A 287121-nucleotide genomic window follows, 5' to 3' on the forward strand; every position below is an offset into this window, starting at 1 on the left:
CAGCCAGCGAGAGAAGGAACACAAGCAGGGGGAGTGGGAGAGGAAGAAGCAGGCTCCCAGCGGAGCAGGGAGCCTGATGCAGGGCTCGATCCCAGGACCCTGGGATAACGCTCTGAGCCGAAGGCAGATGCTTAACGACTGAGCCAACCAGGCGCCCCTTCAATCTTCATTCTTAAATATTAACCGAGACCTAGCTGACAAATCCTTTTCATCTACCACTTTTGTCAAAATATTAGGTAGATGATGAAATAATTACCAAAAAAAACCTGAGTAAAATAATTGCAAAAGTGCAATGGAGACAGATCTGGTGAACCTCTTAGAACATGCTTAAGGTGACGTCACAGTACCTTGAAATACATGGTGCCTGATTACATACTTGCTGAATTGATAAATAGAAAAGGCCCTTTAGCTCAATTCTTGTGCTGACCCAGAGATTTATATACAATCTTTGGTGAAGACTACAGTACATCAAGTACGCTAAGAGGTCCAAACTGAATTGTATTTCCAGGCTTACACGTGAACAAACCTATACCCTTCAATGAACCAGAGATTCTTAGGGATCCAACAGACTGAGAATAATCCAGGGTCAAACTGAACTTTAAAGGCAGCTCTCAAAGTATGGAGTTTCATAGGCTGAGCATGTCTAGTCTAGTCTACTTTAGAATCAGACTACAGCCATATCTGCTCTAAAGGGTGCAGTAGTGGGGGAAGGGTTAGATTTACCTAATAACTAGATGAGGTATAATTTGGTTAGACAAAGAGATGTTTTCTTATTTTAATATGACAAGGTTTATGCATGTTTAGACTGTAGAGAATGAGCCAGAAGGGAATGAAGCTGAAAATGAGACAGAGGCAGTGAGAGAAAGAAAGAATACTGGTGCAGCAAAGAGATGGGATCCAGAGCCTTCTAGGGAAGCCAAATTCTCTGCAGAGTTGCAATTGAGTGAAGTTGAGAGAATTTTCTCATTTTACTTTTACACTCTGGTATCTGTCTAAATTTTTAAGATTATGGGTATTGACTATGTGCTCATCTTATAATGAAATTATAAAATTACAAATTGAAAGAGCTCAGAAGAATTTGCTTTGGATAAGATACATAAGAAAAAAAAATCCACAACTGCTCAGCTCACATGATCTCCCCCTCCTGCTTCAGTTACAGTCAGGACCTCTAGCTCATATACGCTAGTTTTCTTGTTTTGCTAAACTATGTTAATCTCTCAAAAGCAAAAGTTATGGCCCATTTTGTATCTTACTGTAGCTCTTCATTTAGTGAACACAAGATGTGCTCAATAAACATCAAAAAACATAGACTGGGAAAGTGTGCTACTGATGACATTAACATAATCAAAAGATAACTATTTTGATACATATGGCAACTTGTATATGATAAAGCACACACTTCAGATCATTGGGGGAAAGATAGGTAATTGAGTTTATAGTAATGTTGGGACAGTGCGATGGGCATTTGGGAAAAAGTAAAGTTGGGATTCATATCTTGTATTTTATAGCAAAATAAATTCCTGTGTAGAAAAAAATCATGGGATTGAAAAAAAATCTTGGGGTGAGGACTGCCTCTCTAAATATGACAGAAATGTAGAAGCACAGAGAAAAATACTGATCAATTTGACTTGAAAACAATCTGCCTGGAAAAAATATCATAAAGTAAAAACACAAATGACAAAGGTGGAAATACCTGCAACTCATATCACAGACCAAGGACTATTTTCCTTAATAAAGAACTTTTTTTAAAAACAGATTTTATTTATTTATTTGAGAGAGACAGTACAAGTAAGGGGAATGGCAGGCAGAGGGAGAGGGAGAAGCAGACTCCCTGCTGAGCAGGAACTCTGGGCTACGTGGAGCTTGCTCTCAGGTCTCTGGGATCATGACCTCTGCTGACGGCAGACACTTAATCGACTGAGCCACCCAGGTGCCCCAATAAAGGACTTTTTATAATAGAAAAATGACGTTATGTCATAAAAAAATCATCCTTAAGTGTATGAAAATGCTCAATCTCACTCATAATAAAAGAGATGAATTAGGGGCGCCTGGGTGGCACAGCGGTTAAGTGCCTGCCTTCGGCTCAGGGCGTGATCCCGGCGTTATGGGATCGAGCCCCACATCAGGCTCCTCTGCTATGAGCCTGCTTCTTCCTCTCCCACTCCCCCTGCTTGTGTTCCCTCTCTCGCTGGCTGTCTCTATCTCTGTCGAATAAATAAATAAAATTAAAAAAAAAATAAAGAGATGAATTAAAACTTTGAGATGCCCTTTTTAAATTATAATTATAAAATGGGCAAAGATCAACACGTTTGAGAACACATCTGTTGATGAGCGTGTGGGGAAAACAGGTACCCTCATGAACTGCCGACAGTTTAAGTTGGTACAGCCTTCGTGGAAGTACTATGCATTGGTAATAACACTCCAACCTCATCTCCTACCATTATTCTCTTGCTCAATCTATATTAGCCACATCTGTATCCTTGTTCTTCCTCAAGTAAGCCAAGCACACTCCAGCCCTGGGGGCCCACACACCTACCTTTCTCTACTACTCATGAAATGCACATCGCTTTTTCCTTACCTCCCTCAGGTCTTTCCTCAAATGTCCCATCTCTACAGTGAGGCATTCTCTGATCACTGTCAAAAAAAGTGGCTCCCAACCTCTCCATTGTTTTCTTTTTACCATGTTTTTAATTCCAAGCACTTATCATGTGACATTATTCTATGTATTTATGTTTGTCTCTCCTCTCCCATTAGATTGTAAATCTTGTAAAGGCAAGGACTTTGTTGTGTATATGGCTACATACCCAGACTCTAGACTAATACAGGCTCAGCATGTAAATAGGTGTTCATTAAGTACATATACTGAATGAATGGATGCATGAATGAACCTCTTTGAAGGACAACTTAGCAATATCTATTAAAATTTAAAATAGACATACCCAGCAATTCCCTTCTAGGCATTACTTATAGTTTTACAAATGCACAAAACAGAGAATGTACAAGGTTATTTGCTGTGGCATTATTTGTAACAGTGAAAGGATAAACAGCCTAAGGTCAACTTTTAAAATGGACCATCTACATCTGTACAATGGAATTCTATGTAGATACAGAGGAATCTCTGATTCTGAACATTCAAATACCCATATGACACATGACCATCTTGAGCCCCTGTTGATACCACTCTAAGAATAGTCCCTTTAATGGGGCTTTTAATGGTAAAGAGAGTAAGGATGGATAGGTAGAAAGAGTGAATAATTTTTACAGTTTTATTTAATGAGTATTAATCTCCTTGCAGAAAACACAGAATATCTGCCAATTAAACAATATTCTAGTAAGAAGAAAGATGTATCTGCACACATATAACCTCGTTCAACAAAGATCTCTTTGTAGATCCAAACTCATGAATAGGCCTACACTAGCAATGCCTATTAGTCATTCATTATGGCTGGATTTCCCATTTTACAAACAAACCTCTTTATTTATGGGAAGAGCTTCGGGGTTTCCGAATATCTTTAGTACAGTTTTCCTGATCCTGGAGCAGCAGAATGCCCTGCTGTCCATCAGATGACATCCATTCGCAGCCGCAGGGCATTCTCTAGGGCTATTCTCCTACTCCAGACTTAAATACATATGAAGACACAGTGCACACAGGATAATCCCCTGGTAACCGTCCATGCCCTCCAATCTTACCAAACTATAGTTTGCTTACTGTTCCTCAAATAAAATGTTGTTTTGTTTTTTTTTTTAAAGATTTTATTTATTTATTTGACAGAGAGAGACAGCCAGCAAGAGAGGGAACACAAGCAGGGGGAGTGGGAGAGGAAGAAGCAGGATCCCAGCAGAGGAGCCTGATGTGCGGCTTGATCCCAGAGTACTGGGATCACGCCCTGAGCCAAAGGCAGACGCCCAATGCCTGCGCTACCCAGGCACCCCCAAAATGTTCTAATCCCTATCTCTTTACCACTACCCACCCCCTACCTCTGGCCTCTTTTTTCTCCCAGCTTTTCTCATCTGGAATTCTACATAAACTTCCTTCCAAACACCATCATTTCGAGGGCCAGGCAAAGTCCCATCTCTCTATGAAAGGACACAGTCCTTCCTGACTCTTCTAACACTATGGTACTCTAGGCTCTGACCCTCTTTAACTTTTATCAAGCATCTGGCTCTAATCTTTTTGCTACCTAATTCTGTTAATTAGCTTTTCACAAGTTTTTGAGTCATCTTCCAATTAGATTGTAAGCTCCTTAAAGGCAGATTCCTACATTCTGGTTTTTGTATATTCCTCATGCATCTACATAGTAGATACTCTACATGTCCTGGTTTTGAAAAGTAACATGGTCAATCCAAACTTGACCCAACATGTACATTAAGTGTTCTTTACAGACTTTTCTAGAACCATGTTTATACATCCTTGTACAAACATGGATTTTCCACTAGCCCAATCAATTTTTTGAGTTTCTGTTATCAGAACTCGTCAGCTGACTCTGTGTCCCAGCCACAGGACTGCAGCTGTTCATCCTGTGGGAACTCAACCTCGATGTCATAAACGAAATTCGGATCATCCTTCTTCTTCTGATTTTTCTCAAAAAGTTCATCCATGATGCTCTTTCTCTTAGCAAGTTCCTTGTCATCTAGTTTGTTCAGGTCTTCCTCAGGATCAAGTGTTGTTTCCCGCTGAATTTGTTCCATTGTTTCTGCCAAACTCTGCCCCCATAAGTAACCTCGTAAAAAACTGAATAACTTCTCTATCTGCCTCAGGGACACTTGTTCCAGGTAATCCTTGTGTCGTGGATTATTCTTTAGCTGTTCAGCAGCTCTGCTGCAATCTAGGAGGGAAAAACAAAACTATATACCACACACAACAGATATACCGCAAACTACTGAAAGTGTTATCTGCTGTGAGAGCCAAGTAGCTAAGTGGCTTTTTCAGAATGAATTATTTTGCAGAACTATTATTCCTTTACATCAAGCTATGAGTGTGGTGGGGGAAGGATGGATGCATTTTTTATTTCCTTAATTTAAAATCACTTTGAGGAGATGTTAAACACTTGCAATTGGAGTAAACGTCTAAGATGAAAAGGTAGCATTACAGTTTTAGATATTAGTACTGGTACTAAGAAAATATCAATACTACAAATAAAAAACACATTTAGAGGGAGAGAAGGGAGTCAATATCATTGAATAATGCCATCTCATTTAACCCATATCACAAATCTGGAAGGGTGGGATTATTAATTTCCATTTACAGATCAGGAAACTGAAGCTCGCTGACAATATTCTACCTGATAGTCATGATTTGAACTTAGGACTGTCTAACTCTGAAGGCCATGTCGCTCTATTACGAGACTGAAGTCATTCTTATTAAATGATTTAGAGGATATTTAAGATAGGAGGCAAGATAAAACATAAGGTACCTGAAAACTTTGAAAAGTTTCGGACTGGCATGATGCGTTGGCGACTTTTCCCCTTCATTTCATTCTCATAGATTAAGATAATCGCTGGAGGCTGGAACCTAATTCCACATTTCTTGGCAGTGCACATCATTCTCACATACACTTCAGGGTAAATCAGAGGAAATCTGATGAAAATGTGTTAGTCACATAATGACTTCCTGCTAAAGGGGAAAAAAATGTTAAGTGTTGGATAAATCACACTCCCCAGTACCTCTCCACCCCAGCAGATCTGGCTCTGGCCCAGTTCTAAAGATGCATGCTCAGCCTGTTGATTTCAATACTTTGAGAGCTACCCTGAAAGTTCAGTTTGGCCCTGAGGTTATCCTTAGTTGTTGGATCCCTGGTTCTCTGAGGCGTGTAGGTTTGTTCACACATGAACCTGGAAATGCAGTTCAGTCTAGACCTCTTAGTGTACTGCACTCTTAACCAAAGACTGTATATGAGGGGTACCTGGGTGGCACAGTGGTTAAGCGTCTGCCTTTGGCTCAGGGCGTGATCCCGGCGTTATGGGATCGAGCCCCACATCAGGCTCCTCTGCTATGAGACTGCTTCTTCCTCTCCCACTCCCCCTGCTAGTGTTCCCTCTCTCACTGGCTGTCTCTATCTCTGTCAAATAAAAACAAAAAACAAAAAAACCCAAAGACTGTATATGAACCCCTGAGTCAGCCCAAGAATCAACTTACAGGATCTTTTAAATTTATCAATTAAACAAGTATGTACAAGCACACTCTATGGCAAGATATTGTGATTTTTTAACCTTAAATATTATGTCCTGAGAGGTTCACCAGACCAGGTCTGTCTCTTCTGTATTTTCCCAATCATTTTATTCATTAACTTTTTTGTGATTACTTACTGAATCTTTTATCTTGTCTTCTATTCTATATGCTACATGATGGCAGGAAACATATCCATTGTTCACCAGAATATCCCAGCAAAACACCATACATTCTTGTTTAATTTAATGTACCAGGGGCGTCTGGTTGGCTCAGTCAGTTGAGGGGCTGACTCTTGGTTTTGGCTCAGGTCATGATCTCAGGGTCATGAGATTGAGCCCCACATTGGGCTCTAACTCAGCAGGGAGTCTGCTTCTCTCCCTCTCCCTCTGCCTCTCCCCTCACTCGCCCACACACGCGCACTCTAATAAATAAATATAATCTTTTAAAAAAATTGAATTTAATGTACTAATATGAGACATAGCCTCTGTATATTATTTAAGTGTTTATAGTCTACAGACATCTGATAAATAATGTAGACCTGGTACAGATTCAACCTCTACGTATACAAGGCAATACAGTTTACATGGTTTTTATTTCAATTTATTTGTCTCACTATGTTTCCTCAGTTACAGGAGACAAAGCTATTTTGCAGTTAATACTTTCTATTCCCTCTTCCTGGTGCCCAATGCCAAATACACTTAATTATAGGGACTGCTTTAGATAGGACTATGATACTTTGAGGAAGATTTGCAAATGTCAAGGAACCTAGAGGTAAAGCAGCATAGGGTGATGATACCTTCATAAAGTTGACTCTGCTAGAGAATCAGTACCTTGGAGAAGACTGGGGGTAGGGTGGGGGAGGAGGAGGAGGAGGAAACATATATAAAATGACTACCTTTGATTCTTTTTTTTGTACACATATAGTTTTTTTAGTATAGTATTTTTTATATCATACATCTATTTCCTGCCTTGTAAATTTAACAACTTCTGTGATTTTGTCCTTAGATGCTTTACTAAAATGCACATTTCTATGACTGTCAAGTGTTTTGTCTTATGGATATACCATTATCTATACTATTCACTCCTTATCGCTAGATGTCAGAATTTTTACCCGTAATAAATTAATTATAAAGAACTGCCTTTCAAATTACTGTGCTCTGATCTGATGCACACGATCCCACCCCACCCCCTTCTTCAAATACTACTCCCAGTTTATGTCATTAAAATCTGGTCTGTTAGTTAGCTTTCTAGGAGATCCTACTGAGCTCAATATAAATTCCGCATACACAAGTGACTGTACTCACCACCGATGTATGCAATTGATAACGATGTCGTGTTTCTGACTACAGTCTTTCCTTTTTAAAATTCAACTTTTATTTGTACTAAAGTAATGGTTATATTCTGCTTTAAAATGTAAAATAATTCTCAGGATTATAACAAAAAACTGTTGTCCTCTGCCCTTCCTCTCTTCATAGGCAACCAGTTTCAATTCTTTTAAGTGTTTCTTCCAAAACGTAATCCATATTTCTTATTATCATGCGTATACTGCTATTTTCAGTTTTCGATAGTACATTCTGACATCTTTCCTCTTGCAGACACCTGTCCTAGCTCCAGTCTGCATCGGGGCCTACTTACAGATTCAATTTAATTCATGAAGACAGACGACACATTGACTTAACTCTTCTTTCTAGGCATTAATACTTTTCTCCCCAGGAATCAGTGACTGCCAAAATCTTGCTAAAAATCCCCCCAGCACCTAAAAGTGTACGGATTTTGCCAACAGAGAGACGATCCTCTCCCTAATTCACGTCCCCACTACTGCAAGGCTGACTTTTCTTACCCTTAGAGAAATACAGAAAGTGCATCTTCTGCAGGGCAAGGTCTTAAAACCGCCGTGAGGGGGTTGTTTCCACCCAACTGCAGCGCACAAAGAAGCACTTCATTCGACTTTGAGGAGGGGCGGAGTCTGGCGCTGCAGGAAGAGGCGATAGCCACAGCCCCTCAGACGTGACTGTAGGGTGATTTCCCCCGCAGGAAGGCCGAATCCGCAAGTACCTGGAAGTGGAGGTGGAGACTGGGAGCTCCGGGATACCGCTCGCAGGACTGCCTCGGGGTAGGAGTCTGGATGCGGGCGCAGGAAGTCGTTCCCACAGCAACAGCCCTGGCGTACGTCACGGCGCGTGCGCCGCTCCTCGCTCCGCCCCCCGACCCGACAGCGAGGGGCGGGGCGGCGGGAGAGCGAAGGAGGCGGCTAGGGTTTCCCCCTCCCGCAACGCCGGAGCTTTCGGGGGCGCAGAGCTGCGGGGAGCCGGGAAATGCCAGGGCCGGAGGCGCGCGTCACTGTCTTCCGTCCCGGTCACTAACTCCGTGGCAGCACGCTCTAGGAGCGGCATAAGGCGTGCGCAGGCTCCTCAGTCCGCTTTTCGTCTCCGTGCGCTCCTCTGGGGAGCGCGTTCTCCAGCGTCCTGGCTGCCAGGGCTGTGGGCGTCCGGGCTGTGGCCTGGCTGCTTCTCTGGGAGGCGGCTGGGCTCACGAGCACACCAGCTGCAGCCTTCACTGCCGCCCTCACCGACGCTGGTAAAGGGAGGGGCGGGGCTGTGAGAGTGGGGGCGGGGCTGGGAGGGCCGGCGGGTGGGGAGCAGTCGCGACTCTAGGTCCTCCGCGGTTTGCAAAGGTAGGGTACTTCTCGGTACCTCTGCGCGCGGACCGAGAACCTGCTGGGTGACTTGGCGGAGGTTAAAAACAGAGGCCATGTGCTTCCCACCCTTCCCACCCTCCAGCCACTGCTCAGAGGCTTCTCTTGGGCCTCTGGAGAGTCTGGCTTTGTCGTTCGGAGGTTGTACTGGCCGTACTATTACTAAAATATCGTGAAGGAAGTTTAGCCGCTAAGTGTCTTGGAATGCATGAAGCTTGGGACCCCCGAGGGGACCAGCAAGGCCTCAGTGCCCTGTGGGGTGTGAGAATCCCGGTCCAGAATAGAGAGACTGACGGGGTGAGGGCGTGGGAAGGGGAGGACAACTAGTTTTGTTTTACAAACTTTTTTTGTAATGGACTGGATTGGGCTGGGCAAGCGAGTTGATTCATTTCTCTGGGCCCGAGTTAGTGGGCCCGCCGTGCTGTGTTAGGTGCTGTGGATTCAGCGTTGAGCTAAATACGGCCCCAACCCTCGTGGAGCTTGCAGAGTAGTGGGCAAGTGCAGTAGTAATTACAATAAGGAAAAGTCGGTACAAATTTGTTAAGTTTCTCCATCTGTAAAGTGAGGATATTGGACTATGGTGTCAATCACTGTTTTTGTGTCTTCACATACTAAGTTTCCAAATTTATTTGAAGTATTGTGAAGCCAAAATGAATTTTTAAACAACTGGACTTGGTGATCTCTAAAGACTCTTCCAGCCCTGGTATTTTATGATTAAAAAGAGATCAATTTCCAGAGCCAGTTCAGGCCACTGTAATCAAATAAAGTAATATTTAAGAGGAAAAATCTTGAAGGTCAATTCAGATGCAACAAATTCATTTTGAAAATGGTATTTTTGCTTTAAAAATTTGCGGTACTGTTTGTAAATTAACCTTTCTACCATCCCAAGATGAATGTGATTTACTATTCTCTAATGTATATCCCAATAAAATTTAAGCCTATTAATCTGAACTTTTGTTTTCTAATTTAACTTATAGCTAGATATAAATCCTTACTCTCCACCCCTATTGAAATTAAACATGATGAAACACCTGGATTTGTAAAAAAGATACCCAAAGTTATTTTTTGGAAATGATTATATACGCTTCTCCGAAGCAAATAAGGATTTTTTTTTTTAATAGCTAGGAAAGTGGAAATATCTTAGGCTTTAAAACTCTGGTAAATCTTGCTTCTAATCAGTAACTTACTTAGTGGTATGGCCTAGAGCCGGTTAGAACTGTTTATTAATCAGAGTTTCCTCCTGTGTGCAAATGGCAGTAATTTTGCCTGCCTATTTTGTGAAAGTTAAAACGTGTGAAAGCCCCAAGTAGAGGATTTATCATATGGATATCATTTAATAATTATTATTTTTTCCATACTTTCTTCCTTCCCTTGTATATTTCAATGTTTTCATTTTCCTATCATTTTTTTATGTGTCTTTTCAGGAATAAATTTAATAGACTTGGACATACACAATAGTATATGGTTTTCTTTGTGTTTGTTTTAATGTTCTTTCCATGTACTTCCAGCTTTTGAAAATGGGGTAAAGTTTCATAGCAAGTTACCTGGCAAAGTTGATGGTCATTAGTAACTGAATTATTTATTTATTTATTTATTTATTTAGAGAGATAGAAAATCTTAGCAGGCTCCACCACCCAGTGCGGAACCTGTCTCAGGGCTAATGTCACAACCCTGAGATCATGACCTGAGCCGAAGTCAAGGGTCAGACGTTTAACTGACCAGGCCACCCAGGTGCCCCTGAATTTTTTGTTTTATGATGCTGACATCGAGTAATAGTTTTAATATCTGAATTCTGCATGGTGTCAGTACAGTCAGATTTTGGGTTATTCTAAGTGTATAAAGGAACCCTTTGAATCTTTCAAAAGCCTCAAGTTTTTGTTTCTCTATTTTAAACCCATCCAACATCTCCACAAGGTATAAATGTACCATCTTCTCAGTTTTACAGGTGTGGATGGTAGAATACAAAAGTTGGCAGTTTGTATCTGAAACACAGTTTCAGTGAAGCAGTATTTAAACTGAGATTTACTGGCTTTTTAGCCATTCTGTTTCTTTTGGTGTTGTGGGATCATCTGAATAAAATAGTATTAATGACAAACACTTATGTAGAGCCCTTACTATGTGGTAAGCCCTGTTCTAAGTGCTTCTACATGTATTAAATTCTGATGACAAATAGCAGAGAAATAAACTATCTTGTCCAAAGTCACGTAGATTTAAGGGACAAACTGGGATTTGAAATTAGGCAATTTTATTCCAAGGTCAGTGTTCTTAATGCCTATGCTGTATTAGAAGTAGCTTTTTAGGGGTGCCTGGGTGGCACAACGGTTAAGCAACTGCCTTCGGCTCAGGGCGTGATCCCGGTGTTATGGGATCGAGCCCCACATCAGGCTCCTCCGCTATGAGCCTGCTTCTTCCTCTCCCACTCCCCCTGCTTGTGTTCCCTCTCTCGCTGGCTGTCTCTATCTCTGTCAAATAAACAAATAAAATCTTTAAAAAAAAAAAAAAAGAAGTAGCTTTTTAGATAGCTCAAATTGTTTAAGTTTTAAAAGCTTTTGTTTTGTTTATAATTTGGTTAGATTTTCCAGGCAAGTAAAGCCTATTCAAACAATTATTTTCTAATTATTTATTCTTTCATTGAGTGCTTATTTTATTTGAAAAAATCTTCTGGTTCTTATAGGCATAAGGGCCACTTGTTCAGAAATTATTTTGAGGCAAGAAGTTTTGAAAGGTGGTTTCCACAGGTAAGTTGCCCACTGACTTTTACTTATGTCAAAATACTGTTTCATATAATTAGAACAAAAAATAGCTGGAAAATGGATAAACTGAAAATCTCTTGCTTTCTTACAAATGTTATAAGTGACAGTATTATCACATGTGGTTCACAGTTTGAAATAATGATTAAAATAACAGTAGAGGGGTGCCTGGATGGCTCAGGTTAAGTAGGTTAAGCTTCTGCCTTTGGCTCAGGTCATGATCTCAGGGTCCTGGGATCGTGTTCTGTGTTGGGCTCCCTACTCAGCTGAGAGTCTGCTCCTCCCCCTGCCTGCCACGCTTCCTGCTTGCAGCGCTCTTACATGCTCTCTCTGTCAAATAAATAATTAAAAATAAATAAATAAAATAACAGTAGAGAAAACGAATGTTTATTATTTACCATGTATGTGTATTTTTTATATATATAACAAACATATAGCCAGATTCACTTAATCTTCACGGTGGATGTGAGATAGATGAAACCTTTCTTGCTTTCCCCTTGATCTTAGCCAGAAGGCCAAGAAGTCATTCCCTTTTTTGCTTTTCAGATGAGAGAAGTAGGGTTCAGAGAATTTAAATAATTTAGAAGTTAAGGTAGTAGGGCTCTAACTCAAATTTATGACTGTCATACTCCAAAGCCATGCCCTCATGTACTAAGATATATCACCCTAAATCACTGTTTCTGATTGAGAAGACATGGTTCCAAATTACCAAGTTGTTTCCAAAATAGAAATTATTCTCGGGCAACCCTCTCAGGTCCCCTTCCTCTTTGGGAGCTTTGTACTCTCTCATTCAATAAACTTTACTATTGCTCAGTAAACCTTGCTTTGCTGCCCATTTAAAAAAAATTCTCAAAAATGAATTTTTGCCAGTGTTGAAGATACTTAAAAGACTAGTAAAAAGTTGTAGAAGCTGTTCTGTAAGAAAACTTCCCAAACTTTAAAGCCATTCAAGGTAATTAATTTGAAATGATTCTGATATTTGATTTACAAAATCTGATACGTTTATTTTTTTTTAAATCGCTGCAGTTTATAAGTCACCTTAAACTGAGACATCTCACTCTCCACTGTTTTCAAAGTTAGCCTACATGTGAATGGTCAGGAGGTATAGTAGAAAAAACTTGAAGTTTTGTTTTGTTTTGTTTTGTTTTTTAACTCAGACAGATTTGGGCTCAGAGTATAGCTCTATTATTTAATGACTGTGTGGCCTTAGTCAAGCATACCACCTTATGGTAAAATTAGATAATGATAGTATTTCATGTGAGGATTAAATCTGAGAATATATTTGAAGTCTTTTAATGTAGTGCTTGTCACAAGTACGTAGCCAGGAAATGTTAGCTCTTATTACAAACAATGAGTAGGTGATCAAGTTGGGCAATACAGTTTCAGTGAAAGAGGAGATGTGACTATAATAAAACTGATTTTGGGAGGGAAGTCACTTCTAAAAGGAGTTTTTGACCAAGTTTTAGACAAATTTTAAGCAATGTCAGGGTAGTTATGCCAAGGTTATAGCTTCTTTTTTTTTAAGATTTATTTATTTGAGAGAGCGCATGTGTGCAAGTGAGGGGAGAGGGAGAGGGAGAGAGAATCACAAGCAGACTCCCGGTTGAGCATCATCCCAGGACCCTGAGATCATGACCTGAGCCGAAATCTGAGTCGATTGCCCAGCTGACTGAATCATCCAGGTGCCCATGCCAAGGTTATAGCTTCTGTCATTAGAAAAATTGGTATGTATTTTCAAGAGAAATGGGAAATACTAAATAATGCAAAATTGACGGTGCAATTATAAATGACTCCAGTGAGGAAGAAAGAGTTGCTTGAGGAGGCTATTGTGACAGCAAAAGTGGCTGTCCCATTAGAAGTACTGAAGGTAAAAACCGGGACATAAAACTGAGGATGAAGAGTGACAGAACTATAAGAATAGATTCAGAAACTAGAAATCTCAGAGTTATTTGAGACCTTCAGAAAATGCCAGTAATCATTCTGTAAAAAGGTTTTTCAGTTATGTTTAGAGCAGGTATAGTCTTGCTGCTAGGGTAGAGGAGGAAACATTAACAGATGATAGAAAGTAGAATTTGTTAGCTTCTCTTATTTCTGTCTTCTTGGTCAAGAAGAATTACTTCCCCTCTGGAGAGGGCCAAGCAAATATTGGTAGGAGGAAATAGAAATGCAGAGTACGTAAGGGAATTTTATAAAAGGACCTTACTATTATGAATGAGTTTAGGGTCTCCTTTCTGTGATGATCTTAAGTTCAGTGCACTAGAAGAATTTGCTTAAATGATTGCCGAACTTCTGTTTGTGATCTTTGGATAATCTGGGAGTTAGTTGATGTAGCTTCTGGGCAAAATTCTAGCCCAGGTTGTTAAAAGGATGGTTTGTGAACACAAAAGAGGAAGTGGTAGTCTCTGGGAACTAGCATGAATTTACAACAAATCTATGTCCTTCATACAGATCCACTAGATAGGTACATCAAAGAAATGCTGTAGATATAGTATATGTGATTTTCTGCAAGACTTTGATGAAGTTTTACAAGTTCTATTTGTGAGCAAGATAAAGAACGTGAACTGAAAGATAAAACAGTTGAATGACTTCGTAAAGATTAACAAAGTTATCCAACATGTTCTGATTAATTGATTGAATGTCATCTTGGAGGGAGGTCCTGAATAGTCTCTGGTTCTAAGTATATATATTTTTTCTAATTATAAAATAGTACATGTTCATAAATACATATACGTTATCTGAAATAAAAGAGATTATAGGTATACTCTACTTTTACAGAGGCAGAGTGAATAGTGACTAAGAATGTGGGCATTAGAGTAAAACAATTGGGGTTTGAATCCTGGCTCTTAGATAAGTTAGTTTCTCAGTGCTTCAGTTTTCTTTCTTTTCTTTTCTTTTCTTTTCTTTTCTTTCTTTCTTTCTTTCTTTCTTTCTTTCTTTCTTTCTTTCGAGGGAGTGTATTTTTGTTTCCTCAAATCCTTTTGGATTTAATTGATTTGCATATTCTACCCTTAGCTTTTACATCATTAGAAATGATATTTTTGGATGAAAATAGAATATAACAATACCACAAATATTATTCAAAATTCTTTCAATGAATACAAATTATTAGGAAAATAAAATGCTATATGTAAAATTACCTCTTGGAAGAATATATGCTACTTGGAAGAATGTAAGCAAAAAAAAAAAAAAAATCCAAAACAGCTCTTTCTCTATATAGCTGTTCTTGATAATTTCCTGAAATTGCTGCTGTGTTCTTGGAGCAATGAGTCCATAAAAATTTATTGAATATCTGAGAACCAAAACCTAATATCATACATTTATATGAAGGCTCAAAGCATTTCCCCATACTTTTTGAGTTAGAGTAACAATTTTTCTATAAAGACAGTAACATGGATGTTTTAACCCTGGTGCTTTGTTTTATTACAGGTAAAAGGAATTATTATAGTACTATTTCTTTCTTTTTTTTATAGTACTATTTCATAGTATGATTTTTCATGATTTTTTAAAGATTTATTTATTTATTTTGGGGGGAGGGGCAAGGGAGAGGGAGAGAGAGCATCTTAAGCAGACTCTGTGCTGAGCATGGGGCCTGATGACCCCGAGATCGTGACCTGGGCCGAAACCAGGAGTCAGTCGTTTAACCCACTCTTGCACCCAGGCGTCCCTCATGATGATTTTTTTTTTTTTAAATCAGCTTCATTGAGTTTTGACAATTCTGTGTACCCATGTAACCACCACCCTGATCAAAATATAGAGTATTTTTTTTTAAGTTTTTTTTTGTTTGTTTAATTTATTTGACAGAGAGAGAGAGACAGCCAGCGAGAGAGGGAACACAAGCAGGGGGAGTGGGAGAGGAAGAAGCAGGCTCCCAGTGGAGCAGGGAGCCCGATGTGGAGCTCAATCCCAGGACCCTGGGATCACACCCTGAGCCAAAGGCAGACGCTTAATGACTGAACCACCCAGGCACCCCCAAAATATAGAGTATTTTCATCATCTCTAAAAACACCCATGTGCTGCTGCTTGGAATTATTCTCCCTCACCCATACCCAGGCTCAGCCAACCACTGATCTATTTTCTTGCACTATATAGATTTTCTAGAATTTTATGTAAATGAAACCATACAGTATATCTTTTTGAGATCTGGGTTCTTTCACTCAGCATTATATCAGTGAGATTTATTCATGTTCTGCATGGCAGTAATTTGTTCCTTTTTGTTTCTGAGTACTAAAATTTGTTTATCCATTCACATTTTTATGGCATTGGGGTCATTTCTAATTTCGGGCTATGATAAATAAAGGTATAATGAACATCTGTATACAAGACTTTGTGTGAATATGTTTTCATTTCTCTTGGGTTGCTGGGTATATGGTAGGTATATGTTGAACTTAGAAACTGCCAAAATGTTTTTCAAAGTGATTATACTGTTTTACATTCCTGTGAGCTGTGTATGAGAGTTCTGTCCATGCCACATTGTTGCCAACACTTGGTATTGTCAGTCTTTTTAATTTTAGAGATTCTGGTGGGTGTGTAGTGGTAATTCACTGCGGTTTTAATGATGACTAATGGCGTTAAGCATTTTTTCATGTGCTTTTTGGCCACTGGTGTATCTTCCTTTGTGAAGAGTCTGCTTAAATATGTCCATTTTTATTTAATTTATTTATTTTTGTCTTTTTTTAAAAAATATTTTATTTATTTGACACAGGGAGAGAGCACAAGCAGAGGGAGTGGCAGGCAGAGGGAGAAGGAGAAGCAGGCTCATGCTGAGCAGGGAGCCTGACGTGGGGCTTAATCCCAGGACCCTGGGATCATGACCTGAGCTGAAGGCAGATGCCCAACTGAATGAGCCCTCAGGTGCCCCAAATCTTGTCCTTTTTTTTTTTTTCCGTTTTATTTTATTAGTTCTTTTTTTGTTTGTTTTTTTAATCCTGTCCATTTTTAAACTGAGTGGTTTGTCATCTTATTATTGGGTTGTAAGAACTCTAATTTTGAATTTTTCAGTTTTTCTCTTTTATAGTTCGTGTGTTTTGTGTCCTGTGTAAGAAATCCATGTCTATTTCGATATCATTAAAATTTTCTTTTAGAAGTGTCATATGGGGAAGTCCTGGGTGGTTCAGTCAGTTAAGGATCTGACTCTTGATCCCAGCTCAGGTCTTGATCTCAGGGCTGTGAGTGGAGCCAACATAAAAAATAAAAAATAAAAAAGAAGTGTCATATGGGGTGTGATCCATTTTGAATTAATTTTTGTGTACTATTAAGTAAGGGTTGAGGTTAACTTTTTTCCTTACGGATATGCAGTTGATCCAGCATCATTTGGTGAAAGGATTATTCTTTCCTCATCAAATTACCTTGATACATTTATTGAAAATTAATTACCTTGTATGTGAGGATCTATTTGTGCACTCTGTTACGCATAAACATTTGGCAAAGTGGCCCAAGGCCAAAGCCTGCACATGGCCTATTTTATACTACCCTTGAGCTAAAAATAAAAATGATTTTTACATTTTCGAAGGTCTTTTTTTTTTTGTAAAGGTGAAGAAAAATATGTAACAGAAACCTTGTAAGGCTCACAAAGCCTAAAATATTTACTGTTACGACCTTTACAGAAAAAGTTTGCCAACCCCTGATCTGAATGTCCATCCGTATGCCAGTAATGCACTACCTTGATAACTAGCTTTAAATTATGGCTTCAAAACCTCTGAGTGCTTCAACTTTTTTGTCAAAGTTGTTTTGGTTATTCTGGATCCTTTGCAGCTCTGTATAACTTTTGGAATCAATTTGTAGATTTTTTTCAAAAAAGCTTCATGAAAGTTTGATTGAGATTCTGTTGAAATTCTTGATCAACTTGTAGAGAAGTGATATGTTACTGTTAATGAGTATTCCAGTGCATGCATATGGCATCTTTATTTATTTAGGTTTTATCAGCTTATCTTTAACAATATTATAACTTTTAATGTATAAGTCTTATGCATCTTTTATTAAATTAACCCCTAAGTTGGGTGCCTGGGTGGCTCAGTTGATTAAGCATCTGACACTTGGTTTTGGCTCAGGTCATGATTTGTGGGTCATGAAAACAAGCCGCCACTGCCCCCCACCATTGGGCCCCTACTGAGCACGGAGTCCGCTTGAGATTCTCTGTCTCTGCCTGTAGTGCCACTCACAAACATGCATGCATGTGTGTGGGCTCTCTCCCTCTTAAGTAAGTAAATAAGTAAATAAATAAAATCTTTAAAAACAAACAAACAAAAAAACCCCCAGGCACCTGGGTGGTGCAGTTGGTTAAGCATCTGGCTCTTGGTTTCGGCTCAGGTCATGATCTCAGGACACTGAGCACAGGCATCAAATTGGGCTCCACACTCCGTAGAGAGTCTTGCTTGAAGTTCTCTCCCTCTCCCTCTGCCCCTTCCACTTGTGTTCTCTCTCTCTGTCTCTCTCGAAAATAAATAAGTAAATCTTTAAAAAAAATTTACCCCTAAGTGTTTCATGTTTTTTTTTTAAATGTAAAAAGTATTATTTTAAAATTTTTATTCCTGCTTAGTTGTTGCTGGTAATAAAATACCGTTGATTTTTGTAGGTTGACATTGTACCCTAATTTCTTGCTGAAGTCACGTATCAATGCCTGTAGCTTTTTCATGGATTCCTTAGGATATTCTGCATAGATGATCATGGTCTGTATGATTTTTATATCCTTGCCTTTTTGAACTGGCTAGACTCTCTAATATGATGTTGTTATTGTTTTAATTTTTTTTTTTACTTTTTAATTACTTTTTTTTCCCTAATACAATGTTGAATAAAAGTGGTAAGAGCAGACATCCTTCCCTTTCCATTCATCCTTGTTTCTCATCTTAAAGGGAAGGTATCCAGTCTTTTACCATTAAGCACGATATTTGTTAGGTATTTTTGTAGATGGCTTTTATCGGTCGAGGATGTTCTCCTACGTCCCTAGTTTCCTGTGTTTTTCTCTTTGATGATCAATCTAGAGATTCATCAGTGTTACTGATCTTTGGAAAGAAAATGTTTCATTGATGTTTCTTTGTCTACTTTCTACTTCATTGATTTCTGCTCTTTATTATTTCTTTCCTTTTTGCTTTGAGTTTAAAGTTTTTTTCCTGATTAGTATTAAGCTTTGTCAGAAGCTTTTTCTGCATCTACTCTAAGAGAATCATGATTTTTCTACTTTATTTTGTCAATATGGTACAGTACATACGTTGATAATTCCAATAAACCTACCACTTGGTCATGATGCATTATTTTTTTGAAATATTATTGGATTTGATTTGCTGGTATCTTGTTAAGGACTTTTACTTCTCTGTTCATGAGGGATATTGGTTTGTACTTTTTTGTTGTGATGCCTCATTTGGGTTTTGGTGTCAGGCCACTTCTGGCCTTGTAAACAAATATTGGGAAATATTTCCTCCTTCTCTGTTTTCTGATTGTGTAGCATTGATACTATTTTTTTAATATTCAATAGAAATCAACAATAAAGCCCTCTAGGCCTGAGGTTTTCTATGTGGAAGGCTTTAAATTTTTTTAAATTACAAATTCAAGATACAGAGCTATTCAGATACTCTATTTTTAATTTTTCTTTTTTCTTTTTTTTAAAAAGATTTTATTTATTCATTCGACAGAGAGAGAGACAGCCAGCGAGAGAGGGAACACAAGCAGGGGGAGTGGGAGAGGAAGAAGCAGGCTCCCAGCAGAGGAGCCTGACGTGGGGCTTGATCCCAGAACGCCAGGATCACGCCGAGCTGAAGGCAGACACTTAATGACTGAGCCACCCAGGCACCCCCCGATACTCTATTTTTTCTTTTGTCAGTTTTGTCATTTTATTCTTTCCAGGAATTTAGCTATTTTATTTAAGGTATTTAATTCATGGGAATAAAATTACTCAAATATTCCCTTATTGTTCTCTTCATGGGTAGAGGTTGTATAATAATGTTCCCTCTTTTATTCCTTTTTTTAAAATAATTTTTTATTTTATTAAAAAACATTTTTGGTTTTAAAGATTTTATTTACTTAAGAGAGAGAGCACATGAGCAGGGGGAGAGAGGAAGAGGGAGAAGCAGACTCCCTGCTGAGCAGGGAGCCAGATGCGAGGCTCGATCCCAGGACACTGAGCTCATGACCTGAACCGAAGGTAGATGCCTGACTGAGCCACCCAGGCGCCCCTAAAAAAATTTTTTTTTTAAGATTTTATTTATTTATTCGACAGAGATAGAGACAGCCAGCGAGAGAGGGAACACAAGCAGGGGGAGTAGGAGAGGAAGAAGCAGGCTTATAGCAGAGGAGCCTGATGTGGGGCTCGATCCCATAACACCGGGATCACGCCCTGAGCCGAAGGCAGACGCTTAACCACTGTGCCACCCAGGTGCCCCACCCTAAAAATTTTTTTAAGTAGGCTCCACACCCAGCATGAAGCCCAACATGGAACTTGAACTCATGATCCTGAGATCAAGACCTGAGCTGAGATTAAGGGTCGGTCGCTTTACTAACCAAGCCACCCACACACACCCCCACACTCTTTAATTCCTAGTATTGATAGTCTGTGCTTTTTCTCTTTCATGATCAATCTAGAGATTTATCAGTGTTACTGATCTTTGGAAAAAACACATTTCATTGATGTTTATTATTTGTGTACTTTCTATTTCATTGATTTCTGTTCTTTATTATTTCTGTCCTTTTTGTTTTGAGTTTAATTTCTTTTTCCTTCTTAGCTTTTTAAGGTGGCAGCTTAGGTCATTAATTTTAGATTTTTTTCCCCTTAATGTAAGTATCTTTGCATTTATGGCTGTAAATTTCTTTCTATACAGAGCTGTAGCTGTATCCTATAAATTTTGACATTTGTTTCAATCACTTTCATTTAGCTCAGTGTATTTTTTAATTTCCTTTTTTATTTCTTCTTTGACACATCAGTTATTTAGACATATGTTGTTTGATTTTGAGGTTTTGGGGGATTTTCCAGAAATTTTTTACTTTTTTTTTTATATTAACTATTTTATTCCAACCTGGGCACCTCAATATAAAACTAAACACTGGTGAACTGTTTTCCTTACTAATTCTGAATTACTGTAAATCTATAAGTTCTGCTAGCTGTTCAGCACTTAAATAGATTAAATCATTTCTGACACATAGTGGAAATACCTAAAACAATTAGTACAATATGCCAAATGGATCAAAATAAAATGAATTTTGAAAAACAAGGCTGCAAGATTACCAACACATTGCAAAAGTCATGTGACAGATTACAGGTATGTTGTTTATGATGGTTCTGGCCATACTGGAGTGACTGAACCCCTTCCTTTCAAAGGAGGAGAGAGGAAATAATTAGCTGTTTTAGAAACTGTATGGTTTGTATACTTTTAAACAACTTTTAATGTTGCAGAAAAATAGTAAACGTCTATGGAAACTACAGTGCAGTACCCTACTTACAGTACCGTCGAAGATTGAATTTAAAATAAGTTTGAGGGGCGCCTGGGTGGCACAGCGGTTAAGCATCTGCCTTCGGCTCAGGGCGTGATCCCGGCGTTATGGGATCGAGCCCCACATCAGGCTCTTCCGCTATGAGCCTGCTTCTTCCTCTCCCACTTCCCCTGCTTGTGTTCCCTCTCCCGCTGGCTGTCTCTCTGTCGAATAAATAAATAAAATCTTTAAAAAAATAAAAAAAATAAAAAAAATAAAATAAAATAAGTTTGAATGTACATATTGTTAGTACATTGACTTTATTATGTCCAAAGTGAACAAAGGCCCTCTTTTTAACACCTAAACAACAAAATCAATAGTAAATAAACAGATTCACAGACACCTGGTTTGTTTCATTTTTGTTGAAATCTCACATGTTTGCAAGAAGTGCTATTCATTAAGATGCATTTATAATGGGGTGCTTGGGTTGGGTGGCTTAGTTGCTTAAACGTCCAACTCTTGATTTCAGCTCATGTCGTGTTCTCAGGGTTGTGGGGTCAAGTCCTATGTTGGGCTCACGCTGGGTATGGGCCTACTTGAGATTCTCTCTCCCTCACTGCCTCCCCAAAGATGCATTTATCAGTTTCATATTCCTAAAGCTAGCTGATTTGATTTTTTTAAGTTTATTTTAAAAATAACAGGACTGATTATAGTTTAGATGCCACTGATGTTCATTTTTTCCCCTGAAGATACAGGACTATTTTCTTGTAGTTAATTTGTTTTGTTTCATTTTTAAGATTTTATAAATTTTTTTAGTTTTTGAAGATTTTATTTATTAGAGAAAGAGAGATAGCCAAAGAGAGCACAAGCTGGGAGGCGAGAGAGAAGCTGGGAGGAGAGGGAGAAGCAGGCTCCTTACTAAGCAGGGAACCTGATACGGGGCTCGATCCCAGGACCTTGAGATCTTGGCCTGACCCAAAGGCAGTTGCTTAACCGACTGAGCCACACAGGCGCCCCTTAAGGTTTTATTGGGGCTTGATATGAAGAGTTGCATGCTCCACCGACTGAGCCAGCCAGGTGACCCAGTTAATTTGTTAAAATGTGGAATATATGCTTTAAATATAGATGCTAGGAGAAACTACTGTTTGTCGGAATTACTGTAGGAAAGTTGAAGTATCTTTAGAACCTCCTTTTTTAAAAAAGAATGTTTTTGCAAAGCGTAAATCAATAAGTTCCAAGTCTTTTTCATAGACTTTTTCATAGAACTATCTGGTTAACTGAGGGCCCAGATAGTCATTTGTTAGATCTCTGGTGATGAGGAATGATTTCCCCTAACCTTCCAATAAAGCAAGTGGACACACAGATTTCATTTTCTCCTTTTACTGATGAAACAGGCAGAGGGACACAGGTATTTTATTAAAAATTAAGTTCAAAACACTTAAGATAATTCTGATTTAGAAACTTGACTCGGGTGCCTGGGTGGCTCAGTCCCTCTGCCCCTCCCCCTCACCACTCATTCTCTCTTTCTCTTTCTCAAATTAATAGATACATCTTCAAAAAAAAAAAAGAAACTTCACTATTGTCTCTTTCTGGAAGTTACATTGGACTGGTTAAGTGCACTAATTTCACTGTTATTTACATTTAGGAAGCAGAAGAATATTCCAGCTAGCTCCAACTGGAGGTTTAATTACACCGACCCCTGGTTGGCTGTGTGGGTTCAGTAAATTCTGCTACTCTTCGCTGGCAGAATTTGCTCCTGGATTCTGTGGTTCCTTATTTGGCAAATTTTTAGCAATTACTGTAAATATTTCATTTACATTCACTGATGTTTTGGCTGATGTCTCCATGAATAATAAACTTTGTCATCTGCATAGGACTGTGTTTCCTGGAAATCTACAGCTCTTTTATTCTAGGTCAGCTTTGTTTTCTGGTAAAGCTATGAAAATGTTAGGACTTGCTTGCCTCTGAGGTTCTTTAACCCAGTTTTCTGCTCTTGCAAAGGACTCCTGATTTGAGCTCTCATATTCAACTCTGGCTGCCTGTCCTCCTCTGTAGTACATTGGTGCTAGGCTCTAGTACCATTCTTGATCCGCTGTATTGCATATTTCAGATTTCACTGTTGTGTATCATGATAGACAGCTTGGGTTACAAAAGCAGCCACAATGGTACTGTCTTGAAATTGATGAAACAAAGAACTAGGCATGATTAGCCAACAGCAGACTCTCCCAGAAGTACTAGTTTCAACTGGCATATTTTATTTACAGTGTTTGGCCTGTTGGGTCTTGTTGCTTCTCAATTAGCCATGTCCAAATTTGAAAGAAGTCCCTAATTTCAGTCTCCTAAATGAATTTCCAGGATGTGAGTTATCAATTTTTTTCTTTCTGGAGGTAAAGAAACCTGAGGTGAAACCAAGGCTTCCTGGCAGCAGATCCCAGGCATAGCCATAGGAGGAGAGTGAGCCCGAGGCTGTGGCTTTGGTAAAGGTGGTGTCCCCTCCTCCTTTTGATTTCTAACTTAATTCCATGTGGTTAGAGAATATACTCAACATGATTTCAGTCCTTTGAAACTTATAGAGACTTTTTTTATTGCTCAGCTTATAATTTTTCTTCTGTAATGTGTTTTTGTAGGTTGGTAGGACATTCTACAAATGTCAGATAAACTTGATTGAAGGTTGTTCATGCCTTCTGTATCTTTACTACTTTTGTACTTATCCTATCCATTATTGAGAGGAGTTATTAAAATCTCTGGCTGTGATTGCAGATTTGTCTATTTATCCTTGAAGTTCTCCCAGTTTTTGCTGTGAAGTAAAATACATGAATATTTTGAAGTAGTATTTTTAGGTGCATACAGCACATTTAGGATTGTTATACCTTTTTTTTTTTTAAGATTTTATTTATTTATTCGACAGAGATAGAGACAGCCAGCGATAGAGGGAACACAAGCAGGGGGAGTGGGAGAGGAAGAAGCAGGCTTCATAGCAGAGGAGCCTGATGTGGGGCTCAATCCCATAACGCCGGGATTACGCCCTGAGCCGAAGGCAGACGCTTAACCGCTGTGCCACCCAGACGTCCCAGGATTGTTATACCTTCTTGATGAATTGATCCTTTTATCTTGGTGTAGTGTCCTTTTTTTATCCCTGACAATATTCATTGTTCTGAAGTCTGCATTTTTTATATTAATGTACCCACTCCATATTTTTATTATTAATGTGTGTCTTGTAGACAGCATGTAATTGTTTCTATTTAACCAGTCTGTCAATCTCTACATTCTAATTAGAGTGATTAGACCATTTACTTTTAATATAAATATTGATTTGATTGGTTTGGTTTAAATCTACCCATCTTGCTACCTTTTTTCTATTTGTTTTTCTTTTCTTTTTTAGAGGGGGAAGAGAGGAGGAGGAGGGGTAGAAGCAGAGGGAGAGAGAGAATCTCAATCAGGCCCCTCACCCAGCATGGGCCCGACTTGGGGCTGGATCCCACAACCCTGAGATGACCTGAGCCAAGATCAGGAGTTGGCTTAACCGACTGAGCCAGTTAGGCACCCCTCTATTCGCTTTTCTATTTGTCCTAGCTAATCTTTTCTCTTTCTTGCCTTATTTTAGATTAATTGCGTATTTTTTAAGCATTCTACTTTATCGCCATTTTTGTCTTATTAACAATACTTCTCTTTTTTTAATTGGTTGCTTCAGGGTTTACAGTGTGCAATTTTAACTTATCATAGTCTACCTTCCAATATTATTCCATACTATGAATAATGTATAAATCTTAGAATAGTTTGTTTCTTTCTCCTCTCTTTTATGCTTTTGTTGCCATACATATGTATCAACTTTATATTTTACTTATAAGCCCCACTACTGTTGTTATTTTTGTTTTGAATAGTCATATATTTTTTTCATTTTTATTTAATCATGTTAAAGCACCCATAACATAAAACTTACCATTTTTTAAAAAAGTCTTATTTTAAGTAGGCTTCATGCCCAACATGGGACTTGAACTCATGACCCTGAGATCAAGAGTTACATACTCTACCAATTGAGCCAGTCAGTCATCCCCCATCTTAACCATTTTTAATTGTACACTTGGGTGGCATTCAGGACACCCACATTATTGTGTTACCATCACCACCATCCATCCACAGAACTCTTTTCATCTTGCAAAATTGAAACTCTGCTTATTAAACAGCCCCCCAGTCTCTCCTTCCCCCAGCCCCTGGCAACCACCATTTCACTTTCTATCTCTATGAATTTGACTACTCTCGATACCTCACATAAGCAGAATTATATAGTATTTGCCACTGGCTTGTTTCACTTAGCATAATGTGCTGAAAATTTATCCATGTTAATTTTCTATGGAATCATCATCCTGTTTTCCTTAGAGGCTGCACCAGTTTACATTTCCACCAACAATGCACAGGGTTCCAATTTCTCTATCAATCAAATTTTAAAGCAATTAAAAAATAAGAAAAAAGTTCTTATATTCACTCACATACTTACCATTTGCTCTTCTGTCTTTCTTGTAGATCCCTGTTTCCACATGATAACGTTTTCTTTCTGCCTGAAGAATTTCCTTTACCATTCTTGCAGTGACAAATTATCTTAGTTCATATTGGTTTTAGGTGGTTTTTTTTGTTTTGTTTTGTTTCGTTTTTGCCTTTATTTTTTGTCTTTATTTTTGAAGGATTTTCCTTTTGGATATACAATTCTATATTGATAGCCTTTTCTTGTTTAATACTTTAAATACATTGTCCCATAGTCCTCTGGTTTGTTCTTTGTTATTCTCCGTAATGTTTCTTTTTCCTCTGATGGCTTTTAGGATTTTTTTCCCTAGTGACTGGATGAGAAGATGTCTTCATATGGTTTTCTTTGTGTTTATCTTGCTTGGGATTTGTTGAGTTTCTTGGATTTATGGGCTTATAGTTTTCATGAGATTCAGAAAATTTTCAGCCACTATGTCTTAAAATATTTTTTCTATTACATTCTCTCCTCTTTTTCTAGGACTCTAATTATATATATATATTAGACCACTTGATAATGTTTAAAGGTCACTGAAACTGTTTCTTTTCCCCCCCCAATTTTTTTCTCTATTCTTTCAGTTTGGATAGTTTCTGTTTCTTTGTCTCCAAGTCACTGATCTTTTCTTTTGCAGTGTCTGAATGCTTTTAATCATATCTAGATAGTCTTTTTATTTTGAAATTGTGTTTTTCATTTCAGAGTTGCTTTCAGTTCTTTATATATAGATATAGATATAGATATAGATATATAAAGGTCACTTTAACTTTAGACCTATACAAAAAAAGGTTAAAAGGATCAAGCTGATAAAAAAGTAACTTGTCTATATACATATAAAATCTTTTTCATATATAAAATCTCTTCTCTTTCCCTCACAGTGTTCGTGTTTTTCTTTAAACCTTTAAACATGTGGGGCATATATAAGAGGACTTTTAACATTCTTTGCTATTTTGTCAATTCTGTCATTTCTAGGTCTATTTCTATTGAATGATTTCTTTCTTGGTTATTGGTCACATTTCCCTGCGTTTTTCCATGTGTAGTGACTTTTTTAAAAAATGATTTTATTTTATTTTTTTTAAGATTTTATTTATTTGAGAGAGATAGCCAGAGAGAGAGCACAAGTGAAGGAGGCGGGGCAGAGGCAGAAGCAGACTCCCCACTAAGCAGGGAGCCCAACGCAGGGCTCCATCCCAGGACCGCAGGATCATGACCTGAGCTGAAGGCAGATATTTAACTGACTGAGCCACCCAGGCACCCCTATTTGTTTATTTTAGAGAGAGGGAAAGAGTACGCTTGAGCTGGGAGAGGAGAGAGAAGATCCCAAATAGACTGTGCTGAGTGTGGAGCTCAACTCAGGGCTCAGTCTCACGACTCCAAGATCATGACCCGAGCCAAAACCAAGAGTCGGATGCCCAACTGACAAGCCACCCAGGCACCCCATGTGTTTAGTTACTTTTGATGGGATACTGAACATTGTGAATGTTGTAGATATGAGCATTTTTGAGTGTGTTTGTCTTATTTTTTCTGTTAGGAGTTAAGTTACTTGTTTATCAGCTTGATCCTTTTAACCTTTTTTTGTATAGGTCTAAAGTTAAAGCAGTCTTTACTGCAAGGCTAATTTAGCTGCTAAGGCCTTACCCTATTGGTATCCCTAACAAAAGCTGTGGTTTCTATACTTTGGTTGGTTGGAATGCAAATTTCTCCCAACCATGTATGAAATTTTAGAATTTCTCATTTTTCAGTTCCCTGGTCATTCTTTGCACCGTCTTTTGGAGTTACACTTTTCTTACACTTTTCTTAGTATTCAACAAAAACTCAAGGGGAGTACAATTCAGATTTATACAACTCTTTCTACTTAGTTCCCTCCTCTCTGAAATTTAGCACCTTGACTTCCAGCCACTTCAGTCTCCCTTGACTTCTGTCTCTGTTTTATAATTTAAGCAAAACCACCATGTTGTGCTTTGGATTTCCTTCCCTGCATTTTGTCCCAAATGTGCCTTCAGACAGAAAGCTGAGACAACTATACATTTAGGTTTATAATCTATTTCAAATTAATATTTATATGTGGTATGAGATTGAGGTCAAGGTTCATTTTTTTCTATATAGGTATCTATTTGTTTCAGTACCATTTGGTGAAAAGACTCCCCTTTCCCCACCAAATCATGTTGGCACCTTTATTGCCATATAAATATATGTGTGTCTATTTTTGGACTTTCTTTCTGTTGATCATTGTTTTCATACTAATACTATCCTGTGGGTCTTGACAAGAATTGATGAAAGCTCTAATGAGTGGTTCTGACATGAAAGAAATACTTCGTTTGACTTTATAATGTTTTGAAAAATAGATTTTGAGTTTGAATTTGAAATACAGTGTCTTCACGCATTTGAATGTGATGTTATGCTATCTCACTTAACAATTGAATGAAGAGATATATTTTAAACATACTTGTCTTACAGAGATCTTTTAATAAAAGTGAAATTTGGAGAAAGCATCGAGGCCTTACAGACCTGCCGATTCTTAATTAAACAGTACATCCCGACAGGACTTTTTGTGGATCCATATGAGTTGGCTTCGTTACGAGAGAGAAACATAACAGAGGTACAACTATGAGAGGATTTTTTTTGAAAGAGAAATTATTTTAGGGATGCTTTAATTTGAACTAAGGAAAAATAATAGACAACATTGTACTTTTTATTCATTGTGTTAGTCTATAAAGAAACTTTTTTAGGTAGTATGGGAGTACTCTTTAAGAAGTGAGTGATGTGTGTCAAGCTTGTCAGTAATAAGCCAACTAAACTGAGCTAGTTAAATGCTTTTTGTTAGAATGGTTCCTAGTTTCATGACTAAGAAAATTATATGTCTTTGAGAAGATTAATGATTAATAAATACTGCTTCGGCAGCATTTAACAGTATTGTTTGAGTGATGTATACATCAACACTTGTATAATTCGGATGTGGGAGGAAAGGAAGCTGGTATTTATTGGATATCTGTATGTCAGATATCTTCTTCTTCTTTTTTTTTTTTTTAAGGAAGCAACGTAAAATTAAGCATTAGAGAAAGATTATGTCACATACCTTTTGCATAGATCAGTCTTTATAATGACCCTAGAAGTATTATTTCTCCATTTTATAGATAAGGAAACTGAGGCACAAAGAGGCCAGGTGACTTATCCAGGATCAGACAGGCAAATGGAAGAGCCAAGAGATAAATGCAGCGTTGTCCACTTGTAAAGTTGTTGTTCTTTCCAGAAATAAATTTTATTCCTTAGTTAATGGGTTCTCTGACTTTTGGTAAGAATCACTTGGGGCCACTTTTTGTTCAGATTTTGTTTTCCTGGGAAAGCTTAATCAGTAGGTCTAGATTGGACCCCAAAATCTGTTTTTAACAACTCAGATGATTCCTATTAAGAAATTTTGGGAAACACTGTCTTTGTACTTAAGATTATAATCTATATGTGAATATGAAAGAGGCAAAACAGATATAGTTGGAGTCATTTATGATGACAGTTTATTTCTAATTATGGTTTAGGCCAATTTCTTCACCTGTTTTAATTACTTATTTAAATTTCCTTTTGAATAGGTCATTATATTCTCATAGGTCAAAATTCAGGGGGTATAAAAAGGTGTACAATGATGAGCTTCCACCTATCTCGACCCCCATTGACCAAGTTTCTTCCTGTGTTCTGTTTTTTTGCACATATATAGCAGTTTAGATAAAGATGTTCACATATATGGCAGTCTTAGTACATATATACATGTGGAAAGACCTCATTGCTTTTTTTCCTCATTTCTTTCTTTCCTTCACTGAGTCATGAATTCTGAATGAGGCTTTTAATATTTTAAATAATAGGTTTCAAATTTAAATATGGTTCTTGGCTTGTAGTGACATGGATTGGAATCATATTTAAACCTACTTAGTAAAATTGCCCGCCATTTTTAAAGAAAATGGAATTTTTTGCATAGGAGTACCCAAAAAGAGATCACATGCCCACCCTCTTGGGATGAGATTGAGGAATGTGCAGATTAATTGTAACAAGAAAACTGGGCAGTCAAAGGATGCCACTCTGGATTGATTGACAAGCTTCTCTTATCTTAATTTTCTGTTTCCTAATTTTCTGATACCTAATTATAAGCCTTTTAAGTGAATTTACTTTTTCATTTCAAATAGGTGTCTCATTTGTGACACATGGATAATTAGAAGTTGATTTCCTGATATGTGGGATGCTATTTCTTTCTGCCTTGCCGAGTTGAGACTGTGGCCCAATTCTTTGTGCATAGAAACTTTGTCTCAAGAAGTGGTATTCAATGATGAATATAACTGGACAGAAGGAAATTTATATGTAGAGAATGATTGATACTTGTGTATTTAGATTGAGATCTTGACTATTCCATGAGATAAAATTTGTGACTGCAGCAAATAGAACAATGGCTTCAAATTAAATGAGTGATGGTGGCAATAAAATGTTTTGTAAAGAGTTTGTGATGGTTTGTGAGCAATTTGAAAATAAGGACAAGCCTTAAACAGAGTCACCATGACTAAGGCACTTCAAATGAACCCGTTTCATTTTTAGGTAGGTCTATTTGATATATTTAATCAAAATATCTCACATTCTTTGAAAACAGCATAATATTAGACCAAGACAGAGGACAGGGACCGGATTTACTCTCCCACTTGAAACAACAAAGAAATAAACAAAATATAAGAAATAATGGAAAGGATCATTGAATATCAGGCAGTGAGGGCAGTGATATCTGAAATAAATGGAAAATAAATAAGGTGAGCTCTATAACTGTCCCAGCTCATTGCCTTGCAGAGTTCTCAGGTGTAGTATAGGAAACAAAAACCCAAGCAGAGCCGAGTGGACTTCTTGAGTTGAGGAGATTAAAGTGAAATTCTGGGAAGACCAAGGTTCACCAGAATGCATAAGGCAGTATAGCAGAGAGAAGTGAGTTGCACAGAGACAACTCCAGAGATCCATAAAAGGTTCCCCTCAAGTACATAGTTGAGTATTGATTAGTGTATGTATGTGAGGAATCTACTTGCTGCTGAGAAAAGAGCCATATGAAAAAATTAGAGGTTACAGTGTCTGACACTGACACAGGGCCAGTAGTAGTGTCTATTCCCAGCAACCATGATAGGAAAAGACTCATAATTCATTGGGCATTAGGTAGAGTAAACAGAAGAACGTTTACTCAGTAGTGGGGGATATTTAGCCCTACCCTGAACATCATGGCAGTCCTGTTTAACAAATCTTAAAAGCACGACCTTCAAAAAAATCAAACTGTCTGTAAGTAACTTTACTGCATATAAGCAAAACTCAAGAATACTCATAGGAATACAGAAATATCCAGCACCCAATAATATCAAAATCACAATGTCTTGATCCTAATAAAAAATTAAATTCAAGGATGGGGGAAATATGGCCTATAATGAGGAGATAAATGAATCAATCAAAACCAATCCAGAACTGACCCAGACGTTAGAATTAACAGACAGGCTATGAAAACACTTATTATAACTGTATTCCATATGTTCAAAAAATTAAGTATAGATGTGGAAGATTATTAAAAAGGACAACATTGAACTTGTGAAGAAGATTAAGGCTACAGATAGAAAATATTCTGGATAAAATTAATGCGTTTCAAACATTGCAGAAGAAAAGATTAATAGACTTGAAGACATAGTAAAAGAAACTACCTAAAACAGATTAAAAAAAAATAGAAACATAAAAAGTGAATAGAATAATAGTAAGTTGTGGGACAGCTTCATTGATTGGACTATCTTGAAGTGATAGCTCTACCCCCATGTTCCTTGCAGCGTTATTCACAGTAGACAAGCTATGGAAACAACCTAAGTAAGTGTCCACCAACAGAGGAGTGGATTAAGAAAATATGTATGTAGGGGCGCCTGGGTGGCACAGCGGTTAAGCGTCTGCCTTTGGCTCAGGGCGTGATCCCGGCGTTATGGGATCGAGCCACATCAGGCTCTTCCGCTATGAGCCTGCTTCTTCCTCTCCCACTCCCCCTCCTTCTGCTCCCTCTCTCGCTGGCTGTCTCTATCTCTGTCGAATAAATAAATAAAATCTTTAAAAAAAAAAAAAAGAAAATATGTATGTAAATATATACAATGGAATATTACTCACCTATAAAAAAGAAGAAAATCCTGCCATTTGCTTCAAGCTAAGTGAAATAAGTCAGAGAAAGACAAATACTGTATGTCTCATTTATATGTGGAATCTGAAAAAAACCTGAACTCATAGAAACAGGGTAGGTTGGTGGTTGCCAGGAGCAAGAGTGTGCAGAAGCAGGTGAAGGTGGTCAAAGAGTACAGATATCCAGTTAAAAGATGAGTAAATTCCGGGAGTCTAGTGATAGCATGGTGAGTATAGTTAACAATAGTGTACTGTATATTTGAAAGTTTTTAAGAGAGTATACTTTAAAAGTTTTCATCAGAGTGCCTGGCTGGCTCAGTACAGCATACGACTCGAGCGCAGGGTGGTGAGTTTGAGCCCTATGTTAGGTGTAGAGATTACTTTAAAAAGTAATAAAATAAAAGTTTTTATTGTACACATGCACACACACGAAAAGGTAACTACGTGAGATGATGGATGTGTTAACTAACTTTATTGTGGCAATCATTTTGCATTATAAATGTATAGCAAATCATTATGTTGTATGCCTTAGACCTATACAATGTTATATGTCAATTATATTGCAGTAAAGCTCAGTGTGGGGCGTGGGGTGGAGGAGTGATTGGAATCTCCAAGGAGAGAAGAGAGAAATGGAGATGGAAAAAAAATTTGATGATGGCTGAGAAATTTCCAAATTTAATGAAAACTATAAATCCACATATCTAAGATGCTGAAGTACCAGAAGCATGAAGAAGGTACCCGATACTCAAATTATTTAAAACAGTGAGAATGAGGGGTGCCTGGGTGGCTCAGTCAGTTAAGCATCTGATTTTGGCTCAGGTCATGATCTTGGGGTCTGGGGATCAAGCCCCGTGTTGGTCTCCCTGCTCAGCAGGGAGTCTGCTTCTCCCTCTGCCCCCTCCCTCCTTGTGTACTCTCTCTTTCTTTCTCTCTCAAATGAATAAAATCTTAAAAAAAAATAAAACAATGAGGATGAGAAATTTTTTTTTAAGTTTTTATTTAAATTCCAGTTAGTTAACATACAGTGTAATTAGTTTCAGGTATATAAAATGGTGATTCAACACTTCCATATATTGCCCGGTGCTCATCATAACAAGTGCACTCCTTAATCCCTATCACCTGTTTAACCCATCCTCCCACCTACCTCCTTTCTGGTAACCATCAGTTTGTTCTCTATAGTTAAGAATCTGTTTCTTGAGGCGCCTGGGTGGCTCAGTCGTTGAGCTTCTGCCTTCGTCTCAGTCATGATCCCAGGGTCCTGGGATTGAGCCCTTCATTAGGCTCCCTGCTGAGCAAGGAGCCTACTTCTTCCTTTCTTTCTACCTGCTTCTCTGTCTGCTTATGCTCTCGCTCTCTCTGTCAAGTAAATAAATAAAATCTTTAATTAAAAAAAAAAGAATCTTTTTCTTGGTTTGCCTCTTTTTTTTTCCTCTTTGTTCGTTTGTTTTCTTTCTTAAATTCTACATATGTGTGAAATCATATGGTATTTGTCTTTCTCTAACTGATTTATTTCACTTAGCATAATACTCTCTAGCTCCATCCATGTTATTACAAATGGCAAGATTTCATTCTTTTTTATGGCTGAATAATATTCTATTGTATTTATATACTACATCTTTTTTTTTTTTTTAAAGTAGGCTTCCTGCCCAACGTGAGGCTTGAACTTATGACCCTGAGATCAAAAGTCACATGCTGTACCGACTGAGCCAGCCAGGCACTCCTGCGTCTTCTTTATCCATTCATCAATTGATGGACACTTGGGCTGTTTCCATAATTTGGCTATTGTAGATAATGCTGCTATAAACATCAGGGTGTGTGTATCCCTTTGAATTAGTACTTTTGTATTCTTTGGGTAAATACCTAGTAGTGCTATTGCTGTATCATTAACTTCTTGAGGAACCTGCATACTGTTTTCTAGAGTGGCTGCACCAGTTTGCATTCCCACCAACAGTGCAAGAGGGTTCCCCTTTCTCCACATCCTTGCCAACACCTGTTGTTTCTTGTGTTGTTGATTTAAGATAGAGAATGAGAAAATTTTAAAAGTGACAAGAGGGAAAGAAAAACATGTAAAATATAAAGGAACGAAAATAAAGATAACAGGTTTCTTGTCAAAAATAATGCAAACAAGAAAACAGAACAACACCCTCATTAAAGTATTGAAAGAAAAAAAAAACCTGTGAATTTTGAATTCTGTATGCAGTGGTAATATCTTTCAAAGTGAAGGTGAAATAAAGACTTTTCAGACATACAGAGCTGAAAGAATTAATCACCAGCAGACCTCCACTATAAAAAATGTTATAGGTGGTCTTTCAGGCAGAAGGAAAATAATACCAGATAAAATCTTTACACTAAGGAGAGAAGAGCACTTGAAATGATAACTGCATGGGTAAATATAAGATACATTTTTTATTTACAAGATAATTGGCAAAAATAATATAGGATAGCATTTATACCATATGTAAAAATAAAATGTGTGACAACAAATATCACAAAGTTGGGGAGGAGAAAATGGAAGTATACTTTTGTAAGGTTGTTAAACTAAATGTGAAATAGTTTAATATCACTTAAGGGTAGACTGTGCTACATTAAGGACATTTATTGTAAACCCTAAAGTACCCGTAAAAGTAACAGAGTTTTGGGGTGCCTGGCTGGCTCAGTTGGTGGGGCAAATGACTTTTGACCTCAGGGTCATGAGTTCAAGCCCCACATTGAGCCTAGAGCCTATTTAAAAATAAATAATTAAATAAAAGTTAAAAAACATAACAAAGAGTTTTAGCTAATATGCCAGCAAAGCAGATAAAATGAAATTATAAAAAACATCCAGTTAATCAAAAAGCAGAGAAAGAACATAAAAGGAACAAAGAATGGATGTTAAATATAGAAAACAAGATGATAAATTTCAACTTACCCATATCAATAGTCACATTAAATGTAAATGTCTAAATATCCCCATTAAAAGGCAGAGATGATCAGACTGGATAAGAAAGTAAGATCCAACTGTATGTTGCTTACAAGAAATGAATGTTAAATTTTAAAAGAAAAGCTATAATGTGCTCACATCGTTTAAAAGGAAGCTGAAGTGGCTATATTAATTTTAGGTGAAGTGGATTTCAGAGCAAAGACTATCACCACAGCTAAACAAAGTCAATTTGATAATGGGATCAACTCATCAGAAGGAAATAATAACCATAAATGTTTATGTACCTAATAACACAGATTCAAAATGCATGAAGAAAAATTGGTAGAACTGTAAGGTATAATAGACAAATCTACAGTGATAGTTGAAGATTTCAGTACCCTTTTCTCACTAATTGATATACTAGACAGGAAATTAGTAAGACTATATAAGATTTGAATAAAACTGTCAACTTGACCTAATTGACATTTATAGAACACTCCATCCAACAGCAGAATATACAGTCTTTTTAGGTTTACATGGAACATTTATCAAGATAGAGCATATTCTAGGCCATAAAACAAGTCTCAGTATATTTAGACAAATTCAAGTTTTACAAAGTATGTTCTTTGACTACAGAGGAATTAAAGTAGATATCAAGAATGGAAGGATCTCTGCTAAAGCCTCAAACATTTGGGAGCCAATTAACATACGTCTAAGTAGTCCATGGGCCAAAGAGGAAACCAAAAGGGAAATAAAGTATTTTGAACTGAATAAAAGTGAAAACACAATATATTAGAATTAGTAGGGTGCTGCTAGAGCTGCATTTAGGGGGAAATTTATAGTCCTAAAAATGCCTATTTTAGAAAGAAGAAAGGTCTCAGGTTAGTGATAGCCAAGCCTCCCTAAATTAAAAAAAGAAGAGCACATGAAATCAAAGTAAGTAGGAGAATGGGATTAGTAAAAACAGCAGAAACCAATGAATTAGAAAATAGAAACACAATAGGGAAAACCAGTAAAACTGAAAGATGATTCTTTGAGATGGATACAGTTGGTGAACCTTTAGTCAGTTAGGTCATTTTTAAAAATGTACTGTTAGGGGGCTCCTGGGTGGCTCAGTCATTAAGCGTCTGCCTTCGGCTCAGGGCATGATCCCGGTGTTCTGGGATCGAGCCCCACATTGGGCTCCTCTGCTGGAAGCCTGCTGCTTCCTCTCCCACTCCCCCTGCTTGTGTTCCCTCTCTTGCTGGCTGTCTCTCTCTCTCTCTCTCAAATGAATAAATAAAATCTTAAAAAATAAAAATAAAATAAAAAATAAAAATGTACTGAGAAAGATCTGGCAAATGTTATAGATATGGCACAATTTCATAGCTTAATTCATTTAACTTAGCTGTGGTGGTGTGTGTCTTGTAGTTGAGTGTTGTTGTGAAAAGGTGTAGGTCCATGTCTGTTAACATGTATATGCTCTTTTTGGATGAATTTTTTATGCATAATTTCAGTTTTTTGATAATGTATTATTGCTATTTTATCTGTGGTGAAAATGGAATAGCAAAATACAATTTTTGTAGATCAGTATATAGTCACTGGACTTTTGGGGGTTGCACTGATGGTTTTGGCATATATTGGGAAATCTAGCATCCAGCCATTGTCCATATTACTTTTGATTGTTATACTATGATATCCAAAAATATTTTTCTGTTGTTTTATTTATTTATTTTTTAGGGAAAGAGAGAGAGAGAGAGTATGTACATGAGCGGGGGTGGGGGGCACAGGGAGAGGAAGAGAGAATGCAGAATCTTAAGCAGGTTCCACAACTAGTGCAGAGCTCAGCACGAGGTTCTCTCTCAAGACCTGAGATGATGATCCAAGCCAAAATGAGAGTCAGATGCTTTAACTGACTGAGACACCCAGGTGTCCCTTTTTCTGTTGTTTTATATTTTTTTAAGTTTTTTTTTTAAAGATTTTATTTAGCGTGCACGAGAGCACAATCGGGGGTGGGGGGCAGAGGGAGAGGGAGAAGCAGGCTCTCCACTAAGCAGGGAGCCCGAAATGGGATGTGATCCCAGGACCCTGAGATCATGACCATAAGGCAGACGCTTAACTGACTGAGCCACCCAGGCGACCCTAAGAGAACTATGACTCCTCTGAGGAGGAGAAAACTTAGTGGAGATGTTTTAAGAGACCTTTAGTGAAATAAGGAACAGATTTATTGTAGATAACTGTAAGCAAGGACAGTTGTGAATGTTAAAGGCCAGGGCATCAGATTTCTGCTTATGAAAAAGGAATAGGGGTGCCTGGGTGGTACAGTGGGTTGAGCATCTGACTCTTGGGTGTTGGCTCAGGTCGTGATCTTGGGGTTGTAGGATCAAGCCCTGTGTTGGGCTCTGCGCTCAGCACCAAGTCTGCTTAAGACTCTCTCCCTCTCCCTCTGCCTCCGCCACACTCTTGCTCTCTCTCTCTCAAATAAATCTAAAAAAAAAAAAAGGAATAACCTTTTCACAGTAGATAAAATGATATGACTCAATGTAATAACCTCACTTTTAGTCATTGAGAGTATTCAAGCAGTGGCTGGATCTTTGAACAATGCCCTCATTGGGACAGTGGTTTAATTTGATCACCTTTAAAGTTCATTGTGACTCATAAGATTATATAGCTCCTTGGCCTTTGCCAATGAATTTTTTTATTCTTGTGATTAACGGAGAAGGAAAAACATGTGAAAAAATACAGCACTTGGTGTCACTGTCAAAGAGCAGAATTAGGATGTTTGCCATGATGGGAAGAAGTTAATTCTGTTTTTTTCTCAGAGAAATGTCAGGGCTCCACATAGAGAATCTACAGACAAGTTGTGTGTGTATAGGTCTGTACACACACACATACACACAGACTCATAGATTATATAGTGCCTATATATATGTATGTGTATAAATATATGTGAGTATGAATGTATGTATGTTTATACATGAATATGTGTGGACGTATATAGGTATATATGATATATACACATATTATAATTTAGCACTATTTTCTGCCACATACGCATTTTTACTTTTGGAGTGGAAAACCTTTTTTTTTTTTTTTTAAGATTTTTTATTTCTTCATTTGAGAGAGAGTGAGCAGAAGAACGAGCAGGGGGGAGGGGCAGAGGGAGAGGGAGAAGCAGGCTCTCCGCTGAGCAGGGAGACTGACGTGGGCTTGATCCCAGGACCCCGAGATCACGACCTGAGCCGAAGACAGACACTTAACCGATTGAGCCATCCAGGTGCCTCTAGAATACCTGTTTTAAAATGGTTTTTACCATATATTTTTTTAAAGAATCATTTACTATTTTTCTTTTAACTTTTTATACCTAATATGGGCAGAGTGCTGACCTTTGCTCTGACTTCCTGACCACAGTGCTCTGTCTTACTCACTGCCATCTTACTTGCTTCTCTGAAGAACAGGAAATTACCAGAATGATACCAATCATTTAAGCCCAATACTGGGTTAACTGTTTTTGTCATAGTTTTCATATTTATTAAATAATGTTGTATTCACAAAATTTCTCTTTTCTTAGTACCTGTTTTGTCACCTAAACAATGGTTGATAAGGATATTACAAATTCATAATTTTTATTATGGGGAAATTTCACACCCCATAGTATAATGTCCTCGTTTACTTTTAGTAAACAAACTTTTATTAAACACAGATCACATCTTGTGTTTTCTATTTAAAATTGAGGATGGAATGAAATGGAAACTGTAAGGGGAGTGAATTTGACATTTCTGGTCATCTGTATAGCAGTCTTCTGGTTTTATTTATTAATCTTCCTCATTTATTACTTCTTCTGGATTAATATTTGTTTTCTTTTGACAGGCAGTGATGGTTTCAGAAGACTTTAATATAGAAGCTCCCAACTATTTGTCCAAGGAATCCGAAGTTCTAATTTATGCCAGACAAGATTCACAGTGCATTGATTGTTTCCAAGCTTTTTTGCCTGTGCACTACCGCTATCATCGGCCACATAGTAAAGATGGAGAAACCTTTATTGTGGTCAATAACCCTGATTTATTGATGTATTGTGACCAAGGTGAGGGTTGCAAGTCTTTTTTGAGGGTTAAAAATAAAAATAAAGGTATGGTGGCAAGTCTGAAGTCAAGGACAAGAATGACAAAAGCAGGTTTCTTTTTTTTCTTTTTTAACTTTTTTTTTTAAAAAAAGATTATATTTATTTATTTGTCAGAGAGAGAGAGAGAGCACAAGCAGGGGGAGCGGCAGACAGAGGGAGAATCAGGTTCCAAGCAAGGAGCCCAATGTGGGACTTGATCCCAGGACCCTGGGATCATGACCTGAGCCGAAGGCAGATGCTTAACCCCCTGAGTCACCCAGGCATCCCTCTTTTTTAACTTTTTGTTTGTAAAATACACCATAGATATAGGAAAACTTCACAAATAAATAGTTTAGTAAATTATTATAAGGCAAATACCCTTGTAACTACCACCCAGGTAAAGGAATAGAGCTTTGCCAGTCACCCTAGCAGCAGCTCTGCGTGTCCTGTCTCAATCATAGCCTCCTCTTTTCCTCTAAGCCTAACCCATATCCTGACTTTTAATCACTTGCTTGTTTCTTTATACTTTTTTCACCTAGTGGGCATTTTTAGATAGTAAAGCCTTGTCTTCCCCATTTAAAGAAATGAAATTTCATTAAGTCTCTTAATTTACAGGTTTCCCCTCTTTCCCTTTCTTTTTTTAAAATTCACCTGTCGAGAAGTGTGGTTCATTTGACCTGCCTAGTTTCTCATAGTTGGGGTTTTGATGCTTGTACTCATGCTGTTCATCTAGCCTCTTTGTTTCCTGGAAATTGGCTGCTGGCTCCAGAGGTGTGATCAGATTCAGCTTTGATTCTTTTGACAAGACTATAGGTGGTGCTGTGTTCTTGTATGACTACGCATATAATGTCTGGAGTGTTTCTGTTTTTGGCCATTGGTCCTCTGCCCCTGTGCTGCTTTTTGTTTCTTCATGCCGATTTGCAGGACTTGCAGCTGTTGGTGGTTTGTCTCCACTTGCATAGATTTTTGTGTTTGAGGGGATATTTTACCACCTAGTTTTGTTGTAACTGTTGGCCATGAGTTTTTGGTTTTGGGTATAATTGTTCTTTCTGTTTTTATGTGTGCATTTGAATAAATTAAAAAAAAAAACAACTATGCTTCCCCATTTTCAGTCTTCCTAGAATCAAGACTTTAAGAAGCCGCTTTCAGATTTTGGTTCTTTGTGTCTCCAAATTTGGGTTGATTACAATATTCACAAATCAGTAACCCTAAAGATTGGGAGATAGGGAGTTGTTTGTTTGGTTTTTTTTAAAGATTTTATTTATTTATTCAACAGAGATAGAGACAGCCAGCGAGAAAGGGAACACAAGCAGGGGGAGTGGGAGAGGAAGAAGCAGGCTCATAGCAGAGGAGCCTGATGTGGGGCTCAATCCCATAATGCCGGGACCACGCCCTGAGCCGAAGGCAGACGCTTAACCACTGTGCCACCCAGGCGCCCCGGGAGATAGGGAGTTTTTAATCATACTTTGCAGCCATCATATATTTCATGATGAGAAAATAATAAAGTGTTCAACTTGTTAGATTCATTTATCCAACCTAGTTTTCTTTCTTCTAATTACTCTAAATAAAGTTTGAAAAAGTGCCCTCTCTTGAGAGAGCATCTGGGGTTCTGGTACTGTTTTTGTTTTATTTTGGTTTGGTTTTTTGTCTCAATGCTCTTTATATGGGTTTATTTAGTCTATGGAAATTTTTTAGTTGTATGCTTAGGATCTGTTCATTTTTCTGAATATATGTTACACTTCAAAAAAAGTTTAAGTTAAATTTTTAAAAAAATGGTACCTACTGGGGGTGCCTGGGTGGCTGGGTTGGGTGTCTGCCTTCGGCTCAGGTCATGATCTCTGCATCCTGGGTTCGAGCCCCGTTTCCGGCTTCCTGCTAAGCAGGGAGTCTGCTTCTCTCTCTCTTCTACTGCTTGTTCTCTCTCTCAAATAAATAAATAACATCTTAAAAAAAAAAGTGGCACTTACTGTAACGGGATTTGTTAAGAACTCATGCTTAACTTCTGCAGTCTTGTAAAACAGCATGTGATAGATAGATTCAGGTCATGTACATTGTGTAGCAAAGTGTTTGAGTACTCATGCCTCAACATGAAAGACTGGCCTAGCGTCTAGTCCAGATGCTGGTTTTCTTTTTTTTTTCTTTTTTTTTTTTTTTAAAGATTTTATTTATTTATTTGACAGAGATAGAGACAGCCAGGGAGAGAGGGAACACAAGCAGGGGGAGTGGGAGAGGAAGAAGCAGGCTCATAGCAGAGGAGCCTGATGTGGGGGCTCGATCCCATAACGCCGGGATCACGCCCTGAGCCGAAGGCAGACGCTCAACCGCTGCGCCACCCAGGCGCCCCTGGATGCTGGTTTTCTGATATGATGTTCTACCACTCTTTCTCAGAGTTTCCGATTTTGAAATGCTGGGCTGAGAAACAAGTGGCAGCTCCTTGTGCTTTGAAGGATAAGGATATCTGCCAATGGAACAATATGAAATATAAATCAGTAAGTTAATATTTTATGTTGTTTTTCGATCATGCTGCATTATTTAAAACTCATAATGTTTCTGCCACATTTAAGGGATTAGCATTTTATATTCTATCATTGAAAGCTGTTTTTTGTTTGTTTTTAATGTTGTTTCTTTGCTACTAATGGCAAAAGTGGTTCCTCATTTCTATAGAGTCATAGAATCATTTAATTTGGGGACCGGAGAGGTTTAGGGTTAGTTCCACACCTCATTGGTCCAGAGTCTAAGTATAGCTAATATGCTTTTTAAAGGTGTAGAGTGGCAACGAAAAACAGTGCTATGTCCATCTGGTTTTACTTTATCTAGAAAAGTGTTTCGATGGCTGATGTCAAAGAAATGACTGCCTAAGTTTTCTTCCAGGGACTTGATGGTTTAATGTCTCATATTTAGGTCTTTAATCCATTTTGAGTTTATTTTTGTGTGTGGTATGGTCTGGATTCATTCTTGGTTTTACTTCATCAGTACAACTTTATTTTATTTAGAACTTTCTATTAATTTATGAACAACAAAATCAATTAGTTAACTTCATTATATGGCACAGAACAAGTGAGAAAAAGGAACTAAAGACTCCAAGTAGTAGTATTTCAACTGTGATAGAGTTTCTAGACAGTTGTATTGCTATTTATATGTCTAAATCCAGGTTGTGGCCAGCCATTTTTACAGTTTTGACTTCCGACCTTGTTTTCAGTTAATAAATTAGGTAAGTATTCTTACTTCATTAACATTGGCTTTGTCTAAGGAGCTTACAGTTTTCTCTTTACCTTCTTTAGTTAACATGGTCCACTTCCCTCTCTTCAGAGTGGCGAGTCTTATACAACCATCTCTTTTCTTTCCCTCTTTTTCTGTCCTTTCCTTCCTCTTTTATGAGCTGCATTTTAACTGATGCTTGTAATATCTGTTTGTGTTTCTCTTTGACCCTAATTCTCTTCAAGGCCTGCTTCCTTTGGTGGAATAGCACAATCTGTGTCATCATTTTTACCATTTACTTTTACAAGGAGTCAAATGAGCCTGCAATAAAAGTAAAATGATTTTAAAATGTCAAACCAACAGACGGACTGTCAGGCAGATAAACAGAAAGCAGATTTGTTCATATGTAGATATTTAGATTTGAAGTATCTTCCTTGGAGTTGCTTTGAAATCTGTCTACCAGTTAGCCTAGGACATAACTCATTATGGTGAAGGCTTACTTCAAAGTCCTGCTATTTTGTAATGGGAACTCTCTTAGAGCTGACAATTGGTGAGATGTAGGACTGTGCTAATATCTTTTGCAATATAGAGTTGCTTTTGAGTAGATTTCCATTACCATATGGAACCCGAATCTTTTTTCAAACTCTAAAGTACATCTGAGAATTACATTTGATTTTCTTATGTGAATGAAGATTATAATTAGTGTTTACGATTTATTAATTTAAAATATTGGTAGTGTGCATCGCTAGGAAGTAAGTAATTACCTTATTAAAACGTTTTGAATTCAGTGCTCTTTCAGACCATGTAACTTGAAAGAAGAGGTCATAATTAAGCCCTTTGAATTGTATGTGTGTGTTAACATTTCTTGTTTATATATACCAGAAAAATAGGTGACCATTACTAAGGTGGTGAGCTACATTAAGGCTTGTTGATTGAAGACACCATTTTTTTTGAAAGATAATTTTCAGGTGGCTTTGTTACAGATTATGTTGGTAACATTTGTTTGGGCTGTGAAATTATACTCCAGATATTTATAAAAAGGAACCAAAAATAAGAGCATTCCCAAGTTACCTAAATTTTAGTGTTTTTAAAAACCTATTTTAAACCATAAAATTTCCTAGAGTTTCTAATTGACCCCCTTTATCTTCAAAACCAAATAGAAAATAGAAACCAGGTTGAATGTAGGAGAACTTGTTTTGCTGGTCAGGACGACAAGAACTTTGATGTTTTAACAGTAAAAGACACATTCATTTGTGTAATTTGTGAATAACAGCTTTTTAAAGGTATTTTGGAGAGAGAACAAAATGAGTGAATGGATACTTTAGCTTTATTGTTGTTTTAATGTTTTTCCTTTAGGACTTTGAGAGAAAATTCTGTATTCTAATATGAAACGTAGTAAAAGGAAGAAAATATTTGATTGATTAAAAACTCTATTGATTATAGAGATGACAATGGGAGGTAGCCAGCATCGGTAGAAAGTAGAAGTCAAAACTAATGAGAATTTAAGGATTATTGTTATTAAGTCTGATTCTGTTATATTAAATGAAATGTTGAATCCAAAAGAATCACTCAAACAATAATGTTACGTGTAGTGTAGCTTTGGCTGAAAGATACTACAAGAAAAAAATTAAGTTAAAAGTCAAAGAAATAGTGGTCTCACTCTAGGGCATGCATTTTAAATGTCTCTAACTTCTCTCTCTCTCTCTCTCCCTCTCTCTCTAGGTATATAAGAATGTGACTCTACAGGTTCCAGTGGGACTGACTATACACACCTCTTTAGTATGTTCTGTGACTCTGCTCATTACCATCCTGTGTTCTACTCTGATCCTTGTGGCTGTTTTCAAATATGGCCATTTTTCCCTATAAGTTTTATGGAGTTTAATGCTTTCCATAAACCTAAATAAGACCTATTTACTTGCGATTAGAAGTGTTCTTCTAGAATTATGTCCTTGCTTTTGTCTTCATTTATGGCTAAAATTATGTGTACTAGAGGAAATTTTGGATCATTTTCAACCAATTCCAGAATTTAGTGCTCTGTTGTATAGACCTTTGATAATCTTCAAGCAAGTGCCAATAGAAGAGGAAACTTGATTTTGTCAAATTAATATTTATTTTGTGAGAAGTGATTTTATCTTCATTTCGGTTATGAAAATGAGTACTTCATGTGTTACAGAGAAATTATTCTCATTTTATGAATAGAAGCATTTTAATTTCAGCTAAAAATTGAGAAAATCATTATAAATAAGAATAAAATATTTTGGATGAATCCGTTTATTTAAACATTAATTTTGTGAAAACATTAAAGTTACTCATCCAGAGTTTAAAGAAAACAAAGTAGGACAGCTAAGAAATATTAATATCAAGATTGATTATTCCTTAAAGCATTTCCATTCTCCTTTTGTATTTTATTATACTGTTTTGAATATATGAATTGGCTTGATGAAACTAAGTACTAAGACTTAGATTTGATTTAGTACTGAATTTGTGAGGAAGACAATTCAGATTGTCATTTTAGAGTATGTTTTATTAAGTTGTACATTTACAAAAAAAAATCTTTTTTGTATCTTTTGCTGCATGCTGAACTTGGGGCTTGAACTCATGACCCTGAGAGCAAGAGCCACATGCTCACGGACTGTGCCAGCCAGGTGCCCCTCTTTTTTGTATCTTCAGTGAAATTTTTTAAACAAAAGCTCTTATTCTATTTTTCTTGGGGAAATATTAGAAAATAAGTGCGATGAGCTAATTAAAAAATAAAAAGGCATGGGGCATTTGGCTGGCTCAGTCAGTGGATCATGTAACTCTTGATCTTGGGGTTTTGAGTTCGAGCCCCACATTGGGTTGTGTGGAGTCTGGAAGACTATCAGAGGTATCCCTCTTTCTTTCTTGAAAGCTTAGTTATGCCTTTGAAGGGATGTTCTTTTTTATCCAGCATTTCAATGTGCTTAATAAATGGGACTGTTTTTCAGGTTATCTAATAATAGTGTGCCATATTGATCTTTGATTCCTTTCTCTCTATATCATGGGGTTTTTATTCTACATCTATACATAAGCACAGTCTAGCTACTTTCTCCATTTCCACTATGTCCCTAGTGTCAGCCAAGATTACTGCCTTTCTAGTTCATTTCCCTTCTATTCTTTCATCTGTATACTACATTTTCCACATAGCAATCTAGTGATCTTAAAGTATAAGCCAGATAACTTCACTTCCCTGCTTGAAACTCTTTTTTTTTTAAATAAAGATTTGATTTATTTATTTGACAGAGAGAGAGAGACAGCCAGCAAGAGAGGGAACACAAGCAGGGGGAGTGGGAGAGGAAGAAGCAGGCTCCCATCAGAGGAGCCTGATGCGGGGCTCAATCCCAGAATGCTGGGATCACACCCTGAGCCGAAGGCAGACGCTTAACGACTAAGCCACCCAGATGCCCCAGCTTGAAACTCTTTAATAGCTTCTTGGCATAAACAAACTCCTTAGCATGGCATTCAAGATCCTTCTTGACCTGAATCTTGTCTACTGTAGTGTTTTTTCACAGTACACTACTCTTGCAATAAACTCAAGCTACACAGGTCTTCTTAACTGATCATAGCAAGGCTTTTTCTTCCTCCTTTTGCCTATAATGCTTTCTCCTAGGAGCTTCTCATGCCTCTCTTCTATTCTCAGCTTAAATGTTGCTTCCCTAAAGATGCTTTCTCTGGCCACCCAATCCAAAATAATCTCCCTAGTTTTCTTCTTATACCAGATATCACTAGTTAATTATTGTGTTTGCATATTTGTAAGCTCCACAAAGGCAAAGTGATTTATGTCCACCCTGTATCCCTGATACCTAAGTGATATATTTTAGATGCTCAAATGTTTGTAGAATTAGTGAATACATTGACGAACTCCTCCCTGGATAAAACATGAAGGCCTTAATTTCAAGGAGTTGGGACTTACTTTAGCAGCAAAACATAGTAAGAGTTTGAAAGTAAAATGCAAAATGGATAATGGATGAATTCCCAGAAACAAATACACTGTAGCAGATTTATATAACAGTAATGTTGGTCAGCATCTTTGATTGGCACAGACCTGAATGGAGACAATGCTAAATTAAATGAGGGACTGTCGCTCTTTCTCAATTTAAAGAACACTCTCTCCGCCCCTCCCACGGCCAAGATGGAAAAAAAAGAGCGAAGAGAGAAAGCGAGGAGAGGGGAATGCCCGTGTCCAAACTACGACTCCCAGCAGCCCCCGCGCGAGCCCGCCCATCGGGAGGTGCTGCGGGTCTCCGCCCCGTGGAGCTCCGGGCTTGGGCCGGCGAGGGGCGGTGTTCTGGCCCCGCCCCTGCCCGCTCCCCGCCGTCGCCCTCCCCCAGGGTTGTGGCCACGCGCAGCGGCGGCGGCTGTTCCGCTTCCCCTCCGGCCCGGGCCGTCGCCATTGCCGAAGGCTCCCTGCCCTCCCTTCCCGGCGCCCGCGGGGCTCGGCTGCCGCTCGGCCTAGCGGTAGCAGCGGCTGCGCTCTAGCGCAGCTCGTCTTCCCGCCCCGCTTCCCCTTCCGTCCCCGCCTGCCCCGCGCCGCGCGCTTGCCCGGGGCGGCTCCAGAGCCCGCCGGGAGCTCGGACCGAGGCGCCTCGCTGGGGCGGGGACCTTTCCTCGCCTGAGGTAAGTGTGCAGACAGGCCGGGACGCGGGCCGTCGCTCTCTTCCTTCTTCCTTCTCCGTGGCCTGGCCGGCGCGAGCGGCCCGCGGCAGCCTACCTGCCGGGGGCAGCGCCGGGGCAGCCGCCACCTGCGTGCCTGGAGCCGCGGCTCCTGGGGCGGTGGCTCATTGTTTGCTCCCTAGGGCCGTTTTCTTCGGCTTTAGCCCGAAATGGGAAGCTCGCTAGGCTGGCGAAGTCTGACTCTTCCTGGACCCAGCCCTGCCCAGGGCCGTGTCGCGCCACAGGCTCTGCCCACTCTCTGTCTCCCTTCCCTCGCGTTTCAGCGTCCTCCGGTTCTCAGTTTACTTTAGTGTTCGACCTCGCGTCTCGAGTTTTAGTCCTCGATTTTTCCTGTCTTACTGAGTCCCAGCCCCTCCTTGCTACCTCTCTGGTCATCTTAGTTTCATTGGTTAGGCATGTTGTCTCTAGTCCCTTTACTCTTTTCTAAACTACAATGTGTAATCTCTTCCATATTCCGCGTTAGTAGAAACGTATAGTTTTCCGAGGATTTGAGGGCCTTGCCTAAGAACAAAACTTTCGGATCTTCTCGTGATTCTTGTTTGATCTTCAGCCAGGAGGTGAATAGTTGCTTCTTTAGGTAATTTAGGTGAAGGTTGGCTTTTCTCCATGTTTGGCTTTCTTTAAAACAACACACGTAGGACGTTGCTACAGAGTCTCCGGTGGACTCAACCTTTTGGCTAATTCTTTAAAGATAAAGTCATCCCAGAACTAAAGTGTGAAAAGTAATTTCTGTTGTCGGTTGGTGTGGGGCTGTATCCTCCTTGTATCTTCGTTTTAATTGGAATACTCGAGGCAGTTCCGAGCGTGATTTATTTCCTCCTGGATAAATCATACGAACTACCATTGATATAATTGTTTCAGTTCTACTTTACAAGTTATCTATAGTTGTTTGTTTTCTTTTTAACCTCTGTAAAAGACAATCAAAATGGTTAGGCCTAAAATTAGACTACGACGAGCTGTGTTTTGGATCAAGGTTGTGCACGTCACGTTTTTTCCCCTTCTCTGTTTGACTCTTCCGCTCTTAATAAGTAGGCAGGATATTGAAATGTACAAGAATTTGCTTGGGGGCTTTTGTTTTTGTAGGGTTATCCAAAAGAATAACATTAAATAAAATTAGATTGGGATGAAGACAGTGAATAGTAATTTTCAAAGCAGGTTAGTACTTGTCAACTTTGCCAGAAGGTCTGTGGCATTTGTAAAACATACTCATACTAACTTCTAAGTATCTTTTATGGATATGTGGAAAAAATATATATATATGCATGCATACATATAAATGGAAAGCTTTGTTCATGTTCTATTAATACAGGGTATTGATTTTTTTTTTAAGATTTTATTTATTTATTTGACAGAGATAGAGACGGCCAGCGAGAGAGGGAACACAAGCAGGGGGAGTGGGAGAGGAAGAAACTGGCTCCCAGCGGAAGAGCCTGACGTGGGGCTTGATCCCATAACGCCGGGATCGCGCCCTGAGCCGAAGGCAGACGCCCAAGGACTGAGCCACCCAGGCGCCCCAATACAGGGTATTGATTTAAGGCAATTCTTTCATCCTTAGCTTTTAAGTCTTTATAGCTATTAATCAACCAAGAACACTGATTTACATTATGAAATATGAACCTTCAGATGTTTTTGACCTGTAATATATGTAGGTCTTAAGCCCACTTTCAGGGTTTGGTGAAAGACATTAATCTAAATTCAGTGAATTTTGCTTTCACTAAATACTCCACTTTTACCTAAGTGACTTAGCACTGAGCTTTTATACTGCCATTTGATAGTGTCAGTTGTCCTTAACTTGAGAGGTCTTGTTGGCCAAAGGGGCTGAGGTATAGAAATGTTGGGAGTGTGGAATTTGGTCTGTTGATGTCAGCTTCTCTGTCCATTCTTCTATAAGCAGATATTTTTACCAGGGAAGAGTTACTGGATATTCCTCTTCACTTAGGGCTTTGATTCCTGGTTTACCATTATTCAAAAAGAGCGTTATTCTTCTGGACTTTGTGACATTTAATACTAACCTTGCAAACCCCAAATCATAACGTAACAGTAAGTTTGTATTTGGAGTGTATCTACTAAACAAATGAATAGGGGTTCCAGTGGTTCTCTGATCTTTATGATAGGCAGGTTTCCAAATAGGCATGGTTAACAGTGGTGTATATTTCTTTTTAATTACACTTTTTAAAAAAGAGCTTGTTCAAATAGATAAAGTAAGTAGATACTTTAAAGTCATTCCTGCTTCTTCTGTCAATATCGATTTTAATAATTGAGTGTAATGTTTCTTCTGACTTTTTAAAATTTCTCCTCTTGATTAAAACTTGAAACTAGGTCTTGTTCAAGGCTTTAAGGCTTCGGGATTCTGATTGGTTTGTTTTCAAAAACCCTTCCAGTTACTTAGAGGGCTAATTCCAGACTAGTCAGAGGGCAGGTAAGTTACTTACAAATCTGAGTTGGGCCTTGTATCCTTCTTTTACCTTGGTAGAAGCAGAAAGACAAGGAAAAATTGCCCCCATTGCCTTGAAGAAATACTGATTGTTTTCTTCTGTGATCAGAATTTTCACTACTTCTTCATTTTAGGATCACTAACCTATTTAAGAATAGTCATTCTGAACATTCATGAGGGATTTCAGAGTTCTAGCCTATTATTATCTCTGAGGTACATTAGTACTTACCATTCCATGTGTCTCAAATGGTTAGGTGCTGGAGACCTGGGTTTGAATGACGGCTCTTCTACTTGACCCTGAATAAGACATGTACTCTTTCCAGGACTTGGTTTTCTTCTGTAAAATGGGGATTGATAGTAATAACAATATAATACAAATTTCATGGAGCTATTTAAAGCAAATGAGATAATGCAGGTAAAGTACTTTACAAATGCAGTGCTTAAGTTCTTAATAAAGATTAGTTAATGTTCCATTCTAAAATAGGTTTTAGGGGTGCCTTGTTGGCTCAGTTGGTTAAGCGTCTGCCTTAGGCTCAGGTCATGATCCTGGGGTCTTGGGATCCAGCCCCACATCATGCTCCCTGCTGAGCGGGGAGTCTGTTCCTTCCCTCTGCCCCTCACCCCACTCGTGCTCTCTCTCTGGCTCTCTCTCGCTCTCAAATAAAAGAAAAATCTTAAAAAATAGAATAGGTTTTACATTTAATTGCTTGTGTAGCAAATATTATGCTTCCAAACTTAGATTTAAGAATGCTTTCTGGAGGGGCGCCTGGGTGGCTCAGTTAGTTAAATGTCTGCATTCAGATCAGGTCATGGTCCTGTGGTCCTGGGATCAAGTCCCGCATCGGCTCCCTGCTCAGTGAGGAGTCTGCTTTTCCCTTTTCCTTTGCTCCTTCCCCTGCTTGGTGCACTCACTCACTCTCTCAAATAAATAAAATCTTTTAAAAAAGAGTGTGCTTTCTGGAAGAGGTTGGGAACTCAGGATCAATTTTCTGAGACCATAACTGTTAAATTAGAAATTGTTTTTTCGGGAAAAAAAGCTTTGCTACTGATATAAAATACAGGTTTTTCAAATACAGGTTTTTCAAATTTTAAAAAGTATGCATATTTCTCATAGAAAATTTGGAAAGTAGCGAAGATTATTAAGAAACAGGACAAAAATCACTTTCGCCTCAGCGCTCAGAAATAACCATCATAACGGACTGGTGTTTTTTTTCCCTTATTTTTAAATTCCAAAAACAGCACATTCTTATTATAAAAGGTTCAAGCAGCTCAGTTATTTATAATAAAAAAAGTGAAAATTCCTCTTTCCTCACTTGCTAGTCCCATTCCTTAGAGCTACCCACTGTTAATTTTGTTTTCTTTATGCAATTATAAATAAGCACTATGTGTGTGGTTTTAACCAATTTTTAAAAATAAAAGATGTGGGCGCGCCTGGGTGGCACAACGGTTAAGCATCTGCCTTCGGCTCAGGGCGTGATCCCTGTGTTATGGGATCGAGTGCCACATCAGGCTCCTCTGCTATGAGCCTGCTTCTTCCTCTCCCACTCCCCCTGCTTGTGTTCCCTCTCTCGCTGGCTGTCTATCTCTGTCAAATAAATAAATAAAATCTTTAAAAAATAAAAAAAAAAAAATAAAAGTGGTTATTACATATTCTTTTCCATCTCAATACATACAGTTGTACTTCATCTTTTTAACCATCATGATACAGTCCATTGTACTTTGTTTCATTATTCATGGTTATTTATGTTACAGTAATTCCCCCTTATCCACAGGGGATATGTTCCAAGACCTCCAGTGGATGCCTGAAGCCACAGATAGAGTGAAGCCTATATATAATATGTTTTTGCCTACATATACATACCTGTGATAAAGTTTAGATTAGAAATTACACAGTAGGAGATTAACAATAGTAACTGATAATGAAATAGAACAGTTATAACAATATGCTATAATGAAAGTTATATGAATGTGGTCTATCTCAAAATATCTCGTTAGACTGTACTCACGGTTCTTGTGATCATGTGAGATGATAAAATGCCTACGTGATGAGATGAAGTGAGGTGAATGGCGTAGGCAGTGTGATGTAGCGATAGGCTACTATTGACCTTCTGGCAATACATCAGAAGTGGGATCCAGGGCAGTAGTTTACTGCTGGTAACTGAAACTGCAGAAAGAGAAACCGTGGTAAGAGGGGACTACTGTACAGATCTTCATCAACTTACAAGGGGGTTTTGTCCCGATAAACCCATTGTAAGTTGAAAATGGCATAAGGCGAAACATAGCCTAGCCTACCTTAAACATGCCCAGAACACTTAGGTTAGCCTACAGCCGGAGAGAACCCTCTAACAATGCCTATTTTATATTAAAGTGTTGAATATCTCATGTACTTTATTGAGTAGTGTACTGAAAGTGAAAAATAGAATGGTTTTGGGGCGCCTGGGTGGCACAGCGGTTAAGCGTCTGCCTTCGATTCAGGGCGTGATCCCGGCGTTATGGGATCGAGCCCCACATCAGGCTCCTCCACTAGCAGCCTGCTTCTTCCTCTCCCACTCCCCCTGCTTGTGTTCCCTCTCTTGCTGGCTGTCTCTATCTCTGTCAAATAAATAAATAAAATCTTAAAAAAAAAAAAAGAAAAGAAAAGAAAAATAGAATGGTTTTAAGTGTATGAGTTGTTTATCCTCTTGATCACGTGGCTGACTAAGAGCTGTGGCTTGCTGCCACGGCCCTGTGTCACAAGACGGTATAGTACTGTGTATTTCCAACCCCGGGAAAAGCAAAATTCAAAATATGGTTCCTACTAAATGTGAAAACTTCACTTTCACATCTTCCTAAAGACCAAAAACTCTAAGTCAAACCATGATTAGTCAGGGACAGTCTTTATTCTCAATTTGGAGCAAGTAAAACTGGAGCCTTAATGAACTTCCTTGTATTTTTGTGCATATATACAAGTATTTCCATAAAAAGCATTCTGAAGCGTGCATTTTAAGTTTCGATAAATGCCAAGTTGTTGTCCAAAAGTCTGTATCAGTCTGTCCTTCCTCATCAAATGGTAGAAGCTCTTCATACATAATAGGTAATAATCCTTTACCTTCTCTTTAGGAAGATCTTTCCCATTTTACCCTTATCAAAAAACATTCTTTTTAATAATTGTTGTATTGGGGTACCTGGCTGGCTCAGTTGGAGGAGCATGCGACCTTTGATCTCAGGGTTGTGAGTTTGAGCCCCCTGTTGGGTGTAGAGATTACTTAAATAAATAAAACTTTAAAAAATAATAATTGTATTTTAATCTTAATCCTTCTGAAATTTGTGTGGGGGCATGTAAGAGTTTTAACAATATAAAATAGCTTGGTTACTGAAATGAAATACAAGTATAGAAAAAATGTTAGGAGTTTTAGGTTGCTGTGAAATCAATTATAAAAATTCAGGGAGTAATATTGTAATGGTCTTATTGTAAGCCTCACATCTGAAAAGGAAAAAAAATGCCCCTTTGGCCCGTTTCTTTTTTTTTTTTTTTAAGATGTTATTTGTTTATTTGACAGAGAGAGTATTTGACAGAGAGAGAGAGCACAAGCAGGCGGAGAGGCAGAAGGAGAGGGAGAAGCAGGCTCCCCACTGAGCAGGGAGCCTAATGCAGGGAGAAGCAGGCTCTCCACTGAGCAGGGAGCCTAATGCAGGGCTCAGTCCAGGATCCTGGGATCATGACCTGAGCCGAAAGCAGATGCTTAACTGACTGAGCCACCCAGGCACCCTTGACCCCTGTTTCTTGTCATCTACTGATTTCATCCTCATCCTTTAAATTTCTGCTTTTGAGTGTATCTCTCTTTGGGAGTCTTTCTTGATCTCCACTGTGTTATAGATATTCTTCTTATATATTTTCTTAACATGTTAATCCATAATCTTTATTTGTGGTGTGCTGAAAGCATGAGTTATTTATCTGGAAATGAGAGCTATTTCTCAATTTTTGCCGGTTGAAACTAATCAAAGAGGGAGATGCAAGGACAAACTCACTAGTGTTGGTTAAAAGTGATACATTCGCATTACTGAGTTCTTCCTCACATCTTTCTGATCAAGCTGTTACATTGGTAATATTTTTTTTATGTAAATGCTTAATAGGTTCTGGAAAGCTAGAAGGTTTTATTTTGGCCTTGCATTTATTTCATAAGAAAAGGTATATTTTAGGACACCTGGATGGCTCAGTTGGTTAAGCATCCAACTCTTGGTCTTGGCTCAGGTTTGATCTTAGGGTCTTGAGTTCAAGCCCCACTTTGGGCTCCACGCAGCGGGGAGAGGGGGGAAGAACAAGGTGTATTTTAAGATATATTCTCAGCTTTTAAATTTTTAATTAATGTTCCTAATTTGAGTTTATTTAGTGATTTATAGGCTTATAAGTGAAACAAAATTGTTACATAATAAACACATGAGCAGCAAGAGGTGGGTAAAGCATTTAAACAAAATTTCAGGTGCTCTAAAGAGCAAATTGTTAAAGGAGAAGTTACATTGGCACAAAAAATAGTGGAAATAGAGCTAGATGTTTGATAAAGTATCTCTATTGTAAATTCTTCCTGAACTTTTTTCACCTTCCTGATTAAATACTTTAAAAGAATAAAGTTGCCTTTTTTTTTAGTCCCTTATTCCATTATATATGGATAACTACTGTTGATATTTTGGTATGCTTCCTACCAGTACTTTTTCATATAGATAGATAGATAGATAGATAGATAGATAGATAGATAGATAGATATAGATAGATATACATATATCTATATATAGTTTTTTCTTCTGTATATATATGTGTGTGTGTTTGTACATAGCTAACTTTTATAAAATTAGAATCTTGTTCTGTATAATTTGTTATCTTGCTAAATCTTGAAAGTTTCCCTTTGTTCTTAAAAATTCTCTTAAAATCATCTTTTAATGTTTGCCTGACATTCCATTGTACAGCTCTGCCTTGCTTGCTCTTTTCCAGTTGCTGAATGTGTAACTTATTTCCAGTATTTTATATAAAAATGTTATAATGAATAGTTTTCTATTCATCCCTGATTATTATAGAATATTTTCCTGGAAGTGGAATTGCTGACTGAAAAGGTATAAACATTTAACAAACAGTCTTAAATTATCCTTCAGGAAAGTTTGCTGTGTATCATCACTGGCTGTGTGTATCCCATTTTATTGCTATCCTCAATGAAGCAGCCATCATTTTTAATGAAATTAATAGAATTTGCTTATTCTTAGGCAAATAAAAATCTAGTTTAATTTGCATTTCTTGTTTAAATTATAATTATTTTGTTTTGGTTAATTTGATTTACTTCTGATAAGTACGCAGACGTAACTGGATATTTGTGTCCAGTATTTTTATTATTTTACCGGTCTTCAATAAAATTTTATTTGCTTTTGTTTTCCAGGTTCATTGTCTTGTCTGAAAATAGTATAGTAACCTTTCCTTCCTTTCCAGTAGTCAAAATATTTATTTCTGTTTTAGGGCTTTATTATATTGTCCAGAATTTCCAAGACATGGTTCAATAAGATAGGCAATAATTGTCTTAGAATATCTTAGAATATTTTTAGAATTTACTGAAAGAGTAGGAAAAAATCTCAGAAATTTAGTTTAATAGGAGTATATAGGCCATATGGTAACTTCTGTAGTTACTTCTGTAGAATCTTGAGGAATCCTTACTTTCTTTTAAGTCAGTTTTGATCATTTGTATTTTTCCAGGTTATATATATTTTTTGATTTTCAAATTTGTTACTATATGAATGTATGTAATATTTTATTATTAAAATCTGTGGTGTGTATTTCCACCTTTTATAGTGATTGTTATTTTTCTTGACTTGCCAGATGTTCATTGACTTAGTTTTTAATAACCAGATTTATTGTTGGTTTTCTGTTTTCTGATTCCCTGATTTTTACTTTTCTCTTTATTTTGCTTTTCTTGCTTTTCTTGCTTTTTTTTTGTTACGGTCTTTTTTTTTTTTTTTTAGGGAGAGAATGAGTGCATTGGGGGTTGTGGAGCGGGAGCGGGAGAGCATCTTAAGCAGTCTCCATTCCCAGTGTGGAGCCTGATGCAGGGCTTGATATCACAGTCCTGAGATCATGACCTGAGCCAAAATCAAGAGTTGGATGCTTAACCCACTGGGCCACCCAGGCACCCCTGTTATACTTTTCCTAACTCAAATTCTTAGTTCCTTTTTCTTTTTTTAATAATGAAAACATTAATGCTCTTAATTTGCCTCTGAGTACAGCTTTGGCTGCACTCTATAATTTACATGAATCATGGTCTTATATTAATTACTCTCCAAATAGTTGGCATTTCTAGTTTGATTTCCTCTTTGATTCAAGAGGTATTTAGGACAGTTCTCTTCACTCTGTTTTCTTTCATTGTCATCAATTGCTGTAGTCTTTTAAACTGTCTTTCAAATTTACTGAGGTTTTTTTAAAGATTTTTATCTACTTGAGAGAGAGAGAGCGTGTGCACACGTGAGCACACCCATGAGCAGGGGGAGGGGCAGAAGGAGAGGAGAGAGAGAATCTCAAGCAGACTCCACACTGAGCATGGAGCCCCGTGTGGTGCTCAGTCAGACAGCTGTGAAATCATGACCTGAGCTGAAATCAAGAGTTGGATGCTTAACCTTCTGAGCCACCCAGGCACTCCCTGAAGGTGTTTTTTGTGGGGTTTTTTTTTAATGACTTAAAGCATAATCCAATTTGGTAAGCGTTCTGTGAAAACTTAAAAAACATTTTCTGTTTGCAGAGTATATATGTAACTTTAATTACTCAAATTATCTTATTTGGTTTATTATTCCTTTTTAATGGTTCCTATTATAAGACTTAGTCTTCATTAGGTTTTTGTTTTGTTTTGTTTTGTTTGAGAGAGAGAGTGTGCATGCGCATGTGTACACACATGGGGGGGGCAGAGGGAGAGAGAGAATCCCCAGCAGGTTCCACACTAAGTGCAGAGCCCAATGTGGGGCTTGATATCATGACCTCGAGATCATGACCTGAGCCAAAATTGAGTCTGATGCTGGGACGCCTGGGTGGCTTAGTCAGTTGAGCATCTGCCTTCAGCTCAGGTCATGATCCCAGGTTCCTGGGATTGAGTCCTGCATCAGGCTCCTTTGCTCGGCAGGGAGCCTGCTTCTTCCTCTGTCTGCTGCTCCCCCTGCTTGTGCTCTCTCTCTTTCTCTCTCTCAAATAAATAAATACATCTTTAAAGAAGAGTGAGACACTCAACTGACTGAGCCACCCAGGTACCCGGTCTTCATTAATTTTTAAATCTTAATCTGTCAAAGATTAAGAGAGTCACATTGTTTTTAAGAGCTTGTTCTCACATTGGGACCTTTACATTTTTGTTTCTTCTGCCTGATACTGTCTTCCTTTCATACATTATGGTTTCGATGGGGCCTTACCTGATTGGTCATCTAAAATAGCCTTCACCTACCGCACTCGATATCTAACTTCTTACCCTTCTGTGTCTTTCTTTATAGCCCTTTCGTCTGAGTTATTTGGCTTCTTTCATTTTCTTATTTCTCTATTTCTTTGCTGTTATTCTATTTAGAACTTAGAACATGTGGGCATGCAGTAAGTATATGTTGGTTGAGTGTCAGTTTCTTTTATTTCTGATGATTTTTAATTTTTTAAGTAATAGACTTATTTTATATAGCAATTTTAGGTTCACAGCAAAACTGAGTAAAAAGTACAGAGTTCCTATATACTCCAAGCTCCCCCTTACTTTCAGTACCCCTTCCCCCACCATCAGTGTCTCACCGTGTATGGTACATTTGTTTTAATTGATAAACTAACATTGACACATCATTATCAACCAAAGTCCATAGTTTAGGGTTCACTCTTGATATTGTACATTCAGTGGGTGTGGACAAATAAATGGTGGATGTTTACTTGTGTCCATCATTACAGTGTCATACACAACAGTTTCCCAGCCCTAAAAATCACCCGTGATCCACATATTCATCCCTCCCTTCTCCCTAATTCCTGGCGACCGCTAGTGCTTTTACTGTCTCCATAATATTGCCTTTTCCAGAATGTCCTATAATTGAAATCATATAATATGTAACCTTTTCAACTTGCAATATGCATTTAAGTTTCCTTCTCATCTTTTGATGGCTTGATAGCTCATTCCTTTTTAGCAATGAATAATATTCCATTGACTGGGTGTACGGCAGTTTGTTTATTCATTCTCCTGCTGAAGGACTTCTTGGTAGCTTTCACATTTGTCAATTATGAATAAAATTGCTATAAACATCTGTGTTTCATTTTTGTATGGATAAAAGTTTGCAGCTGATTTGTGTAAATACCAAGGAGCATAATTGCTGGATTGTATGGTAAGAATATATTTAGTTTTGTGGGAAACCTCTAAACTGTCTTTCAAAGTGGTTATACCATATGATTTCCCACCAGCCATGGGTGAGAGAGTCCCTGTTGCTCAGCGTCCTCACGAGCATTTGATGTTGATTAGCTAGTCTCATAGGTATGTAGTGGTATCTCATTGTTTTGATTTGCAGTACTCCCATGATTTATGTTGAGCATCTTTTTGCATGCTGCTTTTCCATCCGTGTATCACCTTTGGTGAGGTATCTCTTCAGAAGTTATGCACATTTTTAAATTGAGTTGTTAATTTTTATATTGCTGAATTTTAAGAGTTCTTTGTATATTTTGGGTAACTGTCCTTTATATCTGATATTTCTTTTGCAGGTATTTTTCCCCAGTCTGTGGCTTGTCTCTCATTCTCTCATCTCTAATGATTTTTATCATGTATTTTGATGCAGTATTATTTGATGCATGTGTAAGTTATCTACTGCTGAAAGTCTCATTATCAATTATACTTAATAAAAATAATCATCATACTTTCTGAGTCTTGTATTTCACTTAAATTCCTGTCTGTACTAAATGTCTTTGTTCAATAAATTATCCAACTTTGGCTTTCCATGCCATTTTGTTTTAGTTGTGTCTTTTTAAAATTACATGTAGGTTTTAAAAAAAGATTTTATTTATTTATTTACTTATTTATTTATTTATTTGAGAGAGAGCACATGGGAGCATGCACTCAAGCAGGCAGGGGAAGGGGCAGAGGGAGAGGAAGAGAATCCTAAGCAGACTCCGCACTGAGCATGGAACCCAGTGTGGGGCTTGATCCCATGACCCTGAGATCATGACCTGAGCCAAAACCAAGAGTCAGATGCTTAACCAACTGAGCCACCCAGGCACCCCTGTAGTTTATTATTTATTTTAATTCAAAGTGAATGCTTACAACATTTATCATCATAATGAATTCTGTTGGGTGTGTTTCTATCATTTTATTTAGGGTTTCCTGTTTTTTAATGATTCATTGCTGCTGCTTTCATTGTATAATGTACATAAGATAAAAATTACCATCTTAACCACTTTTACATGTACAATTCTTTAGTATTAAGTACATGTACATTGTTGTACACCCATCACCACCACTTTTTTATCTTTCCCAACTGAACCTCTATACTTAACTAAAAATGAACTCCCCATTCCTCCTTACTCCCAATCCCTGGTAACCTATTTCTAATATTCTTTATGTCTGTTATGATTTTGCCTATTCTAGATGATTCATGTAAGTGGAATCGTACCATATTTATACTTTTGTGTTTGGTTTGTTTCACATAGCACATGATTTTTTCATCCTTGCTGTAGCATGTATTAGTACTTCATTCTTTTTTTAAGGCTGAATAATACTCCATTGTATATATACACTTGACCCTTGAACAATGTGGGGATTACGGGTGTCAGACTACCATACGAATAGCCTACTGTGACCAGAAGCCTTACTAATAACATGAACAATAATTAACATATAATTAGCATGTTATATTCTCATAAGATTGTATTCTTATGATGTAAAACAAAATGTTACTCAGAAAATTATAAGGAAAATCTATATAGTACTGTATCAGAAAGCTGGCATACAGTGCACAGTTCAAACCTGTGGTGTTCAAGGGTCAGCTGTATACATTTTGTTTATTCAGTTATCTGTCGCTGTGTTCTAGTTTTTGCTTTGTAAATTTGTTGCTTTTTTCTCACTTACTTGGAGTTTATGCATCTTGTTTTTAAGTCCACTAATTTATAGTTTAAATGAATTCAAGTATTAATCTAAATTTAAAAAAATAAATTTTTCCGGTTTGTCAATCTAAAAGAAAACTACACTTTGACTCCCCCTTATATTAGAAGACTAGCTGCTCCTCTTAATCCACCCTCACTTTATCTGCGTTTTCTCTCCATGGTGAACTGGGAACTTTGTATTCTTCGTATATTTTTTACTCATTTCATGTTTTTAACTTCGTCTTCTTTCAGCTCTTTTATCTTGGTAATCACATTCCACATTAACACAAAGTATTTAAATTTTATTTAGACGGAGTTGGTGCTCATTGCCTTTTTTCTCAGGCTTACATTTAAGGTGATACATAATGTTTGTCAACTAGCCTTTTCAGCTAATTTTTTTTTAATTAATTTATTTGAGAGAGAGTGCGCAAGGCGGGGGGCAGAAGTAGGGAGAAAGAATCCTCAAGCACAGGTGCTCCCTTTTTTTTCTTTTTATTAAGATATTTTCACAGATCATGTCTTTTATACACGTTCATCAATGTTGCCTGATACAGTAGCTCCTTATTGTCTTTGTACTTGGTTCTTTTTTCATTTCCAGAAATATTTTTAGTTATTTTGTTTTAGTTCTGTTTTCTTTCTTGAAAATACTTACAATAATTAGGTTGGCTTGTCATTTCTGTCCTTTGTGTGAGTTTCTCAAATGTTTGTCTTGTCACCTGTTTGATTTTCCTTTATCTCTTCCAGTGTAGGCTTTATTTCTGCTATTGAAATTTTAGCTTCTTTATATCCTTTAAAAATTTATGCTGCTCCCTTTTCTTCTTAATTTACTCTCATTTTATCTTTGGCTTTTCTCTCCATATGTGCCTGTTTCATAGTTTGCCACCGTTTGGAAGTTAGTTCTGTGTCTTGAGGTGATTCATCATCTAAGTCAGACTCTGCTGCCTGTGATGGGTAATTATCTTTTCTTGTGCTACATTATTTTTTGTTGGGATCAACATAAATTGTTGAATATTTTTTCTGCTGCTTTATCTTTGAATTGTAGCTGTTGTATATTATCTGATACACATTTGTTGGAAGTGTTTGTGGGTTATCCTTGCTATGGTTGGCTGTGATTCTGATTGAAACCTTTTAGGTGTATTGCCAAAGGATACATAGCTCCTAGCCTGAGTTCCAGTGATTAATAGACATTCATCTAATATAGTAGTTCTGGTGGGATCTGGTTTCTAACTTGTGCTGTTAGGGCTCTTCCTGATTCTAGCCTTATACCCACAGCACAACACTTTGCTTAAGTGACTACATCTCTCAGGAAGCCATGTGCTAATCCATGTTTCTCTGTGCTTGTACAGCTCCACCTGAACCTTACATACACACAGGAACATAGACGCTTGTTTTTTTCTGGAACTTGCATGGTAAACTCCTAAATGTATGTAGAAAGATCAGAGGGGAGGGGAGCCTGGTGGCACAGCGGTTAAGCGTCTGCCTTCGGCTCAGGGCGTGATCCCGGCGTTATGGGATCGAGCCCCACATCAGGCTCCTCCGCTGTGAGCCTGCTTCTTCCTCTCCCATTCCCCCTGCTTGTGTTCCCTCTCTCACTGGCTGTCTCTATCTCTGTCGAATAAATAAATAAAATCTTAAAAAAAAAAAAAGATCAGAGGGGAAAACAAGGATCTCTGGCTGCCACAAAACCCACTTCTGCATAGCAACGAACAGCTTAGCAAGGGTGGCTGACTAGTTCGTTTCTTTGAGGCTGATCTTGGGTCTCTAAATAAAAGGATGGCTGGCAGAGAGGGGCAGGGTGTCTTCATACCTTCTTTTAGGCAGATGGTTGAACTTAGTTTTATGAAGCAGAGCATGGCTGGGTTGTGAATCCCTCTCAGTTAAGATTGACCTTATAGTTAGTGGAAATCCTTCAAAGATCTGATATAAGTTGTTTTCTTGGAAATTTGGGATAGACTACGTGGGTTGATTCTGATTTGATACCATTTTTTTAATGAGAATAAGCTGGCTCCAGTTTTTGTTTAACTTAGATAACCACCCAAGGAATCAAGTAATCCGTTTGCTGGTAACCATTTTTTAGTCAAAGGTTTTATTTTAGATTGATAGATTATCACTTTGATGGTAGGAAATGGTATCTTGTTTCAATTTGCATCTCTCTGAAGTTGAACACATTTCATAAATTTATTGCCCCCCCTTTATTTTTCATTTTGAATTAATTGCCATTTAAGGTTTGTGACCAAAGCTGCCTTTTTTTTTTTTTTTTCTTTTTAAATCTTTGCTGTTCCTTACTTCCCCATTCCCTACCTTACAGTCATTTTGAAGCATTTCTGACTCTTGCCTCTTCTTTCGTGCTTGGTCATTGTTTCACTTTTTCAGTGTGGTGATTGGGTGAAGGCCAAGGGGAAAAAGAAAAAAAAGAAGGATCACATTTAGATTACTATGTTTCTTTTCACACACTGCTTCCTCTGTGTATAGAGACCTTCCTCTCTTTCCTTGCCTGCAAATTCCTTCTCATCCTTCAAAAGCCAAGTCTGATTTCTTGGCCTAATTACTCATATAAATGGGAGCTGTGGGTCCTCTTTTCCATAGTATGCCATACACCCCTATTAGCTCTTACCTTATTTCAGAGTAGTCGTCTGTTTTTATTTTCCCACTGACGCCAACTCAGAGGGGACACTGAATCATAGTTGTCTTTGATCTCTAGCATCTGACACAGTATAGGCACAAAATAAATATTTGACTTAGGAGAGACTAAGGTTTTCTCCTTCAACTGTGTCATTGCCCTGGTAAAAAACAGGTCTTTTGGGAAGTGGAGTTACAAATACTTTTTTGTTTAGATTTTATTCTGGTCTGGGTTGTTTGTTTTTTTAATGATCGGGCACTACTTCTGAGAATAAGAAATACTTAAAACAACCTCTAAAACTTCCAGGTGCTCCCTGTTGCCCAGCACCTGTGACTTTTTGGCCCTACCCCACAATCTGATTTTCCACTACTTGCTGCCATTTGCCCTCTTGTTTCCTTGCTGTCTCATGAACTAGATCATACTTACTTGTTCCTATTTGTTCCTATTGTCTGGAATCCCATCTTCTGGATGGGAATGTGATCTGTTGTAAATGAGGATTGAGTAGTGAGAATTTAGACTATTTATTGTCCTTCTGGTCTTATACTGAATATATGATGGTTAATGTGAGGTTTCTGGATCAGTTTTATCAATTGTGAGGATCAAAATAAATAGAGCATTTAATTATCTTTGTTCTAGAATAGTGATCTGAAAGCACACAGAATAGTGACTCTTTCTTCAAATTTTGCTGTGTCCCCTCCAGCCTAAAAAAAAAAAAAAGTTCACTTGCCTCTGATGCTATCACAGATAAACCTTTCATTGGTCGGTTTATTCATCAACAATTACTCATGTAGACACATGAAGTGGATACAATGCTAGGTGTTAGTGGTCAACAAAATACTCACTGGATCCATGCCTGTGGAGTTTATAGCATAGGGGAAGATAGACATTAAAAAAGCAAATCCAGTGTGATGAATGTTAAGACAAAGGAAATAGGAAATAAAGTGATATGCATGGGATGGGAGTGAGGAGGTGTCAGAGAAGGTTTTCTGAGAAAGTCACCTTTAGGGCAATACTTGAAGTGGGTGTTTGACAGGTGGAGCTGGTGGAGAGTAGGGTGAAAGTAGGGTGACCAACTCAATGCCAGTTTGCTGAGGCCTTTTCTGGGTTTAGTATTGACCGTCAGGTGTCCCAGGGAAATAGAATGAATGATTGGTCAGTGAACAGATCTTCCTATAGGAGGTCACATGTGAACACCTGAAGTGGCCATTAGAAAAACTGAAAGAATGGATAAAACTATAGAAGAACCCCTTAAAACTACGAAGGAGTGAGTATGGAAAGTGAGGGGCCTGATCATGCGTGTGCTGTTGAGCTTTTTTTTTTTTTTTTTTTTTAAAGATTTTATTTATTTATTTGACAGAGAGATTAGCCAGTGAGAGAGGGAACACAGCAGGGGAGTGGGAGAGGAAGAAGCAGGCTCATAGCAGAGGAGCCCGATGTGGGACTCGATCCTGAAACGCCGGGATCACGCCCTGAGCCGAAGGCAGACGCTTAACGACTGCGACTGCGCTACCCAGGCGCCCCTGAGCTTTATCTTCAGTCTCCCACTTGAAGGCTTTAAGTAGGACCCTGAAGTGACAGAGTTTACTGTGCTTTAAAGCTGCTCCCTGCAGTGTGAACAATAGATTGGGAGGGGCTGAGAGTGCATTTGGGGATCATAAATAACAGTGAGTAAGTTGTAGGCTGCAGTGGCTTAGAAGTTTTGAGAGGCACGGATGGTTTTGAGACAGCATATTTAGGTACAGCGTGAAAGCCTGAAACAAATGATTTTCAAAAATCGTTTTATTCCAAGACGATTAATTTCTTAAAAATGGAAAAACTGAACATTTTTTACTTTGATATTTTCCTGTCACCTGATAGAAATTTTCTGAGCAGAACCCATAATCCAGACAGCAGTTTTGGTTTTTTCGTTAAATGATGACCCTGGGTCTTTTTTTCACATACGAAGAACAGCAGTGTAGGAGGCATGGCTTTGAAATGGTGGAGATGATTCTTTTTCTGAACGCAGCAAGAGGTGTGACTTCAGGTAGTTTAGTCACCTTGAGAGTAGTGCCCCTGCGAGGCTATCGAGGCTTTCGGCTTTCGATCAATCGATGGAGATTTCCAGGGATGCTTGCATTCTGCGTTTGTTTAGAAGTCTCCGTTGTAACTTTGGGAGGCCACAGCAGTTTCTTTGGAGCTGCTTCTTCCCCAGACTTTAACCCTCCATGTCTGCCTCAGTTTCCATCATTCCCTTTCTTCGTCTATCTCTGCCCCACTGTAGTTTTTTTTCCCTTACGTTAAAAAAAAAAGAGAGAGATATAATTCATATATGATAAAATCCATCCTTTAAAAGGTATACAACTGAGTGGGTTTTGTTTTGTTGTGTTTTTCTGTTTTCCAAGATTGCATAATCACCACCACTCTCTGATTCTGGGATGTTTGTATTATCTCAAAGAGAAATCTTGCACCTGGTAGTAGTCACTCATTTTATCCCAACTTCTCCCTTGTCCCAGGCAACCACTAATATATTTTCTGTCTTTATCAATTTGTCTCTTCTGGACAGAGAAGCAGATTCACATAAAATGTGGTCTTATGTGACTGGTTTCTCCCATTTCGCCAGTGTTTTCAAGGTTGATCTATATTGTAGCATGTATGAATATTTAATTTCTTTTTATGGCTAAATAATACTCCATTGTATGGGTATACCACATTTTTTTTAAATCCATTTATCAGTTAATGGAAGTAGGGTTGCTTTCATTTTTTTTTTTTTTAAGATTTTATTTATTTATTTACTTGACAGAGACAGGCAGTGAGAGGGGGAACACAAGCAGGGGGAGGTGGGAGAGGAAGAAGCAGGCTCCTAGCAGAGGAGCCTGATGTGGGGCTCGATCCCAGAACGCCGGGATCATGCCCTGAGCCGAAGGCAGACACTTAACGACTGCGCCACCCAGGCGCCCCTGCTTTCACTTTTTGACTGTTAGGTGAATAATGCTTCTGTGAACATTTGTCTATAGGTTTTTGTGTGGACATATTTTTATTTCTTTGGAGTATATACATAGGAATGGAATTGCTGAGTCATAGGGTAATTCCATCTTTAACCTTTGAGGAGCTACCAGGCTGTTCTCCAAAGCGCCTGTACCATTTTGCAGTCCTGCCAGTAGTGTGTGAGGGTTCCAATTTCTCCCTGTCCTCACTAACACCTGTTACTTTCTGTCTTTTTTAATGTAGCCATCCTACTGGGTGTGAAATGGTATCTCATTGGGGGTTTACTTTGCATTTCCCTAATGGCTAATGATGTCGAGTATCTTTTAATGGGCCTATTGGCCATTTGTGTTATCTTTTGAGAAATATGTATTCAGGTCCTTTGGGAATGAATTTTATGTTCAGAATTGAGTGCTTTAGAGCAGTGCCTCTCAGAATCTTTTGGTAATGAACTAATAACTTTTGTAAAATACTGTAAAATGGAAATGAAAGAAAAACCATACATACAAAATAAAAGCCCCTTTTGTTGTTCTTGTCGTCATTGTCATTGTCGTTGTTAGGGTCAGCAGCAAATTACTGTGTCAGATTGCTCCGAAAGTTTCTTAACACTTCTTCTCAATTTCTGTATTTCATTGAGAACTGGTAAAAGAAATAGCTGGTTCTTGTAGCACTCTTTGAGTGGTACGGCTTTCAATTACTAAAAGACATTTGAAAAGTAGCGCAACTTTTTCTGTGTTTAACTCAAGACAATAGCTTGTTTCTTTTATCTTCTGTACTTCCAGCTCCAACTCCCCAATTTTAACTTACCATTGAGGTGATCCCACAGAGGGCTGGTTTTGAGGCTTGATGAAAACAAGCATTTCATATGGATTTTACATAAGCAAGTTGCGTTTTATTGGGACAAGCTAGAGGGTCCAGTTTCAGCAGAAGATAAGGCAAATGAGATTTGTAGCCCGTGAGGGCAGCCTTCTAACCATTTCCCAGTTTTCCTCATAGGAGATACCCTCAGTGTTGATGACCCTGTGCTTGTGGTAGGGGGGTTTCTGCTAGGTTTTCAGAAGCACAGAATGCAGGTTTATCAGAAAGCCTCGTATACTTCCAATCATGTCACTCTGAAATTCCAACATAATTATCTTACTTGTTTGTAAATCAGTAACTTAACACTTGGCTGTAACATCCTTGTTCTGAGCATGATTTCTTACCTCATTGTATATAGTTATACAGAAATAAGCGTTATTCATCCTCAACCTCTTTCTGACCCTGTAGCCATGAAGAGTCTATGAGCATGAGCAGTTCATTATCTCCTGTCTTAAAAGCTCTTGGAGCTCTAAGCATGCAGGCTGTTCCTGTCTCTGAAACCTTGTAGACTAGGGACACCAAGGAACGCATACTTACACTATCTTGATTATTTATGTTTTGGGTGGTGAGATTCTGAAATAATTGTAAGTCATTAGAAAGTATTTTGTTTGTTTATAGTGGCCTTAAACTAATGAGGGTGTATAGAGTATTTTTTTTCCTAAAGATTTTATTTATTGACAGAGACAGCAAGAGAGGGAACACAAGCAAGGGGAGTGTGAGAGGGAGAATCAGGCTTCTCACTGAGCAGGGAGCCCGATGCAGGGCTCGATCTCAGGACTCTGGGATCATGACCTGAGCCAAAGGCAGATGCTTAACGACTGAGCCACCCAGGTGCCCCTAGAATGTTTTTGAATCGTTTGAAGTGAGTTTAAACTGTCATTAGTCCCTCTGTGTTAAAAGCTTTATTTTGGACAATGTCAGATTGATACAGCAAATTAAGAAAAGTGTTCCTTGCCAGCCCGGAGTTTAAAATCTTGTAGAAAAAGAGAAGAAAGATGCCAGTGACTGAAGTACAAAGAAGTGTGTAAGTGTAAACCTTACGGATTGCACTGTATCATTCCACACAGTAATTTGAACATGGAAAGAATTATTAACTATAACAAGAGAGTGGAATAATGAGGGATGAGTTAGTAAAAAGTAAATAGAATTCTAAAGAATATAGGAATAGCAGGTAAGGAGCAGCTGCTACCCCTAGTGCTCTTGTATCTCAGCACCTAGGAAGGAGCCCTCCTTCCCCCAGAGCTGAGATCCAGGCTTTGTTGGAGAGAGCATGGCTGTGGATCCCTGAATGGTAGAGGTGCTGTGTGGGGAGAACTTGTTGGACATATGCTCTCTAGGGTAGGTGCCAGAGAAAGCTGTTGACAAGGAGGTGTTAACTCCACTACAAAAGCTCCCAAAAAGAGAGCGGTGGGAAGCTGTTGGCTGCTGAGTAAGCTACTGGTCACCTAGTGGTATAGAAGCCTGGTACTGGAGGAATTTGGGGAGCAAACACACCAGAACCAGGAAGCAAAACTTTTATCTACTTGTCTCTCCTGCGCCCTCTACTGATAAAGCTTAATATCGTGCCAGCTGGCCAAGGGAAACACTTAAAGGTCCCAGATCTATTTTCAGAGTAGACAAAAAGGATGAACTTGGGATTGAGAGACACTAAATCAGTAACTAGCATTGGAATGGTATTAGTGCTGTCAGAGTCATAGGAGTAGATTTGCTATGAGATTATGACAGTTGAAGAAGTAGTATATGAAGGAGCTCTTGTAAGATCAGTAGGGTGTTTTTTTTTTTAATTCAACCATGGTTGACATACAATGTTATATTGCTTTCAGGTGTACAGAGTAGTGATTTGGCACTTCTATACATTATGAAATGCTCACCACACTAAATGTGGTTACCATCTGTCACCAGACAATGCTATTGCAATATTGTTGACTATATTCCCTGTGCTATACTTTTCATCCCTGTGACTTATTTTATAACTGGAAGTTTGTACCTCTTAATCCCCTTCACCTTTTTGCTCAAGGTTTTTTGTTGTTGTTGTTTTAATTGAAGATGATAGCTGTTTTTTTTCTCATTACAAGAATAGTACATGTTCATTTTATAAAAATTAGAGTATGGACAGTTGTTTTTGTCCTTGTGTATATTGTAGAAAGGTAGGGAAAACGATCAGGTTTATTACCCATAAAGAGAATCATTATTAATCATTTGATAAAATATGGCTAGGTAGGGGAGATAGTAGGGAGGGAAAGCTTTCTGTGATGGTGCTTGCTGCTTCTTTTGTATATTTGTTTACAGAAAAAATTGGCTTTCAAATATAATGCTAGGGATGCCTGGGTGGCTCAGTCGGTTCAGTGCTTGCCTTTGGCTCAAGTCATGGTCCAAGGGATCGATTTTCGCATCGGGCTCCTTGCTCTGCAGGGAGACTGCTTCTTCCTCTGCCTGCTGCTCTCACTGCTTGTGCTCATGTGTGCGCTCTCTCTCTCTCTGACAAATAAATAAAATCTTAAAAATATATATATATAATAATGCTAAGTGATATATACTAGTATTTTGAGGAACTTTCTGTTTTTGGTGTTTATGTAAAATATATGAGTTCTTTTTAAATGTTTTATTATTATATATATATATATTTTTTTTAAGATTTTATTTATTTGATAGAGACAGCCAGTGAGAGAGGGAACACAAGCAGGGGGAGTGGGAGAGGAAGAAGCAGGCTCACAGCAGAGGAGCCTGATGTGGGGCTCGATCCCATAACGCCGGGATCACGCCCTGAGACGAAGGCAGACGCTTAACCGCTGTGCCAACCAGGTGCCCCAATATTTTATTTGTTTTATTATTATTTTTAAATTTTCAGTATGATTAACATACAGTGTTATATTAGTTTCAGGTATACAGTATAGTGGTTCAACAGTTCTGTGCATTACTCAGTGCTTATCGTAGTAAGTGTACTCTTAATCCCCTTCACTTATTTCACCCATCCCCCCACCCATGTCCCCTCTGGTAACCATCAATTTTTTCTCTGTATTTAAGAGTCTGTATTTTTGTTCATCTATTTTTTGTTATTGTTCATTTGTCTTGTTTCTTAAATTCCATGTATGAGTGTAGTCATATGGTATTTGTCTTTCTCTGACTTTGACTTATTTCACGTAACTTTATACCCTCTAGATTGATCCATGTTGTTACAAATGGCAAGAATTCATTCTTTTTTATGACTGGGTAATATTCCATTGTATTTATATACCACATCTGCATCCATTTATCTATTGATAGACATTTGGATTGTTTCTATAATTTGGCTGTTGTAAATAATGCTGCAGTAAACGTAGGGGTGCATATATCTTTTTGAGTTAGTGCTTTTTAATTTTTTTGGGTAAATATCCAGTAGTAGAATTGCTGGATCTTATGGTAATTCTGTTTTTAGTTTTTCAAGGAATTTCTGTACTGTTTTCCACAGTGGCTATACCAGTTTACATTCCCACCAATAGTACATAAGGGTTTCTTTTTCTCCACATCCTTTCCAATAATTGTTGTTTCTTGTGTTTTTTATTTTCTCCTTCTGACAGTGTGTGAGATGATGAGATATCATGGTTTTGATTTGCATTTCACTGGTGATTAGTGATGTTGAGCATCTTTTCATGTGTCTGTTGGCCATCTGTAAGTATTCTTTGGAGAAATCTCTGTTCATATTGTCTGATTTTTTTCTTTTTAAAGATTTTATTTCTTTGTCAGAGAGAGCACGCATGCGAGCACAAGCAGGGGGAGTGTCTTCTCATTTTTTAATTGGATTATTTGTTTTTGGGTGTTGAACTCTGTAAGTTCTTTATATATTTTGGATACTAACCCTTTATCAATTATATCATTTACAAATATCTTCTTCCATTCAGTAGGTTGTCTTTGTTGTCTTTTAGTTTTGTTGTTTGTTTCCTTTTGCTGTGCAGAAACTTCTTATTTTGATGTATCTATGTAACGTAATGAAGTTTGTCAAATAGACAAGCACTAAACATCATTTTGGTGCTCTTTAAGTGACTGTTAGGAAGGTAGTCACATTGTAATCACAGTGTAATCACGTTGACGGAATGTTGCATCTTAGAAGTCATCATGGTTTAGTCCTCTTCGCCCAAATATTGTCGTATGAACGTGCCTTTTAGGAACAGGGTTCTAGCAGACTTAATCTGGGAAAACAAATTGAAAACTATATCTTGCCCTTGTTGAGGTGTAGGAATTAATCCCCCCCACCCAGATATCAAAGACTGAAGGATTCTCATGAAAGAGAAAGACTTTATAATACCATATTACTGATTATTGGCATTTATACTTTAAAAGTTGGATAGTAATTCTAGAAAATGAAAACAAAGTTCTTAGGTGTTAACCCATGACTAGGCTCATATAAATGGTCAGGCTACATAGTGTTAGGCCCATTTTCAGAGAAATATCCTATACTACTAAATCTAGACTAGTTCTTATTGACTTATCAACCTTTTAATCAGGTTGGTGCAGAAGTGAATTGTTTGCTTTCCATTTTTGACAAATTTAAGAAAAATATTAAAACTTATTAATAAAAGTATAGTTTTAAACCTTTTAGATATGATCTTTGACTTAGAAATATCCAACTTAAAAATAACCACTCTGGGGCGCCTGGGTGGCACAGCAGTTGGGCGTCTGCCTTCGGCTCAGGGCGTGATCCCGGCGTTACGGGATCGAGCCCCACATCAGGCTCCTCTGCTGTGAGCCTGCTTCTTCCTCTCCCACTTCCCCCTGCTTGTGTTCCCTCTCTCGCTAGCTGTCTCTATCTCTGTCAAATAAATAAATAAAATCTTTTAAAAAAAATAAATAAATAAAAATAACCACTCTTCCTCTCATTATGTATGAGTAGTTATATAGAAAGGTTTAGAGTAGTGCTGGATTTGGGGTGTCTGGGTGGCTCAGTCGATAAAGCGTCTGACGTCAGCTCAGGTCATGATCTCGGAATACTGGGATGGAGCCTCATGTTGGGCTTCCTGCTCAGTGGGGAGTCTGCTTGTCCCTCTGCCCCTCCCCGTCCCCCGCTCATGCTTGTGTAAGCTCATTCTCTCTCTCAAGTACATAAATACAGCTTAAAAAAAAGAATAGTGCTGTTCAACCTGAACTCGTTGCCATGATGGAAATGTTCCATATCTGTGCTGTCCAATATGGCAGCCACTAGCCACGTGTGACTGCTGAGCACTTGAAATATGGCTAGTGTGCCTAAGTATCTGAATTTTATTGCATTTTAATTAAATTTAAATAGCCACATATGGCCAGTATGTCTACCCATATTGGATAGCACAGTTTACAGAATGTAAGGAAACCAGTTTGAAAGAAAACAAGTAATTTGAAGATGACTTTAGGAGCAACTTCCCATTGAGGGTCAGCCTCTCTACATGATAGTTTCTATTGTCCCCAAATATCTTAATTTGATATATTTTGAGAAATTTTTTGTATCACTAATGTAATTACAAAAATTTGACTGAGATTCATTTCTTTTTTTAAGGTATCTTTTAAAAATGCATATCCTGGGGCACCTGGCTGGGTCAGTTGGTGGAGCATGTGACTCTTTATCTGGGGGTTGTGAGTTCAAGCCTCATATTGAGCATAGAGAGTACTAAAAATTTTTAAAATAAAGATGCATATCCCTCAGTGATGTCTGTTTTATAACCTTATCACATGCCTAATCTTGGTTCATTTTAGTATGCATCTGTTGAATGCATACAGTGTGCCAAACTCTATACTGTGTGCTAGGAGTACAAAGATTAATAAGGCATAATTGTCATTAGCCATTTAGTCTAGCTGGGGTTAAGCAAGAGGGAAGTGGTGTTAAAGGAAAACTTTTTAGTGTTCAGTTTTTTGATGTTTTTGATTTTACGTAGGCTCCACGTCCAATATGGGTCTTGACTCAGGACCCCAGGATTAAGAGTTGTGTGCTCTACTGACTGAGCAAGCCAGGTGCCCCTTAAGTGATTGGTTTTTTTAAACCTCTGCATGCCATTTGATATGCTTAGGAATATATATACATATATATGTGTGTATATATATATTTTTAAGATTTTATTTATTAGAGAGAGCATGAGCAAGGGAGAGGGGCAGAGAGAGAGGAGAAGCAGACCCCCCACTGAGCAGGGAGCCTGCCGTGGAGCTCCATCCAGGGATCCTAGGATCATGACCTGAGCCAAAGGCAGATGCTTAACTGACTGAGCCACCCAGGCACTCCGAAATATATATTTTTTAACTTACCTCACTTTTCAAAAAACATTTTTCTTAAAGCAAGGAAAGATTTTTTGCCTTTCTGTCTTTGCTGGATTATTTTATTTCGTACCCTCCCATAAGAGGAATGCAGCCTCAGAATTCTCATCACAGCGTACAGGAAGACGTGGCCGCCACGCAGAATCATGCAGAGTAGCTCTGTGAATTGAAGCCTGCTGGCTCTTTGGCATCTATAGTAGTACCTGGAATATTCTTTTCCCTATTTTTTATCTGTGCAAACTATCCTTTACGTTATTTTTCAAGTTAAAGTCATGCTTTTTCTCAAATCGTTTTGAAGTGATAGAAGTGATCTCTTACCCTTTCATACTCATGCATTCATTGAACAGATATTTATGGATTGCCTTGTATATGGCAGGTTCTATTGAACCATGAGGTAGGAAGTGAGCTGTGTCACTTGCGGACTGAGACAGTTAAAGCCCACATACCCCCTCAGTCTCTCTCTCCCATTTTGGTGGCGACCTGTTAAGATAATGGAACTCTAGGATCGCAGCAGCCTAGATCCATAAATCGTCTTAAGGAGAAGAACTAAGTTCCTCAGGTAGTGTCCACTAGAAATAAACCTTCATTGTGTTAAAACATTCAGATTTTGGGATAGGTTTGTTACCAGTGCATAGCCTGGTCTGATAAAGGGTCGTTTTGGACTTTTACTGGTATGACAGTGCTACTGTAAATATTCTTATAATTTGCACGTCTGTGAGAGTTTCTTGGATTTATATCCAGCAATAAAATTGCTGAGTTGCAGAATGTAAAGACAGACGGTCTACTTTACAAGCTAATACCAAGTTGTTTTCTGAAGTAGTTTTGCTACTTTGCACTCTGTTAGCAGTTAGGAAAATTCTCTTTGCTCTACATCCTTGATAATATTTAATTTTGGTCAGCCTTCTTAATTTTTGCCAATCTAGAAGGTGTAAAAATGGTATCTGCTAATGGCTTTAACTTATATTTCCACAATTTTTTATGAGGTTGGGCATGTTCTCATGTATTTATTCACTTTGTTGTCTTCTATGAAATGCCATTCCCATCACTTGCTCATTATTAATTGGATTGTATGTCTTTTACTTATTTCTTTATAGAAATTCTTTATATGTTCTGAATACAATTTTTTGTCAGCTACTTTTGTTGCAGATTATCTCCTGATTTGCAGCATATCTTTTTATTTTATGGTATAGAATGTAGTTGTGTTTATCAGTCTTTTCCTTTAGAGCCATAAAGATACTCTCTCTACATAAAGATACCCTTCTATATAATCTTCTAAAAGTTAGAATTTTGCCTTTCACATTAAATGTTTAATTCATCTAAAGATTTTTTTGGTCTAAGGTAAGGATCTTTACCTGCATTCTCTGGAAGGCAGAGCTTGAGGTGGAAGGCTTATGTATCTTTTCATTATTAGGAAGTACATTCTCAGGGAGCAGAAGTATGGGGAAGGGGGAGTGGAGTACTCCTGTAGTGGTAGTCTATATGGAAGTGGAACTGATGGCTCAGTCCCCTTGTATTGCCTCCCAGGAAGTTACAGGAAGTCACTCTTAGGATCATCCAACAGGGGATAAGAAAAAGGATCTATTTAATGATATGGGATCTGTTCTCATCACATTGGTCACAGGTTCACCCCACAGTTAACTCCCCTGCACTATCAGGTTGCACTTGTTGGGGTAGGGTGTGCAGCTCAGGAATGAAGTGAGGCATTGTCATATTGTGCCTGCATTTAAAAGTGGGCCACATCCAATATAGAGCTGGTAGGTGGAGTAGCAGCTTGAATAAGAGATAGGTGAGGCTGAAAGGATCGGAAAAGTTGAATCTAGTAGAGGATCCAACCTCTTAGATAAAAAACGTTCCTATCAGGGTCTTTCTACATTATTCTATTTCAGGAATATCTTTGCTCTTCCTGGGCCTTTGCTCTTCCATACAGATTTTAGAATTAGCTGTCCAAGTTTTCATAAAGCCCGTTTGGGATTTTGATTAAGATTACTTTGACTAGATTAATTTGGAAAAAATTTGGCATTTATATACTTTTGAGTCGCTTAAAATGTTTTTCTTTTTTGTTTACATTTTTAAAGATTTTATGTATTTGGGGCACCTGGGTGGCACAGCGGTTAAGCGTCTGCCTTCGGCTCAGGGCGTGATCCCAGCGTTATGGGATCGAGCCCCACATCAGGCTCCTCTGCTATGAGCCTGCTTCTTCCTCTCCCACTCCCCCTGCTTGTGTTCCCTCTCTCGCTGGCTGTCTCTATCTCTGTCAAATAAATAAATAAAATCTTTAAAAAAAAAAAAAAGATTTTATGTATTTGACACAGAAGTGAGGAGAGAGCAAGCACAAGCAGGGGGAGTGACAGGCAGAGGGAGAAGCAGGCTCCCTGTTGAGCAAGAAGCCGAATGTAGGGCTCAAACCCAGGACTCTGGGATCGTGACCCAAGCTAAAGCCAGCCGCTTAGCCAGCTAAGCCACCCAGGGGCCCAATTTTGAGTCTTAAATTCCTGAACACTAGTATCTCTCCATTTATTAAGTTCTCCTTAATATCTTTGAATCTGTTCTCCTCCTGTATAAAGATTCTAGTTCCATGGTTCCCAAACTGTGCCAGTGTACCCTGGGATACCCCCCTGAGCTCAGAGGCACTGTGGGATATTACATTTTAGAGGGAGTCAGTGATCGGCATCTATTGAACACCATGTGGACTTGCAGCTCTAGGGAGTTCCACAGTTTCAACATTAAGTTGTGGCACATTTCATAATGTCCATCTTTATGGAGCAGCTGCTGTGGTTAAAAGTACAGAAATCAGTGTGGAACAGAAAATGAGGGTGGGCAGTGCCTGAGGTCTTGTATTATATAGTGCCCATCAGGTGCATGTTTCCAGTTTATAAGTGATTGAGAAGGAAATAAAAAAAAATCTTCAGTTTGTGCGTATTGCTTTTTTTTTTTTTTAATAACTACTAAGTTTTTAGGACATAAATACTAATAAAGTTGTTTGGACCTAACTACCAAATAAGTGAAACTGTTAGGAATTTCTTTTAGCATTGTGAATAGTTACTTAGAATAGCAAGGGCAGGGGCGCCTGGGTGGCACAGCGGTTAGGCATCTGCCTTCGGCTCAGGGCGTGATCCCGGCGTTACGGGATCGAGCCCCACATCAGGCTCCTCCGCTATGAGCCTGCTTCTTCCTCTCCCACTCCCCCTGCTTGTGTTCCCTCTCTCACTGGCTGTCTCTATCTCTGTCGAATAAATAAATAAAATCTTTAAAAAAAAAGAATAGCAAGGGCACCATGAATTGAGAAGGTTTGGGAACTTCTGTTGTAGGAACTTCATATTTTTCTTAAAAATGGTATCTTTTGGGGCGCCTGGGTGGCACAGCGGTTAAGCGTCTGCCTTCAGCTCAGGGCGTGATCCCGGCATTCTGAGATCGAGCCCCACATCAGGCTCCTCCACTATGAGCCTGCTTCTTCCTCTCCCACTCCCCCTGCTTGTGTTCCCTCTCTCGCCGGCTGTCTCTATCTCTGTAAAATAAATAAATAAAATCTTTAAAAAAAAAAAAAATGGTATCTTTTCCCCTTCCAATTTCATTTTGTTTAGTATACAGAAATGCAGTTGAGTTTTGTATATTCTGCTTTATCTTGCAAAATTTGCTTAATTTGTGTTTATCTTAATAATTTGTTGTTTTTGAGCTACCACCTCACACCTGTCAGAATGGCTATAATTAACACAAGAAACAACAGGTGTTGGTGAGGTTTCAGAGAAAGGGGGGAACCCTCTTGCACTATTGGTGGGCATGCAAACTGGTGCAACCCCTCTAGAAAACAGTATGGAAGTTCCTCAAAAAGTTAAAAATAGGACTACCCTATAATCTAACAATTGCACTACTAGGTATTTACCCAAAAGATACAGAAATACAGATTTGAAGGGTACATGCACCCTGATGTTCATAGTGACATCATCAACAATAGCCAAACAATGGAAAGAGCCCAAAAGTCCACTGACTGATGAATGGATAAAGAAGATGTGGTGTGTATACACACACACACGCACGCATACACGCATGCATGCACGCAGACAATGGAATATTACTTAGCCATCAAAAATGAAATCTTGCCATTTGTAATGATGTGGATGGAGCTAGAGTATATTATGCTAAGCAAAATAAGTCAGAAAAAGATAAATACCATATGATTTCACTCATGTGGAATTTAAGAAACAAAACAGATGAACATGGGGGGAAGAGAGAGAGAGGGAATCAAACTGTAAGAGACTTAATGATTGAGAACAAACGGAGGGTTGATGGAGGGAGGTGGGTGGGGGATGGGCTAGATGGGTGATGAGTATTAAGGAGGGAACTCGGTGCCCAAGCGTATTTTTAGTGGCCAGTGGATTGAGATTGGGTCTCCTGATATCTTATTTATTTCAAGTAATATTACTCATTCTTCTTTTGCTTGTGATTATATGTAACTTCCAAAGTTCCAAAATCAAATATACAAAGCAAGATACATTCAGAGAAGTCTAACTTTTAATTCAGTCTCCTCCATTTTGTTCCATTCCCCAAAGTAACCATTGAAAAAATTATGGTTTCTCCTTCTATTAAAAAAATAATAAGCTTGTGCGTGTATGTGTGCATGTCTGTGTTGAAATGCCTTTCCTTTCCACTTAGATAAATGGTAGCAAACCATATATATTTTTTTCTCCCATCTTGCATTTTCATTAGTAGTATACCCTGAGATCACTCCATGGGATAGATTGATTTCCACATTCATTTTTACAGCTTCATAGTACTTGAGTGGGGGGTACATCATAGCTAATTCAACCAGTCTCCTGCTTATTGCCATTTGAGATGCTTCCATCTTTTGCTGTTACAGGTATTACAGGCTTGGCCTTAATGCAGTCTCCTGCAGATGCACTGCTATTGGTAACTCCACCAGCATGAGCATGTTGCTTTAAGTGATACGATATTCCAAATAGTAAATAACTAGAACTTCTCAGTAAAAGTGCACTGAGTAAGACAAATTCCAAGCTTCTCTTGGTTTCATAGTGGTTTCATAGCTGGAAAATTCAGTGTGTGTTAAAACTGTGTAAAAAATATTTTATATGCAAAATAGAACTGTGCTCTAGGTTCAGATAATTATATAAAATATACATATACATGTATATATATATAACTTTTTTTAACTATAAATCAGGGCATGGTAGGACATTCGAGAGTTCTGAAGATGTGGGGTGCCTGGGTGGCTCAGTTGGTTAAGCAACTAATTCTTGATTTCAGCTGGGGTCTTGATCTCAGGGTTGTGTGTTCAGGCACCGCGGTGGGCTCCGCACTGGGTTGGAGCCTACTTAAAAAATAAAATATAAAAATAATTATAGAAAAGAGTTGTGATGGTGTGCCTGGTGGCTCGGTCAGATTAAGCATCTGCCTTCGGCTCAGGTCATGATCCCACGGTCCTGGGATCCAGCCCCACGTGGCACTCCTGCTCAGCAGGGAGCCTGCTTCTCTCTGTCCCCTTGCCCCTCCCCCGGTTTGTGCTCTTTATCTCGCTCTCTAATAAATAAAATCTTAATTTATTTTTTTTAAGATTTTATTTATTTATTTGACAGAGAGAGCACAAGCAGGAGGAGCAGTAGAGGGAGAGGAAGAAGCAGACTCCCCACTGAGCAGGGAGCCTGATGTGGGACTTCTATCCCAGGACTTCAGGATCATGACGTGAGCTGGAGGCAACGCTTAACCGACTGAGCCACCCAGGCACCCCTAAATAAAATCTTTAAAAAGAGTTGTGAGGACTTGCTGGCACTTTGGAGAATGCTGGTATCTGTGAAATGTGTTCACTAAATACCAGTAGAACCCCGTTTCTTTTTCTTTTTTTTTTTTAACTAATTTATTTATTTTAGAGAGAGCATGCACAAGCATGGGGAGGGGCAGAGGTAGAGGGGGAGAGAGAATCCCAAGCAGATTCCCCCCTGAGCGCTGAGCGTGAAGCCCAAAGAGGGGCTTAGTTCCACTACTATGAAATCATGACCTGAGCCGAAATCAAGAGCAGAGCCACCCAGAGCACCTACAATGCCTTTTCATTCGTATTTATTTTTTATTTGTGTTTTCTTTGTTTCTTTGTACTTTCTCTGTTTCTTGATTAAATTTGTCAGAGGTATTGTACTAGTTTTATCCAAGATCTAACTTTTAGCTTTATTGATCTCCACTGTATGTATAATAGTCTTCTTTTTAGCAATTTCAGCTTTTATCTGAATTATTTTCTTCCTACTTCTTTGGGTTTACTTTGTTGTTTATTTTTGCTTTGCTTCTTAGGCTAGATGCTTAACTCATTAATTTTTAGTTCTTTTTTAAAGTAAAACTTCAGAACTGTAAGTGTCCTTAAGTGCTTTAATCACATCCTGCAAGTTTGTGTATGTGTAGTAAAATACATATAACATAAAATTTGCCACTTTCAAAACTTTTTTTATCTTTCCAAATAGGAACTCTCTACCCATTAAATAATAAATCCCCACTTCACTCTACCATCAGGCCCTGTGATTTCTAATCTTCGGTCTCTTTGAATAATTTGACCACTCTAGATACCTCATGGAATTGAAATTGAAATTATACAGTTATTTATCCTTTTGTATTTGGCTCATTCTACTTAATGTTTTCAAAGTTCATCATTATTAGAGGACATATCAAATTTCACTTCTTTTTAAAGATAACCATGCTCTACAGTAGGTTTATACCACATTTTGTTTATCTAACCCTGTAAGCTTTGACACACAGCTTTTTCATTCTCATTCAGTTCTAATAAGTATTTTATGATCCTCCTTTATGATCTCTTTTCTTAACCATAAGTTTTTTAGAGGTGTTTTAAAATTTCCAAACTTAAGGACTATTTTTCTAGTTAAATCTTTTTGTTAGTGATTTCCAACTTGACTGACTTCGGTTAAGTGTATAGGGTAATTCTAATCTTTTGAAAATTTTTTTTGTTTCAAAATATTTTTATTTTGTCCTCATTCTTGAAAGAGAGTTTTGTTGAATCTGCAGTATGTTGGCACCTTCTCTCAGAACATTGAGAATATTCCAGTGTCTTCTGGCTGTTACTGTTGGTATCAAGTAAGCTTGAAGTCCAATTGCCCTTTTCCTCCTTTGGCTGATTTTAAGAATTCTTTGCTTTTTGACCTTAATTTCACTATGATGTGTCTTTACTTCAATTACTTTTTTAATCCTGCTTTTGATTTATTAGGTTTCTTCATGTAATGGATTTGTGTCCGTCAATTCTAGAAATTTCTCAGCTACTAATTTATCTGGCAGACCAGTCCCTCATTCATTCTGTCCTCTCCTTCTGAAACTCCAAATAGTTATATCTTAAGTCATCCAACCTACTCCTCTTACTTTTCTTTCGTATTTTCTTTGTCTCTGTGCTGCTTTCTAAAGTGACTTTCTAAAGATACATACATCTCCCAGTTCACTAATTCTTTCTTTCTGCATCTATACTCCTTTTTACTTCAAATGCCAAGTTCCCATTTTCAGGTATTATGTTTTTTCTTACTGAAAGTATCGTATGGTGGTTTTTTCATATTTGCTTTTTTTTCAAGCTTCTTGACATGTTCTGTGTCAGATCGTTCCACATCTATTTCACCAGTCTGTTTTGGATAGTTCTCAGTCACCGTGCCTTGTTTCATTTTCTGAATTTTCACTATGAGGTGTTCCTTTTCCTCAGAATTTTATATTGGGTATTATTTGAGACCTGTGTTAAAGTTCTTTTCATTTGATTTTGCCATTCACCAGCATGACCATATTTAATTATATACTTATTTGGGAATTTGGGGGGCCTCAGAGGTGGGATGAATTCAGACCAAAACACGTGCATTTTCTTGTTAGGATTTCTCAGAGATCCTCACCCTCATCCCCCACCCCACAGTATCACTGGACTCAAAATATTTAAGATTTTCTTGTTCCCTTAGGCCCAGAGGGATTTGTTCCTGGTTTAGTCTTATATCTTATACGGACTATACTTTTTAGGTCTTAGTCTTATGTGGAAGGGACTTCTGTTAGATTTTTCAATTTAGGCAGACTCAGTTTTATCAAACCTGCCCCCTGTGACAGACATCAAAGTGGAAGTTGAAGGTCTTCAGTAGTTAATCAGAAATCCCTCAAGAATAACTGGATTAGTATATTGCTTACTCTCTTGTTGATTTCACTCTGCCTTGGGCTCAGTGGAAACACCCTTTTCATCTTAATTAGCCTATCCTTGCATCTTTATGGATTTGATGGTTATCCGCTCCTTTATTTATTTGAGTTTGAAGCAAAGTTTCTTTCCACTTTCCTTCTTTATTCTTCTCCGGTGCCCCAGTTGTGTTTTCTACATCTCTTTCCCTCTTTCCCTTTTCCTTTCTGGCTTTGCTACTAAATAGGCCTAATGTTATGGCCATTGCCACCAAATAAAAACATTCTTTACCTTCTAATTTGTGGACTTGCCTTCCATAGTGTGTGTTGTGCCTTTGAGGTGATTTGGGATATTTTTAATTGATACTTTCACTCTCATTTGAGGCTTTTTTGGAGTGGGAGGGGAAGAGAGGCCAGTGGTTTGGGAGCTCGTGTAGCTTATTGAGAGATTGCTAGAAGTCTTATCAAATACTTTTGTATTATTAACATTCATAAGGTACTGAAAAACTAAGGCTCATTTGTTATTTATATAAAATGTAAGTGAAAATATAAAGCAAGCTGTGCTTTTTAAAATTGTCATGTTTTTCAGTAATATATGATTTATACTTGAAGTATCATAGTTGATGCAAGTTAGAATATAAAAAAATTAGTAATTTTTATTAGTTTGGCTGGTTCCAGACACCACTCCTTTTTTCATTTCTGTTGTATATTTAGCTTCCCCTAGTCTCCTTCAGTAGACAATTGAGGAATTGTTTGTCTTTGAGTCGTGTCACAATTAAACAATGGGCCTGTTAGAAGAGTACAGTGTGTTTTGGGCTTGCTTTTTGTTTCGCCTACTTGTTTTTCACTGAAAAGTAGCAAAAAGTGTTTGAACAGATTTGGAGAGAGGCAGTACTTACCATTTTTTTAATAAAACATTTTTGGGTAATGATGGAGCAAAACAGTAAAGCAGAACTTTATCATGAATTGTTTTTATATTCTTTATTGCTTCTGAGTAAAATATAAGATGTAAAGAACCTTATCACATCATCATCTAGTACTTTCTAGGCATTTGACACCATCAGTAGAACAATACGCAAAAAAATAGCACTGTCTTATGGAAAAGGATCAAAGACTAAGGCTATGAGTCAGCTGTTAGAGGAAAAGTATAAATCTTTCCAAAGATATTTTTGTTGATATTGGGTAGTTTTTATGTTATCTGGTGAAATGCTGTTTGATAGAGAACTAATAAATTTAGGAAGAATAATATTTCATCTGGCAACAGAGTATAGTACCATAAATCAGTAAATACTATTGTCTTATTACATGCAAGGATCTGTATTAAACATTAAAGGTGATAGTACATGTATAGTAATAGTAGTAGATAGTACGATATACAATGGTAATGGTGGTGGTGGTATAATTCCTGCCTTTCAATTGCTTGAAGTCTTGAGTAGGAAAGGCACCTAAAATAATAAATGATGCACAGTTATAATTCATTGCCAGAGTGGTTATACACACACGTACACACGCACACACGTGTATGTGTGTACGTGTGTGTGTGTGTATAGTTTGTTTTTAAGATTTGAATTTTATCTCTATACCCAATGTGGGGCTTGAGCTTAGAACCCTGAGATCAAGAGCCACATGCTCTACTGTCTGAACCAGCACCCCCCCCCAACAGAGTCGTCCAGTCTCTTAACATGATTAAGAAAAAAACAGCATGAGATTAAGAGTTGTTACTAGACCTTGAATTCTGGTCTTAGTTTTGTTAGTGATTAGATTTGTGTGACTTAGGCAAACTACTTATTCTTTGGGGTGTCAGGTCCTTATATAAAATAGGAAAGATGGACCAGATAAATTCATTTTTTTTAACTTTTTTTTTTTTTAAGATCTTATTTATTTATTTGACAGAGGGAGAGAGAGACAACCAGCGAGAGGGGGAACACAAGCAGGGGAGTGGGAGAGGAAGAAGCAGGCTCCCAGTGGAGGAGCCCAGTGTGGGCTGGGATCACGCCCTGAGCCAAAGGCTGATGCTTAACGACTGAGCCACCCAGGTGCCCCATGGACCAGACAAATTCTAATCCAGCTTTCCTACTGTCTGAATTTATCTTCCCATGTAACTTGTATTCTGAGGACGTGAGGTGTGTGTGTGGTTTTTGTGTTGTTTTGTTTCTTTGTGAGGTGTCATTCTTGTTCAGAGGAAGCAAAGAATCATTTTGAAGAGAGATAGAAATGACCTTATATAGGAAATAATTATTGCTGAGCATTGAAAGATTTGGTTAGATAGAGAAAAGGATGAAGAAAATATAAAAATGGAGAAATATATACATAACACAAAGATGATTTAGGCCAGAAAATTCTTTGGTGTCTTTGGGCAGCCTAGGCATATGTTTATGTGCTGCATTTATATGATATCAGATTGATTCAGTAGTAAATGTCCCAAATATCAGTTTAGTCCTCAGTCTGTTGGTTATGGGTAGCTCTAAGCAAAAACCTGAATGCTAGAAACTCATCAGGAAGCTAGTTAGAGCTTTTATCCTCTTTCTCTGAACAGCAGCTTGAAGACGTAGATTACTTAGAGAAATCCTGAAATGAAGTGACGAAGTCATCCTCAGCTAAACTGGTGTCAGAGTATCAAGGATCATGTGTATAATTACTAAGATCTAATCATTTATGAGGCCTGTTACTTAGAATTGTTGGTATCGTATTTGTCATCTTGAGTAATTTCATTAAGGACATCTGTGACCCATATGTTTAATGTTAAATTTGGGCTTTATTTAGACATGTGTTGCCTACAGGGTACACCATGTTAATTGGGGTTTGCTTGAGACAGTTAATTAAGCTTTATCTATAATGTACAGTCACCAAGAAGAATATTCTGAAAGACAAATAATATATTCCCCTTTAGTTCTGTTGGACTGAATTTGTACAGCAAATTAAAAAGCTGCTGTGCAGTATATTAAAATAGAGCAGTAAAGGAATTTTTTTGGATAACCAAAGTATAAGGAAAGGCATATTCAGAAAGTTGCCATGTAGTGTTCTTTGCTTAGAATTTTGTGGGGTTTTCCCATACAAACGGCAATTAGTTCCTCTAGCTAACACAGGAAAGCCTATTGATCTTTCTGATTTTTGTTACAAAAAAATAGCAAATACCATTGCATATATATAGATTTTCAACCATGTTTAACCATGTTAAAGGTTTCATTAAGTTTATATACCCTAGCTTGGAAATCTAGCCATGTATTACTGTTTCCTATGTTTAAAATGTGGGCAGTATAGGATGAATAAATAGTCTTCTGCCACCCAAATAGCACATTAAAATTGGGGGTAAGAGGGTGAAATATAGAGCTGGGATATATTTTAAAGCAGCAGTTCTCAAAGTGTGGTCTATGGTACTGTTGGGGTCTATGAGGTCAAAACCTATTTTTGTATTACTAAAATATTCTTTGCTTTTCATACTGTTGAAATTTTCATTGCTGGTACAAAAGTAGTAGTAGGTAAAACTGCCTGTGCTTTAACAGATACCAAGGTAGTGGCCCTGCACTTTTAGGGTTTTGTTTTGTTTTGTTTTGTTTTGTTTTGTTTTGTTTTGTTTTGTTTTATGGGGGGTGGCGCAGAGGCCGAGGAAGAGAGAGACTTTTAAGCATGCTCCATGCCTTGTGCAGAGATCCTTGTGGGGCTCAGTCTCACAACCCTGAGATCATGACCTGAGCTGAAATCAGGAGTCAGACGCTATAAACAACTGGGCCACCCAGGTTCCCCCACTTGTAGGTTTTTGTTTTTTAAAAGATTTTATTTATTTACTTAACATGAGCTGGGGGAGAGGCTGAGGGAGAGGGAGAAGCAGACTCCCTGCTGAGCAGGGAGCCCGATGTGGGGCTCAGTCCCAGGACCCTGACATCGTGACCCAGCTGAAGGCAGCCACTTAACCGACTGAGCCATCCAGGTGCCCCCTGCCCCACTTGTAGGTTTTTGTTTTGTTTTTTAAAAAAGGCTTGTTTTGCTTAAGAATGTACTTCATGAGGATGCTTTTATTTGCATTTTTTTTTTAAGATTTTATTTATTTATTTGACAGCGATGGCGAGAGAGGGAACACAGGCCAGGAGAGTATGAGAGGGAGAAGCAGGCTTCCTGCCGAGCAGGGAGCCCGATGCGGGGCTTGATTCCAGGACCCTGGGATCATGCCCCAAGTCGAAGGCAGACGCTTAATGGCTGAGCCACCCAGGCGCCCCTTTTATTTGGATTTTTAATCTACCCAGGTGCCCCTTTTATTTGGATTTTTAATCAACGCACACTGCCTTGTTAAAAACCTAAAATAACTAGGCCTGAAAAGACATTTCCCTCCATTGTTCTCCTCCTTTTTTTGAAAGATAAAACCTGTTAAACAATTTAGCATAAAAAAAATCTCCCGAGTTAAAAAAAAAAAAAAAGAAAGCCACAAATACCAGGTATCGAAGAAGTAGTAACACATGCGTTAAACTCCTACAAATAGTGCTTTTAGTCATTCAAGCATTTCTGAACTTTTCTTAGGCAGATATTTTAAACATTTGTTATAATTAAAGACACAAATGTTAGAATAGCATAAACAACTTTATAGTGTAACAAATACACTTTAAGCAGGCATTACTTACACCCCACTCCCTGCTAAAAATGTATAATTTTGGTTTTTGATAGCAAACTCTATATTGCAGCTGTTCTCCAAGTCAGGGTATCCAACATTCCATATGAAACGCATATAATGGGGTGTCTAGGTGGCATAATCGGTTAAGCATAGGACTCTTGCTTTCAGCTCAGGTCATCATCTCGGGGTTGTGAGATCAAGCTCCGCATTGGGTTCTGTGCTGGGCATGGCGCCTGCTTAAGATTCCTTCTCTCCCTCTCTGCCTTTCCACTCTCCCCACTGCCCCCCAGTGTGCTTGCACTCTCTCTCTAAAATAAATCTCAAAAAAAAAAAAAAAGAGAGAGGAAGGAAGAAAGAAATGCATATGATGACATGATGCCCTAAAGTGTTTACACTTTTAAAGATTTAACTCAGCAATGCTGGTAAGATTCTTATTATCTCAGTGAGGTCGGCATTAGAATTTCAGGCCTAGTTATTGGAGGTATTCAAACAGATCAGAAGTGTATCCCTGGTCTGATAGCCCGAACATTTGTAAGAAATGTATTCTAACCCTGATTTAGAAGAGGGGAGGGTCATGCTACCCATGCATCCCTGGAAACTTCTCTAATTTGGAGCTCTGTAATACATTCAGAATGGTGCCATGTTTAACAAATACTTACCCTTAAAAATACTAGAATACTTCTTGAAAACCTATTATATTTATTCTTTTAAACTTTCTGATCTGAAGAAAGAACTGAAGTTCAGGAAAGGGGAAAATGAACATAAAAAAAGTTTATTTCTAGCCCTGAAAGAACAAAATTATTGAACAAAGTCATCAAATACAGCAGTTAATGTCAATGTAACAATTAATTAATTGAACGAGATTAAATTAAAAATAAAAGTCAGTATAAAATTTGAAGACAAAACAGAAAAGACAACTACTTTCACTTAATTCCATTTCTATCTACCAAAATAAGGGGGAAAAAAGGCAACACATTCCTACCAAAGATGTCGAATTCCAAATATAATTCTTTGCTTTTCTTAATACAGGATGAAAATTTGTTTGACACAATCATACATTTCTTTTTCCCTTTCATTTAGCAACATTCTAGAATGGTGAGTGAAAAGGACTTCAGCTCTCTCAAGGCCAGGCCAGTGCTTGATTCTCCCTTGTAAATCCCACAATATCTACCACAGTGTCTTTGCCAAAGTGGTCAAAAAATGTGTTGAGTGATTAAACAAATGTGTGTTGTGTGTGCGCGCGCATGTGCATTTTTTCCCTTTCTTACACACACACACCCACACACACACACACACACACACACACACACACACACACATGCACACACTGTGGGGAAATGGATTTTAATTGTCTAGCTTATCTATTGTGGAAGCAATGGAAACAAGGAAGACAATCTTCATTTTATAGAACTATGAAATCCCACTATAAAAAACCCAAAAGGAGTATGAACCTGGATTTTAGCTCTAATTTTACCATGGTTTTTTGACATGTCACTGGATATGGATCTCATTATATTTTAAAGTTTTAGATTAAAACACTGATGCAAGTTCTTTAAGCACCCATTTTTTCTAACTGTACCTACAGCCCAGTTAGATCTAAAATTGTTCTGGCTAGAATACAGGATATATAAACAGACATGTATTCATGTGAACCCTATAAAGAAATACTCATAGGTAGTTTTAAATTGCTTATTAAAGGCACAGGTTCATTTAGGACTGGTGGTAACTAGATACACTTTAAGCAGCTTAATATTTATGTGTGGAAGGGAAGAGAATTTATACTATGCGCCAGGCACTCAACACGTGAAAACACAGTTGTGTTAGCTTCGGTTTCTTACGCTATCACGACTACTCTGCCTGTTTACTATTCTCAGGTAGGAGAAAATACTCCATATTTTCGTGGTTTCCCAGTTTGAACTGTCCCTAAAAGCAGCAAAAGGAACAAGAGGAGAAGGAAACCTGAAGACCACCAGAGAGTCTGAAATACAGTAAATAAGTACTAGAGTAATATTGTTCTAAGAACACAAGAGGACTAAGGTAACTTTTAGATTTCAATGGGAATTTTCATTCTGAAGTGATGACAAAAGGGTGAATACAAAAAGCAGTCATTAAAAAAACATGCATCTTGATTCAGATATAATTTTTCTTTAACAAGATCTGACAGACATTTTAATTTAAAATTAACTAATAAGTCACAATTCCATATTGCTTTTAGGATTACTTTGTTTAAAAATGACACACTTCAGAATTAACCAAAGTATATTTCTGGGGCGCCTGGGTGGCACAGCGGTTGCGCGTCTGCCTTCGGCTCAGGGTGTGATCCCAGCGTTAGGGATTGAGCCCCACGTCAGGCTCCTCTGCTATGAGCCTGCTTCTTCCTCTCCCTCTCCCCCTGCTTGTGTTCCCTCTCTCGCTGGCTGTCTCTGTCTCTGTCGAATAAATAATAAAATCTTTAAAAAAAAAAAAAGTATATTTCTATTACAAGTTAGTTTAACCAAGTAAGTAAAGAATAAACCACAGTGTAGCTCCCTTAACCTAGGAGTCAGGTTTTAATGACAAAGTCCGTTGCCAGCAATGGACGCGCAGGTAACCCTCAAAGAAGTTGTAAATACAAATCCCAAACTGCTTCTATAAACTGGAAAGACCTTTGTTGAGTCACAGGCATAAAAATGGGGCATTGGCTCTGGATTCAATGAACATGGTCTCTATGACGTACGTATGGAAGGGCCTTCCAGAGTGGTCATGACGATCGGTCTTAACATCTGGTTGATTTTCTTTCTTTCTTTTTTTTTTTTTTAAAGATTTTATTTATTTATTCGACAGAGATAGAGACAGCCAGCGAGAGAGGGAACACAAGCAGGGGGAATGGGAGAGGAAGAAGCAGGCTCATAGCAGAGGAGCCCGATGTGGGGCTCGATCCCATAATGCCGGGATCACGCCCTGAGCCGAAGGCAGACGCTCGACTGCTGTGCCACCCAGGCGCCCCTGATTTTCTATTTCATTGGTAGCGTCGTCTTTATCATAATCCACCCAAAGAACGATTTACACAGAATGTTCAAATCTGAAACCCAAGTGGCACTGTAGATTTTCACCAGAAATAAACCAGCTATTTCTTCAAGGAGCCCTGAGGTACAGTTAAGTAATTCGCTCCAGGTCACACACTGAAGTAAGTAGTGGAACCAGGATTTAAACCAAGGGAATCTGATTCCACAACCTACGCTCTTAATCCCAACATTGGACAGTATGCAGCTGAAGGTGTACCGGCAGTTTCTAGTCATGTTCCATCTGTGAGCCAGCCTTAAGGATAGAATTTGTAGTCAGTTTAGAGTAAGTAATTATTGTGCTCTGTTTTTAAAGATTTGTTTATTTTATTTTTAAGAGAGAGAGTGTGTGTGAGCATGAGTGGGAGAGGCAGTGGGGGAGGGAGAGAGAGCGAATCCCAAGGAGAGTCTGTGCTGAGCGTGGAGCCGGACATTGCAGCTGGACCTCACAGACCTACAACCTGAGCCGAAACAAAAATTCAGACTCTCAGCTGACTGTGCCACCCACATGCCCCTCTTGTGCCCTGTTTTATATTGATTTTTTTTAACCACAGCTGTGAGTATTATAATCAAGCTAAAAATTACTTGTTAGCCACAGATAACCACTTCTAATATTTTCGTGCATTTCTTTCTTTGAATGCATGCAAATGTATTTTGAAATTTTGTTGTATTACCCTGATTTAAAAAAAAAAGATTTATTTATTTGGGAGACAGAAGGAAAGAGAGAGTACACATGAGTGCATGCGCATGAATGGGAGGGGGTGAGGGAAAGGGAGAGAGAATCTGAAGCAGACTCCATGCTGAATGCAGAGCCAGATGCAGGGCTTGATCTCATGACCCTGAGATACCACCTGAGCCAAAACCAAGAGTCAGCTGCTTAACTGACTATGCCACCGGACATCCCATATTACCCTGATTTTTAAATTTAATATGCATAAATATGGAGCATTCACAGTGTGACCAAAATCTGAGCATGCTGTATTTGTTGTAACTGGTGATTAAGATGAAAGCTGCTGTAGGGTTAATCTGTTTTGTCATGTTATGGTTACATAAGAAATAAACATCTGTCTTGATTTATCACGCTCTCAAGTAATCCTCCAAATAGTGTTACTAAGCTTTATCTTTCTTCCATTTGTAGCAATGGATAAGTCCTCTCTGGTGAGGCGTGCCTGACAGCCCACACTTAAGAACAACCAGTTGCATCTCACTCCAAAGCAAAACAAACCCCGCCCATGATGTGACCATCTGGTTTGGAAGAATCATCTGACTGTCATTTGTATCACATTCTTAGCTTCCACTCCTATTTCTTCTTTTGACAACCAATAGTAATTTCACTTCAGGCAGTCTTGCTCACACACAGATAGGAGATCTTTCTTTTACTGCCTTCTCCCAGCCCTTCTCTAGCTAGCTCTCCCCAGAAAAGTTTATTTTCCTCCTTTACCTTCTCCTTCCTCTTCTGTAGGCTGAAAAATAACTGTCATTATGGCAGATAAAATATACAGTGGTTCTAGTGACACATACTCTTATCAGGGAAAACAAAAGCTGTAAGGTTTGAAGTGGAATTAGGTACAATAATCTCTTCATTCCTCAATTCTTCTCAAATGATACCTACTTTTCTTCAGGTACTAACATTCAAACTAAATAAAAAAATAAAATTTATTTTTAATTTTACCTAAATACCATTGGCATTCCTTTCATTGTACATATACAAACTTTTGTTCAGTTACATGCATTAAATAACTATAATCAAATCAGGATCTAATTACCAATCAAAATCTTGTATACTGGGGAAATGTGTTGTTTCCTAATGTGTACTTTTGTATCAGAACTCATCTGGGGAAAAAAAAAGAACTCATCTGGAAGTTAAGCATCCTCTTCCCTTTACTACTGACTTTAAATTTGTATAATCTACTGTTTTTAAAGGCCATCTATCTATCTAAGTATATATGTAAATAAGGTTTATATAATATTAATATATATACAAACAGAATGGGAGCTTCCGCTGAGTTAGTCATGTGGATTAAGAGGGGTTACTTGACCGCCTGGATAGGGCATCGTAGGATGACAGAATCTTGGGATTTGGCCATGCTCTGGTTTTCGGCCAAACTCTGAATTTACTTTTGTCAGTGTTCCAGAGGGTCAAGTTCTGTGGTACTGTCTGCAAAGCTTGCAAGGGACTAACACATGTAGTTAGAATGTCAGATTTTCAGAGAAAACAAATATTGCATCAGTGGCACATTCTCATCCTTTAGGAAAGTTTATATGAAGGCTAAGTTGTAATCACAAGGCTAGTGATCATGGAGTCAGATTCTTCATGGGGAGTGGTGTTGGTTGATGTATTTAATAGCAAGCTTTCTATCTCTGCTGTAGAAATGGACCTATCAGAGACCTATCTTTTGATTGATTGGTCAGAACGTAGGCTTCCTCTGCAGAATTTTTTTTTTTTTTTTGAAGACTTCCATGTTGTCTGTCTTTTCACTGGAATATATACTCTTAGAATTGACTAGGTGAATATCTTTTGATAGTTAGTACCATCATGCTTTCCCAAAACTTACCACACTCCTCTTAACTAGACTTGGCTTTTCAAACATTCCCTCAGCTAACCATTTACCAACTTTGTTAGGGGAGATTACCTATATTAATAACCAGTAACAGCCCTCTCTTACTGTGTTTTACAAATTTTGCAGATTTCACTCTAAATGGATAACCTTTTCTAATTCAGAGTTGGAAAGAGGATAATTATTACTGTTTGTGCTTATCTGTACTATTTTTTACCTTGTTATTAACTGTATGATTTTGCCTATCTATTTCAGGCCATATCATAATTCCGAATCATGTCTGATAACGGAGAACTGGAAGACAAGCCTCCAGCGCCTCCCGTGCGAATGAGCAGTACCATTTTTAGCACCGGAGGCAAGGACCCTTTGTCAGCCAATCACAGTTTGAAACCTTTGCCTTCTGTTCCAGAGGAAAAAAAGCCCAGGAATAAAATCATCTCTATATTCTCAGGCACAGAGAAAGGTAAATAGCTACTGCCATTTCAAGAGTCTCAGTTATTATTTTATGTTCCTGATTTTGATGTCTTTTTAACTGAAGTATCTAGTCGAGATTTTTATGGTGAGAACAATAAACAGATCCAAGAAAACTGTTGATGGTGGTATATAGGCACTATTAGAAAGGCTAATTTCTCTTAACCTGTGATAGGAAAGAATAAAACTAAATTTGTTGCTCATCTACTTTTAATATCCAATGAATTTCTGTAATCCTCCTTCATTTTCTAAGACTTGGGCCATAGTTTATGGCTTCCCAACATTAATGAGGTTTGGATATTTGAGAAGGATCTAATTAAGAGGGGTTCTGATTTTTCAGTAGTGGTAGTACTTAGCACTTTTTATCATGTATTCTGTTACGTCCTCAGAAGCATCTGAGGCAGCACTCCGTGATCAATACATTAATGTGTCTTCTGCAAGCATTAGTCTAGACCAAGGTTTCTCAACATCAGTAAGGTTGACATTTGGGAGCCAAATAACGCTTTGGGGCAGGGAACTGTCTTGTGTATTAAATAGTCCTCTCATCTCAGTTGAAGTCACTGAATTTGTTTTGGTGCCAAACCTAACGAAAAAACTTGGGGTTTTCAGAGCTTTTTGGACTTTAGAATTAGATGAGGATTATGGACTGGTAATGGATTTCAGAGTAAGAATTAGGTATTTGTTTATTTAATTATATTAAGCATGACTGTATGGCTCTGATAGCCAGTAATAGATCTCAGTGAAGATAAAGATATATTTCCACTTTTATAGCTAGGTTAACATTGAGAAGTAACACAAGTGGAAGAAGAATAGTGCTTTATATGTAATAATAAATATACATTTAACTTGAGAGTTAAAAATACATAATCAGTGAAAATTTGAATGAGGTAATATACTTAATAAAGAATCAAATCTTTGAGAATTTAGATTTTCAGACAGGATATAATCATGGGACAGTTGAAAACATGTTCTCTTTATTATATATCTCTTATTGCTAATTTTGCTTTTAAGATTTCATGTGTGGTTGTAACTGAAAACCCTCATGGAAGTATGTTTTTTCAGTATGTATGGGAAGAGGACAGACAAGTGTGTGTGTTGGAGAGCATTGAATGCTCATCTTCCATAGTAATAAGTCAGTATATTTAGAGTAGGAAAACCTAAAAATGTCCATGTAAACACAGTATTTATAATTATGAAGGTTAGAAAACAAATTTATGGAGGTTAGTACCAGAAGAAATTGCTGACAGGGTTGAAATGACTTACCTATAAAGAGCAGAATGCAAAGTCGGGTAGGGGAAGGGTGCTTGGCTGGCTCAGTCTGTGGAGCATGTGACTCTTGATCTTGGGGTTGTGAGTTTTAGTCCCATATTCGGTGTAGAGATTACTTAAAACAATAAAATCTTTAAAAAAAAAAAAAGGTGGGGGAGGGGAATGCTCAAGATGGGATAAAATGTACTTAGGGACAGCCTTGAAAAGGCAGAAAGCCCACAAAATGAAATGGATAATGGTAGGGTTTGTGAGCAAATTGAACACGCATTTACATAAATTCAAAAGAGCATACCCATCTCTCTGATCATTTTGGAAATCTTCCAGTTTTACCTTCCTAACTCTACTTTCCCTTCCTTTCCCCCAGAATTACTCATCAGCTGTTACTAACTCAAGGTTCCCCCAAACAAAGGGAGGCTCAAGGTACCTAGGATGGCTCTGATTGCATTTAAGTTTATCAGCTCTTGAGATCCGTAATTAATATCCATTAAATTTTGTTTTTGTGATTTCTAAAGTCTTTCTGTTTTCTTGTATTAATGACATTCAAGATCTAATAACTTTTTAGTGTTAATCTTAAAACTTTATAGGCTCTTTATTTTTTTAAAGAGTTATTTGTATATTTACTTATTTGGGAGGGAGAGGGAAAAGGAGAGAATCTCAGGCATACTCATGCTGAGCAGGGAATGCTGAGCCCTGTGTGGGACTCAGTCCCACAACCCTGAGATCATGACTTGAGCTGAAACCACGAATCCAATGCTTAACCAACTGAGCCACCCAGCCACCCCTACGGTCTCTTAAAACAAACAAACAAAAACTTTGCCTTTCTTACTCAATTCCTATTTTTCTTTTCTCTTAAAAAAATTCTATTATAGGGGTGCCGGGGTGGTATAGTTGATTAAGGTCAGACCCTTGGTTTCTGCTCTGGTGGTCATCTTAGGGTTGTGAGGTCTAGCTCCATGCCAGGCTCCATGCTCAGCACACAGTCTGCATAAGATTCTCCCTCTCCCTCTCCCTCTCAAATAAATAAATAAACGTTTAAAAAAAGAAAGAAATCTTTGCCAAACCAGGGGTCGAAGGTACTTTCTTATGTCTTCCTAAAAGTTTTACAGTTTAAACCTTTGAACTATCTGGATTTGTTTTTTATGTTTCTATAAGAAGAGATCCATATTCACTTTTTAAAAAAACCAGTGTCCTAGATCTTTCACTGAAACTTTAACCATTTCCCCACCGACCTGCAATAGGAGCCATTATCCATGAGGTTTGCATGTGTCCCAGGTCTGTTTCCGTGTTCGCTTTATTGCATTGGCTTATTTGTCCCTGAGCTAATACTGTACCGCCTTAATTACTATAGCTTATAATTCTTAATACCCGAGAGAGCAAAACTGCCAAGTTTTTCTTTATGATCTTTTGGCCCTTGGCTTTTGTCTGTACATTTTAGAATTTGTTTATCATGTACTTTAAAAAAAAGAAAAAAACCTGTTGGTATTTTTATTAGACTTGCATTGAATTTGTAGAGCAAGATGGGAAGAATTGCATTCAGCTTTGTAGTTGAGAGTAGAGCACCTGCAGAGTCACTTTTTATAGCCTGGTTGGAGGGAGAGAGAGAAAAAGAGAGAGATGGAATGTTTGGAGGGTTGGGTGTCCTTAATTCCTCTCATTCCCTGGGGCTCTTCCCTCCCTTTCCAACCCAGCCTCCCATACTTACCATTCCTTCCTGGAAGCTAACATCTCTGACGTAACTATGACTGAAGTTTGAGGATTAGGAGGAAGGGAGAACCCTGTGCGTACATGAACACAGAGATCTACCTGCTTAACCACCTCCAGCAGTTCTGAACTTGCGTTGTCCTGCCTATATCCTGAGTGGCTTTTTCTCTCCTTAGTTTTATCTGAATTGCTTTTCATCTTTAGGCATTCCTCGCTCATTTTGTTCCATGATAAATAAAGAGATTTGTCCTAAAAGGGAAGGGCTACAGTTTGTGGTTAGTCTCTTTGAAATAGGAGTCTAGAAGGGAAAAACTGTATTTTTATTTTTTAAAAAATCATAATTACCCTAATATTTTTGCTGTCTCTAATATAAAGCCTGATCTAGAGATACTCATTTTATGCTACTCAAATTTAAATCCCTGTTTCTGTCCTTACTGACAGCTAATGTTTTCATTAAAAAAAGTTGGACTGATTCAATTATTCATTATTGGTTAATCAGTGTCACTGGAAGAGTTAAGAAAATTAGAAATTATACTTTTTATGACAGCTTGATTGAACAAATCTTTTCACATTTTGATATATATATATCATATGAACCCTATGAGAGATCAGAGGTAGGGATAAACAAAGCAGATGGTGTCCCTGCCCTTGTGACACTAGCCAAAACTATGCATAAAATGATGAACTATGAAAAGTGGTAATAGGAATAGTGTAAGATGTCTATCCTTTCTGGGAAGGCTTCCTAAAGAAGTGACAGTAGAGCCGAAGACTAAAGAATAAATAAGTGAAAATAGGTAGGATTTTAATAGTTAAAATGTGTGTTCTGTGCCTAGAAAAGAGTTTCAGTGGCCCACCTCCGGGAGGGGTCATAGCACATTCATGGAGCTGAGTACAGTCCAGTGTGACTCGAAAGCAGAGGTGGGGGAAAGAATAATAGCAGGATGTGTGGAGGAACCTGCAGACAGGAGAAGAAGCTGAACAGGTGGGCAGGGAGCAGGTCATAAAGGGCCTTGTATTCCACGCTACAGAGCTCAGATTTTATCCTGTTACCTAGGGAACCATTACAGACTTTTAAATAGGGGAAAGACCGCACATTTGTCTTAAATAGGAGAGACTAGTAGCTGTATAGAAAGTAGGTATGTTGGAGGCCTAAGACTGAAGTTGAAAACTAGTTAGGTGGATTTTGCAGTAGTCCAGGTGAGAAATGGCTTAACAAGTCCAGTAGTTTTGTTAATAAAAATGGCAGTGAGCCGCTGTCTTGGCTTATTTTTAAAAAGCTCTATTCAGTCAGTGTTGAATGGTATAGTCCTTAGTAACCAAAGCAGTTTTCTCATTATTCAGTCTGTACACACTTTCACTTCTGGTTGGTGATGAAGATGACGGAACTGTAAATATCCCTTCTGGTCTAAAAATTGAATTGTAAGATTAATAAGAGTAGCTCATACCCGTCTGCCTATTTTTTAGAGAATATCCTTCTTTGTGATGAAACACAAAGGTTTACTGATTTGAAGCTGTTCTGGGTCAAAGAACAAAGGGGTAATCACTGATTCTGTTAGAGTAGAAATAGAATAGTCTTCCTTTTAAAGAGAGGGGGATTTTTTAGCCTTAGTCTTTAGCTCCAATGTAGCCTAAAAGGTGGTGGCCTTAAAGAATGTGGCAGTGACATACTTAGGATTCTTTTCAAGCACCTTCTATGTAACACATGACGTAGGGGCCCCACCTCTTAGCTGAAAGTTGCTGCCTGACTTGCTTTATTGTCTGATAAAGTTGGAAAGTGATTCTAAGAATCTTTTTCCCCCTCCTACACTAACAAGTTGTGGGTTTTATTGAAAGAAGTTTCTTTCCCTGATCCATTACTTCCAGCAAGTGATCCAGTTGCCTGGTGAACATCTGTTGGTAGATGATCATGGGGTTTTTTGTTGATGGTGGTCCTTATAGTTCTTGGTGTCCAAAGTTAAAAAGGATTGATTATTTTTATCTAACAGTTGCTTCCCACGGATTGTTTGATTTGAGACATGCTTCACTATCTTTTTGTTTTAGGTATTTTTTAAAATATCCCTTTCCCTTTCTAAGACAGCTAAAATACAGGTAGTATTTGTGTGTATGTGTGTGTGTGTTATATTAAAAAAATAGATTTTTAGAATATTGGGTCATTTCCTTTATAGGGGACTAATGTATTTAAATGTGTCTCAGGTTCTGCTTAATCATTTTTATTACTACTTTAACTTTTTATTCTGTACTCCTAATGTGAAACTTTTGTTAATATGTGTCTCTAAAGTCAACATTCCCAAGTTGAAAAATATGGCTGGGCCTTAGACACAGATGGAACCAGGAATTCTCTTGCTATATGTCTTGTCTAGTCTTTTTCTGTGTTATCTGGCTTTATTTTTTTAATTTTAGGCTGTTTTTTCTCTGTGTGTTAGGAAACATCCCTCAACACTTCTTAGGGTTTATTTCTTACAACTTTATTCACTAGTGAGAGACTGATTTTCAGGGTGTTAAGTGTGGCTTAGTTTATATATTTACTCCTGAACCAAGCTTATTGGCTGGCAGTGTGTGGGGAACAATGGCTGACCTGGCTTGAATTTCATGCCTACTGTGGACCAGTCATCTGTAATCAGGGCCATTTAAGAAAATAGTATCTTTGTCAGCCGTATGCATATCAGAAGTGGGATGCTGAGCAGATTTTTTTGAAAGAAGAGGAAACAAGTACTTTTATAGTACATGAAATTTGTTTTTCTGTCATCAGTTCAGAGCCATATAAAAAGTAAACTATTAGTTTATAGTTGGTTAATAAATATTTCCTCCTATATGCAGGATACGGAGTTAGAAGTCTAGTGACTTCTAAAGAGTCTCCTAAAGAGAAGTAGAGGGCATGACCTCAGAACGCTCATAGTGTAATTGAAAATGAGAGGCTGTTTATGATAGATGGAATGGTGCATTTCAGTAGAGTTAGCAAAATTTGTACTAGGCTTAACAGTCGCATTTCCCTCTGCTCCTTGCCACACCTAATGTGCCCTGCCTGCTTACCACAGATCTCTTGTAAATATGTGTCAAAGAGACCTAAAAAGGAGATGGACATTTGAGCATGAATCTATCATCACTAGTCAAAAAAAATAGTATGTTTCCTACTAATGCTAAGTCAATAGTGTCTTGTAAACAAAGAATAGTGTACAGGGGCGCCTGGGTGGCATAGTGGTTAAGCGTCTGCCTTCGGTTCAGGGCGTGATCCCGGCGTTATGGGATCGAGCCCCACATCAGGCTCCTCTGCTATGAGCCTGCTTCTTCCTCTCCCACTCCCCCTGCTTTGTGTTCCCTCTCTCGCTGGCTGTCTCTATCTCTGTCGAATAAATAAATAAAATCTTTAAAAAAAAAAAAGAATAGTGTACAGTAACATTCCAACTGTAGATATGCAGACCTATCAAACAGCATGACTTTTAGCTCGTTTATATTAGAAGACTTTTCTGGTTAGCAAAGCAGATTGACAATGTAGCAGATTGACCACATGCCACTATTTGCTGTCCCTCCCCAGACCCAAGTAAAATGACAGTTAAAAATTTTTTTTAATATCACAAGGGCAAAGGGACTAGAAGAAGAGACGTAGTATATGCATTTGAAAGACAGAAGGGTGGAAAAGTGGCATCTGACTAAACTGAACAGATGAGGACCTATCCTAAGCATTTGCAGATTGGGAATGTCTGTGAGAAGTGAACCGGTTTCCTTGTAAAAATCTCAGAGGCTTAGGATTTAGAGACACACAACATCATGTATGTGTGGTGGGGTGGGGGAGCTATAATACACAGGCTGAAGAAGGGGGGGAATTAATTGAAAATCTGTGTAGGTGGTGTCAGAGGCCCCTTAGGATCCCTTCTTTACCCCATACAGCCAATGAAATATTTTAAGTCCCATCCTCCAGTAGAACAAAAGAACAAACTGATGTTTATATGTATTCAAGGAGAAATTAAACCTGAGAGGCCCCTCATTCTTGTCAGAGGAGTCAGTGAAAGGTGTAGCACAAGAATAAGAAAGGGCCGCTAGAGGGGAGGTGGGTGAGGAAATGGGGTAACTGGGTGATGAGCATTAAGGAGGACACTTGATGTGATATGCATGAGCACTGGATGTTATATGCAATTGATGAATCACTAAATTCTGTCTCTGAAACTTAAAAAAAAAAAAAAGGAAGAAAGGCAGATTCGATGCAAGTTCACATGTTAAAATTTGTTTCCTCTATCCTGCTTTCAGAATACTTGTAGCTTGACTCAAAGCCCTCACACTAGATTGGAAGATTTTTCTCTCGATAAACAAATGCCCTGGAAAAAATACTTTAGGTACCCCACCCCCACCCCCATCTCTAATGAAAAGGCTGACTTATCTCCCAGTTAACTTTTTAATACTTTTCTGTATGAGTAGACAGCAAAGGATTACCAGACATTTGAGAAAAACCCTTAATACGAGAGAGTACAAAACAACAGGGTCTAAAAAAAGGAATGTGGAAGAAACAGACAATGGAGGTGAAGAAAACCAACCTATACACACAAGTAAACTATATAATCTTCAGAGAGAAGATCAACGGCATCCATGAAACAAGGAAAATATTCTCAGAGGAAGAACGATCAGAAAACAATGAGAAGAAATTCTTAGGAAATCAACATTTAAGATTACCAAAACAAACAAAAGATATCAATAGGTAGAAGATGGGAAGATAGTCAAGAATATTCTCCCAGATTATTAGACAAAAATACAAAGATGGAAAATATGAGAGGAAATATATGATGTACTGATCTAACTAACAGTGAACAAAGAAAATAATTCAAGAAATAATAGAAAAAATTTCCCAGATCTGAAGAATATGATTTCCAGATGGAAGGGACTCACTGAGTACTCAGCTCAATGAAAGAATAAAGACCACATCAAATCATATCATCCTGAGATTTAATAATACCACGGATAACTCAGCAAAACCTGTTACACTTCCAGTTAAGGTGTGGAATAACAGGGACTGATTTACCCTTACAGTGAAAGAACTAAAACACTGGGAAAAAATATACAAAACAATGGTTTTCATGATGTACATCAGATAATAAAGGAAAACAACCCCTAAAAGATGGGAAACAATGGAGGTGAAAACTACAATTGACGCAGCTTACTGCCTTGAGTGAGTTTCAGCAAAGGGAGAGACAATTAGATGGTCTCCTAGAACTAAGAAAGAGAGCTGGGAGTTGGGAGGTGTCAAGGCAGCTAGTTTTTATACACATAGCAGAGAGAGAAAGATCTGTAGAAGTCCCCCTTGAGTCTTCAGTAGCACATGTATGTAAGAATTACTGCCCAGAGCTGGAAAAGGAACCACTGGAAATGGTGAGCGGAAACTATCATCAATGCTAACACAGGGCCCAGAATATTTCCTGTTCCCACCACTCAGAATAAGAAAAGTTGAGTAGGTCTTGCCTCAGTAATGGGGCAGAATGAGCTCTAGATTAAGTGTTGCTCCAATTTTGCCTAACCAAACTTTAATACCTCACAGGATCAATGGTTTCTAAATTTGTTTCTACCCTATATAAGTAAACAGCTAAGAATCACCTATCTGTGTCTCAGAACAAAGCTCACCAATATTTATAGGAATACAAAAATATCTAGCATCTATCAGGGAAAAATTTTCAATGTCTGGCATCCATTCAGTATTTTCCAGGCATTCAAAGACACATAATGAATAAAATCCATAAGTTAGAATCAGTCCAGAAATGACACAGATGATGAATTAGTAAGCAAGGATATTAAAACGGTGAAAAATTGTATTCCTTATGTTGAAGAACCCACAGGAAAGATTCAGCATATTTAGAAGTAGCGGTGGAAAACAGAAAAATGAACAAATCAAATCAAAATTCTAGAGATTCAAAATACGATGGACAAGATTAACAGATTAGAAATTTCAGAAGGAAAGATAAGTGAATTTGAAGACCATGGCAATAGAAACCATCTAAAATGAAACTTATAAGAAAAAAAGTGAAATGAGTGAATAGCTGCGGGACAGACTGCATGCAGAGCTAATTAAGTGTAATTGAAGTCTCCAAAAAATGGGAAGGGGAAACATTAGGGGAAAAAACGTTTTAAAAAGTGGCTGAGGGGCGCTTGGGTGGCACAGCGGTTAAGCGTCTGCCTTCGGCTCAGGGCGTGATCCTGGCGTTCTGGGATCGAGCCCCACATCAGGCTCCTCTGCTATGAGCCTGCTTCTTCCTCTCCCACTCCCCCTGCTTGTGTTCCCTCTCTCGCTGGCTGTCTCTATCTCTGTCAAATAAACAAATAAAATCTTAAAAAAAAAATAAAAAGTGGCTGAAAACTTTACACATTTAGTGAAATCTGTAAACCCATAGACTCAAGAAGTTAGTGAATGCCAAGCACAAGAAATACAATGAAAACTACACCACAGCATATAATCAAATTGCTTAAAACTGGTGATAAAGAGAAAATTTTAAAAGATTTCAGACTTTGCCTCAATATTCTGTGAACCTAAATCTGCCCTAAAAAATAAAGTCTCTTAGAAAACAAGCAAAACTTATGTTGTAAGCCAAAAAATAAGCTGCTAGAAAGAAAAGACACATTACATATAGAGGAACAAAATATGACAGTGGATTTCATGGAAGTAACTGCACCTCAGAAGGACAAGAAGGAACATCTTTAAAGTACTGAAAGGGGGAAAAAAAATCTGTCAACTTAGAATTCTGTACCTTGTGAACATATCTTTCAAAAATGAAGGGGAAACAGACTTTTTTAAATGTATAAAGGCTGAAAGAATTTATCACCAGCAGGCCTGCCCTATAAGAAATGTTAAACCAGATTATTCTGGCAGAAGGAAATGTTGTCAGAACTGTGTATCTACATAAAGGAATGAAAATCACTGAAAATGACAAATGTTTTTTATCTAAATCTCTAAAAAATACCTGAATTTTTAAGAAGTGAAGTACTGATACATTCTATCACATAGATGAACCTCAAAAACTAAGTAAAAAAGCCATTTACAATAGACTACATGTTGTGTGGTCCTATTTATATGAAATAGCCAGAATAGGCAAATGTGTGGTGACAGAAAGATGAGTGGTTGGCTAGAGCTTGGAAGGGGCGAGGGAACAGTAAGAAGTGATTTCTAATGAGTACGAGGTTTCTTTTAGGGGTGATGGTTGCACAACTCTATATAATAAGACCTAGATGAACTTTTTGGTATATAAAGAGTTATTGCTTAATAAAATAACAAAGGAGATAAAAGGGAATTATAAAAAATACTTAAAAAGAGGAAGAAGAGAAAAATGTAAACAGAGAATAGAGACCATTAGAAAACAAATAATGGAATGGTGGGTTTAAACCCAGCTATATCGGGGTGCCTGAGTGGCTCAATTGGCTGAGTGTCTGACTCTTGATCTCAGCTCAGGTCTTGATCTCAGGGTTGAGTTCAAGCCCTGCATTGGGCTCCACACTGGGCATGGAGCCTACTTAAAGATAGATAGATAGATAGATAGATAGATAGATAGATAGATAGATAGAAAGAAAAGAAAGTGATCACATTAAATGTAACTGATTTAGACACCCCAATTAAAAAGTAGAGGTTATTAGATTACTAACTATATGCCGTCCACGAGAAATCCACTTAAAAAATATAAAGCCACAAAATAAAAGGAATTTTTTTTTTTAAGTATGCTAACAGTGAAAAGAAACCTGGACTGGCTAAAATCAGATAAAGTAGATTTTAGAGCAAAAAACACTGTTGTAAATATTTAAGGGATAAGGGTAGGGAATAGGTTATTTTATAATGGTAATAAGGTCTGTCTGTCAAGGGGATATAATAGAAGAGTAAACATTTTATGCACTTAATAACAGAGCTTTGAAATACATGAAACAAAAACAGATATAATTTTAAGGAGAAATAGACAATTCCAGTTATAGTTGGAGATTCCAGTATACTTCTCTCAGTAATTGGTAGAGCAAGTAGACAGAAAATTGCTAAAACTATCAATCTACTTTGACCAGTTGACATTTATAGAACACTCCACCTAGCAGAATACACATTCTTTCTAAGTGAACATGGAACAGTTACTGAGATAGAGCACATTCTAGGGAGATTTTTAAAAGCCTAATAAATGTAGAGAGATTCAAATCACACAAAGTATATTCTTTTTTTTTAATTCTTTATTATGTTATGTTAGTCACCATACAGTACATCCTTAGTTTTTGATGTAGTGTTCCATGATTCATTGTTTGCCTATAACACCCAGTGCTCCACAATACATGCCCTCCTTAATAGCCATCACTGAGCTAGCCCATCCCCCCACCCCCTCCCCTCTGAAACCCTCAGTTTATTTCCCAGAGTCCGTAGTCTGTCGTGGTTCATTCCCTTTCTGTTTACCCCCCCTTCATTCTTCCCTTCCTTCTCCTACCGATCGCCCTACTATTTCTTACGTTCCATAAATGAGTGAAACCATATGATAATTGTCTTTCTCTGCTTGACTTATTTCACTTAGCATAATCTCCTCCAGTCCCATCCATGTTGCTGCAAATGTTGGGTAATCGTTCTTTCTGATGGCTGAGTAATATTCCATTGCACTGTATTATTCTTAAAGGGTATCCAACAAGAGGACCTAACAATTATAAATATCTATTCCCCCAACCAGGGAGCAGCTAGATACACAAGCCAACTCTTAACCAGAATAAAGAGACATATAGGTAATAATCCATTAATAGTAGGGGACCTCAACACTCTGCTCTCAGCAATAGACAGATCATCTAAGCAGAAAATCAACAAAGAAACAAGAGCTTCGAATGACATACTGGACCAGATGGACCTCGTAGATATGTACAGAACACTGCACCCTAGAACAACAGGATACTCATTCTTTTCGAATGCACATGGAACTTTCTCCAGAATAGACCGTATACTGGGTCACAAAATAGGTCTCAACTGATACCAAAAAACTGAGATTATTCCCTGCATATTCTCAGACCACAATGCTTTGAAACTAGAACTCAATCACAAGGAAAAATTTAGAAGAAACTCAAACACTTGGAAACTAAGAACCCTCCTGCTTAAGAATGATTGGGTAAACCAGGAAATTAAAGAAGAACTTAAGCAGTTTATGGAAACCAATGAGAACAAAAAACACATCAGTCCAAAACATATGGGACACTGCAAAGGCAGTCCTAAGGGGAAAATACATAGTCATCCAAGCCTCACTCAAAAGAATAGAACAATCTAAAATGCAGTCCTTATATTCTCACCTTAAGAAGCTGGAGTTGGAACAGAAGGACAGGCCTAACTCATGCACGAGAAGGCAGATGATCAAGATTAGAGCAGAGATCAATGAATTAGAAAGTAGGAGCACAGTAGAGCAGATCAACAAAACTAGAAGCTGGTTCTTTGAAGGAATAAATAAGATCGATAAGCCACTGGCCAGACTTACTCAAAAGAATAGAGAAAGGACCCAAATTAAGAAAATTATAAATGAAAGAGGACAAATCACACACCCATATATTCTATAGCACAATATAATTAAATTAGAAATAGAAATTAGAAATAGAAAAGTCTCTGGAAATATTTGGGGGGGAAAACCCACTTCCAAATAAATGAAGAAATCCAAAGGATACTTAGGAAGTATATTAAATGGAATGAAAATGAAAATTCAAAGCATCAATATCTGTATGATGCTGCTAAGGCAATGCTTAGAAGAAAATGTGTAGTATTAAGCACCCATATGAGAAAAAAAGATTTTAAGTCAATGACTTAAGTAAAGCTATTTTAATAAACTAGAAAGGAAGAGCGAGTAAGATCCAAAGTAGTAGAAGAAAAGAAATAACAAAATTCAAAGCGGAGATCATAAAATAGAAAAAAATAGAAAAATCAATGAAACCATAAGCTGATTTAATGAGAATATCAATAAAATGGATAAACCTCTAGGCAGACTGGAGGGGGGTCTGGGGGCGGCAGCACAAATTACTAATATTGAGAGTGAAAGAGGTGGCATTTACAGATATTAAAAATGATAAGGTGACAAATTCAACATGTTAGATAAAGTGGGAAAATTTCTCGAAAGACAAATTTTCAAAGTTAATTCAGGAAGAAATAAGTAACCTGAAAACACTATGTCTCTAGGGAAATTTAGTTTGTAGTTATTAACCATCCACAAAGAAAATGGCAGACCCATATAGCTCCATTGGTGAATTCTGCCAAACATTTAAGGAAGAAATATCAACAGTTCTACATAATCTTCCAGAAAATTGAATGCAAGGGAATAATTCCCAATTTATTTATTTATTTTTAAGATTTTATTTATTTAGGGGCATCTGGGTGGCTCAGTCGGTTAAGCATCTACCTTTGGCTCAGGTCATGATCCCAGGGTCCTGGGATCCAGCCCCACATCGGGCTCCCCATTCAGCTGAAAGCCTACTTCTTTTTTTTTTTTTCTTTTCTTTTCTTTCTTTCTTTCTTTTCTTTTTTTTAAGAGTTTATTTATTTGACAGAGACAGGGAGAGAGGGAACACAAGCAAGGGGAGTGGGAGAGGGAGAAGCAGGCTTTCCCACCAAGCAGGGAGCCTGATGGGGGGCTCGATCCTAGGACCCTGGGATCATGACCTGAGCCGAAGGCAGACGCTTAATGGCTGAGCCATCCAGGAGCCCTGAAAGCCTACTTCTCTGTCTCCCTCTGCTGCTCCCCCTGCTTGTGTGCTCGCACTCTGTCTCTCTGTCAAATAAATAAGGTCTTTAAAAAAAAAAAAAAGATTTTATTTTTTTATTTGACAGAGAGAGAGCACAAACAGGGGGAGCCACAGAAGGAGAGGGAGAAGTAGGCTCCCCACTGAGCAGGGTGCTTGATGCAGGATTCCATCCCAGGATGCTGGGATCATGACCTGAGCTGAAGGCAGGCGCTTAACTGACTAAGCCACCTAGGCGCCCCTCAAGGCTTATTTTTGTAACTGTCAAGGCACGCTGATATTGGCGTAAAGATAAAGAGATCATTGCAGGGGCGCCTGGGTGGCTCAGATGGTTGAGCGCCTGCCTTCGGCTTGGGTCATGATCCCAGGGTCCTAGGATTGCGCCCCGCACAGGTCTCCTTGCTCAGCGGGGAGCCTGCTTCTCCCTCTCATTCTGCTGCTCCCCCTGCTGCTCTCTTGCTCTCTCTGTCAAATAAATAAAATCTTTAAAAAAAGAGAGATTATTGCAACAAAGTTATGTATCTTTGACCCAGGTATATATGGACAATATGGACAATTGATTTTCAACAGTTCTTCAAAATGGTGTTGACCTTCTAAATAGCAACACTGGAAATTAGAAGAAGTTCTGAGGGGGGAAAGCATTTTCAACCTAAATATATATAGTCAAGAATTATCAAGGGGTAAACCAAAAAGAGGAGAACAGAGTATCCAGAAAATAGATTCTAGCAAGGGTGAAAGTGAAGGAATGTTCTAGGACAACAACTCTGGCAGAAGTCTAGGCATAACCTGCAGATTAAAGCAGGAGGATCTGAGAGCAAGGCGGGGGGGGGGGGGGGCAGGGGGCAAGTAACGAATGGGGGGGTGGCAGGGGGCAAGTAACGAATGTGTTTGAATTACAGAGAATATTATTGATAGATGTGTGTCAGAAATGTAGCAAAAATAATTGGTAGAACCGTGGAAAAACCGGGAAGCATTAAGATGTAGCCGTTATTAACTTTAATAAAAAGAGGAAGGGCTAGAGTTGCTTAGAAAGGTGGCATGCTCATTGTAAACTCTTTGTTTATACAATTTGTACTATCTACACGGTCATGGCAATATAAGTTCTTTTGGGACGAATAGGGCCAAATGGAAATAGGACTTGATAGACTTTGTTTTCCAAATTGCTCAGTATCTAAGTGTAGGCCTCTAATTACGAGACCCAGTGTTCTAAAGGGCTGTTTCTTCTGCCCTGTGCTCTTTTATTCAGCACCAGTCGAGGTACCTCTTTAATCAGGACACAGACGTGGTTGTCCCCACTCCTGCTTGAAGACAGAATAGGTTACTTTCATCAGTTTCCTGTCAGCCAGTGTCTTTAGGGGAAATCTCTTCTAGAATAACTTTGTTCCTAGTCTGTTCTTTGGAGAAACATGATTATGAGTACCTCTATTAATCTTGTTTAAATAGGCTGATTCTTTTTTTAATGCCCTCTAGGAAGTAAGAAGAAAGAAAAGGAACGGCCAGAAATTTCTCCTCCATCTGATTTTGAGCACACCATCCATGTTGGCTTTGATGCAGTTACTGGAGAATTCACTGTAAGTTTACCCAGTGGGGGCTCATTTATGTATCAGCACTCAAACCTTTCTTTGCAGTATTAAGTTTCAAGTTAACTTTTCTATCCACATATTAACTGTCAATCCTTAGTGCTTTTCTTATAAAAGTATTTGTGGTTGGATGTATCTTTTTCTTAGGGAGCTGAGCCCGTTAGTTAGAATTATGCAAAATAGATTTAGAAAAATAAGACATTTTAAAATTTAATCAAGGCTACAATTCATTGGCTTGTTTTTTATATGTCTTGTCATTTACTTCTGGAAATTGAATATATTGGAGCAACTCAAAATAACTAATTTCTGAATATCTTTTTGTTAGGGCATGCCAGAACAGTGGGCTCGATTATTACAGACCTCCAATATCACCAAACTAGAGCAAAAGAAGAATCCGCAGGCTGTGCTGGATGTCTTAAAGTTCTATGACTCCAACACAGTGAAGCAGAAATATCTGAGCTTTACTCCTCCTGGTAAGACATCCTACTGTGGTAAAAGGCTGATTTAGATGGGATTGCAGAATTGTGAAGCACACCCGGATGATTGCTTCTGGAAAAACAAAAAGCTAAGCTATGGTTCTTATCTCTATTGTTGCCCCTGTGTAGATCTGCCTTTTGTAAACTGATTGGGGCAGGTTAAGGCCGGGGACTGTGTTAATCTCTTAGTTTTGCCAAAGGTGGATGTTCTGGCCTTTTGTTTTTTCATGTCACTTCTTTGGAATGACTCCCAGCAATAGAAGAGAAAGGCGCTGATTTAGAGGCATGTTCATACTAGACATATGTTTATTGTTAGCAGGACAGGAGGAGGGTTGTCTGCTATATTACATATACAGACTTTGAAGTAAAAAATGTTTAAGTCCATTCAAAAATTGAAAAACTTACCAAATATATAAACATAAAGTAAGCATTAGAACGAAAAGATTTTATACCTTGGAATTAGAGTATCATTAGGTAAGAATTGGAGTATAGTGGGTTATTAAAAATAGTTCATTTGTTCAAATCAGGATCAGAATAAAGTCCATACAGTAAAGTTGATTGCTGTATCTCTTTTGATGTTTAGGCTCCCTCACATGGATTCTCATACTCTTTGCCTTGAAATTTATTTGTTGAAGAAACAGGGCCATGGGTCCTTTTTCCTTCAGTGGGTTTTGCTAATTACATCCCCAGGGTGTCTTTGTGTTTCTCGGACCCCTAAAATCATACATGTAGTTTTAATTAATTGTATTTAATTTGATTACATTTTCAGAGAAATAAGGGCTGTGCTCAAGGAAAAAATAGAGACCGCTTGGCTGAATGATCTTGACTTTTTTACTTAGATCTTGACCTTTACATCCTTAGCAAAAAGGTCAGACTTGTCCCTAGAACTTTGTGTCAATTAGTAATTCTGTATAAATTAGTATTTTTTTTAAATCAGTGTTTGAGCAGAAAATGGTATATTCTTTTCACCCAATTTTTTATATTTATACTTAATATATATGTTAAAGTTATGTTAAATATATACCTTTAATATAATCATATTTATAAATATGTATATATAAGTATGCATATGTATATATGCATGTTTATATATGTATACAAATAACAAATATAAATATGTTTTATATGTTATGTTAATGTATATGTTAAAAATATGCCATATTATAATTACATAATTATATTAATATTTAGCATATATTGTTAGATATTATATAATGTATATAAAATGTAAAAATCTCTGGGCCTTTTGAAAAGTAAAACAAAACAAAATTTGCTTTTCTAAACTCCAGAATGAATGTTCTGACGTTTAGTCTTCATGAACTGTGTTTTTGCCTTCAGGACTATGCTTTCTTATTGATAAAATTTATGTCATGAATTTTCCTTTGCACAATTGCTGTTGTCTGAATAGTTGCTTTAAGTTTCTCCATAGACAGTTTTTTTTCTGGAGAAAGTATTGCAATGAATAAACTTCAGTTTTGTTTTAATAAATACACATTGAGAAGTATAGTTACAAATGTTTCTAATAACTTAATTATAGTTCACATGCTATAAAATTCACCCATTTGAAGTATATAAGCCAATGATCTTTAGTAAATTTACAGAGTTCCATTAAGATTTGAGATTTGTTAGCACAATCTTGTATAAATTCATATTTGAATACTGAGATTGTCATTTTTCTCAAGGTTTACTTCATCTTAAAATGAAATCAGTCTAAGAACATTTTACTTGCTCTGCTTTGTATTTTCTTCTCTTTATTTTTTTTCTTCCCTTTATTATATAGAAGTTATTTTCGGAATTGTTGACTTAGCATTTTTTTTCCGTTTTGTATTCAGAGAAAGATGGCTTCCCTTCTGGAACACCAGCAGTAAGTTAATACATTACTTCTTGTAGCTCTTGCTCTAACTTAAGTTACCCAAAACAAATCTCAGTTTTTATTTAGCTTTCTAAAATAAATTACAGCCATCAGAAATAAATAACTACTTAATATGTTTTAAGCTAGCCACTTAAGCAAATTGATGAAACAAATAAGGAAGCCATATTAAGTAAATAATTTCTTCAATTAGGAAGAAACAATCTCCTTGAGGTATATGAAGACAAAATGCAGTAATATGTAAAGTACCTACCCAGCACACACCTGGCATGTAATAAGCTCTTTATAAAGGTTAGCGTCTTCTTTTATTCTATCAACCACCATTTTTGATGGTGAATCCAGCTCTCTTAAATGACCGAAAATGACTCTGACTTGATCCTAGAGGATCTTTGTTTTCGGTTTTAACAAATAAAGTGATTATTTCCCTTTGGGGCTTGTTTAAGGGATATAAAATTCTCCACATAAAAAGTACAGTTTTTCTCTTAAGAAAACTTGGTATTTACTGTATTCCTTTATTTCATAAACTTTTCTTTCTTTTTTTTTTTTTTTTAAAGATTTATTTATTTATTTATTTGACAGAGATAGAGACAGCCAGCGAGAGTGGGAACACAAGCAGGGGGAGTGGAAGAGGAAGAAGCAGGCTCACAGCAGAGGAGCCTGATGTGGGGCTCGATCCCATAACGCCGGGATCACGCCCTGAGCTGAAGGCAGACGCTTAACCGCTGTGCCACCCAGGCGCCCCTATTTCATAAACTTTTCTATAAGTTATAGAATTACCTTTACTTTTGAAGTGATTAGATTAGAACCAATGAGGTTTTATAGTTTTGAAATGAGCTATTAAAGAAATCTATTATTGTTATATTTGACTTGGCTTCCTTGCTTTGCTCACGTGATTTAATGCAGCTGAGTACCAAGGGATCAGAAACGTCAGCAGTCGTGACAGAGGAAGATGACGATGATGAAGAGGCTGCTCCCCCTGTTATTGCCCCGCGGCCGGATCACACAAAATCAGTGCGTAGACGTCTGAGTAACTGGACTGCGGGTGTGTGGGCGTGTGTGCTTTTAAAAAACAGCAGTCTGTATTTGACTGCTGGTGATTGATTTTCAGAAGCCCTCAGTATGGGGGGAAATTTGACGAGGAGATCTTAACCTAAAAATCATTCATCAAAAAACTAGTTTTTTTGAAAATTAAAATTAAATGACTTCCTCAACAGTTAAAATAGTTAGTTACCTCATTGTTTTTCCTTTCTGTATTACACCTTCTGTTCCAGAGAATTCATCTATTTCTCTGGCTTTCTCTGTTTATCTCAATGCAGATAACTACTATAACACTTAAATCTTCTTACCCAAGTTGTGTATATATCTCCCATTTTACATTTCTCTTAAAGTCTTGGTGTCATTCAGGAGGCTGTGGAGAGTGATAGGGAAGAATTTAAAAAATAATAACCTTAGAGAAAGAAAGAGTCCTGTCTCCCTGTACTAATACGAGGAGAGGGGGGCAAGGTGCTATGCGGTGGAGTGCTGGCACAATCAGCAGGAAGGGCTCTGAGGACTGCTGCTGGGTCCTGATCTAACAAGAGAGGGCTCTGTTCTTGCTTTACCTCCTAGAATTGGCTGTTTAAAATGAGACAGTAGCACTCTGGGTATTATATAAGACTGATGAATCACTGACCTCTACCTCTGAAACCAATAATACATTATATGTTAATTGAATTTAAATAAAATTTTAAAAAAATAATACATAAAAAACAAAAAATGAAATGGTAGAAATCATCTTTGGGTATAAGTTTTTATGAGAATTAATAGTTAATTCAACATCATGGTTTCCGTAATTTTGTTCTTTCTCTTTTGTAGTAAGAACATGATTTTTAAATTTGTGCTTCTTTTTGCTTCATTGCTAGCATATCATTTTAGATCTGGTTAAACTTAAATTTCGTTCACAGATCTGCTATTTTGCTAGACAGACTTCTAAAATCTATACATCGTGTGTCAAAAGTGTTTAACATTTATTCATCTTAGTTACAAGTCTTCTTTAAGACAAGTCTGAAAATATTCTCTTTCTTTAGAGCACTGGAGAAGACTAATTTTGAATAAAAAATCAAAGAACTGAATAGTGGTTTCTGGAAGAGAATAGTATTTGAGTTGGTTGACTGAGTAAAGAATATCGCCCTCCCCTGTGTCAGTAGGCATCATCCAATTCATTGAGAGCCTGAATATAACAACAGGTGGAGGAAGGGCAAATGTGTTCTCCTTGCTCAGCGTGGGACATCCATCTTCTCCTGCCCTCAGACTCAAGGGCTGGTAGTTCATGGGCCTTCAGAGTCAGACTGAATTACACCACTTGCTGTCCTGCTTCTCCAGCATGAGAAGGCAGACTGTGGGATTTCCTGGCCTCCAGAACTCCATAAACCAATTCCTATAATAAATGTCTTCATATATGTCTATTTAAAAAAAAACTGAATAGTGTACCAGTAAGAATACCTAAAAATATTTTTCCTCAGATCTCAGTAATTAACTGTCTCTCTGCAGATTTATACACGGTCTGTAATTGACCCTATTCCTGCACCAGTTGGCGATTCTAATGTTGATGGCGGTGCCAAGTCTTCTGACAAACAGAAAAAGAAGACCAAAATGACAGATGAAGAGATTATGGAGAAATTAAGTATGTTACCTACATTTTACATTGTTCTTAAATTATTAATAGCTCTTGAAACATTTGGCTCAGATGGATTTTAATTTATACCTTATGTTTTGGTTTAAGACATAAATAATAAAGTGTTTCCTCCTAGGAACAATAGTTTCAGTTAAAATCTGGTGAAGCCAAAATCATACTCTCATTTGCTTGTTTATTGTGTGTTGACTATTGAGTAATGTCTGCAGTGATCAATACCTTTGGGAGCAATACTTTTTCCCAAAGGGCCAAATCTAAGGGTCATGGTTGGAAACCTTATCAAAGGAAGTTTGTATATATTTATACATACTTAACAGTTTCTCGGTATGAGAATACAAAATGTTCCCAAATAACTAAACAATATGGCCTTCCTGTATAGATATATGTGTAAACATTAAATGTGTTTTTTTTTTGTCTTCTCCCCTTTCATCCATTAACTGTCATTGGCCTGAATCAGCCATTGGAAATAATGTACACAGTGCCAGGGAGAGGGTAGCAATAATGTCCAATTACAAGTCTACAGCAACTATAGTTACAAAGAATACTGATATAGAGGGATCAAGGATCAAGGAAAAATACTATAGCTAAAGTGGGTATAGACCTGAGATTGGGTACTTCTATAAAACTGGATTATTTGTGTGAGTTTCCTTAATATGATCATATCTCCTTTTACCTTGAGCAAGTGAGAACTTAGTGTGGTTTTCTTATGTTTTGACTTAGTTAGTGGTAATAAGAATATATTGTTACAGTTTTATGTCCAAATCCTAATTAAAAAAACTTTTCTTGGTTGCGACTTTGTGAACTTCCCTAAAACAGATGTATGATTAATTCATACTAAAGTAATCTTCATAGAAATAGGTGGTTTCCTAAATATATTGGAAGATAGAAGGTATATGGGAAGAGTCAAAAAAGCCATTTGGCGTTATTCATTTGGATCTCATTTATATATTATTTCTGATAATAAGTGGTTTCATAACTTACCGTTAGTTTAATACATTTCAGTGGAGTATGAAAAGTAGAATGACCAACCCATCCTTCCCCAGAAATTTTCCAATTAAGACTGAACATCCCACACCCTGAGAACCCCTTTATTCTCAGGCAGACTCAGGCAGTTCGTCGTTTTAAAGTGTGTTTATTTTTGAGAAAGTGAGAGGATAATTAGGACATTAGCGAGGAAGTCCAACCTCATGGAAATAATATGTCTCCTTGCTTCTGATACTTTCTTATTACTTAAGTTTCATTAGTGTTCTGTGTTTGAAATCTATGTGATTTTTGAAACTTAGTGTTGTGTTTGAAAACCAGTGTTCTAAAATCAGTAGAGTTTATTAAAAGGAAAATGGTATTAATTTATAACTTTAAAATGCTTGACTGAGCTTTCAACTTCTTGTTGTTTTTTGTTTAAAATAGGAACTATTGTGAGCATAGGTGACCCTAAGAAAAAATACACAAGATATGAAAAAATTGGGCAAGGGTAAGTTATTTGTGACTGTATTAAACAGTACGTAATAATTCCTGGGTATATAGTATGGTATCTCTTCTTCCTGTTGACATTGAGCACTTACAGCATTCTATGAGTGGTATTCTTGGATTGGTGTAAATAAGTAATGCGTTTATTTCTGCATGCCATTACAAAACTACTGTTGAGAAATGACTGTACATTGTTTTTTCTTAAATGTTATTTCTCATTGGTGGTTAAGAGATTAGGTGGAAAAATTGGCCACCAAATACAGTTAAAAGACAATAAGAACATTTACTACAAGATGATAGGCAATAAAAGTATGTATTTAATCACATTGAATAATGATTGAGTCTACTGATCTGATTTTGTCCAGTAATTTGTATTTTTAAACTACACTTAACCTTGTTTCTGTTGCCTGGGAGCAAATGAACATCTTGAATTTTTAATGTTATAAATCTCTGGAAAGTATTCTGTGAATTTAGAAAGAGAGCTTGAGTCTTTTGAAAACTTCCTTATGAATTTCATTCTAAAAACTAAACTTACTGGGGTTCCTGGGTGGCTCAGTCAGTTAAGCATCCGGCTCTTGATTTCTGCTCAGGTCATGATTTCAAGGTTGTGAGATCAGCCCCTCATGGGGCTTCACGCTGGGTGTGGAGTCTGCGTAAGATTCTCTCTCCCTCTGCTTCTCCCCCTATCTCTACCTCTCTTAGAAAAAAAAAACCAAAAACTGAATTTCATTGCATAAGTGGTTTAATAACAAAAATTGAAAATAATCTTAATATTCTTGAACATGATAATGGATAAATTATAATATATTGAATAATAATAATGATGATGATGAGGGAACAAGTATAAGGCCTATCCTAAATCCAATGTTGAATTAAAAAAGCAAATCTCGGGGCGCCTGGGTGGCACACCAGTTAAGCGTCTGCCTTCAGCTCAGGGCGTGATCCCGGCGTTACGGGATCGAGCCCCACATCAGTCTCTTCCGCTATGAGCCTGCTTCTTCCTCTCCCACTTCCCCTGCTTGTGTTCCCTCTCTCGCTGGCTGTCTCTATCTCTGTCAAATAAATAAATAAAATCTTTAAAAAAAAAAAAAAGCAAATCTCAAAGCATAAAATGAAATAAAAAATAACTTTAAAAAATTAAGCAAATTGTAGAAAAATCATACAATGAAAGCATTTATAAGAAGTTTAAAAATTATATTGAATGTATTTTATAGTGATACACACCTATGCCCTCGATAGTTAAAGTGTAGACAAATGCATGGAAAGGATGCACATCAACTACAGAATAAACACCAAATACCTATTACTTTTGGGAGGACGGAAGGATGCCTTTGGAGAGCACATGCAAGGACTTTAAATTTATTTGTTGGTTTTTGTTTCTGAAGCAGGGGAGTGGATCCATGAGTATATATTACTTTTTTCTTTCCTTTATCTTATTCCTACATTTTTGTAGGTATGGTATTTATGACAAATTTCTAACATAAGTTTTGGGCACAAGGATTGCCTTTTTCTTATTTTTTCCCCTTTTGTGTTTCCTTTTACTGCTGTTTAAAAATGTTAAGTCTTAAATATTCTTTAATCCTTTTTCCAGTTGTTCTAAGTATAAAGCCTTTAGATATATAAATGATAGTGGTATAGAAACCTTAAATCTGCTTATGTCTTTTTTCCCCCTAGGGCTTCTGGTACAGTTTTCACTGCTACTGATGTGGCATTGGGACAGGAGGTAGCTACTTTTTCATACTTCTGGGTGTTACCATTAGCTTTTAGTATAGAAGGAAACTAGATAAACCTGTGAATAATCAATAGGAATCTTTTTTTCAGTTGAATATGTTGAAAGAATTACTCTTTGTATTTTATAGCACTTTCCTTAATAGGGGGAAAAAGAAGGAATTATGCATTGAGTTTCATAAATAAGCAAATATTTAAAAAATTATTTTCCCAGCTTGGAATGAAAAGAGGATTAATCCCTGGCATTGGTTTGACCTTGGGTTGGTTAATCAGCTTCAGGAGAAATCTAAAAGTAATGAGGCTCTATGTATTACAAAGCATTGTGCGTAGGCAGTGTGGATGTAAAAGTAGTACCTGGGAGTAAGTTACAGGCTCTAAATTGTACAGGCTCACTGTATAATACAATAGATACCCAGTACATTAAATTATTACCTGATTGGTGTTTGTAATATTCTAAGAGAATTAGGAGACTTGTTCTGATTTTTTTGTTTCCTTCATAGGTTGCTATCAAACAGATTAATTTACAGAAACAGCCAAAGAAGGAATTAATCATTAATGAAATTCTGGTGATGAAAGAATTAAAGAATCCCAACATAGTTAACTTCTTGGACAGGTAAATATGAGTATTTCTTAAACAGTAGGACAAAAATGTGGATATTTTACGTCTCATGGTTTGGGGGGCTAGCTCAAGCACTTGAATTAGACCAGAGTAGGATATCAGTGTTGAAAAGTAAGCTTGAAGGAAGAGGAGAGGTAAAATAAAAATGGCTTGTTGCAGGGGTACCTGAGTGGAGCAGTTGGTTAAGCGTCCTACTGTTGGTTTCAGCTCAGGTCATGATATCAGTGCCATGGGATCAAGCCCTGGTGGAGCCGGGCTTGGGCTCCTTGCTCAGTCCCGGAATCTGCTTGGGATTTTCTCCCTCTCCCTCTGCCCCTCCCGCCTCGCTCCACACACTCACACGCACACACACACACACGCACACACACGCATGCACACACGCACGCAGCTCGTGCGAATTCTCTCTCTCAAATAAATAAATCTTTAAAAAAAAAAAAGCACATGGCAGTTTAGCAGGCCTTTTTCTACATATATATCACCTGACAAGTGAGGGAAAGCAGCTAAATGAAGGACATTGCTGCTGGTGCTTATATTAATTATAAATGATCAGAAGCAGAAACATTAAGGAAATGAGCTGTGATTCATGTGTTGACTGCCAGCAGTGGCTGGCCACATGATTTTTTAAACTTTTAGATCAGTTTCTATTTCAAATGCTGTCTTTCATGGGCAAATAGTTTGTCAAAACCTCATTTAATTTAGGAATTGATGTTAAATAACAGAACAAAGAGCAGAATAGAAAATTGTATATTCTACAATTATATGGGGATTCTGAAGTAATTACATATATGTGAATGAAAGAAGAATAGAAAAATAAATGAAAATTAAAATAGTGATTGTATTGGAGATAGAACATTATAAGTGACTTTATTTCCACATTTAAATGTGTTTAGAATGGTTAGAATGGGAAAAAGATTAACGTATTTTTAGATTTTATCCCTAGTACCGAGGGCCATGTTCATAAAAGTCAACTTTCCAAGTATATTTCCCTGCTTTTGAAAGTGTCAAGTCAGTATGGCCTGGTGGGTAAGATAAGCCATAGCTTTGGAATCAGTTACACTTGGCCCCCAATTCTGGTCTGTCACTTACTAGCTATGTGAACTTGGATGAGTCATTTCTCCAAGCCTGCAACTGTTCATCTGTAAAACAGGAAGAATGATTCCTACCTTACAGAGTTATTTTAATTGAAAACGTCAAGTTACATTTGTGGGCCAACTGTGAATCACTCAGGAAAGTCCTAATGGTCTTCAGTTCCTTTTCTGTGCTGTTGCATGGCAGCTTGCCAGCTTTCTTCCTGGCCCTCCCAGCTTCCAGCTTTCTAGTTTCATGGTGAGGGTATCTGACATGGTGTGAAAGTAAAAACGTGAGTGTATTTTGTGTGTTTTTCATGTTTTTTTAGTTACCTGATGGGAGATGAACTGTTCGTGGTAATGGAGTACCTTGCTGGGGGATCACTTACTGATGTTGTAACAGAAACCTGCATGGATGAAGCACAGATTGCTGCTGTATGCAGAGAGGTGAGTTGGTCCCCTCTCCGATAAGTTAACGCAATGTGTAGTTAGTAGGAGGTTAAAAAAAAAAAAGAAAAAAAAAAGGAAAGTTTTTTGCACATGTGATTTTTATTGTGTGAGATGCTTTCTCTACATATTCTCTGCAAGTCGTCTGCATACCATTTTATCCTACGTGAGATATCCTTCATGTGTAAGATAATTCTGGAATGAAGCATGGATTTTTGAAGAGCCCAGCTCACAGGTAAATTTCAGTGGGCTGATCATTGAAATTTATCATCCCAGCAGGGTACTTTTAAGAGTGAAAGGGAGTGCCACTCAACAGTGGAAACAAGGAATATCTCACACAAAGCAGGGCACATGTTCACCTTAAGTATTAAGTCTGCTTCTGGGTCTGTTAATCTCCTCAAAAGTGAAAAGCTGGTTGTTTCTTGATATTCATTATTGAATTTTTAGACATACTGTTGCTTAAGCCAGTAGAATTCTGCCAAATTGCCTAAGTTTAAGCTAAAACTGAAAATTCTAGTCTGAGTTAATTATGCTCCACTGAAGGGGCAGCCCCTTTGGTTGTTTCAGGGAGGGAGGAAATAAGAACTCCTTAATTGTTATGAATATGGTATTTTACTAATATGATATCTCTAACAAAGAGTGTTTGATCACTTAAAAACTGACAAAAACTTGGGGCATCTGGGTGGCTCAGTCAGTTAAGCGTCTGCCTTCGGCTCAGGTCATGAGCCCCACGTCGGGCTCCCTGCTTCTCCCTCTTCCTCTTCCCCTGCTTGCGCTCTCTCTGTCAAATAAATAAATAAAATCTTTTAAAAAAAAAGGGGGGGGCGCCTGGGTGGCACAGCGGTTAAGCGTCTGCCTTCGGCTCAGGGCGTGATCCCGGCGTTCTGGGATCGCCCCACGTCAGGCTCCTCTGCTGTGAGCCTGCTTCTTCCTCTCCCTCTACCCCTGCTTGTGTTCCCTCTCTGGCTGTCTCTATCTCTGTCAAATAAATAAATAAAATCTTTAAAAAAAAAAAAAAAGCTGACAAAAACTTAAGAATGTATCTATACTTAATTTCTCTAGTAATTTCTTTTTGTAATTGTTTAAAAAATTATTTTAGGAGTTCCTCGAATTGTGATAAATTTGTTTCTGTTGTACAGATGTTTTGGGGAGGATTTGTTCTTTTCAACAATCTGCCTAAATGCTTGGGAAATGCAGGACACCTGGGTGGCTCAGTCGGTTGGTTAAGCGTCTGCCTTTGGCTCAAGTCTTGATCTCAGGGTCCTGGGATCGAGTCCTACATCGGGCTCCTCTGCCACTCCCCCTGCTAGTGCGTACTCTCTCTCTCTCTCTGACAAATAAATCTTTAAAAAAAAAATGCTTGGTAAATGTGGTACAGTAATACACAGTTTATCTGTTTTTCCTTGAATGAATAGTAGACTATTTTAAATGAGATTTAGTTGTTATTCATAATGTACAGCCTTTATTTTGCTGTTCTCTTCAAGTGGGGGTAAGAAATAAAAACGTAGCTTTTTCCAAGCTTACATTTTATATTCAGTTTATATTCAAAAACATAGGGGCAAGCAGATCTTAAAATTCTAATCTTGTTCTTTTTTTTTTTTTTTAAAGATTTTATTTATTTATTTGATAGAGAGAGACAGCAAGAAAGGGGACACAAGCAGGGGTATTGGGAGAGGGAGAAGCAGGCTTCCTGCCAAGCAGGGAGCCCAATGCGGGGCTCGATCCCAGGACACTGGGATCATGACCCGAGCCGAAGGCAGATGCTTAACGGCTGAGCCACCCAGGCACCCCCTCTAATCTTGTTCTTGTATTTAAGGAATGGGGGAGAGTTTTTCCTCACCGCTGACCATGCTTTTCTGAAACATGGCATAAGAGGAGAGTTACTCTTTCATCAGTGGTACCTAGGTTGTGAATATAGCTTTATGTAAAATCCACTCTAAAAGAAATTAAAACATTTTAACATCACATCAGTGAACAGCTGGATGAAGCTGGACCTCCCAGAATCTTACTTACCTTTCAGGGGCTGGTTTAGAGTTCTGTAGCCATGCTCATGCTGTAAGTACTGTATGTAACTTCCCTTAGACTTTTCAGGGACTGTTCCATTGATAGGTGTTTTTCTTGTTTAGTGTTTACAGGCATTGGAGTTTTTACATGCTAATCAAGTGATCCACAGAGACATCAAAAGTGACAACGTGCTTTTGGGGATGGAAGGATCGGTTAAACTTAGTGAGTAACAAATGAGGAAATAACATTTGTTATTATAATTCTGCCTTTTGTTTAAGTAAAAGAAACCTATTAATATTTTTATGACTTAATATATGGGGGGGGAGGGAGAAAAATGGTAAAGAATATGAACTTCCAACTGGACAGCTTGGGTTTAAATAGCAGGTCAGGGGCGCCTGGGTGGCACAACGGTTAAGCGTCTGCCTTCGGCTCAGGGCGTGATCCCGGCGTTCTGGGATCGAGCCCCACATCAGGCTCCTCCGCTATGAGCCTGCTTCTTCCTCTCCCACTCCCCCTGCTTGTGTTCCCTCTCTCACTGGCTGTCTCTATCTCTGTCAAATAAATAAATAAAATCTTTTTAAAAATGAGTAAATAAATAAATAGCAGGTCAGCTACTACTTGTTGAATAATTTGGGGTGAGTTACTTAATCTCTGTGTTTATTTTCTCAATTAGATGATAAGGAAAATAATAGTAACTGTCTCAGAGAATTCTTCTGAGGATTAAAAATGTAAAGCACTGAGGAACAGTGCCTGGGATTGTCGTCATGTTGATACTATCTTCCAAAGATAAATTTGAATTTGTCTCTGTTGTCTGTTAGGGTAGATCTTTTTGATTATGCTGTTCAGCTTTCTTTGGATTTGGTAGAGCATGGCCTGACTGAGAGAGGGCTCTATGACCCTGACCTGAGTGATGAAAGGAACAAACCCTCTTTTCCTAAGTGTCTTTTGTATCAGACGTGATAGAATCATGGGGGGAAATGTCCTAGACTTCTTTTCTTTTGCTGGCTATAATCTGTCCATTTCAGCTATGCCCTCTGGAGGATTCAAGAAGAACTTCTATTGAGGTTCCTCCAACTATGCAAAATTGAAGGCATTTCTTGGATCAAGAGATCAAAATTTTTTCCTTCTGTTCTGTGGAGTGTTTGACTCCTTTTTCAGTATCTCTTTTTTTAAGATATTTCTTCCAGAGATTATTCAACCACAAGAAAGGGGTTCTACCAGGTGGTCAAAAATATGATTACTAATCTTAATCAGCAGGCAAAATAGAAATGGACATTCTCATACTTTTTTGGTGGATACACATGTAAGCTGAATTAGACTTTTTGGATAATATTTTATCCTGGTGCTTCCACATACTAGATGAATGGTCTTGGATAAGTTATCTAAAAATATGTATGCCTTAGTTTCCCAATTTGTAAAATGAGAGTAATATTAATAAAAGTACGTGTCTCAGAGTTATCATGAGGATTGGGTATGTTCATTCCTACAAGATACTTGGAACGTACCTGGTTTGTTGCAAGTATTCATTTTAGCTATAAATTTATGATTTGACTAAACAATTGCTCTTTTAGTATTCTCTTGGGTAGAATTACTGAAAATATGCACAACAATAAATACAAAGTTGTTCTCTGCAACATTGTAAACAATCACAACAAGTGCCGTAGATGTCTAGGAGTATAGGAATGGTAAAATAAATTATGATTTTGGTTTTTTTGTAATATTGTGTGGTTATAGTAATGAGGTAGATCAATATACAACTATGGAAAAATCTCTAAAAATAAATTTTAAGAAACAGTTTATTGGAGCACCTGGCTGGTTCAGTTGGTAGAGCATGTGACTCTTGATCTTAGAGTGCTGAATTCAAGCCCCATGTTGGGGGCAGAGTTTACTTTAAAAAAAAAAAAAGCAGTTTATAAAGTGTCCTAACTAGGTTAAATAAACCATGGAGTTCATAGGTAATATTTGTACCTATATAAATTCATAGGAAAAAGTCCAAAGCTTTATAAAACTAAATGTTAACAGTAGTTAACGTTTGAAGTAGAAATGGGTCTGTAGAAGGGAGGAAAAAATTCTAGATTCTCATCCAGATGTTCCCACTAAATTAACACTGAGTGATAACCGAGGCTTTCTGCTCCTGTTACAAAATGAGGTGGTTGGAGTAGAGTAATGCTGACGAGGACCTTGTTAGGTACAGCTGCAGTTAAATCTGTCCTTTTTCTAGGCTGTCTGCTAAGTCAGATACTTAGTAATTCTGGCTTCTGTTTATTTTCTTCAAAAATAGTTCCCACTTCCTGACCTTTTTACCTGATTTACAGAATTTAGTTTTGTTTTTTTTTTTTTTAAGATTTATTTATTTGACAGAGATAGAGACAGCCAGCGAGAGAGGGAACACAAGCAGGGGGAGTGGGAGAGGAAGAAGCAGGCTCACAGCTGAGGAGCCTGATGTGGGGCTCGATCCCAGAACGCCGGGATCACGCCCTGAGCCGAAGGCAGACGCTTAACCGCTGTGCCACCCAGGCGCCCCTACAGAATTTAGTTTTGGTGTTCACCTTTGGTAACTTTCTTTTAGACCTTCTTCAACTTTATTAAAAATTTTTAGGATGATTATTTAGAATAAAAGACCTCCTGATAATTTGCCCTTTGCTTGTGAGAAGTAAAAGTAAACAAAGCGAGAGTATATAACATCATCAAAATATTTGTAAATCCATTCTGGCTTATCTTTTTTTTTTTTTTCTTTTAATGTAAGCTCTGTGCCCAACATGGGGCTTGAACTCACAACCCCAAGATCAAGAGTCACATGCTCTATGGACTCTTCAATAGCCAGGTGCCCTTGTTTACTTTTTAAATACAATGTTAGAAGAGGCTGAATAGTCAGGTGTAANCTCGCTGGCTGTCTCTATCTCTGTCGAATAAATAAATAAAATCTTTTAAAAAAAAAAAAAAATAAATAAATAAATACAATGTTAGAAGAGGCTGAATAGTCAGATGTAATTAATTAAGTCATCTATTATGAACTCTTAGATGAAACTTCCCATCGACCCATTAACTGTAGATATGCTTTGTTTTGTTTTATAGCTGACTTTGGGTTCTGCGCCCAGATCACCCCTGAGCAGAGCAAGCGAAGTACCATGGTTGGAACGCCGTACTGGATGGCCCCAGAGGTGGTTACACGGAAAGCTTATGGCCCTAAAGTGGACATATGGTCTCTGGGTATCATGGCTATTGAGATGGTAGAAGGAGAGCCTCCATACCTCAATGAAAATCCCTTGAGGGTAAGACCAATTAAATATAAGCCTTATATTTAGAAAAGTACATTTCTTCAGAATATTTATTTAGAATCTGATTGCACCTGCCACTAGGGAAAATTTTAGGCTACAAAGTTGATATAACCTAGTCTCTGCATCTAAATATTATTTGCTTCTGGGTTATTGAGTTTAATGTGTTTAGGTAAATAGTTTGTAAATTTTTAGTAAGCTATGTGGTTTTAAATTTTGCACATAAGTAAGAATTTGCTCACTTTTCTACAAAGGATCTCTAGATGTACTTTTCAGATTGTCAGCTTTGAACCTCAGCCTCTGTACTGCCAGGTACACAGGAGAGGAAAACAAGATCACATCTATGAGAAAGCTGTATAGATGGCAGTGTTAAAGCTCACATTCAAACAATGAGTGAGGGTCCTGAGTTACAGATGGGGTTAGTAGACTTCATTTTTTTTTGTTAAGATTTTTATTTATTTATTGGACACAGAGAGAGGGAGAGTGAAGAGAGCAAGCACAAGCAGGGGGAGCAGCAGGCAGAGGGAGAAGCAGGCTCCCCACTGAGCAAGGAGCCTGATGTGGGGCTTGATCCCAGGACCTTGGGATCGCCACCTGAGCCGAAGGCAGGTAGACACTTAACCAACTGAGCCACCCAGGTGCCTATTTAAACAATTAGATATTTCAGCAGCAGAGGTAGAAAGTTTAGGAATTCATTCGTTCTTTTTCTTTCTGTCTGTCTTTTTCTTTCTTTCTTTTTCCTTCTACTTCTGTAAATTATCATATATGGCTCAATATCATTAGTTACTAAAGAAATGCAAATCAAAGCCCCAACAAGATCCTACTTCACACCATCGGAAATGACTATAATCCAAAAGATGAACAATAATAAGTGTTAGTGAGAACGTGAAGAAATTGGAACCCTCATACATTGCTAGTGGAAATGTTGGTGCATGCAGCACTTGGAAAACAATTGGACAGTTCCTGTAAAAATTAATGTTGAGTTACCATATAACCTAGTAATTCCACTGCTAGATATATATCCAAGATAATTAAAAGCATACATCCACACAAAAACTTGCACAGAAATATTCAGAGCAGCATTATTCATAATAGTCAAAAGGTAAAAACAATCCAGATATCCATCACCTGATGAGTGAGTGAACGAAAGTGATCTATCAATACAATGGAATATTATTTAATCATAATAAAAAAAATGAAGTCCAGATACATACATACAACATTAAACCTGAAAGCAGCATGTTAAATGAAAGAAGTCCTGCGCAAAAGATCACATATTGTGTGATTCCATTTGCAGTTGGTTTTTGTCATTCATGGTAATTAGGTTTTCCAAAGCCACAAATACTGAATTAACAAATGCTGAACTATTGCTTCTAGGGGAAATACAGGGTTGGGTTCCTGCAAGCCTGTGGTCACATTTATTTTATTTGAGAGAGAGACAGAGAGAGTGTGTGAGTCGGGGGAGGAGCAGAGGGAGAGAAACTTGAGCAGACTCCACACTGAGCGCGGAGCCAACTCGGGGTTCAATCCCATGACCCTCACAACCTGAGCTAAGATCAAGAGTTGGCACTCAACCGACTGAGCCTCCCAGGCACCCCAGCCTATGGTCATTTTTGTCAACTGATGAGTCCATAATCTTGCTTGGTGTGTGTTTCTGTTTAAAGCCATTTTCATATATACTGTTGATTGAGTAATGTTGAGGTCACAGCCAGTATACTGATGGCAGTATACTCCTGCCTGAACGAAGCTTACCAAACGTGTTTTCTTCACAGGGCACATCACAGCCTTCTTTCACTTAGGACACTAGACGGCATATCAGCACTGTACTTTTTGCCTCTCTACACATATCCACGAATGATCAGAGAAGCGCTAAGAATATTGATTTGTGGGTTACAAATTTCAGCATGAGTAGATGAGTTTACATAAAAGAAATCTGTGAATACTAAGGATCCACAGCATATGAAATCTCTAGAACAGGCAGATCCATAAAGATAGGAGATTAGTGGTTTCTAGGAACTGAAGAGAGGAGGGAATAGGGAGTAACTAATACACGTGGGTATTTTTTTGGAGGAATAAAAATGTTCTGGAATTAGATAATTGTGATGGTTGTACAACTTGATGAATGTTTTTAATGTTAAGAACACTGAATTGTACACTTTAAAAGGGTGATTTTTATAGTGCATGGGTTATATCTCAATGAAGCAATTATTTTTAAAAGTTTTTAAATAACCATATATGACCGCAGGGTTATTGCCAGACTTTTTTTTTTCCTAATTTTTTCCCAAATAAGTTGGATTTGCTATAAAATGGGCTCCAGAGACCAAGGTAATGGGTATGTGTAGGAGGGGCCCTTTCACGGTGGCATTGGATTTTGATGCTTTTTTCTCTGAATGTTTTCCATCTCCTTGGAAAGATTCCAGTTCATATGAGCAATTAAGTACTTTTATAGAGGTGATTAATTTTAGAACACCTTTGGAACAATTTTTAAAACCTCTAATTCATTAATTTGTTTAACAAATATCAATTCAGATACCTGCTCTGTGGTAGGCACCGTACAAGGTGCTGTCTACCGACAGAAATTCCTGCCTTCATGGGTGCCTGGGTGGCTCAGTGGGTTAATTGTTTTTGGCTCAGGTCATGATCTCAGTGTCCTGGGATCGAGTCCCGTGTCTGGCTCCACACTCAGTGGGGAGTCTGCTCGTCCCTCTGCCCCTCCCCTCCCTTGTGGTTTCTCTGTCTCTCAAATAAATAAATAAAATTTTTAAAGATTTTATTTATTTGACAGGGAGAGACACAGCGAGAGAGGGAACACAAGCAGGGGCAGGGGGAGAGGGAGAAGCAAACACCCTGCTGAGCAGGGAGCCTGATGTGGGGCTCGATCCCAGGACCCTGGGATCATGACCTGAGCTGAAGGCAGACATTTAACGACTGAGCCACCCAGGCGCCCCTAAATAAAATCTTTAAAAAAGAAAAAATCTGCCTTCATAGAAGGTAGAGAGAAAAAATAAAATAAGTAAGAATAATATGTATATATTAAATGATAGAGTGTAAGTGCTGGGACTGGTAGGGAGGGAGTCAGGAGAGTGTTTGATTTCACAAGAGTGCTTGGAGAGAGCTTCACTGAGGTGACATTTGAACATAAAAGATAAGAGAAAGATACTGAGTTACCAAAGGGAACATTCCAATAGAAAGTACAGGACATGAAAGGCCCTGAAGAGGCATTTTTGGCATATTCAAAGAGCATTGAGGATTCCCCCGTAACTAGTGTGCAGGGAGCACACAGCAGAAGAGAAAAGGTAGATCAGTGAAGAAATGGGACCAGACTATGTAGTGCCTTATTAGGCCTTTATAAGAATTCTGGCTTCTACATAGGTAAGACAGGCAAACCACTGGAGAGTTTTGAGCAGAGAAGTGAAATGGTCTTACTTGTATTTCAATAGGATCACTCTGGCTACTTTGTTAAGAAAAGATTTTCCAGTGAGGCAAAGACAGACACCGGAAAACCAGTTAGAAGGCTATAGAAATAATGGTAAGACATAATGGTAGCTTAGACCAGAATCGTATCAGTAGAGGTGGGGGAAAAAAGTTGGATTCTGGATATATTTTAAAAGGAGAGTCTATCTGGAGGAGAGAGAGAGAGAGAGATGACTCTTAGAGTTTGGCCTAAGCAACTGGAATGATGAAATTCAAGTTCACCTTAACTGAAATAGGGAAGACTTGAAGTAGAGTCGTGTTTGGGGGTGGCAGGTGAGAGATCAAGAGGTAACATTTTAGCATGTTTTAGAAATGTTAACCTTGCATTGCCTACCAAGACATCCAAGTGAGGGGCACCTGGGTGATTCAGTCAGTTAAGCATCCAGGCTCTGTGCGCAATGGATAGCGCATTGGACTTCCAGTCAGTTAAGCATCCAGCTCTTGGTTTCAGCTCAGGTCATGATCCTCAGGGTCATGAGATCTAGCCCTGCATCAGTCCCCATGCTCAGCATGGGGTCTGCTTCAGATTCTCTCTCAAAATAAATAATAAATAAATAAATAAATCATATATATATATATATATATATATATATACACACACACACATATATATATATATATTATAGTGGGGAGGGAGACATCCAAGTGAATATGTTGAATAGGCTGTTTGGTATGGCCATCTAGGATCAGGTCAGAGATGTAAACTTGAGACTTGTTAGCTGTAGAAATTAAAGTTATGCATCTAGATAAGATCACCAGGTCAAGTAGGCATAGACAGACGATAGAAAAGATTCAGCTTGCATCCATAGTTAACAGTTGATGTGACAGACCAGCAAAGGAGACAGAGGAGGAATGGCTGGAGAGGTACACAAAACCAAATAAACACATGCCCTTGAATCTTCATGCAAAAAGTGAGGGAGATATCAGCTTGTCAGAAACCAGAGTCAAGTCAAGTAAGATGAGGACTAAAACTTGATCATTCAAGTTGGCAGTGTGAATGTAATTAATGGAAACTTGGCAAGCAGGAAATTCTGCTTCCTGTCAAGATGGAATAACAGATATCAGATTCACCACCTTTGCCTAAAGTAACAAAAACAAAAAAATTAGCATATATGAAACAATGGTTTGCAAGACACTGGACATCGAACAGTGAAGAGCAGTGATCTCCAAAGGTGGGAAAGACTTGAGGTGGGCTCTGTGATTGTCCCAGCTTCATGTCTTGAGAGAGTTTTAGGCCATGTACAGGGAGGAAGAACCCAGGTGGGACACAATGGCCTCCTTGAATTAAGGAGAAGGAGTTGAGAGTCTGGGGAGACCAAGTCGGCTAGAGTTTACAAGACAGAGAACAGGAGAGGAGAAAGCTTCATGGAAGATTCTGGAATCTGTGCAGTCCCCTTGAGCATTCAGCAGAGACTGGTGCATCTGTGTGAAGAATCTATCCAAGGTCGGGGTATATTCATATAAGATTGAAAAAACAGTGCTTGGTGCTCACACAGAGGCTGGGAATAGTGCCTGCTTCTGTCAGCCACAGTGGAAAACCTTGTAATGCACAGGATATTGAATAGAAGACTCAAAAGAGTCTTGCTTCAGTGATGGGAAATAAACCCCTAGACTACATGCTGCTATAGTCCCACCTAACCAGTCTAAAACACAAGACCCGAAGAGATCCTCAAGTAACTGTGTTGCAGAGCAAAGCTCGAGAATATTTATAGGAATACAGAAATATCCAGCAGCCAATAAGCACTTAAATATCCAGTCACTTTATCTGGCAGGCAGAAGAGCAGGGAAATACAACCCATGAAGAGGAGAAAAATCAGTCCACTGCAGCAGACCAGAACTGACACAGATAGAAGAACACAAAGTCACTAAAGCAGTTTTTGTAACCACATTTCACATGTTAAGAGTAGCAGTGTTTGGAAGGAATAGAGACAGAAACGAAATTTTAAAAAAAACGAAAGAGCAATAATGAGACAACTTCAAGTGTTCTAATATATGTGTAACTAAGTTTTGGGGGAAAATCAAGACTTCTACAGCCAACAAATATCGTTTAAAAACTGAGGTGAAATAAAGATTTTTCTAAACAGACATTGAAAGCATTTATTGCCAGCAGATCTACACTATAAGAAATATTAAAGGAAATCTTTCAAGCAGAAAGAAAGTGGTAATATGGCTCTACATAAAGAAATTAAGAGTGCTAGAAATAGTAACTGTGAGTAAATATATAAGATTATTTTCTTATGTAAATGTCTTTAAAAGATAAAACTGTTTATGTGAAAATAATGAGGGGGAGGAAAAGAACATATGTACAAGTAAAACGACAACAAAAGCATAAAGCTGAGGGGGAGAATCGCAAGGTTGTTTTAATCTGTGGGAAGTGGCTTAATACTGTGATAATTGTGAAAATTGAAAGATGTTTTCTTAAGCAAACCCTAAAATAATGAAAGAAAGAATTAGGCCCGGGGCGCCTGGGTGGCACAGCGGTTGAGCATTTGCCTTTGGCTCAGGGCGTGATCCCGGCGTTATGGGATCGAGCCCCACATCAGGCTCCTCTGCTATGAGCCTGCTTCTTCCTCTCCCACTCCCCCTGCTTGTGTTCCCACTCTCGCTGGCTGTCTCTATCTCTGTCAAATAAATAAATAAAATCTTTAAAAAAAAAAAGAAAGAATTAGGCCTGATAAAATTTAGCCAAGGAGGTAAAATAGAATCATAAATCATACTGAGTTAAAGAGAAGAGCTCACACTGATGAGTTTGTCAGAGGGGCAAGGGGCCAACTGAAAGAGCTCTAGTGGCCAAAGATGCAACAATTTGAACAACAGAGTAAAGTAGTATGGGATAGCAACCTGAAGTATAAAATAATGTTTACATGTCCATGCTGATATAAGTAATTGAGTGCTGATATGTGTCCATGCTGATATAAATAAGTAAGTAAATAAATGAAAGGGGCAGAAGAGAGAATTCTCCTGTAGAAGAACTCCAAATAATGTATGTGGATATTCCCCCCTAAGGGAGATGGAGCATAACTCCCCATTCCTTAAGTATAGACTGCACATAGTGATTTTCTTCTGAAGATCAGAGTATAAAAAGTGGAGAAAAGAATAACTTTGCAGTAGAGAAACCTGACAAGCACAGCCTCAGCCAGGTGATGAGGTCAACATCAACAGTCGTAAACTATGTTGACAGGATGTGCTTTTGATATGATGCAGTGAAGATAGCACTCTAACTGTGATCTAACTTCCCAAAGCCCATATTCTCCGTCTGTAATCACGAGGAAAACATCAGATTCCAGTAGAGGGCATTCTGCAGTATAAAACCTGACCAGCACTCCTCCACACTGTCAAGGTCAACAAAAGCAAAGGAGAAGTCTAAGAAACTGTCACTGCCAAGAGGAGCCTACGGAGACTTTTGAGTGTTCTGAAACAGAAAGCAGAGAGTGGGAGAGTGAGTGAAATAGGGCCTGTGTGAGGTGAATGATGCCCATCAGCAGGGATGTATCTCTTTCTTCTACTGTCTTTCGCTGCACAGGTACAGGCAAGGAGTAGGCAGTTTTAATGTGTAGCAAAGTGAATGCTGTGAAGTGCAGCAGGGTCAAAGAAGTAATTATATAAAAGGAATGATGAACACTGGAAGATCAATGGGATTTATTTAAGGTTTAGCAGAGTCAGAGGCTTGCTGGTGTTGGGAGTGCTCAGAGTGAAAAAAGTAGGAGGTGGAGAGCAGCTGCAATTTCAGAGTTGTGTTATGGGTACTGATAATGAGGCACAGGCTGTGACCATGGGCTTGTGTGGCCGAGGGAGGCCAGAGGACAAGAGCATGGGGAGAAGATGAGGTCAAGGGACTGTCACAAGCCTCTCTAGCTATTGAAATCCCTGGAAGTTAAGAGCACTGTTAGAGATGGTAACAATAGTGTTTGGTAGATGTTTAAAACAAAGTAAGGTAGATAGGAGTTTGAAAGCCCAGGAGTTCTGGAGGAGGGAGGTAGGTATCTCAGAGAGGCGATGAGGGGCCACAAGGACACTCCTGTATGTGCAGAGGTACAAAGGACTAGGAGGGAATGGTGACCCCTAGAGAGCACTGTGGATGAGGCAGTTCTTCAGGGGAGATCCAGGCCTCAGTAGATGAGGTAAGCAGAACATTAGAGGAGGGGTGGGGCAATGGTATGTGAAAAATGAAGGCAGAAAGGGGAGTGTGCAGGGCCTCATGGGCATTAGAGTGCAGATAACAAGGAAATGGGCACACTCATATCCTGATGGTTTGAGTGTCAGTATCTCTTTTTTTGATAGCATTTTCGTGATACAGCAGAAATATGAAATAATTCAGGAGAAAATTTAGGTGACCTTGGGTTTGGCAGTGTTTTTAGATGAAAAAGCATGATCCATGAAAGAATAAATTGGACTGCATTAAAATTGGAATTGTCCTGGTTGGCTCAGTCAGAGGAGTGTGTGACTGTTGATCTTGGGGTCATGAGTTCGAGCCCCATGTCAGGTGTAGAGGTTACTTAAATAAATACAACTTAAGGGGAAAAAAAAGGAATCTGGGGCTCCTGGGTGCCTCAGTCGATTGAGCATCTGCCTTCAGCTCAGATCATGATCTCAGGGTCCTGGGATCAAGCCCCGCATCGGGCTCTCTGCTCAGTGAGGAGTCTGCTTCTCCCTCTGCCTCTGCCCCCAACTCATTCTCTCTCTCTCAAATATATAAAACCTTTAAAAAAGAAAATAGGGAGCTTCCTTTTTAATAGACACTATTAATAGTGTCTAAAAAGGCACTATTAAGATAATGGAAAGACAAGTCATAGACTGGGAGAAAATATTTGCAAAACCCTTTCTGATGATCAGATGTTATCCAAAATATAAAATGAACTCTTCAGACTTCAACAATGGAAAATAAACAACCTAATCTAAAAAAGGAACTAAAGATCTCAACAGACAGTTAAAGAAGATACACAGATTGGGCACCTGGTTGGCTCAGTTGGTAGAGTAAGAGTACGACTCTTGATCTTAGGGTCATGAGTTCGAGCTCCACATTGGGCATGGAGATTACTTAAATAAGTATTAAAAGAAGATAGAGATGGCAAAGAAGCGTATAATGAGATGTTTGACATCATGCTATTAGGGAATTGCAAAATTAAAAAATCAATAAGATACATGCCTGTTAGCATGGCATAAAATTTTTTTAATGGCAATACCAAATGGTGGTTAGAATGCGGAGCAGTACAACTTGGCGTTCATTGCTGGTGGGAATGGAAAATGGTACAGCTACTTTAGAAGACATTTTGGCAGTTTCCTACAAAACTAAACATACTCTTAACATGCAGTTCATAGTTGTGCTCCTTATTATTTACCCAAATTAGTTGGAAATTTATGTCCACACAAAAACCTACACACAAACGTTTATAGCATCTTTATTCATAATTGCCCCAAATCAGAAGCAACCAGCCAAGGTGTGAAGTACATAAATATACTTTATTTTAAAAGGGTAAGTGTACAAATAGACTGTGGTACATCCATACGGTGGAATGTTATTCCATGACATTAAAAAGATAAAAAAACAAAAAGAAATGAGCTATCAAACTTCAAAAAGACATGGAACAATCTAAAATGCATATTGCTTAGTGAACAAATACAGCCTAACACAGCTACCTACTGTATGATTCCAACTACAGAGTAAAAAAGATCCACCATACTCTCTAAAATAAATAAATAAATCTTTAAAAAAAAAAAAAAAAGTTGGGGGAGGCCCCTGGGTGGCACAGTCAGTTAAGCCTCTGACTCTTGGTTTTGGCCCAGGTCGTGATCTCATGATCATGAGATCGAGCCCAACATCGGGCTCCACACTCAGCATGGAGTCTGCTTAAGATTCCCTCACCCTCTCCCTCTGCCCCTCCTTCTCTAAAATAAATAAGTAAATCTTTGGGGGGAAAAAAATCAGTGGTTACTAGGTGTTTGTGGGGTGGAGTAGGGAGGATGAATGGATGGAAGAGAAGGGATTTTTAGGGCAGTGAAATTATTCTGTATGATACTGTAATGTCAGAAACATGGCAGTATGTATTTGTCAAAATCCATAGGACTGTACAACACAAAGAGTGAACCCCAGTGTAAACCATAGACTTGTTTAATGAAAGTGCATCGGAGACCCTTAACTGTAGAGAACAAACTGAGGGTTGCTGGGGGGGGAGAGTTAAATGGGTGGTGATGGGTATTAAGGAGGACCCTTGTGATGAGCACCGGGTGTTCTGTGTAAGTGATGAATCACTAAATTCTGTTCCTGAAACCAATATTACATGATACGTTAACTAACTAGAATTTAAATAAGAACTTGAAACAAACAAAAAGGTTTAAAAATAAAAGTGTCTCAGTAGTGGTTCATCACTTGTAACAAGTGTACCTTATTAATGTAAGAAGCCTCCCCCATTATCAACATCCCTCACCAGCAGGTCCGTTTCTTGGTTTGAAGAACCTACATTGGCACATCATTATCACCCAGACTGCAGTTTGCGTTAGGGCTCGCTCTTGGGTATTGTACAGTTCGTGGGTTTGGTCAGACGTATAATAAGTGACTTATGTCCATTATCATAGAGAGTGTTTTCACTGCCCTAAATGTCCTCTGTTCTGCCTATTTCATCTATAGCTGTATAGATACAGCTAATTTTAAAAAGGGGAGGGGAGTTCTGCACCACTAAATTCCACTCCTGAAATCAGTATTACACTATAGGTTAACTAACTAGAATGTAAATAAAAACTTGAAGAAAAAAAAAAGATTTCAGCAAATCCCATTTTGAAATCTGGTGTGACTTGGGATAAAAGCTTGAGAAAGGTAAATGGATGCTGTATGTCGATAATGGGATTGTGCTCATTTTTCTTGAAACCCTTATGTATTATAGTTCTTTTATCAATATGTATTACATTTATAACCCCTCCCCAAAAAGATAAAGCTAATTTCTGCAAAAAAAATTAGGGGAATGTAACATCTAAAAAGTGAAGGGAAAATATCTGCTACAAATGGGCAGAAATAATACTGCACCTTAATTTATTATTTCTGGTGAATGTCTTTTTCTTCTTTGAAAGTAAAAGATCCAGGGGCGCCTGGCTGGCTGAGTCAGTGTGTGCGACTCTTGCTCTCAGGGTTGTGTGTTCTACCGCCCACGTTGGGTGTAGAGATTACTTTAAAAAAAAAAATCTTTCGCGGCCCCTGGGTAGCGCAGTCGTTAAGCGTCTGCCTTCGGCTCAGGGCGTGATCCCGGCGTTCTGGGATCGAGTCCCACATCGGACTCCTCCGCTGGGAGCCTGCTTCTTCCTCTCCCACTCCCCTGCTGTGTTCCCTTTCTCGCTGGCTATCTCTCTGTCAAATAAATACATAAAAAAAAAATCTTTAAAAAAATCTTTAAAAAAAATTGAAGAAGTAAAAGATCATAAACTTTGTAAAGTGCTGTCTCACTTTGCTGTGCTGCCTTAAGTACGTCAAAGATACTTCTCTATTTCTAGGCCTTGTACCTGATAGCAACTAATGGAACTCCAGAACTTCAGAATCCAGAGAAACTTTCCCCAATATTTCGGGATTTCTTAAACCGTTGTTTGGAGATGGATGTGGAGAAAAGGGGTTCGGCCAAAGAATTGTTACAGGTGAATTTGGAAATAATACTATTTTTGGATAAAGTTGATTTTTTTGAGTAACCAACAGAAAGTGTACATAGGATTAATAATTAACATTTCACTCTTCATTTATCGCCAGCAGCATGGGAGTTGCTCTAGTTTTATCTGCTGGGAATAAAATAGCTATAATACTACAATCAGGTATATGAGTTTTTGCATATTGTCAATTCTCAGACAAGTTCATTTGCTGGCGTGGGTATCTAGGTCATGTAGGTGGGATTTTATAACATTAGAAAAACTAAAAGGACAGCTTTCAACTATGAAAGTGATATTTTGATTATGTTGATTTTATACATGTCCTGAAATACGTGTTTGTTAAATAAATTATAATCCATAAAATAACCTTTGGGGCTTAACTGAAAGGAAATATTTAGCTTCTGAGCTGGTGACACTGATACATATTTCCCTCTCTCTCTGGCAGCATCCCTTCCTGAAACTGGCCAAACCCTTGTCCAGCCTGACACCACTGATCATGGCAGCTAAAGAAGCGATGAAGAGTAATCGTTAGCATCATTGCCGTGGCCTCGTATTCTTTCTTCCATTTTCTAAAAAGAAATCTTTTAATATATGAAAATTATTACTCTTTTGGGGTTTAAAGAAATGGTCTGCATAACCTGGAGGAAAAAGCAAACTACTACTTCCTGAAGACAACCAAGAGAAAATTGCAAAACAGAATGACAACTTTCCGTTGACTCCCTTCTTTATAGGGTCCAAAAGGAATTGTGCACTGAATCACTAGCCTTACTTTTTTCAGCAGACAGCCCATCAGGCCCATTTATCGTTCTCGAGATTTGCATTTTATTTTGCTGACTTCATCATGATAGATCCCATTCATTGTCCCTTTGGGGGAGTATTTTCAATACTTGAATGGCAGATTGGAGTTTTTCAGAGTATTTGTTTCATCTGCTGGTCTTTTCTCTCTTTTTCATAGCCTTCTTTTTCCTTTCCTTCCTCCATTGAGTTGCTTTGAAAGTTTTTTCTTGTGCCTAAATTCAAGGCAAATGTAATAAAAACTGTGTAGCTCCTTATATTGGCAGAGGAGCTCAAAATCGGTTAGCTTTGTATAGAAGTTAGGACCAGCTATTACTGCATGTAATATTTCAGTTCATAATTTGAACTGAAGGAAGGGAAGAAAAACGTGATTTTTACCTTTTTTAACAAATGTGAAAGAGTCAGTTTTAGAAATTTCATGGTAGTGAGTTGTTTGGCATTTGTTACATGTATAGAGAGACTAATAATCTATATTTATAACTAAATCATTGAGACAGAAAAAGAATCCCATTGATTATACATCCTTACAATTTTGTTTCTTTTCTGACTATATCCTCTTCAGATTGGGCTTCAGGAACCAAAGTGATTTGTTCTTTCTTGTTCCAACTTGGGCTTTGTGACTGGTTGGTATTGCTACTTTGCCCTTCCTCCTTTTACCTTCATTTTGGAAATAAGTTTCTGTATATGTTGTAATTTTAGTTAGTTTGTTTTTTTAATTAACCCTCTCTCACCCTACTCTACCCTTCCCCCTTTGGTAAATAATATAATAACCATTAAATTTTCAGAATTTAAAAATTAATTTTTTCTTCCATTTAAAGGAGAAAAATACTTCGAGCTAGCAGAAACAAAGTGAGAGAATAGAACTTTGGTGAGCTCTAAAATAATTAGATAAGATTATATTCTTGAAAGAGAAATGACAGTTGCGTAGAGATGCAGCTTCTGATCAGTAAACTACAGAGATTTGTTATAAACATTGTTTCCAGCCCATTACCAACATTTTACTATCTATGAGAACTTAAGTCACAAAGTACTTCATAAATTCATGGATTATTTGAGATGTTGAGTTACGTTAGATTTTTTCAAATCGTGTAAAAAAAAAAAAAACTGGAGAAGAGAAATGAAATGTGCTTGTTGATAGCAATACTTTTTTTATTTTAAAAATTTGAAGAGGGTCTGTGACCTGTAGCAGTAATTATGAGAGTGCCCTTTCTTCTCCACACCCCTTCTGCTCTCTTTTCTGTCCTTATTTTTTATTGTTTGGCTTGTGGAAGCGGTGTTGCCCCTTCTGACATGCCTCAAGCCACATAAAAGAGAAAAATCTGGTGTCGTTCAGGCAGTTTGTTCCCCACCACCACTCCTCATTAACTTCACACCTACTCTCCATCCTGCCGTAGTACAGGCCATGAACAAAAATAAGTTTGATGTTTTGAACTACATTAGGGGAACGAATAGAGTTTTATTTCTTATCATTTTCCTCACATCTGTGTTAAGATATTAGGATAGAAATGGCTGTTTTTCATTGATAATGCAAGATTTTCACAAAACTGAGTAAAATAATTAGTGAAACTTATCTAGAGCACTTACTGGTCTCTGTTTTCAGTTTGATTCTTGATTTCATTTTTCTCTGGATTATATTGGCCCCTACAGCTATTACTAAATTACAGAAACAAGCTGGTTTATTTCTGGTGAAAATCTACAGTGCCACTTGGGTTTCAGATTTGAACATTCTGTGTAAATCATTGTTTGGGTGGATTATGATAAAGACGACGCTACCAATGAAATAGAAAATCAACCAGATGTTAAGACCGATCGTCATGACCACTCTGGAAGGCCCTTCTATACATACGTCATAGAGACCATGTTCATTGAATCCAGTGCCAATGCCCCATTTTTATGCCTGTGACTCAACAAAGGTCTTTCCAGTTTTTAGAAGCAGTTTGGGATTTGTATTTACAACTTCTTTGAGGGTTACCTGCACGTCCATTGCTGGCAACGGACTTTGTCATTAAAACCTGACTCCTAGGTTAAGGGAGCTACACTGTGGTTTATTCTTTACTTATGGATAAACTAACTTGTAATAGAAATATACTTTGGTTAATTCTGAAGTGTGTCATTTTTAAACAAAGTAATCCTAAAAGCAATATGGAATTGTGATTTATTAGTTAATTTTAAATTAAAATGTCTGTCAGATCTTGTTAAAAAAAAATTATATCTGAATCAAGATTCATGTTTTTTTAATGACTGCCTTTTGTATTCACCCTTTTTGTCATCACTTCAGAATGAAAATTCCCATTGAAATCTAAAAGTTACCTTAGTCCTCTTGTGTTATTAGAACAATATTACTCTAGTACTTATTTACTGTATTTCAGACTCTCTGGTGGTCTTCAGGTTTCCTTCTCCTCTTGTTCCTTTTGCTGCTTTTAGGGACAGTTCAAACTGGGAAACCACGAAAATATGGAGTATTTTCTCCTACCTGAGAATAGTAAACAGGCAGAGTAGTCGTGATAGCGTAAGAAACCGAAGCTAACACAACTGTGTTTTCACGTGTTGAGTGCCTGGCGCATAGTATAAATTCTCTTCCCTTCCACACATAAATATTAAGCTGCTTAAAGTGTATCTAGTTACCACCAGTCCTAAATGAACCTGTGCCTTTAATAAGCAATTTAAAACTACCTATGAGTATTTCTTTATAGGGTTCACATGAATACATGTCTGTTTATATATCCTGTATTCTAGCCAGAACAATTTTAGATCTAACTGGGCTGTAGGTATAGTTAGAAAAAATGGGTGCTTAAAGAATTTGCGTCAGTGTTTTAATCTAAAACTTTAAAATATAATGAGATCCATATCCAGTGACATGTCAAAAAACCATGGTAGAATTAGAGCTAAAATCCAGGTTCATACTCCTTTTGGGTTTTTTATAGTGGAATTTCATAGTTCTATAAAATGAGGATTGTCTTCCTTGTTTCCATTGCTTCCACAATAGATAAGCTAGACAATTAAAATCCATTTCCCCACAGTGTGTGCATGTGTGTGTGTGGGTGTGTGGCATAGTATAAATTCTCTTCCCTTCCACACATAAATATTAAGCTGCTTAAAGTGTATCTAGTTACCACCAGTCCTAAATGAACCTGTGCCTTTAATAAGCAATTTAAAACTACCTATGAGTATTTCTTTATAGGGTTCACATGAATACATGTCTGTTTATATATCCTGTATTCTAGCCAGAACAATTTTAGATCTAACTGGGCTGTAGGTATAGTTAGAAAAAATGGGTGCTTAAAGAATTTGCGTCAGTGTTTTAATCTAAAACTTTAAAATATAATGAGATCCATATCCAGTGACATGTCAAAAAACCATGGTAGAATTAGAGCTAAAATCCAGGTTCATACTCCTTTTGGGTTTTTTATAGTGGAATTTCATAGTTCTATAAAATGAGGATTGTCTTCCTTGTTTCCATTGCTTCCACAATAGATAAGCTAGACAATTAAAATCCATTTCCCCACAGTGTGTGCATGTGTGTGTGTGGGTGTGTGGGTGTGTGTGTGTGTAAGGGAAAAAATGCACAAGCGCGCGCACACACACAACACACATTTGTTTAATCACTCAACACATTTTTTGACCACTTTGGCAAAGACACTGTGGTAGATATTGTGGGATTTACAAGGGAGAATCAAGCACTGGCCTGGCCTTGAGAGAGCTGAAGTCCTTTTCACTCACCATTCTAGAATGTTGCTAAATGAAAGGGAAAAAGAAATGTATGATTGTGTCAAACAAATTTTCATCCTGTATTAAGAAAAGCAAAGAATTATATTTGGAATTCGACATCTTTGGTAGGAATGTGTTGCCTTTTTTCCCCCTTATTTTGGTAGATAGAAATGGAATTAAGTGAAAGTAGTTTTGTCTTTTCTGTTTTGTCTTCAAATTTTATATTGCCTTTTATTTTTAATTTAATCCCATTCAATTATTTAATTGTTACATTGACATTAACTGCTGTATTTGATGACTTTGTTCAATAATTTTGTTCTTTCAGGGCTAGAAATAAACTTTTTTTATGTTCATTTTTCCCCTTTCCTAAACTTCAGTTCTTTCTTCAGATCAGAATAGTTTAAAAGAATAAATATAATAGGTTTTCAAGAAGTATTCTAGTATTTTTAAGGATAAGTATTTGTTAAACATGGCACCATTCTGAATGTATTACAGAGCTCCAAATTAGAGAAGTTTCCAGGAATGTATGGGTAGCATAGCCCTCCCCTCTTCTAAATCAGGGTTAGAATACATTTCTTACAAATGTTCTGGCTGTCAGACCAGGGAAATACTTCTGATCTGTTTGAATACCTCCAATAACTAGGCCTGAAATTCTAATGCCGACCTCACTGAGATAATAAGAATCTTACCAGCATTGCTGCGTTAAATACACCAAGAGATCTTTAAAAGTGTAAACACTTTAGGGCATCATGTCATTATATGCATTTCTTCCTTCCTTCCTTCCTTTCTCTCTCTTTTTTTTTTAAGATTTATTTTAGTGCATGTACACTGGGGGGGGGGCAGTGGGGGTAGTGGAAAGGCAGAGAGAGAGAAGGAATCTTAAGCAGGCGCCATGCCCAGCACAGAACCCAATGTGGAGCTTGATCTCACAACCCCGAGATGATGACCTGAGCTGAAAGCAAGAGTCCTATGCTTAACCGATCATGCCACCCAGACACCCCATTATATGCATTTCATATGGAATGTTGGATACCCTAACTTGGAGAACAGCTGCAATATAGAGTTCGCTATCAAAAACCAAAATTATACATTTTTAGCAGGGAGTGGGGTGTAAGTAATGACTGCTTAAAGTATATTTGTTACACTGTAAAGTTGTTTATTCTAACATTTGTGTCTTTATAACAAATGTTTAAAACACTTGCCTAAGAAAAGTTCAGAAATGATTGAATGACTTAAAAAGCACTATTTGTAGAAGCTTATTGCATTCTTTATTACTTCTTTGATACTTGGTATTTGTGGCTTTTTTTTTAAATTAGATATTTTTTATACTAAATTGTTTAACAGGTTTTATCTTTCAAAAAGGAGAGCAATGAAGGGAAATGTCTTTTCAGGCCTAGTTATTTTAGGTTTTTAACAAAGCAGTGTACATAGATTAAAAATCCAAATAATCTTAAAGGAGTTGTAATAAACAATGCCAGGCCCCAGCTTTAAACTTCCCACTGCCAAGTCCAACTCCACAGAGGATTCTACTTTTAACTCTGAGCCGTTCTTAGCAGGCATTAATCTTCACATTTCTAAATTATGTACTTAAACAAGTATTTCTTGACATTTCTATCTTTTACTTTATCTAGTAATTTCTTATGGCAGTTGAGAATTTGGGTACTGTCACACCATCCCATTCTCCCATTTCATTCCATCTAAGTGAGGTAGCAATTTTTGGGGGGTGCCTGGGTGGCTCAGTTGGTTGAATGCCTGACTTGATCTCATCTCAGGTCTTGATCTCACAGTAGAGTGTTCAAGCCCTGCATTAGGCTCCACATAACAATTTTTTATTCAAGTAATAGTTTTTATTTCTTTTTTAATATTTATTTATCTTAGAGAGGCGGGAGGGCAGGGGAAGAGAGAGCCTTAAGCAGACTTGTGCTGAGCTCGGAGCCCATGGGGGCAATGGGGTTTATCTTACCACCCTGAGACCATGACCTGAGCTGAAACCGAGTCAGAGGCTTAGCTGACTGAGCCACCCGGGCACCCCAGTAGTCAGCTTTTACTTACGGCTATGTGGAAGTGGTATTCACTTAAGTAATTTATTATCATTATATATCATTTCCTGTACAACTCTTTGCCTGATGTGGAGCTTGATCTCACAACCCCAAGATCCTGACCCCAGCTGAAATCAAGAGTTGGACGCTCAACCAACTGAGCCACCCAGGCACCTCTCTTTGTCTTTTTTTTTTTTTTTTAAGATCTATTTATTTTAGAAAGAGAGCACAAGTGGAAGAGGCAGAGGGTGAGGAGAGAAATTCTCAGGCAGACTTCACACTAAGACAGACCTCGGCGTGGGGCTTGATCTCATGACTCTGAGATTGTGACCTGAGCCAAAACCAAGAGTCATACGCTTAACCAAATGCACCACCCAGGTGCCCCTCAACAGTCAGGTTTTTAATCTCCAAAAGCTCATTCTTGTTTCCTGATCTTCATTTTTATAGCCTTCTGTTCTTATTTCATAAATTTAATATCTTTCCTGATGTATTAATCATGAGGTTTTTCTAGTTCAGGCTACCATAACAAAATACAATAGCCTGAAAGATTTAAACAACAAAATATATTTCTCACAGTTCTGGAGGCTCTAAAGTCCAAGACTGAGATGTTGGGCAAGGTAGGTCTCATTCTGAGGCCTTGGTTTATAGGAAGTCTGAAACAATTTGATTCCGTTTAACCCAGATTAATGAAACATTGGTTCGAAGTCAGAAAACTATATATTCTCCTGAGTTTGGGTATAGGATGACACTTCCTAGAAGCCATGGCGTGGAGTTAGCCCCTTTGGATAGTAGTTTGGTTTCTATGTGCCATTCAGCCAAAGGAATATACTACCCATTTGCTGTCCCCAGTTCTTTGGGGAAACTGGTTTCCATAGAGCCACTTCTCCTTGTTGGCTGCAAAACATCCTACCAGTCAAGAAACTTGATTAAATTCTGGAATCCTCTTCTCACTTATAATTGGTGGCCCTGAGATCACCTCTTGCTAAAAACAAATGAAGGAATGATTGATGATTAAAAAAAAAAAAAATTCAGGTATTTTCCTCTGGTGTATGAGTTTTGAAATGATGTCCTAGTACATTTTATGAATAAAGTATTTATTTGGGGAGCACCTGGGTGGCTCAGTCGGTTAAGTCTCCAACTCCTGTTTCTGCTCAGGTCATGATCTCCTGATCATGAAATCAAGCCCCAAGTCAGGCTCCCCTCTCAGTGCAGTGTCTGCTTGAGATTCTCTTCCTCTCCCTGTCCCTCCACCCCTTCCCCCCACTTGCACGCTCTCTCTCTAAAATAAATAGATCTTAAAAAAAAGAAGATACTCATTTGGATTATGAACTTCTCTGCGTTGCAAATATCCCCTGAAGGTTTGGACACCTCCCATCCCCCCTTTTCACTAATCCATTAATCTAAATTCTAGTTGAGCCTTCACTAATCTCTCAGGGAATGGATGAAAAGAATTTTGGAGTTTGAAGTTCTTCAAGATAAGGAGGACCTTGACAGTACAGGGTGTAAATTAGAAGATGAACACTGGGCAATATTCTTTTTCTTTTTTTAAGATTTTATTTATTTATTTGGCATAGAGCACAGGTAGGGGGAGTGGGAGAGGGAAAAGCAGGCTCCCTGCTCAGCAGGGAGCCTGACATGCGGCTCAATCCCAGGATCCTGGGATCATGATCTGAGCCAAAGGCAAATGCTTAACCAACTGAGCCACCCAGGCACCCACCCCACGGGCAATATTCTTGAAAGATGATAGAACACTGACAAATTTTGCCTTGTCAAGTTTGCTTTGGCTCTTGGCTTGGTGTCAGCAGTTTTTTAAATGGAACTACTTTGTAAAGTGGTAAATTTCAACCCATCCTATTTCAGGTCTTGTTATGCTTTTGCTGAGAGGGAGAGAAAAAGAAAGAGGAATCAAGCAGAGATGAAAAGATGTTGTAATTCACCCCCACCCCCGCTTTTCAGGATGCTTTAGTGCAAACTTTAATATTTCTAGTTCAACTATCTTCAGTAATTTAAATGTGTTGAGGCTCTGTTGGAATACCCTAGTTAGCATTGGATTAGGATGGATTAGCGGGTAGGGAAAGATAGAGCAAAAAGCCAATTTGAAGACTGACCCTGTTCTGGATTGCAGGGTACCATGGTCTTCGAAGCATAATGAGGATGTTTTGTGATTAAATAGCCTCTGGACTTTTGGAGGGAGAAGAGGTAGAAAGGGATAAAGAAAAGCATGATTTGTGAATTGTTGCAAATAAACCAGTTTGTTTGTGTACTACTCTTAGGTTTTTGGGTAAAGCTAGCCACCCAAAAAATTTGAAGTGGTGAGGGGTAAACTAACCTATGACAGTTGCGTGACTAAATTATGAGCAAGTTTCAAACCAAACTCTGCCACACATCTAGAAGCTAATTAAGTGAACATTTATTAGCAAAAGCATTCATTTGGCCTGTTCTACAGCTCATTATCATTCTTGCTGTCTGTTCTGTTAAGTGCTCTGTCCACAGCTTGCACAAAAGGTTTCACTTTGGGCAGAGAAGGAAACATTCTAAAGGCCAGGATTCTGTCACCCTTAAAGATGCCATCATGGAACCAGGCATCCTCCTAAACAGAGTTCATTTAGTGATAGAGCTTTGAGGGCCATCCTTTAAGGAGTCAATTTGCAGGCCTCACTAGATTCTTAAACCCTGTTAGTGCAACACTGCAGTTTCTCTCAAATTACTTTAGCCAATCCAAGTAACTTGAACACCTCTAATTTCACTGGGAAGAACCCATTGTTAACTAGCAAGCAATGAATTTCATAAGGGAACACCCATTTCCCATCTTCATTTTGCTTGTTAGCAGAGCCTCAAGTGATGATTGAGATACGGATACAGAAGTGCTTGTAGTAGCTGTCTATAGAGTATGACCTTTCTGACTACGAGCTGACCCCACCTCGTGTGTGAATTTTCTATCAGAACAACACACACTGGGGCGCCTGGGTGGCACAGCGGTTAAGCGTCTGCCTTCGGCTCAGGGCGTGATCCCGGCGTTATGGGATCGAGCCCCACGTCAGGCTCCTCTGCTAGGAGCCTGCTTCTTCCTCTCCCACTCCCCCTGCTTGTGTTCCCTCTCTCGCTGGCTGTCTCTATCTCTGTCGAATAAATAATAAAATCTTTAAAAAAAAAAAAAAAAAGAACAACACACACTGTCCTTGCTAAAACATTTTAAATTATGGATGTGATACAGATGAAGTTCTTGACACACACGGTTTAATGTAACCCATAGTTGCTTATCATTTCACTAAAGTAAAATGACTAGAAGACTGATGCACAGGAAAGAGGGTCACTCAGCCAGTCAATGATTTTAGCAGGTCACTCCTTATCCACATTTTTCTAATTGGCGTGGAAGCACCAATATATGGCTAAAAGGGACCACTTAAATTTTCAGTTCTACTTTAGTGTTGTTTTTCTGTTTATTTTTTGTTTTGTTTTATTTTTTCGAGGGACAGTATGTTATTTAGTGCTGTTTGGGAATTCATGATGATGTCAGGATGTCGAAGCTTTACTGCTCTATGTAATTTTGCCTGTGGTAGACTGTGCCTCCAGGCTTAATCCCAGAGGTCCAGTGAGGTGTTGTTTCCATGGTCTGAAATTCCAGTTCAGTCTGGCTAAATCTGTATAATCATATCTCAGGATCCTTAGATGTTTAAAGATTTATTTATTTTAGAGAGAGAGAGTGAGTGGGCGGAGGGTTGGAGGAAGAGAGAGAATCTCCAGCAGATTCTCCGCAGAGCAGGGAGCCTGCCTCAGGGCTGGAGCTCCTGATCCTGAGATCATGACCTGAGCCAAAATCGAGAGTGGAATGCTTAACTGACTGAGCCACCCACGCGCCCCATGGATCCTTAGATGTTTGTACATAGTTCTTGGAGGCTTGGAATGCAACCCAATTAAATGTTCCACAAGGCAATGAGAGCTTTTCCAAAGATAGAATTTTCTAATGACTAAATTCTTTAGAGATTTTTAGTTCTGCCTTTGTTGTGTCCTAGTTATGTCATCTTTCAAGTCCGTACTTGGGATGCCCAATATAGGACCTATCCACTTTTGCCTACATACCAGTCTTAAATCTCGTAGTATATAGAGGAAAGAGATTCCACATCTTCTCTTTCCTTTTGTTAATAACCAACTAAATTCTACTTTCTGCAGGGAATGGGGAAAGGATTTGGCAAGAAACTATTTTTCCCCCACCTCAGCTCTTTTCCTGCTTCATTAGAGAATTCTGATGCATTGTTGGCAGAATGGCCTAAATCTTCTTCCCATACCTGTAAAATGAGGTCAGTAGTGCTCACTTCACGGATTGTTGTGAGGATTATTTGAAGTAGTCCACTGAAGGTGCTTTGCACGATGCCTAGCACATAGAAATCCCTTGGTACATGTTATTATTTTTTTTAACTTTAAGATAACTTATGGTTTGCAGAACAGTTGCAAATATAGTACAGAGATATTTGTAGACTTCATTCAGCTTCCCCTAATATTAGCACCTTACTAACCATAGTGCATGTATCAATACAATACAAAACAAAAAAATGGTACAATAATGTTAAACTACAGGCTTTATTTGGTTTCACCAGTTTTTCCATTAATGTCCTTTTTCTGTTCAGGATCCAATCTAAAGTACCACGTTGCATTTAATATTGTGTTTTTAAGAAAGAGAATTTTATTTTTTCAGCCCATCCTGATTCCCAGGTGTTCAGCGTTGTAACACCATCAGGCCCCTGTGAGGCATTCAAAATATTCACCTTAATTTTCTGGGACTTCCTTTGGGCCTTCATGCACGTAATGTATCTCTTCCAGCCGAACAAACTAGGTAGATGTGAGGAATTGTTTTATTCACTTGACTCTCGAGGGCCTTTGAGAAGATGGTGTCAGAAGCTGAAAGAGCGTAGGGCTGGATAGGGGCAGAATTCCAGGATCTGAGCTGGGGGTTGGGGTGAGCAGCTACTTGCTCATGGGGTTGTGGTAGCTACAACCAAGGGAGCAGCATGGGCAGGAGGGTCTCACAGAGGTGTCATATTAGGGCCTGTTAGCTAATGTGAAACTGGCTTACTAGCCCACAATGGATAAGAGGTCCAAGTATAAGGAAGAAAAACATCATTCAAAAGAAGTTTTGAGCTGAATGAAGATGATGAGGAGCAGCACGTAGCACAATTCATGAGCCAAGTATCAAGTACTAAGAGCTTTTAAATTAATTCCTGTGGCTGTGGATGCAAGATGAGCTAGAAGGGAACACATAAGTACATGACAAAATGAAGGACACTTTCTGATCTTTATAGACTGAGAATTTCGAGACGAGAAGAAGGACTTTGTGAGCTGCATCTGATCATATGCTCAAGATGAGGCTCATTGATATGCCCTTAGTATGCGTCAGTGGTGAAAAATCAGCTTGGCAGCCAACAGAGGGTGTAAGTCAGGGCTGGAGAAACAATAGACTAGGCAAAAGACTCGCAAGGAAAAACTGAGGAATGAGATATCCATAAGGGCTTTGAAAAGCTTTAAGACATTCTCAGGAACTTAGAAGTCCACATGCATGCCCAGGGCTGTTCCTGCTGTCCCCATACTCAGGTAATACCTGAGAAGGCCCTGAGATCTCTCCTCTACCTGACTTTAAGGCTCTGAGAGAGCAGGAAGTAAAAGGTAAAGCAGAGTTGTAAATTGCATGGTGCAATGGTGAAGGCATACCACAGCATACACATAGAGCCCTTGGCAAAGAGACTTAATTGGTTCCAAGAATTAAAGAAGATCTCTGGGGTGCCTGGGTGGCTCAGTCGATTAAGTGTCTGCCTTTGGCTCAGGTCATGATCCCAGGGTCCTGGGATTGAGCCCTGCATTGAGCTTCTTAGCGGGGAGTCTGCTTCTCCCTCTTCCCCTCCCCCCTCGTGGTTTCTGTCTCTCTCTCAAATAAATAAAAGAAATCTTAAAAAAAAAGAAAGGAAGATCACTGTCTAATCATTAGCTAATAAGTACATTAAGCTGAGTAGAGATTTCAGTGACCACGCACAACAAAGAACACACACTTTACAGAATTAGCTCAGAAAAATCACCAAATAACCACAACAGGTAGTAGCAGCAATAAATCCTAGGGAGGAGATCTGATTTCCAGAATTATCACACTATATTATTTAAAATGTCCAGTTTTCAACAACAACAACAAAATAAGACATGCAAAGAAACAGAAAACCAGCCCATACACAGGCAAAAAAAAAAAAGAAAAGAAAAGAAAAGGAAAGAAAAGAAAAAGAAAGAAAGAAAGAAAGAAAGAGAGAAAGAAAGAAAGAAAGAAAAAAGAAAGAAAAAGAAAGAAAGAAAGAAAGAAAGAAAAAAGAAAGAAAGAAAGAAAGAAAGAAAAGAAAAAGAAAAACTGAATAAAACAGAAAAGCAATCAATAGAAACTATCCATGAGGGAGCCCAGACACTAGATTTACTAGACAAAGACTATTAGCTATTTTAAATATGTTCAAAAAACTAAAGGAGACTATGTTAGAGAACCAAAGGAAAGTGTCTTGCCAAATAAAGAATACCAATATAGAGAGAAAATATTTTAAAATAGAAATAGAAATTCCAGAGTTGGAAAGTACAATAACTTAAAAGAAAAAAAAGGCTGGAGGTTGCTTAATAACTGAAATGAAAAATTCACTGAAACGGCTCAATAGCAGATTTGAGCTGGCAAAGGGATCAGCAAACTGGAAGATAGGTTCATTGAGATGACCTAGTCTGAGGAACAGAAAGAAAAAACGAACGAAGAAAAATGAATGAAGCCTTGACTTGTGGGAAAGCATCAAGCTTACGAAATATGCACAATGGAAGCTGATAAGGAGAGGAGAGGAAAGCAAGAAAAGAGTATTTGAAGGAATAACAGCTAAAAACTTCCCAAATTTGATGAAAAAGTTTACAAATCCAAGAAGCTCAAGAAACTTCAAGTAGAATAAACTCAAAGAGACCGACATCTAAACACATCATAATCAAACTGTCAAAGCCAAAAACAAAGATTTCTAAAGCAGCAAGAGAGATGCAACTCACCAAGAAAAAAGAGCTTCAATAAGATTAACAGCTCATTTTTCATCAGAAACCAGGGAAGACAGAAGAAAGTAAGATGACATTTTCAAATTGCTGTTAGAAAAATGTTCAATTAAGAATTCTATATCCAGGGGCGCCTGGGTGGCACAGCGGTTGAGCGTCTGCCTTTGGCTCAGGGCGTGATCCCGGCGTTATGGGATCGAGTCCCACATCAGGCTCCTCCGCTATGAGCCTGCTTCTTCCTCTCCCACTCCCCCTGCTTGTGTTCCCTCTCTCACTGGCTGTCTCTATCTCTGTCGAATAAATAAATAAAAAAAAAATCTTAAAAAAAAAAGAATTCTATATCCAGCAAAACTCTTCTTCAAAAATAAAGGAGAAATTAAGACAGTGTCAGATAAATAAAAACTAAGAGAATTTTTCACTAGTAAACCTGCCTTAAACACTGAAGGGAGACTTTATGATTGAAAGGCGCTAGAGAGTAATTTGAAAGCACATGAAGAAATAAAGATAACAACACCCATAAATATAAAATACAGCATAAGTGTATTTTTTCATAATTCTTTCTTCTGATTTAAAGAAAAATGCATAGAGCAATCATTTAAAATCTGTGTTGATATGCACATGATGTGTAACCTATATAACAGTTGCACAAAAGGGGGAGGAGAACTGAGCTATAAAAGAGGAAAGTTACTGTTTATTATTCAAATGAGGTTGGTATTAATATGAATTAGGTTGTTGTAAATAAAGATGTTGATTGTAATTTCCAGGGAAATAAAATAACCCAAAGTGGAAGAGGGTGTATATGTGTATACACACATACATAGTATATAGTAAAAGAAATGACAAGAAAATTAAAATAGCACAATAGAAGATATCTGTTTAACACAAAGGAAGGCAGTAATGTAGGAAGAAAGAAAAAAAAAGACATGAGTCATATTGAAACAAATATCAAAATGGCAGACATAGGGACACGTGGGTGGCTCAGTCAGTTAAGCATCTGCCTTTGGCTCAGGTCATGATCCCAGGGTCTCGGGATCGAGCCCCACATTGGGCTCCTTCTCAGTGGGGGTGTCTGCTTCTCCCTCTTCCACTGCCTCTGCTGGTGTGTCCTCTCTCTCTTGCTCACTCTTTCTCTCAAAATCTTTATTTTTTAAATGGCAGACATAAATTCTACCTTACCAGTAATTACATTAAATGCATATGGATTAAATGTTCCAATTAAAAGACAGAGATTCCAGAATAAATAAAATACATGACCCAATTATATGCTGTCTACAAGAGATCCCCTTTAGATTCAAGGAAACAGAGGTTGAAAGTAAAATCATGGGAAAAGACATAGCAAGCAAACAATAATCAAAATAAACTTGTAGTGGCTGTGCCAATATTAGACAAGAGAGACTTTAAGACAAATTGTTACTAAAGACAGGGAAGGATATTTTATGATAATAAAGGCCAATATATCAAGAAGATTTAGCAATTATTAAGCATACATGCACTTAACTATAGATCTCCAAAATACATGAAGCACAAAGTGATGGAACTGAAGAGAGAAACAAATAATTCAACAAAAACAGAGACTTCAATACCTACTTCCAGTAATGGAGAGAACAATGAGGCAGAAGATCAACAAAAAAGTTGAAAAGTTGAACACTATAAACCAAGTAGACCTGATAGACATAGAACACACCATCCAATAACAGAAGAACACATATTATTCTCAAGTGCACATAAAACATTCTCAAGGATAGAGAAAGCAAATCTTAATAAATTTTAAAAGATTGAAATCATACAAATATACATTCTGAAAGCACAATGGAATGAAATTAGAAATCAATAATAGAATGAAATTTGGGAAATACACAAATACATGGAAATTAAATAGCACACTCCTAAATAACCAATGGGTCAAAAAATTCACAGAGAAATTAGAAAATACTTTGAGATAAATGAAAGCAAAAACGGAATATATCAAAACACCCATAACTAACACCATGTTTAGAATGAAATATATACCTGTAAATGGCTATATATATTTTTTTATTTTTATTTTTCTTAAAGATTTTATTTATTTATTTGACAGAGAGAGACAGCCCGTGAGAGAGGGAACACAAGCAGAGGGAGTGGGAGAGGAAGAAGCAGGCTCCCAGTGGAGAAGCCTGATGTGGGGCGATCCCAGATCCCAGAACGCTGGGATCACGCCCTGAACCGAAGGCAGACGCTTAACAACTGCGCCACCCAGGCGCCCCTATATATATTTTTTAAAAGATTTTATTTATTTATTTCACAGCACACACAAGCAGGGGGAGCGGCAGGCAGAGGGAGGGGGAGAAGCAGGCTCCCCACCAAACAGAGAGCTCGACAAAGGGCTTGACCCCAGGACCCTGGGATCACGACCTGAGCCAAAGACAGGCACTTAACTGACTGAGCCACCCAGGCGCTCATATATATATATATATTTTAAAAGATTTTATTTATTTATTTCACAGCACGCACAAGCAGGGGGAGCGGCAGGCAGAGGGAGGGGGAGAAGCAGGCTCCCCACCAAACAGAGAGCTTGACAAAGGGCTTGACCCCAGGACCCTGGGATCACGACCTGAGCCAAAGACAGGCACTTAACTGACTGAGCCACCCAGGCGCTTATATATATATATATATTTTAAAAGATTTTATTTATTTATTTCACAGCACGCACAAGCAGGGGGAGCGGCAGGCAGAGGGAGGGGGAGAAGCAGGCTCCCCACCAAACAGAGAGCTTGACAAAGGGCTTGACCCCAGGACCCTGGGATCACGACCTGAGCCAAAGACAGGCACTTAACTGACTGAGCCACCCAGGCGCTTATATATATATATATATTTTAAAAGATTTTATTTATTTATTTCACAGCACGCACAAGCAGGGGGAGCGGCAGGCAGAGGGAGGGGGAGAAGCAGGCTCCCCACCAAACAGAGAGCTTGACAAAGGGCTTGACCCCAGGACCCTGGGATCACGACCTGAGCCAAAGACAGGCACTTAACTGACTGAGCCACCCAGGCGCTTATATATATATATATATATATTTTTTTTTAAGATTTTATTTATTAATTTGAGAGGGAGAATGAGTGAGAGAGAGAGCATGACAGGGAGAGGAGCAGAGGGAGAGGGAGAAGCAGACTTCCCCCACCCCCTGAAGCAGGAAGCCTGATGTGGGGCTCGATTCTGAACCTCTGGGATCATGACCTGAGCCGAAGGGCAGACGCTTAACTAACTGAGCCACCCAGGGGCCCATATATATATATATTTTTTTAAGTTTATTTTTTTTTTAGTAATCACTATCCTCAATGTGGGCCTCGATTTCATGACCCTGAGATTAAGAGTCACATGCTCTTCCAACTGAGTCAGTGAAATACCTTAATGGCTATATTTATTTATTTAAAAATATTTTTAGAGAGAGAGTGCCCACGTACCTGTGAGAGAGTGGGGGGAGGGGCAGAGGGAAAGAGAGAGAGAGAATCTTAAGAAGGCTCCACGACCAGCCTGACGCAGGGCTTGATCTCATGACCCTGAGGTCAAGACCTGAGCTTAAATCACGGATCTGACACTTAACCAACTGTGCCAATCAGGCGTCCATATATTTTTTTTAAAGATCTCAAATCAATAACCTAAACTTCCATCTTAAGAAAGTAGAAAAAGAAGAGCCAACTAAACCCTAACCAAGCAGAAGGAAAGAAATAATAAAGATGAGAACAGACATAAATGAACTAGAGAATAGAACAATAGAGAAAATCAACAAAACCAGAAGTTGGTTACTTGAAAAGATTGACAAAATTGACACATCTGTTTGTAGAATGACCAAGAAAAAAAAAGATTCAAATTAGCAGAATCAGAAATTAAAGAAGGGATTACTACTGTCTTTATAGAAATAAAAATTAAAAGGGAATACCATGAACAATTGTATGCCAACAAATTAGATAACCTAGATGAAATGGGCAAATTCCTAGAAAGACATCAGGTTGGTCTAACATAAAAATCAATCAAATGCATGAATATTAATAGAGCAAAGTAACAAAACCACATAATCATTGCAATAGATGCAGAAAAAAACCTTTGACAAAATTCAACATCCCTTCATGAAAAAAACACACTAAAAAAACTAGGAACAGAAAAAGGAACTTCCTCAACCTGATAAAACCATTTACAAAACCCACAACTTAAATCATACTTAATGGTGAAAGACTGAACATTTTCCCTTTAAGATCAGGAACAAGCGATGATGTCCATTCTTGCCACTTCTACTCGACTTTGTACTTGATGGTCTAGCCAGGGTTATTATGCAAGAAAAAGAAATAAAATGCATCTATCTATAGAAAGAAATAAAACTATGTTCATTCTCAGATGACATGATCTCGCAAGAAGAAAATCCTAAGGAATTCACACAAATACAAAAATATTAGAATAAGTGAATTCAGCAAAGTTTCAGGATGCAAGAACAATATACAAAAGGAACAGTAATCAATAAAGTGTGGTAATGGCATAAAAATAGACATAAGATCAATGGGATAAAATTTAGAGGCCCAAAATCAATCTTCACATTTGTGGTCAGTTGATTTTTTTAAAGATTTTATTTATTTATTTGACAGAGAGAGAGACAGCCAGCGAGAGAGGGAACACAAGCAGGGGTAGTGGGAGAGGAAGAAGCAGGCTCATAGCGGAGGAGCCTGATGTGGGACTCGATCCCATAATGTCGGGATCACACCCTGAGCCAAAGGCAAACGCTTAACCGCTGTGCCACCCAAGCACCCTGTGGTCAGTTGATTTTTGACAAGGGTGCCAAGACAATTCAATAAGGGAGAACAGTCTTGTCAACATACGGCCCTGGAACAACTGAATATCCATATGCAGAAGAATGAAGATGAACACCCTTACTCTATATGCCCATATGAATTCCAAGTGGATCATAGATGTACATGTAAGGGATAAAACAATAACACTTTATTTTTTTAAGGTTTTATTTATTTATTAGAGAGAGAGAGCATGAGCAGGAGAAGAGAGAGAGGGAGGAGCAGACTCCCTGCTGAGCAGGGATCCTGATGCGGGGCTCGATCCCAGGACCCCGAGATCATGACCTAAGCCGAAGGCAGACACCTAAGCCACAGAGCTACCCAGGTTGTCCCAATTATGGTTATTTATTAAAAAAAGAAATCTGTTGGAGAAAGACAAATACCATATGATTTCACTCATATGTGGAATTTAAGAAACAAAACAGATGAACATAGGGGAAGGGAACGAAAAGTAAAATAAGATGAAAACAGAGAGGGAAGCAAACCATAAGAGACTCTTAACTATAGGGAACAAACTGAGGGTTGCTGGAGGAGAAGTGGGTGGGGGGAAGGGATAATTGGGTGATGGGCATTAAGGAGGGCACTTGATGTAATGAGCACAGGGTGTTATATGCAACTGATGAATCATTGAATTTTACCCCTGAAACTAATAATGCAGTATATGTTAACTAAATTGAATTTAAATTTAAAAATTAAAAAAAAAAAAACTCCTAAAAAAATCTCCTAGAGGACAAATTTAAGTCAACCAAATCATGGATGCAAAAATTATGGAGAAAAGGTCTTGTAGTAAGGAATGAATTTAGATAAATGTCTAAGTCTAAATAAATGTGAGAATTATGGTTAAAACAGAAGTTATCATTTATACCCTTGGGCACTGTAGACATGATATAACAGAGTTTTTACAAGTGACTTTTGCTTCCAAATAGGATATAGTAGGAGGACAATGTTCCTGCTTCAACAACCTAAAAAAATGCAGAATAAGTTAAAAATATCATAGTTTAAAATATATTGGAGAGCTGTGAAATAAGGACTTGTTGCTTAATTTTAGGTAAACAAAAATTCCAGAGAGGGGAAAGCCCTTCTAAGGTGAATTGATAATCACTAGCTGTTCTTTTGTGGGTTTTTTTCCGGGGAACATTTGCTTTTAGGTACAGGCTGAGGATCAGTCTTAACCTAGGCAGTGGGAATCTATGGGGGCAAAGAAAACCCAGAGTAACTTTTAGCAGGCTACTGGGACTGACTGGAAAGTAGAAGAGCCCCAATGCATGACTGCTTTTCCATGTGGGGCATTTTCTGAGTTTGAGACCTGCTTGGGAGGTTGTGGAACTGAGCCAAAACTTCAAAGCATTTATTTTATTTTATTTTATTAATCAATTTATAGCACATGAGTGTGGAGAGGGGTAGAGGGGGAGGGAGAGGGAGAGAATCCCAAGCGGACTCCATGCCGAGCGCAGAGCCTGATACAAGGCAGGATCTCATGACTCTGAGATAATGACCTGAGCTGTAACCAAGAGTTGGATGCTCACCGACTGAGCCACCCAGCTGCCCCTGAGCCAAAATTTTAAAAAGTCATGGTGCTTAGCAAACTATACCCCATTAGAGGGACATGGTCTCCTCAATCACATAATTAATCTGACCCTCAAGTCATTTCTCATCTTTTTAAAAACTGTTATTTATTTATTTATTTATTTATTTAAGAGAGAAAGAGAGTGCACAGGTAGGCAGAGTAGCAGGCAGAGGGAGAGGAGAAGCAGGCTCCCCACGGAGCAGAGAATCCAGCATGGGGCTCGATCCTAGGACCCTGAGATCATGACCTGAGCCAAAGGCAGATGCTTAACCAACTGAATCATTCAGGCTCCCTGAGAATCTTAAGCAGGCTCCATGCCAAGTGGGGAGCTCTATCCCACTACCCCGAGATCATCACCTGAGCTGAAATCAAGAGTTGGGTGCTTGACTGACTGAGCCACCCAGGTGCCCCGACATTTCTCGTATTTTGAAGCAGAATTGGTTGGAGGCTAAAGAGCTAAGCTCAAAGCCCTAGAGGAATGAACCGGAAACACTGTAGTCTTTCAGGGCTGAGGAGACAAGAGATTTTCTATCAAAAGCTTGGGCTGCCCCTGAGGGAAGCACTAGAGGTAGGATGAATTTAAGAGGGCAACCTTGCCAAGACTCCTCTCAATCCCTGATTAGACTGTGATGACCAGCCCCTCTATCAACCTAGCAGAGGGAAGGGGGAATCCTCACTGGTAGATGATAATGTGGTGGCTCTATAATTCTTTTAGACGCACTGTCTGGTACATAAGAAAACGTTACCAAACATGTGAAGTGGCAGGAAAATGTGAGATAATCAAGAGAGAATAATGAACCACTGAACCAGACCAACAGATGACCAAAATGATGAAGTTAGCAAACAAAAACTGAGGGGAAAAAACAAAACAAAACAAACAAAAAACTGTGACAAGATAAAGAAAACAGAAGAAATGATTAACAAAATGAACAAATGGAGACTTTCAACAAATAACTGGAATCTAAAACTTATTAAAAAGTCAAAAAACTGAAAATAGTATTAAAAATTAAGAACTCAGTGTATAGATTTGACAGATGACTGAGGATCACAGAAGAGAGAATTAGGACAAAGATAGGACAGTAGAAAATATTCAAACTGAAGCATCAAGTGTTAAAGAAAAGATGGTACAAAGTGTTAAAACACATGGTGAATAAGGTCAAAGAATCCTACATATGTAGTTGCAATCCCAGAGGAAAGGAGATAGAGAACGAAGGAAAAACTATAATTGAAGAGCTGAGGATTTCCCACCTGGGGCGCAAGGCCCAAAGCACCCCACCCTTGATATTCAATTATACTCATCTTCCTTCTATTCCGAATCGAATGCCCAAAATTGAATTGATGTTCCACTATAAATCTATTGTTTTCTGTCAAGACAGAAAAATGACTCCCCACAATTAGACTGAAGGCTTGCAAGAGAAAGACTACTTCATGTTTACGCTCAAAAAACGTGTGTTGAGTGAATAGTGCTTCAACATATCAGGCTGAAGCCACTTTTCCCTCTCATGAGAAAGAAGATAGCAGTTCTACTGCACAGACCTACTAAGCAAGCGCTTGTAGGCAGTCACTGGCGCTGGGACTACAACGTGCCTAAGTCCGGGCTCTGCCCTCCAGGGTAAGTGTTCTCAGTAGAGAGGAGGAGCACAGTTATAAAGACACACATTACTATACCAACGGGTAAGATCACGGGAAAAACGGAAACAAAACCCGGGGCCAGGCCTCAAAGCGCATCCAGCGCAGGAAGGTGACCTTTCGCTCTTGGCAAAAGGGAAAAGGGATTTAGCGGAGTGAGCGGCCATATAGTAGCTGTGGTCGGCCTTAGACTTTCGGGGTTAAAAAGTTGAGAGGGGGCTGAACAGAAGTCTCAAATCCGCCCCATCGAGCCTCTGCCATTTCTGTATCTCCGTTCCCACCAATCTCCCACGCTCGGAGGGAGACACGGGTAAGATACCGGGCAGCAAGCTGGGAGCGCCGGGCGGAGAACCCGGGAAGCCGGGCAGAGCGCCGCCGGAAGCGGAGGGAAGGCGGAGCCACGCCCCAGCGCCGGGCTGCAGCTCTCTCTTCCGCTCGCCGCAAGATGCACGGGCGGGGCTAAGGCGTAAGGGTACGGAAGGAGGTGACGATATCAGTGAGCGCCGGCGTCGCGGCGGCGGCTCCAAAGGAAGCTGGGTGGCTGTGGCCGCTGCGAGCAGGCCGGGCACCTCCTCATTGACGGGGTTCGGTAGAACTGGCGAAGGCGGGGCCGCAGGCCGAGCTGCCGTAGTATCTCGATCCCCGGTGCGGCAGGTGCCGTCAGCGAGGGACGTAGGTAAGCAGGAGCCCGGGTGTCAAATCGCAGTGACTTACGGACCGGGCTGGCTGGCCATTCCCGCGCCAGTGCGCGCCAGCTCAGCACCCCGGCCTGGAGGCCTCAAGCGCTGCCCTCCCCCCACGCCCGAACCGGAGGCAGCACATTTCTCCCTGGGCGCTGCTGTGCTTTTCTGGGGGCGTCAGGGAGCTTGTCCCAAGGCACCGCTGTCCTCCCCTTCTTTTCCCCATTCTGAACTGTACGACGCAGAAGCAAAGAAAGCTAGCGCCCCCGGCCGCTCCTCCTGAGGCCGGGGAAAGGTTTGAAAGGTAGAGCTGCTGTTTGAGGTCCTCCCGCTACTGCCGTTTTGGAAGCCAAGGCTTTATATTTGTTCGGACCGTTCTGCTTCCTTCCTGCCTTTGGTTCCGTCGCCTCACACTCCTGGGACCTTGTTGTAGTGAATGGGTATGGCACAATTAAACACTAGGGTGGTGGGAAGCTTGTTTTCTGTCAGGCTTTCTGGTTTTCTACCAGGCATTCTATTTTTCTATCGATGCTAGGCAGTATCAACCCCCGTTGCGCTGGGCCACTCTGTTGGGGGAGGAGGGACGCGGAGAGGATGTGGGAAATGAGGGTTTTGTATTTAAGAGTCGGAAGAGCTGAGTTAAAATCTTAGCCTGCCATTTGGTAGTGGTTTTAATCTCGTGCTAGATACTTCGACATTTTTAACCACACGTAAAGGGGGCGCTTTCTTCTGTATAAATTGGAAGAATGAAGTAGAGTGAAAAAAGCAGAACATCAGTCATTAAATGTTTTAGATTTAAGAATATCCTGGACACTTAATGGTAGGTTCCTAATTATGTCTTTTATGCAGAATAACTAAGCTTGGTATGGAGAAGGGTGTGTGATTCGAACCTAACTGCAGGCTCTGCTTTGGGTTGGGCAGCATTAGGGAGAGATTAGACTCTCCTATCCACCCAGATGTCTCATATTTATTGATAAAACATTATTGGTATATGAGGAATAACTTAAATCAGTTTTGCTTCTTCCTAAAGATAGTTTTGCCCAGTGGGCCCTTTCCTACACCTTGGCCCGCTTTCGAAGGAATTCTTTGCACATATTTCTGAGGACCCCTGCACTGTGCTTCTAACAGAGTTCAGTTAACACTTCATCTTAATTGAAAATGTGCAGAGAATAAATACAAGAACTTGACCTTTGAGTGGCTGGACATTACAGTTATGAGTTAATCTGAGGAGCCGCCTTTTTCTGTATTGGAGAAAGTAAAACATACACCACTCTGAAGTTAAATAGACCCGATGTTAGAGGAGTGTTTGGGGGGGAGGGAGTGGATATGCATTCAAGTGATTTGAGTGAGTTGCACCTGTTCTTACAGTTGCTTGGTCAGACAAATTAAGGATGCTTTCCTTTCACATGAGAGACTATGGACTATGAGAAACAAACTGGGGGCCTCAGAGGGGAGGGGGGTAGGGGAATGGGATAGACCGGTGATGGGTAGTAAGGAGGGCACGTATTGCATGGTGCACTGGGTGTTATACGCAACTAATGAATCATCGAGCTTTGCATCGGAAGCCGGGGACGTACTGTATGGTGACTAACATAATATAATAAAAAATCATTAAAAAAAAAAAAAGATGCTTTCCTTTCCTCAGTGGAACATGATGATGATGGCTGCCATGCATTATGTAGCCAAGTGCAATCTCCAGTTCCTTTGGTACAGAATTGACAATTGGGAATTTTAACTCATGGGCACAAAAGGGACCTTGAGGGTCATCTAATCTAGTGGTTCCAAAACCTGGCTGGGCATCGGAATCATTTGGGGAATTAATACAAAACTCTAGGTGCCTGGGCCCTACCTCAGTAGATCTGAAGTGTGACGTGGGTATTTGTGGTATTTAAATAGCTTCTCAGGTGATACTCATGTTTTGAACACCCAGATGTAGAGCAGGTTTCACATATTAGTTGATGAACAGGCTCCAAGACGAAGTATAATGCCCTTAACAAATAACTTTGACTCAGTAGTACTCTTTCAGGTTTTGTATCACTTTGAGCCCAGAAGGTAAGTCCTGTAAATCAGTAGCTCAGTGTAATTCTGTTTTGTAGTTTCCAATCCATTAAAACTTCTTGAAGCTCTTTGATGAAAGTATTAGATTTTACAATAAAATTTCTGACTAAATGTTGCTTAGGTTTGTTTTTTGGCATAAGTATATAAAGGTTATATCACTTTGTACAGCAGCTTTTTATTAGGCTTTATGCCAAGCTTTCATAAACTATGGAAAAATTCCAATTTAAGAAAATTTTGCTTTTGTTTTATACCCAGTGCAGTATACACAGGTTGTTTGTTTGTTTGTTTGTTTTGTTTTGTTTTTAAATTATTTTAAAACCCCTTCCTCCATCCTGGTATGCATGACCGCTTTGTATCAGTAGTCAGCTTCCAGTGGAATGCAGTTTGAGAACTGGGCTCTGAAGGTCTCTAAGTGCCTATAAACACCTAATTTGACTAGAGGCTTTCAGTATTTAAGCTTGTCCTTGAATTTTTAGTCCTTTTTTTTTTCTTGGTCTAGCTGTAATGTGCCACTGATTTAAAGAATCCGGTAGATGCCTGGAAAGGATCAACTGATAGGTGGTAACAGTGCTTCATATGTACATATACTTTTCTTACAGAGGAAAAGCCTCATGATATATATATACACACACACACACATATGTGTATATATACATACATACATATATACATACATATATGTATATATACATACATATATATATACACACAGATATATATGTATATATCTCAATATCAATTTTTTTGGTACTGTTTTCAGAATTACTGAGGTAATAGGCCATCAGGGAGAGTTGAACATTCTGTTTCACAGAGATACACTTATTCTCAAATTATTCTTCAGTAACCTCCTCAGTGCTTTAGTATTCCTATTCTGTGTTATTAGCAGAACCGGAAATGGACCCTACTTTGCAAATCCTCTGGAGGAGGATGCTGAATTATTTTCTAAAAGTGACCCTGTTTATAGTATGTTACCTTTCTACAACCAGATGACAAAGGGCATTCTAAACTTGCTGAAAAAAGCATGTTAACAGGGTGCCCAGCTGGCTTGGTAGAGCATATGACTCTTGATCTTGGGGTCATGAGTTCGAGTCCCACATTGGGTGTAGACATTACATAAATAAATAAATAATTAAACAAACCATGTTAACAAATACATGGTCCATGAATTTGAGTCTAGAGAAACATATGATATGTGTCTGAGATGAAAAGCCAAGTCACTGAGTTTCTAAATTTTTCACTTTTATGTCCGAAATACCCTAATTCTGAGGCTTCAAAAATTGCTCTGTTTCAGAATCTGACAGAGCAAACTTTTCAAGTAGAGGTACTTAAAAAGGATAAACATGGACCCAGGGTCCCAATTTTAATCCGAACTGATATTACAGATTTGACATAGAAACAGAGGCAGGGTGAGGGTAATAACTTGAAGACCTAGTGAAAGTCATTTACTGGTCCTTGAGGCAGTCTTCTGTGCCTATGAGGAGTTGAGACCAAAACTGGATACTTAATCTACTTTTTATCCAGTGACTGAATGTGATGGAAGTATTACCAATAGGGACTATAAATGTATAAGTTTCCAGTTCTCAGTCGTTGGTCTTTTTTATGGTTCATTCATGTTCCCTGATGCCAGTGGGCATTATTTTTTTGTTTTTATTGTTTTTAATCTTATTTCCTGTAGCCCAAGCCCAAGGTGTATTTGGCCTCAGGTGACTGGCAGAGGGTGGAGCCATCCTTGAGTGTGATTGAGAGGAAGTTATCCCGAGTTTATTTGTATGAGGGGCAAAAATTTAGCTTAAGCTAAAAACGCACATGAAAAGTGTTAAGATGCCTGCTGGAGCCTGTTTGGGTGGCTTAGTTGGTCAAGCACGCCTAGCTCCTGGTTTTGGCTCAGGTCTTGATCTGACGGTCCTCTGATTGAACCCCACATCAGGGTCCACCCTCAGCATGGAGTCTGCTTGAAATTCTCTCTTGCTGTCCCTCTGCTCTTTCTGCTCGTGCTGCTTCTCTAGAATAAATAAATCTTTAGTGGAAAAAAAAAAATCTTGTTTCCTACTGTAAGCCTTTCATTCCTTCATTTTTCTGGGATGGGTAACCCCACCCCTATTTATTTGCTGTCCAACAGCAATGATTGTCTTATTACCTCTGCTGAAAAGAACTTTTCCATAGTGGTGCTTGAGTTAACCTGTACAGTGGCTGCACTGCAAACTTTTACCCAAATATTGGGTCCCTTAAGGATTGTTCAGACTTAGGGCTGTCTTAGAGTCAGTATCTCATAAAAGTTGAAAACTCATTTTTTTAAAATAAAATTTTATTTATTTTAGAGAGCAAGTGAGCCAGAGAGAAAGCTTGTGCTTTGTGACGGGGAGAGGCAGAGGGAGAGGCAGACTCCCTGCTGAGCAGGGAGCCCGATGCAGGGTTTGATCCCAAGCCCCTGAGATTGTGATCTGAGACAAGGCAGATCGCTTAACTGACTGAGCCACCCAGGCGCCCCTGAAAGCTCATTTTTGTTTTCCTCATGTATGTGTTTTATATTTGAACAAATGTTGGTATTTGGTGAACATGAACACAACAGCAGTGCCAAGAATACTGGAGCAGATACATAGAGGGACCCCCTACAGAGATTGCTTTTAGTTTTAATTACATGTGCTCTGAGTGCATGCTTGGGATTTGTGGATTTTAGGGTGTACTGATGGACTCTTTTATTGGAGAACCTCCAGTAGCAGTATCTTTGGCCTTCCTCTTGAGTGAGTTAGATTCCTCAAAAAAGAATCTTCAGATCTTCTGCTTGGAGCTTATAAGCTGGCTTCCAGCAGTCTGGGATAGAGGTCTTAGCCCTTAGTATATAAACTCCACTTATGTTCTTTTAATCAGTTCTTTTCAGTATGATACCGTCATTCTCAACTGGACCAGATGTTTTCCAGTCCAGGAATTCATGGTTTTACCCTCTAGAGCTGCAGTGTCCAATATGGTAGCCAGTAGCCACATGTAGCAACTTAAATTTAATAATTAAAATTAAAGAATAAGTTCCTCATTTGCATTAGACACATCTCAAGTGGTCAGTAACTGTATGTGTCCAGAGGCTACCGTATCAGACAGGGCAGATATAAACTATTTCTGTCGTTGCGGAAGTTTTATTGGGCAGCACTGTTCTAGTACAGAAAATAATGCCCCATGCTTCTGCAAGGGTGGGATAGGGGTAGTTGGCTGGTTTTTGTGGAGAGTAGGAGGGCATCTAAATGATTTGGCCAATCTGGTTTTTAGCACCATGTTCATAACCTTTTATGGAACCTGCTGCTGCCACTTTCTGACCTGTTTTGAGGCACTGGTGTATAAATTGGGTTGCTTTCCTCATTGCAAGCTTGAGATTAACTTTCTTCAGTCTTTTTTTTAAGTCTTCAGTCTAAGTCAATCTGCATTCCAGCCTCCAAAAGGTTTTGTTGTTGTCCTCTCTCCATTTTGTGTATGTATGCTTAAAAAAAAACAAAAAACCCAAAACTCTTTGACCTGTACATTTCATTGTATATAAATTCTATCTTAAAAAATGAAGTTAAAATAATACTTTACTTTCATCTTAATGGGATTTAGGAGGGAGTAAGAGTAAAACGTGTTCAGTCTGCCATCTTTTTCCGTAAATAAAGTACACTATCAGCATTTAAATATGTACAACTATCTCCATTAAAAAAAAAAACCAACCCTATCTGGTCTTTCTCCTATTTACTTGGGCTTCTTGAGCAGTTTTATATGTTGTGGTCTTTACTCCATCTTGGTTTTATCCTCTTCGTTCTACTAAAATTTCTCCTAAAAATGTCATGAGAATCAAATGGAGACTTTTTACCTTATCTTTTTTTTGAAGTGATCTCCATGCCCAACATGGGGCTGAAACTAATGACCCTGGGTTCAAAAGTCTCATGCTCTACTGATTGAGCCAGCCAGGAGCCCAGTCCTTATCTTGATTGACTTCTCAGTAGCCTTTGACCGTTTCCCTCCTTCTAGAAACTTCCTCTAGCTTTCCTGACACCACACTAACCTAATTTTCTACCTCTTTCCCTGTTCATTTCTTCTCACTTCCCTTTGCTAAGTAGTCTTCTTCCTTTACCTTACATCCTAGAGTTCCTTAGAATACTGCATTTGCTTCTACCTCTTACAGATGCTCCCTAGGTGATCTTGCCAGCTTCTATAGCTTTAGTTACTATAAGCTGATGGCTTAAAGTGGAATTCCTGTGATATCCTCTTTTTAGACTTCCTGACCTGTATATCCACTAGTGTATGTCCACTTGGATTTCCTACGGTCACCTCAAATCTAACATGTCTAAAACTAAAGGCCTAGCCAGTATAACCTTCCTCCAGTTTTTCTCCATTTGTTTCATATAAATTATGCCACCATCTACCCATAGTTTATACCAAAACTCTTACCCACCACATACAGTCTTCTGAAAAGTCTCAAGATTGATTCACTTGGCTGTTTGTCTCCATTTTCCCTTAATCGCAGTGGCTGTTGTACCTTGCCTACATTTACCTGTAACAGCCTTCAGACAGGTGTTCTTTGCTGTGGCCGTCTCCCAGCCATTCTGTACACAGCAGGGGGAATGAGCTTTTTTTAAGTATATAAATCAGGTCTTGTGCCCCTCTTTGTCTTTTAGTGGTTTGACACTACCTTTATGTCAAGTAGCAGCATCATTAATTTTGCTTTTCTATTCCTTGCCTACCTTTCCAGGTTCTCCTTTAAGTGATACTGAAGTTTCTTTCAGTTTTTTTGAATACCACATTCCCTCTCCTGGGCTTTTGTTGATCTGTTCCCCTACTAACTCTTTCTCATCCTTTGTCTCAGCTTAAAATAATTTCTTCAGAAAGGTCTTCCCTGACCCTTTTGTCGCATATACTCTGAATGTTATCTTCTGTTCGTCGCATTTGTGAATATCTGTTCAAATGACTCTTCCATTAGACTATAATAATTTTTTGAATGCTAAGATGTCATCATGTTTATAAAAACTCATTTACTGAAATTTTTAAAAATTTTTAAAGGTTTTATTTATTTATTTCACAGAGAGAGAGAGTGAGAGAGGGAACACGAGCAGGGGGAGTGGGAGAGGGAGAAGCAGGCTTCCTGCTGAGCGGGAAACCCAACGCGGGCTCCATGCAGGGCTTGATCCCAGGAACCTGGGATCATGACTTGAGCTGAAGGCAGATGCTGAACGACTGAGCCACCCAGGCGTCCCTTGATTTGAAATTTAAAAGATGTTTGTATATTTTTACAATTTTAGCATTATTGGTTGATGTAACTACCATCAGAAATATGTTAGAGTGGTTAACTTTTTAATGTACAGTACGGATAGTTTCTGAAATTTGGGCAGGATTTTTAAGATCTTATATGCTTCCCCCTTCTTCAATCAAGATTTGTTATGGACTAATAATTATGCAGCTGTGTGTGTGTGTGTGTGTGTGTGTGTGTGTTAAAGATTTTTATATTTATTTGAAAGAGAGGGCACAATTGGGGGGGGCAGAGGAGAAACCCGACTCCCTGCTGGGAGCAGAGCCCGACCTGGGCTTGATCCCAGGACCCTGAGATCATGACCTGAGCTGAAGTCAGGTGCTTAACCAGCTGAGCCACCCAGGCATTCCATGTGTGTGTTTTTATAGAATAAACATCTTATTAATAAGATTTTCCAGTGATTATATTAACTTTAAGTATTGAGAATAATAAATTACAAATCTCCTTTTATGTTGGTAGTACACAATGAGAGCGTATTTGAATTTCATATTAAGAAGTTTATTTTAGGGGCACCTGGGTGGCTTAGTTGGTTAATGGTCTGCCTTCAGCTCAGGTCATGATCTTGGGGTCCTCAGATTGAATCCCGCGTTGGGTTCCCTACTTGGTGGGAGTCTTCTCCCTCTCCTCCCCGCTCATGCTCGTTCTTGCTCTCTCTCTCTCCCCTCAAATAAATAAATAAAATCGTAAAAAAAAAAGTTTATTTTAAATGTCTTTTTCCATTGATAAAGAAGTAAAGTAAAATATAGTACCCTAAACCAGAGGTTGCCAAACTTTCTTTGTTCACTGCCCCCTCAATGTCTTTTTCGTAGTGCCCTTAGGTCTAGTAGTTTATTATGTAATTAGTAATGCTTTAGGTAATTAGATCTAAACAACTTAATAAGTGTGTTCTAACAACCTAACAGTTGTTTAAAAAAATACACATAAATTGAAAGGCAATGTAGTTTTTTATTTCATTCTTAAATAACCACAATTACTTAATGCACTTGTTGGGCACTACAGAACTTCTGAAACCTTGGGACCATTAGACACTGCCACCCACATTTCCTGTTCCAAATTGATTTTTGCACAGTATTTTTTCTTTTTTTTTAATCATCACAGCAACCAACAAAAACCCAGCTTTGCAAAGATATGATGTCATCAAAAGGACTATACCAGGATATAATTTGAAACTGAGCTATATTAAACTGGTAGTTTGTGGAGTGCTTGACAGGTATGACAGATAAAGAATATAATTTTTCCCTCTGATTTAGAATACTTTGTGACATCCTTGTGAAGTTACTGCAGAACCCCAGGGTGCCTTGGCACACAGTTTAGGAGTTGTGGGCCTAAAGCGTTAAGTTTGGTGTAAATTCTTTTATTTTTTATTTTTTTTAAGATTTATTTGTGTCGGGGGGGGTGCAAAGGGAGAGAGAGAATGTCAAGCAGATGTGCAGAGCTTGATCTCGTGATCCTGAGATCATGACCTGAGACAAAACCAAGAGTCAGACACTTAACTGAGCCACCCTGTGGCTGAGCCCCTGGTATAAATTATTTTAGATCTTTTTTCCTCTATCAGTACTCAAAATACACATTTTTTTAAATCAAAATGGGCTCCTATGTATTGTTTAGTAACTTTTTTTTTCATTTAGCAGTGTATTATGGTAAAGAAATTGGGTTGAATGTACATATTTAACTCCACACCAGCCTGAAAACTCCATTAAAACTGTAGAGAAGTGAGGGGTCCCTGGCTGGCTCAGTCAGTAGAACATGTGACCTGATCTTGGGGTGGTGAGTTCAAGCCTCATGTTGAGCATAGAACTTACTTAAAAAGCTGTAGAATTGTTTTTGTTAGGTTTTTTTGTTTTGTTTTTGTTTGTTTTTTTCCCCAAATGACAAAGAATGGGAGCAGTGAGAATAACAACATTCTGGAAGCTGGAAAGCAGAAAAGATTAGTAGTAACTGGTTAGCGGACTTGAGAAAGCTGAATCCTAAAGCAACAAGTGGAGAGAGCCAACAAGTAGCAATATTTGTGTTTAAAAGTTTCAGGATTAGTGTTGTCATGTACTGTGGAAGTGAAGGTGAAAGTGAGACCAAAAAAATTGGGATTGAAAGTCTTTTTTTTTTAAATTTTAATTTTTCAAAGATTTATTTATTTCAGAGAGAGAGAAGGAGCATGCTGAGCAGGAGGGGTAGAGGGAGAGAGAATCTCAAGCCGATTTCGTGCTGAGCACGGAGCCTATTGCAGGGCTCAGTCTCATGACCGGGAGGTCATGACGTGAGCCAAAACCAAGAGTCAGCCGCTTAACTGTACCACATAGGCATCTCTGAAAGTCATTTTAAGAAAAATACTTCCAGGGCGCCTGGGTGGCTCAGTTGGTTAAGCGACTGCCTTGGGGTCAGGTCTTGATCCTGGAGCCCTGGTATCAAGTCCCATATCAGGCTCCCTGCTCAGCGGGAGCCTGTTTCTCCCTCTGACCCTCCCCCCTCTCATGTTCTCTCTCTCTCTCATTCTATCTCTCAAATAAGTAAAGTCTACTTGAGAAAAAAAAGGAAAGAAAGAAAAATCCAGATCTGACGTTTTCTTCTATGCATAAAAACAGGATGACTAAAGATTTAGTATGTGTTGTGGAGAGGGTAAAACAGTCTCTCTGGACTGGGAGAACCATGCCTAGGTGAGGATGGGGTACAGTGCTTTATAAAAGGACTGAATAGAAAAATATATTCTGAAGGAGAACCCTCTAGCCCTCTTTCCTGACTTAGTTCCCAGAATCCTGCCCCTTGCCACCATTTCCTGTTTGCCAGTGGCAGCCTCTTTCAGGTCTTTCAGCTCTTCTTTTGGTATAAACAGCATGTTCCTAAATTACCTTATTTTATTTTTTAAAAGATTTATTTTTTAAAAAGATTTATTCACTTTAGAGACAGCACATGCGTGTGGGGAGGAGCAGAGGGAGAGGGAGAAACTCCAGCAGACTCCTTGCTGAGCTCAGAGCCCACCATCGGGCTTGACCCAGTGACCCCGAGATCATGACCTGAGCTGAATCCGAGTCGACGCTTACCTGACTGTGCTACCCAGGGGCCCCTAAGGAGTTTAAGTAATCTCTACATCCAACGTGGGGCTTGAGCTCACAACCCTGAGATCAAGAGTTGTATGCTCTTCCAACTGAGCCAGCCAGGCACCCCTAAATTACCCTTTTTTTAATGTTACCTTTGATTTCCTAGTTTTAGGCTTTATCTGTTATGTATGGAAGATAAAGATTTAGCTCTCATTCACATGTGCTCCACACTTCTAAATACATGTATACATCTTACCTACCGCCCACCTGTCCTCATTGTATAATGATAATGTAATTTTGGCTAGAAGCAATTTTTCTAAATTGGGGCAGTATTGTCATTTTGGATGAGGCCGTTCTTCATTATCCTGTTACATGATAGCTGGCATTACACCAGGCACTAAATATCAATTCCAGCCTGAATTCATTTTAACAACTAAGAATTTCCCACACATTTCCAAATGTTGGGTTGAAGTAGATATGGGGTATCTGGTTGAGAACCATTGGATTAGATCAGTGTTTACCTTTTTATAATTATGAAAATGGTAGTTACAGCTAAGCTATGTATTACTCAGTGATTTACAATGATTGTTTTTTCTTTTTTTTTTTTTTAAGATTTTATTTATTTGAGAGAGAGAATGAGCAGGGAGAGCGGCAGAGAGGGAGAGAGAAGCAGACTCCCCATTGAGCAGGGAGCCCCTGTGGGGCTTGATCCCAGGGCACTGGGATCGTGACCTAAGCCAAAGGCAGACGCTTAACTGACTCAGCCACCCAGGTGCCCCTGTTTTTCCTTTCTCGTACAGCTTTTTCTTGTCCCTGAAGTTAGTAGTCTTTTTAGTTCAGTGTTCTCTGTACTTATTACTAATTTATCTTCAAACTGTCTTCCAGTTGTATCTCCTCTGTCTTTGCATTCAGACACTTTAGTAATTCTATCAATTTCACATTTTTGGAGACCTCTTTCTCAAATCCTTTTGACCTCTTCTGGATTGGTGGTTCTCTAGGCCTGAGACACAGTTTTCACTTTGTGATCTTTCTTTGCCATTTTCTTTAGTATTTCTCTAGCCTGCATATTGTTTTGGATCTCATTTCCTGGGTCTCGGGTCTTTCTTGATTTACTCCCTCATTTTGTCAGAGTACCTTCTGCTGTGGTTCCCTGAGAAAAAGATGCATGGTAGTTCTACATTTTGGTAATTTATGTCTCTGAAAACCTTATTTCTATCCTCAATTTTGGTCGGTGATTTGGCTGAGTTGCAAGTTCTATGTTGAAAGTAATTTTCCCTCAGACTTTTGAAAGCATTAATACCTTCTCTTCTAGTTTATGATCTTGCCATTAAGATCGTTGCCAATCTTATTTTTGATTTTATATACAAATAAAAATACTTACATAAATATATTTATGTAATATACAAATACACGAATTATATATTATAAATTCATAGTTATATTAAACATTAAGAGTAAATTAATTTATATGTAAATTATATAAATAAGTTTATATGTAAATATGTATTTTTATATTTTTAAATTAATATTTTAAAAGATTTTACTTAGAGAGAGAGAGTGATAGCATGAGCAGGGTCAGGGGCAGAGGGAGAAGCAGACTCCCCACTGAGTGGGGAGCCCAATATGTATATTTTATATTAATATTTAATTGAAGTATAGTTGACACACAGTGTTATATTAGTTTCAGGTGCACAACACAGTGATTCAAGTTTACATGTTATGCTGTGCTCACCGGTGTACCTAGCTAACATCTATCACCATATATCGCTATTATACTACCATGAACTGTTCCCTATGCTGTACCTTTTATTCCCGTGACTGATTCTTTGTGTAACTGGACACCTGTGTTTCCCACTCCTCTTTACCCATTTTTCTTATTCCTTGACTCCCCTCCCCTCTGTTAACCATCAGCTTGTTCTCTGTGTTTATGAGTCTGTTTCTGCTTTTTCGTTTGTTTTGCTTTTTCGATTCCACATATAAGTGAAATCATGTGGTGTTTGTCTTTTTGTCTGACTTATTTCACGTAGCATAATACCCCCAGGCCCATCCATGTCATCACAAATGGCAAAACTTCATTCTTTTTTTATGACTGAGTAATATTTGTGTGTGTCTCTGTGTACACGTATATACAGACTACTTCTTTGTCCGTCTGCTGATGGGACACTTGAGTTGCTTCCTATCTTGGTTATTGTAAATAATGCTCTTATTATAGGGGTGCCTATATCTTTTCAAATAGTGTTTTTATTTTCTTTGGGTATTTACCCAGTAGAGGAATTACTGGATTATATTGTAGTTCTGTTTTTAATTTTGGGGGAATTTTTATACATTTTCTACAGTGGCTGTACCAATTTACACTCCCACCAACAGTACATGACGGTTCCTTTTTCTCCACATCCTTACCAACACTTGTTATTGCTTGTTTGTTTTTTTCCTAGCCATTCTGAGAGGTGTAAGGTGATATGTCATTGTGGTTTTGATTTGTATCTCCCTGATGATTAATGATGTTGGGCATTTTCAGATATTTCATTTGCAAATATCTTCTCCCATTCAGGAGGTTGCCTTTACGTTTTGTTGATGGTTTCCTTTGTTGTGTAAAGGCTTTTTATTTCGGTACAGTTCCAGTAGTTTATTTTTGCCTTTGTTTCCCTTACTTTAGGAGACATATCTAGAAAAATGTTGCTATGGCTGATGTAAAAAAAATTACTGCCTATGTTTTCTCCTAGGAGTTTTATGGTTTCAGATCTCACGTTTAGGTCTTTAATCCATTTTGAGTTAATTATTGTGTATGGTCTAAGAAAGTAATCCAGTTTCATTCTTTTGCATGTGGCTCTCCAGTTTTCCCAGCACCGTTTATTGAAGAGACTTTTTTCTCCCCATTGTATGTTCTCATTTCTTTTGTTGTAGGTTAATTGGCCCTATAAGCATTGGTTTATTTCTAGGCTTCTGATTCTGTTCCATTGATCTATTTTTGTGCTGGTGTCATACTATTTTGATCACTACAGCTTTGTAGTATATCTTGAAATCCGGGATTGTGATACCTCTGTCTTCTTTATCAGAATTGCTCTGGCTATTCAGGGTCTTTTGTAGTTCCATGCATATTTTACTGTTATTTGTTATAGTTCTGTGAAAAATGCTGTTGGTATTTTGATAAGGATTGCATTGAATCTATAGATTGCTTTGGATGGTATGGACATTTTAATATTCTTTGAATACATGAGCATAGCATACCTTTCCATTTGTGTCGTTTTCAATTTCTTTCATCAGTGTTTCACAGTTTTCACAGTAAGGTCTTTCACCTCCTTGGTTAAGTTTATTTCTAGGAATTCTTTTTGATGCCCTTGTAAACGTTTTAATTTCTCTTTCTGCTACTTTGTTATTAGTGAACAAAAATACAGGTGATTTCTGTGTGTTAATTTTGTATCCTGCAAAGTTACTGAATTCATTTATTTTAAAAGCTTTTTGGTGGAGTCTTCAGTATTTTCTCTGTATAGTATTATGTCATCTGCAAATAGTGATAGTTAACTTCTTCTTTACAAATATGGATGTCTTTTATTTCTTGTGTAATTGCTGTGACTAGGAATTAACAGTACTGTGTTGAAGAAAAATGGTGAGACTGGACATTCTTGTCTTTTTCCTGATCTTAAGGAAAAGCTCTCGGTTTTTCACCATTGAGTTGATGTTAGGTGTGGGTTTTTCATGTATGGCTGTTATAATGTTCTGGTATGTTCTCTAAACCCACTTTGTTGAGAGTTTTTATCATGAAAAGGTGTTGAATTTTGTCAGATACTTGTTCTTTATTGATATGGTCATATTTTTGTCCTTCCTTTTGCTAATGAGGTTTATCATGTTAATTGATTGGCAAATATTGGAACCATCCTTGCCTCCCCAGAATCCATTCGATTTGATCATGCTGAACGATCCTTTTATCGTATTTTTTTTTAAGATTTTATTTGAGTGAGAGAGGGTATGAGCAGAGGGTAAGGGCAGAGGGAGAGGGAGAAGCAGACTACCCACTGAGCAGGGAGCCCCATGTGGGACTTGATCCCAGGACCCTGTGATCATGACCTGGGCCAAAGGCAGACTCTTTTTTTTTTTTTTTAAAGATTTTATTTATTTATTTGACAGAGATAGAGACAGCCAATGAGAGAGGGAACACAAGCAGGGGGAGTGGGAGAGGGAAGCAGGCTCATAGCAGAGGAACCTGATGTGGGGCTCGATCCCATAACGCCGGGATCACGCCCTGAGCTGAAGGCAGACGCCCAACCGCTGTGCCACCCAGGCGCCCCCAAAGGCAGACTCTTAACTGACTGAGCCACCTAGGCACCCCTGTATGTATTCTTTCTTTTCTTTCTTTTCTTTTCTTTTCTTTCTTTTCTTTCCTTCCTTTCTTTTCTTTCTTTTCTTTTCTTTCTTTTCTTTCTTTCCTTTCTTTCTTTCCTTCCTTTCCTTCCTTCCTTTCCTTTCCTTCCTTTCTTTCCTTTCTTTTCTTTCTTTTCTTTTCTTTTCTTTTCTTTTCTTTTCTTTTCTTTTCTTTTCTTTCTTTTCTTTCTTTCTTTCCTTCCTTTCCTTCCTTCCTTTCCTTTCCTTCCTTTCTTTCCTTTCTTTTCCTTTTCCCTTTCCTTTCCTTTCCTTTCCTTTTTTATTTGAGAGAGAGAGAGGGCAAGAGAGTGTATGGACGTATTGGGGAAGGGCAGACAGAGAAAATATCCAGGCCGACTCCTACTGAGCACAGACCCTGTTGTGGGGCTCAATCTCATGACTCATGAGATCAGGACCGATTTCAGCTCAGGATATTCACTTAATCAACTGAGCTACCCAGGCGCCTCCCTTTTATCATATTCTTTTTCTTTTTTTTTAAGATTTTATTTATTTGTCAGAGAGAGAGCGCACACGTGCACAAGCAAGGGGAGCAGCAGGCAGAGGGAGAAGCAGACTCCCTGCTGAGCAAGGAGCCCAGTGCTGGACTCGATTCCAGGACCCTGGGGTCATGACCTGAGCCGAAGGCAAAGGCGCAACTGACTGAGCCACCCAGTTGTCCTGTTTGTATCATATTCTTCTTTTTTTTTTTTTTTTTTAAGTTTTTATTTGTCAGAGAACACAAGCAGGGGGAGTGGCAGGCAGAGGGAGAGGCAGGCTCCCTACTGAGCAGGGAGCCCGATGCGGGGCTCAGTGCCAGGATGCTGAGATCATGACCTGAGCCGTAGGCAGACACTTAACTGAGGCACCCAGGAGTCCCTTTTTAGCGTATTCTTGAACTCAGTTTGCTAATATTTTGTTGAGGATTTTTGCAACTATGTTCATCAGGGATATTGGCCTATAGTTATCTTTTTCTTCTCTCTCTCGCTCTTTTTTTTTTTTTTTTTTTTTTAAAGATTTTTTTTTTTTAAAGATTTTATTTGAGAGTGAGCAGGAGAAGAGCACGCATGAATGTGAGTGTGAGAGAGAGTGCAGAGCGGGAGGATGAGCAGGCAGAGGGGGAGGGAGAAGCAGACTCCCCGCAGAGCAGGGAACCTGATGCGCTCGATCCCAGGACCCCAGGATCGTGACCTGAGCTGAAAGCAGACACTTAACCGACTGAGCCACCCAGGTGCCCTGGCCTGTAGTTTCTTTTTGGGGTATCTTTGTCTGGTTTTGATATCAGGGTAATGCTGGCTTCGTAGAATGTATTTGGAAATTTTACTTCCTCTTGTATTTTTTGAAATATCTTGAGTATAGGTGGTAAGTCTTTTTTAAATGGTTGGTAGGGGTGCTTTAGTGGCTCAGTTGGTTGAGCGTTCAACTCTTGGTTTCAGCACACGTTATGGTCTCATGGGTCATGAGATCAAGCCCCGTGTTGGGCTTCACACTCAGTGGGGAGTCTGAAGATTTTTTCCCTCTGCCTCTTCCCCCATTCACATGTGCGCTCATGCCTGTGCTCTCTGTCTCTCTCTCAAATAAATAAATCTTTTAAAAAAATGGCAGAATTCGCCTGTGAATCCATCTGGTCCTGGACTTTTTGTTGGTAGTTTTTGATTACCAATTTAATTTTGTTAGTACTAATTGGTCTGTTCAGATTTTCTCTTTCTTTCTGATTAAGGAGTCTGGCTAAAGGCTTATCAATTTTATTCATCTTTACCAAGAACCAGCTCTTGGTTTCATTGATCTTTATTTATTTTTTAACTTTTGCCATTTTTTTTCCTTAAGATATTATTTTTTTATGTAATCTCTACCTCCCCACCCCCCCACGTGGGGCTGAAACTCATGATCCCGAGATCAGGAGTCACATACTCTGCCAGCTGAGTCAGGCAGGCACCCGTCATTGATCTGTTTTGTTTTTTGTCTCTATTTCATTTATTTCTGTTCTGTTCTTTATTATTTCCATTCTTCTACTCATGTTGGGTTTTGTTCTTCTTTTTCTAGTTCCTGTAGGTATAGGATTAAATTGTTTGAGATATTTTTTGTTTCTTGAGGTAGGCCTGTATTACTATAAATTTCTCTTTTAGAACTGCAGTTATTGTGTCCCAAAGATTTTGGACCAGTGTGTTTTTATTTTCATTTGTTTCCATGTATTTTTTGGTGTCTTCTTTTATTTATTTATTTACTTATTTATTTAAAATTTTTTTTTAGGGATTTTATTTATTTATTTGACAGTGAGTATGCACAAGCTGGGGGAGCTACAGAGGGCGAGGGAGAAACAGGCTCCACATGGAGCAGGGAGCCCAATGTGGGGCTCGATCCCGGGACCCCGGGATCATGACCTGAGCCGAAGGTAGACGCTTAACCAGCTGAGCCACCCCGGCGCCCCATCTTCTTTGATTTCTTTGTTCACCTGTTGGGTGTTTAGTAGCATGTTGTTTAACCTCCACATGTTTGTGTTTTTCCTTTTTTTTTTTTTTTTTCCTTTTCTTTAGTTATTTATTTATTTTTAAAATGCACCCAGCATGGGGCTCGAACTCAACCCCAAGATCAAGAGCCACATTCTCTTCTGACTGAGCCAGCCAGGTACCCCTTTTCCATTTTCTTTTTTGTGATTGATTTCTAGTTTCATGCTATCCATTCTGGTTGCAAAAGATGCATGATAGGATTTCAGTCTTCTTAAATTTATTGAGACCTGTTTTGTGGCTTAACATGTAATCTCTCCTGGAGAACGTTCCATGTGCACTTGAAAAAATGTGTATTCTGTTATTTTGGGGTGGAATGTTCAGTGAATATCAGTTATGTACCTGTGGTGTAATGTGTCATTCAAAGACATCGTTTCCTTATTGATTGTCTGCCTGGATGATCTATCCATTGATGTAAGTAGGGGTGTTAAAGTCTCCTACTATTATTGTATTACTGCCCGTTTCTTCCCTTATGTCTGTTATATTTGCTTTATGTATTTAAGTGCTCAGTATTGGATGCATAGACATTTACAATTGTTATATCCTCATGTTGGGATTGGTGCTTATCATTATGTAATGCCCTTCTTTGTCTCTTGTTACCATCTTTGTTTTAACGTCTGTTTTGTCTGATACAAGTGTTGCTACCCTGGCTTTTTTTTTTTCCCCTCCCACTTCCATTTGCATTGAATATCTTTTTCCATTCCTTCACTTTCAGTTTGTATATGTCTTTTTTTAATTTTTTTTTTTAAGATTTTTATTAGAGAGCATGAACAGAGGGAGGGGCAGAGGAAGAGAGGGAGAGAATCTCAAGTAGACTCGGAGACTGAATGCAGAACCTGGCGTGGGGCTTGATCTCACGACCCTGACATCATGACCTGAGCTGAAACCAAGAGTCGTTCCCTAACTGACTGAGCCATCCAGGCGTCCCTGTGTATGTCTTTTTTTTTTTTTTCTTTTTAAAGATTTTATTTGAGAGAGTGAATGGAGGGAAGGAGTGTATGGAGAGGGAAGAGGAAAGCATCTCAAGGAGATTCCTTGCTGAGTGCAGAGCCCTACCTGGGGCTCGACCCCAAGATCATGACCTGAGCCGAAACCAAGATCTGGACACCTAACCAGCTGAGCCACCCAGGCACCCCTGTATGTGTCTTTAGGTCTGAAGTGAGTCTCTTGTAGGCAGCATATAGGTGGGTCTTGTTTGTTTGTTTTCTGCCATTTTGTGTCTTGTTTGGAGCATTTAGACCATTTACATTTAAAATAATTATTGGTAAATATGTATTTATTGCCATTTTTTAAATTGTTCTCTGATTTTTGTAATTCTGTTTCTTCTGTTGCTCTCTGTGATTGGTGACTTTTGTAGTGTTCTATTTGGCTTTCTTTCTCTTTATTTTTTTTGTGTATCTGTTACAGATTTTGGGTATGTAATTATCATGAGATTCATATATAAGTATATCCTAAGTATATAGCAGTGAACATATATTAAGTTGAGGGTCATTTAAGTTCAGACACATTCTAAAAGAACTTGTTTTATTCCCCCTTCACATCTTATGCACATGTTTTCATATTTTACAACTTTTAATTCATTCTTTTCTTACATCTAATTATTGCCTTTTCTTTTCCACTTAAAGAAGTCTCTAACATTTCTTGTAAGGCCAGTTTAGTAGTGATGAACTCCTTTAACTTTTGTTTCAGAAACTTTCTTAATTCTGAATGATCATCTTGCCAAGTAGAATATTCTTGGATCTAGTTTTTTCCTTTCTACATGCTGGCCTGCAAAGTTTTTTTTTTTTTCTTTTTTAAAAGATGTTATTTTGGGGGGGCACCTGGGTGGCTCAGTTGGCTGTGTCTGCCTTCCTCAGGTGATGATCCCAGGGTCCTGGGATCAAGCCCCATGTCAGGCTTTCTACTCAGTGGGGAGCCTGCCTCTCCTTCTCCCTCTGCCTGCCGCTCCCCCTGCTTCTGCTCTGTCAAATAAATAAATAAAATCTTTTTATTTTTTTTAAGGTTTTATTTTTTTATTTATTTGACAGAGAGAGCGCGAGCGCGCGCACAAGCAGGGGGAGCGGCAGGGAGAGGGAGAAGCAGGCTCCCTGGGATCATGACCTCAGCTGAAGGCAGATGCTTAACCGACTGAGCCACCCAGGCACCCCTGGCCTGCAAAGTTTCTATTGAAAACTCAGCCAATAACCTCATAGGGTTTCCTTTGTATGTAACTTTTTGCTTTTCTCTTGCTTTTCTTAAAATTCTCTCTTTATCTTTAAACTTTGACATTTTGGTTATGTGTTGTGGTGTGGACCTCCTTGGCTTCATCTTGTTTGGAACTCTGTTTCTCCTAAACCTGAGTGTCTGTTTCCTTCCCCTAGTTAGGAAAGTTTTAAGATATTATTTCTTCAAATAAGTTTTATGCCCCCTTCTGTCTCTCTTCTCCTTCTGGGACCCCTATAATGTGAGTGTTTGTTCACTTAATATTGTCCAAGAGATTGCTTAATGTACCTCATTAAAAATTTCTTTCGTTTTTCCTTTTCAGCTTGGGTACTTTCTATTACCTTGTCTTCCAGATTGATGATCATTTCTTCTCATCCACTGATTTACTGTTGATTCCCTCTACTATAGTTTTCATTTCAGTTTTACTGTATTCTTCAACTTTGATTAGTTCTTTTTTATATTTTCTATATCCTTGTTGGAAGTTTTCACTGAGCTCTTTCACTCTTCTCTCCAGTTCATTGAGCGTCTTTAAGATAATTACTTTCAACTCTTTATCAGACATATTGCTTATTTCTGTTTCAGTTCTTTTTTTGAGCTTTTGTCTCGTTCTTTTGCTTGGAGCATATTCCTCCGTCTCATTTTGCTTGACTTTCTGTGTTTGCTTCTGAGTTGGGCAGAACAGCTTCTTCTAAACTTGAAGGAATGGTCTTGAATATGGTGTTTTCCTGTGTAGACTGTGTGTGCCTGGTGACTTGCTGACTGCCTAGAGCTGTGGTTGGTGGGGCTGGGGGTTGTGGTGCACTCTGTACTGGCGCTGCCCTGGTGGCATGGCCAGAGCTGAAGTGGGCATGCCTGGGGTGGTCCTGAGGCTTTTTGCACAGAGGGGCCCCTGGCAAGACAGCTGAAGCTGACATGGGTGTAGGCCAGGGGAGTCCTGGGGCTGTTTGTGCAGAGGTACCCAGGCAGGCCAGCTAAAACTGAAGTGGGCATGGCTGGTGCAGTCCCTGTGCTTTCTGCACAGAGGGTGCTCTGGTAGAACAGCTGAAACTGAAGTGGGTGTAAGCTGGGGTGTTCTGGAACTGTCTGCACAGAGGGTACTCTGGTGGGATGGCTGGGGCTGGTGTAGGCCAGGAGCCTGGGGCTCACTGAGGCAGTAAGCTAGTTAGAATGCCCAGACCCTGACCTCATCCAAGCCATCAGGGTGGAGGGGGGATTGTAAATTGGCACTTGCTAGTCCCTTCAACTCAGAGTCCTAGCAACTCCCCTACCTTTTAACAGTATTGTAGGGCTAGTTCTCTTTATATTCTAGCTGTTCTCGTATTTTTTATTTATTTTATTTTTTAAAAAATATTATTTATATTTTTTAAAGATTTTATTTATTTGACAGAGCACAAGCAGAGGGAGCGGGAGAGGGAGAAGTAGACTCCCTACTGAGCAGGGAGCCTGACTCAGGGCTCAATCCCAGGGTCCTGGAATCGTGACCCTAGTGGAAGGCAGATGCTTAACCGACTGAGCCACCTAGGCACCCCTAAAGGACAGTATTTGTACACAGTCCTTTTGATTCTAGTCCTATACGGTCAAAATGTCTTCTAAAATTTGGCTGATTTTCCCCTCTATTTTTTTCACTGTAGTTAGGTTATCTATCTGTCATACAGTTAGGTTCATTTGTTATTTGCATTTCATTTTGGATTCCTCTTGCATTCTCATTGATCTTAATTTTAGTTATTTGTATATATTATTAATTATATGAAGCATTAACATGGTTGTAAAAGTCAGAACTTTTCAAACAGGCATATTTAGAGAAGTGCCACTATTCTCTCCTCCCTCTACCATTTTCCTGTTCCTCATTTTTTTCATCCCATTCACATCTACCATGCCCTTTAGGTTACTGTTCTCATTAGTTTCTGGTTTATCCTCCTCGTGTTTGTATTTGTATTTTGTTTTGTCTTTTTTGGGGGGGCACAGAAGGGCAGAGACGTTGATTTTCTTATTTTTTCTTTTATGAAAGGTGGCTGCTTGGTAAAGAATTTAAACTTGCCCCAAAAGAAATCCTTTACCCTTGGCTTCTGGGAGGTAATCTCTAAGCCCTTGGACTGTCATGCCTGATTAGAATGTCTGTATTTACCTGGGGGCCTTGGATCACCAACAGTCTAACAGACAGTGTGATTTAGGATGGGGATTGACTGTGTCGGAAAGACCAACTGTATGATTTAGGGTAATGACTTTGGCATCAGTGGATCTCCAGAGGGGCTGAAAGACTGAGCTCAGTCATGTGGGCAGTCATTTATGCCTAAAAACCCCAATAAAAACTCTGGCTATCAAGGCTCAGGTGAGCCTTCGTGGCTGGCAGTATTGCCACACGCTTCTGTCAGGAGAGTAAAGCTGTCCCGGCTCCATGGTAAGAGGACGACTGGAAGCTCCAACTTGTTACTTCTCTTGACTCTGCCCTATGTGCTTCTCCACTTGGCCGATTTTAATCCATATTCTTCAGCTTTCGTAAGCCATAACTGTGAATATACTAGCTTTCAGAGGGTTCTGTGAGTCCTTCTGGCACGTGATCAGACCTGAGGGTAGTTTTGTGAACTCCCTGAGCCTGCAGTTGGTGGTGGCACACTATCGATACTGATTTGAACTTTGCTTTTTTCACCTAACCTGGAAATCATTCCATATTAGTTCATGGAGTTTCTCTTTATTCTTTTAAAAAAAAAACTTTTTTGAGTAATCTTTAAACCCAATGTGAGGCTTGAACTCACAACCGCAAAATTAAGAGTTGCATACCCTACCGACTGAGCCAGCCAGATGCCCTATCTTTATTCTTTTATAGCCTCATTCATTGTGTGGAAGAACCATACTTTATTCAACTACTGTCCTTTAGGTTTTCAGTATTTTGCAATTACAATGTGATGAATAACCTTGTATTATGTATTTTCATTATTATTGGAGGTGTATCTTACGGGTAAGTTACTAAAAGTGGGGTTGCTGGCTTAAAAGGTAAATGCTTATCTGGTTTTGTTAGATATTACCAAATTCCCTTCCAAAAGGATTTTATTAGTTTGTATTCCTATCAGTGAAGTATGAAAGTTTCTTTTCTCCCACCAACAGAATGTGATGTCATAGTTTTTGCCAGTGTTATTACTGAGGTATAATTAACGTATAGCATTATGTCTGTTTCAGTTGTAAAACATGACTTGCTATTTGTATACATTGTAAAATCATCACTGTAATAAGTCTAGTTAACATCCACCACATGGTAATCAAGTTTTTTTTTCTTGTGATGAGTTTTAAGATTTATTCTCTTAGCAACATTCAAATATACAGTACAACATTATTAACTATAGTCACCCTGCTGTGCATTATATCCCCAAGACTGACTTACTTTATAACTAGAAGTTTGTACCTTTTTGACCTCCTCCACCCATTTTGGGCAACTCCACAACCCTCCCTTTGCCCATTTTTTTGAGTGAAGTTGAAAGGGCTGTTTAAAAATCTTTGTGTGGGGCGCCTGGGTGGCACAGTCGTTAAGCGTCTGCCTTCGGCTCAGGGCGTGATCCTAGCGTTCTGGGATCGAGCCCCGCATTGGGCTCCTCGGCTAGGAGCCTGCTCCTTCCTCTCCCACTCCCCCTGCCTGTGTTCCCTCTCTTGCTGGCTGTCTCTCTCTCTGTCAAATAAATAAAATCTTTAAAAAAAAAATATTTGTGAATTGTCTCCTTATGTCTTTTTCCCATTTTTTCCATCAGGCTTTTTTTGTTTTGTTTTCTTTTAAGATTTACTATTTATTTTTAGAGAGAGAGCACATGCAGGGTGGTGGGCAGGGGCAGAGAGGGAGAGAAAGACCCTCAAGCAGACTCTGCACTGAGCATAGAGCCTGATGTAGGGCTTGATCTCACCACCCTGAGATCATGACCTGAACCAAAATCAAGTTGGTTGCCCAACCGACAGTCACCCAGGCACCCTCCCCCTCCTTTAAAAAAATTTTACTTATCTGAGAGAGCAAGAGAGAGAGAGAGCGAGCTGGGGGAGGAGCAGAGGGAGAGGGACAAACCCTGACAGCGGGGCTTGATCCCATGACTCTGAGATCATGACCTGAGCTGAAAAGGATGCTTCATCGACTAAGCCACCCCCGTACCCGAGCCCTTTATTCTTTATTGAGTTTTTTAATTCTGCTATTTTAAATTTCCAGGGTCTCTTTATTGTTTTTGATTGTTCATTAAAAAAATATAACAGCCTATTCTTTTCTTTCTCTCCCAGTGGATGTATTTTTTTTCCTTTGTGGATAGTGTTAGTTTTTTTCTTGCCTCTTGTTTTTTAAGTGATAAAATATTCGTAGCATAACATTTACCATTTTAATCATTTTAATTTTTTTAAGATTTTATTTATTTGACAGAGAAAGAATGAGAGAGGGAACACAGGGGGAGCAGGAGAGGGAGAAGCAGGCTCCCCACTGAGCAGGGAGCCCGGTGCGGGACTTGATCCCAGGACCTTGAGATCATGAGCCGAGCCGAAGGCAGATGCTTAACAACTGAGCCACCCAGGTGCTTTTAGGTATACAGTTCAGTGGCATTAAATACATTCACATTCTTGTGCAGTCGTGGCCACAGTCCATCTTCAGAACCTTTTCTGTCGTCTTAAACTGAAACTTTGTACCCATTAAACAATAACTCCCCCCCACTTAGTTATTTCAAGTTGACTTCTCTAAAAAAAAGCAACAGCTTATATGATCTGTTTTGGCCCACTTTGCAAGTCTTAGAAATCTGGTGAATCTTGTTTAAGAGGATAACCACTAAGGGTGTTTGGAAATTCTGAGCCTGTTGTGGGACTTGTCAACTTTGGGGTGCACTCTGCACCATCCTGGGCCATTTTGGGTGGATATCTGTATTTACGTATTGTCTTGTGGACTGATCAGATTCTGTGGAGAAGAATCTTCTAATCTCCTACTTGGATGGGTAAGACAAACTACCAGGGTTCTGAGATAATGAGGGGGAAAGTGTTGGGGTTCATATATTCAGTGTATAATTCCATCTTCATATGATGCCTGGAATCCCCCTGGCTGCAGAGCTTCAGTTTTACTCTTCCTGAAGAATAAACTTCCAGACTTGGGTAGTGAAGGGACAGTTTCTTGCTATGTGGAGTTGGGGGGAGGGATTTGGGGTCTCACTGCTTCTTAAACTTTGATGTACACTATGGAGTAATTGTGCAAGCTTGTTTAGTTGAAGCATCCCCAAATATCAGTATCTGTCCCCCAGGGCTGATCTCCTCCTTGGGGCTATAAACCTTTTTTCTGGGAGTTAAATGTGGAAAGGGGCTGGGGAGGGAATTCACTGTATAAAGTCAATATGCCGTTGTACCCCCCGCCCTCAGTCGTGCACGATGTGCCTGACTATCCTGGTTCATCCTCCCCAGAAAGTAAAACCTCGAGTGTAAGGAGAATGCGCATCTTGGGATCTGACTGCTGCTTATTCAGACTTTAAACCAGTCCTCCTTTTTTGAGCTCCCTTTTTATCTTGCCCTTCATGGGTATTGATGCTTCCAGTTCCCGAGCCTTTCTGAGGTCGTGTGACTTGCTTTTGGGCTTCCCCTACTGCTGGCTTACGTTTTTCACTCTTTTGCTGAGTCTGTGATCACTCAGTTGTGTGCTTTCTTCTTTAAAAATTGTATTATTCTTGTCCTCTTTTTAATTTTCTTTATCCTTGATAATTTTTGCCTTTCTTAAAATCCCATTTCTGTCATCTTAATGGGATTTAGAGAGGGAACGGAGGTAAACCTGTGCTCAGTCCTCCCCTCCCCCCCCAGAGAAAACTGATACACAGAAAGGTAATACAACTTTTCTTAATAAGTTATTAGCAAGCTTAGGGACACCTGGGTGGCTCATTCGGTTAAGCGTCTGCCTTTGGCTCAGGTCATGATCCCAGGGTCCTGGGATCGAGTCCCACATTGGGCTCTGTGCTCAGTGGGGAGCCTACTTCTCCCTCTGTCTCCCGCTCCCCCTGCTTGTGTGCTCTCTCTCTCTGACAAATAAATAAATAAAATCTTTTAAAAAGTTCTTAGCAAGCTGAAATTAGACTACTGGTTTTTTGATTCATAGTCTAGTATTTCTTCTATCCCATCTCTAGCAGCTGGCGCCTTTCTTTCTACACTGAAGAGCCTTCAGTAATACTAGATCTTATTAAATCTGAGGAGAAATCCTGTTTGGTTTTGGCTGTCATTTTTTTTTTTTTTTAAGATTTTATTTATTTGTCAGAGCGAGCAAGTACAACCAAGGGGAGTGGCAGGCAGAGGGAGAAGCAGACTCCCCACTGAGCAAGGAGCCCATTGCGGGACTCGATCCCAGGATCCCGGGATCCTGAGCTGAAGGCAGACGCTCAACTGACTGAACCACCCAGGCATCCCTTGACTGTCATTTTCATCTACCATTCCTAATAAGTATGTTACCAGAGTGTGTGTGTGTGTGTGTGTGTGTTCGTGCACACACATGCTTTTTTACTTCACTTGAGAGCCAGAACCCTACTGCGTGAAAGTGCCTGATAGACTCTTGTCCCTGCATAGTCAGTCAAAGTTTTTGACTGACTGACAAAGAGGAGGCTGGTCTCCCCCTTGAGATACTGCTCTTGCATGCGTTTATTGCATATCTGCCTCTGGATGTCAGCAGAAAGTACCTGCCCTTTCTAAAATTTGATGTGTAGAACGAAGTGTTTCAATATGGAATCAGTCTTAAATGGTATGTGGTCCCCCCCTCCCTTCCCCATCCCTCAGTTTACAAATGAGAACACAGAATTTGGGTGACTTAGTCACTTAGTTAATGAGAAGCAGTGCCAACACTTAAAGATTCTCTTCTGCTTCCCTACCCTGTCTGTCAGAAACTGATGGAAATGATTCTTGAAATTTATTTCTGTCAGAGGTAGCTGTACTAAATGGGGTCATTCGAGAGTATTCATGTCTTCCAGTTTTCACTATGGGGAAAACCTTAATCAGGTAAGAATTTCATTGTGTCTGATAGTGTTATTTTTTTTAAAAAAATTTTTTTTCTAATTTTATTTATTTGAGAGAGCAAGCGGGGCGGGGGGCAGGGGGGAGAGGCAGACTCTGGACTGAGCAGGGAGCCTGACATGGGGCTCAGTCCCAGGGATCATGACCCCAGCTGAAGGTAGTCGCTTAACGGACTGAGCCACTCAGGCACCCTTGTGTCTGATAGTCTAAATTGAATTTCGTATGATCTTCTTTTTCTTTGAATTTTGCAGCTTATATGGTTGTGATTATATCTTTATGACTTTTTAGGATAGAAGTGTAACTTTTCTTTCTCTTCTCTTTCTCAGCTTCATCAAGATCTCATTATGCATCAGAAAAATGAAAAAACAGAAGAAAATTCTATGGAGGAAAGGAATCCATTTAGCCTTTTCTGAGAAATGGAATACAGGGTTTGGAGGTTTTAAGAAGTTCTGCTTTCCCCAACACTTATGCATTCTGAAAGGCAAATTGGGAAGGCCGATTACTTGGAGCAGGCATTTGAGGCATTTCCAATGCAGAAAGAAGGCCCTTCAAATCCGGAAAACGTGGATCCAGGATGCACCTTTTTTCCCTAAGACAAAGTCCAGTGTGGCTGCTCAAAATGTTAGTACTCTGTCCTCTAAAGTGAAAAGAAAAGACTCTGAACACTTCATTTCCTCCTCAAGGACCCTCCTAAGACTTCAAGCAGAGAGGCTGCTGCCCTCAGCAAAGAACTCTGACCATGAATACTGTGGAGAGAAAAGTGTCTTGAAGGCAGTTGCTGACTTACCAGCAAATAATATTTTAGGTCAGGCCAATGGTCACAGACCTAGGACGGAGCCACAAGCTTCTGACTTTCCTATGAAGTTCAATGGGGAGAGCCAAAGTCCAGGTGAGAGTGGCGCAATTGTGGTCACCTTGAGCAACCATAAGAGAAAGCGCTTTTGTTATGGCTGCTACCAAGGTCTGGAGCACCACAGGAATGGGGGACCCCTGATTCCAAAAAAGTTTCAACTTAACCAACATAGAAGAATAAAAGTATCTCCTTTTATGATGTATGAGAAATTATCAATGATTAGATTTCGGTACAGGATTCTCAGATCCCAGCACTTCAGAACAAAAAGCAAAGTTTGCAAGCTAAAAAAAGCCCAGCGAAGCTGGGTGCAGGTCACTGGGGACCATCAAGAGACCTTTAGGGAAAACGGTGAGGGTGGCAGTTGCAGCCCATTCCCTTCCCCAGAACCTAAAGACCCTTCTTGTCGGCATCAACCGTACTTTCCAGATATGGACAGCAGTGCTGTGGTGAAGGGAAAGAACTCTCATGTGCCTGATGGCCACACTAAAGGAAGCCCTTTCTTGGGCAAGGAGCTTAGTTTAGATGAAGCATTCCCTGACCAACAGAATGGCAGTGCCACATATACCTGGGACCAGTCACCCTGTTCCTCTCCTAAGTGGGAGTGTACAGAGCTGATTCATGACATCCCCTTACCAGAACATCATTCTAGTAACATGTTTCTCTCGGAAACTGAAAGAGAAGTCATGACTCTGGGTCAGGAAAATCGGACAAGTGCTGTCAGTGATGACAGAGTAGAACTGTCAGTGTGTGGGGCAGATCAATCTGTGAGTAGTGTAGATGGGCCTGTGTCTGAAAAGACTGTTCAGAATGAGAGCTCATGCCAGATGGATGAGGATGGATCTCTCAAGCAGAACATTCTTAGTTCTAAGTTGCTGGACCACCCTTACTGTAAAAGTCCACTGGAGGCTCCCCTGACATGCAGTGGACTCAAACTAGAAAATCAAGCAGGAAGTGGGAAGAACAGTCAGAAAGCCTCTCCAGTGGATGATGAGCAGCTGTCAACCTGCCTCTCTGGTATGCACTCTTCCTTTATTCTCCCCCAGCCTCCAGCCCACAGTTGCTGTCCGTTATCTTTTTAGGAGAGTCCCGTTTTTTCCTTCCACACACAGATTTCCCTGAAAGCACTTAGACGTTCCTCTCTGAAGCCTTCTATATTGCTGTATGACCTAAATGTTCCATAATTTAAGTCGTGGTTGATAGACATTTGTGTTGCTTCCAGTTTCCATCTATAAATGATGGTTCAACGGAATTAATTCTATATACACAAGCAATTTTTTCTGTAAGTTAACTCTAGTGGTGGAATTGGTGGTTAAAGAACACACTTAAAATTTTAAGAGAACTTTGAAATTACCTTCCAAAAAGTTGAACCAGTTTACACTTGTTAAACTTTACTAATCATCTAGATCATGAGAGTTTGGGGTTATTTTTAAGATTTTATTTATTTATTTGAGAGAGGTTGTGCCTGTGTGCATAGTGGGGGTGGGGCAGAGGGAGAGCAAGCATGTCAAGCAGATTCCTCACTGAGTGTGGAGCCTGATGTGGGGCTCAGTCCCACAACACTGAGATCAGGATCCAAGCCGAAATCAAGAGTCAGATGTTTAACCGTCTGAGCCACCCAGGTGCCCCAGGAGTTGTTTTCATTTGCGTTTTGTTTGTGTTTGTTTTTTTTTGTTTTGTTTTGTTTTGATTTACATTTTTAAGTTTAAAGTTTGAACATCTTTTTCTGTGTTACTTGGCCATTTTTTGTTTGTATATAATTTTCTTTTGCCTGTTTTTCTATTGGATTGGGTTATTTCTATTTTATTTATTTGGTATATGAGAATTTCCTATATGGCAGGCACTGTGCTAGTTCTAAGAATGTGGCAGTGAGCGGGAAACACTGGTTCCTACCTTCCTGGACCTTAGCATCATTCTAAAATGTTAAATTTTAATTATAAATGTTATAAGAGGGGTGCCTGGGTGGCTCAGCTTTTGGCTCAGGTCATGATATCTGGATCCTGGGATTGAGCCCCACATTGGACTCCCTGCCCAGAGGGGAATTTGCTTCTCCCTCTGCCTGCTGCTTCCCCTGCTTGTGGTCTTCCTGTCAAATGAATAATAAAATCTTAAAAAAAAAATTAAATGTCATAAGAGTTTTAAGTTTTTCCTTCCCCAAAGGTAAAAGTACCCTGACTTTGTGTGTGGTAATTTTGCTTAAAGGAAATTATCAGTTCTTCATTGTGTAACTTATCTGTCTTTACGGCTTCAAGTTTTTGTGTCCTACATTAAAAAGTCTTCTCGTCAAAATCTGCCCCGTGAGTAAGCTGCTGTAAACATTTTTGGAAGACAGTGTGGCAGTATCAGTCTTTGACCCATTCCCCATTCTTGGAGTTTATCCCAGATATGAATATATTTGTACAGGGATATTACTTACAGTATTGTCCTGGTGGTAGAAAAACTAGAGACAACTAAAAAATTTTTCTATGGAAATATAAGTTACAGCACATCCAGGCAATATTATATTATAAAGCTGTTAAAAAAATCTGTATTTTGAAACTGAAAGGTGTATATATAAAGTGAAAAAAGCAAGTTGCAAAACAGAATGATGCCATTTTGTTGAGAGATGCATACGTGTAGGATAAGTATATGTATATATGTGTGCACGTGCATTTGTATACCTCATATCTGAAAAGATATTGCTTTTTTTAATTTTTAAAATGACTTATTTTTAGAGTGTGCATGCACGCACATATGTGCAGAGGGGCAATGTGAGAGGGGACCCAGACTCCCAGTTGAGCATGGAGCCCAACATGGGGCTTGATCCCACGACCCGAGCAAAACAAGAGTCAGATGCCTAACCAGCTGAGCTACCCAGGCCCCCCTATCAAACTGATATAAATAAAGGGCTTTTACTGGGGAGTTAGGAGCATTACTTGTTGGTAGTTTAAACAATTCTGAACACTTTGTTTTCCTAACCATTAAGTATGTATAAAAAGTTTTTCTCTACAAAAAGACACAAAGTAGAGTCCTTGCAAATCTTTTAAAAACAAAACTATTTCTGATGTTTATACTATCCTAGAATAGGGAAAGACAAATTTCTCCACTATAAAGTTAGCAGAACCATGATATGATATATAAACCTGAAAATGTGAGCATTTACACACAGATACCAGTTAACTTAGAGATGTAGCACTTCCAAAAGCAACTGATAAATTGACTCTGGCATGTATGCGTAAATATATGTGGTATGAGGAAGTAGGAATTTTTACAGAATGCACACTTGGTGATCTGTAAAGTAATTATCTTAATAGTTAAAGGAGAAAAGAAGAACCATTTTGGGGGTTTGCTTAGCAGTTCCATGCCCACTGAGAAGAGTTCAAGGCAGAGCAGTAGCTACTGCCCATCATAGCCCTCCCCACATCAGCAAATTACCCAAGTAGAGAGAAGCCCACAGTCAATCACCAAACATCTGAGGAAAGCCAGTGCAATGAAAAGGACAAATTCAACAAATAAAGGAACCTGAGTAATCAGGATTAATAGAGCAATAAGAATAGGAATCAGTGTGGGACAATCAGTATAGTAGATGCTCCTTTAACTGACTTCTGTAGCGTTCGCTAATACTGTTCCATGGTACGCTGAATGCTGGTTCTTCTCTAATATAACTGCACATTATGCTCACTGCAGGGGATTAATATTTTTATCATGAACCAGTTGTACTTCAGTTTACTCATTGTTTCATAATTGTATTAAATATTTAATAAAGTTGGTTTTGGAAGGAAAAGAAATAGATTCCTATGTCAGTATATTCCAGATGGATTAAAAATTTAATTAGAAACAAATACAGATATGCAAACTTGTACAGAGTGTGGATGAACCTTGAAAATGTGCTAAGTGAAAAAAGCCAGGCACAAAAGGCCACATGCTATATGATTCTACTGATTTGAAATGTCCAGAGTAGACAAATATAGAGATACAGAAAGTAGGTTAATAGTTGCCAGGGGCTGGAGAGAGGGAGCAATGAGGAGTGACTGGTAACAAGTACACATTTTCTTAGTGCAGTAATGCAAATGTTTTTTGTTTTTTGTTGTTGTTTTTTAAGATTTTATTTATTTATTTGACAGAGAGAGAGACAGCCAGCAAGAGAGGGAACACAGGCAGGGGGAGTGGGAGAGGAAGAAGCAGGCTCCTAGTGGAGGAGCCTGATGTGGGGCTCGATCCCAGAACACCAGGATCACGCCCTGATCCGAAGGCAGACGCTTAATGACTGAGCCACCCAGGCACCCCACAAATGTTCTTGAATTAGGTGGTAGTAATGGTTGCACAGTTCTGAATATACAAAAAAAAACTGTACACTTTAGGAGTGATTTTTTTTGTGGATGAGAATCACAGCTCAATAAAACTGTTAAATCTAAGAGACCATTTTATAATCACATTGACAATACATGTTAAAGCATGATAGGAAACTCAGAAGCAGTGTACCAGTCTGACTCCATAAATGTTAAAATCCTGTACATATATAATAACAAGTCATAAAATTTTAAATTAATTTAATTTTAAAATTAAAGCTTGTTGCCATTTCAAGGTTATAAAAATGTTCAACCCTATTTTCTAGACTATTAATGTGTCATTTTTACATTTTGCCATTTGGAAAAAAAGATGGATCCCTACTTCATTCTGCACATCAAAATGAATTCCAACTGTAAATAAAATATTTAGTTAATAGTTCTAATACTATTTATTAATTCTTTTCCCCATGGTTATGAATTGCTCCCAGTCTCTCAGAATTTTTTTTTTTTAAGATTTTATTTATTTGACAGAGAGAGACACAGCGAGAGAGTGAACACAAGCAAGGGGAGTGAGAAGCAGGCTTTCCACTGAGCAGGGAGCCCAATGCGGGGCTTAGTCCCAGGACCCTGGGATCATGACCTGAGCTGAAGGCAGACGCTTAACGACTGAGCCACGCAGGAGCCCCAGTCTCTTAGAATTTCTACGCTATCACTAGTCTGCTTTAATTACAGCAGTTTTATAATTTGATGGTACTAGGCCTTCCTTCTCCTCTCTTGCTCTTTTTCACCTCTCCTCTTTAATCCTTTTCAAAAATTTCCAGGAATTTCTCGCATTTTGGTCCCAAGATTTCTTTTTTTTAGTTAAACAAAAATAATGGCTTTTGATTGGTATTGCATTAATTTTTAGACTAATTTAGGGAAAACTGCATTCATATATTGAATTTTCCTGTCTAAAAACAAAGAATTACTCCATTTATTGACCTATGTTCTTTACTAGAATTTTGTGCTTTTCACTTAGGTTTGCACATCTTAGATATTTCATGCCTTTCTTATTTTACTTTATTTAAGAATTTGTTTTTACATGGTCTCCACACCCAATGTGGGACTCAAACCTACAACCCAAGATCAAGAGTTGCACGCTCTACCGACTGAGCCATTCAGATGCCCCATGCCTTCCATGTTTCTGATGGGACCTTTCTGACATGGGTATTATATTTTGTTGGGAGAACCAAGTGGTTACATTTCTCGTATGCCCAACACAGTGACCCCCATTCCACATTCACGGTGGGATGTGACCTGGCAGTTGCCTCAAGAAAAGACTGTCCAACACAGTTGGTTTAACATGAGCAATTTAACTTCTGAAATAACACCTCAGGTTTTGTTTTTCATATTACCTTTTGTGGGGGTTTTTTGTTTTGTTTTTAAGTTCTTTATTAATCCTCTATGAAAAATCTGCAGTCACCACAGACAGAGTCACTGCAGAATCTACTCCTTTTTGCCAGCACCAACATTTGCTTTTGCTGTCCCCCCGACTTTTTTCATTTTGTTCTTGTGTTTCTTTTGCTGTTTCCTTGAGGTTTTTTCTTCTCCTATAGGCCATGTCTTGCAAGTCTGTTTGGGTTCATTTGTCTTTGCATAATCCAAGGAATCATAAATTATACCAAAGCTAGTTGTCTTGCCACCACCAAAATGGGTTCTAAATTCAAATAGAAAGTTGACATCTGGTGTGGTTGTGTACATTTTGGCTAGTGTTTGCCGAATTTCTGTCTTAGCTACTGTTGCCTTTCTGGGGTGAAGAACATCAATGACCATTTGTTTCTGCTGATGTAGTAGGTCGATCATGAACTTCCTGGTCCTGGGAGTTACTGTGTCGTTCATGATGGCGGCCAAGCTTCAAGCAGCCAGTGAGGAAAAGAGCCATATACTACCTTTTGTACTTGCAGGATGGACTCAAAATTTGAATTGTAGTTTTTGTTGTTTCATTTTTTCCTAACATTTTATCCTTTGTTTCTTGGTCACATTGAAATTTTAGCACTTTGGGAGTAAGAGAAGTTGTGTATTCCAGAGCATTTTTCCTTTTTGGTTCATTAGTTTGGTGAATGCAGGTGGGTAAAGAGTAATGGATTTAATTATCATTTTAAGAAGTTTTCTGGCTGATTCTTGGCCAGTAGGTATTAAAAGGGAAAGATGAGGTGAAGAACAAGCTGCTTTTGTAGAGAAAGATAATAGGTATGCTTTGGATGTAGCATAGCATAATAGTTAATGGTTCACTTTCTATGGTCATATAACCACATGACCACAACCAGAATCCTTGCTCTGCCATATGCTAGTTAAGGGTCCTTGGGAAAGTTCCTTAACCTCCCTAAGTTTCCTGTCTTCATTTGTAAAGTAGGGATGCTATCTAACACAGGATAGTTAAAAGGATGAAATGAGATGTATTCGTGCTTGCTTTATGATAGTGCTATTTGACTGCCATTTTACTTCTGGTCCCAGTGAGATGTGTTTATCTCAGTGAAGGGTTTTCCTAGGGTTCTCCTCGAAGATGCAGGCAGGGCCTTTCTACTGCATTAGAAATCCATGTTTATCATCTGAAAGTGAAAACAAAAATACAGGTAAAAGGGGAAAAAATATAATAAAATTCCCAAAACACTACTATCCATAGATAGTAACATTGTTAACAAGGACACCTCTTTCCTGTGATACTAGTTTGTAATTGGGGTCCATATCCCCTTGATAGAGGAAAATTAAGGCTGCTGGGCCTAAAGTTTAATCTTTTGTTATTAGGTGCATTATTTTGTATAAAATTTGTTCCTCAAATGCAGTATCTCAAATGTTGGGATTCCTTATCTTCTGTTTGGATTCATTCTTGCCAGTAGACACGAGGCTGTTCTCAGATAACTGTAGGATCTTGTAACACTTATAGGCAAATACATGCTCTATTCCTAGTTTAGAAACCCTAAAGCTTTACTTCCTACTCTTATCAAGCTGCAACAAGGGATTCCCTTTCTATCTCTTTATGCTTAAAGCCCAGACCAGAAGCAGGCATAAACAAGCAAGTCTTTCCTGTTTACTATATCCTGATCTTTGTTCTTAAGCCTTTCAAATTGGGAGCCTTCTGGTGGGAGACTAACAGAAGGAAGATAGGTTTTTCACACCTTTGTCTGCCCCTCCCTCAGAAAAACCCACAAAATACACCATTCCATTCCTGGGACAGTTACTTTGTTGTGCTCTTTTTTGTCCATTTTGTATCAATGTGTACCAGAAGCCATTCTCGAAGTTACAAAGGGAAAAGGGAGCTGGGTGAAGTAAGTGGCTAACAGTATCCATTCCTCCCATCTTAATTCAGTAGGCTTGTCAGACTGATGGTCAACTAGGTTGTTGCTCTCCTCATTCAGCGTCAGTGAATCAATCCCATTAGTCACGTCAGCACTTTTGTGAGCCTCTTACCCTTCCCTCAGCTTCTTTGCATTTTCTTAGAAATAATGTCCTGGTTTTATTTCCTAGGACCTTTTTAGGTATGTTTCTTCAGTGGATCCTCTTGGAAGCCACCTGAAGACTATCCCATATTCTGGCCAAGAGGTCACCCTTTGTTTCCCCTCTTCAAATGTGCCTCCCCAGCTGTTACCCAGTTAAGTTCACCTTACAGGGTTATTCGGTATCAGAAGTATAATAACTCCACCAAATTGTATGATATTAAAAATGCCTTAGAATTTGTTGCTTGCTATGAAGTGTGAAATTTACACACATTTATCAAATACAATGACAGTGATCCCAACAATTAAATTGTGATTGTGATTTTTAAAAAGGTAAATCCTTCAGCTACCAAATGTGATACACATTTAACCAGGTGATTAAACCCTTTAGATTTCACTCTTCAGGAGACAGAATTTGTCTTCAAGGTTAAGTTATTGAAGGATGTTAGTCTTTCATTTTAGCTAGCTATTCCCTCTCTAACAATGCATCAGTAGCTTAAAAAGCCAATGTGAAATGATACCTTCCAGCATTTCTCTTTAGATTGGAATGGTGAGGGCCTGATCTATTTGATTTTATCCTTCACAAAATGTAACTTTTAAAAGATTTCTTTATGGCATAATATATAGTAATATAGGTTAAATGTGTGGTAAGTGTTATGTATAGGTTAAGTATTAGAAGGATGACTTTTTCATTTTCTGGAAATGTTTTTTCCATTGTAATTCTCTTCCTTTATTTAAGGATTCCTAGATGAGGTTATGAAGAAGTATGGCAGTTTGGTCCCACTCAGTGAAAAAGATGTCCTTGGAAGATTAAAAGACGTCTTTAATGAAGACTTTTCTAATAGGTTAGTCAATGATGCCAAGTTAAGCCCTTGAAAATAAAATTGTTGGCATATATGACTTTTCTCTTAATTAAAAAAGAAGATACTTAGCAATAAATTGAGTGGAACTCATGTTTCTTTTCTTTCAAAATCTTTCTTTTTCAGAAAACCATTTATCAATAGAGAAATAACAAACTATCGGGCCAGACATCAAAAATGCAACTTCCGCATCTTCTACAACAAGCACATGCTGGATATGGATGATCTGGCCACTCTGGACGGTCAGAATTGGCTGAATGACCAGGTTAGCGTACTGTAGGTTCTTGGTGTGGAAAAGTTGCAGAGGATGTTGGACCATAAAATATAATTAACCTTTCGTTTGGCCTCACAGTTATCTTTTGGAATCAAAGATTCTTTACAGATTCTTTACCCTTTCTGAAGTGACTCATTCACCAACCCCAGTATCCAAATGTTAACATTGTCAGTGTTACTCATTCTGTGTGGGATGTTATGAATTGTATAGGGTTAGTAAGCTGGTTTTATGTTGACTTTTTATAGGTCATTAATATGTATGGTGAGCTGATAATGGATGCTGTCCCAGACAAAGTAAGTGAAAAGTTACTCTTCTTCTAGGAGAGAGAATCCCTGTGTTATTAAAATGAGGTTTTTTTAACTTATGTAATTATTTGATATTCCTTAGATTTTTCTTTTTTTTTTTTTTAAGATTTTTTATTTATTTGTCAGAGAAGCAGGGGGAATGGCAGGCAGAGGGAGAAGCAGGCTCCCTGCTGAGCAAGGAGCCCGATTTGGGGCTCCATCCCAGGACCCTAGGATCATGACCTGACCCAAAGGCAGATGTCTAACCGACTGAGCCACCTAGGCATCCTTGATATTCCTTAGATTTTTAAAAGGGTTCGATTTTGTCTTATTCAGGTGGTAGGGTTGGGCAGAAATTCTATAAAATATTTCTGTATAAGAAAGATGCCAGCGTTTTCCTGCATATTTGTTTCAAAGTGGGTATGTTGATTTTTCAGGAGACTTTTTTTTTAAGATTTTATTTTTAAGTAATCTCTATGCCAAACATAGGGCTCGAACTCCTGACCCTGACATCAAGAGTTGCATGCTCCACTGACTGAGCCAGCCAGGCGCCCCAATGAGGCTTTTTAAAAAAATGGTGTTAAGAAACAAATGTTAACTGAGTATATTTAAAAATCTTACTGGCTTTATTCAAATGATTCATGAACTGGGCAGCATCTCACTAACAGGTAAAATGGAGCTTTGAAGAACTGTACAAAATGCAAGACTTACAAGGCAGAAGGGGGCAGGACAAGGAAGTTACTAGCAAGAGTAGATTGATTGATTGCAGCAAAGTCACCTTCCTCTAGGGGAAGACAGGGGGTCTAACTGGCAGATTACCTCAGTAGTGCTGACCCGGTAATTCTGTTAAGACTACAGTCCTGGGAGAGGCTGAAGTTGCAATTAGGTTAGGTATTTTGGGTTTGGTGACATGGGCTAAGCCTGAGTCAACACTAAGTTAGACTCCATTTTGAGCTTGTTGTCTCTTTTTAACAGTGGGGAGATACACAAAAGGGATATATTATTTGCTTTAAGCTTTTAAATTTAACTTAAAGTTTTATTCTCTTTAAAGATGAAGTAAAGTATTCATTATCACTTTTTTTTGGATTAATCTTTGGTACTGTGTTCAAATACAAACAAACCTGGGGCACCTAGGTGGCTCAGTCAGTTAAGCAGCTGCCTTCCGCTCCGGTTGTGATCCCAGGGTCCTGGGATTGAGCCTCACATCAGGCTCCTTGCTCAGTGGGGAGCCTGCTTCTCCCTCTGCCCACTGCCCCCCCGCTTATGCTTGCTCTCCTCCACCCCCATGTCAAATAAGTAAATAAAATCTTTAAAAAAAATTGTTAACAACAATAAAAAATTAAAACAAAAAACCAAAATACGAACCCTCCTTAAACTCTAAAATTCTTGTAAGAGCTTAGTTACTATTAAAATTATTTTTTTAATTTGTTAATTTTTCTGTGTATTCAGATTGCCTGATGGGCAGCCTTTGAATTCAGCATACAGAACCTTTCCAAGTCGTTTATAAACTTTTATAAATCTGATAGTTTAAAGACATAAATATAATGCATCTGAGATTCCAACACTGTATGAATATAGACAAAATGTCATATAACTTCCCGCTTAAAATCACAAATCTGTTTTCCATTTTAAATTGGAATCGTGAGGCTAGTCTGTTGGATTCTCTTTTATGTAAAGTTCTCTTAATCACCAGAAGGTTTAAACCTAAACATATATAGATGATTTTTAACATAAAAGTATTAATTTCAGGGGCGCCTGGGTGGCACAGCGGTTAAGCATCTGCCTTCGGCTCAGGGCGTGATCCCGGCGTTATGGGATCGAGCCCCACATCAGGCTCCTCCGCTATGAGCCTGCTTCTTCCTCTCCCACTCCCCCTGCTTGTATTCCCTCTCTCACTGGCTGTCTCTATCTCTGTCGAATAAAAAAAAAAAAAGTATTAATTTCAGGCATATAATTTACCTTCATTACTTCTACATATAATTCTGAACCATTATTGGATTAAAAGAATACTTATTTAAGGCAGTGGTTCTCAAAGTGTAGTCCCCAGACCGGTAGCATCAGCATTACCTAGGAATTTACTAGAGATGCAAAATTTTGAACTCTAACCCACCCTTCCTGAATCAGAAACTGGAGGTGGGGCCCAGTAATCTGTGTTTTAACAAGCCCTCCAGATTCTGACGCACACGAAGTCTGAGAATCACTGCTCTAGAAACAGCTACTACAAACTCTTTTTGTTGCTATCTTAAACTGCAGAGATCTGAAAACAAATGTGCATTAGGATCTTCTGGAAGGTTTATCATTACCGGACTGCTGAGCTCCACCCTCAGTTTCTTCAGTAGTCTGGGGTGGGGCCTGAAAATTTGCATTTTAGCAAGTTCCCAGGTGTTGCCGATACTGTGTCTCTGGTGACCACACCCTGAGAACCTCAGTTAGGGGAAGTTTTTCATCTCAAATGAGTCAGTGTTACTGAGTGAACACTTTTAGACCACGAGATGTTTATTATCTCAGATGAGCTGATCCTAATTTATAAGTCAGAAATTCTAAGCCAGGATGTGATGTTTCATATGACCAGGGGAATTCTTTCAGTGCTAGAAATGATCGTGTTAAGGCCTTTTTATAGTTGTTATGACAGCAGAAGTCTGCAAGTCCACATCCTTAAGAGGGGGTTAGTTTTGTAATCCATGTCCCTTGAGTTCAAGGTGTAATGTTATCTCATTCTTTCTTAACTTCTTTCAGTTTTATCACAAGATTTGGAGAGATGTGTCAGGTTGCTTCTCTACTTGATTAGATTCAGGTGATTACTGTCCCATTCCAGTTCTGACTATAGAACATAGTTGTTCTAAGAAAATCTGGAACAGAATCTTCTGTGAATCATGTAATGTATTTTCTATAGAAAAACTTTTCCTCACCTTTTGGTCTATCTTACATACAAGGGTTTTTTAATTTCCAATTTCTTTTGAAGTTAAATCTGGGCACAGTTTAATATAATCTGGGTGCTTATATTTGATGTCTCTTCTAGGTTCACTTCTTCAACAGCTTTTTTCACAGACAGCTCGTAACCAAAGGATATAATGGAGTAAAAAGATGGACTAAAAAGGTATTCCCTTTATTTCTTTTTGATTGTAAATTTGAAATACAGATAAGCCACTTTGAGCAAAAGGATAACAACTTTAATGCCAATCTGATATTAATTAAAAGCAGACTCTTTAAAAAAAAAAAACTCTTTAATGTGATAGTTGTTTTTAATACAATAGTTCTGGAGTGTTTTTTTGTTTTTGTTTTTTACATCTTATTGTTTGAAACACAAGATACTAGTAAAATTCTGAGTGTATCTAGTTGATTGGAATATTCTCTAACTGAAAGCACTGGGCTGGAAGTTCATGGTTCCAGCATTGCTATTAGCTTGCTGTGCAGGTTGGACAAGACCATTTTTTCTGAGCTTTAGAATGCTACTTATAAAACAAAATGATAAATCAGAGAAATCCTTAGGGCTCCTCCCAACTTTAATTTCTCTCTGTAGCTACTGACTAATGCCAGAAATATTACTTTAAAGCCTGTTTATATTCTATTTTTGATATTTTGACAAGATTACCAGTGAGTTCAAATTCCAGTCATAGGTCTAGAGATCCTGTAGCATTTCACTTTTTTATACTGGATGGGTTATAGAAATTAAGAGGAAGTCTTAATTAATGGAAGTAGTTTTTTGCTAAATACAAACACCTGATTAAATATTGCTATTTAGGTAATATGTGCAAAGCATCGTCAGTTACGCCAAGATAAATGAAACGTGGTTAAAGAGTGCAAATCTGGGGGAATAGACAGAATGAACTTAGGACTCAAGAGCTAGGTTTAGATCCTAGTCCAGCCACTTAACAAGTTGTAAGACCTTGGGCAGATTGTTGAATTCCTCTAAGCTTCAGTTTCCTCATCTGTCAAGTGGTAGTATCATGACTATTTACCTTGTTAAGAGGATTAAATGAAATAATTCGTGTAAACCATTAAGCGCATGGCAAACACACAGTGACAATCATCTTATTACGACGACGGTAGAAGCATATGAAGCAGCTAGTGTAGTTGGAACACAGAGAGCAAAGGAGAGAGAGGTGTGATGTAGACCTGATCAGAGACGTAGGACCTTAAGGTCTAGGTTTTTAATTTTATCCTAAATGTATAGGAATCTATTGAAAGGTTTTAGGTGACATCATCCAGTTTGTAGTCTTTGCTCTAGCAGCACTGAAGAAGATGGGTGAGTGTGGGAGCAAAGCTGATGTGGGTAGAACAGAAGGCCATTGTAAAGTACCGTTGATGGTACTTTGGATTAGAATGGTAGGACAGATGGGATATGCATGTAAATATGAGTATGATCTGGGAAGTAAAAATAACAAGATTTGGGTGATAAATTATGGGGATGAAGGAGAACGAAATGTGAAAGATGACTTCCAAGTACAGTATATGATTATCTTTCCTCATCTACATCACTCGTCTTGGTTAAATAGCATCCCACCATATGGGTATATATTTTTAATTTGAACAGTCCCCTAGTAGTTATCCTTAATTTTTCCTGTATAAACACCACTGCAGCCCATCCAGTGGTACAGCCACATACAGGCATACCTTCTTTTATGGTGCTTCACAGATACTGCGTTTTTTACAAATTGGTTTGTGACAGCGCTGCATCAGCTAAGTCTGCTGGCACCGTGTTTCCAACAGCATTTGCTCACATTGTGTCTTTATGTCACATTTTGGCAATTCTTGCAGTATTTCAAACTTTTTTATTTCTTATAATGATCTGTGATCAGTGATCTTTGTTCCTATTATAATTGTCTTGGGTGCCATGAACTGTACCCATGTAAGATGGCAAATTTAATAAATGTTATGTGTGTTCTCACTGTCCCACCCACTGGCTGTTCCCCCATCTCTCTCCCTCTCCTTGGGCCTCCCTATTCCCTAGATGCAGCAATACTGAAGTTAGGCCAGTAACACCACAGTGTGTTCAAGTGAAATGAACCCTCCAAATGTTCACGTGAAATGAAGAATCATGTGTCTCTCACTTTAAATCAGAAGCTACAAATGATTAAGCTTAGTGAGGAAGGCATGTCGAAAGCCAAGATAGGTTGAAATCTAGGCCTTTTGTGCCAAACAGCCAAGTTGTGAACACAGAAGAAAAGTTCTCGAAGGAAATAAAAAGTGCTACTCCAGTGAACCACATGCATGACAACAAAGTGAAAACAGGCTTATTGCTGATACAACAAAAGTTTTAGTTGTCTGGATAGAGGATCAAACCACACACAACACTCCTTTAAGCCAAAGCCTAATCTTGTGCAAGACCCTAACTCTCTTCAATTCTAGGAAGGCTGAGAGAGGTGAGGAAGCTGCAGAAGAGTTGGAAGCTAGCAGAGGTGGGTTCATGAGGTTTAAGGGAAGAAGTCATCTCCATAACATGAAAGGGCAAGGGGAAGCAGCAGGTGCTGATGGAGAAGCTGCAGCCAGGTCTCCAGAAGATCTAGCTCACATAATTCATGACGGTGGCCACACTAAGCAGCAGATTTTCAGTGCAGATGAAACAGCCTTCTATTGGCAGAAGATGCCATCTAGGACCTTCATAGCTAAAGAAGAGAAGTCAAAATATTTGGCTTCAGAGGACAGGCTGGCTTTCTTGTTAGGGAGGGGTTATTGCAGCTGGTGACTTGCAGTTGAAGCCAGTGCTCACTGACCATCCTGAAAATCTGAGGGCCTTTAAGAATTACCCTAAATCTACTCCCCCTGTGCTCTATAAATGGAACAACAAAGCCTGGATGACAGCACATCTGTTGACAACATGGCTTACTGACTATTTTAAGCTCACTGTTGAGAACTACTTCACAGAAAGATTCCTTTCAAAATAAGACTGCTCATTGGCAACACACCTGATTACTTAAGAGCTCTGATGGAGCTGTCCAACAAGACTTGCTTTAATGCCTGCATAAACTCCGTTCTGCAGCCCATGGATCGAGGAGTAATTTCAACTTTCAAGTTGTATTATGTAAGAAATACATCTCATAAGGCTGTAGCTGCCATAGACAGATGCCTCAGATGGATATGGGCAAAGTAAACTGAAAATATTCTGGAAAGGATTCACCATTCTAGATACCATTAAGAACATTTGTGATTCATGGGAAGAGGTCAAAATAGAAACATAAGAGGAGTTTGGAATAAGTTTATTCCATGGATGACTCTCATGGGTGACTTTGAGGGGTTCAAGACATTAGTGGAAGAACCACAGATGTGGGGGAAATAGCAAGAAAACTAGAGTTAGAAGTGGAGCCTGGGGGCGCCTGGGTGGCACAGCGGTTAAGCGTCTGCCTTCGGCTCAGGGCGTGATCCCGGCGTTCTGGGATCGCCCCACATCAGGCTCCTCAGCTGTGAGCCTGCTTCTTCCTCTCCCACTCCCCCCTGCTTGTGTTCCCTCTCTCGCTGGCTGTCTCTATCTCTGTCAAATAAATAAATAAAAGCTTTAAAAAAAAAAAAAGAAGTGGAGCCTGAATGGGGCACCTGGGTGGTGGGCTCAGTTAAGCATGATCTCAGGGTCATGAGATTGAGCCCCACATCTGGCTCTGTGCTTAGCACAGAGTCTGCTTGAGACTCTCCGCCTTTGCCCCTCCCCCTACTTGCACGCACTCTCTCAAATAAATAAATAAAATCTTAAAAAAAAAAAAAAGCCTGAAGATGTGACTGAATTGCTGCCATCTCATGATAAAACTTGAACAGATGAAGAGCTGTTTTTGTTTTAATTTTTTTTAAAGATTTTATTAGAAGAGAGTGCACACAAGCAGAGGGGAGGGGCAGAGGGAGAAGCAGACTCCCCACTGAGCAGGGAGCCTGATGCGGGGCTGGATCCCAGGACCCTGGGAGCATGACCTGAGCCAAAGGCAGACGCTTAACCACTGAGCCACCCAGGCGTCCCGAGGAATTGCTTCTTATGAATGAGCAAAGAAAGTGGTTTCTTGAGATGGAATCTACTTTTGATGAAAATGCTATGAAAATTGCTGAAATGACAAGGATTTACACTATGACATAAACTTAGTTGATAAAGCAGCAGCAGGGTTTGAGAGAATTGACTCCAGTTCTGAAAGTTCTGTGGGTAAATGCTATCAAGTAGCATCACATGCTACAGAGGAATTGTTTGTGAAAGGAAGATTCTGTCGATGCTGTAAACTTCATTGTTACCCGATTTTAAGAAATTGCCACAGCCACCCAACCTTCAGTACGCTACCACCTTGATCAGTCAGGAGCCATCAACATTGAGGCAAGACCCAGACCCTCCCCAGCAAAAGATTACGGCTCGCTGAGAGCAAGTTAGCACTGATGATGGTTGGCATTTTTAGCAGTATTTTTAAATTAAGGTATGTATATTGTTTTTTTTTGATATAATGCTGCATACTTAATAGACTACAGTTTCTGTAAATAGGCTTTATATGCACTGGGAAGCCAAAAAACTCATTTAACTCGCTTTATTTCAGTGGTCAGGAACCGAACCCACAGTATCTCTGAGGTATGCCTGTATATGCTGTATATAACAAATCAACATAAAATGAACAAGAAAGGTTAAAAATAAAGTGACAGTTAAAGAGGTACTAGGCAAACATAAACCAAAAGAAAGGAGTGGTAAACAAGAAGAAGGAATGGCAGTATTAGGAGCAGATGAGGTAGATATTAAGGTGAAAAGCTGTGTGATAAAATTTCAATATATAGAAATACAACAAAATTACAGAAGGGGACCTTGATAAAACAGTGATAGCAGGAGACCTCTCATAGTTGGACAGATCAGGTTGATATAAAATAAAATCATAAATAAAAATAATACAGCCAGTACTACATTTGGTAAAATAGATATATACTAGATTTTGTAAAAATTGATAATGCATTTGGCCACATAGAAAATTATTACCTAGGGGCGCCTGGGTGGCACAGTGGTTAAGCATCTGCCTTCGGCTCAGGGCGTGATCCCGGCGTTATGGGATCGAATGGAGCACGGGATGTCATACGCAAATAATGAATCATGGAACACTACATCCCCCTGCTTGTGTTCCCTCTCTCGCTGGCTGTCTCTATCTCTGTCAAATAAATTTAAAAAATCTTTAAAAAAAAAAAATTATTACCTACGTTACTCTTCGATCACAATTCAGTCAAAAATAAAGGCGGCCAAACTGAGGGCTTGAGGGGGGTGGGGGATTGGGATAGGCTGGTGATGGGTATTAAGGAGGGCACATATTGCATGGAGCACGGGATGTCATACGCAAATAATGAATCATGGAACACTACATCAAAAACTAAGGATGTACTGTATGGTGACTAACATAACATAATAAAAAAATTATTAAAAAAATAAAAGGCGGCCCAAAAAAATCTTAACAATTTGAAATTTTTACAGGTATGCATATTACTGGATATGTAACACTTGAATCTAAAAATAAAAAATTATATGCCAACTGTCTAAAAAGGGATGGAAAGGGGGAATAAATCTTATAAGCACACTGGAACATAATGAAAACTGGTATGAGAAGAAAGTTAATGGCCATAAATTTAGCCTTTATCATTAAAGAAAAAATGAAAAATAGAAGAATTAAGTACTCACTAAATTAGATTACATCAAGATAAATGACAGAATGAGAATTTGAATGCAACAAAAATGAAACAATGAAAGTACTAAGTACTGAGAAAATCCATAAAAGAACTTTTTAAAAATAATGTCAGGGTAACTTAGTCTATTCTGTGTACAGCTTAAAAGTTTATAAAAGAAAAGTGGATTAGGGGCGCCTGGGTGGCACAGCGGTTAAGCGTCTGCCTTCGGCTCAGGGCGTGATCCCGGCGTTATGGGATCGAGCCCCACATCAGGCTCTTCCGCTATGAGCCTGCTTCTTCCTCTCCCACTCCCCCTGCTTGTGTTCCCTCTCTCGATGGCTGTCTCTATCTCTGTCGAATAAATAAATAAAATCTTTACCAAAAAAAAAAAAAAAAAAAAAAAAGAAAAGTGGATTAAGTCACTAACAAGAAAAATAACTATTTAAAATAGCAGTTTAGGGGCACCTGGGTGGCTCAGTTGATTAAGCATCCCACTCTTGATTTCAGCTCAGGTCATCATCTCAGGGTTGTGAGATCAAATCCTGAGGTCAGGCTCTGTGCTGGGCACGGAGCTTGCTTAAGATTCTCTCTCCCTCTGCCCCGTCCTGCCCCCTGGACCTCCCCCCCAGCATTTTTTTCCTCAAAACAAACAAACAAAAAAAACCCCAAATGTAAAACAGGAGCAATGTACAAAGACAAACTGGGGGGAAAATTGCCATTAATGTCACAAACTAATTTTCTTAATATATGAAGGGCTTATACAAACGGATAAGACAAGGATGCCACCACCTAAACAGAAAAATGGGTGGGTGATATGAATGAAAAGACTTGTAGTAAAGAGAGGCTTATTACTGTTCTGGATAGAAATCCTTTGTCAGGTCTAGGTTTTGTGATTTCTCTCAGTCTATGGCTTTTCTACTTATTTTAACCATGTGTTTTGATAAAGATCTTCAATTTTGAGGATCTCTCCATACGGATATCCAGTTGTTCCAATGTCATTTGCATTGAAAAGACTTCTCTTTCCTAGTTTAATTGCTTTGGCACCATGGTAGGAAGTCAGCTGACCACATATGTATGGGTCTACTTCTGCACTTTATATTCTCTTCCATTGATCTCTGTTCTTAATGCTAATACCACACTGTCTTGATTACTGTATCTTTATAGTAGGTCTTGAAATCAGTGTAAGTTGGCCAGCTTTATCCTTTTTCCAGAATATTTTGGGAATTCTGGGTTCTTTGCATTTTCATATAAATTTTAGAATTAACTTGTCAGTCTATGTTTTTTAAAGAAAATCTGGATTATGATTGGGATTCTGTTGATCATTTGGGGAGAATAAACATCGTAGCAATATTAAGTCCTCCAGTCCATGTATGTGGTATATGTTCCCTTTATTTTGGCTCTTTAATTTTTCTCAGCAGTATTTTATAATTCTTAGTACACAGGTCTTGCACACATTTAAAATATATATAACCCTAAGGATTTCATATTTCTGAAACTGCTATAAACAGAATTTTTAAAGTGTTAATCTTCCAGTTGTTTGCTGTGAATTAACCTCATATCCATTGACCTTACCAGACTCACTCACTGGTTCTAGGAGCTTTTTTGCTTTTTTAAGATTTATTTCTTTTAGAGAACGTGTGTGTGCTGGGGGAGGGGCAGAGGGAGGAGAGAGAATCTCAAGCAGACTCTCTGCTGAGCACAGAGCCCCACCCCCACGCAGGGCTCAATCCCACAACGGTAAGATCATGACCTGAGCTGAAATCAAGAGTCAGCCGCTTAACCAACTGAGCCACCCAGGCGCCCCTCCTCTAGGAGCTTTTTTGTAGATTGTTAGATTTTCATAGATAATCCTGTCTGTAAGTAGTGTTTTATTTCTTCCATTCTAAACCGTCCACCATTTTTTTCTTGCCTCATTGCACTGGCTGGGACTTCTGTTAGAACAGCTTTGCCTTGTTCTGTCTTAGGAGAAAAGCAATCAGTCTTTCCCTACTATTTATGATGTCAGTCATAAGGTGGTTGTTGTTTTTATTTTAGAGAGCATGTCCGAGTGGTGGGAGGGGTAGAGGGAGAAAATCCCTGCTGAGTGCAGAGCCCAGCGCAGGGCTCCATCCCACGACCCAGGAGATCATGACCTGAGTCGAAACCAAGAGACACTCAACTGACTGAGTCACCCAAGTGCCCCTGTAGGGGTTTTTTTGTAGATACTCTTTATCAGGTTAAAGAAGTTTTGCTCCTATTCCTAGTTTGCTGAGAGTTTTTTAGTCTTAAGTGGATGTTGAGTTTTATCAAATGCTTTTCCTGCATCTAAGGAGATGTTCCTATGGTTTTTCATCTTTATTCCTTAAATGGAACCCAGACTGAAGGGACAGTACACCAGTCTTGAGACGTAACAGTCTCAGGACCACATGATGGCTCTTGAAGTTTCAGCTTGATCATGACGTAAGTTCACTTTTGTTTACAGAGCATGGGTTAAAGCAAATCACAGGACTACATTCTTCACCTGGGAGGGAGAGTGAACGTACAGAACATCAGGCAGTTCTGTGTACTCCTTTTATAGGGAGGGCAACAAATAATTGGGGTCAATAGTATAATCTTCCACACATATCATTCTTAATTATATGTATAAAGTGGGGGGGGTGCGCCTGGGTGGCTTAGTTAAGCGTCCGACTCTTGGTTTCAGTTCAGGTCATGATCTCTCAGGGTCGTGAGACGGAGCCCCGCGCTGGGCTCCGTGCTTGGCACAGTCTGCTTGAGATTCTCCCTCTCCCTCTGCCCCTCACCTCATTCATGTTCTCACATGCACGCTCTCTCAAAATCTTTGAGGAAAAAAAAAAGTTGTGTGAGAAAATGTATTAAAAAGAAAAATAATCTGGAAAGATACACACTGAAGTGTATTTTTTATCTGTATTTTCTAATTTTTATTTAAAATTTTTTTAAATTAAGAAGTTTGAGAAGAATGTAAATTTGGTCTCATTTAATACTGTATTAGAGATGTGATTCCTTGTTTTAGATACTCACAATTTATGCATTGGAAAGGACCAACTGTCTTTATATTTCCTTCCATTCACCCCACTTCTCAGGTTTATGGATGCAGAAATTGGAAAAGTAGAATGCTTTGCTCCAAGGGCATGTTGACTAGTAGAAGATTCATTTAGAACAGGACATTATCTGAATATCAGAAAGCAAGGAAGGCTGGAGAAACACCTTCTAAGAATCAGTAGTTCATAATAGCCTTGTGATTGTTTTAACCCAAGGAATCAGTTAAAAAAACAACAACAAAAAACCTCTCAAAAAATACTTGAAAAAATTCATTCACTTTTTTACAGATGTTTATTGAGCACCTACTACTTTATCATCCAATCCACAACTGGGATTTTGAGTGGAAGAGTAAATATTTCTAGATTGTAAAGGATGTGTAAAGAATTAAGGGTACTTTTCTCAATTTTGACATCTGGGAGACCTGAGGTAGTGATAATGGTAACAGTTAAGATTCACTGGCTACATACAATGTGTGGAAGCAGTTTTACACATTTTACTTGTATTATCATTCTCAAGAGCTTCATAAAGTAGATATTGTTATCTGTAGTTTATAGCTGAGGAAATCAAGGCACAAAGAAGCTACAAAAGTTGCCAAAGTCATCTTGCCAGTAAGTGGAAGAGGCTCAATTTGAACTTGACCAGACTTACTTCTGAGCCCATGGTCTTAATTATAATGCAGAGTCTATAAAAAGAAGGCTTATAGTCTGTGCTGTTTTCTAATACCATGATTCCTTTTTAAATAAGAATTGAGTCAAGGTCAAATATGTACACAAGAAAATTAAGCATAAAAATAAGTAATGTTAACTACTTGAAAAGGTGTATGCACAGGTGTTATCAGGTTAAATGCGAAATGGTGCTTTCTAGATCTTCAGTTTTCTTACTGTGTGTTGTGGCTTAGTAGTTACAAGCATGGGCTTTAGATTCGGACCTGGGTTCAAATTCTGGCTTCACCACTTTCTGCTTTTATGGCCATGGGCAGGTCAAAGGTCAGTAAATGGAAGCCGCTGCCATTGTTGTTTTGCATAGTCTGTGGTGATGGCTGCATTTTTTTTTTCTTTTTTTTAATCAGGTGGATTTGTTTAAAAAGAGTCTTCTGTTGATTCCTATTCACCTGGAAGTCCACTGGTCTCTCATTACCGTGACACTCTCTAATCGAATTATTTCATTTTATGATTCCCAAGGCATTCATTTTAAGTTTTGTGTAGAGGTAAGTTAATATACTGCCTGTGTTTTTTTCATTTACCTTGTGATCAAATAGTATCTTAGAATAGCAGAAGTCAGTCTCCTAGAGGATCAGTTTCTGTCATGAAAACTCTCTCAAATATTGGCAGAGAAAAGGACTACGACAAGAGGAATCCCCAGGTTGGGGGAGGTAGCTGTCTGTGATCTGGATCCCCCCTCTGAGATACATCCCCTATTTGGATTTTGTCACATATTTTCCTGCCTTCCCGTAAAGCTACATTTTGAATATGGATAGAAATCGTTTTCTTTGGTTTCTCTTAGAGCTAAAATTGGCTTGTATCTTCAAAGTAACTTATGCAGAATGAATTATAATGAAGAGAATCAGCCGGCAAGATATGAGAACTCAACTAACGGGAGTTCAACAAGATGGTGGGAGGCAAAACAAAACAAAGTTTTCACTAGCAAGGACCAGCTAGAAAATTTAACTGAAGACAGAAGATTCCATTTTCAAAACCAACAAAGATGTAAACTGCCCAGGAGTATATCCTAGCAAAAATTGTGGAAGTTGTTTAAGATGAAAACCCTATATTTAAAGGAACTCTGAGCAGATGGAAAGATAGGTAGACTCAGTATTGGAAAGAGATCAGTTCTCCTCAAACTAATATATACCCATTTGTCCTAATCAGTTTTCCAAGAGGATTTTGAATGAAACCTGATAAGCTCATCCTAAAATCCATATTGCAGAATTCATGGCATGAACAGTGATTGAAGGAATCCTTGGACTACTAGGTATCAAATCATCACACACAGTTTTAATAATTAAAACTGTTATTTCTGTCGGCTTAGGAATAGGCAAGTGGATTGGTGGAACAGCACAGAGAATCCAGAAATAACTCATGTATATGAGGGAACCTGGTATATGATAAAATTGGGAAGAGTCAGGCTATTCAATATATGCCGTTGTGAAATGCAACTGTCTATTTGGAAAAGTAAAATACAGCTCCTCATACTATTTATAAAAACAAATTCCACATAACATAATTACCTAAATATAAAACGTAAAACTGTAAAAGTTAGGATAAAATACAGAAGATGTTAAGTTCTTGGATTAGGGAAGGATTTCTTACATAGAACCATAAAAGCAAAGAAGACATGAAAGAACAGACTGATAAACTGGACCATGTCATAACTTAAAACTTCTGTATGCCATAAAATTCAAAGATAAGGGTAGACCTGGAGAAAATGTTTGTGACCTATATAATAATCACTACCCAGAGTATATAAAGAACTCCTACAAATGAATACAAGGATTTAATAGAAGTGGACAAAGGTTAAACTAAGTAAATTTTAGGAAAAATACAAATAACCTTTCAACACATGGATAGATGCTCAGTCTTACCAGAAATATGGGAAATGCAAATTAAAACTACATCAGGGCTCCATCTTTTACCTATTAGGAAGGCTTGATGGTATTCAAGTGTTTGGAAACCAGCTTTCATATTTTCTGATGCAGTGTATGAATTGATAATAGCAAGCCACCTGGGGGAATTGAAATTCTGATCAGTTCTAAGTGTCTCATAAATTTATAAAAGATGTATGTCCTATGGGCATCTGGCTAGCTCAGTCAGTGGAGTACACACTCATCATCTCAGGCCTATGAGTTCAAGCCCCATGCTGGGTGTGGAGCCTACTTTAAAAAAAAAAAAAGTATATCCTATTACACACCAGTTCTGTTTCTTGGTATCTACTCCATAAAAATGCTTGTGTATGTATGTGCACAGTGATAGGCCACGTACCAGGGTTCACTGCAGCATTACTGACAGTGAAAAATCAAAACCACTTAAATTTAGCTCTACCAACAGAATAGTTAAATACACTACAGTGTATTCATACTGTTGAACTGACCATAGTAAAAAAAATATAGATTTCCATGTCCTAACACGGAAAGATCTCCAAGACATATTGGGTTTTAAAAGGCAAGTTGCAGAACGATACGGTGTAGTATGTGTGCGTGTGCATACACGCGTGTGTGCATAAACACACAGTTACATATATAAACATAACTTCTTCACCTTCAGGGGCGTTAGTTTAAGTCCTGTAACGTCTCACTTCACCCTTAGAAGAGATGCAGAGAGAGAGGCATGGATGTAGAGGGCATAAGGGAAAGTTTGAAACACTGATAGGCTTCATCTTGGTAGCAGCAGACTTGGGTATTTAGTATCCAGAATGGGTTTCAGTATATTCTAGAAACTGCATGATACCTATGCCCAAAATACAGAGTATATCTAAGCCTGGGAATGTTGTTCATTTAGTTCCAGTTATTGATTTCTGCCATGGGTTCCTTCTTTGTATTGAGCATTGGCAGTATCAAGACTTTTTGTCTTGCCAATATTTATTTAAATTTCAAATTCAGCAAGTTGGCTTACTGCTGGAAAAGGCTCACCAGCTTATAAAAAGTTCTAATTAAAACATATACGGGTGTCCACAGCCTAAACGCATACCTGAGTATAGAAGGTCTGAGTCACTATGAAGTGAAAGGTTGGAAATGAAATTCAGCTTTAAACTCTTTAACGCAGACTTTGCCCAGTGGTTGGGCCACAGCCTCCTCTTTGCTTCTGTCTGCTGTGGGCAGGTTCCATTTTTCACCAACTGATGGAACACAGCATTTGTGTTGTGGTTTCTTTTTAACCAGAATATAAGAAAGTATTTGCTGACTGAAGCCAGAGAAAAAAATAGACCTGAATTTCTTCAGGGTTGGCAGACTGCTGTTACAAAGGTAAGTATGTGACAAAAATGAACACTCAGGCATGTGAACGGGATGGAATCATCGTAGGGGTGGGTGTCTTTAAGAAGCAGTTTAAGACTGATCATGGGAGATACCAGTGAGAGTCTGGGGGCTGCAGGGAGGCAGCTTACAGTAAACCTCTGTTCAGTATTGATCGTCTACCCCCTTAGTTTCCCAGTGCTTGCGGGGAACAGATTTACTCATCCTTGGGGCAGCTGCTAATGATATGGTTGCAATATTGGGGGGAAGAAAGAAAAAAATAGATATGTAACTTTTTTTCTTTTGGTGGCACCTGCCTCTTGCCTCTTATTTCCAGATGACTCACATAGACCCAGGGAAATGCTGAAATGAACATTTGGATCCACTGAGGGAGCAAGTGCACTGGGCTTCTTACCAGGCACTTGGGGAAGATAGTGCCTTGGGTGTTTCAGTCTGAAAGCAGCACTATGTTTGCCCTGTAGATACTCAGGCTCTACGTGGGGCAGGGTGCCCAGGCACGTCTTCTCATTGCTGTTGCACATACCAGTGTCTTCTATTTTATGGTCACTGCTTTATTGTTTTCAGAGTGTTTTTGCATGTGTGATCTCATTTGATCCTTACAACCTATGAGGTAGGCAGGTGGTTCATTTAGGGATGAGCATCATCTTTATTCTGTAGATGAGAAAACTGAAGCCTAGGTGTGACCTTCCCCAAAGGCCATCAGAACCTATTGATAGAGTCAAGTCCTTGACCTCAGGTCTGTCTGGATCACTGAACACGGTCTTAAAGAGGCAGAGTCTTGAAACAAACTTTAAGCCAAACCCAAAAGGACCAGAAGTATTTGTTCACCCTTGAACTGTACCAAATGCTAAGTTTTACACTAAGCATGAAATTTTCTTTTAATAACCTAGTCTTTTAGTTTAAACCAGAACTGAACTTATAAATTTTTAATATTTTCCCAACTAGAATATCCAGGTAGTCTAAATTTAGTCAGGATCTTTCATACTCCCACTTAAGGCAGAATACATAACCAGTTCTTCTGGAAACCTACTGCTTATCTTTATGAGAATTGTCTAGTAGGAGATAAAAAGTGGAGACTGCTCAGCAGGATTGTTACTAAGTATTCAGAGTCCCGGCATATGCTTTTTGATCCATTTTGATTCCATTGTCAATCTGACACCAAAACTAGTTTTCCAAATGGAAGTTTTAAAATAGGATTTTGGTTTTCTGTCTCTCCCGTTTAGGCAAAATGTTCTGTAAATTACAGTTGGTTGCTTGCTCTTCCAATGCAGCTAGATGCCTCCATAAAATCCCATACTTTAAATACGAAGGTATATGCCAGTCCACCAGCTGTCTTGGACAGAGACAGATTTCTTGTTTCTTGCTCATTTTTTCATAAAAACAAATTATCTGAAGACAAGTACTTGGGTTTATTTTAATGATCGTTTTGTCTTTCTCTTCAGTGTATCCCACAACAGAAAAATGACAGTGACTGTGGAGTCTTTGTGCTCCAGGTAAAGGAATATGTTTTTCCAGAATTTAGGATGTGTGAATTAAATCTGTTGGGCTTAGACAGATGGGAGCCCCTGTGGTATGTACCGGGCACTAGGAACAGGTAACGGTATTTCCTCCTTCCCTCCCTTCCTTTGTTGCTGGGAATATGTAGTTTCTGAACTTTCAGATGTTACCATTAGAAGCACCACCTTCTCAAGCTAAGAATGAACAACTGGTATCCACCTCTTATCAGAGGTTATTCATAAGGCACACTGGAGACTGACCTGAATCTGTATTGTAAACCCTTGGCATTTGCAGAACTACATTTTTTAAACCACTGGCAAGTGTTAACTACAGAGTAAAAACTAATTAGATTTTAAATAAAGGCCACATTCAAAAACTGCATTCTCCCGCTGTGGGTTCCGTTAGTGGTCTTAAAGGGCTACTGAAAATTGTTAGACATTATATTTATAAAGGAAATTGTATATAATTCATGAGCTTAGAGATTCGCAAAGATCATGAAAGATGGGCTCATTCCTCTGGCTCATGAATGTCTGGGGTTTAGAAACAAACTGAGGTTCTCACTTAAAGACCACGTTAGGCCTAGCTGCCGTCTCCGCACATTACACCTTGAGAAGAGCTGGAGCCTCTTCTTCAGTTTCTGCTCCTCACATATTGTGTGGGAAAGAGGGGAGACCCCAAGCCATAAACTTACCGGGAAAGATGACTATAATTTGGAGGTAAATGTTTTAAAAGTGATGTGTTTTACAACCAAACTTTAAAATGCTGCCTTAGACCCTATTCCGTTAGGTCTGCATCTGGGAAAATACACTGGGCTGCTTCCTAGCTCCACATGCCACTTAAGTGTTTCTGGGACCTTTGCAGTACTGCAAGTGCCTCGCCTTAGAGCAGCCTTTCCAGTTTTCCCAAGAGGACATGCCCCGAGTGCGGAAGAGGATTTACAAGGAGCTGTGTGAGTGCCGGCTTATGGACTGAAACTCAGCAGGGACTATGGGAGGTCTGACCAAGTTGAAGCAGATGGTTTGTTACTTGAATCTCCAAACACTTATTTGAATTTTTACAGATATTTCAGATCAGTGGTGTTGGGCCACTATTGTTACCTCAAATTTGTTTTTTGCCCTATTCATTTCTCTAGCTGCCGTGTACTATTTTTTAATGTTCAGTTTGGTTTCATTTTTAATTTTATGAATTTCGTGTGTTCCCCCCATATTTAATATTTATTATCCAAACGCATGCATATAGACAGAGCATGCAGTGCAGAGTATTAAAAAAAAAATAAAAGCCTAGTAGATTTGGTGCGGCTTTTGAAACTTAGTTAGACGTGAACTGAATACAGGTTTCAAATTTAATCCCAGAACATAAAAGTGCAGGATGTTTTCAATACAACATAACTCTGAGAATGACAGTTGTTCCCTGGGGCGTAAAGGGTAGCTAGGAGTGGTGGTTTTGATAAAGCCAGTCCTGTTTTACCTGCTGCACCTTTCACTGACTTTCCTTTCCAAGTGAGTCGCATTCCTTTTGAAGGGTGAGAAGAAAGTGGCCAAAACCTGACTGGTGTGTTCTGTTACAGAGGCACACTTAAGCCCAGTGCCTACTCTGGGAGGAGTTGATTAAGGTGTGAGAAAAAGACAACTTTGGGGGTCCAGTTATATTAACACATGAGAAATTTCTATCTTGGCTTTAAGAAGAATTATAACAAATGCCTAAATCTTATAAAGGCTTTTGCTGGAACACTGAATTCTCTGGATTTTTGGTTTTGGCCCATTAAAAATGTTAATATCCATTAAACTCTAGTGGTCAAACAAGTGAGAATTCAGCCTAAGTATTTTACAAGTTGTCATTATCCTTGTGTGGTCTCCCACATGGAAGAAATTAAGATTTGCCAAACACCTTTTTTTCCAAGGGTGTTTAAATTTTCAGAACGGAAGACTGACCAGGTCTTCTGCAGATGGGTGGGGAGGAGAGAAGGGGAAGGGTAACAAGACTTGACTGCACAGGAGCACAGCAGAAGTTGAGGTTTGTTTTGCTTACCTCTAGTGATCTGAGCAGCGTGCAGGGCTCCTCATTTGGCCTCTCTTGACCAGCCCTGAGACTCCAGCGCTGGAGTCCTTTTTTTTCACTTCTGTCAACCTCATCTTCTGGAGGAGAGCAGAAGTGACCCTGTCCTTATGCTTAGCTGCAGTAGATTAAAGTAATGGACTTGCATCTTTATTTTAGCCTTTTATGATATTTGAAAGGAAAGGGAATCCGGAAAGATGCATGTTAAATTACCCAATTATCTTTTCTGAACTGGGACAGAAAAAACACAAAGGTGTATGTAAGCATCTCAGAAGCTTACAGAGAATACCAAGTAAATGACAGAAGATGCTTGGCATTATGCCTGGTTAGGTGTGAGGTATTGAAAATAAAAAGCTAAAACATGCAGTTTAACTTGGCCCAAAGGTGAGGCTGCCAGCAGTTGAGGGTATAGTCCGAACACGTTTACGCGTAGTTCCCACCCCAGACATTCCAAGCACCAACACCAGTGTTTACATTGTAAAGAGCCCCAGTGCTCTCCAGAGCCCTCTGGACTTACTGTAAAACCAGGTCAGTATTTCTTACTAAGATCAGAGGCACTTTATGCTGCTACAGTTAGGATTATGTCCGCATTAGCAAAGATGACAGTTTAAGTGGGGAGGATATCTTCTTGAGGTTTTCTGACTAATTATGCAAATGTGAGATTTTTTCCAGATCTGCACTAAGACATTTGCCCAACTGTTGGGGGGAGGGAGGTAGTTATACAAAGTAGCCAGTATAGCTAGGCTGTGGATTCACAGTATCTTAACCCTTGGAGTTCCAGCTCACTTCCTCACTGACAGAACCAGGCACGTAGAAAGGACACACAGAACTCTGTTCTGAATCTTCATGTCCAAAACCTGAATTGCTGTTTCCTCCAGTCTGAGAAATGGTCACCCTCTGGGCACTGAGGCAAACAGGGGCACGCATAGGTAACTAAAGTGAACTGTCCAAGGCCAGCTTCCCTTTCACTTACAGTTTAATAAGGCAGCTTGAGGTGCACTGTCCAGCATGCTTTTGCCTAAATGTCAAATATTTTAAGAATCTGGTTCAGAATGTTTCTCTGTTCATGAAACTGGGATTTTAGCACATAGTCGCTTTTCCCCCTATGCTCGTGATTAGGTGAACCTCTATTTAGCCCAAGCCCTACATCAGAAGGGCCTTTGTCCTGATGTTTGCAATAATTTCTTCCTTGCAACAAAGACATTTTTGAAGTGTAGTCTGGGCTGCCGGTGGAAGAGGCAGGCATTGTTTTACTGTCACTAGCTTGGGATGGAATTGTTTGGGTGCCCACAAGGTGGGCAGCCCTTATGCTTTTGGGGTTGAGTGCAGGCCTTGTACAAACTAAAAGCTGCTTACAATGTGCCTTCAAGCCGTGCCCAGTCCTGTCCACCAACAAACTTACTAGTCTGTAGTTCTTTCTTTCCAGTGATTGTCCTTATGTTAAATCTATAGCAATGAATGTAGATTAGTTCAACTTTTAGTTGAGTTCTCTTAAGGAAGGGAAAAAGCAGCAGGTGCTGCCAAAAGTCCCTAAATCACTTTTTTGTTTTGCATCGTATTTTCTACTTATCACTGAGTATGAGTGCCACCAGTCATACTAGATCCATAGCTGGAACAGAACAACAGCCCTGCCTGGGACACAGCCAGCACTAGTCTAAAGCTGCCCTTTTTCTCTGCAGTTTTGGTTCACTGCTTCCCTGGGTCAAAAGTGCTGACTGGGAGAGCTCTGGGTGCATCAGGCCCTTCAGGCGTGTTAATAGTGTGAACTGAATATACTGACTACCTGCTCTGCTTAATTATGTTAAGAAACCGAACTAATCAGAAGTTGTAAAGCACCTGCTTTTATTATGTGTGAGGCTCTGCCTCCTGGCCTATAGATAATTAAGACCTAGGGAATATACCATCAGAGAAGTGCTAATTGTATTTGGGTGTTACAAAAACAGGCCTAGATAAGCTGTTCACTTAAATGGTACCTTTTGGTCGGAAAAAGAATTTATTTAAAGATTGTGATCATGTAAAATTACTCAAACCTTCTAGCAAAAATATTTTTTTGAAAAATAAACTAAATGCCTTTATTAAACTAAATGCCTTTATAAATGTGTGTTCTCTTGAATAACATGTACTGTTTGGTGAGTAGTTTCTCAAAGGGATGCTCCTGTCATGGCAAGACTCATTTATGAACAGTGACCAGTGTAGGCTCTAAGCAGCCTACCCTTAAATAACACTACCCAAAAGAATTTTCTGCAGTGATGGCAGTGTTCTCTGAGCATCGCTAGTGACCACCAGATTAGGTAACTGTCAAATCAAAATGAACATGCAGATTCACCTTACTCATAAGTATTCCAGTATTCCAGTATTCCTTACTCATAAGAGTTCCAGTGTCACTCCTTATAGGTGAGGTAGTGGGCAGAGGCAATGATGACTTGGTCTGACAATTCAAACAAGAACCACTATGTTTTTAAGGCCTGTAGAAATCTGAGTTACATTTTACTACAAAATTATAAAATATTAAAATTACAGTGCAAAAGAAATTTTCAAAATGATCATATCCTCATTAAACATCTGCAGATGGTGCTTTCCTAAGCACTTAGCTTTTAATAACCCAAATAATCAGCTTGAACTCAAAGAGAGAACCTGTGCTTACTGTAATGTGAAAGATGTTCACACTGAGATACTTCAGCCCCAACTTTCAGAAACTAGTGGAAGTTAGGAGATACTCTGTTGCTAGATGAAAAAAATTTCACTTATATAAGGGAAAATTATATTAGACCAACAGTTTAATGAGCAATAGTTCATATATATTAGAGAAATCACCTTGTGCCTTACAAATGCAAAATAAATTTTGCAGACCCCCTTCACTGCAGAGACTATCAGCTTACTATGCAGGCTCTGAAACAGTAAGCACAATTAGGGAAAAAACAAGACAGACTTCAAATGAAAATTGGCTGAAACACATTTCCTGTGGGAAGTAATTCTGATTGTTCTTGGTAAGTGTTCTCTTGATTTTCAAGCTCTTTTTTAAACCTAGTCCGTTCCTGAGATCACTCTGAAAATGAATCTTGAAGTAGAACACATCTTTTGAAAAATGCGTACAGTAAATACTAGTCTTAGTACATAAAGCACATAAGCTGGTGGCATCTCTTAGGACAGTCTATGGCTTGCTTCTCCATCAACAATTTAGGAAGTTCCCTTGACTCCTCTGAGTTTGCCTTTAGAGATTAGAACTCAACACGGAAAATAAAACTCAGCTGTCAAACATCTTACTAATTCAGAGCAAAGTTATACAATATAGCAAAACCCTATTTATTACATTTTTATTTCCTGCAAACTTAAAAAATTTTAAGGCCCCAATGAAGACCATGAACTTTTTATCAATTTTTAAAATTTTCCATCTTCCTAAAAGTCTGGAGTCTTGGGCTGATACATCAAAATTGTTGCCACGAACACAAATTCTGACCTGGTGACATAAAATCATTCTGGCACCCTGACTAATGGCCAAGATTCTAAGACTACAGAATAAAGGCATTCTTTTGGATTCTGTCCTTTCATAGTTTTCAAAGGAAAACCATGAAAAGGCTTCCAGCTCAGTAGACACCTTGATCAAAGCATGGTAAAAGTGGGCGGGTTTGCAGACCTTGGGTAATGCACAGCAAATTCAACAGGCCAAAGGAGTGAGTTTTCATGATGGGGCTCTCACCACTCACTGGTTTTGGGCTAGTTTTCCATAGCCGCCTCTCCCAGCGTCATAGTCCTGCCGATACTCATCTCGTACCTTAATTGAAAAGAACATAAGTTACATTATAGAGAAGACTGGTGTAATGAATATGCCTTCCGCAAACATACCAGCAGGTCAACTGTTTAGCCTTTTCAGGTGTCATAATGTGAACATTCAAGCAGGACATAATTTTTTGAGCAACGATATAAAGCTCAACTGCCTTACAAAATTAAGATTACCTAATGGTTTTGTTTGCTTAATAATAAATAAAACTCTATGCCCAACATGAGGCTTGAACTCGTAACCCCGAGATCAAGAGTCACATGCTCTCCAACTGAGCCAGCCAGGCGCCCCTACCTAATATTTATTTATTATATAACATCATGCTTATACTCATCAGCATTCAAAAGTAGCACATTCCAAAGAATAAGTACTTAAATTAGGCTATTTTAAAATTAAAAACTTAAAACTTATTTCAGTGCGTTATCCTTTTGTTCTAGACACTTACAGGTGCAAAATAGCCCCTAGCAGAAGTCAGATAATGGTTGCTTGTCAAAATGTATAGAATCTATAATTTACCAATCCTAATGGATAGTTTTCAGATTCACTTCAAGCTAAGATTACAGGCACAGCAAACACAACCTGACAAAGCCCTTGTCACTAGGACTGAAATAACCAGGGAAAGAGTGAGACAAGAGAACCTTCCTGCATACCTGGCCCCCAGATCTACCACGGCCATACTGCCTGCCCTCCTTAAAGCCTGCGTCCCAGTCCGTGCGAATGATCCGGTCATCCAGACGAGTTCCATTTATGTACCTCATGGCATTTTCTGCATCTGCTCTTGAATAGTATCTTAAGTGTAAGTATTAAGGAACACTATACAGCATTTCTCCAAACATTTCTCCAAACATTTTTGGGAATACAGAAGGCAACATCTAAATGAAGCGGAGTTGTTAAGAGTACAAAATCGAATCCAACCAGATGGATCTCAAAGACAGTAACTCGGTTTGCACAAGCCTGTTTGAGGTTAGTCCAGAAGCAGAGAGTCAACTGATTTATCCAAGGCTACTGGTGGTGATTCCCTGGATAATCCTGTTGATAATTATTTTGTCCCACTGTCCCCATATTTTGGTTTGTAAAGTATAAATACATTGACAATGCGGGTTTGGAGCACAAACTGCACACTTCTTATCCAATTCAAGGAAACAAAAGCATCCAAATCTGGAACTGTATATTCAACAACCTTAATAAAAAGAGGTTACAGTGCATATGGAACTGCCACTGCACTTCATCAGAAGGAAAGACTCCATATCCTATCACTCAGGTTAGTTGTTTCCAAACCTATTTAATCAGATCCACTCAATGTATCTTTGGGGTGATATTAAAAAAAAATCTAAGCAATTATGATCATTAGCTGGGTTCAGGGAAATACTGATCTCTACTTTTTCCCCTACATCTTCAATTACACAGGTAGGGAAGCACTTGCTGAAATTCCAGTGTCCAACACCTGCACGATGCCTAGCACATAATGGGCATTCAGTAATTTTTTTGCTGGATAAATGACATGATAAAAGGGCAAAGTGAGAAAAAACACTGGCAATGGCAGCCTCTCTTGGCAATCATCTGTTGTTATGACTGTGGATCTGTGACACACAAAAAAAATGCAAAAGCATCTCAGTTCTCAGAGCCTGAGTATTACCTACAAGGTGAATTTTCTTTGCTTTGTGTGTTCTCACTGTTCGCCTCATATCCTGTCAACTTTGATGCTGCTGCCACCTGAGGCAAATGTAAAATCGGGGCATTCTTGTCCCTTGTGTTTGAAGGGAGAATGGAAAAAGCTTGAGGGGCCCAGAAATCAGACCCAAAAATCAAAAGTTTAGAACAGGTTTGAAAGTAGGGCTTCTAGTTCAAGCTGACAGAGTGAGCACATTTCTCATTTCCTTTTCAAGACCCCATTAGAATGACAGAAAAGATACATACACCCAAAGAATAGAAGAGGCCATCAACAAACCAGAGGTTCAAGAAAGGTGAAGGAAGAGTGCTAATGGATGAAACAAAGTCACAGTTTGAAATATTCTTGAAGGGGGTTAGAGGAGGAGACAGCAAATAGGGTTTTATTAAAAGTCTGTATGTAGGAAGATGACCTGCTAGCAGGAAGGCTTTTAAACCCAGGCAAATAAAAAAAGAACGACAGAGTTCTGAACAAACTGTTTGGAGAAACCCTATAGGGCACTGTCTTTGACATTAGTAAGGCATCTTTTCATTCTGGTATCTGGGAAGCCCACATATACCAAAAGCAGGCAGCAACTTAAGACAGATCTGCCTGGGCCCACAAAGTTAGCCTTCTTTTCCCTAATTATGACTGGGAACCCAGGGATCACCAGACATTTAAGGAAAATTTACAGCATAAATACAACCCTCCAAAAAGAAAAAAAAAAAAAACCCAGGTAATTTGGGGCACAAACAAAAATTTTTTAAACATGTTAGATGAGGTCTGGGAAATTTCTCAGAATATAAAACAAAATGACCAAAAAAGAAAATGTTAGGAGGAAAAAACCCCAAGCAAAAAATCCAGCAGGTCCAATATTTACAGAATTTCCAGGGAGACAACAGTTTGGTTTTGACCTCATGTAAAACCAAGCTATATACATCTACATAACGAAATACTATACAGCCGTTTAAAAAAGAGGTAGACCTATGTGTGCTAACATAAAACAATCTCTAAGGTGGAGGAAAAAACCAGTGCATGCGGTATGCACCACACATCCACAGGATCACTGCCGGAAAGACACCGAGACTGGTAACCGTCTGGATTTAGAACGGTACAGAGATTTTCACTGTACCCTTTGTACTTCTGTAAACACCATAAGCTTGTATTTTCAAAAGATTATTTCTTAAAGAATCTATTATAAACCATGGATTTCAGAACAGAATGTAAATGTTAACAGCTTTCACAACGCGAGAGTGTAGACGCATTGGGCAGAAGGTAAGAAGTAGATGAAAGGAGGAGAGGCAGAAGTATAGGGATATTAATTAGTGGATGGCCTCCCTCATTTTTTTAAAGTAGCCACTCTTCGCCCCACCCTCACCCAACAGCTACGCCAGACACACAGGAAGGATACTCCACAAAGCAGAACCCACATGCTGTTTTCTTCATCTTATCCAGACCCATAATGATTTTCTTTATGTCGCCACTTTTGCTGAAGAGTTCATAGATTTGTTCTTCAGTTGTGTAAAAGGAAAGATTTCCAACATACAACGTACAGCTCTTCTTCAGTAATTTTTCCTGTTCTTCATTGTCACCCTAGAATGTCAAAGAAAAAGTTAAGCAACACAATCTAAGAAGAGTCCTGGTTAAATAGTATTCCCAAGTATGGCAAAAACTGTCATTACTTCTAATCTGGGAACCAGCTTCTTTCATCATCCCAGTCTACCACAAATCCCTTGCCAAAGAGATAGAGAGAGAGAGGTGTTCACATTCTTGGACACACTTCTGCAGGTCCGGACTGCTTTCAGTTTAAGAATCATGTTGCATGTAGCCCTCCTGCGCAGTACCGCCGTGCAAACGGCATGCCTCTTCTCTGCCCACTCCATAGCCTCAGCACCGGAACCTTCTCCCGTTGCCGGAGCTTAACTTCCAGACCTTGAACCCATATACTAAAATGGACTTTTCTGTAGTGAAAAATAAATGGATTTTCAGAGACAGGGTATCCCTCATAATATTCCCACAGAGAATGTTCAAAACAACTGCCTAGATGGATTACATGCGCATATATTTTTCTGAGTTTAGGAGAAAATACAGTATTCACTAAAAACGAGAGCTTACATTTTTTTTTAAATAAAAAGGTTCCCTTACTTTTTTTTTTTTTAATTTACTAATTTTTTTGAGAGCAAGAGAGAGGGTGAGAAAGCAAGTGAGGGCTCACATGCACACGAGCAGGGGAAGGGGCAGAGGGAGCAGCAGACCCCCGCTGAGCAGGGAGCCTGATGCAGGACTCAATCCCAGGACCCTGGGATCATGACCGGAGCTGAAGGCAGACATTTAACAGACTGAGCCACCCACGTGCCCCGAGAACTTAGGTTCTTGACAGGCTTCCTAATTTGGAAGACAGGACGAAGCCAGAGACAGGAATATAACTTGGTTTCAGCCAACCCACCTGACGATCCCTGGGGATCATCATGGGCTAGATATGGTATTTTACATGCCTGCACAGAAACCAGGTCCTTGGACCTTCTCTTCCGGCCTCCACATTGGGGAGGACAAATGCTAACTAAATAGAAGGCCTACCTACTGACCTGCTCTCAGGCTCTCAGGTTAAGGCTCTCAGCAACCATACAGCGGTATTCCAGTTTGGAAAGTAGCGGAATAGATCTACGCTCAGGCCCCCAGAGCACTTTCCCAAGAGACCTCCCTTCTTCACTTACTACTCCATATATAATGCTGATCCAGTTTCCTTCACTCTGAGACCAAGACTTTGCATTATTTGTCTCTGAAAGCTTTGGACCACAGAGCTCAGACTAACAGGTCTCATGTGATCACATTCAGTGGCAGAATGGAAGGATAGAGAAACCATCTAAAGGAAATCGCATCAAAAGGGAAATGATGAAATAAATTACGGTACATCAATAAATATAAAACTATGCAGCCCCAAGAAAAATGTACATGCACATGCAGTTATACAGAACATCTCTAAGACAGTAATGACCATAGTGAAAAAAGATACAGAACGTGAAAGATATGCTCCAAAAAATATATTTTTTAAAGTATGAATATAAAAGGTCTCATACACAAGAAATAAGTACATGTTCCTTTAGGGAGAATCAAGGGATTGCAGGTCAGAGGCTTCCATGTATGAAATTGCATTTAACTCTCAGAAGTGAATGAGGTAGGGCCTAATTTATTAACCTTACTTTACACCTGAGACGACAGTAACTTGTTCGAGGTCATATCGCTACTCAGTAGTAGCAGCTGGAATCCAAACCTAGTCTCTCCCCACAACCCCCAAAACCAGTCTTATGCCCAATCCCATACTTCCTTAAAAAGTCCACAGGGCAGTAGTCTTTCTACATTAAAAACAAGTTTTCAGAACTTTGGAATGAGACATTACATAAAGTAGATCCACTTTATTTGTATCACTGCTGTTAATGATTTATTAAAATTACCAGGTGGTGGCCTTTTCTTTTTGTCCCACTTTTCTCACACGTGTAAGTAGTCCAAACAAACAGCCAAAGCTTAAGACAACTGTGGTGTAAGTCCTTACTGAAGGTATATTAACCTGGTTCCACTCAGGGAACACCAGGAGTACCTCATGACAGTATCTTACTACTATCTAAATAAAGCTACAGGCCTTAGACTGCATTTCAAGATGGTAATGATGTGGAACTTTCTAAAGTAACGAGAACTGTAAAAGTGATAGAAGTGATAAACCTTGCTTGGCATACAGTAAGCATTTACTGCCTTAGTGAATGAATTTCAGGTCTTCCTCATTTGGCCTTAAACAAAATTTCCTTTTCCCTACCCCGCTAACACGTTGCGCGCACTCTCCACGCCCACCCTCTTGTACCCGCACCTCTCCTTTCCTTTCCCGTCACAAGCCGTCTCCCTTTTCTGAATCCTCACAGGATTCCCTTTCCCGTCACCATGTCTGCTCTAGATTACGATTACTTGCCGCCATTTACAATCCCTACTGGAAAATTATAAACTCTTGGGGTGCGAAAACTGTCTTCCCTCCCCCTCTAGGACTTAGCAGGTTTAAGCAACAGCACTCAATAAAAGTTACATAATAATCAGTGGATGACGAGTTTCGCTCCACCTCATCCCCGCTTTTGCTGATACTGGACAACCCGCCTCGAATATCTGCCGCCTTCCCTTTTTCCACATAATCTACAATGACATGGGCCAAACTAAAACCTCCCTCTTCTGAAACCCAGCAGTTCTCTGAACTTGACACCTAGACTCTTAAAGTGCCTAGCTTGGACAGTCCACCTGCCCACTCCAAGGACTCCCTATGGTTGGAGTCAAGGCTCAACTTTGTGTCTCCCAGCCACCGCGTAGAACTCTGTAGGACCGTTCTACTAGACCAAGGAAGGAAAGGGCTCCACGCGCCACAGGGCCGACCTAATTTAAAATTGAAAAGTATCTGGTTCAGGAAGACCCCCCCCTTTCCCCATACTTCAGATGTCAAAAGCACACCCCTGCCCCTCATATCACAAAGTCACCTTCCCGAGGTACAGCCTGTGCAAATGCCAAGCCAACTACTACCGCCACTGGAACCCCTCTGCACTGGCCTGGGAAAGAGAGCAGATGCAAGGGAATGGGAAAGCGAGGCTCAAATTCTCTACGAGATAAGGGGATTCAATGGTATCCAAACGCTCTTTCAGCTCCGTTCCCCAGCAGGCACCGGGGCCTCAATTCGCGTCGGAAAACCAAAGAACGGCAAACGACACAATGAGACAAGAGCAAAACGATTCTCAGCATTCTGGCCCCGGGCCTTCCCTTCTCGCGGCCCGGCCTCCCTCACCCGGAAGTGCTGGTCCCGGTACTGGCTCAGCTCCACGTAGGAGTCGCTGCGCAGCGCCTTCAGAAGGCCGCCGGACATGGTGCAAAGTAGCGGACGAAGACGCCGCCACTCCGGGAACAACCAAGCTGCCGCGGCGGTGGCGGTGGCGGAAGCGGAAATGCGCGGAGGCGGCTGCAGAAGGTGGGCATCCTGTAAACCAATCCAAGCGCAGCAGTGTCGTCACCGGGCGGCGCGGGCGCAGACGTGGTCCGTCTTTATTCGTCACCCTTCGGAAGCGAGAGCGGCGTGCTCCGGGTTCCGGGTTGCTCCGAGGATGGTACTTCGGCGGCTGTTGGCCGCCCTGCTGCACAGCCCGCAGCTGGTGGAGCGTCTGTCCGAGTCCAAGCCCATCCGGCGTGCGGCGCAGCTCACGGCCTTCGCGCTGATGCAGGCCCAGCTGCGCGGCCAGGACGCAGCCCGGCGTCTTCGAGCCCTCGCGGCTGGGCCCGCGGGCTCGCTAGGTCGCCGCGCTGCCCGCTTCAGAGACACCTTCACTCAGGAGCTGCGCCGCGGCCTCCGAGAACGCCCGGGGTCACCGCCAGGTAGCCAGAGGGGCCCGGGCGCTAACCCCTAAACCCAGGCTGGGCCGGGCCGGGGTCGCCGGCTTTCCCTTCTGGACTCGGCACGGGCCTCGGCGCTAAGCGATCATCCTGGTCACTGTGCACGGCTTTGAATCCTGAGTCAGACTGTCGGCCTTAGAGTCTCATTCATCGGGGATCCCAGGCCTAACCGACATCCCCAGGGAAGCCCTGAGATAGGACTGGGCACGGTGCGAAGAAAGCCCCCAAGTCCCGGCCCCGACACACCGCGTACAGAGAGCCATGACCCGAACCACAGCCCGAAGAAGTCTGCCTTCTGCGAATGGGACTAAAACTCGTGTTCAGTGACGCTGCCTCTGCACTGAGAGAGCAGCGCGCTTCTTCCAGGGGAGAGCATGGATGGAAAAACACAGCTGCCAAAATCCTCCGATTAAATGTGTGAGCCGAGTAATGGGTGTGAGTGTGGTACTTCTCCGGCGAGATGGGTTAGGGTTCCTGGGGGCTCCAGGCCCGTGGTAATACTAGTTAACGCATTTGGAGTGCTTACTCTGTGCTGGCACTTGCTAATTGCACTCCGTCTGGGCTCTTGCACTCCTTACAGTCACCTCGATATGAGGAAGTGTAGGCTGCATCCTTACAGAGTTGGGATGTGAATACATGAGTTTGACTCCAGGTCCTAGTCCTTAACCACAATTCTCTGCAGCATTTGCCCTGACCTTCAATGCCTTCCTCCACCTCCCCCACCCCGTTATCACCATTGGGCATTAGAACTGTCTAGTACAGAACAAGCTACCTGGATTCCTATTACTAGTTTTAGAGGGTCAGGATTACAATCAAGACAGCCGATGGACTCATGAGTAGGAAATCCGTGGTACACAGAAATGCCTTGTCATTTTGATGCTTCTGACTGCATTTCAGATCGCCTCTAATTAGGCTCCACAGTTCATTGTGCAATCTAGAAAGCTTGAAGACACAGGAGCTGCTTTCAGGCTGGTGACCAACCAGAATTTATATGCTGGCCTTTCTGATAGTTATAGAGAGGAAGCTGGATAGGGGCGGGGTGGGGGGGACGACCAGTGGGGGTGGAGAAGCTAAAGTAATATTCCTAATGTTCATACTTCTGATTTGCTATCCCATCCCAGTCATCCCATCAGAGGTGCTGCTGTTTAATCCTCTCTCAGGCCCAAAGTCCCACTCTCCTAGTGACCACAGTCCTGATTTGGCATCCGACCCTTCTGTCTTATCAAAGGACAAATACTCCTCCCAGCCCAGAGGCCACTCTGGATTCTCCCTTGAGGCTGGCAGTGAGGAGTCCGAGGAGCTGCTTCCTTCTATGGCCTTCCTCCACAGTGGCCTTAATCCCACTCCTTTGTCTCTGGATCTCAGTGGCAGAATATTACCAGTCCCCAGCCCAACTCCCTACCCTCAACATAGGTAAGCACACTCGATGGTAGGTCTTTTTCCAGACTGGCAGGGACAAAAAGGGAAGCGGTGCAGGAAGCAATGAAGCTACTGGACAAACTGGTCATCAACTGCTAGAGAAAACAAGAAAAGGGGGTAGTTGTTTCTCACGGAAGAAGTGGGTAAGAACTAAGCTCCCTCCATTTTGTAGAGGGAGTCGGAGCAGAGAGGGAAAACTGGGTCCTTTCTGCTCCAGCTCCAGGTGGCTTGGGTGCCTCTTGCTTTACTGGAGAAGCCTCCAGTGACTGTAGACACTGGCTTGCCATCCCACTAGTTACCCTATTACTAAAGAAACATCAAATTCTTTCCACCACCCCCAGTGGCAATCTCCCAACATGCTTTTCAAGTTTTTCTAAGTTCTGCCAGGAAGTGAAGCAGGGAAGCCACTCATCCTGCTATCTTGCAGGACAATTCAGATTCACCCCTCGACACTACACAGACCTAGATAGCAACGCTTTATGGACAAATTTATTAGAGGTCAGACCATCAACAATCTACATGGACTGCTACAACCAAGTCCCTGGAAATCCTCCAGGGAATTCTGAGATTGTGGATCCAACTGGGGGAGGGAAGAGGCAAAAGTCCCAAGAGGCCCAAACAAGTCTGGGACCCTAGAGTCAGGTGTCTCCAAGATGGCACTTGGGCAGAAAAGCCATCTTTGGCTGCAGAGTAAACACTAAGTGCTTACTGTGTGCCAGAGATGATGCTGAGCACTAGGGATAGGAAGACAAATCAGAGGTTCATAGAAACATAAACCGCAAGGGCAATGCATTGACATGAATGGGTTCTACAGAATGAAAGAGGGAAATGTCCAGTAGTTTGCTGGAGCCAACTTTTACTGGCTCCTGAGAGATCATTGGCATCTCCTCCCAACTTGGAGTTCAGTAGCAGCATTTTGGTAGTTTGCAATCAGCCAAGGTGGGAGTATTTATGCCACGGAAATCAGCCAGTGCTACAAATCGGGGCTTTTCTGCCCGCAGAGAATGGGTTGTTAATCATTTACCAGCATATCACTGACTCTGGTCTTCTTGGGGTTGGAGTCCTGAGGAGGGCGTGGCACCGAGATCAGCAGCAGCCACAGAGCAGCACGACTGGGAGGGCCATTGCTCCGAGTGGACCCAAACCTTAGCCCGCAGAAGACAGGACTAGAAGAGTGCTCAGGCTTGGTCATTAGCGTTGGTTTGGTCTCCAGCTCTCTACCGATGTCCAGATCACTGATTTCTGTGGCCTGGGTGCCTGTTATTCTCAGGAGGTGGTAGGGATTTGAGGAGGGAGAACGCAGACAAGGCTGAGTGCCGCAGCTCCCCACGCTCCCAGTGGATCGGTAGGGGCGCCCTTAGATGTGGGGAGCACCCTGCCTGGGGCTGTGATGGCTTTCACCAGAGCGGCAGGTGCTGGTTTGGCATGGGGTTTGCTCTCCATCCTGTGAAGAGGTTTCTGACAGGGGCTCTGAGTGTAGAGCGTGACCAGACCGCATTTAAGAAGTAGCCCGCTCCTAACAGCATTGTGTGCTGTCCATTCCCACTCGGGCAGGCTGAGGAGGGAGAACACCTGGGCTCCCCAATCCAGGAGAATGATCCTTAAAGGGTGAGACGCAGAAGGGTCCCACCCCCTCTCTCAGGGACAGGCGTAGAAGAGAGTGGGGAGAAAAGTTCCAGAACTCCCTGTTTTGATAATAACCAAATGGTGAGACAGCAGCCACCAGAGTGCCATTAAATACCCCCTCACACCCACACTGCTTAAAGAGCTTTGGGACAGATACGCCTGTTTAGCCAGGGGACGTGCGCTGCAGACCAAGGCATGACATGTGTTAGCTGGCAGACACCTCAGAGATGCTTTTACCCATTGTACAGATTGGAAACTGAGGCTAGGTGAGGGGAAGGGGCTCTCTGAAGATCACACAGCCAGTGATTGGCAGGCAGACCAGGGACTAGAACTTGGGTCTCTGGAATCTGAGCGGCCTGCTCTCTCTACATCACCATGCTGCCTCCTTCCCGGTGATCTAGGAAGCTGGAGAGTTATGACGGCAAGAGGTAAGGCATCCTGGAAGGTTTGAGAGAGATCATCCAGGAATGTCATTAGCAGATCTCTCTCTTTTCATAACCAGGTGCTATTACATAGCAAAACATAACAGTGGCTAGAAGGGATAGGGCAGGAACAGACATGAGGCTGTTCACCAGACATCGGCTCACCAGGTTCTTTGGGGACCCTGGCATCAGGGTTGTGACTGGTCACATCTTTGGTCTTTAAGGGGAAAAGGGTGCCAGCTTACCCAGAAGGCAGAGCAGCCAAAGCCTATGCACAGGAGAGGCAGTAGTGGGAATTCTGGAAGGGAAAGGAAAGGAAGAGAATCAGGGCTCTGTTCCAGCCTAGCTACCCACACAGGAGGTGGAGTGCTGCCTTCACCTATGGCTGAATCGTGGGCAGTGGCTTTTCTGTCACATTGTCAGGCTTCTCCCCCAGTTCCAAGATGTGAAGGCTGAGATGGTCCCTCCAAGCCCCACTCAGCAGAGAGGACAGGGCTGGTGGGTCTTCCAGGGTCAAGTGGGGAAACAAGAGTGTCTCGCTCTTGAGAGGAAAGTGGCACTTCTCCATGGCAGGCCTGGCGGTGCCAGGGGTCACCACAAAAAGGCGGCAGAGCCACGGCCCACCTGCCACCTGGCAGGCTGGTTGTCTGGTGAAGTTGTTCAGGGCTCGGCACAGGACCCAGTCCTCCGTCCCAGCCATGTCCACCACCTCCACGGGCGAGCCCGGGCCCGGGAGGTGGAGGAGGTGCCGGGGGGGCATGTAGGTGTGGGTGAAGAGGAGTGTGTAGTGGGTGGGTAGGCTTGAGGGTGCGGGGGCATGAACCACCTGCTCCAGGTGCCCCAGGCCGGGCACTAGGCCCCCCTGGTGCAGGCAGCCAAAGAAGAGAGCACTCAGGACATTGAAGAGGACCAGGGGGCCCTTGCAGGTCACAGGTTGGGCCTGTGGACTACAAAGCAGGACGAGGGGGACCAGGAGGGGGATCAGGAACCGGGCCTCCTGGTGACTAAAGGCAGAGAGCAGGGCCAGAGGCGTGAAGTAGAGGAGGAGGAGAGACCGGGGGCCAGACAGCAGGCCCCAGCGCCACAGAGACCTCAGGAAGCCCGTTTGTGCAAAGGCCCGGAGGCAGGCTTGCAGCTGTTGCCACGCCACCCACAGGGCCCGGGCATGCAGCGTCCCGAAGAGCAGGAAACCATTGACTGCCAGGTGAGTGAGCCGCAAATGTGTGCCATGTCTCGCCAGGTTCTGAGGGTCCAGGTTGTAGTACAGGAAGTTGGCAGGTGTAAGAACAAGGGTACTGGATCTAGACGGACTGGAGAAATACCAGCTGTCCACGGCCACAAACACCGCCGCCACGAGGCTCGCCCCTGGGAGCAGTGCCAGGGCCTCCTTCGCCAGCAACTTGAAGCCAGGGTCTGCTGCCCCACAGGCGCTCCAGAGGAAGAGTGGGACCAGAGCAAAAGCCAGGAACGTGGGCCGGTTGAAGAAGCCGGCGGCCACAATGCCCCCCAGGAGCCAGCTGTGCCACCACGGGCCCGGAGCAGGCTTCCTGGGTGGGGGGCTCCCAGCTAACCGGGGGGACACCAGCACCAGCAGCCCTGCAAAGAGCAGTCCTTCGATGGCGTTGGAGAAGGTCCTGGTGTAGAAGACCAGGGTGACGTAGGAACCGGACAGCAGGACCAGGGCGTTCCAGCGCTCCGCCCCCCACAGCGGGGCCAGGTGATACACGGCCATGTCCAGGGCAAAGGAGAGGGCAGTGAGGAGGAGTCGGGGCCCCACAAGCAGCACGTAGCCACTCACTGGGCCGGGCCACGGCCCCCACTGTTCCCAGAGCCGGAGCAGCCAGAAGGCGCAGCCGGAGGTCAGCAGGGGGAAGAGCACCGAGCGGCAGGAGCTGCTGGGGTGGAACTCCCAAGGCCGCGCGGCTTCGACGCCCAGGATGTCCTCTGCACACAGAGAAGCGGAGGTGAGCCAGGTCCGTGCTCAGGGGATACGGCCCCAAGTGCCCCCAGCCCCTTGCAGACGCGCCTGGCACAACCCCCGGGACTCGGGACACGACGGGTTTTACTCCTGTGATTAGGTGATGTTGCAGGGCTCAGCGACCATGAGATGGGGGGTAGTCCAGTGTGGGCCTGCTGGGACCACACGAGCCCTTTAAAAGCGGGGCATGCTGTCAGCGGGTGGCAGGAGAGGACGTCAGAGATTCAAACCATGAGGATTTGAGGCGTCGTTGCTGGCCAGGAACAAGGGTGGCCTCTAGGCCCACAGTGGCAATAAACCGAATTTGTGCAAGAGAGAGAATGAGCTTTGAACAGGTTCTCCCCCACGGCTTCCAGACAAGTAAGCAGCACAGCCCAGACCTTGATCTCAGCCCTGTGACACCCTGAGCTGAGAGCCCATTCCTGGCTTCTGAAATGAATACAGGGCTCAGCACTTCCGACGTCTCCCTGTGAAGGGGGCTGGGGGAACCACGCCTGGGAAGTGAAGGGACCATGTGCCCTGGGCAGGGGGAGGCTCCCGCCCTCTCCATGGAGTGCTGAAGCCTCCAAAGTCAGGGTCAAAAACCCATCCCTGGGATGCTGGTTGTTATTCCGGACGGCGCGTGAGACCGGGGCAGGGAGTGTGTGATTGTGGTTACGGTCAGAAGTGACTTCGGTGTTGTCTGTGATGCTTAAGATGTTTTGAAGAACGCGGGGCGCCTGGGTGGCTCAGTTGTTAAGCGTCTGCCTTCGGCTCAGGGCGTGATCCCGGCGTTCTGGGATCGAGCCCTACATCAGGCTCCTCCGCTGTGAGCCTGCTTCTTCCTCTCACTCCCCCTGCTTGTGTTCCCTGTCTCGCTGGCTGTCTCTATCTCTGTCAAATAAATAAATAAAATCTTTAAAAAAAAAAAAAGATGTTTTGAAGAACGTATTCCAGCAGTACTTATGTAATTAAAAACCTGCTGGGCTGCTGGGGCTGGTCTGGGCCCTTGTGCTGCAGTGTCTCAGAGCTCTGAGGGGTGGGGGTGAGTGGGCCCAGCTCTTAATTTCTGTATCTCAGCTCCAAGCCCCACATCTCAGGCTTGGTAGCACTGCTGGCTGCTTAGGACTCTTTACTTCTACTTATTCCTCCGGCCTCTCGGCCGTTTTCTTTTTCTACGTCAAGGTGAAACGGAGGGGCACCTGGGTGGCTCAGTCCTTTAAGTATCCGACTCTTGATTTTGGTTCAAGTCATGATCTCAGGGTCGTGAGATCCAGCCACGCCTCAGGCTCTGCGCTCAGCAGGGGAGTCTGCTTGAGATTCTCTCTCCCTCTGCCCCTCCCCCCCACCTCTGTCTAAAATGAAAGAATGAATGAATAAATGAATCCTTAAAAAAAAAAGAAGGTGAAAGGGAAACAAAATCAAGGTCAGATCAACCTGACTCCTTTTTTTTTTTCTTCACTGGCTCAGGTTAAAAAAAACTCTGGCAAAGACTGGAACTCTCACCTGAAGAAACAAATCTAGCCCTATGGCAGGGCCAGCAGCACGTCTCCCCAGTATCCATTGGCTCCTTCCTTCCTTAGTCTCTTTCCTTGGGCATTTGGTCAGATATAGAGACTATTTTTCAGCTTCCTTCGCAGCTAGGTGTGTTCACATAATACATTCTGACCAACGGGATGGAAATGAGCAAAAAGTATGTGACATTCAAAATATGCCCTTGAAGGGGTGTCTGGCTTGCTCAGTTGGGGTAGCATGTGACTCTTGATCTTGGGGTTGTAAGTTTGAGCCCTACATTGGGTGTAGAGATTAGTTAATAATTTAAAAAAATATATGCCCTCTCTTTAGAGCAGACATGCCCATTTCTTCTTTGGTGGCTGGAAAGACTTGACTTTAGACTTGATGGCTGGAGCTCAAGCAGCCATGTTGAACCATGAGGAGGAAAACATGTGACCACAGCATCTGAAAAGCCTCACAGTCCCTGGCAACCATCCTGATGATGTATCCTACACCCCTTCACAGATAAATTCTAACAAGCGAGCATTCCAGGCCTGGATTCCTTCACCCCTCAGATGAACCTAGAGAAGAAAAGTTTTGGTATCTCAGACCATAGCCCTGTGTAAGTTTCCCTAAGCACCCAGGCAGCCCAACTCTAAAATCTTTCCACTGAGAAGTCTGAACCAGCTTTCATTCTGAATAACCTGTACTGTTGGTCCAAGGAGGAAAACATCAGAGGCTGGCATTTCATTAGTATCATCCAGAAGGTCAATGTCATGGGTCAGGAAGGAGATGTGAAATCCCCACTCCAAGTTCTTACTCCAGAGAAGCACATGGATTTGCTGCTCCACCACACGGAGTCTCTCTCTCCTCACCGAGTATCCAACGGCCACAACCCAGACTTCGCTGCAGCTTATCTTAACCGCACACAGGGAGCTTACCTGCCATGACCTCGGGTGACTGGAAGAACTCATCTGGGTGCACGTAGCCCGTCTGCGGCAGGAGGCACCACAGCAGGCGGATCAGGCCGAGGCTGCCCCACAGCGCCCGCAGTGCCATCCTCAGATCAAACCTCTGCCCAGACCCTGCGCCACGAGCCTGGAATGGCTTCTCAGTCGCGACAGATGCTGTTTCCACGGATCTGCTCCTGCTGAGGGTAGCATTTGTCAGTTGTTAGAAGATGATTTATAATACGTTCCGCTGTCTGAACAAACTAAAAACAGGTCTACATACAGTAATAGCTGCTATTTACAAGGGCCCACCAAGTAGCAGGAACTTCAGGTGTGGATCTCATGTCATCCGTTCTACGGTCTGGCCGTGGGTCTTACTATCGCCATTTTTTTTTTTAAGATTTTATTTCTTTATTTGTCAGAGAGAGAGAGAGAGAGAGAGCACAAGCAGGGGGAGCGGCAGGCAGAGGGAGAGGGAGACACCCTGCTGAGCGGGGAGCTCGATGCGGGACTCGATCCCAGGACCCTGGGATCTCTGGGATCATGACCTGACCCGAAGGCAGACGCAGAACGGACTGAGCCACCCAGACGCCCCTTACTATCTCCATTTTACATATAGGGAAACTGAGGCCTCTGTTGAGTGACCTGGTTACTTGCTAATCATATTTGCTAAGTGTCTAAATATGGTGTCTGCAAATAGGATTTAGGGCGGCCTCCAAATACGGGTCTCCCAGCCCCATCCTGTTCACCAGCCCCTGTCCACAGGCAAGCCTGGCAGCCTGTCTCTGGAAACTTTGCCACCTCAATGCATTCCATCCATCTCCCCGCAAAAATAAACGACATTTGACCCCACTGGCTCCCGTCACTCCCTCCAACCTTCACACCTCTGGAAGGTGACGAGAACTCACTGCCATGGTCTGAACGTGTGCCCCGCCCACTCAGAGGTGGCAATCCGAAGGACTGACTCCACGGTGTGAGAAAGGTGAGGCCTTCGGGAGGGAGCCCTTCGGGTGGAGCCCTCCTGAATGGGATGAGTGTTCTTATAAAAGACCCCCCAGAACTCGCTCACCCCTTCCATCACGTGAGGACACAGGGGAAAGGTGCTGGCTATGTGCCAGGAAGAGGGCCCCCACCCTGCCGGCGCCTTGATTTTGGACTTCAGCCTCCAGAACGGTGAGAGATTTCTGTGGCATTCTGTGACAGCAGCCTGAGCACCGGAAGACACTACCTCTCATGGGGACTCTTACTTCCCCCACTCAGAGGTCAGTAGAAATGTGAGCGCATGGCATGCTGGGCCTGTAGCTCAGACAGCAGCACCTCGTACCCTCTCTGCCTCTCCTCCAAGAACAGGTATGGCGACTGTTTCCTGGCTTTGATATTTTAAAGCCTGACCTTAAACAGCTATTGTTCTCAGGTGGAATATGTCATAGCAGAGGAGATGACAGAGGGTGAAGCCACAGAACACAGAACAGGAGGAATCCAGCAGATGCTGACAAGGGGCCTGTCACTAACACCTCAAGGAGTTTGAAAAAACTTTTGCAGTCTCTGCTCGAGCTTTTGGACTGAATTGTAGAGATTCTTTCTCCAGAGCCAGTGAATGAATATCCTGACTTTCAGAGATAAGATGAGGCCAAACTTGGTGCTGGGATGCAAGCAAGGGTCCCATTCCTCCCAAGCAATGCCTGAAAGAGAACTACCATTTCCTCCATTTTGACTGTAGTTTGTACGTCATCACTGTTTAATTCTTCTTTCCAGCTTATCTCTTAACTCAGGCAAAACACCCTGTGGGCAAAACATCCCCTGAGGGGAACCAAACCTACCCCTTCCAGCACTAAGGATCACCCTGAGCCAGCAAGCCCCATGTGACTGACCCCAAGACAATGATCGACCTGACCTTTCCTGCCCACCTGCATAGTCCAATGTCTTCCCGGGCTTGGCCTCCCTGGAATAAATTCCTTTCCTGTCTCACCACCAGTTGTCTGCCTTTGGATTTGGTCAGCAGCGAGTGGCCGAACTGGTCTGTTGGGGACCCCAGCAGTTAAGGGCTTCTGCCTCTGTGCCCGCTCACATGCCCTCACTTTAACTTTCCTTCCAGGCTGGAATTCAAAGTACATCGTAACTGTTGGGAACCCCGGAAGCCAAGGGCTTCTGCCTCTGTGCCCGCTCACGTGCCCTTTTTCCTTCCCCGCTGGGATTCAAAGTGCACTGTAATTCAGCAGCTCGCATGATGAGATTATGGGTTTGGTTTTCAGCAATTTCAGTGCTGCAAGTAACGGGAGATAAGAGTCTCTTTCACGGCACACAAAGGTCATTTTATGAGGACTGTGAGCTGGAAATTAGAAGCCCAGCAGAGGCCTTATATACATGGTCACCCAAAACCTTGCCTGGGGTATCTCTAACACCACATCACTCCATGGACTACCAGTGCCCTCTCTGCCACCTGAGATAGAGTCATTAGTGCCTTTAAATCGAATCAGCCTAGGGGCGCCTGGGTGGCTCAGTTGGTGAAGCGACTGCCTTGGGCTCAGGTCATGATCTCGGGGTCCTGGGATCGAGCCCCACATTGGGCTCCCTGCTCACCGAGGAGTCCGCTTCTCCCTCTGCCTCTCCTCCCTGCTCATGCTCTCTCTCTCTCAAATAAATAAATACTCTTAAAAAAAATAAATCTGATCAGTCTGGAGAACCAATTCCAGAAAACCCAGAACCTCTATTTAGAAAACTCATGAGATTCTGTTCCTCTGGAACCATGGACCTAACACATTCTGAATTAGTCAGGGTTCAGCCGGAGGCAGAGAACGAGTGGGAGATACACATTAAGATTTACGCAAGCAGCTGGCGTACGCACTGGGGGCTGGCTGGGCAAGTCTGAACCTACAGGGCACTGGGAAGGGCAGGCCGCTTCGGGGCAGGAGATGAAGCTGTGATCCACAGAGGGACGTCTCTTACTCAAGCACCCCTCGGCTCCTTCTCAAGTCCTTTCAACCGAGTCCATCAGGTCTACACAGGTTATTTAGAACAAACTCCCTTATTTAGAGTCAACTGCGGGATGCCTGATTGACTCAGTCGGTTAAACGTCTGCCTTCGGCTCAGGTCACTATCCCAGGTATTCCACTGGATGAACATTCTAAAATTTATTTATCCTTCTGACTGCTGTTTAAATGCTAGAGCATCTCCAGGTGTTGAAAACCTTCTCTATTCCTGAGAATGCTGCTATAAACATTCTTATACAACAGTTCTCTGAACTACATACCTAGAAATGGAATCCCCGAGTCTTGGGAACGCATACTCCTAACTTCATTCAGCAATGCCCAGTGGTTTTCCAGAGGTCCTGCCGGCCAGCAGATACCGCAGTGCCCACTGCGGTATGCCTGGGATTGTCCCACAGTTCGATTTTGTGAATCTTGTGGGTATTTACATGCATTTCCCTGATCACTAATGTGGTGGAACACCTTTTCAAATGCTCGTGGAACATTTTTGTTTCTTCTGTGGAATTCCTTCTGACCATTTTTTCTTATTCTGTGTAGGAATTCTTTATATATTCTTTATATTTACTGCATGACAAATACTCTTCCAATTTGTGGCATTGTGTTCTTAACTCATTTCTATTCCTATAGTGTTGGTTTCTTACGCTTTCTGTTTCTTGATCCTTTTCACCAGCATTTTGTCAACTTCATGAATCTTTCTGAAAAATTGTGGGGCACCTGGGTGGCTCAGTCAGTTAAGCGTCTGCCTTTGGCTCAGGTCATCATCTCAGGGTCCTGGGATTGAGCCCCACATCAGGCTCCTTGCTCAGGGGAGAGCCTGCTTCTCCCTCTCCCTCTGCCTGCCACACTGCCTGCTTGTGCTCTCTCTCTCGTCGAATAAATAAATAAAATCTTAAAAAAGAAAAAAGGAAAATTGACTTCTGGCTTTGTTCATCTCTTTTTTTTTAATCTCCTTTTAATTAATTTTTCTTATCTTTAGTTTTTCCTTCTGTTTACTTTTTTGGAGGATTATTTTGCTGTTCTTTTCAAACCTTTTGATACGGACACGTAGCGCATCAATTTTGAGCCTTTAACTTTTAAGCTTATTAATTTTTGAACCCCTTTTCTATGAGAAATATTTAATACATTTTTCTTTAAATACTGTATTAACTGCATCCTACAAGTTATGCTATATAATATTTTCATATTTTCATCACCTTTGGTTATAAATATTTTCTGAGACAGAGCAGGGACTGGACTGGGGTCCCCTCAATCCTGACAAGGAAATCCAGTGTTCCTTGATAGCTGAGACCCTATGCCTTTTTTTTTTTTTTAAGATTTTATTTATCAGAGAGCCAGCCAGCGAGAGAAGGAACACAAGCAGCGGGAGTGGGAGAGGAAGCAGCAGGCTCCCAGTGGAGCAGGGAGCCCTATGCAGGGCTCGATCCCAGAACCCTGGGATCAGGCCCTGAGCCGAAGGCAGACGCTTAACCACTGAGCTACCCAGGCGCCCCTGAGACCCTATGCCTCTTGACTAGCGTATCTTGCAGGAATGCAGAAGCAGGATGCCTACCAAAGGAAGGGTTCCAACTAGTCTGCGCAGCCTATCACTGACCTTCCCCCTCATTATAATACTGAAAACCACACCCAGGGGTACAGATTTAACGTACTAATGAGACAATACAACGCAAAAGGAAGCATGGCCGGTCCACTGTGTGCGCACACAAGACTTCCTGTGTCTCCCTCCGCCCTGCATACTCAGACGTCACTCCTTTCCTGCCACAATCTCCTTAAAAACTTTCCCCTCCTTTTGTTTGGAGAGCTGGCATGAAGAACATTTTCCTTTGTGCTGTCTCCCTGGTGCTGGAGCACAAACCCCCATAAAAACCTTGCCTGGAACTTCCTTTTGGCCTCTAGTAAATTTCTGTTGCTCAGAGAACCCAAGGACCCTAGTTGGTAAAAGTTCCATTGTAATTTCTTCTTTGACTAATGCTTTATGGTTGAAGAATTTAATTTTTTGATCAAGCCTATTTTTTATAGCAGTTTTATGTTCACTGCAAAATTGAGAGAAATGTTATAGAGATTTCCCATATATCCCCCCTCCCCCCACATGCATAGCACCCCATTATCAACATCCCCCACTAGAGTGGGGGTACATCTGTTGTAACTGATGAACCCACCTTGACACATCATCACCCGAAGTCCACAGTTTACATCACAGTTCACTCTTGATGTTGAACATTCTATAGGTTTTGAATAAATGCAGAATGACGTACCTACCATTATGGTATTGTAAAGAGTATGTTCACTGCCCTACAAATCCTCTGTGCATTGCCTATTCATCGCTCCCCACCACCACCATTTAACGTTTAACGGTCCATTTTTGTAGACATTCCATGGATGCTTGAAAGCACCATATATCCTCTACTTACTGGATACAGAGTTCCATACATGTTCCTTAGATCAAGTTTGTTAATTGTGTTGCTCACACCTTTTACGGCCTTAATAATTTTCTACAAATCACAGAAATGTGTGCTGAAATAGCTCATATGTAGTGAACTTGTCTAATTTTCCTTGTAATTTTGTCATTTTAGCTCATTTTTAAAGCTACGCCATTGTTTTTATAAAAGTTTAGAATTATTGTACCTTACTGGAAAATTGAACATTATATCATTATACAGTTATCTTTTTTTAATAAAGATTTATTTATTTATTTATTTTAGAGAGAGAGTGCGTACATGGGGGGTGGGGGGAGACGGAGAAAGAGAATCTCAAGCAGACTCCCCTCTGAGCGCGGAGCCCAGACACGGGGCTTGATCTCATGACGCTGAGATCATGACCTGAACTGAAATCAAGAGTTGGATGCATAACCGACTGAGCCACCCAGACGCCCCTCTACAGTTAAATCTTTTTATCTCTAATGTTTTGTCCCTAAAATATTTTCTCTGATATTAATATAGTTATATGAGCTTTCTTTTATGTAGTATTTACTAGTATATCATTTTAATATTTATTTGTTATTTTATTTTTTCTGTTGGAATCATTTTTAATATTTAAATACAAACATTGAGCACTTGTTTTCTGTTTTAGACACACACGCACAGGTCTCTAACAGCCAAAATGGGCAGAGAAAATGAGCTCCTGCTCTGTCCTCCACAGTCCCCACTCTGTGGTTAAAACTGCCGCCAGCCCTCCCTCCTTTCCAGCACAGAAATTGACAGTGGATGGTTTACAACGACAGCTGTAACGCATTTTGTATTTCATACTGTGTGCGTGGCCCTTCCCGACATTGCCATGCTTAACAACACAAATGGCCGGGGGTACGTCCTGCCCCGTGGCGTCAGATCCAGTGCCACGATGGGATAGCGAGGAGATCTTCCCGTCACGAGTTACTTGGTGGAAGGGGTGGGCTGGCCACAGCTGGAGTTACCGTCTGCATTGCTGCGCTCTGCTATCAGAGTGAAGACAGAAGAGATGCGACAGCGTGGAGAGTGCAGTTGCAAGCTGGGGGTCTCCGTGAGACACTGGGGAGAATTCTCCACACCGGGTGTAGACAGATTAATGTGCCAAAGGTTAAAAAAAAAAAAAGAATCCAAATAATCAGCAGTTCCAACACTGCTGAATTTTCAAACTTGTCCCACCAAGACATGTCCTAAAGTGGTAACAATCTAGATCTTTCCAGGAAGTGAAGGTGGAGCCCCAACACGCCTCCTGAGAACCCTATGTCAGGCCCTGCAAAGTACCTGCCCTTGCCGCAGCCGCTGCTGCTCCATCTGCAACTTCTCAGGCTCAAGGACAAGGGGGAGAACCGGGATCATGAAGAAGGTGGTCCCAATCCACAAGGCGGCCCTGGGAAATCTGCACAGTTTTTGAGCCACAAAGACGAGAGAGATCAAAAGCAGCTCCAGCCCCAGACAGGACCCTCTCTGGGAACAATTCTGTTAGTCCCCCGAGTCTCTCCAACAGGATCTCGTCTAGTTCCTCACCATCTTCCTCGTCTAGCTCCTCAGTCTTCTTGGCATCGCCTTTCAATGGCAATTCATCTGGGGACAGGATGTCCCAGGGCTGCCGGTGGTGGCCAGTACTGTAACATTTAATACACTATGTTCTGTGCTTTCACGATGTTATGATTCTGGGTGTGCATTTCTTTTTAGCATAATAGGGAACCTTTTTGGCTTCCTGACAATGTGGATAAGGGTCCTTTTCCATCTGTAGATAGTAATCTTCCATTATTTTTTTCAAATATTACCTCTTCATTTTTATTTATTCTCCCTGTGGAAGTGTGAGTAAATGTATGGTAGCCCTTGTTGGTCTGTCTTCTGTGTCATTTTAACTCCCGCTTTATATTTTCTACATCTTTGTCTATCTGGGCTACATTACAAGTTACTTCTTCTGTTCTATCTTCCACATCCCTAATCATCCTTTCAGCTGTATTTAACCAGCTACTAAACCTGTCTATTGAGGGTTGCCTGGGTGGCTCAGTTGGTTAAGCATCTACCTTCAGCTCAAGTCATGTCACGATCCCAGGGTCCTGGGATGGAGCCCCGCGTTGGGCTCCCTGCTCAGCGGAGTCCGCTTCTCCCTCTCCCTCTGCTCCTCCCTCCCACTTGTGCACACTCACGCTCTCTCTCTTCTCTCAAATAAATAAATAAAATCTTTTTAAAAAGGCCTATTGAGTTTTACATTTCAATTTTATATTTTTCTTTCCTACGAGTTGTTCAGTTTTTCCCACATTTGTTGCTCTTTTGTCGTATTTTCAAGCCTGTTTTATTTATTATATTACATTAAGCATACCTATTGGATATACTAGACCTGATCATTGCAACATCTAAAGTTTTTTTAGGTCTGAATCTGCTGTCTTGTTTCTGCTGGTTCTCACTCATCATGTCCTGTTTACTTCTATACTTAGCAAATTATTTTATTTTATGTATTCCTTGGACATAACCTGTGGGAATTACTTGAGGCCAGGAATGAAGGCAGATTTCTGAATTCCACTGAAAAGGATTTACACTTGCTTCTGTCAGGTACCTGAGGGCATCAAAGTCTGGGACCAATTTTGATCATATTATTGGCTCCAGGTTTTTGTTTTTGTTTTCTTTTAGGGAAGGTGGTGCCTAACCATGTGAATTCAGGCTGAAAATCTATATGAGGGCAGGCTTGTGGTTACAATCTCAGAAACAGAGATTCCCCACCTGCATCCTGATTCGATTAGCCCCAGGAGCCAAGAAAGGCAGTTTTCCTTGCAGTACTTGGGGGACAGAATGGTTTATTTCTAGATCCCCTTTATATTGAGAATGCCGTCCTCTGGAGTCCCGGCTTTGAGAGAGTCTCCTGTTGGGCTTCTCTTTTGAGTGGGCTTCAGGATTTTTTTATCTTCTGTCCTGCCAGTCCTGAGAGATCACAAAAGCCCATGCTCATATGCACTCAGTTTTGCAGATGTCCTTAGTCCAGATCTGGCTTCCAGGCTCTGCATACCTCTCTGGGCCCTTGCTCTGGTGCCTTAGCATTCCTAACCTTTGGTTCAGCTCACGTATTATTATATTTATTATAATCGATTTTGTATAAATAATACAGAAGACTGCAAGAAAAACTGCCTGTCTTGGAATCTAATGCTAATCAGATTAGGGGGGCACAGGTTCTCTCCTGGGAATGTGCCACGATGAGCCTACCCTCAATATAGCTTTTCAGCCTGAATTCACATGACTAGGCACCACCTCCCCCACAAGAAAAAAACCCCCAAAACCTGGGGCCAATAATGATTAGCAATGGTCCCAGACTTGGAATGCACATACAATAATACAGGACAGATTATATATGAATTGTTATTTCATATTTATATGTAGAGAGAGAGGGGTTGGTGTAAGAAATAACCGTGTTGAGAGGTAAGATGGGGGCTGTGAAGAGCTAAGTTAGTTTAAACGGTGTCAGGTTATTTTCAGCGAAGTCATGCACTTAAGAGTCAGCCTTGGTCAGTGAATCTTGTGGTCATTATTTGAGGGAAAATAGGAAACGTAAGGGGACCGTGCTGTAATCACATCAGTGCTTTTTCAGGATGTGGCCCCAAACTACTATGGGGAATCTGGGTGTTTCCACAATTACTGAAGGTAGGTGGGATGGGGAGCCGCTATGACTAGGCCTCTGAAGCTGGTTCTAGAACTGCCAGCAGGCTGCCCATCAGTGTATGGGAGGGTGGGCAATCATGGGACCATTGGGATAATGACTTGAACATGAGGCCTAGGGAACAAGCCAGCCCATGGCCTTGCGGCCTACGACCGTATATGTCTGCTTCAAACCATCCCAGCCAAGCCCTCTCTTACGCAGCCCCTCTTGTTCCCACACTCCCTGCCCATGCCCATGTCATTGGCTGGGCTGCTCCATCTCGGGGGTGCGGCGTGCAACCATGGAATTGAGTTTCGTCTCTATGAGGGCTGTTTCAAAATTCAGTGAGGAGTTTTAGTGCATCTAATATACTTTTAAAAAGGAAAGGGAACACACAATGTTTGCTTTATATGCTTCTGTCACTTAGCAAAATATCACAGGCATCTTTCCATACACTACAAGCATCCCCTCCCACTAGCCACAGTCTCTCCATCCATTCCGTATCACCTTGCTCGCTCTGTTCCCTGCACCTGGCACCTTCCCTTCATCGTAAACATGTCTGATTCTCTACCATTCGTCGAAAAACAACCAGCCACAACTCTCTCTGAAGCTGATGTGCCCTCTACCCTCTACCCCTCTCTCCGCTGCCCTGCACAGGATTCCTTACACCATCTGCGTTCACCGAATCTGCTCCTCGTATCTTGTTGGCCCTTCTACCCGAGACAGTCTGGTTTTGCCCACCTCCAACATGCTGACACAGCCCCCTCAAGGGCCTCCTTGCTCTTCTGGTTGTGAAACCCAGTGGCCACTTCAGGCCCCTACCTTGCATGCCATCTGACAACAGGGAGCCCTTCCGCGATTCCTATCACCTACAGTGCCTTCCCACAATAAAAGGCTGGGAAACAAAAAGCTACCTTTTGTAGATCCCCTTGAAGTTGGGTTATGCAAATTAGGTTTTAAGAATTGAGAAAGCAGGGGCGCCTGGGTGGCTCAGTCGGCCTTGGCTCAGGTCAAGTCCTGCATCAGGTTCCCTGCTCAGTGGGGAATCTGCTTCTCCCTCTCCCTCTGCCCCTCCCCACCACTCATGCTCACTTGCTCGCTCACTCTCTAATAAATAAATAAAATCTTAAAAAAAAAAAAAAAAGAATTGGGAAAGCTGCTGTGAGACAGGCTGTATTTCTGCAGCTGGCATTGTCTTCTCTGGGCAAACAAGGTCATGGAGACATGGAGTTTTTCCTTCAGCAGCTTTCCAGTGTCTGTCCCCAGCTTTGTGGGGACAGAGATGCAACTGTGGTTAGGGTGCTGTCCTGATTCTCAGCAACTAAATTTGACCAAGTTCCAAGGGAGCCTTTACACCTTCCCGATTGTCACACAACTCTAGTGAGTTACTTCTGGGTGTTCAGAGAGCCTTCCCCAGAGGCCCCAACTGCAGCCCATTCTTCCTATGCACCTGATGATTTTTACTCCCTGTATAAATTCCTTTTGTGCTGGCTTCGATTTCCCATACTGAACTCTGGTCATGTGCTATTGGGGATGGCTGTAGGCAAGAAGCCCTCGAGGATGAGAATATTCCTATGCTAAAAGAAAATAACTCTGCACTGGCAGCAGGGGACACCTGGGCCCTGCTTAGGCCTCCTGGGCAGTGGGAGCGCTGGGCCATGGCTGTGAGAAGTGCAGCCTCCCCTTGTGCTTGTCTCCGCAGCCTTCCAGAGCTTCTCAGTCTACCAGCTCTGCCACACCAGCAACACCATCCCGCACTCACCTGCTTTTCCATCTGGACCATGCATCTCATTCTGCTTTCATCCAGTGCCTCCACATCAAAGGGGCCCTCGGCACCCTTCTTCTGGACCTTCTGGGCCCCAGGCCCCAGCCCACAGTTGGGTCTACCCTGTGGGGAAAGGGAACAGTAAAAGGGTCCAGACACATGCTACCCTCTCTCCCACAAGAATATACATACATATATAATGGGGGGGGAAAGAAAATTAAGAAAATAACTAGCAGTCTATCTTCCACATCCAAAAGTTTTTCTTAAGAATGAGGGTAGGGCGCCTGGGTGGCACAGCGGTTAAGCGTCTGCCTTCAGCTCAGGGCATGATCCCGGCGTTATGGGATCGAGCCCCACATCAGGCTCCTCTGCTATGAGCCTGCTTCTTCCTCTCCCACTCCCCCTGCTTGTGTTCCCTCTCTCGCTGGCTGTCTCTNAAAGAAAATTAAGAAAATAACTAGCAGTCTATCTTCCACATCCAAAAGTTTTTCTTAAGAATGAGGGTAAAACAAAGATATTTTTTGGCAAACCAAAACTGAAAGATCTTCACAAGCAGACCCTCAGAAAATTCTAAAGGATATATTATATATATAATTAGGCAAAAGGAAAAATGATGGTAGAGAGAAGGTCTGAGAGGGAAGTAGGAATAAGGAGCAGAGAGGTTGGTCATTAGATGGGAGATATATGGAAAGTAGAAGCCAAGTGAAAGCCATCCTCTCTCCTGCTGTTTTCTTCTGACAAGTAAGGTCAAGGTGATGGGTAAGTTTTTTCCTTTCTTTCTTCTTTCTTTCCTTTCCTTCTTTTCTTTTTTCTTTTCTTTTCTTTCCTTTCCTTCTTTTCTTTCTCTCTCTCCCTTTCTTTTCTTTCTTTCTCTCTCCCCTTTTCTTTCTTTCTTTCCTTCCTTCTTTCCTTCCTTCCTCCCTCCCTCCCTTTCTCTTTCCTTTCCTTCCTTCTTCCCTTCCTCCCTTTCTCTTTCTCTTTCTGTCCTTCCCTTCTTTCTTTTCTCCTTCCTTCCTTCCTTCCTTCCTTCCTTCCTTCCTTCCNTTTCTTTCCTTCCTTCTTTCCTTCCTTCCTCCCTCCCTCCCTTTCTCTTTCCTTTTCTTCCTTCTTCCCTTCCTCCCTTTCTCTTTCTCTTTCTGTCCTTCCCTTCTTTCTTTTCTCCTTCCTTCCTTCCTTCCTTCCTTCCTTCCTTCCTTCCATCCTTCCATTTTTCTTTCTTTCATTTACCTGACAGAGAGAGGGAGCACAAGCAGGGGAGCGGCACAGGCAGAAGAGGGGAAGCAGACTCCCCTGCCAAGCAGGGAGCCAAACTCAAGGCTCGATCCCAGGACCCCAGGATCATGACCTGAGCTACAGGCAGACGCTTAACCGACTGAGCCACCCAGGCACCCCAGTGGGTAAGTTTCCTGACGTAGTGTTCCATGTTAGTTCACCAGCTCCGTGGGTGCTGGCAGGAGCTGCGGGGGTTTGGCCACGGCTGCCTGATCCTTGTGCCGCAAGCACAGCACTGTGCTCTTGAAGTCAATAGTTCTGGTGGCATCCTGTGTCACCTTCTCCTGATAGGGCCACAGAGGTAGTAGCGCCTACAGTGGGTCAGTTTCGCAGTGTTCTAGAAGTCACTTCTGGAGGTTGGCTAGACCCTGACCCTCCAGCACCTCCCAAGTTTTTAAGCAGCTGCTCCCCTATATGAAACCCCATGGTGATGACAGTTCTTAATTGTTTGCAAACAATATCGACGACAAAAACGCTGACTCAGACAGGCTCAAACAGTTCTTCAGATCATATGACAAGACCACCAGAGCCTGGTGCTGATGGGGCTCCTTTGCTACTTCCCAGGGATCCTTACGATTCCAGCCCGTCTCTTCGTGTGGACACCATCCTCGCGCTGGCAGCAGGACCGTCAGTCTGGGCCATTCCGTCAGACACAACAACACTGACAGAAGAGCCTGGAGATTCTTTTTGTATCACTTTTGTTATTGCTTCTTTTGAAACAGTTTTACTGCGATGTAATTAACACACAACTCACCCATTAAAAGTGTTTAATTCAGGGGCGCCTGGGTGGCTGGGTCAGTTAAGCCTCTGACTCTTGATTTTGGCTCAGGTCATGGTCTTAGGATCGTGGGATCCAGCCCCACATTGGGCTCTGTGCTCAGCAGTCTGCTTGTCCCTCTCTCTCTCTCAAATAAATATATTAAATAAATGAATAAAAATTTTTTTAAAAAGTGTTCAATAGCTTTTAATATATTCACAGATATGTGCGACCATCACCCCTGTCAATTTTAGAACATTCTGATGTTCTAAAGAAAACGCACCATTTACTTAATCATCTCCCATCCCCCTGTCGCCGCCTCAGCCCTAAGCAACCGCTATCTACTGCTTCCTCTCCACAGATTTCCCTGTTCTGGACCTTCACCTGAAGAGAATCATGCAGTATGTGGCCTTTTGTGGCTGGCTTCTCTCACTGAAAATGTTTTCCAAAGTCCACTCACGTTACAGCCTGTGTCAAAACCGTGACTGTGGCCAAATACAATTCCATCATACAGACGGAGCACATTCTGCGTATCCATTCATCTGCGGATGAACATTTGAGTTGTTTCCACCTTTTGGCTATTACGAATAATGCTCCTGTAAATATCTGTGTATAAGTTTCTGTGGGACATAACTTTTCCATTTTCCTGGGTATATACCGAGCAGTAGCATTGCTGGGCCACGTGTAACCCTACATTTAATTGTTTGAGGAGCTGCAAGACTGTTTTCCAAGTGGCTGTTCCTTTTTACGGTCCCACCGGCAGTGTGTAAGGGTTCTAAATTCTCCACATCCTGGCCAACATGTGATGTTATCTGGCTTTTTGATTCTAGTCAACCTAGTGAGTGTGAAGTGGTATCTCCTTGCGGTTTTGATCTTCACAAACACCTTTTTTTTTTTTTAATCAAAGAAATCTTTTCCAGAAGTCCCTCGGTTGACTTTCCATCAAGTGCCATTGGCCAGAAAGGGATCAAATACACTTCACAAACCAATCACTGGCAAGGGCAATGGGATTACCAATGGCGACCGACCTCCTGGTTTGGAGCTGGGGCTGTGGGCTACCTCCTCTAGGACGCACAGAATCCAGAGGGTGCTTACCCTAACAGCAGCATCAGGCTTGTTAGGGACGAGGAAGGAAGACAGAGGATCAGCTGTGCGGCTCCTACATGTGGCTTCCACAGCACCAAGCTCTGGTGGCTTTCCTCCTGCTTCTCCAACCATTTATTTTCTGGCTGCTCTTCCTCTGTCTACCCCTGACATGTCAGTGCTCCTGGCCTTCAACTTCCACCCTTCTCAACATCTACACTCGTTTTGGGTCATCTCATTTCTTCTCACGGTTTCAATTTCCATTTGATGACTTCTGAAATTGCTTCTTCTCTGAGCTTCGGATTTACTGATATTACATCATAACAACCATGATAATACCATTGCCATTTTTCGATACTTATTATGTTCCAGACACTGTACATCGTCTCATTTTATAAGAACCCTAAAATTCTATTACTGTTCCTATCTTACAGATGAATTAACAGGTTTAAAGAGATCAAGTTTTTTGCCCAACGTGACAGAAGTAGTAGGTTGATGAATGTAGGCACTGGACCCAGTCTGTTTGGCTCCGGAGCCCTGAGCCACTGCCTGTTAGGCTTCTGCCCCCACCTCAAACACAGGGCAGCCAACCAGAACTCATCCCTTTCCCATGTACTGGCCCTGCCCCCACACCCCCTGCAGCAGGGGGAGGAATGACAGTTTGTCCAATTATTCAGTCCAGAAATTCAGAGGCCATCTTCCTTCTTCAACCCTTCACTAAGTGGTACTAACCTACTTTCTTCCCTCCCTCCCTTCCTTTCCTTCCATCTCCACACCCAAAGTGGGGCTCAAACTCACTGAACTCACGACCCCACAATCAAGAGTGGCATGCTTTACCAACAGTTGGCTTACAAGGCCCGACAGTCCCCACCGGACCCACTCTCACCCCTATGAGAACAGAACTTGGCGCTTCAGAAACATTACCTGTTTCTGTAGTCACCTCTTCTGTCCTGCCTTCTCACCCCAGTGTCTTTGCTCACATTGCTTCCTTTGCCGGATGTGCTTATAATATAAAGGTTAAAACCCTCTTTGGCATCCTAGGCCCAGTTTCAAATTCTTGCTGTCACTTGCTCATGGCGAAAGGGCACCCAATGTGTAAAATGAAGTTAACCACAGTACCTACCTCAGGGCTGTTGTGAAGACATGAAAAAACAAACACAAGGGCACCTGGGTGGCTCAGTCGGTTAATCGTCTGTGGCTCAGGTCATGATCCCAGGGTTCTGGGATTGAGTCCCGCATGGGGCTCCTTGCCTGGCAGTGAGCCGGTTTCTCTCTCTGCGGACTGCTCCCCCTGCTTGTGCTCTCTCACAAATAAGTAAATAAAATCTTTTTTTAAAAAAGAGAAAAAAACAAACATAACAGTTTCTTTCATTTTCATTTTGCTTCAACTGCTGAGATCCCCTAGAAGCCCTCCCCAATCTCATTTCCAGAGAACTCCATGCCTCGCGGTGCATCGACCCCTGGCGCCGTCTGGTTGCTTCTCAGCCCTGTCTGGTTGAGATTCCCCCAGGTCTGGGATCCGTTCTTACCTATCTCAGCCCCTCAAATCCACCTGATGGGCCTCCTGTGGGGCCAGGGTCAAGGACAGAGTTGGGGGTCCCCAGAGGAGGTGACAACATAACAGGGCACTGAACTTAATAGGTGCGGGAAGTTCTCCAGAAAGACCCGAGCGCGGCTCCTCTGCGACTCCCCAGGCGGAGGCGAAGCTGCAGGACCGGTCCCTGGGTCCGGGCGAGCTAGGGGGCGGAGCCAACACTACGGGGTGTGGCCACTACTCACCTAAACCCAATCAGGACACGAGGCTGCTATTGCCCGCACATGAGCACGCTAAGCTACCCGCGTGGAGAGCCAGTCCCGCGGCCACGGCTGGGTGGCCCTCTCCAGGACGGGGATGGAGGGAGTTGGGGGGATGGGGGGCGGGGTGACTGTCTCCAGGAGGGCAGTGGAGCGGCAGGTTCTAGAATAAAGGGACGGCGCCTAGAGCCACGGAGCTTTGTGCGGCGGGGGAGCGGGCGCGGATAACCACAGACAGGGGCATCCCAGCGCGGGTGCGGGGGTTGCAAGAAGGCAGGCAGCAGGGAGAGACCATCTCGGTGGCAGGGGTACTGCGAAGCGGAAACCACCGCGCCGGGCGCAGGGGGGAAGCCGGGGAAGAGATCGCTTCAGTGGGGAGAGAGGACGGGAAGGGGGGCCGCACCGCTCCCGCGAGCCGCGGCTGTGCGGAGACACTTGTCCTTCTCGCTGAGTCAGAGGGCGGGGCCGGCTCTCTGTGTCCCCCCCCCCCGCAGGCGCCCACTGTGTGCGCAGCACGGTGTCGGCCCCCGGGGACATAGCTGGGAGCCAGCGTGGTCCACAACAGCAGCCATTGTGTGGTGGCTTCTAACAAGGACTGTCCCTACCTTCAAGCTCCCTCACAAAGCTCTGGGGCGCTGCTTTACAGGACTGTGGGGGGGGTGCAGGGGGGGTGATCCCACGGTTCGGCCCCTCCTGGGGTTCCAGCGTTTGGAACAGGTTTTAAAGACAGCAGGGCCACGAGCGTCAGAGGAGGCGGCCCCTGCGCAACAGCCAAAGGCACCTTCAGATGAGACGCACAAGGACCACGTTCCTCAAGGCCAAGATCTGGTTCCAAACTCTGAGGTCCATCCAGGGCCAGAGGGGAAGAGTGGCTCTCCTGAGCCCAGCTGCCTTGGCGTCGAATTCATCCTCTTACCGACCCTGATGGCCACAGTAAGCCGTGGAGGGCGCCCCACCCTGGAAGCACAGGAAGGCCTAACTCTGGCTTCCTCCTTCCCCAGGTTAACAGGGAATGCAACACACAGCCCTGAACACACCTAAGGGAGAGTGGAAGACAGGTAGGTGTCTCCACTNGCCTAACTCTGGCTTCCTCCTTCCCCAGGTTAGCCAAACATGCCCTTTCTCCTTTCGTTAACAGGGAATGCAACACACAGCCCTGAACACACCTAAGGGAGAGTGGAAGACAGGTAGGTGTCTCCACTGTGTGGCATGTATCTATTAAACTGTGACCGCTGGGCTCCCATCTGCGAAATGGGAACTCTGCTCTGTAGTGGGGAGTTTCTAGGTGTTACTAATTCTGACAGTGGTTCCCAGTTTTACGAGGCGGAAGTGTGAGGGTGAAAAATGACGTTCAGAAGTAACGGTGAGGGATGTCCTCCTTGAGGAACACCGCAACTATCTTTGTCATATTGTATGTTCACCATGCCCCTACCCCGCCAAGGTCCAGACTGCCACCAACCCGAGCAGTAGGTGCTCGCCCGCAGGGTTGCCTGCAGCATCCTGGACAAGCTTTTGCCCTTGTCCCTGCCCCCATGCGACTCCTTGGGCAAGGAGCCCATCCTCCCAGTCTGTGAAAGGGCAGGCATGACCTGAAGTGCACTCGGCAAGGCCGGAAGTGGAGATTCTTTCCCCCTGAATTAATGCAGATCTATCACAGACTTAGTGCTCAGCACTTTGCTGCCGCAGGGTTCGTCCTCACGGGGACCCTGGGAGGTAGCATGATAATCCCATTTTATAGATGAGTTAAGGGAGGTTCAGTAAGGTTGCAGAAGCACCCAAGAACACCAGCTGGTACCGGGAGAGGATTCAAGCCTAGGCCTCTGCCTGGATCCAAAGCTAGAGCTCTAAGAATACTCACAGCCTCTCGCCCCTTTCCTGAGAAAGCGTCACCGCAAGCCTCCTGTCTCCCCTAGGCTGGGGCTAGGTCAGTGCTCAGAGCCCGCAGACCCGGGTCTGGGGGAAACTGCCCGCGGTAATGTGGGCTCCCCTGCCCGCCTCACCAGTCTCGAGCATCTGCCGGTCTCTCGGCAGCTAGCAAAAGAAGGAGGGGAAGCAGCTGCGCGTCCTCCCTGCCTTGCCCTCCTGCCTCCCTGACCCCCATCAACTCTTCTGGAGCTCTCGGGCCGACTCACCCGCGCGCGGCCTCTGGGCTGCACCTGCGGCGCTGGCGGCGTCCGCCCCGCCCCAAGGGCCTGCACTGGGGGTGGGCCCCGAGCCGCCTCAACCAGAGGGCGCGAGGAGTGCGGTGTGTCCTCAACGCAGCCGCCGCTCTGCCGGGCCGGGGAACTAGGCGCTCCACGCAGTGCGCCAGGCGGGGCGGAGAGGGCTGGAGACGAGTGCGCCGGCGGGCGGGGCTGCCCAAGTGCGTCCCGAGGTCCCGGGGTGGGCTGTGGCCACGGGGGAGGGTGATTACGGAGGGTCCAGGTGTCCCCGGGGCCTTGGCACGCCGGGAAGTGATTGAGCTGTCCCCTCCCCGCATTCCGGCTCATTCCCCTAGCAGCCCCCTACTTGGCGCGCCACGCCTGGGGAGCTGCCTTTTTTTAGCACGAGGGACAGTGAAACACAACATCTCTAGGCCACACTTCTTTTGTCCTTCAAAATGACAATTTGTGTGTTCTGTGTCGGTGGGGATTTGCTAAGGCTATGATGACCTGCTTGAGAAGAAGGTCCGGGAGGAAAGAGGCGCCGCCACGTCTTCTGCGGGCCAGAGAGGCAGGGTCGGTTTCAGCCGGGACGCACCTCGGTCCCGGCAGCCGCGCGCTGCGGCGCCTTCCACCCTGGAAGCAGTCCCGCGGCGGGCGCCGCTTCCCCCCCCCGCCCCTCCTGCATTCCGCCAGACGAGGCCAGAGGACTGGCTCCACGTTGCCCGACAGCCAGGGCTGGAGGGGGTTCATCGTGTGCCCGGGAACCCAGGCTCCTCTCTCGGACGCCAGGCCCCCGGGGCTGGCCGAGCAGAGCATGCGGGTGCGGGACTGCGAGCCGGAGGTTGGGCCGCAGGGGGGCTGGGCGGAGGGCGTGGGGCCGCTCTGCGCAGGCCCCGTCAGCGCAGGAAGCGCCGCGGGCACCACCTCTACCGGCCCCCGCGGGGGAGAGCACCTCCCACCCGCGGGCTACCGAGCGGAGCTCGGCGCGTCCTGGGGGTCTCGCCGCCTCCGGGCCACTGCGGACGCCGGGGGCGTGGGTGGTGGTGAGGGCGGGCTGTAAACGCGCGGTTGTGGCTGGCTGGCTGCGACACTGCCCCCTAGCGGGCGGAATGTTTCACTAACCCTCCGGGTTGAGGCCGACCAGGCAAAGAAGAGAGCCAGCCTCCTTTTCCAAATCAAATGCTTTTGGGAAGGTCTTTAGCAGAATCCCTTCACCTGCGTGCTCCTTAATGCTACACAGCAGCTCTCTCGTTAAAAAACAAAACAAAAACCCTACTTTATTGAGATATCGTTTACATACAGTAAATACCAGAAATTTTACATACTGTATACAGTTCTATAATTTTTGACAGATGAAAACAGCAGGCTAACCACTCTCCCAGTTCAAGATACAGCACGTTTCTATTACCCCAGAAAGTTCCCTTCTGCCCCACTGCAGCCAATCCTTTACCGTCTCTTCCCTGGCCTCAGACAACCACGCATCTGATTTCTATCACTATACTTTCTTTAACCTGGAATTTCATAGAAATAGAACCATACAGGATGTGGTCTTTTGTGCCTGGCTTCTTCTCACTCAGCACAACGCTTCTGAGACTCAGCCACGTGGTTGTGTGTATCGGTAGTTCCCTTCTTTCTTGGGAGAGTAGTACCCGATGGGGTGCATATACCACAAGCTGCTTATCCATTTGGACATTGGTGGGTGGACTGGGGAGGCCCAGCTGGGCTGGTGGGGAGGTATCCTCTGACGATGCCAAAGGACATTTGGGTTGTTGCTGGACATCTGGACTGTTTCTGGTTTTGAGATTTAGTGAATAAAACTGCCTTAAAAATTCCTATGAAAATCTTTTTGTGGGGGCGCTTGGGTGGCATGGTCAGTTGGGCGTCCAACTCTTGATTTCCGCTCAGGTCATGATCTCAGGATCATGATCTCAGGGTTCCAGATAGAGCCCCATGTTGGACTCTGCACTCAGTGGGGAGTCTGCTTCTCTTCCTCTTCCTCTGTTTCTTCCCCTGCTCGCGCATGCTCTTTCTCAAATAAATAAATAAATCTTTTGAACAAAAATCCTTGTGTGGACTTATGTTTCCATTTCTCTTGGGTAAAACACCTGCAGTGGCTGGGATGGCTTGGTCGTATGGCGTTGTAAACTTTCGAGGAAGCTGTGTGTCATGATCACACTATGAAGGCACACACAGGAGTTGTGTGTTTCCACAATGTCAGCTTTTTTCAATCATAAAGCAAGGTTAACAATTATAAAGCGGGTTCAGGATTCCAAACTCAATGACATTTCACCATGTGACTAAACCTGGCTTCTCACACAACACACAGAGGAGAACACAGGACAAGCCACACAACAAACAAGATAACAGAAGGGGGCAGGAAGTAAACAAACCACCCGGGAAGTCCGTCTGTGGGCGTGCAGTTGAGATAAGGCCTGGGGCTGGTCCGGGTCAGCGCTCCGCACTTACTGCTTCTGATGTTCCGGTAGTGACGGATCTCAGTTCCGAAGGGAGATCAGTCGGGCAGAGGCTTGGGCAGGAGCTGCCTTTTTTAAGTGATCAGACATAGAAGGTCAGGTCTGAAGAGTCTGACAGTTTGCTGCTAAAATCCTCGCCCTTTCAGAGGGATTTCATGTGCTGGGCTCCTGCAGACCTCCTCTGCTTCCGCTCCTTATCTGATGCTGGTCTCAGCAGCACCTCCTAGCTGCAATACCCTTAATGGCTTGCATCATTGCTTGACACAGGCCCTTGCTTGACATGAGTGACCCCATCTCGCTCTCTATACTGCCAAACTGTTTTTCAAAGTGGTTATACTATTTCATCTTAGAGAGAGAGTGCATGTGAGGCTGGTGGGGGTGGGGAGAGGGAGAAGATCCCAAAAAGGCTCCATGCCCAGCGGGGACCTCAATCCAGGGCCGGCTCCAACTCACGAACCTGAGATCATGACTTGAGCCAAAATCAAGATTCGATGCTTAACCGACTGAGCCACCCAGGAGCCCCAGTTATACTATTGTAATATTACCACCAGCAAAGCATGAAAGTCCATTGTAGTCCATTTCTGCATTTTCTTAAAGGTAAAAAGCCAGTTTCTAATTATGACTGTGTCCAATTTATCAAAAATTTTTCTTGGTGGTTTATGTTTTTTTGCCCTGGGAAGTCTTTGCCTACCTTAAGATGAGGTCACAAAGATATTCTCCTAGAATTGTATAGTTTTAGCTTTTAACTTAGGTCTATAATACATTCAAATTAATTTTTATTTTCATATACGATGGGAGGTAAGGATTAAGGTTCATTTTTACCACCCCCCCCACATGGATAGCCAGTTTCTCAGGCACCACTGAGGACCACTGGTCCAGGATGATGGTAGGTCTTGGAGACTTAGGCAACTGGTGAATGAGGGTTCTAGTCTCTAGATAGGGAATATAGGAGGTGGAGCAGATTTAGGGGGAAGATTTTAAGTTCATTTTTGGCTACCTGGCACTTGGGAGATTTCCAGGAAGGTTTGCAGAAGGTAGTTGAACATTTGAAGCTCAGAAAAAAAGGTTCTGAATTGGAAAAACAGTCTGGTTGTCCATCAGCACATGGAACAGTGGTTTCTAACTTGAGGTCTCTGAACCCAGGAAATTATATAGAGAGTTTTGTGTGTATGCATGTATCTGTATTATTTTTCCTGGGGCACATAATGGTTTCTAATTTCAAAAGGGTCCCGGGCCTGGTCTTTGGAGCACAACACTTCTGTAAATGGAGAACTTACTCCTTATTATAGTTGAGAAAGTCTATAATTAGTCCTTGCAGAGTTTTAAACCACGTGGAAATAACCACACAATTTATAAATGGAATGTTACAGCTGAAATGCACCCAAGAAAACCCCTATTTTGAACCCCTCGTTTTCAGATGAGGAAACTGAGCTCCAGGAGGTAAAGGCAGTTTCTCCAAAGGTGGAGCCAAATTAGTCAGGGGGGGGGGCTAAATGCCGTAACAAACAACCCCCAAATCTCAGTGCCTTACCATAATAAAGGTTTATTTCTCCCTGGTTGTCACAGTCCATTGTGGGTCAGTGGGCGAGGGGGGAAGGGCTCTAATATACCAAAAACTATTACATTGTACACTTTAAATGGGTGAACTATATGTTATGTAAATTATATCTTAATAAATCTGCTTTAAAAAAACACAAAAAACAAAACCAAAAACCCCAAAAGGGCCCGGGACCCTACAAAGGCCAAGAACCACTGGAAGACAGTGGTGGATCCGTGGGAACACTGTCAGGGCAAGACGAGACCTGGGTTCACGTCTCCCGCTTGGTCCAGCAGCTGGAAGGTACTGTCTGCCACTGGGATGTTTGGCTCTCTAGCTGCCAGGGTAATGCTTTGTCATCCTTCAGTTTCTTTTTGTCTCATTGAAGTCTTTCCTGCTTTACTGTACGCTTTTAATCAAAGTAATATACATGTACAGTTTACAAAGTTCAGATAGACACCAAAAGCTTACATGAGAAACAGCAGCCTGGCATGAGAGCCTTTCCTAAGCCTGAAGATGTAATGGAGTAAGGCTGAAGCCCTCTCTTCTCTGGGTCAGGGCTCCGCCTCCCATCTTCCTGTTCTCCAGTCCCCTGCCTCTTCCTTTGTCCCCCCTCCTCTTCCATCTCCCTCCTCCTCCTTGCCTCCACCTTGAAACAGGACTAGATTCTGTGGGAAACTGGAAGGCAGGCGTATTTCCTGTGCCGAAACTATCTTCGTTTCCTCTGTTCTTGGCCCGCATGGGGTGGGACCAAAGTTCTCAGGTTGTGCGGGCTCAGGAATAGCTAAGGTCTTGGCGCAGGTCCTCCTTGGTTTTCCTGACTCGAAAGTGGCAGGTCAGCTGTGTTGCAGTGCTCCCCAGGTCATCGAGGGCCTGGAGTCAGTGCCTGGGGAATGAGCTGGCCCCGGTGCCAGCGAAGTGTGTAACCCTGAGCAGGCTGATGAGTTCTCTCTCTGGCTGTCCCAGCGTCCTCCTGACTCTTGCACCCAGCTCGCAAACCTTCAGTGGTGGCGGACGTCCTGTGTCCTCTGCCATGTCCTCAGCTACCTAACAAAGCAAGTCATCCTCCTGCGGCCACGCGTCTCACAGGATGGGAGGAAGCAGCCCCGGCACCAGGGGAAGGAATGTTTGGATCTTGCCATTTGGATATACCGTTGGGACCAGAGGACATTCTCATCCCCAGTGAAGATTTGAATCAACGCATTTAATCCGAATTACACAAATACTGGTTAATGTTTGGACAGAGAATTTTCCAAAGCAAACTTCACTAAGCTGACAATTACTTGATCAATGTTCTTTTTAGCATGCCGTTTTCTTTTTTAATGAACTACTTTTTTTTAAGTTTCCTTTTTTAAAAAGATTTTATTTATTTGAGAGAGAGAGCAGAGAGAGCATGAGCCATGGGGAGGGGCAGCAGGAGTGGGAAAAGCAGACTCCCAGGCAGGACCCTGGGATCGTGACTTGAGCCAAAATCAGCAGTGGAAAGCTCAACGCATTGAGCCACCCAGGAACCCCTTGATGAACTATTTTTAATACGGTTTTTAAAAACTACTAATTAATGGCCTGTCTTGGTTCTATTAACATCTTCTGTTCCTGTGTGATACAAAGTACTCAGACGTCCGGGAGCGTGTACCTGGAACAGCCTAAGCTGGGACCTCCGACGATTTGGATCTCTGGCGCGGGAGCCTCATCTTCTCTCTAAAATGGGAAGAGAAACCGCCGAATGTGAAGCGCGTGACTCCAAGTCAAGACTCAGCTCAAACCTGGGTGATCCGATGTGCGATCTTGCTTTACTCACTTCAGTCCCCTGGGCCTCATTTTTCCCACCTCTACAATGGGGATAAATACCTATCGCCCACTGCAGAAGAGCTCTTTGTAGCATATCAAAATAAGTAATTATTGCCATAAACCGTAGTAGCGTTGCATAGTCACTCGTGTAAAGCTCGTGATTGCAGCCTGTAGTGAGAGCCCCGGAACGTTACCCTGTAGTCCTGTGGTTAACCACCATCGTTCAGGAAACGAGTTCTGTTTATCCGCTCTGACCACTGGGTGGCACCACAGATTTGAGTCTGTGACTATTTCCTTCTCCAAGGCAGCTTTTGGGTTTGAACCATAGTTTTTTCTGTAGGTCAAAACCAACCAATTATCAGCCGTTTCATAGAGTTCTACCTTAAGCTTGCGATGCGTTTTGCCCTAGGCTGTTTCGTTTTGGCTTTTTTTTTTTTTTTTTAAGATTTTATTTATTTATTTATTTGAGAACGAGAGTGCGTGAGAGAGAGAGATCATGAGCAATGGGGAGGGACAGAGGGAGAAGCAGACTTCCCGCGGAGCAGGGAGCTGGATGTGGACTCGATCCCGGCACCCTGGGATCATGACCTGAGCCCAAGACAGGTGCTTAACCGACCGACTGGGCCACCCAGGCGCCCCTCGTTTGGGTTTTGTCTCAGCTATACCCTGAGCCTTTTTAGGAACTCGCCCCCTGAAGCTTTTAGGAAAATTGGGCTGTGTCCCTGTTTGAGCCCATGGAGAACTCGCTGCCAGCCAGGAATTGCTGCTAGACTCTTTGGGGGTCAAAGGACCTATCCAAACTGGAAAGAGAGAGCCAGAAAAAGAGCATCAGAGTTAAGGACAGAGTCAGACACACAGAGAAGTCGTAGGCTGGTGATCACGGGATCTCATTTGCAGAAGCAGAGGTCCCCCATTCTACATTCTACACACCATGCCCAGATGACTCTGACCTCTGTTCCTTGCTTCCCGTTCCCTCTCTCTCTCACGAGGGATGCCGGCCTTGTACCCCCAGCATTGTGAAAGAAGTTGAGAAACAGAAAGATCTCAGATCATTAACAGAATTGACTGGTGAACCTAAGACGTGGGAGTGGCTCACCTGAAGGTTGGGTGAGGCTTCTGGTGGCCCCATACTTCTGGACCGGGGGGCAAGTCCTCAGGCAAAAGAGCCCATCCTATCTGACCTAAAGCTAAGCAAGGCTCCATATTTGTATGTGTGTGGGGGAGGTCCTTTGGGCCATCTTTCTGTGGCTCTCTAGCCAAAGGGACCCCGGGTTTTTCATCTATAGATGAACTTGGATCTGTTGAAGGAATAGAGCACTTGATGACTAGCTTTTCCATATTTGTGCATTTAACATTTTTTTTTTCAGAGACAAGATTTCAGATGAGAAAGTTTGTGTGTGAAGAACTCAAGTGGATTTCTTAAAAAGTGGCTATCTTCGAGAAATATAAAAATGGTTTCATATTAGGAAATCTATCCATATAATTAACCATACTAATAGATCTAAAGAGAAAAATCATGATCACCGCCATAAATGCTGACATTTCAACAGTTTCATCTTGGTGAACACTCTTCATACAGTAGGAATAGGTGTGTACTTCAGTAACATGATAACAGATCTTTATTTTGGTATCAAAGGCAGCATTGTCCTTAATGGGACACGCTAGAAGCTCGCCCCAACTTGAAGTCAGGAACAAGAAAGATATGTCCCTTTTTACAGCTATTATTTAACATTTTTATGGATGTAATAACCCAATATGATTTGATAAGAGTAGAACATAGAGCTACAGAAATCAGAGAGGAGGAGGAACCGTTATTGGTATTTGCAGACGGCATAATTTTATACCTGGAAAACCCGAAAGATCTGACTCAAAACGTATTAAACACCAAATGCTGGCGAGGATGTAAGGCAGCAGGAAATCTCATTCATTGCTGGTGGGAATGCAAAATGGAACGGCCACTCTGGAGGACAGTTTGGTGGTTCCTTACAAAACTAAACAAAGTCTCACCGTACAATCCAGCAGTTGTGCCCCTTGGTATTTACCCAAATGAGTTGAAATGTACCACACAGAAAGCTGCCCGTGGATGTTCTTAGCAGCTTTGTCTGTCATTGCCAACATTTGGAAACAGCCAAGATATCCTTCCTTAGGTGGACGGGTACGCAAACTGTGGCACACCCAGACAATGGAATGTTATCCAGAGCTAAAAAGAAATGAGCTCTCGAGCCATGAAAAGACACAGAGGGAGCTGAAATGCGTATTGCAAAGTGAAGGAAGCCAACCTGAGAAGGCAACTGTATAGCATTCTCAGAAAGGCCAAACTACAGGAATAGTAAAATGATCTGCGTTTCCTAGGGGGTCCTGGGGAGGGAGGGAGGGAGGGATGAATGGGTATCTATAGGATTTGTAGGGCAGGGAAACTGTTCCATATGATATTATAAGACAGATACATGTCATCATACATCTGTCAAAACCCAGAGAATATACAACACACAGAGTGACCCCCTAATGTAAAGTATGGGCCTTGGTTGATAGTATGTCAATGTTGGCTCATCACTTAAAAAAATATACCATTCTGATGTAAGATATTGATGGTGAGGGAGGCTGGGTGTGCTGGGGGAGGGGAGGAGCAGAGGGTTTGTGGGGACTCTATACATTCCATTCAATTTCCCTGTGAACCTAAAACTGCTCTTAAAAAAAATCTATGAATTAAGAAGAAAGTATTACATATAGCAAAATGATTCAGTAAGATGTTTGATTTAAAATTAGTATTTAGTGGGGTGTCTGGCTGGCTTGATCGGTACAGCGTGCAACTCTCAATCTTCGGTTTGAGTGGGAGCCCCATGTTGGGTGTAGCGATTACTTAAAAATAAAATCTTTAGGGGCACGTGGGTGACTCAGTTGATTGAGCGTCCAACTCTTGGTTTGGGCAGGTCATGATCTCAGGGTGGTGGGATCCACCCCATGTTGGGCTCCACGCTCAGCATGGAGTCTGCTTATCCCTCTCCCTCCCCCTGTCTCTCTGCACACTCTCACTTTCTCTCTCTAAACGAATAAATAAAATATAAAAAAAAATCTTTTAAAAATTAATAATCAGAAACTATAGATTTCACATTTACAAACAACTAGTTAAAAAACTAATGGAAGAAAATAATCTACATATACTAACAAAACCAATAACAGAAACAAACAATAACAACCCCAAAATGAAACAGCTGGGAATAAACCTAATGAAATTTATGCAGTACATTTATGAATAAAATTTTAAAATTCTACTAAGGGATACAAAAAATGATCTGAACAAATGGAAAGACAGCTCATTTTTAGAAAGTCCATTTGTTCTAGGTTGTATAATTTTTTTTAAATTTTTAAAAAAGATTTTATTTATTTATTTGACAGAGATAGAGACAGCCAGTGAGAGAGGGAACACAAGCAGGGGGAGTGGGAGAGGAAGAAGCAGGCTCATAGCGGAGGAGCCTGATGTGGGGCTCGATCCCAGAACGCCGGGATCACGCTCTGAGCTGAAGGCAGACGCTCAACCACTCTGCCACCCAAGCGCCCCTAGATTGTATAATTTTAATGAGTCCCATAAAAATAGCAACAGGAGCTTTTCTTGGTAACCAAACAACTAAGACTATCCAGGACCAGACTTATTAGATATTAAAATGTCTTATCTTATTGAGCTAAAATAATTAAACTAGTGTAATACTGGGCCAGCAGTAGACAGATCAGTGGAACAGAAGAGAAAGTACAGGAATAGAATTTAAATACAAGGGAATTCAGGATATGACAAAGTTTCAAATCAGTGGAGGGAAACTATTCAATACGAAACTGCTGGGCAAACAGGACGGTCATCTGAAAAGCAGGGTTCTATCCACGCCCTCTACGTCCCAGCAAAATAATTCCGAGACCGACCAAATATGTAAATGTGAAAAGATGAAACCACAAAATACTGAAGCAGCAATGGGAGAATGAAAAAATAACTTTGGGCATGGGAACACTTCTCAGTATGGCACAGCACCTGTAAGCCTTGACAGAAAAGGAGAGAACAGCGCTACATACAAGGAAAGAAATTCACTATGCAAAACACAACATAGTCACAGGCAAAGTCAAAAAACGAGGAAGGAATCACAGACATAGCAACAGATTCATACTAAGAGAAATGTAAATTAGAACTCACTGAGGTACCATTTTTATGTATTTGTTTAGGAAAAATCATAAAGTCTGGCAATAGGTTGTCAGAGAGAGGAGGAAATGAGTATTTTCCTATGTTGTTGGTGGTTTTCTCAATCAGGGCAATCTCTGAGGAGCGGAATTCCCTAATTTCCATGACAATGACTATTATTATTTTTAAAGACAAGTTTTGGTTTATATATATTATTTCCATGCGTTTACTCATCGTTCCCTCCTTTATCTTCTGTCTTACACTGCTCTTCTGAGATCACGTTTCCCCTGCAGTGCAGGTCTCTTGATGGTAAATTCTCAATTTTTAACACCCTCAAACTTGGAAGATAGGCTCTCAGAGTTCATAATGCTACATTGACAGTTACTTTGTATCTATATTCGCAAGATTGTATTCACCATCTTCTGACTTCTGCTGTTGAGAAGTTGGCTGTCTTCCTGGTTGTTCTTTGCAGGTGACCTGTTTTTTCTGACTGTCTTTACCATCTTATCCTTGTCTTTTTGTTTTCAGTTTTCAGTTTTACTGAGCTGTGTATGGATTTATTTTCATTTATCCTACTAAGTATATCCTGTTTTCCTTCCTAGGCCTCTGATATAATGTTTTCTACCGGTTCTAAGGATCTCAACGCCATTCGCTCTTTAAATACTTTTTTCCCTTCCTTCTCACTATTCTCCATTCTTGAGGTTCTGGTTAGGCACATAGAATTTATTAGAGCATTGTCCTCTCACCTTCCTGTCTCTTACTCACTGCCTTCTTTATGTTTCCCCTCTGCTTGTCTCCATGTTGCTTTTTGTTAGTTTATTTACTCCCAGATCCCCTGTTCTTTCTTTGTGCCTGATTGGTATTTTATTATGAGAATTAAATGTTCATTTCAAAAATATTTTAAAAATCTGTTCATGTCTGATAATCTCTGACTACTTTATTATCTCACCTCTGTGATTGCTTTAAACTTTTCATATATGGCTGTATTCTGAAACTTTTATTTAGAAATAACTTCACATTTACAGAAGAATTGTAGATGGAACAGGTAGCACAGAGACCCTTCGGGCTAACATCTTACATGACGACGGCGTAGTTACCAAAACTAAGAAATTAATGTCAGTGCAACACTATTCACTAAGCCGCAGACTTTATTCAGATTTCGCTCACTATCTGTTCCAGGATCCCACCAGGATACTGTGATGTACTGAGTCTTCATGACTCTTCAGATTCCTACACCTGAGATTGTATCTCAGTTTTTCCTTGTTTTTCATGATCTTGACTTTTGCAGAATACTGGTCAAGGATTTGGGTTTTTTAAAAAGATTTATTATTTATTTGAGAGAGAGAGAGAATGGGGGAGGAGCAGAGGGAAAGAATCTTCAAGCAGACTCCCCGTTGAGTGCAGAGCCCAACGCCAATACTTCGAGTCTATGCAAATATCCTGCTTCTCCTTAGAGTTTGGCTCACTAACACGAGCCTTTATTTGTGGATCTTACCTGCAGGAATTATTACTAGTATGCTAATGGTGATGTTCTATTTCATTCATTCCTTCTACATCTATTACTTGAAATTCTTCTGTAAGGAAGATTTGTCCCTTTCCTCCCATTTATTTATTCAGTCATTCACAGACGTGTATTTTACATGGTTGTAAAAAAAGACTTTCAAATCAGCAGGAAAAAAATTGGACTATTTAACTGAAGGGAGGAAAGGAAAAACCAACAATAAAATGTATGGTAAATAGAATATACAAAATAAGATGGAAATAAGTCCTGGGGCGCCTGGGTGGCACAGCCGTTAAGCATCTGCCTTCAGATCAGGGCGTGATCCCAGCATTATGGGATCGAGCCCCGCATCAGGCTCCTCTGCTATGAGCCTGCTTCTTCTTCTCCCACTCCCCCTGCTTGTGTTCCCTCTCTCGCTGCCTATCTCTCTCTCTGTCAAATAAATAAATAAAATCTTAAAAAGAAAAAAAAGAAAGAAGTCCTAATATAGCAGCATTAACAATAATTACAAATACAATGTCACTAATTATAATATACATAAAGGCCATAGATATCTAGACAGAAACTCTTAGTGTTGATATCTTGACTGCAAGGGACACACTTAAAACAAAAAGAAAAATTGAAAAGAGACAGAAAAAGAGATACATCAGGTAAATACAAACCAAAGAAAGTTGGAGTAGCAATATTAATACCTAACAAGATATAGTTCAAGGTAAAAACCATCATATTACCAAAGAGGGATATAACACACAGCAAAATGGCCCCAAACATATGCATCGAACAATAGTTTTAAAATATATGAAGGAGCAACTGACGGAGTTATAGGAAGAAACAGCTCAACAATTGCAGTTGGATTTTTTGAAAAAGATTTTGTTATTTTAGGGGCACCTGGGTGGCTCAGTCGGTTAAGCATCTGCCTTTGATGCAGGTCATGATCCTAGAGTCCCTGCTCAGCAGGGAACCCAATGCGGGGCTCGATCCCAGGACCCTGGGATCATGACCTGCACTGAAGGCAGATGCTTAACCAACTGAGCCACCCAGGTGCCCCTAAAATAAATAAAATCTTTTTAAAAAGGATGTATTTTAGAGAGAGAGAGCACAAGTGTATGGGGTGGGTGGTGGGGAGGGGCAGAGAGAGAGGGAGAAGGAGAGAATCTTAAGCAGACGCCCCACTGAGCGCAGAGCCAAACACGAGGCTCGATCCCACGACCCTGGGATCATGACCTGAACTGAAATCGAGTGCAGCACACTTAACCAGCTGGGCTGCCCAGGCGCCCCATAGCTGGATTATAATGAAGCCACCTCTTCAGGAAGAGATGTATGGAAGCAAAGATACAGATGATTTGATTGACAGTTAATAATCTTGAGAGTGAAGGTGTATCAAGAGATGGAGGCACTGGTCTCCCTCTCCCAGAGGCGAAAGGCAGGATGGAATCCTCTGACTTCGAAACATACAATGGACATGGATCGATTTTTAAAACAGTGTTAAATGAAAGATCAAGTGAGTAGGAGAATGAGATTTATTCGTCAGGGACAAGGTTGGTTAGTTAAAGTTACATGCATATGAAAATATGCCTGCTTTACAAAGATGCAAGGATACCCCTCAAACATATCAGAACGGATGCCTATGGTGGGGTTGGGGAGGGGTCCCCCAGGAACTGGGCCAAGGGATAAAGGGAGGTGATAAATAAGTAAAAGAGGAGAAGGCCTTGAGGCTGATGGTGTTAAACTCTGAGCTGAGGCCCATGATAAGCTCAGCCCTGTCCCTTCCGCACACATACCTGATTGCAAATCTTGCCTATCAGCAGAAAGGTTCGTGCATGTGTAAATGATTCTAGTGGTCATGTGGCCTTCGGACAGGAAATCCTCCCCACAAAATTGCAAGTAACTGGAGCCCCGAAGGCAGCTCTGGAGGTGGGCACTGCCCATTCCTGGCACCAGGCACTGGGTCAGCTGCCCTCCCAGCCCAGGCAAAGTCCCTTCAAACTGCATCTGTCTGTCTTGGGTGAGCCCCACCTGCTAAGCTGGAGCCTTCCAGAAACCGACTCCAGCTCAACATGAGTTTCCGGATTTTGTAAGCAGTAAGTGTGAAATCCTCCAGGCCAGCTGCCGAGGTGGGTGAGGGTTCTTCCTGTGGCTCCCTCTCCCCCTTACCTCCTGTTTCCACAGGAAGGTATGGGAGGGGAGCAGGTCCAGCAAGAAACCTCAGAGAGAAATGGTCCCAAATGGCAACTTGGCAAACTCCATCAAAAAACGGAGTTTTCTGCAAATGTAAAATTGCCAAAGGACTTGAATAGACATTTTTCCAAAGAAGATATACAAGTGGCCAGTAAGCACAGGAAAAGAGGCTCAACACCCCATCAGGGAGATGCAAATCAACCACAATGAGACAGCACTTCACACCCACTGGGATGGCTCTTCCAAAAAAGAAAAAGAGAGGAAAAAAAGTAACAAGTGTTGGAGAAGATGTGGAGAAATTAGAACCGTTGTGCATGACTGGTGGCAACGCGGACTGATGCAGCTGCTGTGGAAACAGTGGGGTGATTTCTCAAAAACCTAAACATAGAATTGCCATATGATCCAGCCATTCCACTTCTGGGTCCACACCCAAAATAGTTGAAAGCAGGGTCTCGAAGAGAGATTTGCACACCCGTGTTCACAGCGGCATTATTCATGATGGTTAAAAGGTGGAAACAACCCAAGGACCCACCGACAGCTGAATGGACAGGCAAACTGTATTATCTACATACTATGCTATATTATTTACCCTTACAATGGAAGGAAATTCTGCAACATGCTCCCATATGCATGAACCTTGAATGCTGCACGCTGGTCACAGAAGGACAAACACTGTATGGTTCCACTTACAGACGGTGATGAGAGTAGTCAAATTCACAGAGGCAGGAGGTCGCATGGCGGTTCCCAGAGGCTGGGGGGAGAGGGAAATGGACAGTTAGTGTGTAATGTTCATGGAGTTTCAGTTGGGAAGGTGGGAAAGTTCTGGACACGGATGGTGGTGATGGTTGCTGAGCAATGTGAAGGTGATCAGTGCCACAGAACTGCACACTTAAAAATGGTTGAAAAATACAAAGGTGACTAAGAGGCGGCTGTGCAAAGCAGATGCATTTCCATCAACCACTGCCACCCCGCCCCTTGGGGGTCCTTCTCAGCCTTGGAGGACATCGGAGGTCGGGGTAGGAATCGAGGAAGCCTGGCTTTTAAAAGGTGGTTTAGGAGTGCCTGGGTGGTTCAGCTGGTTACATGGCCAACTCTTGATTTAGGCTGAGGTCATGATCTCAGGGTCCTGGGATCAAGCCCCGTGTCAGGCTCTGTGCTCATCAGGGAGTCTGCTCAAGAATTCTCTCTCCCTCTCTCAAGTAAATAAATAAATCTTGAAAAAAAATAAATAAAAAGTTGTTTAGCCTCTGATGGAAATGGAAATAGGAAGAAGAGTGAGAGCTTCAAAAGTTGTGGTCTTGGGTGAGGACGTTTCTTGTCGTCCTCTGCTGAGCAGGACCCCACTCCTCTGTCCTGCTGCAGGAGGAAGGCTGGAAACAGGTGTCTGTGATGCACATCTGTAACGTATGCACGGGGTGCTCGCGCACGCACTCATTCAGAGCTGGCACGCACTCATTCAGAGCTGGCGTCTTACTGGAAGAAATCCGCTCAAACCGCCCCCTGGGTCTTAGGACCTGGGGTGAGGATCAGCCTGGAGCCATCTCCACTCTCCCCCACGGGGCCAGAGACTCCCCAGCCAGGAGGGCTGATGGCAGAGCAGATCTGCAGGCAGAAGGTGCTCTTGGCTCTTGGGACCCCCTGCAAGGGGAGGAAGGGACCTTATGCCCTGAGTGGAGCTCCGCTGAGCAGCCAGCAGCCTGAAAAACTTTGCTGCGGAATTCTGACCTCTCCGAGATAAGCCCCATCCTCCACCCGTCTCTAACCTCAGCTGGGCCAGCACTTCTGTTATCAGTGGCGAGTGTGGGCTCTGACAAGCGCTGACCCGGGCCTCCTGCTCTGCGTCAGGGGCCCACCTGACCAGGGCCCTGAGGAGATGACGGAGATCTGGAGCACGGGAGATAAGGGCGATTGCACCCGGACTTTGGCCGGGCTGTCCTGCAGGCTGCAGGCAGGCTGCCCAGGCAGCATGGGGCTGGGGGTGGGGGGGCAGCTCTGCTCAGAGTGTGGCCTGACCCTTGCAGACTTGCCCCCACGTGCTCTGCGGCTGGCTGGGCCTGCGTTCACATCCCACTGAGCCCCTTGATTCTCAAAGCCTCCACCTGCCTGTCCCGTAGAATGGAGGCAATACTAATAGCTCCCCTGCGAGGGAGAAGACGAGATGCCGAGGAACGTTGGTGACTGATCGTCAGGACAGGGGTGGACACTGGCCAGCCCTTGATGCCAACAGTAACCCTTTCTTTATCAGCGCCACAGTCTGGGGGTTGCCAGGGAGGACCAGGCCACTGAGCACTCCTGGAGCTCCCCTGGGAGCATCCGCCTTCCAGAATGCAAAATTAACATCTTATCTCATTCACTCATTCCCCCAGCAAATCCCTTATTGGATCCCAGATATATTCTAGGTGAAGCTTGGCCCTGGGCATGCACTGGGCAGAGGGCAGCCTCAGTCTCTGCCTTAAAGAGCTGTTTGGGGAGGCAGACCCTTCCCAAAGAGAGACAGGTCAGCGGGCGGGGCGGGGAAGAGCCAGGCTAGCTCCCGGTGTGTGGGTGCCAGTCAGCCTTGCCTGTGCNTGGGGAAGACCAGGCTAGCTCCCGGTGTGTGGGTGCCGGTCAGCCTTGCCTGTGCAGCTGCGCGCTCTGGACACGAGGCTCTGGGTTTCCATCGCAGCCTCTCACAGGCGGGGAGGGACCCACCCGCACAGGGCACAGGGTGGACTCACGCTGCTCTGAGGAATGTGGGGTAGCCGGCTGTCAAAGGCTAACTTCTGTTGGGGCTGGTGGTGTTTGCACTGCGTATTATAATCATTTTTCTTCGGCAGCCTTCTCAAAGTGACCCGGTGGGGCAATACAGGGGTGATGATAGGAGCGATCCTCTGTTTACAGCTCAGGACACCGAGGTGCCTAGAATCTAGGCAGGGCTCTGCGGAGATCCCGGGGCTGAAGCCCTAGCTTCCTGGCTGGCGCTGCACTACCGGCTCTCCGCAGACCTGGGCTGTGAGCTGGGCTCCTCCAGCCCGGGTACACTCCCTGAGCATGGAGGACTGTGAGGGCTTAGAGCAGGGAGGCTGTGGGGCGGCACAGCCCCCAGGCAGGCTCAGCCTCCTCCATGGGCTGTCTGCACACCAGTGGACAGCTTGTGGAGGTCAAGGTTCACCATGCTCTCCTCTCCAAAAAAACACTCAAAAAAATGCCTGTTATCTACAAGCCCCTGGGCAAGGCACAAGGGTCCAATTTATCACTGTGGCCTTATCATGTAGTGGCTCTGGGATCAAACTGCCTGGGCTCAAATCCCCACTTATCAGCTGAATGACCTTGAGCAAGTTACTTATGATTTCTGAGCCTGGGTTTCTTCGTCTGTCAACTATGGCTCTGCTTCTGAGTGTTGGGAGGTAGACCGCGTAACTTAATAGATGGTGTCCAGTACGATGTCCAGCACAGTAAACACACCGTAAGTGTTAGCCATTCACATGATTATTGGGATTAAACCGTGGGCTTTGGCCATCTGGATTCGAATTCGTTCCATCCTTTACTCCATGGGATCTTGGGCACATCACTTCCCTTCTGTGTTGTGCCACCTCTCCCCGAACCTGCATCCGCTGGGTGGTCGAGGTAGGGGTATAAACGGCACTCGGCACTCGTGCCTCCCTGCAGGATCAGCTGGGGTCTCCCCTGCTACTGCGTTGCATTTCCACTCCTCTCGGCCCATTCCAGATTCGCGGTCCCTGCTGGAAAGCACTCTGCGATAGACCTGCACCCACATCTCTGTCCCTGAGCGTGTTTTCTGGGGAACTCAGGCTATGACAGTGGTCAGTGGTGCTGGGAAGATCCGAGGAATGGCCTCCAAAATAGGGTTTTGGTGCCGGTCTCCTGGGGTGAGCTGGCAGTGAGAAGCCCAGGTACACACTCTCCCAGGGGTGGACTGGGTGGGGTGCTTGCGACAGGGGATGCACTGGTGGGTGCAGGTCGCTGTCCATGGTGTCCTGTGAGCCAGAGCAGGGAGCCAGACTCTGAGTTTGAGCCTGGAGCCAAGCCTCCGTCAGCAGAAAGCCGTGTCTCCTGCAGGCCTTGGTCCTGAAACAGCAGGGCATGGGACAAACAGACTGGACAAGCTGACTCACTGAGGTCCTTCCCGTTCCAGCATCCTATATCAGCCCTGAGCTTCGGATGGGTTTGGGTGGGATGGGAGTTCCTTGGAGCCAAGAGTGTGAATAATCGAGGGTGGTGGGTGGAGGGAGGGGCTCGAGGAGATTTTCTGCAGTCCACCTTGCCTAAGGCGGCTTGCTTGATCCGGGGCCCAGGCCCCCTGGTTCAGCCTCACCCCTGCCCCTCAGCCCTTCTCCTGGCTGGTGCGTTCTGATGCCAGGGCACCTGCAGCTGGCCCCGCTGAGCTTGGATTTTCATCTATATCCTTCAGGATGACCTTGGCCTCACAGTCTTCCCTTTCTTCCCTCCATGCCTATCCACAGCCTGGCAGGAAGCTGTGGGCTCAGGGTCACACGCAGTTGCAGCCATTGGAAAGGTCAAAACTACAGTGCACACCTCAATCACAACAATCATATGAATGTCTGATGCTTAAGGCTTCTGTTTCTGGTCGGTGAGGCCTTGGGTTTGAGTTCCTGAGTTGGCCGGGGCCGGCAGGGGCCTCACTCTGTCCTGTCCAGAAGATCATGTGGGCTCTTGACCTGCCTCTTAGTCACGGCTCCCCACCAGCCCAAGAAGAGACTCTCATGGAGGAAGTGGAGGCTCTGAACGGTTGGTTAAGTGGCTTCTCAGAGGTCTCACGGCTCGTGGTACATCCACACCCAGGTCTGCGTGGCTCCAAGCCTGGCTCTCTTGGCAGCCCTGCGAGGCCTCCTGGTGGGGCCACCTCACAGCTGAATGCACGGGATGAGGAGACAGGAAACCTCAGGACAGTGATCGAGACAGGGGAAGGTTTTATCTTGTTTTTTGTTTGCTTGTTACATATTCATTCCCAAGTGAAAATGATTAGTTATCTTGAATGCTTTAAATGTAAAATACAGAGTTTAAAGAAGAAAGTAAAAATTACCCTAAATTCCACCAACTGGAGATACTGTTAACAGTTTGGTGAACAGATTTCCAGACGGCTGTGTGTGTGTGTGTGTGTGTGTGTGTGTACGTGTGGTTTTATAACGGGATCATATACTGTTTCATAACCTGCTCTTTTTACAATATGTCATGGGAATCTTTCCAAATCCTTAAATATAGCTCTATCCCTTATTTAATGGCTGCAGACTATCCATTGTATTTCCTTGCAAATAAAAGCACGTACCATCTTTTATTGATCCAATCCAATCCTGCAGGGCATTTGGATTGTTTCCACTATTTTGCTAGCACAAAAACTCTAGGTCGAATGCTATTACAGGTCCACCGACTGTCTTGGGGCACATTCTAGCATGCCCATCTTAAAGATAAATTCCCACAGCCCTGGCCATTACTTTGCTGCCTCATTCCAGTAGCACATTCTAGTTTTCCAGGAGCTTCTCCCTGGGGGCCAGGGGCCTTCCCCCGGTGCTCCTCCTGCAGGTCAGCAGACACATGGGCTTGGGAATGCCCCTTTACCGTTGCACAGCCCCGGGGAAGAGGCAGGGACGCGCCCTTGCTTCCTGAGCTGCGAAATTCCAAGTCCAACTCCAAGGACACGGCCAGTCTACAAGAATCAGTGCTGCCAGAGCCTGGTGGGGCCTCTGATGGCCTGCAACTCTGAGGGGCTTAGATCTGCCCTCGGGGAGGCAAATGGGCCAGGCAGGGGCTGAGGAAACTCGGGCGAGGCCTGCCAGGGGAGCAGCGGAGCGCCTGCCAGGAGGGAGGTCTGGGCTCGGTTCTCCATGGATTCATGCTGTTACTCGTTCTTGTCCACAGCACTAGGGCCGGGACGTGGGATTGAAGAGGACAAGGCTCACAGATGGTAGGGGAGAGACCACAGTCAGAGAACCAGAGGGTGATAGACAATTCTCATGGGCTTGGTGGGAGGAAGGAGGGCTGTAGGGCTGTTGGGGGTAGTTACTCCATGAACAGACTTTCACCTAAATCTTAGTCGGGCAAGGCCTGTTTTTTAAATCTATTTTTTTAAGAGTTATTATTTGAGAGAGAGAGAGAGATGCCTCAAGTTGACGCCCACCTGAGTCACCCATGTGCCCCAGAGAGAGAGAATCTTAAGCAGGCTCCGTGCCCAGCACCGGGCCGACTCGGGGGTCAATCTCATGACCTTGAGATCATGACCCGACCTCAAGAGTCAGATGCTTAACCAACTGAGACACCAGGTGCTCCTTATTCTTTTAGGATCTCCCTTTGGCTGGCCACCCATAAGACCCCAGAATGTCACCATTCCCAAGATGACTTCCTGCCCCGTCACTGAAGTCTCGACCTTATGCCCAGATCTTTCACTTAGGAAAGGCTCTGGGTCTTGATTCTGAGCCCCAGAAGAACATAAAGAGACCCTGAAGACTGGGTGGCCCATCCCCACAGATGAAGAAACAGGGGCGCAGAGAGGGCCCATGACTTTCCCTGAGTCACACAGCTTGTTCCAAAGCCAGGACAAGTCCCAGGGGCCCATCTTGTGGACTTTCCACCCTTACCATGGCTATCAGTCAGGAACACTTTCAGCTGAAACAACAGAACCCTGGATTCTGGGCCAGGGAACTGGATTAGGCCAGTCTAGGCCTGGGTGTCACTGCTTGACCCTAGGGTTTCGGTCTTTCTCCTTTGCTCTGCTCACCGCTCCTTCCTCTGTTTGCTTGCTGCCTCACATGGCAAGATGGCCGCCCCATTTTCCGGCCTTCGCCTCTGCTTTCTGGGCGGGAAAGGGCAAAGCCTGTGCTAGCCCAGTTCCTTTTAAAATGCCTTCCTGAAATCCCTACCCTGGAACTTGCGCTGAGGCTTCACCAGCCAGAACTGGGTGGTGTCACCCGCAGTGAATCTTTGTGGCTGGGCACATTGCCGTCCTGAGCCAAACTGCGAGGAAGGAAGCGGGGAGAAGGATGTGGGGTGGCCACAGGCAGTTTGCCATGAAGCTGCTTGGATTGGGATTTTGCCCAGTACATCCCCAAACCCTCATCTTCGTCCCCCAGGGTCCCGAAGGTCGGCTACAGTAGAGAATATAAAGTTGGAGGTTTCTGGGGCCATCAGCAGCTGGGAAGAAGGAGGAGGGGTGTTCTGACCACACGGCGTCCTTAAGCTAACCTTGCACTCTCCTCTTCCGGAGAGCCCTCGTCAGAGATGCCTGGGGCGGGGGGCGGGAGAGTGAAGACAGAATGCTGCCCCAGACCCTCAGCTTCCTAATTGGGACCCCTGGGCAAGGTGTGTTGGCATCATCCTGTACATCCCACCTCTCCCCATGTCACATGGGCCCACTCCTTTCTCCAGGGTGGGTCCAGCTTCCTCCGTGAGGACCTCCCCACCACTCATCCTTCCCACCCAAATCCTCAACTTCCTTGGGCAGGGACTTCTTACGTTCTCGTGGGGTGTGAGCTCATGCTGTCTTTAACAGTGGTCTTCCAAGAGAGGTGGCCTGTTCAGCAGCATCAGCACTGCCTGGGAATTTGCTAGAAACGCACGTTCCCAGCCCTTGGAATCAGGGACTGGGGCGGTGGGGGGGGGGGCGCTCTGTGTTTTAACAAGCCCTCCAGGTGATTCCAATGCAGTCAAGCTGGAGAACCTTGGGCACATCATGACTCTCAGCCCGTGAAACAGTTTCTGGGCTGTTAGCGGCAACGGAAAGGCAGAGTAAGGGAACAGCTCTCCTGGCCCCTCTGTGCTTCCGCACAGACCAGGAGATAATCCTGCGAAGACGGGGACGTTGAGTCTAAGAACTGTGGGAACTCAGAACCACTGAGGGGCGGTCCAGGACTTTCCAGTGCACGGATTTGGGAGCTGAGGTTGAGGCAGGAGAAAGTATTTGTGAATAGCAAGAGTGGAACTAGAAGGAAAGTTTCTTGAACCCTAGGTAAGTGATCCATTCTTTTTTTCAAACTGAAATATCTTTAAAAAAAAAAAAGCATGGCATTTATACTTAATGCACGTACCTTTTACAAGAACGTGGCCCTAAGGAATCCATCCCCACCATAAACATGTGAAGAAAGCCCTGGAGAGGAGTCTGAAGGTGGAGGTGATGATTTATCTGTGATATGCGGGCCAGGAGGACTTGCCTGTCCATGTGGGGGGGCGGGGGGGTTACTCACCTTGTCACCATCCTTGTTTCCACCACACCAGCCCAGTGGCCTCTCCAAATGAGACCAAAGGCAGGGGCAGTGGCTCTTAGCACCCACAGTCCTGTTCTCAGCGCTCTGGAAGGTTGACAGCAGGCCGGCCTACCCCAACCATTTGTTGGGCCCAGGACCAGAGTACCAATGGAGGCTCACCCCCCATGTGGCTACAAATTTAGGAGTTACAAACCAAGCTAAAAAACTTAAATAAAACGTGTCCTGTCCTTCTACGTTGGCCAAGAAACCTTTATAAAGACGTGGTGGACTGGACTCTGAGGTGCAGAGAGAACAGGCTCCCATTCCATCGGTTCCCTGCTTCTCTTCTCAGCCAGGCTCCACCCCATACTTTGAGGACCTTGCGCACAGACCTGTGGATGCTGAGGCCCGTCCATCAAGCTCATTCCACACCTCCTCAGCCAGCAACCTCCTGACCACCCTTTGGAGGCAGGACCTGAAGAAGTCCAAACCTGGAAGTTGGCCCAGGGCTCTCTGGAATGAGAATTCCGAAAGCATGGTCTAAACGATGGGTTATAGGCTCTGGGTGGACACAGCCCTTTTCCCTGGGACTCTTCCCGCTGTGGGTGGGGTGTGGTCAGAGGAGGGCATCAGCAGGGGCCTCTGCAGGCTTGTTTCTCAGAATGTGGTCTCCGGGGCAGCTGTGTGGGCCCCACGCGAGCGCTGGTTAGAGCTGCGGCCTCACTCCACACGTACGGAATCACGACCTGTTTCTAACAAGATCCCGCGGAGATCCACGGGCACAGCACGGTTTAGAAAGCACTGCTCTAAAGCTCAAAACCCAGGGCCAGGGCCCCTCTTGCCCCCGTCTGGGGGTACTAACAGTAGATACTAATCAGCAGGTGCTCGACAAATGCCAGCTATCGCCTAAAGCAGGCCTGTTAGCTACCAGGTGGGGATGCTGCTCACATTGATTCCATTTCCTCTTGCTGTGCAGCCTTGGTGACCCACTGCTGCTGGAGGACCTGATGCCGGCCGAGCTGAGAGGTCCAGAAGACACCTGACCCACCTTGAGCCAATCAGGCAATTCTCCCAGGAATTTGACCCTTCAGCCCCGCCCCCAGCTCTCGGAGTAATAGTAATAGCAGTAGTTATGGTGGCCGGCTTTCCTGCACCTGCGATGTGCCAAGCACGGTGCGGAGTGTTTTACCTACTGTCGAATCCGATCTGCGATCTGGGCAGCCACCTCACAGGTGCGCGCGAGCCATCCAGCTCCTGTTTCAGATGCGGGGATGGGGCTCGGATGCCGGGTAACTCTCCCGAAGCTTCGGAGCCGGCACGGCAGTGCCGGGAGAGCCATATGGCGGAGACAATGTGGACAATTTCTGAGGCCCAGGTCCTGACCCAGCTCTGTGAGATAGGGCAGACCACCCAGTTACAGGGCTGAGGGCAGTGGGGGTGAGACCCAGCGTTGTGAGAGGGCTGAAGGGATGGAGGGAGGGTGTCCGGGGCAGGGGAGGAGCACAGAGAACCTCCAGGTCCTCAGCCAGGGCAGGGCCCGCGGGGGACCAAGCCCAGCCCCACCACACACAGGACAGGCGAGAGGGAGGAACGGAGATCGGACTACCCTCCCCTTCCCTCCTCGGGTGAGTTAGCCAACTTGCCAAAGCAAAGGTGTGGGCTGCTTATTTTGGGGACACAGGGCAGAGGTGGGGGCAGAAGTCTGCAGCCTCCTCTGTATCTGGTTCCCAGGACTGCTGATCCCCAAGAAGGTATGGAGGCAGCTGAGATGTGCTGGGGGCTGGTTCAGAGTGGAGTAGGGAGGTGGGGGCCCACCAGGTGGAGGCCCGGGCTGGTCCCCAACTCTGGCTCTCAGGGCACGGGGCTCTGAGTGGAAAGGGCCATTCTGGGCAGGGGAGTGGTGTGGGACACGTAAGCCTCTGACCCCCTAAGGAGACAAATCAATCCGCAGCAGAAAGTTTCTATCAGATTCCAAGCCTCAGCTGGTACAGGGCTGTTTGGCTTTATTTAAAAAACAAACCAACATCTTTTATTAGCACTAACACAGAGGTGGCCCCAGGCCGTCACCTGAAAATCCCACATCACAGAGCATTCACACAGATGACACAGTGGCTTATAGTTACTGGTGTCACTCTAGCCCAGGGCAGCCAAACAAATACACTCTTACTGCGCAAATCGCCCTTTAAAAAAACAATCATCAGGTCAGAGAATCATTCACTCCCCTCCGTGAAGAGGGTACAAAGCTTGGCGGCGGGGGCTGCTCCCTCCGGCCCCTTGCAGTGGCCGCGGTCTCCGTCCTCCAGATGGCGGATGGCGGGACTGTGGTCAGGAGGCTGCCAGGGGCCTCCTTCGCGGCTGGGAGATGGAAGGTATCCGCCCGCACGGATGGGGGCGAAGCACCAGGAACCAGCCTGTCATCGGCGTCCCCGAGGCCCCCGCAGATCGAGCCGCAAATAGCTCCAGACCCACGCGGCTCCCAGTCTGCTGAGAGGGTGGCTTGCTCCTGTTTCTTCTCTTTTTTCTTTTCTCAGGGAGCAAAACTCAGAGGAAGAGAGCTGGCAGTTCGGAAACTTTTCTGGCCCCCAGACAACCGTGGCAAAAATGGGGTAGAGGAGACCCTCTGCGGGCTCCCTTCTCTGACTCATGGGGGATGGGAAGGAGCCCCTCCCCCCGCCGCTGGCACAGGCCCCGGTGAGGAGATCCCTGCCCACAGTGAGGAGGTGGCGTCCCCACCGGTGCCTGCCCCGGCCGTGGCCCCTCTAACAAAGAGAACAGCGCCTCCCCGTTCCCGGCTCCTCACAGGGCTCTTGGGGCCTCAGAGGCCTGGGCCGCCTCCTGCTCCTGGCCGCGAGCTCTCTGGGCATCCTCAAGGCTGAGCCCTGTGAGAAGTATGGGGGTGCTGAGGAGCGGTGGGCGTCGCATGGGGGAGGGAGGAGAATGTGAGATGGAAACTCAGGAGGGGGGACACTTAGGAGCATTTCCTGTGCCTGAGGACCCCGTGACGGTTTCACCCCTGGGGCCGGCCCGGCCTTCCCTCCCCTCCCCAGCCCAGCACAGGTGGCCAGTGGCCTGGGCCATGCCAAGCCCCAGAAGACAAGGACAAAGGGCTGCATCTGGCAGCTTCACCTCCTTGGCAGGCCTGACTGTAGCCTCATCTGGTGGATGCCCCCCTCCCCTCCGGGACAGACCCCCGTGTCCTAAGGAGGGAGGCCGGTAGAGGGAGTCTAGAGCCCAGACAGAGCCGGGGCTGACAGGAGGTACCCGGAGCCTGTCCATTCCCCGAGGGCACGTGGGAACCAGCAGGGGAGGGGCCCCCTGGGTGGCGGGGCAGGGCCGGCTCCGCAGGGAGGGCCGTGTGGGAAGCCGGGCTCAGACTGTTGCCTTGGTAACTGGCCTTCTCGCATCTCGAGAGGGCTGAGGCTGGGGTGGGGGGAGCCTGCCGGCGCAGGGAGGCGGCTGCCAGCCCGTGGGTGGGGCGTGACTGGGAGGCCGGCCAACGGGCCACCTCAGGTGGCAGGGGGACAGGTGGTGCCGGGGAGGCAGAGGCTGGGTTCACGCAGGAGCGCTGCTCACGTCCAACTCAGCTGGAGGTGGGGGCACTTTCCGTTCGCATGCATCTTTATTCCGGTTTGAGGCAATCACAGTGGCTTCTCTTCGGTGTCAGAATCGCAGCCCAAGCTGCTCCGGGCTTTCTCACGCTTCCTCTCCCAGCACACGTGTCCCTGCGAGCAGCGCGCCGGCCTCACCCAGGAGAACAGCCTATTCATAGAGATTTCCCAGTAGGTTTCCATTCCGAGGGAGGCCTGGCTTGCCCAGGGTGGCTTCAGAGGCTGGGCTGGAGGAGGCGGGCCGGGAGGCACAGCAGGAGCGGCAGCAGCAGCTGGGACAGCCCAGGGGCCGGGGCCGCTGAGGGAGCAAACACAGGCAGTTAGGGCCTCCGAGCGCCTGGAACAGCGTTAGCGGGCAGCTGGCATGGGCGCTCAGGACGGGACCTAGGGCGTGTTTCTCTGCGCTCGACTCACCCAGGCTCCCTCCTTCTGCCCTATTAGAATTCTTTCCCCTGCTTTCTTTCCATAGTCATTCCTTTCAAAAGGAGGCTTCACGTATATGTACGTAGCTGCCTCAGTCCTCTCTGGGCCATCACTTGCAGCATTCATATCCTTCATCCAGGTCTGTCTGGGTGACACGGCCAGGTCTGCAGCCTTCCTGTTCAGACCACCCTCCCACCCCCCACCTTACCTTGTTCGTCTGGAACCAGCAAGAGCATCCCTCAGTGCACTCAAGGACTGCGGGTGAAAGGCTGGGAGGGATGCTGGGTGGGGGAGGGGGGTGTGGCAGGACACCTCTTGCTCTGTGAGGTGTGAACCTGCCTGCCCAGCAGGCCGGGCCCTACCTGCGCCCGAGCACTGCTGAGACAGCATCCCTTCGAGAGCTGCCACGTAGTCGGGGCCCAGCCAGTCTCGGTACGTGGTTTTCTCGCCGACAGGCACCACCCGGATTGTGGCATCCTTGAAAAGCAGGTCTTGGCCATGATAGTTGGAGGAGTCGAACATTTTGAAGCCATTCTTATTGTGGTCGTCTCCAAACAGGTCCTGAAAGCACCCACCGTCACTCAGCTGCTTTTATACGTTCATGGCTTTTATACGGCGAACCAAAGAGCAAGGAATTTCACGGCACCAAGACTGACTTGACATCGTAAGCCCCACAACTCATCAAGCTGTCATCAAAGGGGCTCTGGAGTAAAGCTATGATGACAGCTACCACAGTAAGAAGGATCAAAGTGGGGGCGCCTGGGTGGCTCAGTTGGTTAAGCGGCTGCCTTCGGCTCAGGTCATGATCCCAGGGTCCTGGGATTGAGTCCCCCGTTGGGCTCCTTGCTCAGCGGGGAGCCTGCTTCTCCCTCTCCCCCTGATTGTACTCTCTCTTTCTCTCTGTGTCAAATAAAATCTTAAAAAAAAAAGAAGGATCAAAGTGGCCACCAATCTTTTTGATCTTTCAATCTTTTGATCTGAGGGCAGGTCAGCCTTCTCCCCCAGGAAAATGCTCATTGCCACAGGGTTCTTCCCCACATCACTTCTGAGGGGAGAAGGGGGGATGAGGAGGTGGGGGGTGGGTGGTAGTTGGGAACCAAGGGCCCTGCTGTCAGACAGTCTCGGCTCCTTCCAGATGTCTATTGAAAGTACAGCTAACAGGATTTGCGGAGGGGCTAGATGTAGAACGCGAGAGAAAGAGTAGTTCAAGACGACTCCTGAGGAAATGGGAAGCCTGAAGTTGCCATTCAGAGCACTGGGGGAGTCTGAGGGAAGCGGGGCAGGCCAGCTGTGGGCTCATTCAGGCTGAGGAGCCTAATGTCAAGTAGGCAGTTCTTCCAGATGGAAGGGTGGGCTGAAGGCAGGGCTGAAGGAGTGTTTGGAAGCTGTCGGTGTATAGATGGCTGTTAATAACACGGGGCTAGGTGATGTCAACAGGAGTGTAGGGGCAGGTGAAGAGGGTTTAGAATGGAGCCCGGGGGCTCTCCGTGGTTACAAGCCAGGAGGAAGGAGTGGCTACAGAGCCTGGGAGGAGAGCCAGATAGGTGTGGACCCCGGAGCCAAGGGGAGAAGCTTCTCCAGCAGGCGGGAGCTGTGGTCAGTGCTGCTAAAGGGTCAGGAGATGTGGGCTGAGAAGCAGCCACTGGACTTAGCACCACGGGCCACTGCGATCTTGCTCAGGGCAGTTTCAAGGCCCTGCTAGGGGCCTGTCCAGAGCAGAGAGACCAGAAGGAGAGGAGTTGGTGACTCGAGTAGAGATGACTCTTTGAAGGAATTTTGCTCTAAGAGGGTGGGATTAGGGCTACAACAGGATGTGGAACCAAGAGGGGGCTTATTTGTTTTTGAAGGTGATAGAAAGAGCAGCAGGTTTGTATGTTGGTGAGAACGGGCTGAGAAGGAAACATTAACAATGCAAACACAGAAGGGATAGTTGGAGGAACGGCTTGACTAAGTGAAAATCTCAGAACTTTCCCTCAGTCTTCCTCAGCTTGCTCCAGGTACACTGAGGCACCCGGGGCTCTGGCTCACCTCGTTGTTCATCCCCCCAGTGCCGACGCCCCTGCCCTGGCTCACCTGGGCCTTGTCCAGCAGTCCATACACGGTGAAGATGTTGGTGTCCGGCCGGACCATGACGGCGTGGGACGGTATCTGCGCCAGGTTGCAGGCTGCAAACTGGGACACCTCGGCCCGGGCCCCATTGGGACACAGCAGCTCATAGTCCTCCGACCTTAGCTCAGCGGCCCAGGGCTCAGAATTATGGCCTGAGGGGAGGGAGCAGAGGGACAGAGGAAGAGAGAGGCTGCTCTCCTCCTGGGTCCCCAAATCCTTGACCGGGGCGGGGGGCGGGTGTGGAGAGGTGGCCACGTCTGGCCAGCTTCCCAACTCCATTCCCCAATCGCTCTGCCAACACTGGTCGCAGCCTCGGAGGGTGGGGAGAAGGGAGCGCCTAGAATGGGGCAGGCATTTCACAGGCACCTGCTCCAGCCTCAAGACAGCAGCACCAGTGAGTGTGATCACCCCCATTTCACAGGTGGAAAAACTGAGGCTCTTGATCACTCCCAAAGAGCCCCATCTGTGTGTTCCAGGTCCTGGGCCTGAGGTGGGGATGGGCTTCTGAAAGTGGTGGTTGACATCTTCCCCTAACGGCTGAAGTTCTCAAACCTGACCAGGTATAACATCATGTGTTGATCTGTGGGGGGCAGTTTCAAAGGTACGGCTGGGGTGGGGCCCAGGAATCTGTGTTTTAAACCAACAACCCACTGAGGCTGAAGCAGGGGGTTGGCCCAAGTGCTTCCTGAGAACACTGCTCCTGGGAATCTCATTATCTTTATGCCTTCAGGTATTTACTTAGTATCCACCCTCTTCTCATTTCCAGAAGGAATTCCAGGTGGGCGACAAGTAGAGATAAAAATAAGGGAACCGAGCAGTCCTGGGAGGTGAGGGCCTCGCTGCAGGTGAATCTTGAAAGGGCCCTTCCAGGAGCCTAACCCTATCCCAGGACCACAGAGGGCCGGGGCCAGACAGGGCTCACTGGCTCCTCACAGCTTCCTCCCCCGGGGGATGATCACAACTGTTCTTGATGGGAGCTGGGCAGGGGTGAGCGGTTGTGGCAACAGGGCCTGGAGCCCTCCCAGCCATGGTGACCTTCCCAGGCACGGTGGGATCTGAGTTTTGAAATCCTAACTGATGTTTTTTCCCTGCGCGTCTTGCTGCTTCTCCTCCAGTCTCCTCCTCCCCTTCGGACCACATTATGCCTTTCTGCACTGAGTTTTTGGGAAGAATTTCTGAGTGGAGAAGACTGAGCCTCCAGCATTTGGGGTTTCAAAGCCTGGGTGGAGGCAGGGTATAGAGAAAGAACAAACAGTAGGTGTTGGAGGCAAAATGGAATAGGAGCGGGGAGGGAAGTGAGGCAGGCTAAAGGGCCCTGCACCCTGATAAGACCCAGGTGTGGGCTTAGGGGAGCCTGGAGCATAGAGGTTAGGGACTCTTTTTCCCAGGCGGGGCCCAGGAAAGTGACTGCAGAGAAAAAGCCACCCATGTGATGTGAATGGGGGTGTGTCCTGCCTCGCATGGCTTAGGGGCTGCAGACTGATTTCCCCGCATGAGGCGTTGACCAGCTCAGGACCAAAGCCCAGATGCCCACGGGAACCGATGATGCTGCCACGCCCTGCAGCACGCACCTTGGTGCTACGTAAATGCCCCAGGAGGAGTCTCTCCAAACTGACTGAGGTGGAGTTTCTAGCCCAGTAAAGACTGTCAAGTGTCCTCTGCACCTGGACGTGTGGCCTGGGGTCTGATCTTACTGAAAGGACCTTGGAGCCCCTGGGGTCTCCCAGGGGGCAGAACCTTCTAGCCTCTGTCCTTCCCAGCTGCTGCTCCGCCCCAATCCCAGCAACACCCAGGGCCTGGACCATGTTGGAGATGGGGAACCCTGCCCTCCCTCCCACCCCGAGAATCTGGCCCCGCCCTGGCCCCAGCCCCTCCTCATGTACCATTTGTGTTTTCGAAGACAGTCGTGTGCTTGACGAAGGCCACGTCCCCTGCATTTTCAGCCAGGCACCTGCCACGAGAAAGGCCAAGGCCGGTGTCGGCAGGAGGGCGCAGCCTCCGCGCTGGCCCCGTGCCCACCCGCCAGGCCAGCCGAGTACCTGAAGGCGCCGCTGTAGCCGTAGTACCTCTCCTGGCTGTTGCCCACACACTTGTTCCGGCCCCGCTCGTCCCCCACACAGAGCGCGCACAGCGAGGCTGGGTAGTTCTTGGCGTTGTTCACGGGCACACAGCTGGCGCTGAAGAACTCGCTCACGGCTGGGGCAGGGGGGCAGGGCCGTGTCAAGGGGCTGGCAGGAGCAAGATGGGAGGGCTGCCCTATCCCCACAGGTCTGCCCACTTTGCCTGGCCCTGTGGCTCCAGGCCACCCAGCTGCTCTACCGCCCACCCAGCTCACAGGGGCACATCTCCTGTGAGAATTGCGGGGATGAGGGGAACACAGAGGCTGTCCAGATACAGGAACCCCATGGACGACCTCTGGTTAGTAGTCACACAGCCTTCCCTTGGACTCCCTCAGGGATGGGGAACTCACTACCTCATAAGCTATTCTATTCCAGTCAGGGCCACTGCCCAGCTGTGTAGGAGTGGGAGCAGCCAACTCTAACACTCTCTGTGTGCTTGTGGAGGTGGTTAGAGAAAAATGTGGTTTTTTCCTGAGGTGCCAGACGGGACAGAGGTGTGTGCGCAGTCAGCCCAGGATCTTGCCAGCTTCCTACTGCCTTCCTTTCACCATGACTGTGTGTGATTTAACACGTGGGCAGGGCCCTGNCCTGAGGTGCCAGACGGGACAGAGGTGTGTGCGCAGTCAGCCCGGGATCTTGCCAGCTTCCTACTGCCTTCCTTTCACCATGACTGTGTGTGATTTAACACGTGGGCAGGGCCCTGGGTATGGCATATGGTGGCTGCTCGGTAACCGTGTCTTCTTCAGCACTTACACAGATGGCTGGCCACTTTCCATAAAGGTCCCCCAGATGCCCCGTGGCTGCTGGGACGTGGGGACAGCCCCATGACCGGACGGTGATCCAGCCGGGCCCAGAGCCCATGCACGCCCCCTGCTCCTCATGCCACTGGAGCCAGTTCCACTCTGGGTAAGAGGGTAGGGGGCACCACGGCATCCTCCACAGAACCACCAGACAGACCTCCCCAGACTGTTACAAGTGTGGCCAAGACTATTTCCCAACCTTCTCAGGAGAACAGGGTACATCAAGGAGGACGAGGAAATCTCTCTGGGCTGCTCTGTGGGATCCTGCTGGGGGACGGCTCCCTGACCCTCAGATAACCCCCCGAATGCAGCAAACCCCCTCATAAGAGCTTGCACGTCTGTGTCCCTGCAAGGGTGGTACCTGTGAGGACGTCGCAGTCCTTGGGCCGGAGGAAGCCCCTCTGCACCAGGGCGCCCACGGGGATGTCCCAGCCCGCGGGGCTGTGGAAGCCCGAGTGGCAGGAGCGCTTGCCCCGAAGCTCGTCCAGGGTGAAGGCGTAAGAGCTGTTCCGCTTCACCACGGCCACCACGAAGTACGAGTTGCTACTGTCCTCCGCTGCGGTCAGGGGACGCCCGTGAGGCCCCTCGCCTGTGCTTGCCTGGCCGGGCCAGGCCAGGCCGGAGCCCGGGACAAGTCCCCTTGTGCCCTCAACCCATTCCCTCAGGCGGCTCCTGCGTCAGAGCCGTGGTCCTACCCCGAGCGCCTCTCCCCACTTAGTGTCCCAGCCCCAGCTGCACATCCAGCAGTGGGACCCCTGCTTGACCCCCCAAGGCTGAGAAGCAGCCCTTGGCTCTGCTTTTCAGAGTTCTGTCTCCCCCAACCTATCCCCCATTGTTCCTCACCCAAAGGGATTTTTCTTTCCTTATACCCAAGTGGTATTTTTCTCACGTCCTGGGAGAAAGGTGGGGGCAGAGCTGAGGACTGCAGACACATTTGTCCTAAGCCCAGAGATTCTTCACATCCAAGTGGAAAGACCTGAGGTCACCACTTAGGAGGATAGAGCACCAAAGCCCCAGCCCAGGCCACTGGAACGAGAGACCCCAGGGCCACCTTCTAGGAGCCACAACGGGTAGGCGGGAAGAGCAGAGGAGGCCCTCTCGTTGAGGGGGTGGTAAATAGCCTGTTTTTGTATGACCTGGCTTAGAAGCATAAAATGGTTTTTATATTTTTAAAGGGTAGTAAAAAAAAAAAAAACCAAACAAGGAACATGTGGCCTGCAAAGCCTAAAGTGTTTACTCCCTGACCTTTTACAGCAAGTTTGCCCACACCTGCCAGACTTTTAATGACTCGATGGGAAAACTGAGGCCTGAGGCAGGAGGGCTTGCCTGTGACAGAGAGCAACCAGCCCCGGGAGAGAGACCGGGGACGGGGAGCAGTGGAAAAGGCCCCGGGGGGAAACTGATACCCAGACGAATGGATCAGCTGCCTCCTTGCAGCAGCCAGGGCCCAGCCCCACACTCACAGGCATAGTGTTCCCCCGCTGCTGGGACCAGGCCGTATTTCTTTCCTGCTGTGTAGATGTCTTCGCCATTCAGGGTCACGGCATCGATTTGTCCAGCCTGAAGGGGGACAGAAAGGGTGACCGGGCAGGGGGGTGTCGGGACCTGACAGAGGTGCCAGGGTTGGGTCTCTTGGGTGCTTTGGCCTCTGGCTCTCTTCCCTGGGGAACCCCCGCCCTTGTGGGCCAGAGAGCTGCTTGCAGGACCCGAGGCCTGAGATATCCGGCGCTCGCACTCCATCCGTGGGGGTCCGCTGCTCCTGTTGCCGGGCCCTGTTCTGGGCAGAACGGTGCCCTACCCCTGCCTGCCCAGGGACTGCCAGCCCGCAGAGGCCCGGGGCACCGTGCTGTCCCCCCCCCACACCTGGCCAAGGGCTGGCCCACGGCACAAGTGCAATATGTATTTGTTGAATGTGTATGCGAATGTATGAACGAGCCCAGCCTCTAAAGATGACAGTTTCATGGTTAAAGCTCTGTCCCAGAAGGACCCCTTCTCTCGACCCTCCTGAAGTACCCCAGGTCTCCCCCGCTCCCCCCTATCTTGTCCATTCTGAAGCCTCTGGGCAGGCGGCCTCTCGGACCCGAACAGGGGTTACCTAACAATCAAGACACAGTAGTGTGACAAACCCCAAGGAAAGGGGGTGGGGTGGGGGAGAGGGGACACCCGCCCCCCGGGAAGGTGCCCCCCGCCGATCAGGCCCAGAGGCATGGAGTTGTGATGCTGGAATAACAGGCAGGTGGTACTGAGTTTTGAGCCTGGAGTGTCCATCTCTGGAGGCCCTCTTCCTCCCACCCAGACGTCCTAGCCACTGTGAGGGCCAGGCAGAACCCAGTCCGGCTGACACCCCCTTCCCTGGGCCACTGCGGCTGGGAAGGAGACAGGGGTCAGAGTTCCACTGGACACCATCCCCCAAAGCCTGAGAACTAAGCATCTCTGAGCCTTTTGCTGGGGTTTTTGAGGAACCCCCAAGTCTCCTCTTCTGCTGGGGAGCCCCTGGGCCCTGTTTGAGTTTAGACAGTAACAGGCTCTTGCCTGTAGGGAGTTGAACCCTCCCTCCTGCATCTCTCCCTGTTCTGTAGCCCATGGACCCAGCCACCCTGCACAGGACAGCCTGCTCTCTACCTCCAGTCTCTCCTTCCTCCATTCCAGCCGAGCGCCCCTTCCCATAGCACTGCCTCCTTGGGCCCCTGGTGCGAGGGGCTGCCCCACCCTGAGCTGGGTGACTCTGGGCAGGTTGCTTCTCCAGCCTCTCCGGCTTCGGTTTCCTGACAGTGATCACACCCACCCCAGAGTGCTGCTGTGGGGGTTAAGTGAAGGGGTCCACGGGAAGTCTTAGCACCGCGTGTGGCACATGGAACTCGCATGCTTGTGAGCCTGTCCTCTATCGTGATCCTGGCCTCCTGTTATTCCTGCCCACTCTCCTCTTCTTGGCCTTTAAGTCAACATGGTTGCCTGGCTGGGGCAGGGCGGACCCTCCTGAGAGGCCGCGGTCCGGCTTGCACTCGGGGATTGCCCTGATAAGGGCGACTGACCATAGGCCCCACCTACTTGCTCTTAAGAAAGAGGAGGGAGGGGGCACCTGGGTGGCGCAGTCCGTTCAGTGTCCCACTCTTGGTTTCGGCTCAGGTCATGCTCTCAGGGTCGTGAGACCTAGCCCTGTGTGGGGCTTAGCACAGAGTCTGCTGGAGATCCTTTCCCTCTCCCTCTGCCCCTTCCCCTGCTCTCTCTCTCTCACTCTAAAATAAATAGAGTCTTAAAAAAAAACAAAAGAGGAGGGAGGAGTCCAGGAACCCAGGGGCTGCTGGGACATCTGTGACCAGGCTGGCACCCTTGCCTGCAGGGCCCTGGGGCCACCTCCAAGCTCTGGCCTCAGTCTCCAGTCAGAGAAGCTAAGCAGGGCAGGGCTCCGTGGGCCTCCAGCAGGGCCAGGGCCCTTCACTGCAGCTGGTGACCAGATTAGTGGATGCCAAAGCAATGTACGGGGCCATGACAAGCTTAGAAACAAAGACTAGGACAGAATACGATGGAAAATATCAGGGTACATTGTACTTAGTGAGGGTCAATACTATTTTGTTTCATGCCTCTCTACTGAAGGCTACAGGACAAACAGTGCCTAGCTGGGCCGGTCTCCCGGTGTTCCTTCTGCTCTCAGCTCACCCACACAGCGAGAAAGGGTTCCTGGGTTCCCTGAAAGGAAACAGCCCCCCCTCCAGCCCCATCCCCTGGGGTGGGGTGGCTGGTCCTTGCCGGTCCTTCCTCCTCCCTTTTCTCTGTGAGATTGTCACAGGAGACTGCCGCCCCAGGCTGCCCTGTAGGCTTCAGACCAGGTGGCTCGGGGGATGGGCTGGCAAGGACCATCCCGGGCACGGCCACCGCCTGCCCACCTGGCCAACTCCGCTCCTCTGGGTGCGGCCCCCACCTGGATCCATTCCATGCAGTGCTGGGGAGACTCGGCCGACACACACTGGATCTCTGGCTTGAGCCTCTGCCGGCTGAAGGCCACAGCCATGTCTCCACACTTCTGGATCTCGGGAGTGGACAGCACACACCAGCGTAGGTAGTGAGGCAGCCCTGTGTGTGTGCGAGCTTGTGGTCACCACCACACTCACCTGCTTCAGGGGCTGGCCCCGAGCACGGCCTGTGGGGTGGGGTCATGGGGGCTACTACCTCAGTAGGAAGAGCTTGGAGGCAGACCCAAGGGAAATTCTGGTTCTTTCCCTCATTAGCTATGAGAAGTAAGTCATTTAATCCTCTGATCCTGTTTCCTCTCACAGAAAGGGGATAACTGTGCCTCTTTCATGGGGCTGTGAGGAGGCTCGAGGCAGATCATGGCTGTCGTGTGTGTAACTGAGTGGCACACCGTCTCCCTGGCTGTAGGGGGCAGGAGGCAGGAAGCCCATCTGCAGACTACTGCAATGGTCCAGCCAACACACAACGCCTGAGCCAGGGCCCTGGCTGTGGGGTGGGGAGGAGGAAGAGTAAGGCACTGAGGAGAGAGCATGCTGGGGCTTGATGACTTCTGTGTGGAGGGGCAAGGGGACTCTTCCCAAGACTGAGCCTGATGGTCTAGATCCCACCCTTAGAGCAGATGGGGCAGCCAGGGTACAGTGGGCCATGCAACTCTGGAGGCAGGGAGGTGGAAGCAACTGTTTCTCATGGTGGCCAAAGGGCACCGCTCCTGGGGTGAGCGTCCTTTCCCAGCAGCCTGTCCAGAACGCACTGCCACGCCTGTGGTCAGGCTGGGCTGGAGCCCCTGGGACAAGAGACAGGTGGACTTACGGTTGGGATCACAGAGGAGACCCTTCATGGCATGCAGGTACTCGCCGCCCAGCCAGGCCTCATAGGTCTGTGTGGCGATGGGCACCAGCTCGGACGTGGAGTCTTTGAAGAGCAAGTTCTTCTCGCCATAAGCCTCGGAGCTGAACATCTGGAAGCTGCTGCTCTCATGGCTGAAGAGACGCTGTGTGGCAAGGGATGGGAGTGGGGGCCGGTGAGGTGCTGCCGGTGGGGGGGCAGGCAGCACATCCCTTCCTCCCGGATCAGCCAGCAGCACCTTCTTCCTGTGCCCTCTGGCCAGGTGCCCACTCTGAGGAGGGGTGAGGCACCCCCGCCGTCCGTCCTCTGTGCTCCGCCTTGTCACTCTCACAGCCCAGGCGTGGAATGGGACTGAGGACACGTGATGGGGCTGGCCGTGGTGGCACGGATGGGGCAAACCTAGCTAAAGCTGGGGTGTCCAGTCAGAAACGTGTTGTTCTTGTAAATAGTGATGTCAGCACATCATTCACATTTAATTAATGGTGCACTTTGAAATTGGTGACTTTGTCACTTTATTTGCTCATATAGTCTGGTTTTACTTTTAAGAGCCACAAACACGAGCAGCTTTCTCTGAGGGGTGTCCGCATTCTTGGTCTCACTCTCTGGCTGGCCCTCTTTGCTTCCTGAGGCCTGGGTCTCCCCTCTCTGGCTGCCAGCTCACACAGTTGGTCCCTCCTTCACACTGAGGTTGGACACCACAGAGACCTCCCCAGCTGTGGTCTAGCCCAGAGGAGGGTCTCTCAGTCCTGCCCCTCTTGGCCTGGCTGGCCCAGCCCCATGATGGCTCTAGCCTGAGCTCCTACCCTAGCGAGAGACAAGAAGGTTTGGTACCATCTGGGAACCTGTGCGGCGGGGGTGGGGGGGTGCCTTGAACTCACCTGGCCTTCATTGAGCAGCCGGAACATGAGGCCCCCGTCTGTGTCGGCCCGGACCACCACCGCGTGAGCAGGCACCCGGGCCAGGTGGCATCGCCTCCATTCGGTGACATCAGCCCGGCTGCCATCCCGGCACAGCAGCTCGAAGTCCTGGGACAGCAGTGCCTGGCCCCAGGAGGGAAGAGTTTTCCCTGGGAAGATGGAAAGCCTGTAGTGAGCCTCAGGGGTATGGGGAGGACCTCAGGAAGGCCCAGGAAACGGAGCTGGGCAGAGGCTAGGATGGAGAGGACCAGAGACTCATGGTGAAAAGAAACTCTTCCAGGAGGTGAAGACCCAGAGCTGGGAATGACAAGGAGCTTGGGGGCTGCACTCCACATGCCCAGGTATCTCAAAAGACTGTCATTATTTACTTGCATTTCCGACCTCTCACCAATTTCTCTAAAGAACATGGCTTGGAGGTATCTGACAATAGTACAGCACATATAAACATTTAACTGTTCATTAATATTAAAAACAGTAAGAGAATCAGGGGAGCTCAAGGAGAGAGAAAGATACCAGGAGGTCCCTGCTGCCCTTGGGCACTCAGTTTGGCTCTGAGCAGCGGGCAGGGGGCACGGTGGGAACACAGTCAGACGGAAAGGACCAAGAATGGTAGCCCGAGAGAAAAGGGTAGCTCTCCAAAGCTTTGCCCACGCATTAATCCAATATTACGCTATTCATGATTTGGGATATTTCCTCCAAGTTGTTTCTTCTATTTTCTAACCATTTGTAACATGGTTAAGGACATACCTGATAGGGATCCCACATCCTACTTTCTTTTTCTTAAGATTTATTTATTTACTTGAGAGAGAGAGAGAATCCCAAGCGGACTCCCCGCTAAGCATGGAGCCGAATACAGGGCTCTGTCCTACAACCCACGAGATCATCATCTGAGCCAAAATCACGAGTCAGACGCTCAACTGATGGAGCCACCCAGGCGCCCCACTACTTAAAAAAATAATTATTTAAGTAATCTCTATACACAGTATGGGGCTTGAACTCATGACCCAAAGATCAAGATTCACACACTCCACCGACTGAGGCAGCCAGGCACCCCTTGCATCTTCTTTTTTTTTTTTTTTCCACTTGTCATTTTAAAGTATTTTCCCCACCCTTTTGGAAATTTTCCATAAAACTCATTTATAATAGAAAGCCAGATTTATTTGAAAGAGTGAATATCGACACCAGATAGGAATATTAAGAAGACTAATTTTAAAACTGTAACTCAACAGATGGTCTTATATAACAATATTTTTATGACTTTTAAATTTTTCAATTGAAGAGGACAAGCTTCTGCTAGGAAATAGGAGGGGTAAAAATAATCTGTAGGGTCATGAAAGCTCTTCACTCCAAAGCTATTTCAAAATGAAACCCCAAAACTGAGAGTCACAGTTTGGAAACCTCCAGGAAGGTCACGTTTCGCGACTGTGTGATGGCTTACAGGGCTCTCAACAACCACGCTGTGCCATGCTCGCCTCCTCCCCCGCTCTCTACTTCTCATCTGCTGCGAAGCCTTGTGTAGAGCTCGGAGGGGGGGGGATCATCTCGCCTTCCCCGAGACACAAACACGCCGGTTAGGTGTTCAATCTGCCTCTCCTGGTCTTCGTTGGCGAGGGACAATCAGAGCCTTCTCACTACTTTAGACATTTCTGTCAATTCCCGTTTTTGCTCTTACCAATCTTTTGCGTGAAGACAGTCTTTAAAAAATTACATCCTTAGACTTCCTTAGATTACCATCAACATTTTATTCTACTTTATTAATTTTTTAAAAAGATTTTATTTATTTATTTGTTAGAGAGAGAGAGAGCGCACAAGCAGGAGGAATGGCAGGCAGAGGGAGAGGGAGAAACAGGCTCCCCACTGAGCATGGAGCCCAATACGGGATGTGATCCTAGACCCTGGGATCATGACCTGAGCTGAAATCAAGAGTTGGACGCCTAACCGGCTAAGCCACCCAGGCGTCCCTACCATCAACATTTTAAAAGAGTCAATTTTAGGGGCAGCTGGGTGTCTCAGTTGGTTAAGCGTCCGACTCTTGATTTCAGCTCAGGTCATGATCTTGGGGGCCTGGGATCAAGCCCCAAGTTGGGCTCCACACTCAGGGGGAGTCTGCTTGAGATTCTTTCTCTCCCTCTCTTAAAATAAATAAATAAACAGCTGATTTTAACCCAACACATCCCTATTCTTTCTCCACCTTTAACATTTTCCTCTGCTTGATCTTGAGGCCCAAGTCCCAGCTGTCCATTTTCACAGGATCGTCTTGCTCTGGAAATAATCCTATGTGCTTCCTCCTTTCTCAAATCATTTTTTTTCTTTTTCAAATCTGGTTCATATTATTTGCCTTCTTGAATGTCAGATCACATGATGGACCTTCGGCTTTTAAAGGTAAAGGTTATGATAAAAAGGAGATTATGATAAGAAAAAAGACAATGATCAGACATTATTGAACAGGCAAAACTACAGAGACAAAAGTGATTGGTGAATGCCAGAAAAGGGCATCAAGGAACTTGTGGGGTCAAAGGTCAGTCACAATCACTACCTTGATTGCGGTGGTCGTGGTTATACAACTCACAGAACTGTACTTCAAACAGGGTGCATTTTGCTGCATGTAAATTATACCTCACCCCAAGAAATAAACAATCCTTACGCAAATCCAAATTAGGGGATGTTCTATAAAATATCTGGCCTGACTCTTCAAACATGTCAGTGCCACAAAAATAAGGAAAGATGGAGACACTGCTTAGCAGTTAAAGGAAACTAAAGAGACCTAACAACTAAATATCACGTCTGATTGCAGATGAGGTCCTGGACCTGAAAAAAATTGCTACAAAGGACAGAATTGGGACAATTAGGGAATCTGGAATACGTGCTGTAGATTAGGGAAGTGTTGTGTCAATGTCACATTTCCTGAATTTGATAACTGTACTGGGGCTAGGTCCACATTTCCTTGTTTTTTTTAGGAGATACACACTAAAATATTAAAGGGTGTGATGCAGGCAAGTGTATTCTAAAGAAAGAATACATACAGGTATAAAAGGAATGATAAATCCAATGTGGCAAATGCTAATAGTTGGAATCTGGGTAAAAAAATAAACGGAGGAGGTGCCGGGGTGGCTCAGGTGGTTAAGCATCCAACTCTTGATTTCTGTTCAGGTCATGATCTCAGGGTCAAGAGATCGAGCCCCGAGTCGGGCTCTGGGCTCAGCGGAGAGTCTGCTTGAGATTCTCTCTGCCCCCTCTAAAATAAATAAATAAATCCTTTGGGGAAAAAAAAAGGAGTTCCTTGAATTATCCTTGCAACTTTCTAAAGTTCAATTATTGCAAAATAAAAAAAAATGTTAAATGACAATGATATAATGGATCTACACCTAACACTAACCCAATTCACTAAGACCTCATTCAGGGATCAGGAATGGCTCCTCCAGACAACAGGAGAAGGAAGGGCAGATGTGCGTTTGCGCAGACTTGCGAATGTTCGGCACAATCAGAACCCAATCTTACAGTGGAAGGCAGTACCAGACACAAACCAGAGCAAGGCAGACATGTTCAGCA

At 41.8% G+C, this 287121-nt stretch overlaps 9 protein-coding genes and 1 pseudogene across 31 annotated transcripts in view; 4 read left to right on the top strand and 6 right to left on the bottom strand.

Moving 5' to 3' along the window:
- Positions 1-3248: 3248 nt before the first annotated feature.
- CEP19 (centrosomal protein 19) lies at positions 3249-8556 on the bottom strand. 6 transcript variants are annotated; one of them, XM_019796980.2, is made up of 3 exons: positions 8225-8556; positions 5415-5555; positions 3249-4826 (listed from the first exon to the last, which is right to left on the bottom strand). In XM_019796980.2, the coding sequence occupies exons 2-3, from the start codon at positions 5542-5544 to the stop codon at positions 4465-4467; spliced, it is 492 nt and encodes a 163-aa protein (XP_019652539.2). In that variant the 5' UTR covers positions 5545-5555; positions 8225-8556; the 3' UTR covers positions 3249-4464. The 6 variants fall into 6 exon arrangements, with proteins under 6 accessions (XP_019652539.2, XP_019652538.2, XP_019652536.2 ...); XM_019796979.2 differs by having other exon boundaries at positions 5415-5611; XM_019796977.2 differs by having other exon boundaries at positions 5415-5614.
- On the top strand, positions 8295-44117 carry PIGX (phosphatidylinositol glycan anchor biosynthesis class X). Its single transcript, XM_034671163.1, has 7 exons — positions 8295-8345; positions 8554-8746; positions 11539-11602; positions 27978-28119; positions 38422-38635; positions 41042-41142; positions 43574-44117. The coding sequence occupies exons 1-7, from the start codon at positions 8295-8297 to the stop codon at positions 43715-43717; spliced, it is 909 nt and encodes a 302-aa protein (XP_034527054.1). The 3' UTR covers positions 43718-44117.
- Positions 22694-23314, bottom strand: LOC105236487 (annotated as a pseudogene).
- A 2022-nt stretch (positions 44118-46139) lies between the features above and the next one.
- Positions 46140-135621, top strand: PAK2 (p21 (RAC1) activated kinase 2). Of its 2 annotated transcripts, XM_034660154.1 has the most exons (16): positions 84085-84099; positions 86471-86477; positions 90342-90550; positions 105691-105791; positions 106126-106273; positions 108109-108140; positions 109050-109157; positions 110676-110808; positions 112225-112288; positions 113959-114007; positions 114513-114625; positions 116028-116145; positions 118272-118371; positions 121225-121421; positions 132378-132515; positions 132967-135621. In XM_034660154.1, the coding sequence occupies exons 3-16, from the start codon at positions 90364-90366 to the stop codon at positions 133051-133053; spliced, it is 1575 nt and encodes a 524-aa protein (XP_034516045.1). In that variant the 5' UTR covers positions 84085-84099; positions 86471-86477; positions 90342-90363; the 3' UTR covers positions 133054-135621. The 2 variants fall into 2 exon arrangements, with proteins under 2 accessions (XP_002916794.1, XP_034516045.1); XM_002916748.4 differs by lacking the exons at positions 84085-84099; positions 86471-86477 and adding an exon at positions 46140-46486 and having other exon boundaries at positions 90343-90550.
- An 18977-nt stretch (positions 135622-154598) lies between these two features.
- SENP5 (SUMO specific peptidase 5) lies at positions 154599-212450 on the top strand. 10 transcript variants are annotated; one of them, XR_002142173.2, is made up of 10 exons: positions 154599-154791; positions 181524-183064; positions 190528-190633; positions 190775-190913; positions 191168-191215; positions 194226-194303; positions 203916-204053; positions 206721-206804; positions 207130-208306; positions 209172-209269. XR_002142173.2 is itself a non-coding variant. In XM_011221694.3 (10 exons), the coding sequence occupies exons 2-10, from the start codon at positions 181555-181557 to the stop codon at positions 209280-209282; spliced, it is 2265 nt and encodes a 754-aa protein (XP_011219996.1). In that variant the 5' UTR covers positions 154600-154791; positions 181524-181554; the 3' UTR covers positions 209283-212450. The 10 variants fall into 10 exon arrangements, 7 of the variants coding, with proteins under 7 accessions (XP_019652527.1, XP_019652528.1, XP_034516060.1 ...); XR_004625297.1 differs by lacking the exon at positions 209172-209269 and adding an exon at positions 204715-204817 and having other exon boundaries at positions 154600-154791; positions 208256-208306; XM_011221694.3 differs by having other exon boundaries at positions 154600-154791; positions 208256-208306; positions 209172-212450.
- LOC100474117 (40S ribosomal protein S24-like) lies at positions 187652-188226 on the bottom strand. Its single transcript, XM_034660176.1, has one exon. The coding sequence runs from the start codon at positions 188191-188193 to the stop codon at positions 187801-187803; it is 393 nt and encodes a 130-aa protein (XP_034516067.1). The 5' UTR covers positions 188194-188226; the 3' UTR covers positions 187652-187800.
- NCBP2 (nuclear cap binding protein subunit 2) lies at positions 188773-220764 on the bottom strand. Of its 4 annotated transcripts, none has more exons than XR_004625311.1 (5): positions 220602-220763; positions 217203-217384; positions 214794-214932; positions 214000-214137; positions 188773-188903 (listed from the first exon to the last, which is right to left on the bottom strand). XR_004625311.1 is itself a non-coding variant. In XM_011221696.3 (5 exons), the coding sequence occupies exons 1-5, from the start codon at positions 220677-220679 to the stop codon at positions 188900-188902; spliced, it is 471 nt and encodes a 156-aa protein (XP_011219998.1). In that variant the 5' UTR covers positions 220680-220764; the 3' UTR covers positions 188774-188899. The 4 variants fall into 4 exon arrangements, 3 of the variants coding, with proteins under 3 accessions (XP_011219998.1, XP_011219999.1, XP_034516064.1); XM_011221696.3 differs by having other exon boundaries at positions 188774-188903; positions 214070-214137; positions 220602-220764; XM_011221697.3 differs by having other exon boundaries at positions 188775-188903; positions 214063-214137; positions 220602-220764.
- Positions 220765-220839: 75 nt separating this feature from the next.
- Positions 220840-221630, top strand: NCBP2AS2 (NCBP2 antisense 2 (head to head)). The gene has a single exon (XM_034660179.1). It carries the CDS (start codon positions 220915-220917, stop codon positions 221212-221214), a length of 300 nt encoding a protein of 99 aa, XP_034516070.1. The 5' UTR covers positions 220840-220914; the 3' UTR covers positions 221215-221630.
- A 1335-nt stretch (positions 221631-222965) lies between these two features.
- Positions 222966-247777, bottom strand: PIGZ (phosphatidylinositol glycan anchor biosynthesis class Z). The gene is made up of 3 exons (XM_034660186.1): positions 246934-247777; positions 229060-229268; positions 222966-226611 (listed from the first exon to the last, which is right to left on the bottom strand). Exons 1-3 carry the CDS (start codon positions 247278-247280, stop codon positions 225047-225049), a joined length of 2121 nt encoding a protein of 706 aa, XP_034516077.1. The 5' UTR covers positions 247281-247777; the 3' UTR covers positions 222966-225046.
- A 23304-nt stretch (positions 247778-271081) lies between these two features.
- The window catches only part of MELTF (melanotransferrin), a 24594-nt gene continuing 8554 nt past the window's right edge, over positions 271082-287121 (bottom strand). For 3 of the 5 annotated variants that reach the window (XM_019796966.2, XM_019796965.2, XM_034660210.1), the window contains 10 exons: positions 283534-283721; positions 282620-282800; positions 281760-281911; positions 279304-279400; positions 278202-278396; positions 276960-277116; positions 276804-276871; positions 274885-275072; positions 273020-273372; positions 271082-272686 (listed from right to left, as the gene is read on the bottom strand). In XM_019796966.2, coding sequence (XP_019652525.2) covers positions 272419-272686; positions 273020-273372; positions 274885-275072; positions 276804-276871; positions 276960-277116; positions 278202-278396; positions 279304-279400; positions 281760-281911; positions 282620-282800; positions 283534-283721 — 1847 coding nt within the window. In that variant the 3' untranslated portion in view covers positions 271082-272418. Of the gene's footprint in view, positions 273373-274884; positions 275073-276803; positions 276872-276959; positions 277117-278201; positions 278397-279303; positions 279401-281759; positions 281912-282619; positions 282801-283533; positions 283722-287121 lie in introns of all 5 variants that reach the window. The other 2 variants (XM_002916756.4, XM_019796967.2) reach the window with 2 other exon arrangements.

Source organism: Ailuropoda melanoleuca, chromosome 1 (assembly GCF_002007445.2).
Source record: "Ailuropoda melanoleuca isolate Jingjing chromosome 1, ASM200744v2, whole genome shotgun sequence".
Classification (NCBI taxonomy): domain Eukaryota; kingdom Metazoa; phylum Chordata; class Mammalia; order Carnivora; family Ursidae; genus Ailuropoda; species Ailuropoda melanoleuca.

Coding starts and splice junctions, on each gene's coding strand:
- PIGX (XM_034671163.1), top strand. CDS start 8,295: ATGCGGGCGCAGGAAGTCGTTCCCACAGCAACAGCCCTGGCGTACGTC. Junction 8,346..8,553: donor CAGCCCTGGCGTACGTCACG/GCGCGTGCGCCG, acceptor AGCACGCTCTAG/GAGCGGCATAAGGCGTGCGC. Junction 41,143..43,573: donor ACAATATGAAATATAAATCA/GTAAGTTAATAT, acceptor CTCTCTCTCTAG/GTATATAAGAATGTGACTCT.
- NCBP2AS2 (XM_034660179.1), top strand. CDS start 220,915: ATGGTACTTCGGCGGCTGTTGGCCGCCCTGCTGCACAGCCCGCAGCTG.
- LOC100474117 (XM_034660176.1), bottom strand. CDS start 188,193: ATGAACGACACAGTAACTCCCAGGACCAGGAAGTTCATGATCGACCTA.
- NCBP2 (XM_011221696.3), bottom strand. CDS start 220,679: ATGTCCGGCGGCCTTCTGAAGGCGCTGCGCAGCGACTCCTACGTGGAG. Junction 217,385..220,601: donor ACCGGGACCAGCACTTCCGG/GTGAGGGAGGCC, acceptor TTGACATTCTAG/GGTGACAATGAAGAACAGGA. Junction 214,138..214,793: donor GTGGTAGATCTGGGGGCCAG/GTATGCAGGAAG, acceptor TTTTCAATTAAG/GTACGAGATGAGTATCGGCA.
- PAK2 (XM_002916748.4), top strand. CDS start 90,364: ATGTCTGATAACGGAGAACTGGAAGACAAGCCTCCAGCGCCTCCCGTG. Junction 108,141..109,049: donor TCCCTTCTGGAACACCAGCA/GTAAGTTAATAC, acceptor GATTTAATGCAG/CTGAGTACCAAGGGATCAGA. Junction 118,372..121,224: donor GGAAGGATCGGTTAAACTTA/GTGAGTAACAAA, acceptor TTTGTTTTATAG/CTGACTTTGGGTTCTGCGCC.
- CEP19 (XM_034660146.1), bottom strand. CDS start 8,034: ATGCACTTTCTGTATTTCTCTAAGG. Junction 5,556..8,009: donor CTTTCTGTATTTCTCTAAGG/GTAAGAAAAGTC, acceptor TTTACCCTGAAG/TGTATGTGAGAATGATGTGC. Junction 4,827..5,414: donor AAACTTTTCAAAGTTTTCAG/GTACCTTATGTT, acceptor TTTCCCTCCTAG/ATTGCAGCAGAGCTGCTGAA.
- SENP5 (XM_011221694.3), top strand. CDS start 181,555: ATGAAAAAACAGAAGAAAATTCTATGGAGGAAAGGAATCCATTTAGCC. Junction 204,054..206,720: donor ATTTTAAGTTTTGTGTAGAG/GTAAGTTAATAT, acceptor CTTTTTAACCAG/AATATAAGAAAGTATTTGCT. Junction 206,805..208,255: donor GGCAGACTGCTGTTACAAAG/GTAAGTATGTGA, acceptor CTTTCTCTTCAG/TGTATCCCACAACAGAAAAA.
- PIGZ (XM_034660186.1), bottom strand. CDS start 247,280: ATGCGGGGAGGGGACAGCTCAATCACTTCCCGGCGTGCCAAGGCCCCG. Junction 229,269..246,933: donor AGCCCAGAGGCCGCGCGCGG/GTGAGTCGGCCC, acceptor TGCTACCCTCAG/CAGGAGCAGATCCGTGGAAA. Junction 226,612..229,059: donor GTCACCCGAGGTCATGGCAG/GTAAGCTCCCTG, acceptor CTCTGTGTGCAG/AGGACATCCTGGGCGTCGAA.